Raw genomic sequence first — 288,358 nt, 5'->3', positions numbered from 1 at the left:
AACTTGCTCCCACAAGAGAATACTTATAAAGCGAAGCTTTGTTTGGCTCTTCCCCTGGGCTTGGCGTTCTTCATCGTTGATGATCATTTGTAGGTTCTTCTGGCGCAAGGGCCAAGTTTGACAAAAGATCACCATGACTATTCTAAATACTTTACAGTGTTAAAGAATTACTATCCTGTGTGTAGTTATTTTGCAAGTTTTCTGTCCCCTAGAACAGAAATAATATATACTAACAGAGTTTGAGAACAAAGCAATAGTTGTTGGTATTTTCGTAGACTTTTCTAAAGCAGTTGATTTAGTTGACCATAATATTTTGCTGGAGAAATTACAATATTATGGGATACGAGGACAGTCACTATCTCTTGTAAAATCCTACCTTTCCAACAGAGCCCAAGTTGTTAAAATAGATACTTTTACTTCGAAAGCCAGGACTGTCCATTGCGGAGCGCCCCAGGGAAGTATTTTAGGCCCTATACTTTTGAGTATTTATATTAATGATATCTTCAACACTAACCCTCAGGCAAGATTTATTATCTATGCAGATGTCACCAGTATTTTTTTCTCTGGTAATGATATCCATACTCTTATTAAACAATGTAACAGTACAATGAAATCCTTAGAGAAATGGTCGAAACTTAATCTAATGAAGGTAAATGAAAGCAAAACGAAAGCAGTTATACTTAAGCCAAAAAACAAACATATACCTCCGCATCAAGATATTAAATTAAACTCGCGAAATATTGATATAGTCAAGAATTTCAAATGTCTCGGTGTCATCTTTTCTACGAACCTGTCTTGGAATAATCGTGTCAAAAATGTAATCAAATTGGGCCAAATAACAGGTGTAATAGGCCGCTTAAGGTATATCCCCTCTACGCGGATCAAACTCTTGCTATACAATTCCCTTTTTTCTTCACACTTGAACTATTGTCAGTTAATGTGGGAAAAGACGGCATCCAACAATCTAGAGCATATTCACTTATTACAGAAAAAATATCTCCTACATACATATAATGCTCCCTACACTGCATCAACAATAGCTTTCTTCATGAACACCGGTGTAATTCCAGCGTATAATCTGTACAAATATCGGTTAAGTCACGTCTATAAGGCGGAAGTCTATAAGAATATTTTTAATCTGTATAAACTCGCCCAATTGCAAACTAGAGCACCAAATTATATCATAAGACACTTCGAAGACTGGACAGTGCCGACACCACAGTCAAACTATGGGAAAGAGTGCCTGAGGTATACATTACCCACACTCCTAAATTATTACAATTCGGTTCATTTCAATCTTTTCTCTTCGTCTCTGTATGAGCTTCGGCTGATGTATGTCATTGCCTTGTAACACTTGCGTGACCATTCTGTGTGTATTTTTCCATTGGTGCTCTTCGTGACTTTTGAGTAATGTATATGATGTGCTATATTATGTATGTACGGTACACATGTGTATATTTTGAATGAATGAAATAATGTGATGCTATACCTCTGCCCAAATGAGGGATGGTGGACTTGTCAAGCTGTCCAATGGACAGCTTTTTTTCCCGCCACCCCCCATCTGTACCTTACAAGATCTGTACCTTGCAAGATGGAAATAAACTTTCTTTTCATATACTTGAGGGGGACATACCGGCATAAGCCGCACAGAAGAATTCTGCGAATGATGATGGTAAACATGTTAGTATGTTATGATGATTTTCCGATAGACTTCAGTAAGGACACTGGTGTATAGTGCCGTAATAAAACTGGTACATAAAGTTCAGTTAAAATATATGACGATGACAAGGTGCTCAGAGTTAGAAAAGCAATGCTGTCTTGCAGTCTCAGTCCATGACGCCTGCTGCAGCAGGGCAGAGAGAGAGAGAGAGAGAAAGAGAAGTTGGGCCACCACTCGGTATGGCTAACTGGATATGCGCCACTCAATCCCCCAGAATTGATTTGGCGCTGCGATGCAAGGAGTATACGGCCTCAAAAGTTTTAAAGCGAAGTTCTTTCTTCCTTTTTTTCCTTTTTTTCGTGATTCTCGAGACTTTGGCATTTGGCAGCGTTTTCTCGCCTAGTAGGCATCGGCGTCGCATCGCTTCGAAAGACCTTATTAGCTCAACGCGCCGTGTGTCGTGTTGCGAAATGGATGAATGGGCGTGCGCGCGCATCGGCGACAAACTCTCTGACCTTGGACGGCCTCGAATTTGACCTTGGCTCAGACTATAGGCAAAGAAGTGCTTCGCACTGAAATAAAATTTGAACAAAAAAACTAGTAGAAAAGGAGCAGCTTCCTCGTGCCTTTCACTCGTCCGCTGCGCGTGGTAAAGCTGTCACTCCAATTGCTCGACTTCCTTTTCTGTCACAACAAACTATTTTTGACGTGTACTTTAAATAACGTTGACCACATGAAAAAATGAGAGTGAGTCTTCGGAATAACGACGCAAACAATCAACATAATGTATCTATGTGCCATCTAGAAGGAACTGCCCTGTAAGCGTTTTGCAACAAGGCCCTTTATGCCGGCTTAAGTATAGTCAACTAAAAGGACCAATGTTTTAAACGATGCAGTAGCGCTCCGGGAACTGCCAGTGGATCACTTCCACTTTCAGGGCCATAGCTACCATAATAAATAGATCCAGCACGGCGTCTATCGGTATCGGCGCCCCCATTCCACAAAGTGGGATAGCTGCTCTCCTATGATGGCCGAACAAATATAGGTTACCGCGTGGTATGCGGGTACGTGGTCATCGGTAACTGCATGGAGTGCATTTCGGAGAGGGTGGAGCACATCCATTGCGCAGTACAGCTATGCAGTTTAAAAATCCACAATTTTGGGGGGAAAAGGTTTTCGAACGTGGTCGTGCCGTTTGCCGCGCTCTCGCAAGAGAGAATTTACCCGCACACGCCTTGTTTTATACCTCGTGCTCGTTGCCTCGAAATTAACGCGTGTCCTGTGCGCAGGTACCGGCCCGCGCAGCTGAGCGTGCGGCTGGGCGAGCACCACATCTACAACGACCGCGACCACGCGCACCCGGTGGACTTCCGCGTCGACTCGGCCCTGCAGCACCCGCGGTTCGCCCGGCATGGCTTCTACAACGACATCGCACTCCTGCGGCTCGCCGCACCGGCAGAGTTCAACGACGCCGTGCGGCCAATCTGCCTCCCTGAGGCCACTGCCACTGCCGCCTCCTCGACGACTGCCGCGACGTCCACGGCGGCGTCACCGAAGGCGCGAGACCCCATCGCGGGTCTCATGGCCACCGTCATCGGATGGGGAACGCTGTCCTACGGTGAGCAGGCGCCGCTCCGCGCGACTTTGTGATCGTGGCACGTGATGTCGGCGAATGTGTGAGTATGCGGGGGGCGGGGGGGGGGGGAACAAACAACAGCTAGACTTCCAAAATTTTAAGCGGGCACCAGTCAAATACGTTTCCTACTTTCGATGACGTCATGGTGGAGGCGAACTCCTTCCAATACCGCCGCGTTTCTCGAACGCTGTGTTTTGTCGCGCGGAGGCACAGATGAAAGGTGCGGTTTGGTTTTGTGGACAGAGCCTGAATAAATTATGAGGTTGTCGCTGGGTGCAAAGAAAAACAGTATCAAGATGTAGAGAGTGTTAGGTTGGCAGTACCTGGACAAAGTGCCATAGACAGGCTGGCCGACGTTCCAATAGTTGGAACACTTTATTCACGCTTAATGTGTCCCCGATTGCTTTTTCACGTGGAATGAATGCGCATCTTAGAAACTCGGCACTCTAGCTCATAATTTTCCTTTCAATCTGCTTTTCACACATTGCGAGTAAACCACGCGTCAGGCAGCTGGCCTTTGCGTTTACCTGTGTACTAGTAACGACCAATTGACCATTAATGTGGACCCCTAAAGTTAGTTAATGTCCGTTGATGTCCGTAATTAGCTTGAATTTGGCTGCAACATGAAACAGAATTTCGCCCCCAAGGACAGTGAAATGGGACAACTTCGATATTAACACTCCATTCTTCGGACCTAGCTTTAGCTCGAGATCAACAATGACTTCTCCATCCTAATTCAAGCAAAACTTATACAAATGCTGCAAAAAACAAGTACTCAATGAGCTTGAATAAATATTGCTTCATTTAATATAAATGGTTGAAATATAGTGACTCTAGGGAGCCGATAGTGTATTTTGGTCCTTAAGACATTATCAAAAGGAAAATATTAAAAATTGGTCATAAAAAAAGGAAACTTAAAGCAAATGCGCAATTACGCACCAAAAGCAACTGTAATTCCGTGAAATGCAACTACATAGTTTGCATAAACTCAATGCTAATATATCAATTTAATATTTCCGTGGATGTGCTTTGTTAAAGCCCTGACATGTATATTATTTGTGTACATAAAGCCAGCATATGTTATGTCCTTTTCGTACAATTTACCGGTCCTAAACTTAGGTAATGATATATACTTTATTACGGAGTTAAAGAATTTAATATTTCTGTTTCAACTCTACATTGAATATCTATATTTTCTGTGGTTACTCGAAAACCACTAAATACACTTACAGCTCTATGTAGTTATTAGACTTTAAACTTTTCTTTTTGGGCACAATATATTTCATTCACGCCAGTTCAGCGGTGATCAAACGAGAGTATTTCTGCATTTAAAGTGTATTTAAGCACGCAGTGTCATAGATAATGTTTTCCCTTAAAATTGACAGCGTCGATGAGATCAAGTTGAAATGGTTTATGTGCACTTACAACACACGCATAAGCATTGACCGAACGTGGTGCCAGGGCACTCTGCAGCATTTTGCGGGTAAAATGGGCTCTGACAATTGGTCGCTTCACAAACAGATGCTTCTCTCACAGTACTGCAAGTGTTGAGGACAAATGCAGCCTGCATAGCAGCGACGCGAAGGTATTTCAGAACATAACTAGGGCATAATAGATGACGCACACCAAAGTATAAATAGCCATTGTGTTGGATATTAAGGGAACCCGGCGTCATTCTTATGGGACACAGGTGCAGGATATCGATTTACAACATACCCCTTACGCTTAATGAACAGTTACACATCGCTGGCTGTTTAGCAGGGTTTTACCAGTGCCAAGATACAGCACAATTCCAGGTCAAACCTCTACAAAAGATGCAATAAGTTAACAACACCAGGAAACGCGCTAAATGTTGGTCTGTAATTGTTCAACGTGGTTGGCACTTGTCATTTCTTCCTTGAAGTTCTGCACAGAAACTAAGATTTGTTCGCGAGAAAACACTTTTCGTGCACTGTGTGCAAAGCCTTCGATGAATACCAACGCCACGCGCGCCTACCATCCGAACGAGAAAAGCAAATTACTGGCAAATAAAAAATGAGGGCCATCGTTCGCCTTGCAACGACCGTAGCTGTACAGGACAATCATTACAGGCGATGCGTTCGCAAGACTTCACGTGAGTAGCACCGAACGTGCCGATGTCTATACGGGCGACAGCCTTCCCAGAACCGAGCTACGGACAGCATGCTTGGCATGTTTAGAAGTTAGCACTGTGCCAAGAATGCCGACGCTCGAAGACGCCGACGCGCCCGGACGCTATATATAGTGACGCGAAATCTTGTAAAATTGAAAGTATCAGCAGAAAGTTATCGTCAGAGAATACGGCCCTTGACGCTGCGTGAGAAAGCTACACAGCTGCGGCTGGAGAGACAGCGAAGTTGTACTAAATGCGCACATAACAAACACCATGTGGCCGAAATATGTTGCAAGGAAACCACAGCGCCGGTGATTTTTCATTCGCGCCCTCATAGAAAGCATCCACCGATCGCGACTGTATTTGCGAAAATGTCCTCAATCTACAAAAGTAGGGCGCGATGCATCAGCGTCTCCATACGTTTGCAGGCGGGTCAAACAGCGGCACCCTGCAGCAGGTGTCGTTTCCGATCTGGCACAACGAGGACTGCGACCGGCGCTACGTGCAGCCCATCACGCGGGGATTCCTCTGCGCCGGCTACATCGAGGGAGGCAAGGACGCCTGTCAGGTATGCACTCGCATGCAAACGATGTAACAGCGCGGACAAACAAGAGCAGGGACGGGACAATGATAACACGAACACAAAATGTAATAGTTCCGCTTTTGCTGGCGTTGCTCGTACGACGGAGAAGTGGCGAGGGTGCACTCGGCCCCAGTCATCAGCAGCGTCCAGCTGATGCGGTTCTCCGTTTGACTCGCACCTCCAATGGCGGATCCATATGTAAGGGACCTGGGGGCCCGGACATTCCATGATACATTAGCGTTACATGAGTTACGCAATTCAAGAACTGAATTGAAGAAATGTACGCTTGGCTTTGCCATCGTACAGATCGAAGCCTGCATGCATAGTCATCTGAACTGACCATCAATTTCTGAATACGACACGTCGCCGTTTGTTTTTTTCGGGCATACATATCTTACGGTGAGCTTTCAGTCATGCAGAAGCGGCCATGTAAAACGGTTTCGTATTTCCGCTATAGGTTCTTGCCAAACGCTTTCTACTGAATCAATTGTATTTCCTTTGGGATTTACCACTGATACTTGTTCACAGACATGGTCATGACTTGGAATTCTTGCGCTTTAATAACCAAAATGGAGCGAACAGAAAGTCCCCTTACGTTCTCTATTTGTTCACCGTCCGACAGGTTCAGGTGCAACATCAAACCTTGTTATGGCTATCAGTATACATGTATATGCTTCGTTCTTCGGGTAACTCTACCACTTCACTTTCTCCCTTTAAATACAAAAATACTTCCTGTTGAAACTAATTCGTCAGTCAGTGAAACAAATTGTGAAGTCAAATTCGAGGGACTACTTCTGTGCCGTGGTCAACAAACTGACGTCTTTGTCCACGTGCCGACACCGTAGATCACTGTGTTATAGACTGCAGAATGCTGTACTTTTTGTGGGACATTCTCCATTGAACGATTAACAAGCACCTACATATCACATCATACACAATTTGGTTTCTGCCGCTTGAGAAACCGGCGGTCCTCCATGTCACATGTTCATGTTGCACCATACAATCTCTGGAGGTCTAGGGTGTGTGATCGACATGTCGAAAGCCCGCTTTCTACTAGGTCTTTTTTTAGTGTAACATCAGCTTATGTAATGAGTGTGTATACAGTAGCTTCCTCCGGACTGGCTGCACTTATCTGACGCATCTTCTTGTCTACCTAAATTTCCAGTGCGTGTGTGGCGATGACATCTCCGTACATCATATTCACAGTTTCATTTACATGTAATAAAAAAAAGAACAATGGTTTCAGTGGTGTAGTCGTTACCCCGTTCACCTCACATGCGCAAGATCTCCGATTAGATCCCGGGCGGCAAGACCATATATCCTTTTCTTCTTGCAGTCGCTGGTTGTCAAGAATTCGTGGTTAAGTTTTATCTTAGAAACCACGTCCAATGACTATTACCTGTGTGAAACAGTATAACCATCCAAGGGATAAGCCCTGGCTATGCGACCGACTGAGAGAGGCGTTTCACGTGCTGGTTTCCATGGTGCAGCGATTATCACGTGCGTCTCACACGCGCAAGGTCCCCGGTTCAATGACGGGCGGAAACATCTTTCTTTTTTATTACTTTTATTAAAGTTTTTCCAATCCAATCTTTCTTTTTTATTCTTGCGGTCGCTATTTGTCGTGAATTCATGGTTAAGTTTTATCTTAGAAACCACCCCTGTGTCTGTCCACTTAAAACGTACGAGGATTGGCTGCTCAAAGAAAACAGAGTATAATGCTTATCGCCTAATGACGGATCGGGCAATAGATGTGTTAGCCATCCAGGAAAAAAAAAATGCCGGAGAAGTAGATACCGTGAGCATGGTGCAGCGTTTCACGTCACGGTATTACGCCATAGTCAGCCTTACAAATCGTGCGTCAGCTCGACATGTGCTTTTTGTTAAAATATTGTCGGGACTTGTTATGCGGGAGTTACAGTTGGAAAGTCAATTAGTGTGCGACGTTCGGTACGCCAAGGTTGCCCACTCAGCCCTCTCCTTTTCTGTGTGTGTATTGAAACACTGTGTCGCTCCATATTGCAGAATGGCGCCATTCATGGTTTTCGCCTGCACGCGTCGGAGGTTAAACTCTTGGCGCATGTAGATGACGTAGCTCTGTTATGCGACAACAAAGAAGGCGTCATTGAAGCGGTTAAACAATTTAGTGATATCTCTGCAAGTACTGTGCATTGTGGAAAGTGCCTGTGGTTTTGGCACGGAGAATGGCCTTCAACCCCAGATGCTTTTGCAAACATTGGGTGGGAAACTAGCCCCTTGAACTCTACAAAGATATTGATCAGTACGGGCAACAACAAGTAAAAGATGAGCCTGAGAAGGTGGACAGATGGAAAGTGGCTAATCTGTCCATCTTCGCCAGAGCAACAGTATGTAGCTGGTTCTTTATCAGTAAGATTTGAAACCCAATGCAGGTGTCATACTGTTCTCGCTTAAACATTCACAAATTTCACCGCATATCTGCAGTGTTTGTGTGGTCCTCGAGTTGGGAGAGGTGTAGTCGAACGAACCTGTTCAAGCGCGTCAAAGATGGGAGAGTAGGTCTTGGACACCTTTTTGTACGTTAGCTCTTTAACAGATTTACATTTTACATTACATTACATTTTTAGGCGATAGCTCTTTAACAGATTTACATTACAGCGACCATTTCTTGCCCACTGTATGTCAGATGAGAATGAACAAAGCGCTACCGGATTTTATTGTTGCGACAAACAGCAGTACCGGAACCCTTACTCGCTTTTATAAAAGTTGACATTTTTGAAAGGAATATCTTAGTTCTGTCCAATGAAAAAAAAAAAGATGTATAGGGACGTGTGCGATATTAAATTTCCTGTGCCTTTATATAGATCCCTTTACAGTGGTAGCCATGGCCAGAATATGCTTAAAATGGTAAAGAGGGCAAATTTCACCTGGGGTTAAAACTTTCTTTTTCAAATATCATACAGGAACGCTTTCTGTAAAGACAGTATTGGGAGAATTTTCTTTTCTTTTTTGTACCGTGGAGAATTGTTTAATCTGTAAACAACCCGAGACCCCAGATCATGTTTTCCTGCATTGTGGGGAAGGAGTGCATTTTCGGGATGTTTTACAGAGGACAGTTAAAAAAGAACTCCCGCTAGATCCCCACGGCATCAGGTATCTAGCTATAGAAAACGACGATGGGCTTCCGATGGGCTTCCCCACAGCCTATGGCGCTCCAGAATGGCTGGGTATTACTGTGACCCAGAAGCACGACCGGCGTCTATGTACTTTCGAGAAAGTATAAACGCCTATCTGCGGGCGCAAAAAACGCAAGAATGCCCCCCGGAATGGTTGTCTAGGTTAGAACACTGGAAAAAAAAACTAAGAGAAATTTGATGTGATTGCAACCATACCGGTCGGTAGATGTTACACATGCGTTTCACATGCTTGCTCTATGAGTGAACTTGCAAATGAACCGATAAAGAAAAAAAAAAGAAACTGTCCGTGGTGAGCGGCTATCACGTGCCCCTTACACGCGCTTTTTTTTTTATTCTTGTGATCGCTGTTTGTCATGAATTCGTGGTTAACTTATATATTAGAAACCACGTCCACTCATTATTTCCTGTGTGACGCTGTATACGCGTCCAACGTATAACCCCTGGCTTGGTAACCGACTGAGAGAGGGGTTTCATTGCTGGTTTCCGTGGTGTATTAGGTATCATGTGCCTGCCGTGGTTGCTCAGTGGTTATGGTGTTGGGCTGCTGAGCACGAGGTCGCGGGATCGAATCCCGGCCACTGCGGCCGCATTTCGATAGGGGCGAAATGCGAAAGCACCCGTGTACTTACATTTAGGTGCACGTTAAAGAATCCCAGGTGGTCGAAGTTTCCGGAGTCCTCCACTACGGCGTGCCTCATATTCAGAAAGTGGTTTCGGTACGAAAAAAAAATGTAAAAATTGTAGTTATCATGTGCTCCTCAGACGCGCAAGGTGCATGGCCCAATCCTCCAAATAACTCCTCGCTATGAGAATTTCGAACAGTTGCAGATCAAGGATTCATCTAAGCATAATCGCGAAACGAGGTAAAGGGTAAAAGCGCTACAATTAACACGACAAAGTTTAGCGTTGTTCACGAGAGGCATATGCAAACTGACATTCGGCTTAGAGCTACTTTGAAAATTCTGCTCCTATTAGACTAGATCTCTTAGTATGCGAGTCTGCGACCTTATCTGCAACCTCGTAATAGGTGATACAGATGACAGACACCATAATGAGACCTTTTCCTGATTTAGAATGATTCTGTCCAATGAACAATGGTTTAGACTAGTTCGACTTAAAGTAAAGCTTCTGGTAGAAGGTAAAGAAAAACGCAGTGCAATCCTGATCGGTTTAATACAATGTTTGTTACTTATTACTTTTTAGAGCTGGGAATTTATTGCAAAGTTTATCCCAGTTAATCGGAACCCTTCATTCGTTTAACTAATCAATTAATCGGGCTTGTGCATTTACATGGGCTAATAAAAGCACAAGCGGTTATTAATCTTAGCATACTTTCTTGAAAAAACAAACCAGGCTATTTCAATTGATGTTTGCCTTTGATATCACGTTAGTGACACTTTGCTTGATTGGACGTAGATTTATCAAGCTTATCAACAGACTTAGAAGTAATCGTAAGCCGAGCTGCGGTGTGGGCTATCGCTTCACCATTTATCCTGCTAGCTTGGCGTGCGGCGCTCGTGGACGGTGCTTGTCCCGATAGACTCAGCGGTGCTGTCTAGATCAAAAAATTGTAGCTCAGTCTGTCGTTCCCAACCTTGCTGCTGAGTAAGCGAAGCGGGGACAACATTGCCAACGGTAGCTTCATTTTCTTTATACGACCTCAATAGAGAAATCGCGACCAAGTAATTTATTCACGGATAAAAGTTAATCGAACAATCTAATCAGAACGTTAATTAGTCAGTTTGCCCAGCCCCACTATATATAAAATGTGACAGTCGGAAATACTTTCATAGGGAAACGCAAAACTGCTCCGAATGTATTGCGTTTAAGAGAAAGCAGCGAAGTTCCACAGTATTTGAGCGTTCCTGCACTTGCGATTTAAGCGCCCAAATATGTCACAAAATCTGTAGACGATCACTCTATTTCGAAAGTGATGCACAAACCAGCCCAGTTTAGTACACGCAAACTCTAAGCTAACAGCACTGCAGGTAATTCAACAGCATAAACAGCGGTGTCTTCATCCTCCAATGAGAATTTGGTAGAGCGTCTAAATCGACGAAAGCGTATTACACGCGCGAAGAGACCACGTATTCCGCCAGTCCAAATTCAGCGTAATTTTCGAAATCGAGGCAAAGTCAGGATGTCAAAATTGTGCTCTCTAAGCCTACCGCAAGTAACACTTTTCAGAGCTGCAATGTCTATTTGTAAATTTTGTCTGATAACGTATATACATCCGACATAAAGCTTCAGGGAAAGCTTTTTAGCTCAGGTACAACTTTGATACAAAAACACGTAAAACGCAGAAGCGTTCTTGTGAGACAACGGCTGGACCAATCTGAAAGAAATCCGCCGATTTCGAGAGAGAAAGGTGAATTCTAGTGACTGTAAGAAGCAGAATTTTGATTTAAAGCGTGATATATTCTTGACAAAAATCTCCGACCCCTCCCCCCCCCCAAAAAAAAAAGAAAAGAGAGAAGAAGAACAAATTTAAAGCACGGAGCTAACAAATCCGTAGCTCTGCGCCAAAACTAGGTAACGCAGGTTCTGTCAACTAGGTCTGCTAGAGCATCTAAGTTGGACAACCTTAATGTATGAATTGACAAGGCACGTGAACTTGTCACAGTGTTTGCTGATTTTGCCATAGTTAGTTTCACAAATTAGTTATATATTTCACAGCGTTGTAGATTCGCCAATTTTGCACACTTTATATTATTGCTGATTTTGCCATAGTTAGTTTAGCAACTTAGTGATATATTTCACAGCATTGTGATATCGCTTTTTATTGCTGAGTTAGAGAGCTGTAAACGTGATTCTTGAGTTTTTTTGACATTGCAATTTTCAACAATCTTAGTGAAAAAAAAATGACACCATGAATTTAGAATACACTTCGTACAGTCACTAAATTTTGGCTTTCCTTTTAAGCGCAATCGATTTAATAAAGATGGGAGCGTCGGTTACCGAGAAAAACGGTTGATCCTTTCCTATGTATTTATATAGGAAGCTCAGTATTAAAGCGTCCTATTAAAGACAGCGTTTTGTGAAGTTTATAATTTGTCTATGGACAGATAGCCTCACGTACTAAGTTTTGTTTTTGTTTTTGAGTTTTTGCTAACATAATCCACTGATATAATCAACTACTCGAAATTCTACGAATCACAAACGTATACCTAAGTAAATGACTATTTATCAAGACTCTCTATAGACGTCCAATGAATAAATGTATATCCTATAAAAACTTATAAAGAGCCAGAGAGTCTGGGGACAAGCCTCTAGACAATATTCTGTTGCCTATATAGAGACTCTGTAGGCTGTCCGAATCCACGTAAGGGTGGCGCCGCTAATACGGGTAGCTGCCATGAACATATTTTTTTTTTTTACATGTTCAAGTGTGCCTTGCATGTGTAGTAATCAAAAGTGTGGGTGTGTGCGGGGGGGGGGAGGGAAGGGAGGGAACAAAAAGAGCTATGGCTAGATAGCACGTTTTGACAAGGAGGCTTATCTTCGCCAGGGACCTGCCGAAGTTCTCCCGTTCCTTGTTGCCTTGTTGCTTGTTCATCTCTTGTCCGCCCACTGTTTACTACTTAAAGCCTTGGTCTTCCTGGTGAACCTCTTTCTCGTTCTGATCTTGCATATTGTCACGTTGTGGTGACAGTGGAGAACAGGGCAGCTCCACACTGCGAATCACGAATCTATTCTTGCGAACGTATGCCCAAAAATAATCAAGTGTCACTAAACGCGCGACGATAGCGGCGAGCACAGTCGTCGGTCAACGAGATATTAAAACCACTGCTCAACTGCGTAGCCTATTTATAGATATGACTCATTGTGCATTCCAGCGTAATTGCTGGTGCCAGCGTGTGTTCCAGGATGTGCACCACTATTCACATCGCGCACACAATTCGACAAGACAAGATTATTGGCCAATCCCCCATAGTGGGTATGCGCCAGTGTATGGGAGACAAGACAAGATTCTTTCGTTACGGAATCGACAACATTCAGAAATGCTCCGAAACACGTGACGCGTCTCTGTCACAGTGGTTAGCCGGCGAAAAACACGGCCACCGGACAAAAAAAACAAAATACAATGTGCGCGTGTAAACACATGGCGTGTCTTGCGCGCCCACTCGCAGGGTGACTCCGGGAGCCCGCTGATGGTGCGCGACCGGGACCGTCACTGGGTCGTCGTGGGCGTGGTCTCGTTCGGGAGCCGATGCGCGGCCGCCGGCTTTCCGGGCGTCTACACCAGGGTCAGCGAGTACGTCGACTGGATACGACGCAACAGCCGGCCCTGACCACCGACGGCCGCGGTGCCTCTTCCCGCCGCGCGGCGGCCTCTTTAGACCAGTTTCCCGTCACATGCGCCTCCCGTCGACACAACCACGCACCTGCCGACGTGCGGCGTGTCGCAAGAAGAGAAGGCTGTGTCGTCGGCTGTGTTCCGTATAACGTGTTACAGAGGAGTGGCCGCACACACACTGCTGCGGATTCGCTCGTCCTCTCAGCGCAAACGCCGCCCAATGATGCATCGCGCGGCAGGTGTGATCTCCGGCGTCCCGCCGGTTGTGTCGAAAAGCCCGGTTCACGCGGAGAGCAGTGGGTACGTTGCCCATCGCGGCGCATCCGTCAATAAAAACGGCGCACGAAAATTTGCGTGCACCGTGGACGCGCGAGTAAGACTACTATCTTTGCATATAGTGATGGCCCGCGACTGGTTCTTCACGCTTGCTAGGTCTGCGGTTCCCTTATTTAAATTTGGTTGGTGACGTCCTTCTCGAGCACTATGGGCAATAATTAGAGAGCTTTAGTGGCGAGAAATTTCTGCATCACCCGCACGCATGTATAAGGCAATCTTCTGCATTTTTAGCAAGTACATTTTACTGAATTTGTCATATGCATCAAGACGTTTTTTGAGTGGCAAGACCCTGTGGCTAAAACACCTCTATTTACGAAGGTTTGCCGATGACGGCGCGTGATAGCATCGATTTCGAGCACGCGTGCAACGCCATACGCAGACTTATTTGGCTGCTATGACAACCGTGAGATAATGACTGCAGCAATACACAAGGAGAAATCAGCCGCGATGGTGGCACCGCAGGCCTTAGTACATCATATTCTTTAATGAATAAGCCATAAATAACAAATTCGAGATTATACGTAAGAGAGTGCGCTAAATAAGCGGGTAAAGTAGTCGGACACTACGTTTTACTGAAGCAGGGTTTGGGTACGGGATAGTTGGTATTCCATTGCAAACTTGACTATACAGCGCGTACAAAGGCAAAAAGGACCGAAAGAGTACGACGACAAGCGCTTGTCGTCGTTCTTTCGGTCCTTTTGTATATGTACACACTGTAGCCAAGTTTGCTAGGTTTTAACCGCAACTACAACGAAGCTCTGTCACCTGATTTCCCATTGTGCACAGTTGATCTCAAGGCACAATGATGACAATACCACCGCCTTCTTTGTGCCGCGTCACGGTTGATGCGCAGCCCCGTAATGGAATTCATGGAGGGGAAGGGCCAAATAAGTCGTTATAGGAGCAACTTGACAGCTGCAAATACGAAGTTAATGTTATAATGTAACTGAATGGCATTGCTGCGGTTATTCTGCTGGACAAGTAATTTTGTCCGCGCTGTGCGGCCGACGTAATGGTTATGGAGGCAAGCCTGATGCGCCGTCTAGAGGTTCCAAAAAGTCAGGCAAGAACTTTATATCCATTAGAAAAACCACAGCGTCAACATCAGGTATAGTAGATATCCATGCTTGAATGCGCACCGGGAGAACGGTGAAAATGATGGTACGAGTGCGACGATGAAGCACAAGGCTATAGCGGAATTACAGCTAAGAGGTCGTAACGATGGTCTCTACTTTCACGTTGCACTATAGTGTTACTTTACAAATAATATTGCGTGAAGGGCAACATTGCAATTGCTAAGTGAAAGTAATGAAGCTAATTTTAAGATATTTTTAAATTCAGACAGGGAATGGGCCTCTTCATGCAGCGCTGAACGAAACTTTTTAAGCACGCAGCCTTGGCTGCATCCGACGGCCCACTGGAGCTTACAAGCCTCTGAATTTACTGAATAGCAAGATGTCAGCAAGCCCAAATGCGTTTCTCTTAAAGATTCTCAGTAAATTAGGCTACACATTGCGGTGAAAGGCGCGCGTCGGAAAATCTCACTTCGAACTTTCAGGACGGCCAACTTTGCACGCGTTATTCTTCAGTGTAAACGTGAACTGCTTTGCAACGCCCGCAGCGTCCGTTATCGTACGTTATCGTATTTCAACATAAAAAGCAGCCTGAATAACAATACGAATAGCCTAAAGACGACACTGATGCTGGCGTTATACCATGTACATTGAGATGTAAGCAGTGATATATTCAAGAAGTTAGTCTCAACCTTGCTAGCTACTGTAAAGGAATCGACATTTGGGCAAGTTGATACTCGTTGAACATCTTGAAAGGAGGTGCGCAAGACGACAAAAACAATGCAGGAAACCTAACACATAATCCATCGGGACAAAACAAAAAGAATAAAAACGAAAAGAAATTAAATGCTGCTCTTTCGCCATAGTAATATCAATACTTTCATGCCTCTTAATAATTATCACTTGACATTATCGCATTGACAGCACCTTCACGGAGGCAACCAAAATTTCCTTCCGATAATGTGAAACTTCCCCCTCGCAGAAGCAAAACAAATCGTTATGTTCCCAGCTAGGACGTGCCACGCTGAGCCTATGTCGGCTGGTGCGTGCGTGCGTGTGTTTAACCAGAATGCGCGGGTGAGCGGACCAGTGCTCGGGCAACCGGATATACAATGAGGCATGCCCCCAAACAGCTTGGCGCGATGCTACAGTAAATGCCATGTACTAAGTGACTCCACGACACCGTTCGCGTCCAGATAGAGTTTCAAGTCGCACTACAACAGCGCCCATCATCCTCGTACCTAGATTAGTGTTGAGCCTTTCATGCAAGAAAGACTCGTTTGAGAGTCAGCATGGCCGTAGTTGTCGCCTACGGTTGTGTGAAATGCCCGATGGAGATTCCGGCTTAGCACCATGCTTCCGCGATGGTCAAATCCATGGCGTCGGATTGCCTACTCGAGCCTTGAGCGCTGAAGTGCGCACGCATATTAGCTTTAATATCGGGAACGCACATTTCCACTCCTGCGAGTGTGCTCTCAGACAATGCCTTTCAGCACCGCGCGGTGACATTCTGTAGCTTCTGCAATACTGTTGTCCAAGGATGTCGCTACTGCAGATTCTCTCTGGCAAAGTTACAGGTCTCTCCTCTTGAGCAGTTCTTGCTAATTTCCTGTGTCGAATTTTACAAACTCAAGCCTCTTAGAATGACCGAAGCTTACCATGTTCGACAGAAAGGCTACGGAAAGCAGTCACGGGTCAACTGCTCCACAGTTCCAAATTATGTAGCATTCCCGTCACAAATCCCATAGCGGGACATGATTTGCATCGTCTATGAATGAGGCTACAGGCTGTAATTTGGACTTTAATACGCAAGGTTGCGGCTGAAATTTTGCAACCGAACAATATTCGTTGCCTTCAACGGATACGCTTTCTCCTCATGCCAACTGGATAAAAGGTAAGTTTCGTGCCATACGTTCTCTATACGCCTTGCAGTGGTAGCAACAAACAGCGCTGAAAAGAAGTTTATACGTGAAACAGTGGAAACAAAGTACTGCCACTTACAATTGTTGTCTAAATCTAATTTAATAGACATAATGCTATGGTCATTCGCTAATTTTCACCGCTGCGACTACAGCCACTTTTATTTCTTACATGAATGTCTCCTTAAGTGAGAAAGCTTATACCTCTAAAAGGCACTTACAGAGCACTACGTACGATTCGGTCATACTGAAAAAAAAACAGAAGAATGAAACTCCTATATAAAGTACCTTATAACAGAGAACAAAGTACAATCGTCAAGGTTGGCAAGCGCTTCAATATTATTCACTAACCTCACAAAGAGTTTCGTCAAACTAGGCCACTAAATAAATGGTATATCACGCATGACGTGCTTCATTAAATATGCAAATTTTGCGTCAATGTTTAGTATTTTCAAAAGTAAGAACCATTGCCGCAACCTGAGACTGCTAATTGCCATGTTGGATTCCATAAGTACTGTCCTCACGCTGCAGTACTCACAAACAAGGAATGAAAGATTTGTGAGCATGCATTGACTGAAACAAAGCGAATAAAGGTTATTAGTCTTGAGCGCATCACTGCGATCGTTCTGGGTTAACGCATATGCAGAACATCTGGCATATAGCTATGTTAGGTCACGCTGATCACGTGCGCCAACGCCCTAGTCGATACACAATGTGTCAGTGCATCCTAATCAAAATTTGAGTTGCCGCAGAGGGTTCAGAAGATATCAGAGTTTCACGTTTGTTTCACATGGGTCTCGTGCGTTTCCAATTGCCTGATTACGGTACTGTTCTTGGAGAATGTTTGCCATAATGTGGATTACGGTCGCAGCACACGCTGCACGACAAACGTAACTGGCAGAGCAGCCACGCATCAAGGACAGACACATTGTGCCCACACGTTCATCGCACGCGCGCAAGTGTGCGGAAGTGCTGCACATGTCCTCATTCTTGTAGGCTCCATCATTGTAGGCCCAAGCGCAAGTTACTTATTGAACTAGATGAATTGCTCAAAGTAAAATGCGACAGAAAACTCGTAAAGTACCCCTTACACACAACCTGCAGACATGATAAGCATCGGATTGTATTTCGAATATACGAGAAAGCATAATTCTGTTACGCGGCAACTCAAACCTCTTTTCCGGCTGCCGCTTGAGGTCTGTCTGAGTGGCGGCGGCCGCTAGGTTGCGGTATCGTTTTTTCGGTAAGCACAAACCGAAAAATCCCGACCAGCAGCTTCCCCGTAAAAGCAATCACATGCCGCTGAAAATCCGCCACTAAACCAATGTTAGACAATAGTGGCAGTGACAGAGCCACCACTTCACCGCAGTTTGCAAATTCTGTGTAGTTTGCAATGGGCGTGCTTCAGCGTTAGTTGACCACACACGTCGCTGGTGCTAGGCTTCTGCGAGGCTCCTCGAAATATGACGTTTCGCTTGATCTCACCGATATTCACGCATACCTCCGCGAAACCTTATCTCGGAGTACATACATTGACCCGGGGAAGCGAGAGATCACAGGTGTCATGTTAAGAGGCAAAAAGACAGTGGCATAGATTAGTCAGAGAATGGGTGCATAGTTAATGTCTCATATTTGAGATTAAGAGTTAGAAAATGGTGTTGGGCGGGTCATTGAGTGCGCCGAGCCGATAGGTGTAAGGGAAACGCTGTCGAGGACGGCAGACGATGGCGTTGAGACGAAAATATTAAATTTGCATGCACGTATGTGTTTGGGAAGGGTCTTCGTCCTGAAGCGGTCATTAAATAGGGTGATGACGATGACAGTGGCCCTACGCAAAAAGATCGTGAGCGCCACTACGTCAGCGGTCAGTAGGAGGCGTATTTTATACAACGCGAATCACAGCAGAGCACATTCAACAACGCATTTTCTTGCCGGCGCGGTAAACGATCAAAAGTGCAAGCAGACAAACAAGGACAAAACAAACAGCGATACAGTAAAACCATGAATAAATAAAAACGTGCAACGGGCTCGTCACGGCGTACAGTCCAGCTCCTTAGTACGTCGCGTTCACAAATGTCCGTGACGGAGTCTCAGCTGGAGCATGAGTTCGCGCTGCGCATCCAAGACGCCCACTTCCTTCTTCACGGCCTCGATCCTCGAGTAACGGCCTTCCTCGCAGTCATCCGTGTCGTCGCACTGAACATCGAACATGGAGACACACATACCGTGCGGGTCCAGCTGGCGTATCTGCAGGGTTCGCAGTGTGCGCAGTATTGGAAAAATCAGACGCGTTTCACGAGATGAGGAATGGCGGCCAAAACCACGATCTGATAATGACGCACGCCGTAGTGGGAACTCCGGATTAATTTTGACCACCTGAGGTACATTAAAGGGACGCGAAAACATCGAAACAGTAAATGAGTTAAGATAGATAAAGTATGCTTTATAAGTCCACTTCCGTTAACTACAAAGTAAAAGGTTGATTGGTATGTGCGGAAATAAAGTCCAAAGTTCAACTTTTTGAATTTCGCGCCATTAGCTCCGCGCCGGTAAGCCAGCGTGACGAAATGAATTCTAATCTATCTGTATAAGGCACGGCATGCACAATTGCGCACGTCGAGATAGTGAATAAAATGCAAAATCAGTGATAAGAATAACCCCAATTAATTATAATTAAGACACTTGTCATAGTTGAGTTGAGTTGTTGCAGGCTACTGGTGGGATTAGCCTTGCAGTTGCAGAGCTCAAAAATCAGGCACTGTCCGACCTTCTGCGAGTTTTGTTTGAAGTCCTGCGTTCATATGTTCAAGTGATGCAGAATCATAGAACCTGGGCTGCAAGCTCGAATACTAGGCGCAAGCTGTTCTAATAAAATGAGTGGTAAGTAAGACGGCTGGGGGAATTTGCTCTCGGTGTCAGTATGCAGTCAAAGAGAGGGTTCCCTTCTTTCATTGCTCTGCACAATGCTTTACGTCAAGCATATTATCCAAGTGGCTAGACGGCTTTCTTCCAAGCATGTGCTAGACATGAAATAGTTAATGTTCATATCTGAAGTTCCAGTACAATGTTATCGCACAGAATCCACATTATCACTGAAGATAAAAGAAAAAAGATTAATGTGTTCTCCTGGCGTGCGATTTTCATGATTGTGAAGATTCTAGAAATGTGATCAAACGAACGGGTACACGAGGATAGTGTTAGTCCGAGCTGGCGGCACACATTCGACTGGTCGCCTTCGAGAACTCTAAGAACTCTTCGAGAACTCTGCTGACATTCGGCAGGTCGAAATCGCGCATTCAGTACACATTCACCCGGCACATTCAGAGCATCGCGCGGAACGAGCTCAGAGCGGCCGGAGGCGCTGAAATCTTCAACCTGGGAGCGCGACCGACATCGGACAGATACTCGACCACGTGCACGGCTATACTCTCATTACTGCGAGAGCAGCTGGCGCGTTAAGCTGGGACAGCTTTTCTCTGGTTCTAATCTCGAGAGGGCTCCGCGTCGCTGCAAACCGAGTTGAAGCACGGCACGAACCAGTCAAACGAATCATAAGTTCTTAATGAACACAATATTATATCCCCGCACGAAGCGGTATAATATTTGAGGCAGCTGGGGCACTGCGAAAGCTTTTTTTTTAATACTTGCTGAGCTCAGTTTATGGCTCCTTTAGAGCACGATGTAGCCAGTCTTTAGCGATAGAACATTCACAGAGCCCGAGCACAGGCCGTCAAGATCCGTGACGTCATGGTGACCTCGTGCGGGAAGCTCAGCGCGACGTCGCCACCGGTCCTTCGTATTTATGTCTTTTCTGATATATGAAGCCTCGATCCTTCCACGATGAGAAGGGCTTTTTGTGATATTAGAAGACTAAGTTACTACTACAGCACAACTTAGTTTTGTCTTTATTGTGTCCCTCTAAAGTGCACGTAAGTTAAAGTGCACGAGCGTTCTTGCCTTTTGTCGCTACGGAAATGCGGCCGCCGTGGCCGGATTCCAACACGCGCCTTATTTTTATAGAGCTCCGCATGCAGCGTAACGCCGTAGCCACTAAGCTATACCGCGGCGGGTGCAATCAAAAGTTGCGCAAGCCGGTCGCTAAAATATAGTTTATTGAGTACCCTTGTGCTTTGGTATATTGCGAGAATTGCGAATGTTAGAGCACTAGAATGAAGAAATCCCCGTGATGTGCGCCGCGAGTAAAGTTGTTAGTTGAATAGAATAGCATTTAAACTGTGAAATGCTTATTTGTGAGGCGCTTACTTATGAAGAGCTGCTTATCGTGGCAGGTATTCATACCAAAAACCACCATCTGATCATGTTTCATCTGTTTTTTTTTTATTTTTTCGTTCATTTCACTCCCATCGGATAGCTGCCGCGCGGCCGGTACCGAGCACTCAACCTAGTGCTTGCCAGCACATCTCCACAGCCACAGTCCTACCTCGGTGCACGGATAATTGAATAAAACACGAAGGACTACTCCGGCCAACCTGAGAGTAAATGATAGCCTATATGGGGGGCTTATAAAGCGAGCAGTTTTCTTCGTTTCTTTCGCCCTTCACGCGTGGCAGGCGGTCGGACTTTCACCGCCGATGCAAAGACGCCGATGCAAAGACGCCGATGCGAAGAGCGCGTGCTCTGGCGCATTCGAGTAAGCGAGTTGCGAAGAGCGTTGGTCGCTGAACCATGGCTGAACGCCAACCGAATTTTCCGAGACAAGCCTGATGTCGCGCGCCAGCTTTGTGGCGTCTGAAGGTGGGAGCGCTCGCACAGGACAGCGCCAGGACAACCCTCCTTTTCTGTTCCGCCACCCTCTACCCCTGTGGCGGCGGTGGCCCAAAGGGCTCCGACGGGAGAGGAGGCTGGCAGTCACTTTCCACGCCGGCGCTCGCATCGACACTCATATCACGCAGCGGCCTATACATACAGCCACCTATACTGCCCCCTACGGACGAGCTGGTTGACGGCTCTATTTTATAACGAATCACACGATGAAAAAACTCCAGCGCTAACGCATTCACGCCATTACACGCATCAATCTTTTATTACAGCCGATAGCTTTCTGGAAGCGCTCGGCTATTCGCTTACATCGACAATCGTTCTCAGTGGCTTCATCGGAATTTTTTTTTAAATATTAGATCTTGTTGCACAGTAATATCTTCTGCTTCTATATTACACCTTACGCTATTACCGATGGCTTTAAAGAGAAAAAAAAAAGAGGTGTGCGCCGACCACGCTTTCTGTTCTGCGTCTGCTAGACGCTTTGCTAAAGAAAGCTTCGTCGGATCCCCGAACTTGGCACGGGATCAGGAGAAACGGCAACCATCCCCGTTTCCGTGGTGTAGCGGTTATCACGTGCGCCTCACACGCGCAAGGTCCCCGGTTCGATCCCGGGCGGAAACAATTTTTTTTCTTTTTTTTTCCCTTGCGCATGACATAACGAGCTTGCCTGTTGCCGAACGGCTAGTGAAACCGTCGAGAGAGATCGTGTACTGAGTATGGACACGAATTAGGCTACCTTGCGAATATGTATACAACTTCCGCCTATCGCAAGTAAATAAGAAATAGTGTAAAAATTTGGAGGGCACTTAAGCTTCGCCTTTAAGAGTGGAACGCGATAGCATTCAAAGATCCCTCGACTGCTTCTCACGCTTCCGGACAACTGCCGCGTATGCCTAACCGTAATGGAGACGCTGGCGGCGAAACCGATGCACGAAGGCAAGCTTTCTGGTAGAAACACGCCCTCTGGCGTGGGCCGATCTTCTGATACTGTTTCGCGCTTGCAACATTTCAGTCTGAGAAGATTTAACATAAAAGGCATGTCCTGCCGGTGTTTTGTTTTGTGGCATTTGCCTGCGGGCAAACATTCCCAAAATTCCGAGGAATATAACTTTGTAAAGTATGAAAGACAAGGTATGAGCAACTATAGTCGGATACAACTTTAGAAAAAAGGGGCGTTTACTCCTCTAAAGCAGATACACACGAGCCTCCACCAATGGGCGCGCACTCTAGACTGACGTCACGAGCCGGACGGTCAGTGACCCTGCCAATGGAGAAGATGGCCGCCCGCGCATCGAACTGGGCCGAAGAGAGTCAATCGTGTGCGTCTGCTCCTCGTCAGAGTGAATTCCCAAGCTGTTTGTGGTGGTCTACAATGCCGGGAATATTACTGTGAGCTTATGATGGGCCATTTGTGCCGCGTGTGTTTGTTCTGAGCTGTAATCCGACGACGAATGATTGCAGCGAGCATCGCTGACGCTGCGCTACGCTTCGTCTGAAAACAGGATTCCGCGGCGTGTTTGTTCCACGATGTTTTGTTTTGCACCAAAGTGAGGTTACGATGAGGAAAGTTTGCCAAAATATGGTGCCTACTGTTAGCGGCGGGTGTGTTCGAGTACTGTGTTGCTAGATAAGAAACAGAAAAACATAACGTGTTAAGGAACGAAAAACAGAAAACTATCACATTCTTGAATATAAGTTTGTGAAAACACACAAAAAATATTAATCTTATGCTATATAAAACCAATAATATCTATTTAATATGATGAATGAAGCATTTTTATACATTTCCTACCTCGACAGTCTTCCTGTCCCAGGTTTGCAATGGTTTCGATAAATACATTGCTTTTTTATGTCCTTGTTAAATAGCAATTCATTCATTTTAAGCTCGGAAAATAGTAAATGTGCCGTGGACATGTAGACAGGCGCAAAAGCCATGCAGGGCTGGTCTTTCTACTTTCGCCTCTGGCAATGCAGCTAAAGAAGCAGTCGCGACGCGTAGTGTTGTAGAAGGCAGATGGTTATTTTGGTCTCGCGATCCGGCATGTGCTGTAGAATTTCAATCACGAGAGCTCTACCAAAACAGTCATCAAAATACAAAAGTATTTATTTATAGCGAGAATTTCGCGTTTTAGAAGCACGGTTTTTTGAGCGAGACTATTTTAGTCGCGGAGGCAGTCGCCTGTCGCGCTTCGGTCACCTGAGCGGGGCCTCCCTTTTTTTCTAAAGTTGTACCCGACTATAGGTATGAGCAACTTTAGTGATAGAAAAACAACTTGAGTATGCGTGGTTCTGAATTATTTTCTTGGCGGCGGATGCCGACGTCTTATGCCAAGACTGGATTTTCTGCGACATGGGGCCCTTAATGCTACGCGTTAAAAAATATCAGTACTGCACACTTAGACATTTAGCACCTTCCAAAACAACGACGACAGCAACACCTACTAAGGTAAATAATAATAATAATAATAATAATAATAATAATAATAATAATAATAATAATAATAATAATAATAATAATAATAATAACAATAATAATAATAATAATAATAATAATATCTTAGGACAAAGAAGGCGAAGAAGGGAGAAAGAAATGAAGCGTAACGGGTAGGAGAAGAGCAAAAAAAAAAAAAAGCCGAAGTTTCACCCGGAAGGCGAAGCATCGATTCCGATAGCAAGTTATTAGCTAGGCGAAGTGAGTATAGTAGTTTTATCGGTCGTATAAACTCGTAAACATTCGCATACCAACCAAATTAACAAGCATGGTGCCACGCGCGCACAAGCAAACGTGCTCATCTCACTCGATGACCGCGCACACTCGCTGACAAAACGCTGGAGTACGAGAGCGCGGCAGCAGCTGCGAGCGAATTGAATGTCGTGCGACCCCTCGCTTCAACGCAAACTAATCGGCGAGAACACAGCGCACACGAAGCTATCGGCACTCGGCGCGCTTTCTCCCCATCGCAGATCGCTTTCGAGACAGGGCCCGCGCGGCCGCACCATACGCAGCCACCGCCGGAGTAGAACGCCCCCCGCCCTCTGTGCCTTGCGCGCGATAGAAGACAGCGCGCTTCCTCCCAGCTTTCCTCCCTTGAGCGCGCGAGATCGAGCCACCACGTCGACTCACCCTTGCACGCTCTCACTTGTACAAACAGCATACGGCGTGCGGTCACAACGTTATCGCACTTGGACTTTACACGGAATCTCACGGCGAGGCCGATGGCGATGGCGGAAATGCGCCTGGATTGTCAATATAATTGCTATCGCAATAAAAAGAAAAACAAGAAACGAGAAGCGATCTGCAGAAGCTTTTGTATGCAGCTCGGGGTGCCGACAGCAGTAGGCACTTCGTCGTAGTTTACCTTATCAAGCAGAGTTGCGGTGGTGTCGTAGGCGTAGTAGATGCTGCCGTCAGCAGACACGATGGACATGCCGTCGGCTTTACTATGCTCCGTGTCCATCTCGGAGATGCGGTCGCATGACTGCGTTAACGAGCGAGAAATGAACGGTGAACATGAGTGCGTTTGTGTGTGCACATTGGACACTCGTTGGCCGCTCACCGTCTAAAAAAACAGCGATAGATATGATCGAAGAAGTTATATGAATGCGTACAACTAGAAATTGTCCTCACAACATCGACAAGGCGTAAAGGCAGCAATCGCGCGGGTTGTCTATACCACGCTGAAGAGTTTAGTTTCAGTCAGTACAGGTGATGACATTCCACAAACCGGTTGGCTCTCAGTATGTGCATTAGACTGTTCTAATAGAGCGTGTGATTAACGGTTTACGAAACAGTGTGCAACCATAGCGAGTGTGAAGTGCGCGTGCGCTTTTTACACGATACATTATTGTGTACGCAAAAGCGTGCGTGCGCCACACTATACGATCGCTTACTGCCTGTTTACCATCACACACTAGTTAACGTACTAGTGTGTGATGTACAGTGAGGCCTGTGAACCCATTCTCCTAGCGCCAAAGCTTCCGTACACTATATATATAGACCCAAGGTGGCTTCAATACAATGTATTTAATAGATGTCTCACATTAACACACCGCAGTCACACTGCCGACTAAATAGAGTTCCAAGAATATTCGAGTGATGTGAGTAGCGAAGGCAACAATGTTGATTAATGGTGATTATTGGTGACCAATGGTCCATATAGCTTCCGTATACACTTAATCTCGGTTTGAGCCAAGTTAACGGTCAGCTAAGTACTGCTCAGCCGCGTTTATTAGCGCCTTGTCATGCGTGACGAGCACGTCGACCCAGCGCTCTCCGTACGGGTTCATCCCAACTGCCTTGAGGAACGCCCCACCAGCTTCCGTTTAGTTCAACGCGATAGTCGAAGTTCTACTCCAGCGAGCCGACTCGGCCTCCTCCTGCCGTGTTTACGTATGTATATTGCCTGCAAGAGAGTAACGCACAGAACAAGCAAGCGGGCAGGTTCCGCGTGGCTTATTGTGAAATAGGCGCTGAAATGAGAAATTCTTTCGTTCGCGGTAATCATTCTCCATCGCAGTAGTTCATTCTCCAAAGTGGTAGTTCGGGCTGGTTGGTCTGTCATACTGAGATAATATTATTACTAGCGCTAAAAGGACCAGGACGGAACTAAGATTCTTATATTCTTCTATACCTCCTTGTCTTTTTAACGCTATGTTGTATAGCTGCACAGATAGATACAATCTATGAATATATACAATACCCTTGCTGATTTTCTCCCTGTGTTACAGTTCACCCTTTCCTCAACCTTATCAACACTAGCAAATTTAATTTCACTAGCCTATTGAATATCCACTCTTGCGCACGAATAGTTCTGTGAATAACCATCTTGATTTGTATTGCCATACGTAGTTAAAACGACGTTTTCTACCTGCCATAGTAAATACTAATATGACGGTGTAAGGAAGCAAGCGAATCCAGAGTACGAATGAAGCCAAGACTTATGACTTTCACTGACGGTCAACTATACATGCAGCAACCCACAATATTAAAGCGTGCGGCTTCACTTCCACTACACATTTCACGGGCTTTATCATCACCCTACACTGCATGTTCAGTTCTTTACGAGACTGCATTATGTATTCCATCGTACAGATCAGTGTCATAAAGTTAGGACTGATACATGTCACACAAGGCAAATTTCTCAGTCTTTTTTGCCTCGCATGTCTACAGATTGGAAGAACATCCCTGCTGACATTGTGGATATATTAGTGACAACCCTCCTTTTCGGGAAACTTTAGCCAACATTGTAGGAATAAAAACGTTTGGCCTTCTTTCTGCTTGTTTTTTATGACAGATTCAATATTGTATAGTATATAAGAGAGTTTTCTATTTCACATTGCTTTCTTTCTTTGTTCTTTTGTTACTGCATTTTGTTGTTTACTATGTATAACATATTTTACCACTACCCTCCCCAATGCCTCTAGCAATGAGGATGTGACAAATAAATAAATAAATAAATAAATGTAGCATGTGCGCCTGCACATTCATAAAAGGTTGCCTCTACTTTCCGGTACGCTACAATATATATATATGTGTGTGTGTGTGTGCGTGTGCGTGTGCGTGTGCGTGTGCGTGTGCGTGTGTGTGTGTGTGTGTGTGTGTGTGTGTGTGTGTGTGTGTGTGTGTGTGTGTGTGTGTCGCTAACATCACGAAGCAATGCGGTAAGCCCAATTTTATACCTGCGTTGGCCGCAGCTCCATGAATTGACCGATCGAAACAAGGGCCAACTGTTGCGACGCTAGTCCGCTTTTCATTAGCGCGTTGTTCACGGCGAACTATATCAGATTTCTCATGTTTACACAGAGCTCCCATCGATCTCGCAGCTGAGCGATATACCCTCCACCTTTGTCGGGCACCGGGAATGCCTACGCAGATATATATTACGCTGCGACATATTACTTGCATATATCACCTTTATTTGGCAGTGGGGGAAGGGAAGGTTGGGTCGGGAAGGGTAATGCGCCCACCACGGGGCTACGCCCACGCACGTCACATCTGGACAGCCCACGACCGTTCACGGCCATCCTAATACCCGGACATGAGGCAGAGGCGCGATAATACGAGAGAACTGACAAAACGTGAAGAAAGCGTCTGTTCAAGCTATATACTGCATATCTTGCCGCGGCACCGTAAACGGGCGCTCTGAAGAGCTCGAGCCACGGTTCCGACTCATGATGGATGAACGGGAAGATGGATAATACTACGACAGAGAGTGGGGGAGGGGAGGGTGCAAGGTATACAAGAGGCCCCAATATAAGCCTCGAGCCGCACTACTGGCGAGAAGAGCGCTGAGCGCTACCAATTGAGAGCCACCAATCATCGCCAACGTTCGTGACACGTGGGCGTAGCAGACCCTGTCATTGGCATCAACGAGGCGTGACAGCTAATACCTTTCGCAGCACTGCCGGCGGTAGTGCAAGTTTTTTTCGTTCTTTTGTTTTATGCGAAAAAGCGGCTCCTTCACGTACCCGCCGTGGTCGCTTAGTGGCTATGGTGTCGGGCTGCTACTAAGCACGAGGTCGCGGGATCGAATCCCGGCCACGGCGGCCGCTTTTCGATCGGCGCGAAATGCGAAAACACCCGTGTGCTTAGATTTAGGTAGTAAGTAAGATCTTGATGAGGGCTAGTTGGTTCATACTTAGAACTGAGGTAAAACAGCGCGAAAAAGACGAGGACACAAGTCTGTGGTATTTGTTTCCTTGCGTCCTCGTCTTTTTCGCGCTGTTTTACCTCAGTTCTTAGATTTAGGTGCATGTTAAAAAACCCCAGGTGGTCGAAATTTCCGGAGTCCCCCACTACGGCGTGCCTCATAATCAGTAAGTGGTTTTGGCATGTAAAACCCCATAATTTAATTTCTTTCCCCCTCACATAACCTACTACATATATATATATATATATATATATATATATATATATATATATATATATATATATATATATATATATATATATATATATATATATATCAGGAAAGCCTGTATATATAGTGATCTTAACACTCAAAGGTGGTGCCATATACCTAATTTGAGAATGTATGACAGAGCCAATCGCTGAATCAGTTGAAAAGCGCTCGATGTTATTTTTGTCGTTCTCGCAGCAAATACATAAGTTCTAAAAGAGCAGAGATAAGAAGAAAGTTAAATAAATATTTGGTATCGATCGATGTTATACACGGTCCTTTCCTCGTCGACTATGCCCACCGTTCGGCCTCATTAGCTGAACGATAGGGCCCTGAAAAAACAAGCTCCTCTTTTTCTACGCGGCTGAAACATATCAGAGATACTTCATAGCAAGTTACAGTGAAAACGTCCAGTTTACTTCCGTGTGATAGAGTCTGCGCGACGGCTTTTATCTAAAGAGAATCTTCATTCGCGCAACAAGCATTTTAACCCTCCTATAGATTGATGGCATTTACGCCGAGGCCAGCTACGATAACGCTTACAACAGAAGTGAAATGTGAAACTACAAGTTACCTGCAAAAAAAAATTTTTTCCTGTAAAAATCAATTCGTTCGAACCAGAGCACGTCGTCTACACCGTTTCTGACAGCAAGGAGTGCTATTTCTAAATATATCGTCAAGCGCAGTAAAATACTCATTTTTTTTCTTCTTTTGGGGCATTAGAGGCGCTCGTTAGTAGCCACCTAAAATTTCGTGAGCAATGCTTCGTCGTTGTAACATCTCGCATGTTACAAAGACGAGCGGTCAAAGTGGCAAAATGAGTCACTCTAAAGTAGGTGTTTGTCCTGAAATTCTTGTAGTTCATTTTTTCAAACATCATTTGCCTATATATTTTGCAGCGGTTGGCGACAAAAAAAAAGATAAATTGATGCGGTGTTTCAAGGCACAGTGGCGACACGACGTTGTGTCTGCAATAGCCGTGCTATGCGCGCAGAGCAGCGGCACGGCCGCTTAATGTGCGCTTTACTCGGGCAGTTGTGGCGGCGTGTTATCGCTTCTCAGAATTTCCGATGTCATTTGCCTTTACATCGATAACCAACCGACCACACGTCAAGTGCAAGTGCACACACAATGAAGTGCCCACACGCACTCATGCACGCACGAAGGAAAAGGTGCACACACATACATGCACCAACCAGTTTACATACACACAACAGGCACAGTTCAGCTGCTAAAGGCCATAACCAATGGGTAATTGAAATCGAAGAAGGTCTAACGAATTACAGCGCGTGCACTGGAAGTCAGTAACCTCAAGCTGAAGAAAAGTACATCTGGGGCTTGAGCTCGGAGTCAACGAAACGGAGTTAAGAACCTCCCCGACCGACCTTCCCAAGAGACTCAACGGTTCCGAGAGGCGACGCAGGCCTCGATTGAGCGAATGACCCGTTCTTTATGGAACTCGTTAAGAAAGCCCGGATTACACGGGCGACGCGGTCGCTCACCATTTCGTGGAAGTTGAAGAACTCCCCGCGGGCCGGATCGAAGGGCGTGCCCTCGAGCACGACGTAGTGCGCGATACAGAGCGTCAGCGTGTAGCACATCACGTGGTCTGGCTGCAGCTTGCGAACCGCCTGCACTCGTTCGATCTCGTGTTTCTGCGCAGAGAACGGCGGTCCAGTCCACGCTTAAAGAGATCATTCGGTACTCTCGGTAAATCTTGCCACATTTTATGTGTACCCAGTACTTGTACGGGGTGTGCTAAAGAGAAACAGCATATTTGCGTTAAACATCAGTGATTTTCTTCACCGTTGCTCTAATATGCGAAGAGAGAGCGCCACGAGATGAAGTTTTCGACACGAAAGATTATGACATCATCATGTACAAGGGTACATACTTAGGGTTCCACCGGAATCGTTCGAGTACAGATGAAGTGTTTTAATTCTGGTTTGTTAGGGATGTTTAACACAACTGCCTAGTGATTGCATTAAAGGTACATCGGAAAAAAATGAAAAACTGGGAAAACACAAGAACTTTAGCTTCCACCGAATGTTAGCCATGGTACGAAACTGAACTGAAAGTTACTGAAGTACGTCGGCGGCAGTTGTGCTCAAATTCCTTCAGCGCCTAATAAGCGTCCAAGGGCTCCGTTCTAGATCGCTCGCTTTTTGACGGATCCTTTCTGTTTAGCCAGCAGTAGCTTCCAGCGCGACGCCTGACTGAAGCAACGGGCACCTTGTTAATACGCTCGATTACTATGTGACATTAAAACTCTCCTGATGGAAGGTGTGTTACTCAGTTTGGACAAGCCTACATCAGATTGCTTAGCGTCTCGAAATTGTAATGAAGCGATGCTCAGGAAAGTGACCGACAATGAATTCGACCACGGTGGAAATTCAGCACTAGTGATACCTTCTGTTTCGATCGTTCTTTAATTCAGTTTGGTTGTGTTCATTGTATGCGATAAAAGGGAGTCATAAGAGAGTACCGCAGTGAGTACCTTGACGAGGTGGCTGCCCCGGCTACATTTCAAGCACGGACAATTGGCGAATGAGTAGCCAGGTAATGCACAACAGGGCCCGTATTCCCAATGAGCTCTTACAATAGCATTGTTTGTAACAGTAAATTACAGTCAATTCTGATGCTGGACATATTATTAGCAAAGACGGCCAGCAAGTTGCAAAGAACAATTACAATCAAAAAGATTTCCGAATGCGTGCCCTGGGTCTGATTTCACAAAAACTTTCCTAGGCTATGATTGTTCGTAAGTGCATGTAATGATGCCAATCGTGATGTCGGATATGCTATTAACGAAGGGAGACATGTCCAACAACATTTACGAACGAAAATATTTGTGAATTTGTTCCTCAGGAAAATTCTTGAAATGATTTCAAGCATCCAGAACACACAACACGGCTGTTTCTGTCATGTAATTTAAAAAAGAGCATGCCACGACAGGCACCCCACAAATAGGCACTGACGCGACGACGCAATATAATGACGCAGTTAGCAAGAGCATTTACATTTCAAGTGTACACTTACTCGGTAACTAAATGCGCGATAATTTGAAGACCCAACAATCCGACTTGTAAGTGTTAAGACCAACAGGATTCTATGTTTCTTGTGCATTAACAAGCCGCCAACAGTGAGTATTCTCCTTTAAATGACAAATTTACCACCGCGCGCATCGGCTGAGACACGTCGTGACTGTCGCCACCGCCGTTCTCGAGCGCATAACGGAACAACGACGTGGTTGACGGCGTAGCGTCGTCACGTGCGATTACTCACCACTTTGTTAAAATGATTTGGCGGCTCGGCCACCGTCGAGTTCCAGATGTCTATCGGTGCCACGTGCGTGATCAGGTTCGAGAATGTCACATGCCTGTGAGGTGGCAAGAATTATCGATGTGTCTAAACGCTGCAACTGCCCCACTTTTTCGTTGCATAGGGGACGTACGCATGTAAGAACTCGCGCAGACCCGATCATTTCACTGTGCTTAGGCGCCAAGGAGAAGACACTCTTGCCAGTCTATTCCTTTGTTTGGATCGATTCCGGTGCATAAATAATGAAAATGTTATGTAACTTTGATTAAATAAATTCTGCGTTATGAGGCACACTGTAGTAGAGAGCTCCAAATTAATTTTGACGGCCTGGGTTTCTTTAACAAACGCTTAAATAAAGATGGACGAGCATTTTTGCATTTGTAACTTAATCGAAAGCCAACCTTGATCAGCCTCTGCGTACGGGGAGAGATAATACATTCACGCCCGAATCAGCGGTAAAAGTTGGAAAGTGATGAACATGACCATGATAGTGATCATAATCATAGCTCTTGATGGATTCCACGAATTTATCTGAAGGGGATTCTTTTTCTCCTTTCTTTTTCGTGGCAAATTATACGTTTTTTTAATACCCTGATCAGTCTGGAACGGGTTCGTGTGTTCCGCTCGTCTTTTCCCAAAACCTCGCTCTCTTTAACTTCCTCCGCCGCTAGGGAAGGATTCGGGGGAAAACTTCAAGAGTGCGTGTCCTCATTTACATCTTTTGATAGGACGTCTTCGTCAGATTTAAGCTTTCGCAGAAATATTAGCGTGCTACGCGTGCTTTCTTTTTTCGCCTTTCTTGTGTTGCACTTAATTCTGTCAACATTGGCTCCATATAGAACGCCCGCTACTACAACTAACTTGGCCGTTGATGATCATCACCTCCAGCACTACGTACACGGACGACGGAAGTAAGAGCACCGAAATTGCCATCATGCTTTTATAAGCATGGAAACGTAGAATGAGCGAAAATTAGGTACTGTTTCAGAAAGCTAATCTGCTTCGCAGTATCCACGGCGATGCGGCATCGAACTGCTCGCTTTCCACAGACAGATTTATGTGTGATAACCCACAGCCCTAGCTCAAGGATGCAGATGGCTGCTTCGGATATACCAGTGGAATTTGCCATCAGATAAACGAACGTATGGTGGGTGGTGCAGATTGTTGCTGCCACTGAGCTCACGCCCTTATCCTCCAGCCCACTTGCAATTACGGAGGAAGGGGGACGAGTGCTTCGGAAACTTATTGAAGCAGCACTTACACGTAATTTGCAACTTGTCAGTTCTTTGCAATAATTAAGGCTCAAACCCTTCAAACGCTAAAAAAATACTGGCAAGTTTGATAGAATAATGAATCATTTACCATAATACCTGTTTCTAAGTTACAAGTTTTCGTTTCGGTGCCCAGATAGCAGATGCGTCACGAAGCCATCGCACGCAGGCTCAGTCCGTTACTGCGATTTATGTGGCTGCTACGCGTACACACGGCACTCTTGTTCACTTTTTATGGGCAACGTCGTCATAGCCAGCTTTGCCGCTACACTACGACAGGACATTTTCCTTTGTGTGACAAATCACGAACACTGTCGATGACGCCAGGGGCCCTATAACGTAAAACTATTCCAATATGTTTCTGTTCCAATTTTCTGACGTCAAATTTGCGTAACCACCGACGCAAGCATCGGGCGGTCACCCACAGGGTTGTCTGAACAGACCAATCAAACGCTCTCCTCGTTCATAGGAGGTAACTTTTGTTTGCTTGCAAAACGAATAAAATTGCCTACACTGAGCGGCTTGTCGTATCTAATTGGCTGACAAGAGGCGAAGAGAACGCTCAAGTGGAGAGGGATTCACTGGGGCAGAGCCAGTGCACTGAAAACCGATAACCGGATAAAGAAGGTGGTGCCGGCGTCTGCGATTGGTCGGCTTTCCCTTACTTAGCTTGTGGTGGCTGGTCGAAAAACGCGGCGGCACGCAACGGAAGCTTAAGAATGACGCTAAAACAGACCCTCAGCAAAGAAGAGTTGGCAGAATGAGGTAGCAAACGTGCCGAAAGCGCTTGAAAACGTTACACGGTCCCGCAAGAAGCTTTATTATACGCAAATACACCCATGCTCTCCAGCAGGTGCGAGTAGCCAGCGTCTCAGCGATCGGTGGCAGCCATCTTTTATTCATTTCGGAACGGGGCAGCCTGCGGCTATTCCGAAAAAAATTCAGTTTTGTTCAGCATATTAATGCATCTTTATCGCATACACGTCACTTTGACGCGGTGAGTTCGTGCGGTTTTGTGACGTCGCGTGAGAGGCAGGTGAAGTGGGTGCAGCCCGAAAGCTTTTGACCAATAGCCGAGGGCTAATGGCGAAAAGGGTCGAATCAGAAATAACTGTTTTTCTTTTTTCTGTCAAATCATGCATAATCAGTGTGTACACATCATATCAGATGGGGAGGTACTGTGGTTTTCGTAACGTCGCGTGAGGGACAGGTGAAGTGGGAGGTGGTCGAAAAAAGTTTTTGACCAATCGCGGAGGGCTGATAGCAGAATTGGAATAGAAAAGTTTGGAATAGTTTTACGTTATAGCGCCCCAGGTCAAGCATTTCGAGACAATCTTTAGCATTAAATTAAAATATCTCTTGTTTCTCAACTTCTATGCTCACTAAATGTAATCGTTTTACGTGCGACAAGCTACAGGTGTGAAATTCATACGACTTCAAAATACATGCGTCAGCACTCCTTTTACGAACTACAACCTCTGGAACTATTGGGAGGGACAATAGCAAGTGTTACGGAAGTAACACTTACTATTAATAACTTACTAACACTCCCGTTAGGTTTATCCTGCTTATTCATGACCGTTTATCATTAAACAGCAGGAACATGCACTATCATGCACGGCAACAATATCTGTTTTTCATAAGTGAGCTGCAACACTGCACGGAACTCACTTGAGCGCTTGTGCCAGTCCTTCATGTGGGACGTCATCGTCGTATGTGAAGCCGACGGACAAAAGGTACTCGCCGCCAGAAACAAGCTCCTTGTTGAGGATCTGCACCACAGACAATAGCCAGATCATGGCGAAGCTAGTTAAAAGAGCAATAATATACGCTTGGGGCCGCCTTGCCTTTAATAGTTCGGCCCAAACGTGCCAGTTCTCGACGGTGAAGTGAATCTTGTAAATGTCGAAGCCGTCGAAGTCGTAGAAGCGCAGAAAGACGTGTACGTTGTTCGCGAAGAGCTGCATGTTCTCCGAAGACCTGTGCGCCATTAGCCTCCTCAGAAGATCGTCGGCGTCAAAGGAGACGATGAAGGTCACGTTGCTCTGCTTCCGCATCCGAATAAACTTCTCCAATCGATCTGCGGAGATTGCCGAGCGACAACGCAGCGTGTTAACCATGTACTCTCCAACGCGTCATATATGTGCTACGCTATGATATCTCAAAATTCTGTTTTCGAGTGCGCGAGAAGTAACGCAAAGTCCATATTCGCGTTTTTGATATGGCAGAGTGAAAATCCCCCCCCCCCCCGACTGTGGGTAGTCAAACAAAGCAATTACTAGTTAATTGGCTACTATAATAATTAGGTTTGAAATAAAGTAATATTTCATTGTTTTTGGTACAACTATGCTCTCCAGGCCAAAAATAAAGAAGTACAAGTTGATCCATTTTTCCTTAATGTGGAACTGTGTTAGCGCACAACAAGGTTATTACGAAGTTGCTAGGAGACAGCACTCGAAAACACCACACGTGCAGAAGAAATCGCTATAAGTGTCTTGGTTGCAGTTATTGAAAGCACATTGCTCAATACACTCGGCCCTTTGTTTTAAGACGTCTAGCTCGTAGCGGAAAAAGTAACTGAAGGACGCCGATCAAAAGCAGAACATGCGCCGAGCAAGCAGGTAAAATACCGGGAGATCGCCTCTTACTTGAACGGTCCTGTGCTATTTTTCGCTAAAGAAGGTCAAGAAGATCCAGTCATATCGGCACACCCCTCCGGCGTTCAGGATTCTTCGAAGTAAGGATTGCGAAAGAAGTTGCCGTGCGTGACACAAGCCAGTGTTACGAACAGACGGCGGCGCCTTAGTCAGTTATATCACGCGGGAAATGTACGTGCCTTTCCTTGATCTGACGTTTCTGTTCGGTCAAGACCTTGGTTACTGAGAGCATGCTAACTAAACAAAACATCCGAGGGCACCGAAGCCCTTTTTGATAAGCTGTGAATGCGAAAGCATTAATGTCTGATTAAACGGCGCTGAGCGGTCCTTCGAATTGTAACTCATTGCGGGCAAGGTAACGCGTTGAGACGCTTGTTCTGGTTTAGCCCAGTTGGTAAGCCGCTAGGCTTCTGAGCGTGAGGTCGTGGGCTCGAAATTCACTACGGCCACAACGTTTTTTTCTACTTTATTGTTTTTTAAATTATAATTTCTTTGTAGCGAATACTGAGGCGAAGTTGGAACGCAGGCGTGAGCTCGCGAGGACAAAGAACACGCGGATAACACAGGCTTCCGAGAGCTAGAGCGAGGATGACGTGGCACCGCGGCAATGCCCTCTCCCCTCCCGCAGTACCTGGTGCGGCAGAAGATGTTCCCTTTCTCCCGCTCTGCTCCTTCGAGGCCAAAGCCACCGAGAAAAATTTCTAGGTGGCTTTGTTCGAGGCCCGCATGTGACGTGGCGTCGCAGCGAATGGGAATTTAGGTGCCGCTTCGCGGCTACAGACGCCGGCTTTTTTTTCGCTTAACTAGCCGTTTGATGGTTTGGCATCGATACATTTATCAGTGCTGATTCGCTTTCACACGGCAAGCAGACAATGCCTGAAAAAGGTACGGCTGGCTAATACCACTTCGAAAAAAGACAAATATAGCTATAGGCAGATGGGTGTGGGAGGAGCGGGAGCGATATTTTGTTTGAATTTGATGGAGCTGCTTTCCATGATGAATAAAATATGTAGCCGCCTCGTTAAAAGACTGCCGCACCACGTGTTCGCGCGCTTCGTGGAAGTAGGCCCTGCCTATGAGGTTTTCTTCACCAGCGGGTATACATGCATGTGATTGCCCACGCGCGGATGTTGATTCACTACTCCAAACATCGTGTATCCGTAGCTAAAGGTATAATCAGAACCCACAGCTGCTTGTCCCAGCAAAGAATGCATTAAGAAAACAAGCGTTATCGGTGATGTGCACAAAAATAAATTTCAATGAGTGCCTTTGGCACAAGGACCGACTTAATCAGTGAAGACTGAACAACAAATTTTAGTTTTAGTCAGGCATTGCCGCAGTCATCGTTAAAGGGAAGCTGAAAGGTTTTCCAGAAAAAATGAGTGAACATCTGTGCATAATGGTTTTCAACCCTCCGAATTCGAATATCGTATCGAAATTAGGCGAAGGAAAGCGCAAATATATTTTATTTCGACGAAAAGTGCAGCAGCGGACACGCCCAGCTCGCGCGTCTCGTTTCCGCCTGTGATTGGTCGGGCGCCTCGTGACGTCAGCTCTAGTAACCGACCGCTGCCGCTAAACATGAAGCGCGGTGCCAGGTAGTTTGCTGCTGTTTTTTTGAGACGGTAATGAAAAATTTAGAGAGACTGCGCTTTTCTGAGGAGTTCGGCGTTACTCCCTACATGTACGAGCCGATTGTGAAGAGCCGGCCTCTCGAAGAAGCAAACGATGCTGGTGCGAGCAGTGCTTTTGACGCGAACGAAAGCAAAGTCTTCGGATCTCCTCGTGTTGGAAATGCTCTTTGGTGAGTATGTTTTTTTTGCAAAGCGATCTAGTGATCTCGCCGATCTTTCGCCGATCTAGTGAGCTCGTTTCCGGTCAAACAACTTTAGTGTTGTGTTCCTGCATGCCTCCTCGTGGAACGTAAACGGGGATGTGATCGTCAGCATTTGTGCGCTGTCCAAAGCTGTCGGCAATCTACAAAGACGGTTTAAACGCGTGAAAAGCTTCCCGGTTCATGCAGTACGTGTAGTGACCTTCATCTGTTGACTACCACGTTGCCTACCACTCACGTTGATTACCACTCACGTTGACTACCACGCACGTTGACTACCACTCTACATACACGCAGACGCACCAACAAAGGAATGCAGGGTCGATCGAAGTAGATTACGATGGCACGCACGCAGAAACAAGCGCAGTGAGGCACGGGCGCGGACGCTGCGAAGGAACGAAACACTAGAGTCGACATCACAACACCGCGGTTTCCGATCTCCACTCGCATCGTCAGCGTCAGCATCAGCGCGCGGCATTCGACGGGGGGCGGAGCTACAGCGCAATTTCAACCGACGATTACGTCGCTCCTAATTGAAAAAAAAAACCCAAATTTTACCTACATGGTTTATAAGGTTCCCGCATCCGTATATGAACGTCTTACTGAATTCGACAGACTCTTCAGCTTCCCTTTAAGTTTAATTCCTATCCCAGCTGTAAAAAAAAAAAAAAAATGAGGAATGTTTCATGCTTACAACTCAAAGGAAACGAGGGCTCCTTCCTGAGTTAGCGGCAAAATTCTAAGCGGTGATAACCTAAGCACGGTGAATAACAATGGCCTCCAATCATCATCAGCACCGTTTATACGTAAAATGAAATTCACAAAAATTTAAGCGGCCAGTAAAAAAATTAAAGGATCATGAATAGGCTTTTGGACATTCAGTGAAAAGGTGAAAAGGACTTTTTGAAACGAATACAAGATCGCTTCACACACAAAAAAGAGTTTTATCGAATTTAGCCTAACGTAAAATAATTTGGCGGGCTGACTTGTTTCTTGTGTGATACGAAACTAGAATATTTTTTTCTATATTTCGTACTTGCACACGTATAGTGCTATGCATAACTCAGGAATATATTAGGAAACGTTCACTGAGAAATACCGGAATATACACTACGACAAAGAACAATTGTTTGTGAGAATGAAGGTGGAACTATCTTTCATCAAGAAATACAAATGCCTCCTCGTGGCACTACAACTGCTGTTCGCTGAACTCCGTATGTTGATCAAAAATACAATTCATCCCAGTGAAATGTCGTTGAATACGAATCTCAACAATAGCAGCCTAGCTATTGTGAGAAAGTTTTGCCACCAAAGAATTCAGGAAGGGTACCTAATGACGCAATATACTTCCCAATGCACTGAGAAAACAGTGTCGGTATTGCTTTGGGCCCACCACAGTCAAACATTATTTTCTGAATGTCAACACGAAGAAAGCCAGTGTTGAAACCTCATCCACGTGTGGAGCTTTCAAAAGGCTGTTCATGCTTGAAACTGAGCATAGAAAGTCTTCAGTCCTAGGGAAAAACCTTGGAAAGGGATGTCGAATTCGCAAATTCGGAGATCCGTATTGCTTTCTTCAATATTCGACAACGTTCATACGGTTTGGTTAAATAACCGAGAGAAGCCGACGTATAGACATAACGCTACATTCAATGCTCGTAATATTGTCCTACTTATAGCTTCCTGCAAGCATGAAGCTCGTTCTTTAGACTTTCACTTTGTACCTGTCTAAATATACAACCTGCCGAGATCACGCCTGATCGCACATATTGCCTACACAGATAAAACTTGTGTTTGACAAAAATGTCGTACAAATCGTAACAATGCATTGAGATACCATTACAAGACAAAATACGGTCGACATTACAGCACAAGCAGCAGACCACGGTGAGGGCTCACATTTATTTTGGAACTTGGTAGGTCCTTTTTTTGTGTGCATGGAGTGACTCCATGCAAAACAAACAAACAAACAAACAAACAAAAACAACTTAGAAAGTCTGATAAAAAATACTGGTACGTTACGTGCCAAAGCCACGATATGATTATGAGACACGCCGTATGGGGGACTCCGAATTAAATTTGACCACTTGTGGTTCGTTCATCAGTGCAGCCTTTATATTTATGTCCACCATAGGACGAAGGCCTCTCTCCCAGCGATCTCCCATTACCGATGTCTTGCGCTAGCTGAATTGCTACTTGCGTCTGCAAATTTTATAATTTCATCACGCCACCTAATTTTCTTTTAGGTTCTTTAATGTGCGCTCAACTTCACGAGCGATTGTGAATTTCGCACACGTCGAAATGCGGCTGCCGCGGTCGAGATCGAACCCACGACCTCGAGCTCAGCAGCGCAACGCCACAGCCGCTGCGCTACCGCGGCGGAGTGGGAAGCTCTGTTGAATCTAGCTGAAACAAAAGAGCGAGAGTAAACGCGTGGTGCGCGTTCACGCGTCACAGTGTGGACGTTCGCAAGTTCCAACGCTGAATTATCACCGTTCGCGGCCGGCGAATGACAGAGTTCTTCGAAGTAGTCTGGCCATTTGAGTCTTTTAATGAAGCAAAAAAAGAACGCCTCCGTGAGGCGCACACTCCTTTTTTTTTTTATGTGTGGAACGCAGCAATCTGAAGATAACTCAGTTGCTCGCGCTCTGGCAAAAAAAAAAAGTTCAGCGTAGTTGCTTTGTTCCAAAATGTTCAGTTGCTTTCTCGTGACAGTCGCGTTCACTATTTACCACCACCAACTGTTGAAGATCGTCCTACATTCCGCGGTAAACTATGTGCTAAAGAAATTTTACATTCGCGCCACACAGTTAAAAAAACCCAAATGACATTCTTTACAACCAGTAGAGCGACTGTGCATCCTCCAACGGGGAAGCGAAAACTGTAAAATAATTTGCTACCCGTGAACACCAACGACCAATTTATTCTTCATTTCTGCTTCAGTAAGATTTCGCAGTATTGTCAAACTATCTCGGGATATTGTATAGGTGATTCGAATTGATCAATGCGAAACCCAATTGAGGAAACGTTATGAGCGTGACCAACATCTGCGCATTTTAAGGGGAAGAAAGCAAAAGGCAACATCTATACGAGCCTTGGCCGCACCACCAGTACGTAATTATCGCGCAGGTTGTCAGGCAAGGGACTGAAAGGGGAGCCAATTCAATGCCAATAAATCCTTCCTCTTTCTTTCATTTTTGAATATTACTTATAAGTTTGTAGCTTAGCTCGTTGCTTTCGATGCGCCGGACAATACACCCTCTGACTGCGTGTAGCACTCACAGAAGTTGTGCGGGTAGAGCGAGAAGTCCGTCTCGTCGAACTCGTCGAAAACGAGTGCCGAGAAAATGTAGTGCGTGCACAGGTGGTCCGGGTACACGTCCGCGTAGCGGAACGGAAACCCAAAGGACAGCCAGTAGGATTTGAAGTCTTCCGTGATGGCGCACACCAGCGATTGTTCGTTCGGCACTGCGCACGAGTTGGCGAGAGAGTGGTACACGAAGTGAACGAAAGAATTGACCAAAGCGCGGGCACCATTACTTAAGGCCAGGGGCAGAATTGACAAGGCTTTTTTGTTGTTGTCATTGCTGTTCCTAAGTGCTCTTTGGCATTGGACGGTTACGACTGGCTGGCAGCTTCTCTAATGAACACTTCTTGCGTAAGAACATTTTGTGAATACGGCCCCAGCATGACAACCGTGGTGACGTCAGTGCATATCCTCTGACGTCCTCACCCCCACCAGCCAGCACGCAGAAAAGCTCTACGTTATTTAGACCCGGATACCATCAGATTATCCTGCAGGTTAGTGAAAACTGTCGGTAGAGTAGTACAATATGGCGTCTGTGACGACAATCAAACACTCCCCGTATGGAATTGAGCCCGCTTGATCTTACACTCTGGTTAGTGGCGCTACTGTTAATTTATTCGCTATACCTAATGGCGCACAGCGTCATACAACAATGAAACTATGTACAAGTTCGTAAGTCGTGAGCAACGCGAATGATGTGAGCACTTCAAGCGTACACGCGTGACGTAATAAAACGCAGTGCATTGTGATGCGTTAATTTTACGCATACGTAAAGAATGAGAAAAAAATATATAAAACGTTGCCTTTGCTTCACAACGTTACGATCAAAGCGCTGCCAGCGCATATAGGCATCGAGTTACCTTTCAGCCTAGACCAAGGGAGCGGTTCTGAAAGATGGCGAAGAAGAAAAATACCACACGTCAGCGTGGAAACATTTACAACATGAAGGCAGAAATACGCTATAGCGCACTGTGCGTAAGCTGAAGACTGTGCATCACTAATACCGCCATTGAATTTTATTTGGTACGCATACAATTGTGCCTTGCTGTTTGCGAAGCGCAGCCTTGAACCCTTTAGGCTTTGGATTGCCTGCTATTTGTATTAATGTATACTGAACGAGAAGTAATGATGTACGAATATGTTAAAATGGCCACTGAGTGCTGCGGAACTATGTTTGAAAAATGCTATGCAGCAACATTTCGCATTAAGTATTGAGAGGTTAGTCGGTATAACAGCTGCACACTAACAGCGCTGCCACTTCACCGCCACCCCTAGTATAAGCAAATGTAGCGAAACTACTTAAAAAAAAAGAGCCACGAGAATTATTCCGTACGGTTTCTACTTACTCCTCGTTCTCTCTGTTATCGGTAGCCTCGATCTTGGCGTTCTTCGAGCTGCGAGAATGTTGCAGTAAGAGGCAGTAAGACAAGGAAATCGCACAAACTATACGACGAAACCACACAACAGCAGTAAAGTACACCGACTACTGTCCAGTTCATATTACTGTGTTGAGCCTCCGACCATGCTACAGCTCGAATAACATAATTCATCGAATAGTTCATCGAATAACAAAACTCAGGATTTAGGTGCACGTGATCAAGCTTAATCAGGAACTCTCCTCTATGGCGTCTCCCATAGCCCCAGAGTTACCTGTGGACTTTAAATTTCATCAATAAAATCCGTCACTGCTTCTCGATGAACAAATAGGGGATGCCAGGGCAAGCGTCGAGAGAGTTCAGTGACCCTGAAGATCTATGAGGCTACATTAAAACGGCTCATCGTATTCTAAAGGATCATGCTTGCTCCAAAAACTATTCAGCCTCTATTAAGCGCGCGCTTAACTGGAAGCTATGTTGCTGTAAAATAATGAATGCATAATGTTACCGAAAAGCGAGGAACGGAAGACTCACATCTTGACGTCCACGCATTCATTTCTGGTGTCGTGGAGTTCGCACTAATATCCGTCAGATTACCTAAAACAGCCACACACAAACAAACGGGATAAATCGTATCAATGCTTTACCATTGAATATATGTAAACTTTAAGCGCAATAAAAAAAATCTACCAATAAACACAGAGTATACTCACGCTCTGTATGCCATTCAGAATGTTCGTCGACGACGGCCGATGAAGGGCTCATAGCGGCCCCTACGAAACGAAATGTACTCATTAGAAACGAGATTATGCTTTAAAAAATTAAATTATGGGGTTTTACGTGCCAAAACCACTTTCTGATTATGAGGCACGTCGTAGTGGAGGACTCCGGAAATTTCTACCACCTGGGGTTCTTTAACGTGCACCTAAATCTAAGCACACGGGTGTTTTCGCGTTCCGCCCCCACCGGAATGCGGCCGCCATGGCCGGGATTCGATCCCGGTACCTCGTGCTCAGCAGCCCAACACCATGGCCACTGAGCAACCACGGCGGGTAGATTATGCTTTTAAGACTCATCATTATTTTATAAATTCTGGAATTTTAGCCTACGCGACATACAGCTGAACCTCGATATTCGAACACAAAGTTTTAAGAATTTCTAGATTTTGGGTAATCAGTCTCAATATATTTGTGAAATAGATTGTACGAAAAAAGCTCGCCTTACGAACAATTCGTAACCAAGCGAAAAGCATGAATGAGGCAGGAAAATTACGTGAATGAAATCGGCGCAGAGATCGAACGCGATGACATATAACAGAATGATTTACTAAGGAGGTTTCTTAACCATAACGCATAAATTAAGTAAGCATTCAATGCCATTGTAGCATAAAGGAAGTCCACGACACTAACTTGAGGAGCGAGAGCAAAGGAACATCAACAGGCTCAGTTCAATAACAAAACGATTCACTCACATAAAAATTCTCGTGCGCCAAATATGACAAAATTTATAATTATCGCGGAAGATTTCAATCCCTGTGAAGTTCGCACACTAGGGTTTCTTTAGTAAAAAAAAATTTGAAACAAATATAATGAAGACAGATGTAGGTTAATGAACCGAGCGGTAGCATGTAGACTGTAACAACAACAAAAAAAAATCAGCATGTTTATTTTTCCACCAAATAACCTTAGCGACATTACGTTGAACGTGATATCCGTGATGATCAACGTGATATCCAGAATACATTATTATTGCAGCAAAATATTGTCAAGTCGAACTAACGTTCATCTAAGGTATCACGCCTCGAGATACTAACAAGTCGTACCCCCATAAGCCCAGCTTGATAAGACGCACAACATAATTTTTGTTAGACCAGATTATCACTCAACTTTATCCAAGGATGCAATAAATTCGCTCGAAGGCGTTCCACAAATTTAGGAGAGCGCGTTTGTATAAATAACATGAAATTGCAGGGAAAAAAGCTCAGATTTCATACCAGCGTCCTAGAGATTGCGACCGCGACGCGTTTCCGTTACGCTAGAGCTCAGAACAGAGAGGCACCGTTTGTCTGCGTTGACTCAATCACGTGGTAAAACGCGTCATACCGGCGATTCGGCTGCCTCTGCGAAAATAAGGTACTTCTTGACGTCAAACGTTGCAACGTTTAACTTTTGTTGGAGTCGTCTGCTCAGTATAGTGCCTGTACAGGATATGGTTTGTCAATTGGGCACTCTACTGCACAGACCAGAATAAGAACGATATCTGCCCCGATGTTGGAAATAGCACACACTATACAAAGTGAGGCAAAACGGAAAAAACACACCGAAGACGCTAGCAAACTACGGCAGACAAAGCCTGAAATTTCGATGTACAATCTCAACGGGTGCATAAATTGTTTGAATTTACTGCAGTAGAGATATCTTTAAGAAACAGGTGAAAGAAATGTTATCTATAGAATGCGTAAGCTTTTATTGATGATGGTGCTATTTATGTTATGCACTTTGTCTTAATAACCGACGAAGTTCTGACTTGTTGAGCGTTTTCTTAATGGCCTGTCAGATATGACAGCATATGAAAGATGTCTTTTTTATCTGATCTATACTTTTTGTTTATGCGAATGAAAACTGTTCTATTGAAACGGGTATTAGTGTGAAATGTTCATACCTTTTTCTAAACGTAAAAGTGCTAGTTTTTGGTTACCTACGTTTTAAGTGGAATTCGTAGAAACATTGCTTTCCTTTAAGATAAGTATTGGTGACTTTGTATACTGATTTATGATATCAATTGCCAAACTGTTTAGGGGCTGGGTTTTCTGTAAAGCTACGTACCATTAGTCCCCACCTCCTCTCGTGAGAGTGAGGAATCAATAAATAAAATAGAACAGAATAAAATAAAATAAAATAAGATAACATACTCTGCCAGGCGTGCTCAATGCTTTTCTGCCAGCAAAACTACGGAACCGGTATACGTGCTTCACAGGAAATCATTCTGCGCAAAATTTTAGAGAGCACCATTGCATACGCATGTACGCAACGGTCGTTGTAAGACACTTGCACTGTAAGCCGGGATCCAAATTCTAATTAAAGGTACATGATGAAAAAAAAAATCACGAGCCATCAATAAAAGCTATTTTTTTCTCTTGATCGCAATATCGATGGCTGGCTGATGCACATTCCCCTCACGTTTAATAGTGAGAAAAATGTCCTGCAATTTATCATGTGACCTTGCGAAATTTTCTTGACTTATATCTAGGCTGTCGTATTTGAGCACGTTTTTTTTTTAAATTAACTTTCAGCTGAATGCGCTCGTCCTGCGTTCTTCACTAGTCGTCCTCGTCTGCTTATTGGACGCTGCTTAAAGCGGATTATTTCCAACTTGCCCACTGCGCTGTTCTTTTACAGTTCAGTGATAACAGTTATTCTCGCACGAGAAAGGCATGTAAACAGTTAAGGCGTAACTTACTTCAGAAAGAGCGGCTACGAAGAAAATTTCAGCCCGAGTGAATCTGAGCCTACGCAACACAAGTGGGCGGTGCTGGATATAGTACAACGGCACCACAACTCACTTGAGCTAGATGGCTTACCAGAATCGTTTGTCGAGATCCCGTTGACTTCGGTACTGTTCCCTCGAACTTGAGTTATTACTTCGGTAAACGACATCGATTCCGAATACATTATGGTCAGTGCTGCGCTAGATGGCTCATCGGAAACGCTGGCGCCAGGTAACGGCTCCGTCATCTCGAAGGTCTCGACACCTGTCACCAGGACAGAGGCACCAGTACTCTCAATACTGTCGGTAACGCTTCCATGATCTTCAGCGGTTACTTCAGGCAACGATAGTGATGACGCGCTTTCGGACGCCGCGCTGACGTCGACGAGACGCTTCTGCGTTACAGCGTCACCCTGGGTGTTATCAATAGTCACATCGCTCGGAGTGCTTGCGTCGGCTGCGGCCGCAGGCGCATCGCTTGTGCTCAGCGGCGATGCGCCAGTGGCGTCCGATGAGAGATCAGCGATCTCCTCGGGGCCAGTCTCAGGTGGGACTTGCGGCAACTGACTGGTTTCAAGAGATGACTCCGTCGGCTCGGAAACGCTCGCAGCAGCTGAAAGCGCTGACGCATCGCTGGTATCGAGTGAAGACGCCACCGTGTGGACAGCGCTGCTGTCGTATGTGGACTCGCGAGCGTCTGCGTTCGTTGCATCGCTGGCGCGAGGTAACGACTGCGTCGTCTCGAAGCTTCCGACACCTGTCACCGGGACAGAGGCACTGTCATCGGTAGACACTGTGCTTTCCGGACCGCTGCCGTCGACGTTCTGCCTCTTTTTCCACTCGTGGAACTGCAAGTGCGGATCATAAACTCGTTAGGCATTCGGTTCAGTTTCGGCCACGTCGCAGCTTTATATGACAGCGTATAATAAGCACGCATGTAGCTACGCAAAACAAGCAGAAATAGTTCAGCGACAAGAGACAGGAAACAGATAAAAAAGTCAAAAGCAACACGACGCAATAAAATCAAGCTCGTGAAAGATGCAATGGGCATATATGAAAAAGTTTAACGATAGAACGAGAACCGTTGCACCGCAGATCAGCGTCGGCCATGCATGCAGCTCCACAGCCACTATATTGTAGCGATGCCCCTTCCGCTAAATTCTTACCATCCACCACTCGCGGCCGGCTGATCATGCCTTTGGTAACGTGGGCGAAGCGTCGCTCTGACCACTGACGAAGCGCGAAACGTCATCAGCATATGAAAGGGTATCGCTACGAAAATAGCGGTCCTGTAGACACTAGCGCGAGAGTTACCTCTATAGTAATTACTGTATGGAAACCTCTGTTGTCTTACGCGTTCTTTATGTTTGTGGCTTCTTCTCGTGGAAGTCTCATTCGCCTGGAACTGCTCGCTGCTTTCGACACTCGTCAAAGTGGCTTCCGTTATCTTTTTGAAAAGCCTCCTGTGCCGCACCTTATTCGACTCGGTGTTCGGACGCGACAGATCTCCAGGGTTCGCGGTGGTCGCCGTGGCCCCGTGTTGCGGTGTAATTTCCTTTTCCGGTTGCGCGGGGTCCCGTGTGCTCGCATTTTCAGAGCGTCGCATCTTGACGGTAGGTCCGACATGTTCTGTATGGCGGAAACGTTGAAAAAAAAAAGTTAGAGCAGAAAAGTCTATCTTTGTACTCTCTCTTCTCTCTCCCTCTCTCTTACTCCTCTATATGGACACCTTAGCTCTGATCAATACTGAATACCGCGAGCATAAACCTCACTCCGCTGAATTCTATGCAGGATCGTCTCGCACATAAAAAATAAATAAAGTTATGTTGTTCACGTTGCTGTTCACGATGCCAGGCGAAGGCAAACAGCTTCGCTTTACTATAGAGATACAAGAAAAGGAAACAACGAATCATGCCGCGATTTACTGAAATCCCAGTTGCCCCTGCGAATGTGCAAGCGAAAACCGAATATACCGAATATGCCGGTTTAAAGAGACACTAAAGAGAAACACTACGGTTATGTCAGTTTATACTTATACACAGTTCGTTAAAAGACGTTATATCGTTTTGTTAATATCGTGGTAATAGGTTCATCACAAAAAAGAAAATGAAGATCAAAGGGTTATTTTCATTTTTTTTTAATTTTTTGCCGAAACCCTAGGCGCCAGCCCATCGGTGTGACGCCACAGGTTTCAAGTTATTGTTATTTATTTATTTATTTATTTATTTGGTTGGTTGTTTGTTTGTTTGTGTCTTATTGGCTTATTAAAGGCTCCCGAAATTTGCTAATTCCTTAGTTATTCTAGAAGCAATCTATTCCAGGTTCACCAATAAAAAAAAATTTGGAGGACGCTTAAGCTTCGCCTTTAAGAGTAAAATGCGATAGCATTCAAACATCCCTGATTGCTTCTCACGCTACCGGGCAACTGCAGCTTATACGTAAGCGTAATGTTTACCCTGAAACGCTGGCGGCGAAATCTATGCACGAAGAGCGAGCTTTCTGGTATACAAACACGACCTCCTGCGTCGGCCGATCTTCTCTTATTGTTTCGCACTTTTGATATTTCAGCCTGAGAAGATTTACCCTAAAAGACATGCCCTGCCGGTGTTTTGTTTCACGGCATTTGTTTGCGGGCACCGATTCTCAAATTCCGAAGAATAACTTTGCAAAGAATGTAAGGCAAGGTCTGAGCAACTTTAGTGATAGAAGAACAACTTTAGTGCCGCATGAAATATGCGTGGTTCTGGATGATTTCCACGACGGCGGACGCCGGCGCCGACACCGGAATTTCTGCGACACTGGGCCCTTAACGTTACCTCGCTAAAATTCCGCAACTCCGAGCAGACAGCGTCAGAACCAATGACTCCACGGCGAGCTGGCGCGGGGAACTTCAAGGCAGCGTCGCCATTCGTCCTTTGTTCTTGCATTTTATCTGGCTTGTCAAGCCACTCCTCCCAGCAAGGCCGACTGCTTTTTTTTGTATTGTGTAATTTACTAATTTCTTTTTTAGTGTCCATTTACAGTGAGCATAACGGATGAACTGTGGACAAATGACAAAAAAAAAACCACACAAGCTGGAACGCACGCCGCCCAGTTACGTTTAAAGCGGTGAACACAAGTGAAAAATAATTCAGGCGCACAACGTTTGCACCCCATATTTATACCACACCAATCGGCTGTTAAATAGGAGTTCGCTCTTGGACTAGCACGTACATGGTATTTAGAAGGCAAATAGCGCAAGATGACGGGACAAGAAAAGCGTACGCTGCGGTTGTATCGTTCTTTTCGCTTTTACAAGGTAAGTCGTCACACGCCGGCTAAATATACGTCTTCATTTTCGCCTTGTTCGTTTTTGTTTTGAATGCGTCCTTGTATTTATCTTGGTCCCATGCCCCTGCGTCATCTCGTGCACTTGCTTAAACTGCGCTATTACTGGACCAACTGAATATCCTACTGAATATCCCACTGAAATCTTCGCGCACCATTCCTGGACCTGGGTACCCGATACATCTCAGTTTCCAGCTGATGTATAGAGAGAACGTACGAGTGGGCAGAACACACGCGCTCAAACGAACACCTGGGACATCGAAAGAGCTTTAGAAATCGGCGTTCCTCTAATCGGATTCCCGAACGCTGCATGCATGCGACCAGGATCGCGTATACTGACCTTCGGCGACGCCTATTTCGGGTATTTCGCCTGTGGAGCAAAGCGTGCGGTAAGCGGGCGCGTTGTCGCACGTCATTCGTGCAAAAATACATTTGTCGCCGACGTCGGCTTCTTTGAGCGTAAGAAAGAAACAAAGAGGGTGGTGGCGCGCTCACCTTTTGCCGCGGGGTGGGTCAGCAGATAAATTCTAGTGAGGGGCACCATGGGCACTGCGGACGAAAGAGTGAACCGTTGCTTCTCGGTAACGACGTCAGAGCGCGTGGAAACAAGCTCGCATACGCCGTTGCTGATCTCTCGAAGAAGCGACAAACCCGCATCCCAACCCATTGCTTGCGACTTCCTTCGTCTGTCGTTGTGCAGCGCTACCGACATAAATAAATAAATAAATAAATAAATAAATAAATAAATAAATAAATAAATAAATAAATCTTAGCAGATGTATGTTATTCCGAGAAGCTCAAACATCAACGACAGCGAAGCTGTGAGAAAGTTATCAAATCCTTCGGAAGTCCACGCCCAGGAATTTTAGACATTGCCCTTCGGTAATTCGGTAAACTGCACCTCAATATACCAAGTTAAGCCAATGGGCAACATTTTCAAAAGTTATATTTCAAAGCAGCGACTAAGTTTCAAACAAGTCTTCGCTAGAAATGTCGAGAGGGCGCTTTTTTTCTAATAACATGCGCGTTATAGTTGCCCGTTATAGCAATGTTTCGCTCCTCACCAAAACACTGCCATAATGATGCCTAAATTGGAATATGTGTCATACCGTAGTTAATTAAAAAGAAGGTAATTCGTGAATTTCTGTTCTTTAGATGATTATGCATCGCGATTTCTCGAGCAAGTAATGCACACCTCTTTGAGTAACCCAGCCCAATGGCTAGGATTATGCTACGATTTCTAAAAATTGAGCATGTTTCCAAAAATAAAACGCCCTGTACTATAACAGAGAGAGGAAACAACTGCCCTACACACCGTTGGCAAATTGTTGTTCCATAAGCGGGGTCCTCGCCAGCGGCGTTTCTGCCCTCCTTTCGGCGCCTGAAACAGAAGCAAACGACCGCAAGCAGAGAACACACTTCGTATATCATCGCATTGACAGTTCAGCGTAAACACAGAGCAGTATACATTTCCCTTGACAACGAAGAAGCAATACGCTGCCTTTCTCGCACCAATTCGGTTCAGTGCTGCTGGAATTGAGAGCAACCGCGCACACCCGCGCTGCGCCACCAATGCACGTATATACGACAGATACGTGCAGTCACGTACACATATCACACGAACCGGCACACGGGAACGTGAGCATAAAACACACCGGTCCGCATCGATGCATCCGCTCACAATTGCCTTGACATAACTGTAAATAAAACTACCATTCATGTCGACAGCGCAATGTAGCCTGTCGTTATTATTTCTTCATACGGTATAATACTTTGTCAGCATCCCGCTACCTAACACTCCCTCCACCTAAAGTCCTATACGTCGTTTTTTTTTTTTTGCAGATCCGTTTTCTTTTTAGTGGCAACTGCGAGCTACTTTGACTTACACGGCATGGCTTTTTAAGCAAGGATGGTTCTTTATAGAATAGTCGAATAGCCATATCATGATTTGGCGCGCGACGACACGATTCACATTGGCCGTGCAAAACAGCCAACCTATGAACAGTGGCTAAGCTTTGTTCTGGTTTCAGAATGTGCGAAAGGCATTGACGGACACGGCACAACGCACTGCACGGAATAGGAGGAAATCAATATAGTTGCCCGGGCTCGACCAACACGCACCGAACAGCAGGTGGATCTGCTCAGTAAATTTGCTCACTGCCGTAGTGCAGAATCGTACAAACACAATAAGGTGCCTTTGTGCGGCAGTATCTACAGAAATAGGCACACACGTAGAATAGAAGCTACGTCTTTCCTCACGCGTTATACAGTTTGGTGCTGTTGATGCTGCTGTGTCCTGAAATAAAACTGCTGTGCAAATAGCCATATGCTTTTCCGCGGAAGCAGGATTGTTTGGTTTTGACAGCTGTAATAATCGTGTAGGCTTGACAATGAAAAGCAATAAAAAGCTTTCAGCCCCAGACAAAACCTACCAGCTTAGGCTCAATGCGGAAGCATGGCAATTCGAGCTCGTGATATACCTGCGTCTGAGGTGCTATGTTCAGTGCGAATTTTATCCTTATCTTTCACACGTGTGATAAAGCTCTGGCTGTACCTTGCAAAGCAGACAAATGAACAGCAACTTAATGCACAGGTACGCAGCCGCAGACGTTGGTTATTGAAGAGCAGGATTGAAGCGAGCACTGTGGCGTTTGAGAAATGCGAAATTATTCTGCGAAGCCTCTATTACCTGCCGTAATAAAGTATGTGGGCAACATTTTATGCCAGAAGGACCAAACTATCTCTTGGCTTCAGCAGATAGCGTGGCAGTTACGGAGCCCAGATTGCGTAGAGTGCCGATATCGCATATCTATACAGAGCATTAGTATTGGCAGGAATTCGTTCTTATGAACAATTATATATCGTAACAGTTGTTTTTTTTTCCTTTTTGCTTGTTTTTTCTTTTTTTGTGGACACGGTCCATGGAACCGCAAGGTAGCTGCTCAGGACGCTAGAGTCGAACGACCACTTTATGACAAGTGTGATTCATACTGTGCGTACTACCGCCCTAGTTGCTTAGTGGTTTACGGTGGTGGGCTGCTAAGCACGAGGTCGCGGGATCGAATGTCGGCCAAGGCGGCCGCACTTCGATGGAGGCGAAATGCGAAAACACCCGCGTATTTATATTTAGGTGTAGGTTAAAAAACCCCATGTGTTTCAAATTTTCGGAGTCCCCCACTACGGCGTGCCTCATTATAAGATCGTGGTTTCGGCACGTAAATCCCATAATTTATTTTTTTAACACTGTTCACGTTCAAAGGTTAGCCACACGCACCCTTCCACGCAGCATAGAAAAAGAGTAGAGCGAATACTATCTTCGCCGATGGCAACTCAGGGACGTACAACTCTAACCGCAAGTGCGATAAGTGAAAACACCGAAGACAACCGCTGTTTTCAATTACAATCGACAACAAACAAAGCGGCGCTCATGCTCGCTATGTACTGCTCGGAAACACGTGTGTGCTCAGCATCTTACGTAAATTCCAACTATACATATCGACTTGAATCTGGGACAAGCATTGCTTCGCTTTAAAACGAGGCTGTATTTAGAGATACGCTATAGCCTATTCTTTAAATGGAAACTCGATATGCTTGGGCAAACATACTGGTAGAACTGTCCGCAGAGCCACCGGGTATGTGTACAAGCTCGTCGGCGTTATTTTCGACCAGAAAAATCAAGTTCACTCAATATTTTCATTCTGTCGAAACATATTGATCAAATAGAATATCAAACGACGATTTTCTTCTAGCATAAGCGCTAGGCTCTTGAAAGCTTCGCGACAGTCGACAATCCTCTTGTTCACTCAAAGAAACAGTAGTGAACATTTCTCAGAATGTCCAAACCGATTTGTACACGCAGCTAAACGTACGTTGTCATTTATAGAATAGCCAGAGCGTCTTCGGTATTTACGCAGCGATATAGCCAGGAGGCTAACTAAAAAAAAAAGAAAAGAAAAAGAAGCGCTTAGTCTCAATGTAAACAGCTTATACTTCAGCTTAGGTGAATGGACAGCAAGATAAGAATGCGAGTTTGAAACGTATTGGAGATTGAGAAATGGCAGGCCGATGTCTTTCCCGAGCATGCCGTGAGTAAATGACGTCATGAACGGCAAAAAAGAGAGGCGTCTTCGAACGTCGACGTCGTAGCAGTAGCAGTAGTTAAGAGCGTTCAGGTAATCCTAGCGAATAAGAGGGCGCGTCCCAGGCGGCGTTTCATGGACGCTCAGTGTCGCAAACGCAGATATACATATTTTATGATGTGATTACACCAGACCTGTCGGCAAAAATGAATAAATAATAATAATGGTTTCACAATTACAAGGGTCCTAAAATTTCAACAGCACTGTGACAGCTTCACGGCAATCAATGTTAGCAATAATGCGCAGCGTGAGCAACTGTTAAGTAGAACACGTGAGCATACGGCGCGTGCGAACAGCGGGAGTGCCACCAATGTCTTCCGGTCGCAATGGCTTCTTCCATTTAACAGTAGACCGCACTCTAGGCACGATTTTGCAAAAACTTAAGGCAGAAGGAATAGCATAATTATGCTCAATTAACTCTAATTAATAACGACTTTTTCTTCTCCAGCCTTATATCGGCTTTATCCACACGTGCTTCGATCAAAGTGTCCGACGTTCGTCAACCTATATAATTCGATGGATTATGAGCAGAAAATATAATGTCACGCGAAATATTTTGTTGCAGTACGCTTCGCTGCTTACTTGAGTGAACGCAATACGCTAGTCAATGGATGAGCTAACGGAGCGGTGTTTCGATACCACGCATGCCTTCGCGCTTCACGCATTACAGACAATCCACGTCTTGGAACTGCTAGAATAAGCGTCAGTGTGTGGCGTGGTTTTTATGCAAATTTTCGCATAAAGACATGGTGCCGAACCCATTATTACATTAGACAGAGCTGTCATTAGATCATCATCATCATCATTAGCCTGGTTACGCCCACTGCAGGGCAAAGCCTCTCCCATAATTCTCCAACAACCCCGGTCATGTACTAATTGTGGCCATGCCGTCCCTGCAAACTTCTTAATCTCATCCACCCACCTAACTTTCTGCCGTCCCCTGCTACGCTTCCCTTCCCTTGGGATCCAGTCCGTAACCCTTAATGACCATCGGTTATCTTCCCTCCTCATTACATGTCCTGCCCATGCCCATTTCTTTTTCTTGATTTCAACTAAGATGTCATTAACTCGCGTTTGTTCCCTCACCCAATCTGCTCTTTTCTTATCCCTTAACGTTACACCTATCATTCTTCTTTCCATAGCTCGTTGCGTCGTCCTCAATTTGAGTAGAACCCTTTTCGTAAGCCTCCAGGTTTCTGCCTCATAGGTGAGTACTGGTAAGACACAGCTATTATATACTTTTCTCTTCAGGGATAATGGCAACCTGCTGTTCATGATCTGAGAATGCCTGCCAAACGCACCCCAGCCCATTCTTATTCTTCTGATTATTTCCGTCTCATGATCTGGATCCGCCGTCACTACCTGCCCTAAGTAGATGTATTCCCTTACGACTTCCAGTGCCTCGCTGCCTATTGTAAATTGCTTCTCTTTTCCGAGACTGTTAAACATTACTTTAGTTTTCTGCAGATTAATTTTTAGACTCAATCTTCTGCTTTGCCTCTCCAGGTCAGTGAGCATACATTGCAATTGGTCCCCTGAGTTACTAAGCAAGGCGATATCATCAGCGAATCGCAAGTTACTAAGGTATTCTCCATTAACTTTTATCCCCAATTCTTCCCAATCCAGGTCTCTGAATACCTCCTGTAAACACACTGTGAGTAGCATTGGAGAGATCATATCTCCCTGCCTGACGCCTTTCTTTATTGGGATTTTGTTGCTTGCTTTATGGAGGACTACGGTGGCTGTGGAGGCGCTATAGATATCTTTCAGTATATTTACATATGGCTCGCCTACACCCTGATTCCGTAATGCCTCCATGACTGCTGAGGTTTCGACAGAATCAAACGCTTTCTCGTAATCAATGAAAGCTATATATAAGGATTCGTTATAGATAACTCTCTTTTATTGTCCTCTTATATTTAAGCATTCCAACAGAATAATATTCTGCAATGTGCAAGAGGGCGGGTACTAAATTATCAGAGAGTAGTAGAAGAGAGATTACTCAATCGGCAATTAGGATAAGCCGCAGCTTTAGGTCCCCAGACTATACGCCCTTTATTGTTTTAACCACGGTTGATTACATCAGTCAAGCACAAGCACCCGCAAAAGATTGATAAGCACGTATCAGAACGATGCACTTACCATTTGCCATGATGTACAGTACAGCAACCGATAAAATGAGCATGATAAACAGGACAGGTCCTATCTTGCACAACACGAGCTGTTGTACGCGCGTGCAGTTTCTGCAAAAAAATTGAAATTGATATCGAACAGTGCTTAGAAAAATGCACCCCAAGTAATGCGCCAACTAAGGATGCGAGTGCGAAAGCCTCTAACTTCGACTTACTCAGATTTTCGCCTCCATCTTGATGCAAGACGCCCACTCAACCGGAATTAATGGGCCGCGTGAGAATTCAAAGTAAAGACATATGTGCTAGCAGCGACTTTCCTGGGGCAATGTTCTGGTCAGGGCCGTAAAGAGCAGTTCCTTTTCAGTGACGTCACCAGGCGAATGAGTTAACTCGATTGTGCATGTCTCAGTTTCTCTAGCCAATGCCGTCAGACACGCTTATTATGCACGCCTATAGTCTTATCAGGACCGTACGCTAGCCCATGTAGGGACCCTCACAAGAGGACGAACATCGATTACAATAATAGTGACAAAGACGCGACGGCCATTATTGAAGTGATCCTTACGGCTGCGGCAGGTGCTACTATGTGTAAGTAATATGCGCGATCTATCTAGATGTCTGGGTCTCGCCTCTAACCTCACAATGGATGCATCCACGCGTGATAACTTGCTGCTTAACGAATTCCTCGCAGGTCAGGAGGATTGCAAAATAAATATAATAGGCACATAATTAACGGCGACCTGCCAGCCAGCCGGCTTAAGCTTGAATTACTCTCCTTGCGCCTTCCTTGTTTTTACTTACGTAAGCTATAGGAAAAGCAGAGGTTATAAATACAAATTAGAAGTATTCACGGCGCAGCCCTTTGAAGGCCCTTAGCAAGTTCCTACTTATTGCGCTCAGTAGGCTTTATTGCATTCGAAGATGTCCGCGATTCTGACGTCAGCACGCAGGAGTCAGCCTGCATGCAGCAGTTCTCAGTTTGCATAGTGAAGGTGAAATTTAGAGCGTGCAAATTTTACCCTGCGGCAGTCTAAGTTGAGCCGTATTTATCTAGGTCGTTTTTACAGTCACGTATAGAAGATTTGCTGTATAGCCATCTACGCGTTTGAGGAAACACTAAAAAGTACGCTTAAACATAAAGAAGACAGGCAAATTTATGAGCCACTAATAATAATAATAATAATAATAATAATAATAATAATAATAATAATAATAATAATAATAATAATAATAATAATAATAATAATAATAATAATAATAATAATAATAATAATAATAATAATAATAATAATAATAATAATAATAATAAATTATTAGCGTAAGAGTTTCATCAGCACCAATGCATGAAAGGCCTGGCAAAGCTGCATTGGGCTTGAAGGGCAGAGACGACAGGCAACGTTTACAAAACTGGAATATCGTGGACACCACAGAATATGCAAGAACGCTTTTTTTTTTTTTGCGGCAACATGCTAGAGGAAATGCCCTAACAGCAATGAAGCGAAAAATAAAAGAAAACAAACCACGTAACTTAAGCGAAAGTGCAGTGTATAAGGTAGCTCTTGTACTATACAAAGCAACGGAATAGTGATCATGCAGTTCTACAAGTAAGAAATATTAGCGCCTTCTTTTTTTCTTTTTTGTTGCAATTTGCATGTTGCCGGTGGGTCACTATGTACCGAACGAATACACGTCCTATCAGCTATGAGAACACAGGAAACGAGGTCTTTGAGGCCTTCACCCAGAAAGCTGCCCATCTCCTTGCGGTTCCCGACTTGGTGAAGCAGGCGCAAAAGGCCCATGGAGATGATGATTAAAAAAAATTATAGGTGGTATATAACACCGGTCTGTCACCAAGTGAATCTCAGCAGGCTGCAGATTGCCGTAATTCCCGTTTTACAGTGTTATGTGTTACGGACTTATTTCAGTAGCCGTTTCGATTGGCGATGGTGACTGCCGCTGCCGCCGCCGCCGCCGCATTCGCCAGGAATGAGAAAAAAAAAAGAAAACAGTTGCAACCGGTATCGAATGTGAGAACTCAGCGTGTGAGCCAGCTACTCCCACTGCGCCACGCCAGCTTTTTCTTTTATTTATTTTTTAATTGCCTCGTTTGTAGTGCTATATAAAACAACAAACGGCATTTAAGAAAACGAGATAAATTAGTAAGTTTTCAGCACCAAGAGCTGACTATTTTAGTATTCTTTGAGCGCTATCAAGGGTTCCACCCTCGACAGCCACGCAGGTACACAATCTTGGGCTTTCTGAATTTCTACAAGTCTCGACATGCATTCTCGAAAAAGCATTCGTGCAGGCCGAGCATCCGGGTCGCAGTGAAACCCCGCCATACGGGCGCGCCATAGACAGTGAAGGCCAACTAGCATGATAAGGTCAAACGGAAGTCCATCATCGTTTTCTTTGGATAAGTACCTAATATCCTGGGGATCTAACGGAATATCCTTCTCGATGGTCCTCTGAAGTACATCCCAAAAGAAGACACCCGCACAACAATCTAGAAATACGTGATGTATAGTTTCTACTTTCTTACAGATCAAGCAATGTGATCCCAAGGGTAAGAAAAAAACCACCATCTTCTAAAAGGTTCTGCCAGGCAACGTACCCGTACGAAGCTTAAAAAAGAGACTTAGTCCCTGGCGTTACTTGCACTCTTTCCACCCACTTAGGCACGTCTTGCCCTTGGCCTCCACTGTATATGGCCCTGTACATTGGAACAGGGAGAACTACACCGCAAACATCTTTGTACAGTGTTTTACGTTTCACTGAAAAAAAAAATGTGCTCATTTTAAAATCTAACGGACAAGAACCGTATACTTAAAATAACTTCTTTAAGAAATACACAAACAGGACCGGTGTCATACTCTCTGTACAGACTACATAGCCAGGTAACGCGCTCCTTAGCCTCACTTGGCACACCGTGCGCAAGAAAGGATCGCGTAAGTCTTGGAAAAATAAAAACCTGTTTATGATCTGTCGTATAAAGAGGTGCGTCACTTTCAAACGTCCGTCCTTGACTTGTCGGAACAAATTCGTTCGACTGCATCGTTCCCAATTCGAAGCCCACACAAATACAGCGAAGACTCGGTGCAACTTCTGTATGTTTACTCTTGAACAATGCAATACCTGCATTACATACCAGAGTTTTGCGACAAAAATAGATTGCGAACTGTAGCTCTTGCAAACATTGACAGATGCCCACCTTTCCACCGGTTCGCTTTTATCTGTGTTTCTCTTGTTTGCTCTTGCCAATAGTCATTGTTATTTATTTTTGTAAATATTGCAGCGAGACGCCTAAGTATTGAACGGGTGTCGTCAGCCAGTTAAAGTTGGCGAAAGCGATCGGGGTCGAAGGCCACTCTCTATGCCAGAAACCAAGATTCTTTCCCCAGTTTACAAGGCTTCCAGTTACCTCGCCGAAACCCTTCATTGTTGCCATAGCTGCAGCTACACTTTCTTTATCTGTACAACAAGCTGCGACGTCATCCACATACGCCTGAATTTTAACTTCTGCTGCATTTTCATCTGAAAACGTGACTATTGTTGTCTCTCTCTCTCTCTCTCTCTCTGTCTCTCTCTGTATATATATATATATATATATATATATATATATATATATATATATATATATATATATATATATATATATATATATATATGTATATATATATATGAACGAGAGTCCTACCCGATTTGGAGAACGAAACTTGACCCATTGCCTTTGAGGGACTTCGGCGACTTTCACGTAAAAACACGAATATGCACGCTTCATTGTTTGAGCTGTACCGCGTAGCAAATTAATTTGTCTATATGTAACAGAAATCACTCGCATGGAAGCGGGCTATTAGACCTTTGTCACCGTAATAGCCCCGCTTTCGTGCCAGTCGTTTCTATTATATACAGGGAGGAATTCAAGGGAGTTTGCATTGGTAGCGAAATAAACAAACCATCGTTAAATTTTTCACCACACACGTACGCGCACACACGTGCACACAAAATGCACGCGCGCACACAACGCACACTCTCGTCAACTTGACGTTGACACTGTTTCTATGTGACCGCAAGTGCGCCGCTTGCAGGTTGCGGGAAATGAAATTTGTAGAGAATAAAGTTCTAAGTCAGAGGGCGTCCCTATACAAACGCCTGGCCTCCTCATTTTAATCATGACTATGCCATGACTACGTGTTTGCTCTTCGAACTTAATACTTTGACTGCATACGTTTTTATGATACTTCGAGTTAGGAGCATTCTAAGGATACCATGCACCTACAAAGGAGCACACTATCACGAGTTAATATAGGTAACACCAGCGAATAAAGTTACGTCGTAAACTTGACAAATTAGTAAGCACATTTAATAGAAATTCGAATGTATTAAGCTTATAATGTAGCTCCTATTTTAGAAGTGCACAGAAAGTTAAGAAACGTGAGCCTTCAATAAAGATTGCGAGAGTAACAGCGCACATATAGAAAACGCCAACAGCTACAAAAACCAAAGGTATGTTTAACCAGAGCAAACATGAACACTATTTAGAGAGCTTTAAAAAATTTAATTGTAAAATGAGCTTTCCTTGAGGAGCGTTTGTGTAAGCAGAGTTGCAGTTACGCTCAAGCATAGGCGTGCTGTCAGCCATCCTCAGCACTTTTCTGTGTAGGAATTCGCTTTACGCATTCTCATTTAAAACACGTAGCAGTGCTATTTTGCACACCCTTCTCCGCCAGTGAGCATATTCAGTCCGCGCGCGTGACGCATTCTTTCAGGCGTCAGCACGGTTGCCCCCCCCCCCCCCCACCTTCCTTCCGCTGGAGAAGCCTTCAGACCCCGTCGCCCTTTAATCACAACTCCCGCCAAACTGCGGGAGTTGCTAATGCAAGATTTGCACCTTTAGTGCTGACGGACAGCCATAAGGTGTATTTCTGGGAAGCATCGTCAGGGGACGCTCCCCACAACAACGCAACAATCAAGAGCATCGCTAGAGAGTATACAGTACACGTGCCTTTAAGGGACGAATGCTTTAACTTGTGATGACAGTGCACTTACGCAGCGGCGCTAATTGTTCTTGCCATTTCGTTTCTTTGCCAAGTCTCGTGCTGCAGCCGAGGCAAGCTTTTTACGCTCGAAATACCGCGCCGAGGGCTGCCGCTTGTTTTCTCTCTGTGCTGTACTAAGAATGCAACTCGTGCCGTCGGAGGGCGTTATAGCGCAACAGTTTTCAACACTACAAAAAAGAAAGGAATAAGAAACAAAGGCAAAACTGAAGTCCTTGTTTGCACTGTTTTCTTCATGCGTCGACAGCTAATTCCGTCTTGGGATAGCTCTTGCAGTTTCAAAGAAATTAACAAAAATATTTGTTTGCATACACTTCTGTGCTGATCCGCTGCCCAAGTCTTCTTTCCTTCTTTTTTTTTCTTTCTTTCTTGGGAGATAATTAAGGAATGTGAAGAGCAGCGTGAAAATACGTAAACACGCATTCCGATAATTTCAAGCATCTGTCAGCTTTGCTTAAAGTAATGTTATTAAATGCTACAGAGAACGCGCAGCAACTGCAACGTGCCAGCGCGATCGGGCAGCCTTATATGCATATGAGGCATGAATATATGCATATACATGTATACACTGTGCGACGCGAAATGTCATGTTGTGAAACTTTTTATTCAGGCATGGTTTAAGCCGACAGGTGTGCGAGTGCATTTGCTACAGTTTTGTGTGTTTATCTTTTCTTATTTGCGCCTTTCCTTTTGCGACCTTTCAAAGAAAGTGCACCTCGTCACAACTCTGGATGCCCGCAAGAACACATTCCCGCGTCATGATGCCTGCATTCGTTGCCAACTGCACGGAAAGCTTAGCCCCGTTTACGTTAGACTAGATTACGGCAATTCTCAATGGTGATCACTTTTTTCATCGCAGTGTACTATACGGTACAGCATCGTTATATTTTACCAGGGCCAACACAGCCACATGCTTTGAATTATACATAGTTTTGTCAGCCGGGGATTGTTCATGGGTGACGGGTGCAAACCAGCACGAGTAAATTTCGAGGTTCGTCTGGCATTAAAAAAAGCCGGCCGCATTTTTTAGGTGTAACCTTGCTATATGGAAAGTGGCCTAACCCTAAGGCTGTTTATACGGACAATCAATGTTTACACATACTCAGTGTTAACAGCGCACGACGACCAACGTTAACGTTCACGGTTTCTAGACGTCTGCGTATTCTATAGTGAACTAAAGAATGTGATAATAAACCATGGCATGCTTCACGTGCGGAGGTCTGTGTGCCGTATTCGCGAAGATTCGTACGACATTCCTTCCTATTGCGTAAGTAAATATTACGCCTGCGTGGTTTCTCTCGTTCTCGGAGTACCGGAAACGTTCGCGCACCACTTAAGCCGTATACGCGAAACGCAGAACGGAAAAGCAAGGGCGGTGCCAGAGATTTGTTCCCAGCCCGCGATATGTACAGACTGCTAGCGGGGAACAGGCAACCGCAAACTGAAAGAACGCGCCTGCCCCGTCTGCGTGTCTACGTAGATATGCAGACTTCTTCGAAGGCTTCCGCCTTCGTGCAATGTTATCAGGCTTGTTTCTTTCCTGGTATCAGCGCTGTAGCGTCGGTATATTTTCGTCAAATTTTACCGTAGGAAAGCAGTTTGTGGACGGCTGTCGCGCCTTTGTAAATGCAGCGTGGTTGCGGCGCAAAGTTCTGGTGCGCTTGAGATAACGCTTTTATAAACAGGTTAGGTTAGGTTAGGTTAGGTGGTAGAAACGGTTAGAAACAGCCGCGAGGCATCATTCGCGCACCAGACTGAGCAAGTGCACTGTAGAGGTAGTTATCCAAAGTAGATTGGAAAATTATTCTTCAATAAAGAAATGGACGGGGAAAAAAGAAACTGCGGCGATATCGGTGACATATAACTTTTCTTTTTTCGCCTGTTTTCGGTTTCTCGATTTTTCCCCTAGTTTCATTGGGACTTCCTGTTGATCTGGTTACTCCCATTGTTTTACGGGGGTGGAATCTGCTGCATAGTTCACTCTTTTATGGGAGTAATTCTTTTGCTCCCTTCATATGACTTCCGCTTTCTGGGTGTATACGAAAAAGTGAAATGCAGGCGATGCGCTTGTAACTGATCGGAAAAGTGCGGATAACCACGCAAAGGACATATGAGTATACCGAAATCGCACCTGTCACTGCACGACACATCAAAGCATCAACAGTACATATATCTGGCCCATTGAGCAGGTGTATGTTTTCAGGAGATTGTTCGCGCATATGAGATGTGTCGGCCTTGGCGTGGGTGATGAAGAATTGACGATATTACAGAAAGTTACGCAGTATTCATGACAAACTTTCCACTTTGCCATATCGAGACCAATTAAGTTAAAATCAAGGAAAATTCTGGTTTTTCAGCGTGAACCGACAAAAAAATTCTATCAAAGATATTGTGAAAAAGTCCGTCCAAACGTCTCTCTCTCTCTCTCTCTCTCTCTCTCTCTCTCTCTCTCTCTCTCTCTATATATATATATATATATATATATATATATATATATATATATATATATATATATATATATATATATATATATCAAATAAGAGACAGCGCTTCAAAGCGTTTGCTAAATGGAATCAAGAACCGTTAGATATGTGGAAGAATCTGATAAAATGGAAACATCCCCTTTTATGAATATAGCATCGCTCGTGAAACATATACTCGTATGTGAAAATACACAAGCTGGAATGGAAGAGACAATTTTTTTTTTATGCACATGCGCTTATTGCTCAGAGTCGCTGTAATGTCATGTTACGGAAAAACAAGAAGAAGAAGGAAAAACTAAGACCCTCCGATGACGAGGGACACACAGCATAACGCTGTCCTCGTGTAACTGTCGCCAAAATTATTACCTCTATCTTTTTCTTTATTGAGGCGCGAGTGTGAGAACAGGTTCAAATTTCCCTGAATTCATATAGCGCAGATTCTTGTTGAACGTTTCTGGCGTTGGAAGCATGCTACGTTCCACGTTTCCGAGTATTACAGTAAATAAGGCAACGTACAGTCGCGGACAGAATAAAATGGACCACGGGATCTCCGAAAACGTTCAATTCCCGAGCAGCCTGTAGCAGTAACCAGTAAAACTGCCCGCGACAACGTTGTTAGCATATTCTAGTCGAGGTCCAAAATGCAAATACAAGATTGCGTTGTGAGGTTGCGGAGATATTCAGCTTTTTCTTAGATTTCATGCTCCATAATATTCTGTCCGCGACTGTACATCTAACTAATTTCGAGTTACTCTCCATAATTTTTGAGCAAAGTCGTTGAAAGACAAAGTGCATTTACCGCATCAGATTACTGGCTTGTCGCGCAAATAAAACACGTAGAATCCATTAGCAATAACTGTAAAGACAAGCCGCAGCATGAAATTCAATTTAAAGAGGATAAGTAGAACCCCTGCTTGCTAGTCTCTCATGTAAGCCTAGGCTTTTTCGGCTAACGTCAGACAAGCGAGGTTGCTTTCATTCGGTAAATCTAGTCGCGTTGGGTTCATATTTCTGGCATTTATGTTCTTTTCCAGAGGTTAAACGCAGCCCAAGGAGCCATATGATAACACTGAATGCCCAAATACCAAGAGAAAAAGGCAGGTTGCAGGCTAAAAGCACCCCGAGAATAACATGGCTCAATTTTTTTCCCTGTAACTACCCTATAAACCAAACAGACCATAAAGCCGGGCTAAGCATAGCACAATTTTTTTTATTATACCCCTGAAGTGTACAACTAGGTATAAAGGAGGGTGAGCTTCCCAGTAAAAGGTTTATATTCTTCACAATAAAATTGGGAAGGGGTGCGGGCGGGTTTAATGTCCCGAAACTTCTCAGTGAGTTACGAGGAACGCAATAGTGAAGGGCTTACATTAATTATACCACGTGCGCAACAAGCACACCACGCATGCGTGTGTTCATTTTGTTTTCATCGCAACGCGGTCGCCTCGAGACCACGTGATCAGCCACACGACGTCACAGTCACTGAGCCAACGCGACGGGTATTATTCATAAACGAAAACTGAAATAAAGGCGGAAGAAACGACAGCACATTGGGGAACCGAACCCGTAACCTCTGCGTGACGTCATTATGAGGAGGCTGTCGTCATCGGGGAGCGTGACTTTGTGCGTCATGCTCCGTGCGTCGTCGCCGAATTGTACCTTTTCTCCCTCTTTCATTCCGTAGGTTAAGAATATCAAGTTTACCGCACATTCAACCATCATCATTAATTAGTTTATACAATTCAGCGAACAAAGTGGTTAGTTTCCCACATGAATTTTTTTGGTTTTATGGACTATTAGTTTGACGTGGAAGGTACAGCGCGTAGCAGGTTGTGTTTGCGGTGGCGTAGTTGCGGTACTTACGTCATGGCTGAAAATAAAAAAAAAACGAATGTAGAAGAAACATCAGGCTCGCTACCGAGCTTGTCGACTGTTCACTAGCATGTATAGCAAATGTAGCATGTGTTTCTGCTAAAAAAGACTTCGTTCAAGTGAACACAAGCGTATGGCATTCGCCCGTGCTCCTGCTTGCCCTGTGCGCGCTTCTCTAAAGTATTTCCGCCAAGCGTGACGTCACTCAGAGATTCCAGCTATTTTCTCGGCTAGTTGGTGTCACATCGGAAAGTGAGAGCCCATACATACACGTGCGATGTGCTTGGTCGTTCAACTCTAATGTCCACCTCTATTAAGTGAGTAATATACGTTTCAATATGGGCGACGATGGCACATAAAAAAAACTGGGTGGTACCGATCGAATTTTTTTATTTCCAAGGCGTGGTTTATAACGGCTCTCGGAAAGCAAATTGCTTGGGAAGAAAATAAACACGAGAAAATTACAAACAATGATTATAGAACACTGCCGCCGGATCACGACTGCCATTAGACGGATTGCGCAACGTTTTGTTCAACAAAGACGTAGCGCATTGCTAGTTCTCTCCCATGAATGTACATGCATTCAGAGGAAACAGAATGTTGCAACTCTAAGCTTCGCATTCACGCAAAAAAAAAAGGACAAGTATAGTATGAACTGCAGAGTGACACAGCTTTTCCAGCGATAAGGCGTGGTATGCGAGTAAAGTGAGGTAAACAAAGGCGGATGTTCTGCGCCCAACTCTTGGAAGCAATACTGTACAGGCCTACACTACAGAATCTCTCGCTTGCTAGAGTTCATGCGAATACCCTGCAGTAAGGACGGAGGCCCAGTGCAAAGCATTGCAAAGCATTGCAATGCAATGCAAAGGCAGTGCAAAGGCATTTGGATCACAGGGTTATTATGGCCTGTTTATTATGGATATTCAGAAACGCAGATCTGCATCTTAAGTTCAATTTGCTTCATTTGCCAACAAGACGAGCTTAATAAAATTATGGAAGCTTTTCACAACACCACGGGTGTAACACGTGCAAAGGTGTGTCACATGTACTGCATGAGCTGCACCGAACTGTAGTAAGAAGGTGGAAAAATGTCACGTTCAGAGACAACTGTCATTACGAAACATCGCAATCGAGCCCAGCTATGGCCAGCGCTTTTGTAAGCGACCAACGCCCAAACAAGCTTCAAAAAATATTATCTTACAGGAAATGAGGGAAAAGAATCAGTACGGGGGGGGCCTAGACCTCGTGTAGGATGACACCAGATCCCAAAAAACCTGGCTCAGAAATCCTCGATGGCTATCTTAAGGTATTTATGGCCATCTTATATCCGTACATGGTTCAGTTTCACATCGACTCCTTTTAACGAGTGATTACGCAAGACAAACGAAACGCGAAATGTTGAATTTCATGCTCGCCCATCCGACAACGCGTGAGCATTAAATGGCAACATGTGCGCTGCTTAAACAAGCCTTTCGTGTTTGCCGCCGCATGCAGAGTCTGTGTCCGTGGATCCCATATTGCCAAGTAACGATCGCAGGACCGCATTTTAGGGGCCATTGCGTTACACTTCCCGGTCCCGCGCATCGATCATTAGGTTGTAAAACAGAGAGGGGGCGACTTTACAGCCTATATACATTTGGCATCGCAGTACACGTAGCACCAACAATACTTGAACGACAGTTCAAATATGCGTTGTGCTGAAATGGCCATAGGTAATGGAGGGAAAAATAACGACCACCACACATTCCGTTTGGCGACCTGCCCTCTCTAAACAGCCGGTTATAACCGCCTTTGTTGCAGCACAGTTTTCGAACAAAGATAAAGACATCTGCAAACGCCCTCCCCCCCCCCCCCAAAAAAAAAGAGAGAACAAGATATTACAATGAAAGACGCGAAAAGTGTGTCAGGCGACCAGCCGTAGAACCGGGCTTGTATACACAGTATGTATTGCTCATAAAGGACACACCGAGTTAGTGCTTCGCCATCAACTGCCTCGGGGAAATTTCACAAAACCTGCAGATTATAGTTATATGCATATTTGTCTGGCTGACGTGTCACATGCAAGTTTCTTTCACGAAAACCTTGAATAACTGTGGCAGTTACACTATCTTTATTGCAGTTCCTGTCTTCGTCCTCGTCCATGGAGGGACATGTACAGATATAGTGGAAGCGACTTGGAGGTTTCATCAATTAAGTTTACATTATAAAGGCCACACAAGTAGGAATATCGCCACGAAGTGCACAGCATGTTCGAACGCCTTCCACGCTCCAAACAACTGGACTACAGTGCGCTAGGGACAGTCCCTCGGCTTCCGTGCATCCCATACTACACAATGACTTACTGCCTAACAACATGGAGGGTGATTCTAAACGGGGCGCCAGTGTTTTGCTAAATATTCGGTGTTTCAATTTAAGAGTAGATCACACCATGCATCGAGCTGTAATGCGTACACCGTCCACAACCACACGATCGGTTGCGAGGGAAATGCAGGGTGTTCCGGCGAACACTCAAAATTTTTTAAAGGTTGCCTGTGGCAAACAGCACAATTCCAGTGCATGAGCTGGTCTACTCGAAGAGGTGGACATTACTTGCACGAAACACAGAAATCCATAATTGACTAATTAACAAACATTCGCTAATTAAGTTATGGCCGTATTGCAATTTACAAATTCTAGCCGTGGAGTTCGCAAAAGGCGGGACCACTTGGAACGAATTCTCAGGATGACAGCAGTTTCGAGACATTAATTCCCGAACATTGCGGCGAAATGCATTGGCGTTCCAGTTACTTTCTTAACGAAACGTCGTTTTATCCGTTGACGCAAAAAAGTAACTGGAACGCCAATGCATTTCTCCGCAAAGTTCGGGAATTAATATCTCGAACCTGCTGTCATCCTGAGAATTATTTCCAAGTGGTCCTGCCTTTTGAGAACTCCACTGCTAGAAATTGCAATATGGGTCATAGGGTAATTAAAACATAAATAGCGCATTTTTGTTCATTAGTCCATTATGGTTTTCAGTTCTTCGTGCAGGTAATGTCCACCTCTTCAAGTAGGTCAGCTGATGAACTAGAATTGTGCTATCTGCCGCAGCCAACCTTTAAAAAAATATGAAAGTGTTCACTCTAAAACTATGTATTGCATACTAATCACGCGCGCAGAGTGCTTCGCGCACGTTTGACTACAACGACGCACTACTTCGTAAAACGAATTTGCCTTCTGATTCTCAGCTGCAAACATGGTGGCTCAGTAGCCCTACTGATCTTCAAGAAATATAGCACAGCAGACACAGTGGAAATTTGGCGCTGTTTCTCTCTCAGAACTGTAATAACCCCCATTGAATCAGAACTGTGTCGAATGAGTGAAGAGACAATAAAAAAAATCAACCACTTACCTATTCGTGCGCGTTGAAATCTAAATGACGTTGGGAACGAATTGAAGAGGCAGGGAAAAACACTGTGACGACCGGTTTGGACCGGGCGTCCTTTTCTTCTTCTTCCTTTTACAAAAATTCTAAGTTGACAGTGATGGTGATTGCGTTTCATAATGGCGCATACACACAAGGCGGATAAACCGCACAAATTGGAAACGAAATGAGCAGCTATAAATAACAATATGTAGGAAAAATAAGAAACATACTTTATGAGCAAATATAGCGAAACTGAAAAAATAGCAATTGAAATTTGAAGTTAGCAGGCCTGGAGGACGCTATTTTCTTTTTCAATTTTTTTCTCATTTTAGCATAGCGTTATTATTGGAAAACGCTTTAGCAGTACTTACGCTGACTGCTCGCTTGTTGGCACTGGAATGTCGATAAACTTGAGCCCCCCCCCCCCCCCCCCACTCCCTGAGCACGCACACACGCACGCACGCACACACACACACACACACACGTGCGCGCGCGGGGAATAAAGTATAAATAAAAAGAAACGTTGCTTGATTATCTAGGTTGAACGCGGCAACGATATAAGCGCCGCCGCGGACCTTTCACTTGCACTGTGAGCGGCAGTATACAGGCAATTTACGTCTTTTAAAGGGTATGTAGGCCATATACGGTGGGAATCAGCGGGGCGAGGTAAGTAGCTCTTTATTTAACAGCAGAGGGGCTTGCCGACGTAAACGCATTCGTCTACATGCTATTCTGCAAGCGAGAGGGAAAAGGGATAGAAAGGTCCCAGGAGAATGAGGACAGAGGAAAGAAAAAAAAAACGCCACTCGATAGGATGATTACGCTTCCGAATGAATATATGAGTAGTCTTTAGTACTGTTTTATATATATATATACATATATATATGCTATGTACACTCACCCACAAAATATTCCGGGGTGCGCGAGCGCATGGCGAAACGACCCTCCTTCCATTCTAGCGGCGCACCTTTGGTGTGGAAACCGACGCCGGCGATATCCGAATGTAGCGGCGAGGTGCCCGTCTTGCGATTGGCGCTGTGGCGGCTTCAGCGGGCAAAACTATGTGAAGCGTGTGAAACGAACGGGGTGTTCTCCCGCAGAAGAGCGTGGCAGAAAACGCGCTCCATAGAAGGGGACAGGCAAGATGAAAATGGAAGTCTTGATTTCCGTTGTACAAACGAAGTTTGGTCCGTCGAAGCCCCCACAGCGCCAATTGCAAGAGGGGCACCTCGCGGCTACATTCGGATATCGCCAGCGCGCAGAGGAAGCAGAGGAAGTCAATTGATTCAATGCAATCAAACAACAAATCGAATGATTGAGACGTTACTTTGATGGATAATGCCAGGGACTAAATATGCTTATTAGCTTCAAAGGGTTTTGAATACTGTTGTCATATTTATATTGTATATGGCGCTTTCACCACTTTACGCTCTACGGTCTAGTGGAATGTGTTCTGGTCCATTCAAAGGAGTCACAGCTACCGCAACAGGGGACTTGTAGTGTGACCAACAAGGTAGAGAAGGCTGCTCCCTGAAGCAGAGATCAGTGGGTGCAGCTAATTGAAATGCGGCAAACAATTTCAGGAGCGTTTCCACGAGCACTGCAGAATACGAGGGCTGTTCAATAAGACTAAGACTGATGGTCTGAAATCTCTTCTCTTTTCTTTGGTGTTGTTGAAAATTATTCGTCCGCGCTTTTATCTCTTTCTCTGTGCTTCCTGGTAAGAGAAATGGACGCGTCCCACTATTTCTTCGAAGCCTAGACATGATTCAAACCACCTTTTGCCACCTTCCTAAAAATTGCCTCCAATGTGTTAACTACGCCTTGATCCATGTCTTGTTCTATGCCAAAGCAATCTCATTTTTTACTTTTACGCGAAGATTCGCAATGATCTTACTCCACGGTACAGAGAAGGACATTTCTTTGACATGAAATAATCTGTAGCTAAGACATCGGAGAAGATATTTAAGTAGGTGTCAAAATATGCGGCTTCACTCATGTTATCCAGGCTTCATAGAAACGATGGTATGCGCTCATTTCACTTACTCGGGACCATATAAAGAGATATAGAAGCGACAATAATTTGTTTTTTTGCAGGAATTACAATTTCAGAGTATCAGATTGTCTTCATTGCCAATCATTTCCTCGTGGCTCCATGCTCCTGAGAATATCAGGACAGTGGCCAGGCATCCCGTTGTTTGACTCAGGCAAACAATGAACTGAAACCTTATTTTCGTCTTTAACATAACGCTACTGTGCATGCTTAATTATTTTACTCCTTCGAATCCCGACACTGGGAGTATGTCTACAGTGGCTAGTTATAGCTTGTACGCGAAAGAGGCTGCGACCTCATCCGCTCCCAATTAATTCAAAGCTAAGGGCTCGCGCGTATTCGAAGTGACTAATACGATTCGAATGCTTTTGTTTCGAATGAAAATACTCAATTAGGGCATCGTACAGCCAAGTTTTTCGGATATTCCATTACGAATAATATATAGGTTCGCGACTCTCATTTTAATTTATCTATCAAGAATAAGACATGTATGCAAACTTTTTTTAAATATACTTTTAAGAACGCGTCAATACAAACAGCTTATCTCAATAACTACGACAATGCATACCCAATGCATACCCCTCTCCGTGAGAGGAGACCAAGCGATGACGAGTATTACCACTTATTTCTCGCTGTCTGGGCGGAAAGCCATGCAGTAACGAGAATGAATTCGGATCGAAGCGGGCGTATGGTCGCGCGCGGTCTCCGCTATATGGGCGTTGGCATGTTGTTACGTAATCACAGTTAGGGTGGCTATCACGGTTACCGGCGACGACAGCCACAGCAATTCGGGGTATGCGACGGGCATGCGCAATAGTCCTAATATGTCACGTATTAGCGTAACGCAGATACAACGCACCGAGGAAAGCTAAAGCTCTGTAATCTCGTCAATAATGAGACAGTTACGCCCGGAATTCCATTCCGCTGCTCAAGGACACTGCTTGCGTACGCCTCCAACCTTAGGCAGTGCTGCCGGTTAATTGTGAGATGAAGTGTAGGTGCGAGTTAAAGGCTCATATCAAGAAAACTATACAATCACCAGGCCTGCGACTTTGCCAAGATGACTTGCGTTGTATATACTACTCATTTATAACAAATTTAGCCAAAGTGAAATTTCGTTGCAGTTAGCCTTTAACGTTTGAAAATGTACGCATTGCCAAAGAAACACGAGCAAGAAGACGCAAGACTTTATTAATTATGAGGGCTCTCACAGCGGTAACACCACGGTCAGATAACCAAAAACGAAAAGTGAAAATTAGAAGAGTCAGGAAAGCATAGTGTAAATAGTGAATAGTTATTACTTTGGAATAATAACTGCGGAACGATATCAGGCGGTATTCGGCACTCTGTCGCTGTCTTACTTGTGCACGAGAGACTGCCTCTCAAGTAATGCACTGAGCGAATGAAACAGGCCATTTGAGCGCGAGGCCTTTGGGAAACTTGGCGATATATGTATATATACCCATTTTAGCTCAAAACACTGCACTCACCGCAAGGACGAGATTAAAGATGCGAGGGCGAGCGCGCTTATTAACTTGCCTGCAGCCACACCAAGAGCTATGTATGAGCCTCACGCCCCCTGCGCAGCGTATTATAGTGCAACGGTAGTCAAGCGTTCCCTTTAGCGTGTTTCATCCGCTGACGATTGCACAGCCAAACGCGATAGTCTGCAAGCGCCTCCACGCGGCAGTCCCACAAGTGGCTTATCTGTTGACGGCATCTTTCTTTTCTCCGATGTACACGTACATTTATACCACCTTTCGCCTGAGAAATGAGAGAACTTGGCAGCCCACCCGGTTACGTAAACTACTTTCGCCTCGGATGCACGACGCGGTCTTGAAAGCGGATAAGTTACGCTCCAAGCGGCAGCAAACCAGCTACACGCCAAAGGAAAGACGGCAACTCGTCCAGTGAGGATAGTGCACAACGCTTCCAACTTACAGATAGATATATGATTATGCACCTTACAAGTGTTCACAGTGACCATATAGATTACCACTTCCTAATTCTGGCTGGCGCTCTCTGTGAGGAACTCATAAGTCTACTTTCTTTCACCCTGACATCTGTGTATGAACGCTTGTGCGGTCTATCTGAAAAGAACATTTATTCCCTCCCTTACGATATATATGTATTAACCCTGCAACGCACGCACGCACAAGTACACAAGCACTGGCATCCCGTATCACGTGATACGCCAAGTTTATTTTGTCTTTTGTTGATAGGAGTGAACACCATTATTCGATTGTTCGCAAGTGCATTGCAGGTACGACATGAAAACTTAAAAGTCGCAATGCACGAGATCCTGTTAAGTAGCTTGCGCTTGTCGTTTAATTCTTGCGCGGGCCAGTATGCTGGATCCTGGTGTCGCCCGACTCGTTAATACTTGTTTACGAGCCACCTAATACTTCCATAGTGCTTAAGTTACGTTAACCATTTGGGCTTGACCAAGTGTGACTGCATTTGTTTATTTATTTATTTATTTATTTATTTATTTATTTATTTATTTATTTATTTATTTATGGAAACAGATACTCACAGAGCTGTCCAAGTAACCTTATGTAACTGGAAAACGTTTCAGGCGCCTTTCCGTTTTTCCTCGTGAAGGCGGTATACTGCGCCTGGAAAGCTAAATTTGCAGGAAACTGCTGAAAATTCCTGGAAGCTGAACTAAGGATCGTCGGTGTAAAACGAGGGAACACAGATAATGAAAAGATATTACTTTTCGAAGGCAATAACTTAATTTAGGGTTACATTGTCTGCTAGCAGGAACTACGGATATGTGCAGCAGAAAGGTAAAAATGGCGAATTTGGTGGCGCCAGCCACTCATATGTTTCCTTGATGTTTGGCAAAATGCTGCTGGTTATGTCACATGCTGGATAGACAAGCAGAACAAAAGGCAAGCAGTGAAGAATTTGGGAATAGAAATTGGCAGAAGTCGGCATCAAAAGCAGCCGAGTGTGGAGTGAACAAAATGGGACATAAGGGTGCGTAGGGGTGTAGCGGTGTACTACAGGAACGAAGTGAAAACATTTCAACAGGCTTCCGAGAAGGCTTCGCTTATAATTCCCAGATGTGCGTAGGATCCGCCGTTGTCTTCTTTATTTTTTTTCTAAAACTTAATTTGAAAAACTGCGAAGCAAACTCTGAAGCTGCGCGGAGGCCGTGTTCGAGGCATGCTTGTAGTTGAAGGAGTTTCAAGGCAGCTTCGCGTATTCTGCGCCAGTTTTCTGTGTTCGTGCAATAACAATGTTGTAGTGTCGCGACCTATTTACTATACTGTCTGAGGTACTCTACTGCGCTCAAATGAGCTTGTTCCTGTTATGTTTGGAGGGGTCGAACTTTGCGTTTTAAAAAGCGTACCGTAAGGAAACTAAACAACTCCCCGCGAGATGTACTCTCAGTTAAGCGCTTCCGGGAAAGTGGTAGGAAACCGCAAATTGGGTTTTTTGAGCGATGATACGGTTGGAGGTGAACTTCAGTCAGGTTGAGTTGAGAATTCGATGCGTAGAACCGAATGTGAAGATTAGAGCGCCGCGAGAATCATTACCGAAGTAAAGTAAAAAGACTTCCCGCATACCGAGGCAATCAATTTCAGTGACATAAGCCTGCCTCGTATTTCCCTGTACTTCTGGAACGCACGGGAAAACGTTTTGGATTTAATAAACGAATTCTTCATTGTCGCACAAGCAAGCTTTCAGCTTCTTTAGGAACTTTTCTTGTTCCCATTTTGTTTTCGAACTGTAGTATGGGCGGATAAGTATGTTTGCCAGACAACTGAATATGTTTCCCATTTGTCCAAAATTATTACAGGAAAAAAAGAAAACTTATTTTCCAGAAACGTTCCATGGTTTGAGCTTATAAAAGACAATTTATTCAATTTACAAACTAATGAACGTAGCTCTTGCAAAAAAATATTTTTTTTCAACTTACAAACTAATGAACATAGTTCTTGCCAAAGCAGTTTCCTCGAATATCTATGCACAGCTGCCAGTGTTCCTGGAGGTCAAAAGAACATTAAGCAGAGAAAACTGCATCCGGCACGCTAATCTGCACATTAGACAAGTTCTTTCTTTCTTTCACTCCCCCTCCCGCTACTCAGGTGCTGGGTGGCAGACCGGACGAAGTCTAGCTAACCTCTCTGCCTTTCCTTCCTCACTTCTCTGTCTCTAAAGTCACAGAAGTTTGGATTGCTGGCACGTATCCACGGTTATTCCTATTGAACGGAAGATTTACAAGGGAAAACAAGAAAATGACATGGCAACAGGTCCGGTGAATATGGGATATGCGATACAGTAAGATATTCCCGGACTAACGCAATAGTGTGGGATCTCGCATTGCACAGCCACAAGAACCACTGTCCAGACGACGACAAATCAGGACGGTGGCGCCGCATTGCCTGGTCTGAGCGGTTTAGGACGTCAATGTAGAAAAGTTGACTTATTGTTTTTCCTTCAGGCAAATATAAATGATCGAGTCTCTAGCATAAAAAAAAAAAAGCGATCAACACTGCCTTTGTTTTCGATGGTTGTCGTCTGGCTTCTTTTGAGAGGTACGTGAACCGTGACCACGCCATTCGGTGCTTTGTCGCTCGGTTTGAGAGCCACTATAATAGCAACAACTTTCATCCCCAGTAATGATGCTTAACCCAAATGTGGTATCACTTCTAGCCCATTCCGTAAGTTTCTCACCACTTGTTCGTCTGGTTTCTCCCTGTTCGTCGGTCAGTTTGTGTGGGATAATTTTTTTTTGCGTTCACTTTCCGTTTCCGTGAATCATTGCCCGAGATCTGGCCCCAACACATAACCCCGTTCAATGTCTAACCTTCTGACACCATGCGCATAGTATCAAGGCGATATTTATGCACGATACCTCACACGTTACAGATATGCAGCGGTATGTGCGGTTTACGGCTGGTCGGTTCTGGGATCGTCTTGCACCGAATTTCTGCCTTCCCGTAGCCTTTAGTGCACTGAAAGATATGGCTTTCCAGTAATTCTTCATCACGATATGCTCGCTGAACCATGTTCCATGTCTATCTAGGGATTTTTCCCTAGCCTGACGCAGAACATGACGTTAACGCTCAACTCGGAATTTGTGCCCATTACGTCGCTGGTGTAACGCCCAACTGAATGCGATAACAAACCGAACAGCGGATTACTACAGGGAGCTCTGCCATCTAGTCAGTTCACACGAAAACCTTTGCAAGGCCGTGCTTACTCGGAGCACACAGAAAGCGACTCAACAACACCCGTTTCTTGAGTTTCAATGCAATAAAAAAAAATATATATCAGCCCTTGAACTTTCCGCACAAGGGGTATACAAGAGTGAAAACCTCTTCTTGCAGTATGGCAACGATTTTTTTTTACTCGGATATTGCAATCAGAATGGCGAAACGCTGATAATGACTCCATTTGCGGGAAAATCTACTTTTCCAGAATCTCCTATATATAGTACAGTCGCCCGAACAGTTCCCTGAACTGGTTCCGTCAACAGGTACGTGATTTGGCCTTGTGTGCGGCCCTCAATCCTACGATTCTTGATGTACGCACTTCCATATCGCGCAGTTTAACCCTCGCGCAGTATACAGAAAGCTCAGAATGGGCTAAAAAAACGAAATAAATTGTTCGCGCATAATGAGATCGTTACGGTAACTCGCAGGAGGGCGGCGAATGCACAGCTGATGACAGTTCTGTCTCAAAAATAGCCCCGTTAACTCTAAAGACGCGTGGACTTCCTACGCACGAAAAAGAATATATCATAGTTCTATTTTACAGCCAAGCTGGTAATTCCGCCTAAAAGCGGGTCGAAAACATTTTATACATGTTTTCACCGTGTACTGAAAGAACCAGATTACTCACTGGGTTAATATTTAGAGGAAACGGGGGGAATGTTAGGGGGGACCTGCAGGCTAAATTTGAAGTGTGTGGCTTACATAGGGGGCTAAATGAAATTTGCTAAACCCTCGTTTTTTAGCTGCAGATGCGTTATGTGAAACTTTTAAACGTTTTACTTTGTGTCCTGGGAGCAGAAATATAGCAGAAATTTTATATATTTTAGAAAAATGAGGGCCATGTTATGGGTGACGTGTATTGAAAGTTTGAAGTGTATAGGTTAAATGTGTGCTTTGAAAATATTAACTGAATACTCATTTACTACCTCTTTTCAAACGTTATACGAGGTACTCCCGGTTTCGTCAGTGAACTAAGCAAGGCGCGTTGTTTAAATTTCAATGAAATTAATCATATATTGTGTTAGTTACATCCTTTGTAGCAAATTATTGATGCAAGCTTTGCAGTGCTTTACAGGTGTATCTTACGAATAAAGAATGCAAGTTTGCCCAATGTCTTGAAAGACGTCAACGTTCCCACAACGTTGACATAACAAGGGAATAGGGGGGGTGGGGGCGTGGGGGGGGGGCACTTGGGTGACGTCAGGGTACAGTTTAAACGGCATCCTTAATGCGGGCGTCGCGAAAAATTATTTCAGCAAGCCCTCCCATTAGGTAGTGAATATAGCGTAAATTTCAGCACGTCGCCTCCGAGATTGGCGCCTCCAATCTCGGAGGCGATTCCAAGAAGCCGTGCTAAATCTCAACGTTCTCGGTCGCGCGTCAGTTCTGGCGAGCGTTTATGACGATGCTACATCTTTCTTTTGCTCTTTCGGTATCAAACCATCTATTTTTGGGAGCTTTTCATGACGCATCGACTCGCATTCCAAACGTAAGATTTTGCACCTAGGCTAATATTTATCTAGACTGCCTGAAACTATGTTTCTTACGTGGTCTGAAATTTCGTTACAGTTGGTAAAGTCCAGGAACGCGTAAGTATAAAAAGCTTTCACATATCTGTGCCTGCCCGATTATACTGAATAATAACAGTACAGTGGTTGTTCGAATCACTAAATTTGCAAATCGATTATAAACAGTCGAAAGACGGAGATTTCGAGTATCTAATGGAACACTGAATACATTTCTGCTTCTAGAAGCATAAAAATTACCACGTCGATGAAAGATGGCCTTTGAAAAACTGAATTATTTCTTTATATACTCGGAAAGAAAAAAATTATGGAGTTTTACGTGCCAAAACCACTTTCTGATTATGAGGCACGCCGTAGTGGAGGTCTCCGGAAATTTTGACCACCTGGGGTTCTTTAACGTGCACCTAAATCTAAGCACACGGGTGTTTTCGCATTTCGCCCCCATCGAAATGCGGCCGCCGTGGCCGGGATTCGATCCCGCGACCTCGTGCTCAGCAGCCCAACACCATAGCTAATGAGCATCCACGGCAGGTACTCGGAAAGGTGTTTGGAAATCTGTTCAGAAGAGTAGTTGGAATTATTGTCATATCCAGAAAACAAACGTACACGCAGCAGCCGCCTTATACGCATTCTCGTCACATCGCAGATGGAGGCGGCTTAGCCGGTCGCGGGAAAGAAGACCGTCCTCGACAAATGGAATACGGTGGATAAAAACTAGTTCAGGAAAACTCAGTGGTCGGACGTGGCTCGCGTCAGTCGCAGCGACATCGGGCAGCTTAGTGTCTCCGACAACGAAGACACCTCCACAGTCTAGATGACAGATGTCTGCGACATATCGTGAGCGCTCGACAGCGAACAACCAGAAGAATGAAACGTCTTCAAAACTTCGTCACCCGAAGGTAAGTCCATGATTAACTCTATCGATCTTTCGCAAGACGGAATTTGCTGGCGATTCATTTTTTTTGCTTGTAATATATCTCTTGCACAATTTTTGCAGCAGAAGGACGTCAAAAACAAGTAAAGTGCACAGAAGGCAGTGGGCGTGGTGCTGGTGAAAGAGACGAAGACGACGAAAAGTGTTTCCTTCCCCGTTTCGGTATAGCGCCGACCTGTTTAAGCCTACCGCTACAACCTAGAACTAGTGCTGCTAGGCGAATACCCCCGTTGCATTTGGTGGAGGTGCTGGGTTTCTCTTCCACATCCTGGAACTCCGCAGTCGGACGCTACCACCAGCTATTGCAATGGATGAACCGGGACCGTCCCAGGCCGCTGCTCCCGTGCTCCCGGCCATCGTCTGCTCTGGCGTGATCCGGCAGCGCGATCCGGCTATATTTAGCGGCACAGAAGACCACGACGTGGAAGACTGGCTCGCCGAATACGACTGTGTAAGCGCCTATAATAAGTGGTACGACCGCGCCAAGCTCACACATGTCATCTTTTACTTGACTGACGTGGCAAACCTATGGTTCCACAATCATGAAGCCGATTTTACCCCTTGTCGGCTTTCACGGCAACTTTGGCTGAGGTCTTCGGCCGTACCGCCATTCGCCGGCTTCACACTGAGCAGCGCTTGCGTAGTCGAGCTAAACGCCAGGACTAGACCTTCACCAGTTATACTGAAGACGTGCTCTCGCTCTGCAAGCGCGTCAACTCGTCTATGGACGAAGCTGACAAGATCAAGCACGTCATGAAATGCATCGATGACCATGCCTTCTATATGCTCGTCGCGAAGAGTTCCCGGACGATTGCCAAGGTCATACAGCTTTGTCTGCAGTACGACGATCGAGCTGCGCAAGCAGCGCGCATCAACACGCGCTGCTCAGCAGGACACCGCGGATCTATTTCCGTTGGATTTCGGCCGCGACGCTGCCGACATCTCTGCTTTAATGCCGAAGAAAAAGCAGTTCATCCGTCAGGAAGTCGCGCGCCAACTCTCTCTGGCGAATAGCTCACCCGAGCCGTCGACAACCTTGGCTCCTTCGCTTCGTCACGTCATTCAGAAGCAAGTTACTGTGGCGCTGCTACTTACCCTTCCTCTGCAGCCTGCAGCTGGACCGCTAACTTACGCTGACGTTGCCGCCCGGCCTTATGCTCCTCCGGCTCCTGATGCCTACCGGGTCACCGGCACCTTCCATGTGCCGCCACCACCTTCGCTTCCGATTGTCGTCCCTTACTCGGCCACTGGAACCCCTGTCGCCAACCCGTCGCGTACGCCTGATAACCGGCCAGTATGCTATTCCTGCCATTTTCCGGGCCACGTAGCACGCTTCTGCCGGCATCGCAGCCCCCGTTTAACCTGACAGTGGGGGCGCCTCAAGCTACAAGCCTGCTCGACTTCCGCGTCAGGACCCATCTATAACCTACCTCCGGACTTGAATTACAGCCGCCTCCCCTTCGATTCATGCCGGTCGCCTTCCCCACGTCGCCGATCCATTTCCCCGATGGTTCCCCGACCTAGCCCAACCCGAGAGGAAAACTAACAGCCGCAGTTCCAGAGGCAAGAACTGCGTTTACGTCGAACATTTCAAGGTCTCATTCTGCACCGGCGAACGAAATTAAACTGTCCGTAGACGGTGTCACCGTACACGCCCTCATCGACACCGGAGCCGCCGTTTCTATTATTAGTGAGAAGTTTTGCTGCGATTTGAATAAAGCGACCATTCCCCTCCCCTCTCTTTCTCTGCGTACGGCAACCTCGCATCGCATTCAGCCTTCAGCGTAGTGCATAGCCGGGTTGTCATTCAAAGCGTTATGTATGTTATCGAATTTGTCGTCCTATCGCGTTCCTCACACGACGTTATTCTTGGATGGAATTTCCTATCTGTCAATCAAGCTCTTATCGACTGCGCTCGTGCCGAACTTACGTTATCAGTGCCGTGCTTTAACCCTGACGACCATCATTCTCCTAATGTTGTTGCCGCCTCTGACATCAATATCGGACCGTTCTCCGCCGCTCTGGTTCCTGTGTCATGTAACTCTGCTGCGAACTCATCTGATCTGTTTACGCCGTCGGCCACTTGTGCGCGCCGCCGGAACTTTCTGCTTCCGTTTGCTGTCGTCACCTTTTGTGACGGTTCTGCTGCCCTTTACGTGTGCAGTCAGTCCGCCTGCCCATCGCCCCTACTCCGCCGCAAGTGCCTGGGTACCTCTGAAGCTTTCGATTGAGTTCTCCCGGCCACCATGTTTGGTGATACGGTATCACTTCCGTTTTGTGCCGTCACTCCTCCCGCCGCGACCGATGCCCCTGTAGACGTCTTCGCTAGTGCCGTCGACGCAGAACTCACACCTGCGCAGCACACAGAAATCATTAAGCTCCTCCAACGTTTTCGTTCCTCATTTGACATTGACCAACCATCCTTGGGCCAAGCGTCCGCAGTCGTTCACCGTATCGACACCGGTCAACAAACACCATTGCGCCAGCGTCCGTATCGTGTCTCGGCCGCTGAACGCCGTACCATCGACCAGCACGTTGACGACATGCTGGAGCGTGGCATCATTCAGCCCTGGGCATCTCCGGTGGCCGTCGTTAAAAAGGAAAGATGGCTCCACTCGGTTCTGCGTCGACTATCGCTGCCTTAACCGAATAACGCGCAAAGATGTCTATCCTCTGCCGCGCACCAACATTGCCTTGGACAGTCTGCAGGGAGCGGAATTCCTTTCCTCGCTGGATCTGCGCTCAGGGTACTGGCAAGTGCCAATGGCAGAGGCCGATCGCCAAAAGACAGCCTTTGTAACTCCTTATGGGCTACATGAATTTACCGTCATGCTGTTCGGCCTCTGCAACGCGCCTGCTACTTTCGAGCGAATGATGGACACCATTCTTCGAGGGCTAAAGTGGAAAACGTGCCTCTGTTATTTAGATGAGATTGTGTTTTTTTCCATCGACTTTGCGTCGCACCTCAGCCGCCTCGAGCAAGTCCTTACGCGCCTCTCCACTGCAGGTCTGCAACTAAATTAGAAGAAATGCCACTTCGGCGCTCGCAAGCCTACTATTCTCGGCCATGTAGTTTCAAAAGACGGTATCCTCCCGGACCCCCCGAAACTTAGCGCCGTATCCGAGTTTCCTAAACCAACCACCATGAAAGAGCTTCGCAGCTTCATCGGCCTGTGCTGACATTTCCGACGCCTCATGCGTAACTTTGCCTCTAGCATCGCCCCCTTGACGCAGCTTCCCCCCCTACAGTTCTGACCTATCAACCTGGTCCCCGGCTTGTGACGACGCATTCTAAGATCTGCGACGCGTTCTGACCTTTCCTCCAGTACTGCTGCACTTCGATCCCTCTGCTCCAACTGAGATCCATACGGACGCTAGTGGTGTCGGGCTCGGCGCTGTTCTTGCACAACGCAAGGATGGCTTCGAAGAGTATGTCGTCGCGTATGCCAGCCGAACCCTTACGAAAGCCGAGGCGAACTACTTGGCTACTGAGAAGGAATCTCTGGCCATCATATGGGCTATCGGAAAGTTTCGTCCTTATGTGTACGGACGTCCATTTGACATCGTGACCGACCATCATTCCCTATGCTGGTTATCTTCACTAAAAGATCCTACTGGTCGGCTTGCCCGTTGGGCATTGGGCCTACCAGAGTACGACATCCGCGTTGTTTATAGCTCAGAACGAAAGCATTCGGACGCTGACGCTCTATCCTGGTCACCCCTGCCCTCTGGTCCTGTCCACTCGTCTACTTCCACCTGCGGAGCCTTCACCCTCAACATTTCCGACATGTTATCAGAGCAGCGCACAGACCCATGGATCTCTTCGCTCATTGACTTCCTGTCTAACCAGTCGCCAGCGCCGATCTCTCGGACGCTCCGTCGTCAAGCCGCGCATGTCATCATTTGGGATAACCTCCTGTACTACAATTCGAGCGGCCGCAAGTGGTTGCTTGTTATACCCCGACACCTCCGCTACGACATCTGCGCCACGTTCCACGACGACCCACAATAGGGCCACGCTGGTGTATTAAAGATATACTCTCGCCTCCAGCTTCGGTACTACTGGCGCGGCATGCACCCTTTCGTTCGCCAGTATGTCCAGTCATGCCACATATGCCAACGACGCAAGACGCCACCTCAACATTCCACCGGCCCCTTGCAACCTTTACCATGCCCCGCGCGCCCGTTCGACCGCTTCGGCATTGACCTATACGGTCCGCTTCCCAACACTCCAAGCGGCAACCGCTGGGTTATTGTTGCTATCGACCACCTCACGCGGCACGCTGAAACTTCAGCACTAGCATCTGCCAAAGCAAAAGACATCGCCAGTTTTATCCCTCAAAACCTGTTTTTACGCCATGGAGCACCTCGAGAATGACTGAGCGACCGTGGCCGCGTTTTCCTCTCAGACGCCATTTCAGCATTACTAAAGGAGTGTCGCATCATTCAGCGCACTGTATACCACGGCATATCATTCTCAAACTAATGGGATGACAGAACGTTTCAACCGCACCCTTGGCGACATGTTGGCCAGGTATGTTTCATCCGACCACTCGAATTGGGATCGCATTCTGCCTTTCGTCACCCACGTTTACAATACCGTCACGCAAAGCACCACTGGGTTCTCCCCTCTCTTTCTCCTTTACGGACAGGTACGTTCATGCACCATGGACACGATTCTGCCTTACCGGCCAGATGCTTCGGAGTGGACGACTGTTTCTAGAGCAGCTGCTTACGCCGAAGAATGTCGCCAGCTCACTCGTTCGTTCACATCCCAGGACCAGTGGCGCCAAAAGCACCGCCACGATTCATCAAATACGGCTACGTGCTGTGCTCCTGTCTCGCTGGTCTGGTTGTGGATGTCCTCTAGTCCTCCCGGCCTTTCCTCCATGCTGCTCTCCAAGTACCATGGTTCTTAACGGGTACTGGAGCAAACATCCGCGGTCAACAACCTCATCGAGCCAATGGAAGCGCCTTCCGACCAGTGTCGTCGCGCCCAGGAACTTGTCCACGTCTCCCGGCTCAAGCAGTGCCATGACCCCTCTGTGTTCTCCTGTCCTTAGGTCGCCAGGATGGCTACTCTTTCTGTGGGGAGCGATATTACTGAAGGCACTGGGCAATGGACATGGTGCTGGTGAAAGAGACGAAGACGACGAGAAGTGCTTGCTTCCCCGTTTCGATATAGCGCCGACATGTTTAAGACTACCGCTACAACCTAGAACTAGTGCTGCTAGGCGAACACCCCCGTTGTAAAATAAACAACCGAACAGAAAATAACGCCAATAAAAAGGTGGAAGTATGAACCACCTAGCCCGGCAGCAAGTAGTAATACGTCAGGTTTAGACATTTCATTTGTGTCAAGTAATACGTTAAAGCGAAGAGATTTAGTTGCCTATTTTGCCTATTTTCATGGCTGGCTGCGGTCGGACGTGCGGTACAAAGGCGCTGAGGGAAAGTGCACCTGATACCACGCAACCGAATGTTAGGGACAAGAGGGATGAGGGTGAAGCAGGGGCAAGGGATACCTGTCACGCATCGGCTCTGTGAAGCGCTTGGCAAGGAAGACGTTCCTTCGTTCGCACGCTATAGCTGGTCCTTTATTTCGTTTAGGCGCTCACTCACTTGCTCGCGCGTTCGTTCGCTCGGGCTATTCGTTTACATTGACAATCATCGTCGATGGGTCCTGCACAATTCCCCCCCCCCCCCTTCCATTGTTCTTTTGCATTGCATACCTTGGGTCCATTGTTCTGTAATTTGTAACAATGCACTGATGTGATTTCTCAGCTTCGCACGTCTTATTTATTTATTGCTGTAAGCGTTTCTTCCGAATTTGTAAAATTCCTAGCTCCGGCGTTGCCGTTGCTTAGCTCCGACCTGATACTCACTTGCTGGTAATAGTAATAACCTAGTTCGTGTAGTGCACGCGATATGTAATTGTTCCAAATGCATCCTATCTCGAGATGTGACAAGCGTCTGCAAGTCACCTGCACCACACCGTATATTTTGACACAGACAAAGCGAAAGTGAAGGACTAACATTTCCCACTGCGGATCATTCGAAAATTATGTCGGCTAAAATAATTTTCAAAATTTTCTCATCCGCCATATCTGCTTTCTTTCTATTAGAGTGTGCCTCATGCTTTGCTAGCACTGCGACCTGCGGAAACTTCAGCTTCGTATTGGAAACGAGTACACAAGCGTCTAATAGTTAGTGGTCGTTTCGAATGGCTTGCACATGTGTTTTCTGTGGCCGACGGAAGATATCGCCAACGTCATTTGGTGCTGTGCTGGCGAATAAAGAATAATTAAAGGAAACACGGAATTATGTAGCCTCATTATTGTTATCTTGGCTGCTGACCTAGTGGCACCGATGTGCACAATAACGCACTGGATGTGAGTGAATTACACCACGCGTATTCCATATTTACTCATGCGGTATTTATACATTAAAAGCTACAGCACATACGTCGCGAAAGTTGCAAGCTAGCACTAGGCGATACCTTACGTTTACTGTTGCCCATTGCGATAAAACAACAGAAATTTAAAGTAGTCGGATGAACGCCTCCCAATGGCTCTGAAGCAACTCTTTCATGCAACACGATCAGAAGCTCAATAATTTGACAAGACGTGAGCTAAAAATGGAGAGAGCTAAAGCTGCGGCGACGCATATCTCAGGCGGCTGGACCGGTTCAGTGGAAACGCTGACGAACAGTAGAACTACACACAAGAAGGCGTCCAGCATTTAACGAATGCAGAAAGTTTGTGCCAAAGCAGTTCCTCAAAGCACGCTTGCACTTGTTTGCTTCGCAGTCTTTAGACGTTCTCTGTCTTGCGTTTCAATCCAATCTCCTGCGTGAGACGCCCCTCCGAAAACCTGTCTCGCTTTAAACAGACTTCAGCTGCAAGGGTCAAAGAGCGAGGCGTTTCCACTCGTTTTTTCGCTGAATCAGCTTATCTTGACGAGTGGTCAAACACCTAGAAGGATCCGCCTGGCCTCCCGCGGTATTGCCACTGACCCAAGTGAGAGCATTCGGCTCGTGCGTCAACAGGACTTTCACTTACTTCAGCGGTGTTGGCCCTAAGCGTCCTCGCAAACCGTACGTAACTCACTTAGCAAATTGATCTCTGCTTCCTGTCCGGCTGATTCTTTGACACACTGCCCACTCAAAGGGTGGTTCGAACTTTTCCTTCTTTGCGTCTTTCACGTCGATACGGAAGGCAGCGTGACGCAGAATGCCGTCGCTTGGACCCGGACGACGGACGCTTCACCCACCGTAGAGCAAACAAGACTCGGTTCGTTCATCAGCGGATTCGGGCGCCGCTCGACCAGCAAAGATATATGGGCTGCAAGTTAGTAAATACTGGAAGCCGTGAAGACGCTCCTATCGCCTTTTCGACGCTGGCCACAAGGGACCTAGAGAACTGTAAAGTCCTAAAACAGATGAAGAAGGGGAAAAAAAGTCTGGGAACATTGCTAAAGCACCAGTTTCTTTATTTTTCCGCAGAGAAACGAAAGGAAAGAAACACTCAAGATTTCCTGACAATTGTTTAATGTTATAAGCTTTAAACAGACAGTTCCCCTATAGTAATGCAACCAAGTGCCACGTAGCGTTTAACAGGAGGGGGGATTTAAGGTACGTCGTAGTGGCGGACGCTGAATTAGTTTTTACCACTGGGGATTCTTTAACGTGCACCCGATGCACGGTACACGAGTATTTTCGCATTTCGTCCCCACCAAAATCCAACCTCCGCAGCAGGAATTCGAACCCGCGACCTAGTGCTTATCAGCACAACGCCATAGACACTGAGCCACCGCGGCGGGTAAGGTTCTTGCTTAAAGCATGTTTTCTCATCGTAGTAAAAACAGGCAAATAAACAGTGTGCACTCTTTTATTACTATATTATTATTATTATTATTATTATTATTATTATTATTATTATTATGCTCTATCCACTTTGATAGGACACAACAAAGCTCTCTTCAAGCGCAAACAATTGTATGGTAACAATAAAATTGAAACAGCGCTAAACGACAGGACCAGAATGAGGAGGAGACAAACACGGCGCTGAATTTTATTGTTACCATGCAACATCAACTCGCCCAATCCGCTGCCCTTCTGCAAACAGTTGTGTATGGCGTCGTCAGGCAGACGTGTTTAGACTCCGATGAGTGACTCTCTCGGAACCCGTGGTATTTTGCGTACTTAAAACGTTACCACTTGTCGTGAGAATAGCGAAGCGGGGCTTTCACGAGATGAAATACATGAGAAAATATTCGCCGACGATTACGATACTCCCTAAATCAAAATTTGAGCGCAGCTGTATACGCATTTTCATTTCGCGATATATCGGCTGGCGCGAACAAGAAGTCTCGTGCGGCACATTGCAAACGGAGCGATTTCTGGCACGACTACCTCGCTAATAGGGGATCGCGAGAGCCGTCGCGTGGCTGACGAGTCAGTGCGACTCACAGCAGCCGCCGCAGACGGACCTCCGCTCATACGGCGCTTTTCTCGCATACATAGTAAGCGTGCTACTCTGTCGCCATCTCGTAGCCGCAAAGTCTGTCTCGCGCGGCACTACGCGTTTCTTCTCGCGCTTTCACCATACCCCCCTCCTCCACTTTCAGTCTCCTTGTTCAGCTTCACTCTCCTCCGTTTTCCTCCACGCGCCCTCTTCGCTATCGCAGTCCTTCGTCTCCCGCTGTGCTCCGCGTTGCCTTTCATCATTCGCTGTGTTCGTTCGCTCGGTTACGAGGGACAACGCCGACGCAAGAACGGTCTCCTTAGACCTGCGCTCTAAAGATTGTCGAAGTAAGCTAACAGTTGCCTAAATATGTTAAATTATCTGCGATAGTCGTTGGCACGAAATTTCTTGTTTTTGCCGGTCACGGCGGCCTCCCATAAACGCCGAATGTCGCGTCGCTTTCCTAGCTTCTGTACTTTTTCTTCCACATTCAACGCAGCAGTACTTGGGCCACTGCTTCGCCGACCCGCAAGGTTCACCTACATCTGTTGTGACGTCAGCGCCTCTTCGACCAACCAGCGTGGTCCGGAGACACCGGCACTTTTCAGTCTCCCTCAGTAACCTATTTTCCGTTCGCTGGCACCGTCTCCTTACAGTATTGCCGTCCTTACGGCGCCAGCCGCTCATTCTGTCAGCGGAGAATCCAGCCACCGACCATGAAAATGGGAGATGAGTGAGAGAAAACTATTTGCTTTAAAATCAAGCAAGCATTCTACTTCACTGCGTCCAAGGCGTGGCTATTTAAAAGCGAACTCAATTTGCGTTAGTACCAGCTTACTGTAGATGACGTTTTGCGGTCCCGGAAACGATGAATAACAAAACTGCTGGTGAGGTTTGGACTTCACCTGTTTGACTAATTAATGAACAATTAATCCAGGTCTGCAATACGGAGCTCGGAAAGGCACGTAGATATATTGACTTTGAGGACAACTGCTTTGCCAAAATTAACATATAACACCTGCGGCTGGAAATACCCCCATCTCCCAGCAGAACCAGACTTGATCCGGAAACGCACATGCAAGTCTTTGCAACACGGGCTCAGGTGAACAAGATCGCCAAATTGCGTAGTGCTATACAGCGCAAATGTAGGAGACAATTTATACAAACCCGCCGTGGCGGCATAGTGACTTTGGTGTTGCGCTGCTAAGCACGAGGGCGCGGGAACAAAACCCGGCCGGATTTCGATGGGGGCAAAATGCAAGAACAACCATTTCCAATGCATTGGGTGCGCGCTAAAAAAGATAAAACAGATGGCCAAATTTACCGGAGTCCTCTTCTACACGTGCCTTATAATCACATCGTGGTTTTGGCACGTAAGATCCGGCAACTTATTAATAATTCACTTGAACATATGTGATCCTGCGCACATTACCACATTCTGTGACTCTTACATGCACTGACTTCTTGCCTATACTTTTCATATGTATTTTGCGTGGTTCAATAGTGACGAGCAGTCTTTTTCAGCACTTGGGTATTTTATACGAAGCACATTAATGTTAATGTTTATTTTTTCCTAGCGCTGAGCCAATGAAAGTGCCGGGTGTATGCAATTTTTACCACCAATTCCGTTTTCCCCAAACTCTCTTGTTCTTCTGGAAAGAAACACAAGAAAAAAGCATCTTAGCACTAAGTAAGTGCGAAAATTTGCATCTCTATCTCGGAGTACGCTTTGCCCAAGCGCAAGACTTGTTCTCTCTAAGCAATCTCTATATTTGAGTCAGAAAGCCAGACTTCAACGACGCAGGCAGGATGAGAGGAACTCTGATCAAAAAAAAAAAATGCTGGCTCTCCCGAAATCGAGAGTTGATGTAAGCATGAAATGGCTACCGGCAAAGCAGATTGGTTGGAGTAAGTACGATGAATACTCACAACCATCTCACAACCATCACAACTTTCTCACAACCATCCGCGGAGCGCCGGACGCTGCCGGCTTGGTCACGCAGCGTGGCACCATCTCTTAAAGGAGGCGTCGCAAAACCCCCGCTGCGGAACTCCCGGACCGCTGGCGTTGAAAAGAGCCCAGGCAACCTGCCTCAGCGCCAAAAGATGACAATCAAGTGTATGGTGCACTGTATCTGCCTCTTGAACGTTGCCTATTAGAAATGACAAATAAAACTTCAGCGTACTAGAAATTACAGCTTGAGTGATATTGTGAACAATAGGGAGAAATCGGAATCACTATTTTTCGTAACTTGTTTGGGCAGTAACTAGCATATGTAATGCAGTCCTGTACAAAGGATTTAAGGCCAGAGACCACATTTTCTTAAGTTTGGCTGGGTGCCCGGATGTTCTCGTCTGAGTGCACGGATAACGGCTCTGGCTTTTGGCTCAAGGTCACTCGAAGGTCGCCGACAACGGGAGCTAAAAGCATCACATGCTTAAAGGCAAGCTGAAAGGTTTTCCAGAAAAAATGAGTGAACATCTGTACATAATGGTTTTCAACCCTCCGAATTCGAATATCGTATCGGAATTGAGCGAAAGAATGCGCAAATATATTTTATTTCGACGAAAAGTGCAGCAGCGAACACGCCCAGCTTGCGCGTCTCGTTTCCGCCTGTGATTGGTCGGGCGCCTCGTGACGTCAACTCTAGTAACCGACCGCTGCCGCTACACATGAAGCGCGGTGCCAGGTAGTTTGGTGCTGTTTTTCTGAGACGGTAATGGAAAATTTAGAGAGACTGCGTTTTTCTGAGGAGTTCGGCGTTACTTCCTACATGTACGAACCGATTGCGAAGAGCCAGCCTCTCGAAGAAGCAAATGATGCTGGTGCGAGCAGTGCTTTCGACGCGAACGAAAGCGAAGTCTTGGGATCGCCTCGTGTTGGAAATGCTCTTTGGGGAGTATGTTTTTTGCAAAGCGATCTAGTGATCTCGCCGATCTTTCGCCGATCTAGTGAGCTCGTTTCCGGTCAAACAACTGTAGTGTTGTGTTCCTGCATGCCTCCTCGTGGAACGTAAGCGGGGATGCGATCGTCGGCATTTGTGTGCTGTTCAAAGCTGTCGGCAATCTACAAAGACGGTTTAAACGCGTGAAAAGCTTCCCGGTTCATGCAGTACGTGTAGTGACCTTCATCTGTTGACTACCACGTTGACTACCACTCACGTTGATTACCACTCAAGTTGACTACCACTCTACATACACGCAGACGCACCAACAAAGGAATGCAGGGTCGATCGAAGCAAATTACGATGGCACGCACGCAGAAACAAGCGCGGTCAGGCACGGTCGCGGACGCTGCGAAGGAACGAAACACTAGAGTTGACGTCACAACACCGCGGTTTCCGGTCTCCGCTCGCATTGTCAGCGTCAGCAGCAGCGCGCGGTATTCGACGGGGGGCGGAGCTACAGCGCCATTTCAACCGACGATTACGTCGCTCCTAATTGAAAAAAAAAAAAACCCAAATTTTACCTACATGGTTTATAAGGTTCCCGCATACGTATATGAGCGTCTTATTGAATTCGACAGACTCTTCAGCTTCCCTTTAATACTGACACGAGTGCGAACTGATTGACATATTTGCTGACTTCGAAAAAAAAAACATCTGCACGGCTGAACAAACTTCCGGTTTATGTACGAAGCCTTCCCCCATTGAAAACTATTATTCTGCAAACTGACCTGTTAACCACGACTTCCTCCAGCCTTGGCGAGATGCCTGGTATGACCGCTACGATACAGAGAAACTCCGTTTCACCGAGCGGGAAACGGAGATTGAAAATCTTGACCACCGCGCGTGCCTCAACATTTCATGCGAGGCACACGAAATGCGAAGCATATCCGGAGGCAGCAACATCGCCAGCGCCTATCGAGTTCATGACTAGCGAACCGCTGAAAGCTCGTCACCTATACCGGAGAACCTCTCACGCCTTCCGAGTGCTCGCTTAGCCTGCGTTTCGCTTGCCCTTCCTAACGACGACGTTGTCCACGCTGCAGCAATCGATCAATAAAAGCGATCACTACAGAGAACAAGCAGTCCAAGATATATTCGCGTCTCCCTCTCCGCGAAAGAAACTCGTGGCCCCTTGACAGCCAGTACATTGCGCCGACAGATTAGGGGGGGAGCTCCATGATGACGGAGTGTTTGTAGCAGCTGTTCCGGCTTGCGTTCGCTACACGGAATCGCGTTCCGTTAACCAAGAAGCAACAGCCAGGAAACAAAAGGGCACGCGATTCAAGACGCGGGTAATAATGTCCATCGATGATAGGCGAGGTGCAAAGGTGAGGCGCAGTATTGCCCGCAGAGCGCCCGAATACGCGTGGGCGCGCCACAGAGATTGCAGCATGCCAGTTCACGTAAGCAGCTTCCCCATCCATCACGCCGCCTGCCAAGTGGTAGGTTCGTCCTTTTCTTTCATCGCATCGCATTTTGGCCTCCACTCAGCGAAGCTGTGCTCGCGGCAGCGAGCCAACGCTGAAGCGGTGCGGCAGCGGAACACAAGTTTCGGGGGCCGCGCCCGAAGTGCGGCCCGAGATGGGCCGTCCGTGAGCGTTGCCACGCGTTTACCCGGAAAGCGCTGGGCTCTTAAAAGGCTTCTCTCCATTAAACCGGGCGCTTGCCAGCGGTGCAGCGTAAGCACTGGGATATTTCTGACATTATTTCTCGGTCTGGAGTACACCCGTACTTGTGGTAGACGGACGGGTAAGGACAGCTGTTTGCGTCGTGTATTAGCTTGAGTGCCCAGAGATATGGCACAGACGTGGGGCACCTCAGCGACTTGTGGCAGTACCGCTTATAGAGCGGTGTTAGGAGAAGTGATTTTCCGGCTATTCCGTCACTCGAGTATAACGCCACAGTTACGTAAAGAACCGGCAGAAGATATTGCGCCAAACACAATTTAAGGTTTGGGAGTCACTCCAGTAGCGAAACAACGATGACACAGAAACAAACAAAAACACACGTGCCCTCAGAAAACCAAAACAAACAATATTAAGGACAGCTACTCAAAGGAAACGTTTCAGCGCCACCAGAAACAGCGTGCGCTGTTCTGAATGTGCCGTTTATTGCCTTGAGATGTAGTACAAGTTTCTAAAACGACGCTGCTTACCCGCTGCGAAACGCCATAGTACTTCGCCAGGCGTATTGACCGGGAATGCTAGCAACGTAGAGTCCCACTGTTCAAAAGAACACAAAGCTAGCATTTGGGAATGATTTCTGCTTAGTTTTGACAATGGTGCCTCGTTAATATATTGCACCATAATTCTTTTACCCAAGGCGCCACATCAAGCCCTTTTCTCCCTATGAAGTTGAACAAACGTTCAAGCTACGTTGGTTTTAGTACTCATTAGACGTACCCGTTAACAGCAGACCATAATGTACTCCTGAAAGTAGACACGATCACAAATATTTTCTCTTTCATGCGAACGAGTTATCCTGAAACTGACGGCGATATTCCGGACTGACAACTGTGAATGTCGCGAGATCTGTTTAAACATTTTATTTGCCTTTGTTCGCTGGGCAGAGCTGCGCATTGTAGAGGTGCGCGAATATTTCTGAGACCAAATCAAATACCAGCCGAATAGTTCCATACACAAATCGAACAGCAAGTACTTGGCGAATAATTTTCCAATAATGAAGAGCCGTTTTCACCATTATTATAAGAGTAATTTCACATCCTTGCATATTAGCAACGTGAGCAAGCTTATGTCCGTACATTGCATATTATGAAGCGTTGTACGTATTAAAAGCACAAACCAGCACTTTAGGGACACAGAAGCGGTTTGTTCGCATACCCAGTACTCTTTTGTGAGTGCGAATGACAATGATTTAGTCAGGAAATCCTAGCTCCCTGCAGCGATAGCGTGTTCCACTATGTAACCTCTGGTGCTTTGTTCCCATTGAGGGATTTTGCTCCAATTTTATGTTGCATCGCGTCCGAACCAACGATTTAGAATATCCGAAAGCTGGTCGAATAATATTCGCATTTACGAATAGCGACTATTCGATTCGAAGACCACCCACTCGAATTGGATTCGATATGTAAAATTTTCGAATACTGGCACACCCCTACTTCGCAGCCATCCCGCGTTCACAGACTGCAGGTCCGCACTACGCCATCGATGTTCCGTTTATTGTCGCAATTTAACTGAATACGCAGTGGGCCGTATCAGACATTGTATGTGGGATTATGGCGGTCCGGCAGAGGTCAGGAAAACAAAATGGAGCGGCTACATACGCAATTGCACTAGATTTATATACAGAGGAGATAAAATGAATACAACCCTCGCGGTGCGCAGTTTCGTATGCGACCGACTTCGCCGTCGCACATCCTCCTTTCCCGCGCTTGCCAAGTCACCGTCCCTTTTCGATGAATTTGTTCTCTCAAGCACGCTTCAAGTGACGCGAATACACGCTGCAATACAGGATGTAGCATGAACTTAATAGACCCCATGATGTTTCATATTTTATTTATACGGCTTAGGCAAGAAAAAAAAAACGCCAAGTTGATGAAGTGGACTCGTATAACTCCGTAGACAACAAAGATAATTGTTTTCTATCTGAACATAGAAGAGGAGACGGCAACTTTGTCCACCCTTGTGCATCTAACCGCAACATCTGAAAAAAAAAAGGGGGGGGGTAAAATTCACCAGATGTATCCGCCTGCTATAAGAACAGACTTTAAAAGCTATCGTATCCCAGGGCATTTTTTTTTCGGGTATCAGAAAATTAAGTTAGAATTGCCACAAAGTATTTATCTGAAACCTGGAAATGCTCACAAGCTCAAATATTTCTGAACAAAGGTGAAACAAGGTGTAGTCAAAAATTTGGAGAGAATTGAGCGTTTCGGCTTGTCGTGTTTGCAGGAGTGGCGCTAACGTAGTCCCGCCAATTTTGGGTTGATGGACAAAAGGCACGACAGGATTCACAGGTAAGAAACATTTATTGACAAAAAAATAAACAAACAAGTACAGTGTTCTTATAGTACAGAAGATTAAAAGGTCCATCTCCGAAACTCCTCTGCTGCTCCTGTTAGTGTGGAAAAAAGAGAAGAGAAGAAAAAATCAAAATGACAGGTGAACCGGTATTCGCAACAAGCCTAACAGCAAGCACAAGCAATAAATACGCCCTTGATTTTTAAACAGCAGCCGCAGTGGACAGCGAGTAAGGTCACCTGTCCAGGAAATGGAAGCCCTAAGACGTGATCACCGTTTTCTTACACATGCCTTTATTTTTTTCTTTTGCCCGAATATAAACGAGCCTTTAAACAGTTTAAACATTACAGCAGAAAGCTTATATTTAACCACCAAGCCGAGCACTCACACAAAGATTACATAAGGGAAATATATTCGGATGTCCCAAGTGAGACTTGATGTAGACAAAGAAGCTTGATTTTTATCACCAGCGTTTATTTTCCTTCCTTTGTTTTATACACGCATTTATAGGACGGCGATGGCAGCTGTGGACAAGCAGTGCGCTTTTTTTTTTGTTGGTTTCTTTCTTTCAAGCTACATATAAAAAAAAACGACTAGCGCAATTCCATCGCTTCGGTTAGATTACTCGAAAGCGGGTGTCAGTTCCACGACAGATCACAAAGTGCAATCAGCTAACATCCTAATTCCATTCGAATATTTTTAACAATTTCCCTATGGCACATGTTGCAATTACGAAAGCGAAATTGGTCACTGTTTGGTGCAGCATACAAGTATATGGAGTTTCTACTTTGTTACTTCGAATACCTTTCTTTATTTAAGTCCAGAAGAATTGCTCGAATCACGTCGCTAGAGATTAATTATACGTCCAGGCAGACATCATTTGTTACAAAAATAAATAAATAAACGAAGCAATCAATTCAGTAATTAAACCAATTACATTAATTAACTCCTTAGTTGCAAACCTCACGGCACGTGCTTATATTTGGACAGTTCAAAGATATCGCCACAAAAGTATAGCTCCGTGTTTCTACACTTCGACACGGCCATGTAAACTGAACTAAACGGTGTCAAATTATTCACTGAATTTACACGTGATTACGCATGCAGCACTGCGAAATCTGGCTCGAGCCAGTGCAGTGCGATCTGGCTCGCAGTGTGACGTAGTACGCTGGCGTTAAAGAAAAAAAATAATAAAAGAAGACCTTGGCTATACGGCACCATAAAACGGTAAGTTTCGTCCCTGTTGCTTAAGTGATTACGAATCGGATCCGCTCGGGAGTTGAGAAAAACCACAATCCGATTAGGATCGTGGGGAGAGAGAGAAAAAAAAAAGCGACGGCAGCTTCATTTTGGGGCGGCGCTTTTACCTCACCACAGGGGGTTGGCCAGAGAGCCGCGTTTCACGGTGACGCGAGCGCAATCGGGTAAATTGAACGATTAATATAACAAGCCAGCGCTTCCTCGGTCTGCGTGGTCATCTCGAAATGCGGGAACACGGAAGAAGATTTTTATGACGATTCCCTCCGGCTTTCCGATATAAGCAAGTGCCGCGAAGTAGGTAGACAGGTAGTGAATGCATGTAATTAGCTCAATTAGCACATGAATTGCCTTGGCTAGTCTGGCAAGTTATGCCCGCCCGGGCAGATAATTAATTTGTAGCCACGGAATTCGAGTAATTTTTCTAGGATGTGTTATTTAAGTGTTCGAAGTAAAAAAAAAGAGAAACACACTGCATAGAATTCCTCAGACCAGCGCAGCTTCGAAACATGAGTAGATAAAATGCGCACATCAGGTGACTCTCGTAGGGACATTTGCCTGAAAAAAAAAAAAGTCTTCGTGAATGGCTCGCGCAAGCCATACTGTATCAAGCGCGACGTCGCAAAAGCGGCAGACAGGTAAAACACTCGTGTCTCGCACGAATGCGCGTCGTATACGTGTTACGCTACACACGGCACGAACGGGATAAACTTCAAAATCGATCATATTATATATATATATATATATATATATATATATATATATATATATATATATATATATATATATATATATATATATATATATATATATATATGCCGGTTTCGGCATTATAAATCAGTAGCGCTCAATGGTTGGGGCCCCGTGGAGCCAAGAATCACAGTCCGGTGGTCTCGTGGGACGGAAGCCCACGCCACGGTTTGCATCAACGGCAACAAAGAATGCGATTTTCGACGCCGCTCTTCTGCGCTCTCCTTTCCCGCGTGTTTCTTTAAAGAAGACGGCACAGGAAACTCACGCCACCTGGCTTGCCGCGACGTCGGCATCCGGTCGGCGGCTGTCCCGTCCCGCACAGGCATGGCCGGCGTATATATAACAGGGCTGCGGGGAAAAGAGACGGCGGCGGAAGCAGGGAGCGGCGAAGGAGCAGCAGCCTAGATGAGGCCCAGCCGCTCGCGCTCCTTGGTCTTTTTCCGGACCATGTCGACGTTCCGCTCGCGCCACGTGCTCTTGCGAAGCTTGATCGGACGGCTGCCCACGTACTTGCCTGCGCACGCAGAAGAAACAAAAAAAAAAAAGACAAAGAAAGCTCGTCAGTCCTGCGCATGGTTGCACACTACAATCTCAGCTGTAATAGCTGCCAGATAGCTTTTTTTTTTATTGCGATAAAGACTTGCCCTTAAGGCATAATTCTTAGAGCGTATATGTGTATTATATGTCTGCTGTGAGGCCTGCGTTGTGTATGAATTGAAGCAGTGTTTTGTGGAATCTCTTGTCATGTATCCAGCGGTTATAGCTGGTTGTCACACTGTAGCGGAGGCCGGCTTGCAGTAGGAGACGCGAGCGTTCCGATTTTAAACCCGTACATGTCCATATTAGGTGGTATGTATCTCTGCGGAAACGTTCCCCCATATTGATCTGTATGTTTTCAGTTGTTCTCTCTTACGGAATCTATACGTGAGTTCGCTACAAAATTCGCGTAACTTTCGCAACAGATAATAAATGGGAGAGAGAACACAAGGTGAGGAAAGGTGTGGAAGCCAACCAGACGGGGGTCAGATTTGCTATCCTAAACTGGATGTGAGGGAGAGGGAGAATAAACAACGGGCAAAGCGTGAGAACTGCGCGCACGCAGGAGGATACACGCGGGAGGTCCAGCGACGATCACTCCAGCTGGTGCGTTACAACGAGCAGTGGAGCGCACGAATAGCTTTCTGCGCCAGCGACGGATGCGGCGACGGCACAAAAATTTTCGGCTAAATTAAAGAAAAGAGAGGTCTAGCAGGCTTATTGTGGTTTGCAGAGGGGTCCGCTGGGCGTCGCAATGAGGGAAAACGATGCCCGACGTGTTCGATGGTCAACAAGAAAACGTTCTGGTTCTGCGGGGTCGTCAAACGTACATATACCCTCACGCATTTTGCATAAAACGCTTTGCGCCCTTGATGTGATCTTGAGGATAAGCTGCGCAATGTTTGTGACACCACTGCACCTGTGCGCGAACCTGGTCGCTTCAAGTGCGCACCGTAAGGGTTGGGGTCGGGCATGTCAAAAGGGTTAGCTGACCCATAACGTCGTACGACTCATCCACGCTATAAGGACGTTGTTGAAGGGAGGAACGTGTTGTCATCGAGAACGAAGAGTACTGGGCTTATTTACAACATCTACATGAAGAGCGGAGAACGTTACGTCTCATAAGTCTAGCATGACGGAACTGAAGCACACTGAGGAGCCGAAAAAGTCTGCTTTCGAGCGGGGGCACACGCTCCAAACTACTGTCGGAAAGAAAGCAGACGAGTTCGGAGGCTACAGATGGACGCGTAGCGTACAGGTTCTCGGGAATTTTCAGTTGACCGAGCCAAACAAAGTGACACAGACGACACTCGCTAACATCGAGGGAAATGGCTGGGCAAACGCTTTGCCTATACAGATGCAATAGGGGCGGCATCTGTATACTCACTGAACCTGTACTACGCAATAGATCACCGGGCCCGCTTTCGGCTGCTACTGCTGCTGCTGCTCGAGGCAGCCACAGGGAACCAATTAACGGCTCCTTCCCGGCGCAGCGCACGGCACGGTTGCATTTTTGCTCCACGGCCCGCGCACGCTGCGACCACGGCTTGAATACGTCCCTCGCGCCAACGCTTTCCGTGAGAACCACGGGTCACCGCAATCGTGCCCCCGACTTCGCAGTGCAGACAACCTGCGGCGTGTCTAGACGCGCCGTAAATGCCGGGGCAAGCACGCCTCACTCGGGTCACGCCCGCTGAACACCGCACCAGCGTACAGTAATCGCCGCGGTCGACAAGTTCTCCCAATGCTGCCAAAATAACACACGTGCACGGCGCGCGCCATATACCGACGCCTATATGGCCCTGCGTGCCCTCCGCATTCCGCACAGAAAACTACAGCCGCACGGCGCAAACACATTGCTTGTGTGTCTTTTTTTCCCTTTTATATATATATATAGATAGATAGATAGATAGATAGATAGATATTATTATTATTATTATTATTATTATTATTATTATTATTATTTGGTTTGAACACATATACACAGGTAACAGGAAAGGGAAAGCGAGGAGCAGGCTGGCAACTGCCACCGGAAGGGGCACAACGCCTGCCTACTCTAAGTAATTATTATTACTCGCACTGCCTTCTGAAGGGAGGCGACAGCAACACAGAATAGATAGATAGATAGCGATTATAACGCAAAGTGATGCTGCAAGTAAACAGGAAATGACGCATAAGAGCGGATGCCCGCAGGGCGCTTTATGCACCGTTATACTGTGAACTGCTCCTCGTAAAATACAGCGATAGGACGAGTGCATGCACAATTCACTCGTTGTCACTGATGACGTCTTTGTCACTGCTGGCGACAACGGCATCGTCCTCTATGTGCCCCCAGTGTTATTGGACAAGCAGCAATTCGGAAGTACCCGCGGCCGGAGCGAACACGTTTACATACACGGTAGCGATTGCGGTGATGCCTAGTGGTTTAGATCACTACAGTTTGAAGCGTCGGACTAATAAAAAAAAAAGAATATCAACGAAAACCGCGACATATTCGTGTCACGAACTGGAATATAACGCGAGGCGTGCTCGGAGGCCGGAGATTTTGAAACAAAACATAATGAGGCGTTGCCGCTACGACATGCCGCGGTGCGCTATACGTTTTAGCTCTTGTATGAGCTGCGCGGCTTCAAATTATGGCGTTTATTAATTTTTTTAATTTTTCACCAATACGGCGGTGAATATTCGATACGTCATCGAAACGCAATACAAGAATAAGAAATACTGAAAGGCAGACATTAAAAAGAAATAGAAATATGAAAGAGACCGCACTTTGCAAAGCTTTATTTATAGCAGCCATCACGCGAAAGACGATACCGGGTGCGCTGCGGACGCTCGCACACAGGTCAAGGCACGGAAGCGGCCGCCTACTCGCACTGCCTAATACAAACAATCCTACTTAAAATATATATTTCCAAGTTTACCCAATGAAAAAGCTTACATCCGGAGTTTAGTTATAGCAAAGTTTGGTACTCGGCTATACTGTTCTCAAAGCTGGATTAACAAAGTGCCTTCCGGCGGGAGGCATTTTTAATTAAAAAGCTAATAGCTTTCTTTGGATCTTCCGCCCGTCTTCCTCGTCGGTGGTTGATGGGCGGACTTTCACTGCCTATACAAAGGCGCCGACGCGACAGGCGCGTGCCTTCGTGCAACAGAGAGAGAGAGAGAGAGAGAGAGAGAGAGAGAGAGAGAGAGAGAGAGAGAGAGAGAGACGAAAAGTCTTCGCCCTGGGTGGGCAGCCTCCTCAGCCCAGCCAGGAAGCCGTGGACCCGAGCCATCTCCCTTAGTCTTGCCGACCAGACTACGCTGGTCATTCAGGCTGGATGGAGGCTTGATAGCGGAGCCTCCCACATCTCTTTAAATTCGGTTAGGTTTTTGTTGCCGACTGTTCTATGTGGTCCCCTGAATTCCCGCAGCGTGTGTTGTAGAGCGTTTGTTACGTTGCCAAGATGCACATTCGAAGCTGTAGGTGTTGGGCGAGATCCTGTGTAGGCATAAGGTGTCTTGAACGTGACTGTCGATTTGGATTTTTTCAGAGCCGCGCAACCGAGTTTAGGGGCTCGATCTTCGCCGAACGCCAACTATTGCAGCTTCCTGAGATGAACGTTCAGTCCACTGGTACTACCAGTGCGAATGTGTTTGTTAACGGCTATGGTCTCTACAGAATCACGCAACGAATAAAAAAAGAAAGAAAAGCCGCTACCGAAATATCTCCTCTGCAACAAATATAGGTCTTCAAGTCCATCATTCCATTAATAAAGCGAATAGCTTTCGCTTCCGCCGACAATCATCATCGATAGTTTCTGCACAATTTCTTTCCGCCACATCGGACGTTATCTAAGAAAGTGTGAACAAAACTTATGCGAATCCTACACAATGCGGGAATGGTGGATACGAAGCTAGTCGACGACTTCCATGACGTTCTCAACACTGAGACGATGTTCGTCTCGCAGTGTAAGTATAATTGCAAGTGCTAGTGTATGCATCAAGGATTAAGAAACGTAATGCGTGACTTTTAAAGCATCTGCATTCCTTGCAATGACACGACCGATTGCGCCTCCCAATGGAGACGTTGGCCGGTACTTTAGGGTCCAATAGAACTATACGAACGCCATTTGTAACGTATAAACCAGCGATACTATGCGAAATGTTCGTCTCCAAACTTCTCAGCGCTAACACAGACGCAGATCCAGTGAAGTATCCACAGATTAGGATGGGCGGGACGGGGGTGGGCGAGTTCTCTTTGCATGTTCGATACTGTCAGTCGGCAGAAACATCACTGTTCAGTGCGTCTGAGATGAGTCCAGTTTTGCGATCATTGAAGGGGCAAGCATTCAGCGAACGTATTTTTTGTGCACTGGGTGTCTCCAAAACACGTTCCGTTTGTCCGTTCATCAGCTGAGTAATACGAGGCTGTCTCCCTCCTTTAAAGCGAAAGAAGTTTCTAACAAACACGTCTTGAAGCTGCTTTGAGCTGTTAGCGATCGTTCCAGAAAAAAAAAAGAAATAGGAAGAAGAACCACAGGAGACAGCAAGTAAGAAACAAACGACAGTCAGTGCTAGATAACATGCCAATGTTTGGTGAGCGATGGGCTGAGGCATCCCATTTGAAAGCTCAATCCACACCGATACGATCCTCATCATCAGCCTACATTATGTCCACTACAGGACGAATTCCTCTCAGAAACGCTCGCACATACTTCAATTTAGGTGCACGTTAGAGAATCAGAGGTGGTCAAAATGAATCCGGAGTCCTCCGTTACGGCGTGCCTCATAATCACGTGGTGGCTTTGGCCCGTAAAGTCTCAGAATTCCATTCTCTTTAATAAAACACATTTTCATATGACCAACGTCCTCGCGGGCAGGGACAAGGTCTGATGGCTGAATCGTAAAACATCGTGCCGGGCGAGTAAATGAGAGTCTACGTAGCCTTTGAAATGAATCACGATCTCCGGACTCATTCACAAAATTTCGCTTTGTCTAAGTGGCACTGTAGTTGAATAAAAAGTTTAAATTTCACTCAATTCTAGTCATTTGGTGGTGCGTATATGAAACATTTTCTGACCAGAAAACTCCAATTTTTTCAGTGACAAACTGTTTATCTCGAACATTAGTTGCATCATGCTCTATCACGTTTCGCAATCGTCAAGCATGTTTCACACTATTTTCTTGCAAGTAAGTCTCATTACCACTTTCTAATGTAAAAAAAAAATGTTGTCTGTTTAGATAAGCATAGGAATATTTCTGTTCAACGCACTTTCAGACTACCGGAGACTACTCGGAATACATCCCTTTATCACCGTAGAAATAAAGATAGTGTTACAAAAAAGAGGAAGAAGGAAAAAAAAAACCCGAGAACGTGGGCACTTTACTGCGCCTTTTAACGCCTACCCTTGAGCCCCCCTTGAGGCACCCCCCCCCCCTTTTTTTTCCTAGTGTGTTAGTGCTCCAGCTGCTTACTCGGTCAAGTACCCGGCAGCCTGAAGTTCTTAGCTTTCTCATTTTAGTTTTAAATATGTATGACGCGCTTACAGATCAATGTTTCCTGTAAACAATGATCTAAGCAAAGAAGATTGTCCCCCGTTCTTAAAGCGCTAATTCTTATCGCTTGCGAAGGTCAGCACATGCTGGAGCACAAAACTGCGTAACTTTGTTTTGCCCACTAATTTCGTCCGACGTTCTGCCAGATGTTCAAGAGCGCATTTTGGGATCAATGCTGCTAAAGCAGCCCAAGCATTCAGGCATCGAAGCGACAACCCCGCTTCCCGAGAATGGCGGCTTTCGTGATACACTTAACGCACCGGACAGCAACAAAATCGAAATGGCTGCGACCGACGGAGTGGGCGACCCAACACCCAGCACGCGCTGGACACACAAACACAGAAATACAGCGCGGACGCAATAGCTGAAGGCCAGATGGCGCAGTTCCTGGCTGAAAACGGACCGACAAGTCACGAGTGCGCCGCCACAACGTAACAGCAATGGCGAGTAACCACCGCCGTACACGCACGTGTGCACACCGATTACTATAGCGCCAGGGGCAACCGACACTAAGCGTGGTGACGACGGCGAGTCCACTGGCAGGAAACAGTGCCCTGGAGCATTACGTACGTACTGTTCTACTGACCTGCAGACTCGCATTTTAAAAGCTCGAGCAGAGCAGGTCGGCCGACAGGGCCAAGCTGCCTTCACGTAGCAAGCGAGCGCGGCGGCCTCTGCGCGCGGCAGCAGAGACCCTCACTTGACGTCACACGCGAGAGGGCGCCACTCAAAGATCTCGGGGCTGGCACGAATTACTCGGCCTGCCCAGCTCAACGTCTCCCTCTTAATCTCAAGTAGAACATCGGCAACCATAGTTTGCTCACTAATCAACACCACTGTCTTCCCGTCTCTCATCGTTATGGCTATCTTTCTTTTGTTGTTCTATCACTCGTCACGCGGTCCTTTCCTTCTTAAACTTATTTTTTTTTGTCCTTGAAGTTCCCGAGCCAAATGGTAGTGCCAGCAGAATGCAATAACTGTACACTTTTATTTTCAAGGATAGTCGCAAGCTGTCGGTTTCTAATAGGCGATTAAACATAATCATCATTAATTTCTCATGTCGAGTGCACAAGCTGGTCACACGCCAGTGCTCGCCTAGGGTGTTAAGGCTACTTATTTCGGGAAAAATTTGACCCCGCTCCTCGTCGCCTCAACATTTGCTATTTTCTTAATTCCTTCTTTTCCTTTTATTTTATAACTTCGCAGATGTCTTGCTTGAAATGGGCTTAAGCCGTCGGGCGAGAAAAGCTGCTGCGAGGCCTATTTTTCCACTCCACGTATCCGGCGAGCAGTATAAGCCTATAATAACCTTCCTGCCGTCGTAGCGTTAAGAATGAATGGATCGCGATGGCTAAGCACTTGCGAGATAGACCGCGTAGGCTCAATGTATGCCTGTCACTGGCACACCTAGACTGGCTCTGTTGGTTGCTACTTTACCGCTCACTGGTTCAATTCACTCGTTCAACACGATCAATTGCGCCTCCCAATGGAGACGTTGGCCGTTACTTTAGGGTCCAATAGAATTATACGAACGCCATTTGTAACGTATAAACCAGCGATACTATGCGAAATGTTCGTCTCCAAACTTCTCAGAGCTAACACAGACGCAGATCCAGTGTAGTATCCACAGATTAGGATGGGCGGGACGGGGGTGGGGGAGTTCTTGCAAGTTCGATACTGTCAGTCGGCAGAAACATCACTGTGCAGTGCGTCTGAGATGAGTCCAGTTTTGTTATAATTGAAGGGGCAAGCATTCAGCGAACGTACTTTTTGTGCACTGGGTGTCTCCAAAACACGTTCCGTTTGTCCGTTCATCAGCTCAGCAATACGAGGCTGTCTCCCTCCTTTAACGCGAAAGCGGTTTCTAACAAACACGTCTTGAGGCTGCTTTGTGCTGTTAGCGATCGTTCCAGCAAAAAAGAATAGGAAGAAGAACCACAGGAGACAGCAAGTAAGAAACGAACGACGGTCAGTGCTGGATAACATGCCAATGTTTGGTGCGCGATGGGCTGAGGCAACCTATTTGAAAGCTCGATCCACACCGATACGATCCTCATCATCAGCCTATATTATGTCCACTCACTACAGGACAAATTCGTCTCAGAAACGCTCGCACATACTTTTCAATTTAGGTGCACGTTAGAGAATCAGAGGTGGTCAAAATGAATCCAGAGTTATCAGTTACGGCGTGCCTCATAATCACGTGGTGGCTTTGGGCCGTAAAGTCTCAGAATTCCATTCTCTTTAATAAAACACATTTTCATATGACCAACGTCCTCGCGGGCAGGCACAAGATTTGATGGCTGAATCGTAAAACATCGCGCCGGGCGAGTAATGAGAGTCTACGCAGCCTTGAAATGAATCACGATCGCAGGACTCATTCACAAGATTTCGCGTTGTCTAAGTGGCACTGTAGTTGAATACAAATGTTAAAATTCGCTCAATTCTAGTCACTTGGTGTTGCGTATATGAAACTTTTTCTGACCAGAAAACTATTTTTTTTTCAGTGACAAACTGTTTATCTCGAACATTAGTTCCATCACGCTCTATCATATTTCGCAATCGCCAATCATGTTTCACGCTGTTTCCTTGCAAGTAAGTCTCATTACCACTTTCTAATGTAAAAAATGTTGTCTGTTTAGATTAGCATAGGAATATTTCTGTTCAACTCACTTTCAGACTACCGGAGACTACTCGGAATACATCCCTTTATCACCGTAGAAATAAAGATACTGTTACAAAAAAGAGGAAGAAGAAAAAAAAAACCCGAGAACACCTGTGAGCACTTTATTGCGCCTTTTAACGCCTACCCTTGAGCCCCCCTTGAGGCACCCCCCCCCCCCTTTTTTTCCTAGTGTGTTAGTGCTCCAGCTGCTTACTCGGTCAAGTACCCGGCAGCCTGAAGTTCTTAGCTTTCTCATTTTAGTTTTAAATATGTATGACGCGCTTACAGATCAATGTTTCCTGTAAACAATGATCTAAGCAAAGAAGATTGTCCCCCGTTCTTAAAGCGCTAATTCTTATCGCTTGCGAAGGTCAGCACATGCTGGAGCACAAAACTGCGTAACTTTGTTTTGCCCACTAATTTCGTCCGACGTTCTGCCAGATGTTCAAGAGCGCATTTTGGGATCAATGCTGCTAAAGCAGCCCAAGCATTCAGGCATCGAAGCGACAACCCCGCTTCCCGAGAATGGCGGCTTTCGTGATACACTTAACGCACCGGACAGCAACAAAATCGAAATGGCTGCGACCGACGGAGTGGGCGACCCAACACCCAGCACGCGCTGGACACACAAACACAGAAATACAGCGCGGACGCAATAGCTGAAGGCCAGATGGCGCAGTTCCTGGCTGAAAACGGACCGACAAGTCACGAGTGCGCCGCCACAACGTAACAGCAATGGCGAGTAACCACCGCCGTACACGCACGTGTGCACACCGATCACTATAGCAGACGACGCCAGGGGCAACCAACACTAAGCGTGGTGACGACCGCGAGTCCGCGCGATTTCGCAGGAAACAGAGTCCTGCAGCATTCCGTACGTACTGCTCTACAGACCTGCAGACTCGCATTTTAAAAGCTCGAGCAGAGCAGGTCGGCCGACAGGGCCAAGCTGCCTTCACGTAGCAAGCGAGCGCGGCCTCTGCGCGCGGAAGCAGAGACCCTCACTTGACGTCACACGCGAGAGGGCGCCACTCAAAGATATCGGGGCTGGCACGAATTACTCGGCCTGCCCAGCTCAACGACTCCCTCTTAATCTCAAGTAGAACATCGGCAAACATAGTTTGCTCACTAATCAACACCACTGTCTTCCCGTCTCTCATCGTTACGGCTATCTTTCTTTTGTTGTTCTATCACTCGTCACGCGGTCTTTTCCTTCTTAAACTTATTTTTTTATCCTTTAAGTTCCTGAGCCAAATGGTAGTACCAGCAGAATGCAATAACTGTACACTTTTATTTTCAAGGATAGTCGGAAGCTGTCGGTTCCTAATAGGCGATTAAACATCATCATCATTAATTTCTCACGTCGACTGCACAAGCTGGTCACACGCCAGTGCTCGCCTAGGGCGTTAAGGCTACTTATTTCGGGAAAAATTTGACCCCGCTCCTCCTCACCTCAACATTTGCTATTTTCTTAATTCCTCCTCCTTTTATTTTATAACTTCGCATATGTCTTGCTTGAAATGGGCTTAAGCCGCCGGGCGAGAAAAGCTGCTGCGAGGCCTATTTTTCCACTCCACGTATCCGGCGAGCAGTATAAGCCTATAATAACCTTCCTGCCGTCGCAGCGTTAAGAATGAATGGATCGCGATGGCTAAGCACTGACGAAATAGACCGCGTAGGCTCAATGTATGCCTGTGGCACACCTAGACTCGCTCTGTTGGTTGCTACTTTACTGCTCGCTCCTGAGCCGCGCAGCGTGCACAATATTGAGCACCGCGGCAAAGTGGCAAAGAAGGGAAAAGTAGCTCCCATATTTCCCGCAGCCTCGCCGCCAAGTCACTGTGCCAGAAAGGCAGAAATGGTGACGCGACGTACTGATTAAGTAACCGTTGCAAGCGCCTACCCAATATATGTACATTCAGGCTTCTTTTACTGCTTTGTTTTAAAATAAATACAGGTGCTGCATGTAGACGACTTGGGTGCTTAGATATATAAACTGATTAGAACAGTGAACACAATAAAAGAAAAAGCGGGTGAAAGTCGAGTCGGGCCAACGCAGCAAGCATGCCAGAAGATCGGCTGCTGACGCAAGCGTTTGCGTTCCGGACCAGTAAGCAAGCCTGACTTTTTGCCGTGAAAAGGAGCGGTATACCCCCGTGACACTATAACCGCAATGCGAGGACTGCTTAGCACGCATCTGAGAGCGATGTTACGGCAGAAATTGCCGCAGTAATCGTTGTTTTCAACACCGACAAGTTGTTTCTTTTCACATTGGCGCTCCAGAGGCGAGATCGGAGATGGTTGTTCGAAACGCATGTTCTTGTTTGCGTTCAGTTTCGCCTCACGCGGTCGGCCTAAGCCGGGCCGACGGGCGCGGCTGACGACGTCTGCTGGCGACGACAGCGTCGAGCGAAAGTGCAATTAACAAAAGACTGTGCGCATTTCTGGAGTCCTATTTGTGAACGTGCAATGAAGCTGTCACTGCTTCTGAGAATACACATTTCCATTTTCTGTTATGACCGACTGCTCTGAAAGAGGGATCAATCAATTGCATCTGCTCTGAATTTGCATACGTGCTGCAACTGCTCGCAAAGAGATCACGGATCTGCAGCGTATACTCTGCTGTGTCGGAACCTGTGGCCGCTTATACAAACAGAGATAGAGGGAGAGAAAGGGAAGGGAGGAAATGCAGGGAGTTCTACTAAAGTTTGTTTGGAGCTCGGTTTAACGGAGGCAGTACATGTTTTGACAGCCTTGTAGCGACCGTCCGCCACTGCAAGTTTGTTCAGTTTTCTATACTTTACACGTGGGGAGAACACGTTACACACACTGAGAACAAGAGTTGGTCAGGATATGTAATGAGTAGCCCAAGCAAGAGGTGGCCTATTAAAATTACATAATGGGTGCCAGAGAAAGGAGGCGTAGTCGGGGCAGGCAGAGAACTAGGTGTGATCAAAATAGGAAATTCGCAGGCATAAGGTGAGGACAGCCACCACAAGACAGCCTTGACCACTGGAGATCGCTTGGTGAGGAGCTTTTGTCCTGCAGTGGACAACAGGTTGATGATGACGACAACGACGAGCTGAGGGAGTGAGAGAGAGAGAGAGAATACATCAGTCTAGATCAATCACACGCACCATGCAAAGTGCAGCGTATCTGCAGTCCGGCCTGTCGCCTTGACACACTGAGTAGACGAGCTCGTGTGGCTTTCTGCATGGGCGGCGAGGCCAGGCTCCAAGAATGCCGATCGTCCAGTCTATAGTCGCGGACAACTTCCTGTGGCTACGAAGGGAAAGCTGCGAGGGCGGAGGTTCCGCACATGTGTTACCGCGCCAAGTAGACCGCCAGCGTTTGACAGTGCTTTTGGTTGCTAGGAAACCAGCAGCGCTCAGCTAAAAGCCATTCTTGTCATCAACCTAACATACTCGGTCTCCATATCCAGAAAGATGGAGGTCCCACTGCGACGGTGCAGCACCTGCTCTGACGAGGAGAACAGGTGCTGCACATGATGCGTAGGGTCTCCAACCGAGCCAACGGAGTGAAAGAGGCGGATATATGCTTCAACTACGAAACGCACTAATTATGCCGCGCCTGCGCTACCACCTGCCCTATACCAATCACCGTCAGCAAGATATCTATCGGCTAGATGTGCTCATCCGGACGGCGACACAGCTGGTCATCGGCATTCCTTTTAGCGCCAGCACTAAGCTCCTGCTTGACATCGGTTGCCAAAGCACGGTGGCGGAACTAGTCAGTATTCATCGTCCGCGCCAAGAACTGCGTTTGCAGCAACGTGTGAAGGCACGCACATCCTCCATAGCATCGGTCATTATCCACAACCTGCGCCAATTGTGGATACGCACCCATTACCCCCGAAACAACGCGGACTCCTAACTATAGCTCCGCTGCCACGCCACATGAATGCAGAACGAGGCAAGAAGAGGCGCCGCCAGCGAGTTGCCTACTTCAAAAGATACACGGCAAGACACCCTGACGGCATAAAGTTCTACGCTCATGCTAGCGTTGGTGAACGAGGCTCCGCTTTAGCAGTCGTGAATAACAACCTTTACTAACCTTTACTAATAACAACTGTACATACGGAGATACTCCCAGAGACAGATCCGACCTTAGCGGAGCTGACAGCCATCGCAATCGCTATCAAACATATGCCCCCTAGTAACTGAGCGTACCCAAGAATCACATTTACCGACTCCATGGCGGCTTGCAGGAAATTGTAGCACAACGATCTCCGGGCCCAAATTTCTACACTTATTCAAGAGCCCCTACAGGGTCCTTTAGAAATCATCTGGATATCTGGTTATGACGGGCTGCCGAAAAATGAGAGGGCTAATCAGCTCGCCTGCGAGACCTTGAACCAGGCACCCTACATTCCGCGACCAGCCCTGACGAAAAGGTGGGCTCCCCTGCTTCTGCGGCGTTATCAAGAGGCAAGGCGCAAGTTCCTGAAGCTCAGCAACGCTCTCACCCGTGAACAGGGCGTACCGATTCGCCAGGCCCAGACTGAAACACTATACCTACGCCAGCGCGAATGCATCTCCTCCGCTGGCTCTTACGTGAAGATCCCCCACCCTGCAGATACTGTGGCCAACGCCCAAACACATCCCATATCCTCTGGTCCTGTGCACCACTCTTACCTCCCCTACCTGCCCCTACAAATCTTTCCCCTAAACCCCATGCCGGATGGCTGATAGACGCAACCAGCGCCGACGACTAACCGTATACCTTGCGGCGTTTCTCAGTGTTGCACTGAAGAATGCCGCAAGCGAGGCTCTGGACTGAGGGCCTTTTTTACCACACCAGCCAACATGAAAATAAAGTGCTTTTTCTCTCTCTCGGAACAGCCGCCGAATCGACCCAGATTCCACGTGCGACGGTTTCGCGCTCGTCCAGACGCGGAAGGGAAAAACTGCAAAACAAGCAAACTTTTACATTCAGAGGTGTGTTTTGTCTTATTCAACTGTTGCCAATAAGGTGTTTATGTTTTCTCTTCCCCAGCTTAAACTAACGTGGACGAAACCACGGGACTCTTTCCAGAAGCGCTCTCACTCGGGCGCGCTTTGTCTCCGTAGATTTCCCTTCACAACCACAGAAAGTTGTCCGCGAATATAGTCAAAGCACACTGGAGAGTCTGGCGTTGGTTGTCGAAGCGGCTACAGTACTGCTGAGGTTATGATTGAGCAGGAGGAGGAGGGAAAATAGGAAGAGGAGGAGGAGGAGCGGTGTTGCTTAATGCGGGCGGACCTAAACTTGCAAAAGTTGCCAGCAATGCTCCACCTGAACGCCACCTAGCAAACGCGATACCGTGCGAAACACTTCGTAGTCCAACTAACACCAGGTATCAAAAACAAGCTGGCACGGAACCAAACATGTTGTGCGTTTTCTGAACCATGACGACCATGGCCCACGGCTCACCATTCACTTTCCTACACTGTATCACGGAGTAATTTTAAGACAAGCCGAAGCACCTCCCTTCTAAACACCCAACGTCCTCGCGGGAACAAAATACCACTTGCACTTGAGTGTGGTGCCGTCATGCGCTTGAGTTCATCTATTAATATTGCCTCTTCATATGCGCACTTAACATGCACGGATGAGTTAGTCATTCTAATGCGATAGCTGTGAGTTAAACAAAGCCGGCGAAGAAAATAACGAAGCTGAATAATGCGTGCACTGAACCGTAGGCACAACAGTCACGTCCATCCTTCGGCACGGAGCCACTCTACGCCATGTATCGATTTTTTAGTAATAATGACAGGGTGTTCTCTATAACGTAGCCGGAATCCGCAACGAGCATTCCAGCATACCTCGTTGTGGTCTATTAGGCCACGGCGAGGTTGCTGCATACGGAGTCCTGCACACGCTGGTCGCTAGGCTGCGGCCGCTGTCACCGTGGGGAGCGTGGGCTTTTTGTTTTAGCGAAGCGAAGAATGCAATATGCGGTCGTTTTGGCGACACCCTTGCTTAATGAGCTGTCACGCTTCCTCTTTCTCATGTAGCCCCCGGAGCCCCCACTTCATCACCTCGCAAGTCATTGAAAGGGAATGATATCTGGCCGCACAAAAAGACGAAGAGGCGGAGATTGAGGCAAACACAAACGTTGTCACGCGGATGAGGGCAACTGACCACGGCTTCAGAAAAACCGAAATTTCTCCCTTCCAATAATCAACCCCCCTCAGTCACTCTAAAGAAAGACCAAAAAATAGTGAAAATAAAGGATACGCGGGTTCACGCACTGTGGGAATCAATGTGCTACCAAATAGCACAAGGCCGGCCGGGCTTGCTCGGATGCTGATTAAAGGGACAATAAATGCCGCAGTTTCACCCGATCGGCGATGCATCGATTGCGATAGCAAATTTGTAGACAGTATACAGACAGCCCTATGAACTTGGCAACATTCGCTTACTAACTGATTTAACAAGCATGGTGTGAGCGCGCACAAGCAAACATGAACACATCACACTCGACGAGCGCGGACTCGCTGTCAAAACGCTGGTGCAAGCGGCAGCAGCAGCGAGCTAAATGACTGACGTGCTGCAAACTGCTTCAAAGCAAGAGCGGCGAGAACACAGCGCGCACTAAGGTATGAGCCGTTTGCAGATCCCTTTCAAGATACGGCGCGCGCGGCCGTGCAAAGTACGCACTTGTCGACAGAGTCGAAGCCTACTCACCTCCCTCCCGCGCTGCCTCCCAGCTTTCGTCCCTTCCGCGCGCAAGATTGGGCCGCGATCGTCAGTTCCCGTTGCGCCCCTTCGCGAGATACGCAGTGGCTGCAGGAGCACAACGCGCACCCTCCCTCCCTCCCATACCCCCATGGCCTTTTGCGCGACGGAACACGGCGCGTTTGCTCTCCGCTTTCCTCCTTGGCGCGCGCCAGATTGAGCCGCGACCGTCGGCTTCCCTCGCGTGCTTTCACTTGCACATACAGCATACGTCGGGTGGCGGCGCTGTTATCACCCTTGGACTTCATGGCAACCTCATGGAACCTCATGGCGACGCCGACGGCAGAAATGCGCCTGGAGTGTCCATATAATTGCTATCGTAATAAAAGGAAAGTATTGAGTCGACTAGAACGATAGAGTATTCGACCAGATGTCTATCATCGTTTTCTGTGAGCCAATATACCATTTCATTGAGTAGAACATTGCCGCCGGAGGTCCCGCTGCTGTTCTTCGATTTGAGCCACCCACGCCAAAATGAACGATTTGACGTAAGCGTCACATCACAGCCTTCTATACCACGGTTATGTCGTTTAGAAACTCTTTGGTCCTTCGCTTGCGTGAGTGGCTGAAGCTCTGCGGCTCTGCTTAGGTTCAGGTTACCGTATAGTGTCACTTTAGTGTCGGCGGCCGGAGCCGGAGAGGCGGCCGGTGCTGGCAGCTCAGCGGTTCTAAACAGAGAAAGGATGCGGTTCGCAGTGGCGGGACATAGTAACCGCTATCTGTGCATCAGCCATGCTGACGTCACATGATAGAGGTATCACAGTCCACGAAAAGTGGCGTCAATCCTACTTTCAATTTTCGCCACTTTCTTGCTTCAAAAAGCTATGCTTTTGTTGCGAATGACAAAATCGTTATGACGAGAGCATGATCTCTAAATTTTGTCTGACTTAACATTATTCCTTAGTGCCCTTTTAAAGAAAAAAGGAGGAGGGGAGAAAAAAGCAGGAGTGGGCGTCGCCGAAGCATTAGATAGCACATTTGCTAAAGCAGCTAGCTACACCACGGCTTCGAGGTATTTGACTCGAGTGCAGGTCAGGACCTCCTTTTCCCAATATGGCAGCAGCCCTGGCCGTGTTTTGACATTTCAGTATATCAATACGTCAGCAGACCAATGCTGTGTATTCCACAAGGGCGACTTGTTCCAGACGACGAGACGTATAAACAAAGACCTATTACTACCATCAATACCATGCATAAAATATTATGTCCGCGCTAAAATTTATAGAGACGGACTACAAAATTGAGAACACACAGGCCTCTGAATGCAGAGGCGTAAACACCACACACACACAAGACGAAGCCAAGCAGTGCGCTCTGCGTCGTATAAAGTACACAGAGCAACATCAGATTGGAGTGGGTTGCAATCCGGCTCAAAATTACATTCGTTTCCAGAGTGCATGGAGCAATGGGAAGCCTGATCAGCGACACGAAATGAAACGAACGAACGAAGAAAGTTCGCAGGAACAAGAACGCGTATGCGTATGTGCGGGGCTTCACGGGATACCATTGCATTAGAAAACAGAGCGCATATGCGAATGCGCACGCCGCGAAATTTCGCTGCAAGGAGCCGAGAAAAGCAAGAGATGAAAGGCTAACGGAAGAGCGCACGTATAGCGACAAAGCCTGTGCAATGAAGAGCAGAGCTACTGAAGAACAGAGCAATATTGTCGCACATAGCCTATGCATGGAAGTCGTAAGATGGCAAAGTAAAGAAGGAAAAAGTAAAGAAGGAATCGCCTGCAAGCGCGGCTTTTCATCTCGGCGGCAGATGTCCTAGATGCGCTCTAAGGTAAAAAACGCAGCGCCTCGGCTGCTACGTCGTTCGCCCTAACGAGAGAAACTATAGTGTAGCACCTCACGCTGTGTAAGCGGCTCGTGCGTGTTCCGACTTTCTTTCTTGCCATAAAAGCCTTATGATGCGCAGTATAAGGCCAACCTACTCCGAACATGCAGGAAAGACGCCTGCTCATTATAAAAATGACATTTCTTTTTTAGGGCTGTGCGAATAGCGATTTTTGAGACCGAATCCACCACAAATCGAACAGTGCCAGTAGCTTATATAGAATCTAATAGCGAATACATTTCCAACACATTTCGAATAATGAACAGCCGTTTACATAATTATTAACAAATAATAAAAAACGATGTTCACATCCCACTATAGTTAAAGTTAGCAGGTTGCTGTTGCTACATGTATAGTACGTTATGAAGTGTTGTTTACTAAGAAGTAAAAATAAAGCATTCGAAGAAAAATAGTTTCTTTGCATGCACATGGCAATTCAGAGAGAGCGAATGTCCACAGTAGTCTGTAAAGTAAGACTATCTACCGCAGTAGCGTATAGACTGATGTACTACCTATGTCTGCACTATGCTCGCAGGGGTGAAGATTTACCGTAGTTCTCCAATTTTGTCTTCATTTGGGCGCAGTTGACGTTTCGAAGTATTCGAAAAATATTCGTATTTACGAACAGCGACTGTTCAATTAGAAGACCGAATCGAATAGGCCACTATTCAATTCGTTATTCGAAAGTTTCGAATATTCGCACACCCCTAATTTTTCTTTATTGCGAATCGTAGAAGGAATGTTGAATCAAAGGTTCTTCAAAGATGTCTCAACAGTTCTTGAACTTATACGAGAATTATAAAAGCCATTTCTCGTATAAAAGATATTGTCGTTGAGCATTTCTCGAAAAAAGGGTCATTCACTACGTTACGTTGACCTATTGCTGTGTAATTATTGAACGTCAGCGTATAAAATATATGCGTGTGAGCGAGAAGCAAAGCCAAATTCAGGGGCTCGTTTTCTTTTTTGTTACAGCCACGCGAAATCAACAGGCAATGAAGCCAAAGAAAGCGTAGTGGAAGCGTCCACACTGCCACCACGGCCGACGTAGAGCGCCGGTACCTGATGACCAGCGCCCTTGGTCTGCCTGCTGTCTCCAGACCGCTGCCTCTAACTCAACCCGCTCCACCGACTAGCCCGTCGGACGCCCCAGTGAAAGCTTATAGGTAACCTCCTCAATAACCGCAATAACGCATCCCAGTAACCTCCGCCGTATATATCCGAATGTGACCATCACATCATCAAAAAAGTTAACCCATTCAACTCTACAAAGAAAGCTCCGCTCTAGCATAATACTAGTCCGTAAAGTGCCCTGAGGCTGTGAGGCATGCATGTACTACCGAGAACATGTGCCGATAACTGAGATGCCGTATACAATCAAAGTATCAAGTTGCTCAGCGCGTTAACACAACACCTGCCTACGAAGTCGATCCAACGGTCTACTTCATGCCTCCCGCGCAACAAGCTAGCTTGCTTATTAAAAAAGAAAAAGAAAAAAGAAACAAGAAAAAAACATGCGTTACGTCACTGTGGTTATTTATCTTTGTTATATTCGTACTCTCGCTTCCTCTATCTCTCGCTGTTACGAGTAAGTTTCACAGAAATTACTGGCAAGAGAATCAGTAAAAATTAATTGCAGGCTTTTCAGCGCCTACTTCGTATGAATGCGCGCGGCCCCTTAGTGAATACGAGCAGCACCAGGGCGTGCAAGTGCGCGAAAATGAATGCATTTTCAACTGCCAATCAACAGATATTGTAGTGCAATAGAAGTTCAACTACATTTAAGTGGCTGATTTTAAAGAGATCTCAATGTCATCTCAACAAAAGCATAACGTGCTTTCAATGCTGTCTCAATGGTGGCTCAACAAATATTCAACATAGACATAGCACGTACAATGGACTTCCCAATAAATTTTCGGTGGTCAATATTCAATAGGTCTTCAACACTTGCCTAAATGATATTACAACAAACGTAAAATGTGTTGTCAATGCCACTGGTCAACATCTGACAAATTACATTTCAATATTTTATCAATAGTTTTGATAGTACATATATTAATATAATATGCCACAGGACCATGGCAGAAGACAATGGCACGAGCCAGGGTCCGACGGCGGCCCACGTTTGTTAGACGAAAGCAATTCTCCGAAACCATAGAGTTTCATAGAATTACTAGAAGGAACTGTGGCGCTTGTGTCTACTGCAGCTGCAAGCAGGGCGGTTCAGCCAGAATGTGAATGGTGGTTAGTACATGGGTTTGGTAAACTTCGCCCTTATGGCTTTGAACGGCTTCGCCACTAAGCAAACTGGTCACCTGAATGGAAGTACTGCATAATAAATAATTAGAAAATCATTATTAAAATTGTCCGAAGGCAGGAGTAGAACACATGACCTCTAGCACAGAAGCCCGATATTGAAACCACTACGCCACGGACGCACAGCCATGCGGAACGACTGCAATTAGCAGCGATTATACGCGTTCGCAAAGTCTTAATGCCTTTTGCGTAAAAAAAGTATAGACTGCTTTGAAAGTTAGGACTGGCGGGTCATCAGGATAAAGCGTAATAAACGAAGCCACAAGAACGTCTGAAGAGACAATCACGAAGATCACATAAAGCCATGCACTAACCATCATTCCTATGGTGGCTGATCGATCCCAGCGCGAGAGTACTTTCTAGTAGTAGTAGTGTTTTAGTAGCGAACTCTATGCCCAATACAGGCAGAAGACAACGCGACGACTATCTATCTGCAGTGTGCGCTCGCGAAGTTCCAACACAGGCGAGTTATTACTTCACTGAAGGTAACCCCATAAGCGAGTAGAGGGCCGGATAGCAGAAAGTATAGCAACGATCGTAAAATATATAAACACAATAAATAAATAAAAGAAAGCTTATCGTTGGGCTTTTCGCGGGAGTGGACAGGCTGCGACTGTTATCTAGGAGCCCAGAGACCGGGTTAAGTATTTAGGGGTACGTCCAGAAAGATTGGCGGGTCGACTCCTGATATTTGAAGCCTGCAAGGCCGCAACAACGCCAACGCGGTTGTTCGTGCCTCTTGTATACGAAGTATAAGCACAGTGGCTCGTCCTCCTGACACGCGCGCGAGCGTATTGAGTTCCGTGAAGAATTAAGCATAGTCCGTGGCACCTCATTCCTAACTCCCAGGCCATCTCGATTCACAAAATTGCGCGCCATTCCTCGGTCTCGTTCCTAGAGATTTTAGCGTGAAGCTCTTATGCCCAGTGACACCACATTCAAACCTCGGACTGGAAGTACCTTCTGTACACTTCCAAATAAAAGAAAATGATTGAAGTAGCGATGTGAAGCTCATCTATCGGAAGATTCGCTAAATAGTTACATAGTTAATATATGTCCGTCTCATTTGGTTCGCTATACACCAAATTTCGTAGCATACAGCCTTGCGTGCTCTGAGTGCGGCGTCATCTAGAACTCCCCGTTCACAAGTATTTTATAGAAGCTATCGCCTGTGTCCCTCCGTTAAAATAAAATTACGTGGTTTAACCGTTTAATCACCACAGTGCTTCTACTGCAGATATATCAGCCATATTTTAAAGAAAAATCAGCTCTGCCGAGTACTCGTAGGGGAATATGTTGCCACATGAAGGATATTGTTCAGGCCTGACTAATACAACTGTCAAACTAAAAGCAGTGTTTAAAACAACCTATAATGTAATAATATGCCTCGAAGTATTCCCTAAATGTGACTTTGTTCTCCTTCTTCTTTTCATGTGTGTCTTAGTTATTCATGACTTATGCTACTCATTGCAATGGGCAAGCTTGGAAGCACACGCAATGAAAAAAATTCCTGCAAGGTTCAGAGAAACTGGGACAACCATCAGAAGTTGTAAATTTTTAAAAACATTTCTTGTGCTGCAGAAGGATAACACTACAGTTGGCCGTAATACTGCACCGGAGCTTGCATTCCTGTAAGTAGGAGAGAGGTGGGAGGAACGGAAGTTTTTTCCTTTTAATTATTTGCTTAGTCTATTCGTCGCGTAGATGAAAGTTGAACCGCTTTAAACTTACGCCAGACATTTGGCTACAATAACACAGGAACTCTTTTTTCGAGGACGTTCTGAAAGGTCTACACAAAAGGAAAAAAAAAATTGCAGACAACAAAATGTGTCCTACTCCCCCTTTTCTACTCGGAGGAGTGGGACGTCCCGCTAGATGAATGTGACAATTTTACATACCGTCTTAAAGTTTGTCTACACGACTATGTACGGGGGGAAGACCCCACTGAACTCAAAGACCTGAGTCTTTCGGTTTCTCTTGTCACTCATCGTTCAGACAGCTTTCGCACGACATATTTGCTTGAAACAGAACTAAACGCGTCCGGACGAGGAGAAAAGGAGAATGCCAACGTTTCTTCATTTCCTTTTGTGACCCGTCACAACTATATCAAAGCCATCAGTGATTGTGACATTGTCCTTAAAAAAACGATGACTGACCTCTCGCTGAAAAATCGCACGAGCTAAATCTAACAAAATGTTTTTCTTTCTTTCTTTTTTCAACATTTAGCTGGGAGCCCTTCGAAAGTCGATTGCTGGCAGGCTCCGCGGCTCATAGTCAGGGAGTGTCAAATCCCTCACCAGCTCAATATCTTCCGTTACCAAGGTTTCAGCTTGTCACTCCACGTGCTAGCTATCTCTTGAACATCCGCGCGTTCCCTTACTACGCCTTTGTTTGCCGCGATTTATGTCTGGGCCAGTTCGCTTATCCCCTAGTACGCGTGCATATATGGCGCAATTTCGTTCCTGAAACATTTAGGTGAGAGCTTTACAATGAGCGAGAATAAATATCCATTTACATACAAAGTAAATCTTCGATTTAAGTAGCAACCAACGCATGTAGCACCGTTAGGGGGAGGTGAGGGAAGGCGTCCCGCTCCTCCATCCATCGTGCGGTCCCACTCCTTCCAAGGACACAGGACCGAGCGATATCACTTTTCACGCGGAAGAACCGTTGAATCAGCTCCAGAGCACAACGGCAGAAAACGCTCCATCGGCGCAACTTTGAAGAATTTTGTTCCTTTGCACATATGCCCTGCTGTTTTGGTATCAGAATTAACGGTACCAACAAAACTCCTATACTAAACTACGTTGAGCAGTCGGAAAGGCGATGATAGTCCTTTCACTCGCACTTCTCCGCCGACGAAGCGGCGGCAAATTACAACAGAAACTGTATGTAGTACGTTGGCGTAATACAGGGTGATCATTTTTAAATTTTATGGAACGTTTAAAAATCGTCCGTGGAATACGCATGGCATAATTCTTGTCCTTGAGCTGGATTATTCAAGAGGCGGACATTACTAGCACGAGAAATCGCAGACACATATTCAACTAATCAACAAAAAATTCATCAGCAACTAACTTCTGAAGTATTGTATGGCACTTACTGCAATTTACGAACTGTAGCCAGTGAGCTTGCGAGACGTACATCGGTGACATGGCTTCATAAACTGCGTCGCTCAAATGGTGTCCAAATATTTGAACTGTCCCACTAGTCCATCCTCAAGCGGGCTATGAGGGACGCCTTAGTGAATTGATTATGATCGCCTGAGGCACTCTAACGTGCACCCAAAGTAGGCAAGCCTCAGCGCTTTCGAATGCGGCACTCATCTGAGTGCGGCCACCGCGGCCAGAAATAGAAGCCACGATTTCGTGCTACCTATGCCCTCGTCGAAATGTATCGGCTCTCGGATTTCTCGCCTGACGTCACCGCTCAAAGTGCGCAGGCCGTCTGTCATGTAAAAGATGGTGGCTCCATGCTGCGCTCGACTCTAAAAGATTTTCATTCAGGCGATGAACTCCCTCTTGCGCCCAGTCGGTCGGTGGATAGAGATGGAAAGATAAGATGAATATATACACGTATATTTTCAGACGTAGGTGAAAAAAAAAATCAAAGCGTCGAGGGCAGTGGCCGCTCGCTACAAGTCAGCGCATACAGTTATTCACGTAATCTGCATGTCAGCACAGGTGGTTGCGCAGGCGTCTGTATTCAAATATTGGCATCGGGGCCTTCCTTAGGTTCGAAATGCAATAACATATAATCCAGGCCACACTCCCTCATGTATAAGGGGGAAGCGATTATGGTGAGGGCACGTACGTACACCCATGATCGGGTGGCCGTCCAAACACTTGTGCGGTAGACAGACGGAACGGGGATAATAATTACCCGGTACACGATCAGCAACCGAAAGTCGGAACGTCCAAACGAGGTTATAAGTAAGCAGTACCGTAGAGGTCCGCCGCATGAGAAATCTTAAGAGGCATACAGCACTTTACAACGAGTCGAATAGCCTAAACAGCACTCCAAAGGACGCGCTTTATGGTCGTGCTTTGATCTACGTTTAAAAGCTGTAGCACGTACAAAGCTCAATCCGCGGCGCAAGCACTCCGCAGACTCGCGGCTTGTATTAAACGTACGCTTTGAAGTTCCGACGCGCAAGTTCAACGCCCACTGTTATAGTTGGATTGCCACACAATCGACAAAGCGAAAGTTCCTTGAGCGTGAGAGCCAAGGAGTTCGGCATACTACGACAGCAGTGTATATCTGCCCGTTATGTTCAGCGATTTATGCTCCGCGCTTCAACTCCTCGTTTCAAGTAGGATGTCTATCTACAGCAACGTGTTCGACTCCACTTAGTGTTAGGAATGCTGGGAGAGTTAACCATGTCGTTTTAAAATTGAAGTGCATGCAGCCTTTGAACACGCGAGGAGGAGCCGAAATAAAGAGAAATAAAATATAAGAACACAACGAGCACAGCTGGCGAATTAAACGAAACGCACCAGTGCCTCTATACCCCGAAAGTCTGCGGCGACGAGCTTCCGAACAATTTTGACAAGCACGAGCACAGCGAACACGATTATTACATTACCAAAACTGTCACGCATACTGCAACACTGGCGTCACACTTCAGCCAATTGAGACAGCGCTCGATAAAGCCAACACACGAAAAGAAAGAAAGAAAGACTAAGCTCGACGTCTGAGTGGTCATTAAAATTGCGTGGACCCGTACAACCATTTTTTTCTGTTCGAATAATATAATCGAATCAGCTGGCACTTGGCGCGCAGTTGACAGCGCGAGACTACACATTTACCACGCGACTTTCGTTAGTTCCGTAGGTGAAAACTTTTCACCACTAAGATCCCGGAAAACGTGTATGAATGAATGAATGAATGAACTTTATTCCCCTTTTAAGAAAGGGGAGGAGCCGGGGGGGAGAGAGGGAGGTCTAAGTAGTCCAGTCCCAGTAGGCGTCCATCACCACATTATGTGGCTAGAAGTCCGTCTACCAGTGGAAAACGTGTAGAAACAGGTCACGGCAGAGACCGTGAGAAGGAGAGGGGGGGGGGGGGGAGGAGGTGGTAGTGTGCACTAGGTGTACACTTGCAGATTACCTCCCCAGGAAGGCGGAGAAACGCCTGCGAGGCTACTGCCACAGTCGACAGTTTGGCAGTTGTTCTCATTTAGTAAACAATACGTTTGCCCACTAACTTTAAGAAACTTCACTTTCGCAAAGTGTGGGGAAAAAAAGTTATCTTTTTTTCCCACAAGCGGTGTCAAGCTCCTGTAGAAATATTAGGGCGCGCGCGAGAAAACCGAAACAAAATACAAATCGACAATAAGGGCGCCACGCGACATATGCCCGCACTGTGGATATGCGTGTTCGTTGTCTTCGCTTTTTTTCGAGCCCTAATCCTTCTGCCGTTGTGTCTGACCAACTTTATCACTCAAACAAAAGTTCTGGGACGAGCCCACATCAAATTGACACAGCTGTCGCCGCTAGCTGTCGGACAAAGAGCCAAACACGTCCCTCGAATATGCAGCCTCATTTGTTGACGATAAACGGATACATTAAATCGCCTGCCTAAAGACACCCGAGAACGCCCAGAGGCGACAGCAAGCACATCTTTCGTGAAAGGACAACTCTCTCGTTGTCTCTCGGTGAGGAGGAGGAGGAGGAGGAGGATGCATGCTGTTCTAGGCAGATCTAGCTCGCAGGGACACGTCAGTGATTACTCGGCTATAGCATCTCCCTTTAACGTGTACGCATGAAGCTAAACGTGCCACGACGTTGAGCATGTCAAGTACCAGAAATCGCTCGAAATGCAGGCATTGTTGGGCTAGCTAGTTAGTTTGTCATAGCTCGACACTATGATCATCGTCTTGATGACTGCTTCTTCCTTTTTGTGTTTGCTGGCGACATTCGCCGTGGTATCGCTAACGCTGCTAGACAAGTTGAAACAGCGAAACGAAGCGAATGTTGGATGCTACCACTCAACCTAGCCCACGCTAGATGCACTGAGAAGTCCTATTACGTACAGTCCCGAGGAAACGTTAGGAGACCACGACATCAGCAAAAAAATTAAATATATTCAAGCGCAGCTCGGCGGCTTCGAATTGGTTTAATACATTGGATTGGTAAAACAAGCGCACATAGGCGTGCGCTCTTGATTAAAGCCGAAATGCCCCGGCTGCGAAAAAAAAAAAAAATCGCGGCTCCTTTGGTCCACAAACTTTCGGTCGTGACTGTACATCTGCGATAGAATCTAAGCGAACCAGGGGTTATGCGAAGAAAAAGTAAGACGAATGTCTTGGCAACCCAGGTTGACAACCTGATACAGATGAATACGCTGCGATGTTACCATGTCAAGTCTGAACATGCCAATGCATCGACGATATACTTTTCCGCTTTTCTCGTAAAATCCGTGGTTCACATACTTCTTATCACGGTCGTACATTAAGCGATCGCTGATTTGTGACGTTTAATAAGCAACGCTGAACATAACCAATGTAGTGCATCCCGATTTCAGCCGTATATTGTACAAAGCAATAAAAGAAAGCTCAAGAAAAATAAAGATAAGGAAATATTTGAAAAAGAAACATCCCAAACAGGAGCAGGAAGGAGCAGCATACAGTTCGACGGTATTAGAGAAGCGAGTTGGATCCTGGACAGAGCTCGCCCAACTAGCGGTACTCGAGGAACAGGTGTGTGGCTGCGGCAATACGGCGTGCTTGGCGAGCTCTTGCAGCGTAAACCAGTAAAACAGTAAACCGGCAGTGTGTGTGTGTTTCCGATGCGCTGCACGTCTGAACATGGAGAGATCCTTGCGTCTGAACGAGACCGGAATCACGCAACAAATGAAGGAAGTCTCACCTACCCCGCCCCCCTCTTCACCCCCCTCCGAGAGAGAGAGAGAGAGAGAGGAAAGGAAATGAGCAAGCCCCCAACACGGGTCACGCAGATGCTGGCGTTGTCTTTTTCTCATCGACAATAGCCGATGCCAGCCGCCACTAATCGGCCGGCTTAAGAAGGAAGGATTTGACGATCGATGCAGCTTGGCTGGCATACTGGGCGTGGCCCGATGTACCCTAATGAATTGCATGTCGGGCAGGAAAGGCGCTCCAAAGGCTTCGAAGCATGGAGAAAATTGTGGTATCGCCATAATGTCCTGAACGCAGGTATAACACACTCAAACGCAGAAGGCACCCAGGACGGGACCAAGTAAAGCCTCCTTGGACGGGACCAAACCAGCACCGATCGCTAAGCTCATGCGAGCTACGGTGAGTGGAATATTGGGTGCGTGCGTGCATGCATAATGTATATAACGGGCGTCAAAAGCACTAGATGAGTGAATAAACGAACAACAGGCTATAGCACTCGCGGACCACTTTCAGTGGAAATAATGAAGAGAAAGCTACGCAGGAGCAAAACGCATGTAAGTAAGAACGCTCCTGAAAGTAGTCCCCCTTAATTGTCATCAGCGCCAGCTTAAGCTTGGGGAAAGAAAACGTGACCATCTGATTTATAACAGCGAAATAAGACAGAATGCGCCATCTGAGTCTTTAATATGACTTTATTTCCTGTTTCTTATATCCCCGTTTGGGCAAATGCTAAACTGTCGAACGTGACAGCTACATTAATCAGATGCCTGGTCCAAGAAATCAAAAGCCATGTCAAACGCTGCCGAAATACTTGGTACAGTAACCCAATGTGAAGAAGCTCCGCTTCTGTAGGTTTCCCGTTCATTGCCTCAGAATGCTGTCCGCGTGTACAGAACGAAAACGTGCGGAAAACCAGAATTTAAAAAAACGTATACGGCAAGAGCAGCTTGTCACAATCACAACGCGAGTGTGAAACTTGTCGTTGTACGCACAAACGGTTACAAATATGGCAAATCAGTTCTGCGGTATTCCGCAAGGAAGGTTCATGGAAGGAAAAAAGTCGCACTTTCACCCACAAGGCGAAGAATCGATTGCGATAGCGAATTAGTGCAGAGCTATACGAAGTAAGTAAAAGAGATTTATCAGCCGATAGAGTTGGAAACATTCGTTTACTAACTGAATTAACAAGCATGGTGTCAAAACGCACAAGCAAACATGAACACATCACACTCGACGTGCACGGACACTCACTGTCAAAACGCTGGTGTGAGCAAGCGCGGCAGCTGCAGCGAGCGAAGTGACCTTCGTGTGGTCTACTGCTCCAACGCAGGAGCGGCGAGAACACAGAGCACACAAAGGTATGAGCCATCTGCAAGTCGCTTAGAAACGCGCAGCCGTGCACAGTACGCACTTGTTAGCAAAGTCGAAGGCGCCACTTTCCCCCTCTCTCCCTCCCCCGCTGCCTTCCCGCTTTTCTCCATAGATAGCGCGCGAAATTGAGTCGCGATCGTCAGTTCCCGTTGCGCCCGGTCGCGAAATGCGCAGCTGCTGCCAAAGCACGCACGCCCCCTTCCCCCTTCCTCCCTCCCCTCACCTAGGGGCTTTCGTGCGAAGGAAAACGGAGCGTTCGCTCACTCGCACATACAGCTTACGACGCACGACGACGGTTTTATCGCCCTTGGAATTTATACGGAACATCACGGCGAAGGCAAAAGTGCGCCAGCAATACGCACATAATTGCTATAGCAATAAAATTGACATCCACCAGTATGTAGCACGAAGCTACAAAGGAAGCCCACACCAATTCCTCAGAAACAAACCTTCGCAGTCGAAGAAAAATTCGTCCTGGTTTGCGACAGCATGGAAGCGGGATCCCAAACCAGGATGAATGCTTGTTCAACTACGAAGCTTTGTTTCTGAGAAACCTGTGTGGGTTTCCTTTGTAGCTTCATGCTACATGCAGGTGGACGACAACTTTTCCTTTCAAGTTACATATACTTCTTGTCTAGAACAACACATTAGTAGAATTCCTGGCCTCATAATTCAAAGTTACTTGGTTCAGCAGAGTAATTCATGTGTTGCACTTTGTTCGTTCTCTAAGTGTTCACATGGTTGTTTTTATTCTTTTTGATGATCCTGATGTCTTACACTTTTTTTTACATTTGAAATGTTCTAGTTTCAATCTTCACTGAAAATTTGTAGCAGTGGCTGTACATATCTATGTTTGCCCTCTCCCTGCTTGGACCCATTATGGTTCGCACTGTTGAAGAAATAAAGATAAAGAGCAAAACATATTTTCCGAGGAAGCACGCACATATACTGTATATGCCACGATGATCGGCAATTTTTCGGTTGTTGATATACTTTTACCCCTTCTCGCGTATTCGCTCCCATATAATCAAGAAATCTAAACAACATCATAATTTCTCTTTTCTGTTTTATGTACGGTCGAGCAATCGAAAAAGCTTTCGCAACGAATAGCTTTCGAAGCACAGGAATCCAGGAAAAAGTTTTTAATTTACGCGCGAATTTCTCACTTATTCGAGAATATAATTCAGAAATGTGGTAGTGCACAAAAATGCATCCACTCAACCTTTCGATGCTGGGTTACACGCATTGATTGTAACGAAAATTCCACTTTAAATAATTGATTAATTAATTAATAGTTATTCATTATTCGCCCATTCTTTTTTCTCTTCTTTTTTCAGATGGCATGTTCCAAAACGCTGTGCCGTTGGGGATGCGCGATCAAGGGGCATACACTTTTTGTATACGTTTTCTTCTTTTTTGTACAATGCGCATCACCAACCGCAAGAGTTTTAATTACACGACCGAAGCTTTCCTCAAGAGACCACACCCGCCAGACTAAGAGGACTTACACAACGAGGCAGGCACCGCTTTTTTAATAGCCTGAGTTGCTAAAAGCTGTACCATATGCATGCTTACGCCCGTACAAATAGACAACGCCGCCAAAGGAACTCCCCCGCACAGTCGAAATAGCACGCGCCCATGAGCCAACGGAAATACATGCGCCTACCAAACCTCCAGTTCGAGCAGAAAATTACCCATGCCGAGTTCCCAGAACCAACTCTTTCTAACAGCGAAGGCGGTACGGTCATTTGTCACAGCGCATCGTCGACTATTGCCATTCTTAGGCAGTTGCTCGAATCTTCGTCGCAAAGCCGCCACCATCAGTCACAGGAAAAGCCAGACAGAAGAACACTCGGCAGCCAAGAACGCTAGGCGCAGAGTCTAAAGCTTCGTCGTTCCAGATAGAGGTAAAGCTAACAAAGGAAGTCAACGCCGCTCCAGCGAAAGCTTTGCTATTCCCATCCAACTTTCTGGCGTCCCACATTTTTTTTTTCTTTCGCCTTTCCATGTCGCTATTCCCGGCAGAACGCGCGCGCGCGTGCGTGTGCGTGCATGTGTGTGTGTGAGAGAGAAAGAGATGGAGAGGTGGGTCGGCGAAAGCAACTGCACATCCAACGCACTTGGAATCAACGTTAGACGAAGCCTTCAAGAAACGTTTCAATTAAATGCTACGCATACAGGCACACGATGAGTGCACTTTCATTTCGAAGTACGCGCAAGGAACCGTTCTCGTTCTACTACCATTCCTGAAGCTTCGCGTCATGTCATGGCGGTGACGTGCGTGTAACTGTTTAGTGTTCTGCATCGCATTTTACAGCATATACTGAATACTCGTGCGCCCGATAATACCACAAGAAAGCTTCGTTTTAAACGTTTTCCTTGTCTCACTGTTCTCGCCTGCGCGACGCCCTCTCCACACTACCCAGCACTCTTCACGGCTCTCATCCATTGAGAAGCTTGCGTATGAAGTTAAGAGAAGCACAACCACGACATTCCGCGAAAGATCTAGCGAAAGATGTCGCTATAAGATGATTATCACGACGATGACGAAGACGACGACGAAGATGCATCGGCATCGACATAAGGGCGGCGACATTAGTCACCTAGCCTGCTTGGGCTAATCAAGGAATCAATCGATATTTATCAGTCTAGCATTTTGTCTACGTCTACCTAATATTTTCTCTAAAATCCATATGTCCACCTCGCATTGTCATCTATGCCTGTAACAGATTCAATCCTATCATTTTCTTCCCTGCCTTTTCTTGCCCACCCCAGCGCTTTTGGAAGGTGGTTCCTTCTCTTTCGATCTCCTTTCCCGCTTCCCCAGTGCAAGGTAGCCCACCGGGCTTAGTCTGGTTAACCCGAACCGGTTAACCGAACCTGGTTAACTCGAACCCGGGACCACCGTCCCGGGTTCGAGTCCCGGACCAGGACGAATTTTTCTTCAATTTGAGGCCTTTTCTTTCGAGAAACCCGTATGGGTTTCCTTTGTAGCAAGTGCTACGAACGGGTGGATGTCTGATTTCCCCTTTATTCATTACTTCTCTCCACCTTGCGGGTTTCCGCAGAACTACTACGTTAAACAATTGCATTTGCTTCGTGTTGTCGACAAATTCGACTTCGCCCTGCCGTATGCTAGCCGCCTGGTTAGCTCAGATGGTAGAGCGGCGGCTCCGGAAAGGCGGTGGTCCCGGGTTCGAGTCCCGGACCAGGACGAATTTTTCTTCAACTTGAGGCCTTTTCTTTCGAGAAACCCGTACGGGTTTCCTTTCTAGCAAGTGCTACGAACGGGTGGATGTCTGATTTCCCCTTTATTCAGCGGCAGCCTTGTCTCGGAACGCCACCGTTACGCTCTAGCCTCGTCGCCATTGTGACTAAACGGGCTCGGCGGACCAACTATTGTTACTGAGCCCGCGGGAACGTTTACTGAGACCCCTTCCCACGCGCCGACGAAAACGCAAGACAATGGGCTGCCGGCGGGCGCGCTGCGGGGTCAGCTCGGGGAATAAAATGCCCCTACTGTGCCTAGTCGTGACCCCTACGGTGCCTCGTCAACTCGCCTACGGTGCCTGGACGGCCGTTTCCGTCACCTGGGTATCGGGGGAGAGCCGAGTGTTTATAAACTGCTGTTGTGCGGCTGCTCAGGACACTCTCTCTCAAGCAGTCATGTTAGACTGATGTACTTTCTCAAGCAATTATGCTAGACTGATGTAGATACTGTAAATAAACCCATATTCCTCGTTCTCGATGAGAAGCAGTCCTTCCCTTCATCAACCGTCCTCAGCGTGGATAAGTTGGACGACGGCGTGGGCCAGCTACCTTCTAATTCATGCCGGACTCCAATCTTGACAAAGGGTTACGAGCGATGGGATTGAGCCCCCAATCCTAACAGCGGCGCACCTATATGACCGGCTTCACGAAGAAAAAAAGAGAACCGGAGAACTATACCAGTCCTAAGGAAGCAGCGTCTCCCCGTCACCGCTTCTCAGCAAAACAACCGGCTCGGAAGTGTGGGCAGGAAGAGAGTGCGAAGTCGTGTCAGCAACACGATAGTGGAAACGCCGGAACAACGCTTGCCGCTTGTTAGCTGTCAGCGGCGGCAAGCGAGCGACCTAGCCAGCACCTCCTCGCCTCGCGTGCAGCGTGTCGGTGTTCCGGCCTACGTATATTTACGCATGTCCTCCCGAGCTGGTCTGCATAGCGAATAGAGTGTAAAATATGGACGATGGCACGCTTTCGTAAGAGGCTAACAAGGAACTCTCGACGGCCGGGAAACAGTTAATGCTTCCTATCCTATCTAATAGTTTACGCCGAACTCCATGTTCAGTGCTTTCATGCGGTTTATTCCAGTCCAGAGAGTGGCGCCAAACGCTTGGGGAGTTTATTGTCTCAGGCGAAACAACGTGGCGACGTTATCGTGCTTAAGCCAGTTTGCAATGAACGCGAGGGGGAGGGAGACAGGTGCGTGGTTTTCATTTACCCTGCTCCCCCCCCTTCCCCAACTACACAGAAATCCATAAAATATATTGTTCATTGAACTCAACGAGTCTCTTTCTTTTCGAGGCATTGGTCGCATGTGTCCATCGCTGCAACGCCTAATAGGAGTAACGCAAAACCCAGCCTCCAGTGCCCAGTGCCCTGCCGGATTATGGGCGCCGTGTCGCGCGCTGGATGCTGGGCGCTGGGTACTGGCGCGAAAAACAGCTCTAGCGCGTTAAATACACGGTGCCTGGCCACCGATCAAATATATATATATATATATATATATATATATATATATATATATATATATATATATATATCACAGAAAGCAACAGAGAGCGTTTTAGTGCAACAAAAAATAAGCAAAAATAAAAATGCTTCGACCAGGACTCGATCGTCGGACCTACAGATCCCAAGCGCGGTACTTCACCACTACGCCACGCCAGCAGATGGACATGGCTGGATAATTTGCCATGTTAACATCCAGAATCAGTTTTAGTTTCGCAGAGATACGTCTCACACCAACACGGTAGATGCGCTATCGCACAGTAACTAAAACTTACGCCTGTACCAAAAAGAAAGAGTTGTTCTCCGTAGTCAGTAGTATGCTTGGAAGACCCGCCGTGGTTGCTCTGTGGATATATGGTGTTGGGCTGCTGAGCACGAGGTCGCGGGATCGAATCTCGGCCACGGCGGCCGCATTTCGATGGGGGCGAAATGCGAAAACACTCGTGCACTTAGATTTAGGTGCACGTTAAAGAACCCCAGGTGGTCGAAATTTCCGGGTCCCTCCACTACGGCGTGCCTCAAAATGAGAAAGTGGTTTTGGCACTTAAAACCCCATAATTTACCGATGTCGACGGTTTCCCGCCGGTCTCCTCTCGCGCAGCCTCGGGATGCTTCGCCTGCAACGCCACTGGCAGCGCTGATGGACGCTACAGCCTTTCTCAGACGCCTAGTATATAGCTGCCAGGGCGCTGTTCTTACTGCCCAGTTGCCTTGCGTACTGCTTCGCGCCAACATGGAGCACCCGCGCATAGAAGTTAGAACACCATCCGAGGAGTTCAAGCGCAGCGCGCACAATCATGCTATCGCAGTCAATGGTTCACCCTTCGGGTGAAACGGGAAATTTGTTCATTAACATTTCCTGTTTTTTTTTTTTCGCCTGTCCACAAGCCGTACCGAGCGTACGTGAGAGACGGCATATACAGCACACTTCACCTTATTCAATATGCCGACTTCCTCTAAAGCGCGCGCACGTACAAACCTAAACATGCGGTCGCCTCCGCATTCTGCACCGTATATATACTATGGCAACACGACAGTCTATGCCCGAAAATCGAACTCAGGAATTTATCTCGCAACGTGAAACGCCAAAGCCGCCCAGAAACCACGCTGAATAGGAAGTAATGCAACGATTTCAGCATCTTGCGGCGCCTGAGTAGCACCACACAAGCTACGTGTATCTATCTACAAGCGCGCGCCAAAAGTATAAGACACTCCCTAAGCCATTTCTGAAACATCGATTCGGCATCCTTCAACAGTCAACGTTAACTTTTGTTTAAGGCGCTGTCATACGCCTCAGGCACGATATGTATGAACAGGCTCATGCAAAAGTAACAGAACTCGCAGCATAACTCAAACCGCGACCCCGAGGCATCATTTGGCAAAACGGTTATCGCTAATTCTTGTTTACGGCATAATAATACGCCTGAAGAGCGTTCGCAAGTAGAAACAATGACAACACACGTGCTAGCTGATGCAAGAATTGAGGTCAAGTATACACCAAAAAAGTTGGGGAGAGACAGACGAGGGGGAGGAGGTGCGCGCGCGCCGCACGAAACTGAGCCCACCGAACGCTCAGCAAGCTGTACAGCTCGTCATCACTCAGCGCCCACTAGGCGCGGCCGGCCAAAAAGGTCACAGCGGGCTTCCGCGCAGCACGAGTTCGGCGGCAAGACAACCAACATGGCAGCCCGCAGCCGAGCAGAGGGCGCTTCGCGAGCCGATCGCTCCTCGGTCAAGCGAACACAATGAGAGTTACAAGCACCGTCGCCCGGCCTCGCGGGTTCCCAGTCGCTTATCGCTCCGAGCCCAGGCGCGCTCAACGTTTACCCGATCAAAGCGTATACGATGACGTGCGAGCCGAGAGGAGAAACAGATCAACCTGTCGCCCGAACCGCGGTTGGCTGCGGCACGCCCAGTCGGGTGCCCGAGTGACCCCCGCTGTAGATCAGCGAGGCTGTAAACAACCCAATCACGGGGTAACGAAGTTACACCGACCTGACGTAAGTTTCGGCGCAGAAGGACTCCGCGTGCTACGTACGCGTCCCCGTTATCTCCGCGTGTCGCGAGCTGATTACCGCTGGGACGTCGCCACCAGTTCAGTGGTCGAACAACGGGAAGAAGCTAAGAAAGAAGCAAGCAGCGAGAACGGTGCACGTTGGAGCTGACCCCTAAATTCGCGACACTGCACAAGGACACACTGTCGCGCGGTACGCCTGGAGGCAGGCCAGCACAGCATGACGAGGAGCGTGGAGGCCCAGAAGCAAACCGATCATCCCGAGAGCAAACGGTACTTCAAAAAGCCCGCAGGTGACGCCATTGTTGGTGGATAAATCGAGTGACCCACTCGACAACGCAACGCGCGAGCTGTGAAAGAGGCCTCATAGGGAAGGGTTGCAGATCAATTGCATAACCACCCGGATTTCCTTCACTTGTACCGAAATATCAGTGCACAATGCACAAATGTTGAAGACGGGACGAAATGTGAAATGCTTAACACATCCAGGCCCAACGTAGCACTTTCGATACGCTGAACTTGAGACTTCATAATTATGAGTTACGAATTGTATGCTTCACGCAAAGCTCATAGCAGAACTTTTGATAAGCAGGAAAAGTTTTCAGTTGAAGTTTATAGTTTACCGAACCAGTAACTAAATAATTAAATACCCCACTAAATAGTTTTTACCAAATGATTACTTCGAAGATAATGGCCTCTTTGGCGAGTTTATCAATTTGGGGCTCGTGGAATCTGAGTATCCGACCACTTTCATCTTCAGTTAGACGACTTGAGGCCTTCTAGTACACGTAGGACCACTAAACAAAAACAACAAAAAGAAAGGGCGTCAAAATGAAGCTTGTAACAAAAAAGACGTACAAAGTCAGCGTAGAGCTATGTACCGCGCAGTAACAATGCGTAATTAGCGGGGGGGGGGGGGGGGGAAGGCCGCAATGAAATCCAGATGCGATCGCTCTAACTGCGCTCGCGTCAAACCGGTGAAGTTCGGCTTCACTCAACGAAAACTGTGGGCCGATCGCGGCGATAGTGTTCTAAAAAGAAAGTAAAAACTAAATAAACAGCTCTATATGCAAAAGCAACATTGCACTAAAGCAGGGCAAGGTAGTGTAGGTGATGTAAAGGCGACTCAACAGCGGTCGACATCGAAGAAAGAATGACAAGGCCTTCCGGAGGAGCCTTTCTTGTCTCCCGAATAACAAACATGGATAGACATAGAACAACAAATAACACGGTACGCTTACGCGCCATGGAAGACCTCGGCTTTCTTTGATGTCACCCGCTGTTGTCTCGCCTTTTTTCTTGCTGCCTTTTGTACAAACGTACTCTTCGTGGTCATGGACATAAATGTGAACAAGTTGGTTTTAATTTTCTTTGATACGGAGTGGAGTACAAACTTTCTAGGCTTAAGCCTGGGCGAGCAGTTGGCCGCTGCTATTATTTTAGGCGTGCACATTCAAACCTGTTAAAGGAAGCAAGAAAGGCGGTGCCGCCATTAACGGCTCGCCGCATAAAGAAAAAAAAAAGGCTTAAACGAATGATCAATAAGGCATTATCATTCGTGGGTTCACCGAGCACATACAAAGGCGAGCAGCCGACGACGCTAGATACGTAGACAGCCTGTCGTTCTTAGAATCAAAGGCGACGACGGGAAAAGCGGGGAACCTGCGCGCGACAGTGTAGTAAGCAAATCGCATATGTTTGTGGACACGGCTATAAAGCGCGCGGAGCTCATGCGTTTCGAAAGAACGTTTGGTAAAGAGAGACTGTTTAGCATGGCTAGTAGTGGCTGCTGTCTTTTCCGCAAGCCCACCAACGACAAAGCAAAAATAAAGAAAGAAAGATTCCCCTGTTAGCGCACAAACGCAATAGATAGAAAAAAAAAAGCTAGTGCGCGTCTCTTGCAGGCCGCGCCAGCATTTAGTGAACACGGCACAAAAGAGGAATGAATATGACATTTCTCAAGGAGGAAACATTACATAGGGGGCTTCTTAGCAGGGAACCCATTTACGCATGGCGACATCTCGGTCCTCGTTGTTGTTATTAGTATTATTCTTTAATTAAGATGCTGACTTGCATGTCTCTGTCTGTGTAAGTGTGTCGCGAAAGCACGCTTGCTGCCAACACGCGTTTCGGCAACCGAGAGGGCCACCGGTGCTTCGAGTGCTCGCTGAAAAGACACAAAGCACGGCTTTCTTTTGAACCGGGGGCGCTGAAAAGCAAAAGAGCGTTGAAGGCACGCGCGATTACGGCTCGCTAACTTGCTCTCCTGTTAAGCGAACGCACAACTGCGCTTGCTCAAAGCTCTTCGCCGGCAGCGCAAGAACCGGGCTCTTGCTTTTTCTTATGCTCTCTTCCTCTCGAGGAGTTACGAACCATCGGAAGGAGCGTCACATCCCATTGCGTTAATGAAACGCAAACGCCATACGGTGGCTCTATCTCAAGTCGGCGCTTAAACTACTAAATGGACAAGCGCTCGGCTATAACCTTATTGTGCGATTTACAGCAAGCTGGCACCATGCTTAAAGAGACAATATGGAGTTTTACATGCCAAAACCAGTTTATGATTATGAGGCACGCCGTAGCGGGAGGACTCCGGAAACTTCGACCACCTGGGGTTCTTTAACGTGCACCTAAATCTAAGCACCACGGCTGTTTTCGCATTTTGTTTTCGCATTTTGCATTCTGTTTTCGCAAGATGTACCAAAACCGATGCTGCGATTAGCTGGATCCTATAAAGTCTGTCATTTGGGTTAGTTGATAGAGCATCACGAAGGCGTTCAGTGAAACGCAACTATACCCTGTGTCCCAGCTAGTATTAGCTAAGTCATTCAATAATAAAAATAAATTGAAAACAGGGTGCAAGAAGCAATTGTACTACCTACGGTGTTCGACGTCTGACGACCGAACACAGTAGTTTTTTAAATCGTACATCTTGCACCGTGTTCTTTAAATCTTCATTTTTTCCGTTGAACGGCTTGGCTCATAAACGTTAGCTGGGACAGTCTATATAGAGTATACATATGGACGCACACGTAGGGCAAGACACACAAACAGCGCTGTGTGACGTGCTTCCTATGTGGACTTGTACTAATTGTGCAACACTGAACGCCGTCGTGATGATACTATAAGTACTAAAAATATCTTCGGATCTTAATTCAGCACCATCACCACAGAATGCCCGCCGAAGTGTGAAAAAAATATCCGAGAACCGAAACAAGATTTTGTAAGACAAGCAAGATTTCGTTACAATCCCGCTTTTCAAGGCAAGGACAAGTAATGAGACCTGAACTGCACGAATTTTGCTACGCTCCGAAAGTGGCGATGCACGGCCGTTAGATCCAATCGCGCCTCCGCCAACGGAATATATATATATATATATATATATATATATATATATATATATATATATTGTCACGCTCTAACACAAGAATAAGTGACAGTAGGATCAGCCAGAGATGAAAAATGCCAAGCACTGAGCGACGGTTCTCCAGCTGGCGCGGGATCTTCGACTTCGTCGTCTTCTTCGCCGTTTTGCTGGGCACGCAATGCTGAATGTTCGCTGGCTCAAAACACCAGGTGGCATTATTCCCCCTCCCTATGAAGCATCGACTCGATGCTCAAACACCAGACGTACACGAATGGTACGCGCATTAGGTAGGACATAAAAAAAAAGGGGGAAACGCGCTAGCACACATACGGGCATGCACACGAGGCAAAAAAAATGGGATCTGTCGGCGGGAGCAAAAAAAAGAAAAAAATCACTTCGCAGTTCTTTGGAGGACGACGCGACGACAGCAAAAAAACAAGAGTTTGTTTCACCAGTAGACTTAACATCACCGTGCAAAATACGGCTTGAGGCGGACGACATGTACAGTCTCTGCGCGTGGTAAACGGCGCTTGGGCGATGGTAGGTCTCCGTCTGGAATCACTTCATAGTTCACGTCGCTTACACGCCTTAGTACTGTGTATGGTCCGAAGTACTTGCTCAGGAGTTTCTCGCTGAGGCCTCGCCGTCTAACGGGGGTCCAAACCCAAACTTGGTCACCAGGCTCATAGGTAACTTGTCGATGGTGAAGATTGTACCTTATGGCATCTGTACACTGCTGCTGCCTTATGTTGACACGGGCCAGTTGACGTGCTTCCTCGGCACGTTGAACGTACTCCTCGACGCCAGGAGCTAACTGGTCGAGCTGATCAATGTCTTCATATGGAATCATGGCGTCTAGCATAGTTTGAACTTCTCGACCATAAACGAGGTGAAACGGCGTAAATCGTGTAGTTTCCTGTGTGGCAGTGTTGTACGCAAACGTTACGTACGGCAGGATTTCGTCCCACGTTTTGTGCTGTACATCGACGTACATAGAGAGCATGTCTGCCAGTGTTTTGTTTAGTCTTTCTGTCAAGCCGTTAGTCTGAGGGTGGTATGCAGTGGTCTTTCGATGAGTCGTGTAACTCAACTTCAAGATGTCGTCCAGAAGCTTCGCCGTAAATGCCGTCCCTCGGTCAGTGATAATGAATGATGGTGCGCCATGCCGAAGCACAATGTGGTGCATAAAGAACTGGGCAACTTCCGATGCTGTCCCGCGTGGTAGTGCCTTCGTCTCAGCGTAACGCGTCAAGTAATCTGTTGCGACAATGATCCACTTATTGCCGGAGGAAGACAAGGGAAATGGTCCAAGAAGGTCCATTCCAACTTGATCAAACGGCGTACACGGAGGGTCGATGGGTCGTAGAAGGCCTGCAGGCTTGAAGGGTGGTGACTTTCGGCGCTGGCATTCACGGCATCCTTTCACGTAGCGTTTGACGCAAGCAGTTAGTCCAGGCCAGTAGTACATTTGCCGTACCCTGTCCAGAGTCCTTGAGTAACCCAAGTGACCAGATGTCGGCTCGTCATGGCAGGCTAATAGGATGTCGTCGCGAAGGGCTTGAGGCACTACTAGAAGATGTGGCTTGTCGCCGGCACCTGTGTTTCTTTTGTATAAGATGCCCTCTCGAAGGCAAAATGACGACAACCGTCGCGAAAGTGGGCGAGGAATGGGCGCGATGCCGCCTTCTAAGTGATCAATGATGGGCCTTAACTCAGCGTCCGATCGTTGTTTAGCGAGCAGGTCCGGTCTGCTGAGGGCTCCCAGGAAGGCGCTGTCGTCTTCCTCGTCAGGATTCTGAGATGCCACAGGTGCTCTTGATAGCGTGTCAGCATCTTCATGTTTCCTACCGGACTTGTATACGATGGTGATGTCAAATTCCTGGAGTCGCAGACTCCAACGTGCCAATCGTCCAGAAGGGTCTCGGAGGTTGGTCAACCAGCACAAAGCGTGATGATCGGTTACCACTTTAAATGGCCGCCCGTAGAGATACGGCCTAAACTTTGTAGTAGCCCAAATAACCGCAAGGCACTCCTTCTCTGTGGTGGAATAATTGGACTCTGCCCGTGACAGAGTGCGGCTCGCGTAGGCGATAACTCGTTCAGTTCCATCTTGCCGTTGCACCAGGATAGCTCCGAGACCGATATTGCTGGCGTCAGTGCGTACTTCTGTGTCAGCATCCTCATCAAAGTGACCGAGCACGGGAGGAGAAGACAATCGACGTTGTAGCTCCGCAAAGGCAGTCTGTTGTTCATCAGTCCAGAGGAATGGTACGTCGTCACGTGTAAGACGAAATAGCGGCTCTGAAATCTTCGAAAAATTTTCGATGAAGCGCCGATAGTAGGCACACAAGCCCAAAAACCGTCGGACACTTTTCTTGTCGGTTGGAGTGGGAAAAGCAGCTACGGCATCAGTCTTCTCGGGATCGGGCCGAACACCTGCCGCGCTCACGACGTGACCAAGGAACTTCAGTTCCTCGTAACCGAAATGGCATTTCTCTGGCTTGAGTGTAAGGTCAGCCGATCGAATGGCTTCAAGTACATTCCGAAGGCGTCGAAGGTGCTCGTCAAAAGTCTCCGAAAAGATAACGACATCATCGAGATAGACGAGGCAGCTTTTCCATTTGAGGTCAGCGAGAACTGTATCCATCATTCGCTGGAATGTGGCTGGCGCGGAACAGAGGCCGAAAGGGAGTACTCTAAATTCGTAAAGGCCGTCCGGAGTCACAAACGCAGTTTTCTCACGGCCCCGCTCATCTACTTCAATTTGCCAGTAGCCACTTTTCAGATCGATAGAGGAGAAATACTTCGCGCGCCTCAGTCTATCCAGAGAATCGTCGACACGAGGCAATGGGTACACGTCTTTCTTTGTGACGTTGTTTAGCTTCCGGTAGTCAACACAAAACCGAAGCGTGCCATCTTTCTTTTTAACGAGAACGACTGGCGATGACCAGGGACTGCATGAAGGCTGTATTACGCCGTCTTGAAGCATTTCCTTCACCTGCGTTTGAATTGCATGGCGTTCGGGCGGGGAAACACGATAAGGCTGTTGCCGTATGGGGGACACGTCGTCATAGGTGATGATACGGTGTTTCGTAAGCGACGTTTGACGTACCTTCGACGACCGTGCAAAGCAAGAGTGGAACTGGAGCAACAGCTCACGGAGGTGTTGTTTGTTCTCTTCAGGAAGCGTAGGACTAATGTCGACGTTGCGTATAGATGGTTCAGCATTGTCGACTGCCTCGGACACAAAACACTCCGTGACGTCGGCGATCGGGTCGGCGTAGGCGATGACAGTACCGGGGAAAAGGTGCCGGTGTTCATAGCTGAAGTTCGTGACAAGAACCTCACAGTGGCCATCATGGAGATCAATAAGGCTTCTTGCTACGCAAACACCTTGAGAAAGCAGGAGAGAGCGATTGCTTTCTGCGACCGCTTCACCATGTAAGAGTCTGTCACATGCCACCTGAACCACGACACTTGCACGTGGTGGTAACGTGACAGCGTCGTCGACGACACGAAGAGGTGCTCGAGGGTGGATGGTGTTGGTCGTCGCTGCCGCGCTCTTTGTCGAGAAAGTGACGAGGCGTTGGCGAATGTCGATGATAGCTCCATGCTCCCTGAGAAAGTCCATGCCGATGATTAGGTCTCGAGAACACTGAGGGAGAATGCTCAAGCTGGCAACAAACGTAGAGCCGTGAATCTGTATTCTTGCCGTGCACATGCCGAGTGGGGTGACGATGTGCCCGCCAGCTGTACGAACTGGCGCTTGATTCCAAGGCGTTGTCACTTTCTTCAGAAGGGTGGCCAGTTTTTCGCTGATTATAGAATAATCCGCTCCAGTGTCCACTAAAGCAGTCAATTCACGGCCGTCGAGGAGTACAGGAATGTCCAAGGAAATTCTTTTTCTGTAATCAGCAGGTACCATCGTCGTCGATGTATCGTCGGTCCGCGTACGCGTCAGTAGGGGTCCTTGAGCACGTCCAGACTGAGCGGCCTCGCCCCCGAAGGCCGCTGTGGTTAGTTTTCCCGGCGCGGGCTGGGCGACCGACCCCGCACCACACTCGAATACGTACGGCGAGTCGGAGAAAACCGCCGCGGCGAAGGGGAGCGTGACTGGTGTCGAGTTGATGGGGATCCGCACTGTTGGGCAACGTATTGTTCGATTTCAGGAGGACGCTGGCCGAACCTAGGTCGCGGCGAGTTTGCTGAAAATCCGCGTAGTCCGAGCTCTCGATAGGAGCACTGTCGGTAGACGTGCCCAGCTTCGCCACAGTGAAAGCAAAGGGGACGGCGATCAGGTGCCCGCCACACGTCTGATTTCCTTGGGGCCTGTCGGTGGTCCTGGTAATACGAGGCCGCTTGGACGGGCTGTAGCATGGCCGGGCACGCGGTGAGAAGCGGGGATGGAGGTGGGGCAGGTTGCCTCAAAGCTTGCGCATACGACATGCGGGAGCTGTCAGTTCTTAGTGGTCGAGCTTCGGTGTTGAAGGGTGGTTCTCTTAGCGCTTGCTGGACTTCGTCACGGAGAACGCTGGACAAGGAGTTGAGCGTCGGCTGTGAGGGTACCGACAGCTTCTGGAGTTCTTCGCGGATCACGGAACGAATGAGCTCTCGAAAGAAATCGACGTGGCCCCCGAGAGCTCCGAAGAAGTCCGTAGGTGAGGCAGCATTCACTTGGCGTTCGTATGATGGTGCCCGCTGCCGAAGCGTCTGTTCAATGGTGACGGCCTCGGAAAGAAATTCTGACACAGTCTTGGGAGGACTGCGCACGAGACCGCCGAACAGCTGCTCTTTCACTCCGCGCATCAGGTACCGCACCTTCTTTTCTTCCGACATGCTGGGATCGGCTCGTCGAAAGAGACGCGTCATGTCCTCGACGTACATTGCGACACCTTCGTTCGGCATTTGTATACGGGACTGAAGATCACGCTCAGCTCGCTCCCGGCGATCAGGGCTCGCATACGTCTCAAGAATCCGGCGTTTGAATTCTGCCCATGAATTTAGGGCATCTGCACGGTTCTCGTACCAAACACGTGCACCATCGTTAAAGCTGAAATATACGTTTTTCAGTTTCTCTGCGTCATCCCACTTGTTGAACGCGGCAACACGTTCATAGTGGACCAGCCAGTCTTCAACATCCTCATGTATGGCGCCGTGGAAGGGATTTGGCGTTCGCGGGTTCAGCAGCGTACAATGAATCGGCGTTGGGCCTTCCATACCTGTTGGCGTGGTCGGAGCTGCGATTTTCTCTGGGAGGAGGCCAAACTCAGGGGCTTGTCCACGGACCCTTCTGCTGGCGCGGTGTACAGGCGTAACCACCGGTACGGGGCTGGAGCTCCTACTGCTCGGAGGGGTGTGGTGCATAGATTAAATTACCCAGCACCTCCACCAGTTTGTCACGCTCTAACACAAGAATAAGTGACAGTAGGATCAGCCAGAGATGAAAAATGCCAAGCACTGAGCGACGGTTCTCCAGCTGGCGCGGGATCTTCGACTTCGTCGTCTTCTTCGCCGTTTTGCTGGGCACGCAATGCTGAATGTTCGCTGGCTCAAAACACCAGGTGGCAATATATATATATATATATATATATATATATATATATATATATATATATATAAGAGCCTTCGGCCTGAGCAGCGAGATACGTATACGTTTGATTTAACCCCAAGTTGTACTTTAGATTTCACCGCCTCTTCCAAAGCTCGGCAAGTAGTTCCATGAAACTATTTGCAATAAAGAACTCGACGCAGGGAGACCTATGACGGGGGACAAGCGGGAAAAAAAAAATGCCGTTGGGAAGGAGCAAGGCAATTCGTCTTCGGCGATTAAGACGAAACAGAAACGTACGCTGCCACTCGGAAAAGTTGGACCAGACTAGCAAGCGATATCGAGGCTTTCACAGTCCAGCAAGTCTCGGAGATGTAACGAAGAAGAAGAAAAAAAGAAAGTTTAAATACACGAAATGAGCGCGCCACAAAAATACAGGCGCGAAAATCGCCCCAATTTCGGCGAGCACGGGAGAAATGAGGGCTTGAACGCTTGATCCTTCGCGATAGCGATGGCATCGCTCGCAGGTCGTTGGCTATATACGCGGTAATTTTTCGCGGCGCTTCGACCACCGACAGCGCGGGCGACGCCTCCGCGCCGTGTATCCGCAAAACTATAACGCGTGGGAGGGTTTTGACGAACAGCCTGCGTCGTGGAAAAAAAAAAGCAAAGAAATAAATAAAAGCTCCGTGAGTAAGAAAAAAAAAACTACTAGCACTGAAAGAACAACAAAGCGACGCTGAGAGAGAACCGCGTGCTTGTCTCTTTTGTTCTTATCTTTCTTTAAGCCCCGTCCAAAGTTCAGTGAAGTATCAGTTGAAAGGAGCCAAGCTCGCGAGCAATCACTTCTCCCTATTGCGTAAAAGGCACAAACAACAAGAGCTAAGCCGCCGTCCCATACATCCTTTTGCTTCCCTTTCTTTTTCCCGGTCATTTTTGAAGCGGCGAGTCACGTATGCGGTGCACGCCGGCACCAGAGGCAAGAAGAGCGTATATGTCAAAGCAAGCCGCGCGTACGGTATCGCCTATATAACACTCGCGGATTAGCTTCCCCATTCTTCGCACACCTCCAAATCCTCTGGCATGAGTGTTTTTCTTTTTTTCTTTCTTTAGGTTCTCGAAACGGTTGTAAAGCTCCTCGTACGACCACCTTTAATTCGTCTCGCGCTGATGTAATTAAGCCGAGAGGCTTAATCCCTCCCGAGACCGGAAATGACGCTACCCGTCAAGCGCATTCACATCCGGAACAAGACCAAAAGTGCACAAGAAATGTGTGTGTGTGTGTGTGTGTGTGTGTGAGTGAGAGAGAGAGAGAGAGAGAGAGAGAAAGAGAGAGAGAGAGAGAGATTCATGCACACAACGACGCAACCAGACGTGAGGTGGTGATGATGATGTTATATCTATTGACAATTACTAAGGATAGGACTGGGCAAGAATCGGGCGGGTTTCAGAAATGAGTTAGGGGTTTAAGTTTAGAAGTCTTCAATTATTAAAATAAGCTCTGTTTGCCTCCAGCGGTGCCCGTCACCGTCGTCATCATGATCATTACTATTTCCATGTATACTTCAGGATGAAGCAACCTTCAATCCCACTTGCCTCTTGACAGTTCGTTCAGTGCTATAACATTGCTTGTAAATTTCCTACTCCCATCACAGCGCCTAGTTCTCTGCCGTCCTCGACTGGGGTTACCTTGCCCTCGGCACCTACTCTGTAACTCTAACAGAAAGAAAACCGGTTATCCGCCCTACTCCTTACATCGCCCGTCCCATATCTATTTCTTCCTCTCAACCTGAACTAAAATATCGGCTACACCCGTCTGCTCTCTAATCCAGATCGTTGTCCTTAAATGTAAAGTTTTCAGCGATTGAAGCGCGCTCAGAACGCATGGCTGCCGGCAGTTCTCGCGCCACAGGTGGGGGCGCTGGGTAGACCGAGCTGATGCATTTTTATGTCACATCGAAACGAGAGTCCTTGTGACGCGTTGTAACTGCATTCGTTACTTCCCACTACAGCGACCACTGAGCGCTCACCGGAGGCGCAAAAATCGCCGGCAGCCACCCGCTCCCGAGTATTGCGCTTAGATCACCGGGCACTGTACGTGTGGTAACGCAAAGCTTGTTCAAACGACAAACTTTCTGAACGAATCGTCGTTTTATGCATTGAAGCAATAAAGTAACTGGAACGCCAACGCATTTCCCCGCAAAGTTCGGGAATTAATATCTCGAAACTGACGCCATCCTGAGAATTCGTTCCAAGTGGATCCGCCTTGCGAACTCCACGGCTATAACTTGTAAATTGCGGTATGGGTCATGAGGTGATTAGTTAAAAAGTTAATTAGCGATTTCTTCAATTAGTCAGCTATTCATTACAATTTTTGGGGGCAAGTAGTGTCCGCCGCTCCGAGAAGACCACCTAACGAATTATAATTGTGCTACCTGCCACAGGTAAGCTTTAAAACTTTTTGAAAGTGTCCGCTGAGACACCCTGTATACCTCGGTAACGGCAGCCTCTAACAACAGCTTTCCGATGTGCCCTAAGGGGCGCCGACGCGCGACGACTGAATTTCGCGGACGCAAATACTAATTAAATATACTGACTTAGAGAACGCCACAAGCGCATCAGCAATGAAAATATTTTTACAGCGAAGTTGTTAGCCTCTCGCTGGTCGCGATTTTGCGTGGCATGCTCAGCCAAAAAGCGGCAGCTGGAAAAGTGGTTCGCGTTTGAGTTTCCGCGTAACAGAATCATGTTTTCTCGTATATCAGAATTACAATCCGATGCTATCACGTGTGTAGGTCGTGTGTAAGTCGTACTTTACGAATTTCGTAACACACCTTACCTTGAGAAATTCAATTAGTTCAACAACGCACTTGCTCTAGGCGCAGGGCCTACGAGAATGAGGATATATGTTGCACTTCCTACGCGCGCGCGCGTTGCAGACGCGTGCACACAATGTATCTGTCCTTGATTCGTGGGCGCTGCCCGCTGCAGCTGTCTCACAGCGTATGCTGAGACCGTAATGGATATTGTGGCAAACCCCGTCCAACAACCTTACCACCGCGGCAGCTGGAGAAGGAGGTTTGTGTATGAGTTTCCGAGTAACAGAATTATGTTTTCTCGTATATTCGAATTACAATCCGATGCTATCGCGTTTGTAGATTGTAAGTCGTGCTTTAGAAATTTCCTGACACATTTTGCTTTGAGAAATTCAATTAGTTCAATAACACTCTTGCGCCAGGCTGAGGGCCTACAAGAATGGGGATGAATGAGGATGGACTTCGAACGGCGGCTGCAAAAGGGTTTTGTCATTTTATTTTGTATTACAATGCGAAGTTATCATGCCTGCAGCTTGTGCGTAAGCTGTACTTCACGCATTTTTTGACGCAATTTACTTGCAAACGCTAATTCAGTTCAACAGGGCACTTGCGCTTGGCGGACGGCCTAGAAGGATGAGGATGTGTTCTGCGATTCCGCACACGTGCATGTGCGCATGCGCGCGACGTACGTCGCTTGTGGTGGTAATGCCTGTGTAACGTCGTCTAACATCTGTACCATCTTCGCTGTGCATCCACTTTCACAGGGTGGAATGGAGGCGGATCTTTTTTTTGTTTGCTTTTGACTTGCAGGAATTTCTCGCTCGAAAAAGAAAGAGAGCGTCACATAAGCGACGACAACGAGTGCTATATATAACGTGAACAGCGTTACGACAGATTGAACAAAAGCTACACTATACGTCTTGGCTACACAAACTACCAGTGAGGACAGCGAGGCTTCTATAGAGCTTCCGATATAACGGGACAAATGACACCCTGAAAGTTTCGTCAAGTTCGCCAAGAACTGTGGGAGGGCCTCGTAACGCGTCGTTGTTGAAATCCGAATTCTAAAACGGGCGCAGTTTCGCCAAGAACTGCAGTCCGAGAGAGAAGACAGCAGACCAAAATAAGTGCCAAGCTTTGTAGACGGGGCTGCAGATTGGCTGGTTAACACAGCCGGTTCACGTTCGTGAAGGCTGGTTGTGTACGACGAGCCATTCATTCGACATTGGAATGCATCATGTGACCGCGCAAACGACAACGGACGAAGAAGGAAACACACATGACAGACGAAGGGCCCTACTCTTCATCCGTTGTCGTTTGCGCGGTTACATGATGCATTCCAATATCGACCGCCAACTAGCCTGCCTCTCCCTGTTAAACATTCATTCGTCGCATGCCAAGACAGATGTTGAAGCTCGAATGTGGGCTCGGCTGCTGTTCGTCAATACATCAAGTCGATTTTATGCCCTTACAAGCTAAGTCATAAAAAGAATTTAAAAAATCGTATGCACATGATTCTGTTGCGCATGGAATAAATTAAAGTTAAGAAGTAAACTCTAAGCGACTTGAAGAAAAGTGTCCATAGGCTGCTGCAGAGCATTCCACAACGGATCCACGTTCACTATGAAGCTGACCGCAGCAACAACTTCGCTTCAACACCGAAACCGCTAAAATACTTATGGGTATTACAATGCGTCACAGCATGGGCCCACAAATTTTGAATAATAAGGAAGAGCGACAAAAAGTACGTGAGATAAAAAACAGATAATCGAGATGAACCAAGGCATAGTGCAATGCATTCAGAGCTTTAAAAGCAAATTTAGAACGTAGTGCATATTATGTCTTCATTCATAATTTTACTCAAAAGGATGAGTGCGCGCGCCGACAAGCGCTTTTCTACTTGCCAGGGTCCCTCTTGAAGGTCTTCAATATCAGTAACTGCCGCGCTGAACCAGCGAGAATCCTAACCGGAAAACGACAAAGCTTCCGAACGCTGAGAAAACAGAGAAAACATTTCTTTTCAGCGTGAAGTAAATTAAAGGCGCGTTTGTTGCCAATCAGAGAAAAGAAAACGCAGTACTTCGCTCGCCGACGATCTCGCTTTATTTCCATTTCTTCCGTAATCACGACAGGCGAGCTGTTTTGAAAGAGCTTTATAAGGAGCACACTGCTTGTGGGTACAGCTAACACGTCGAACTTTCTTTAATTTACTTTTTCTTTCTTTTGTGCTTCAAGATGGCTCGTGGTTCGAGCTGTCAACCTCGACATTACCGCGCCGGAAGTTTTTATTGTAATTCTACTGAGCGTTTGTAACACAGCATGCACGATAAAGACTCACAGGTCCAGTACACATGCTAGAACGGAGGGACTTTAATTAGGTACTAGCACAAGTTTCCGAGCAGACAAAAAATGTGATTCGGCATAGCGACAAGTACGTATGGCGCGGTGTCCAACATACATTTACAAGCCACTGGATCTCAATTTTAATTGAAATAGTCAGTAACTATAGCGGACCTCGCTTTATACGCATCAATGAGATACTCAGGCGAAAATTACTAAACTAATTTCATTATTTTTAATAGAATGACTTTCCCCGTGCGTGTATCGAGCTGTAAGGGCACTTTGACCTCTCTACTAGCAAAAGGCGTTGCGCGTACGGCACGTTTCAGTCGATCTAGAACAAAAATATTTGCAGACCATGGGATTGCCAACGAGACCACGCCAAAGGACGCGCACGACTAAACCGGAGCTACAAGGAAGACGTCCGCATCAGCTTTCTTCTAATGTGCTCAATTTCCCCTGCATTTCTGTGTGCCGTGTAAAATGTAAAAGCCAATTAAGTTACAACCGTAAAACTTGTATTTTTTTTTCGAAAATCGCGGAGGGTTGCAAGGAGGGGCCCTATTAATAAGCAAATTAAATGTCATCGTCTGAATACGCGCATTACAAGATATTTTTAAAATCATAACCGCCAACAAGTATAGATGCTAAACAATATATGTGCGCGACCGGACATTTACCCGAGGCATCATTTTGTTCCGACGTCCACCTCGGGTGAGCTCCGTGCCTCGCTAGTACGAGGAATAGTGTACTGCGTCACAAACGGCGCATGCACGCACGCACGCACGCACGCACGCACGCACGCACGCACGCACACACGCACACGCACACGCACACGCGCACACGCACACACACACACACACACACACACACACACACACACACACACACACACACACACACACACTACATCCGCCAGAGAGAATTGAGACAAAAGCACGAGAGCAGGGCTGCCACGATGATGAAGATGGGATGGGAACGGCGTGCTTTATGGGCTTTGGTTTCAGTTGTACTACCGAACCAGCATCAGCGGAAAGGGGGGCTCTCACTTTTGCGCTTCATTTGGCGCAGGCTAGGCGCAATTTTCCGCTTAAATGCTGTTTCGGAGCCAGATGGCGCAAAGGCACCCGTTCTTGGAGCAATCTAGCGCAACAGGCGCAGCTGCACATGCCTACTTTCTTTTTTGTTTCTCTTGCGTCAATATTATTATTTTTGGCACACTGGATTGTTATTGCAATGTGCGGCTGTTGCGAGTGAAAAATCAACACAATGTATCCCATCAGATTAGGAGCGCGTGCAGTATTCGCGTCATTAAAGGGGTCCTAAACCACCTCTCGGGCTTGATGAAATAACATAGTCCGCGGGTAGCATACGCTGCTGTGAACATCTCAGCAAAGTTTTGCTGTCCTACGCGGTGCGTGGAGCTCGCAAGCGGATCGCGAAGCCACTTTCGCTCAAACGGCCTCTTTGCAACACAAGACCCTGTCCTCACTCTCTTCTGAAACCACTATTTCGTCATCGGACGCTTTATTGCGTCATTCCTTTAGACGGCTGCTATTGGCCGATAGCTCACATCAATCTGCGGCGGTCGGCTAGCTACACGGCGTAGATATACCGTGGCCGCCGTGGCGTGCCGCCACGAGTCCACTGGCTAAGCGCACTGCGGCCCGCTGAGGACAAAGGTGTTTGGGTTATGTAAAGCGCGTCGTAGGCACAAAACGCGGAAGTCATGGCGTCCACGTTAACATCCAAAACGAAATTTGAACTGCGCGCCACGGCGACATTTACAAGGCGGAGCGTTGTGGGCACGCCACACCACGCCGTAGCCTTCGCTGTGCATGGCATTGAAGAAGGAACGGGATCACAGGGGAGGCCGCGTTAGATTGGCAATAACTTCGCTTCTGCTGAGCGCGTTGAAGTACTTTTTGCGGCGAAGTATTTCTGAAATAGCCTATTTGCACTTCAAGTGCCTTCCTCCGTTTCGATAAAAAAGTGATTAAAAAGTGGCCCCTTTAAGCAACGGTTCTCACAGCTTTCGTAGTATATATACAGCTACGACTGCCCGTGGCCGTGTTGTGATGCGATAACCGTAAAGCATACACGCGAATCTAAGTAAACATCGTTTGCTTGAGTTAGGTACAGTCCGCATCGGGCGTAATATTAGGAGTCTCAAACTTTCGCGAATGGGACTACTACAACACTCCAGCACGGGTACTTAAAAGACTTTGCGCATTCCTCCCCTTAAAAAAAGAAAAAGAGCAACTTCGTTCGATGTACTAGCTGCTTCTGCCGGTGCTTCAGTGTCTAGATAAATAGAGCACACAAACGTTTGAATACAGCACTTCCTGCACGCCGCAGACGCAACAGTTGGCGCTGCTGCATATGCACGAAGGTGCAAAGGACAACGCAACAAGAGTTCTCGCGCCTTCTACCCGATGTTTACCTGATGGGCACGCGCCGTATATACATAGCGCATCCTTGTGAACACGGGAGAGTAGCTCAGGCGGATTAAAAGCCGGCCCAGATTATCAGACTAAGCTCGCGCACTTAACACCACTACCAACGGAGGCTATTGCACTTAGTCGCCCCGCACAAGGTCGTGGGTTCGATTACCGGCTGCGACGGGCGGTTTCAGATGCTCGCGGTACGCAAGGACGCTTCGGTAAAGAGCTTTCGGTGGGCACTTAAAAAAAAAACGCCAGAGAGTTAAGACTCACCCGGATGCCTAGACTACGGCGTTTTCTGCTAGCCATGCAGACATTGTGTGGCCTAAGAACATTTTAATTTCATTTATCTTTATTCATTACAGCCAATCCACCCCGATACCTTCACCATTACGGCAAGCGTATGGCTTAATTCAGAGATATCCAAAAGGCAGCCTGACAAAGTTCGCTAGCACTTCATCATGCACTTCTCGCTACCGCATAATCTCCTATGCAAGCAGCTAGGCGGGCGAGCTTAGACCATCAGCGGCTTATAAAGTCAGGAAACGACTAGTACACGGTCTAGTACGTACGTACATCCAGTTCGGTCGCTGCGCAAATCAGCGCCGACTAACGAGAAGGGAAACTGGCATTCGTTTTGAAATTTCAGATCTTTCCGCGGCGCGTAGCGATGTAATACTTTGCAGACACGACCGTTGTCGCTCATTGTATGCTATGCGCTTGTCAGCTCAACATGGCCAGACATGGTGAGGGGCCCTTTAAAGGGACCCTGAGAGAAACAATCAACGCCACCTAGATAGCACAAGGCATGTACACTCCGATCCATGACATGACGCTACCTGGCCCGACTGCCATAGAATCTAATGGCGATGCTCCTGAGAAACTGCGGTGATTCTGACGTCAGCGTTTTGGTAACCCCGTGGTTGGCAATAGAAATTGCGGGCCTAGCATCACGAAGTCATAAAGCCGGGTGCATGGACCTTGTGCTATCTAGGTGGTGTTGACTTAATCAGGGTAAACTGATACAATGTACTTTCATAACTATTTTCGTTAATTTCTAGGTAAGTGATTGGTAATGTTTGTAAGAAAAAAATGTCAAACTATTTCTTTTTTATTTTTTACATTTGCAGCCGAAACCTCAGCACCTATACGTCAGTGTGCCGTCCCGGATTTCATACTATCTTCTAGTAAATGGGATGCGTTGTGGATCAGCAAACGTTCCTGAAACTTGCTAAATTCAGTCTCTGGCATTCTTTCTTTTTTTTAAAGTACACAACGCAGACCATACTTACCTATAGAATGTTACGCGGGCCCGAATAGACACTGCAAATATCCATGACGTCACAGCGTACTGGTGCGGAAAGTTGAAGGCGGCGGCGCCACCCGTCTTTTGTTTTTGCGTCTTTTCTGGCTTGCCAAGCCTTCCTTCACGGTAAGAGTGACATTTCTCATTTTGACTAAGGGTAACTTATTATTACAGCTCAAGTTATTTTTTTCTCTATTCAGCAGCGTCCCTTGAAGCTCTGCAACAGTAAACTGTGCCCTATAAAGTAATCAGTTACAACGCCCAAGAAATTGTTCGTTAATTCATTGCATGCTGCTGTGGGTTCGGCTACCCACCACGGGCAGAGAAGGTGCCATTTCCTTCACGTTCGCGTCTCTCTCTATTCAATAAGAATATGACGTTGACCGTCAATTTAACTTTCATACTGTGTTTATACGGTTAAAAAGAAACAAATAATTTCTCTGGAGCATTGCCTGTTGGGTCATTAGTGTTGCTACAAGAGATCGAGCCCTTCGATTCCAACGTCGTTCAAGTGCTTGCGACTGCTTTCCGAAACGATCGATACAGAAAAATGAGCGACCGGTACACGAAAAGTTGACAACTCAAATACTGCATTTCTAAGAGTAGCAAAGTACTGCCGGTTTCGTGCCGTAAAAAGGTCAGTTTTCTGAAGGCAAGCGGTTTACAAGTTAGAACAAATAATTTCTAGCTTTATTAAAGAAAATAAGGAATATAGAGCGGCGGAATGACGCAAACGCTGAACGTGTCTCCTTCCTCGAAGTACACGAGCCGCGTGGTAAAATCTCCCAACACTACGCACAAAATTAGGTAGAACTGGAGCGTAAATGACGTCGCGAAGTACCGCTACTATTTCATGCCACACTTCTCGAGAGGTTGCACAAAGTGGGCGGCAGTGATAACCTAAACACACCCACACGAAACATATACAGCGAGAGCGCAAAACGCATCAGACAATAAAGTTTCTGAACAATGTGTGTGAACCTACAGCCACAGTATGGCCACAGCCAATGCGTACCTCGCCTTTCGTCCATTACGCGTGGGAACGTGAACCCCTCCACTTGCAGAGATGCTTGGAGAAGATTGGCCGCTGCAATTATCGCTGGCATGTTCTCCCCGAAAGCTCAGTGTGCCGGGTAAAAGAGCGAAATTGCAAAAAGGGGGAAAAAAGAAAGAAAGTTGCAGCGAGCTCCACTCAGTTTCAACCGACCAAATTTCGTGGTTAATGAGACTCCGGAGCATGAAAGAAGCGAAAGAAAATAGAGGACAAAGTTCATTTTTGCGAGCGAACTTTGAAACTACTACGTGGCATTCGATACAAGAGAATCCCTGCACATCCACCTACATCCCTGCACGCCGCTGACACGAGCCGAAATGCGACACGGTTTACGAAGACACGACAGGGGGCGCAGAGAAAGAAACATTAATAAAATTATGGGGTTTTACGTGCCAAAACCACTTTCTGATTATGAGGCATGCCGTAGTGGAGGACTCCGGAAATTTCGACCACCCTGGTATTCTTTAACGTGCACCTCAATCTAAGTACCACAGGTGTTTTCGCATTTCGCCCCCATTCAAATGCGGCCACCGTGGCCGGGAATCGATCCCGCGACCTCGTGCTCAGCATCCCAACACCATAGCCACTGAGCAACCACGGCGGATCGGGGTGCCGAGAAAGCAAAGGGGCAGATAAGGGGTGCTGGGTGCATGTCCCTGCCTCCCAAATGAAACTCATTTCTTGCGGATCTTACGCAAACGGGCAGTTTTCTTTCTTCTTTTTCGTCCACTAGAACAGGGAAGGTACTACAGGAAATGCGAACCAGCAGATGTCCGAACCATATTTTTCTGTGCTAAATGGCGGAACGCGAGAAAGAAAGCTGCCACGTATTGGCACAAACACCAATTCACCTCACTCACTCACTCATGCGCTCACTCACTCACTCACTCACTCACTCACTCACTCACTCACTCACTCACTCACTCACTCACTCACTCACTCACACACACACCCGCCGTCACTCACTCACTCACTCATTCAATGAATGAATGAATGAATGAATGAATTAATTAATGAATGAACTTCGTTCAACTCGCGGCGCAAGACGGAGCTTTCAGGAACGCTCCTTCGAAAGGCGCTTGGTTGCTAAAGCCCAACATCAGATCGCCTCAGCGTGTGTGTGCAGCGCGCGAGTGCAGCGATGGTTGCCGTAACTATCGCCGTAACTACCGTAAACTATCGTTTGCTTAAGCACCTCAGAGGTATCGCAAAGCTTCCAGAGCTTACGACCGGCGTCCCAAACGTCTAGCCCTGCAGCTGTCTTTTGTGCGCCACGTCGAAAGAAAGCTTTCCTTTAAGCGAGGGACGGACGTGCGTTCCTATTCTTTGACCAGTCTCAGTTATGCACTACCCCCGCAGGCTGCCCGTTGAAGCCGCGAAACAAAACCACCCATTCAGCCACGCTCAATTTTCTTTCTTAAAAACTACGTGTCGCATTGTTCAGATTGAGACAGAAAGTGGACACGAAAACGCATTCAACAGCTTTGCCACTGGCCACAGAAATTACCGTTAACAGGACCATTTGTGCGGGTAACTCTTACTCTTTTTTCTTCTTATTTGTACAGCTGTCTCAAAGCAAATTCATTTGAAACCGAGAGGCGTACACCGCTTGCGCACTCGCGAGCTACGCGCAGTGCCTGTGCCTGTCAGTGCGCCGAAGACATTCGCCGCTTTGCGCCACCTTGTCGGTGCTGCAGGTGCCTGTCTTAACAACGAGGCAATAAGACGCCTTGGGCGCCGACGCTTTTGACGTTGGGAATTTTATTTTTCCTTCCAGAGCTCCCAACGTGCTCAAGACGTGAAGAGCAGAAAACAAGATAGCCGCAGCCAAAAGGGTGGAAACAGCTTGCAGGTGCAAAACTCTGGCACTATAGGCAACAAGAGTTTTAGAGAGCGAAGTTGGCATTTAGATCTTCCCTTTTTATCTCACGTGGCGAGTGGAAGAGCCGGGAAGCCTCGGGCTAGCTAACGGGTAATTGAGCCAAGCCGCACAGCATGAGAAAGAACTCGCAAAAGCATCGCAGTTCGCAGAGCGATAACTAAGACCGGATAAGAGGGAACGACGCAACGCAGAAGGTCTCAACGCGAGTAGGAAAGGAGTTTACCGGGAATAACTGATTCGGCCGGTGGCAGTCGCAAGTTTTTCGTTGGTCGTTCCGAGGGGAGACGACGGCAGACACACAAAAGCAGAAACGTCTGCGCGAATGCCACAGTTAGTTTCGTTCTCGCACGTGGGTTAACAATTAATGTACACGACGCCTTAGCGAGTCTGAGAGTGAGAAAGGCTTAATAAGACTTAATTGCTTGGTCGGAAAAGGCAGCAACGCGATCCTCGAAGTAAAGCCCAGCGAGAGAGCCTACTGAAAGCCCCCAGCTGCAACACTACCGTCGTTGAGCGTTACCCCCCGCCGTCTGCGTTACAACCCACACAAACACACATACAAAGATCCCATGAAACGAAAAAAAAAAACATTAAATACATCAATCGTTCTTTGAAGACACGTGGAAGAGAACGAAGAAAGTGAAACGTGAAAGCGCTCACGGTGCAAATCACATCATTAGTGACGCATAGTGAACTCAGGAAGCTTGTCGGTGAGGCACCAAGCGCTACGAAGTGAAAAATTCGAACTATGTATAAAGTCAGCGAATTTGCAACGGTTGCTCTGAATAAGACTGCAGACAGGGTTGCCCCCATCTCGTGTGCTTTCCGCATACCGTCTAACCTATATTACAGACTCACCGCGGCGGCTATGTCCAACCGCTGAAGGTGACGGTTTCTACTCCTGGCGAGGCGGAAATAAGAAAAAAAGAAAAAAGGAAACAGAAACGAAGAAATGAAAAACGCTCGTGTTCTTACATATAGGTTGAAGTCCCCAGCAGTCCAAAGTGAACCGGGGCATTGCGCTACTACTTATCACGCACGCAGCCCATGTGCTGATCTGGGCCACTAAGTTCAATCAATCAACCTATTGATTCTACATTGTAAGTTCGCCTCCATACTATATATACGTATATAGCCTTGTGTCGAGAATGCCGGCCGGAAAGGAAAAAAAATTGTTCGCTGCGGGACTGCGTAGGTACCGCTTTTCAATTAAACTATTTGACGCCGACTTGGAGCACTGTGTGTGTCACTCGGTCAGTGCTGGTCATCGATGAACCTCTGTGATGCCAATTTGAGTCACTGCGCATGTGGCAGTGGTGTGCACCGTCTTTCACGCTAACGCTTCAGCGCGCTGCGCGCCATGGGTATGTGACGCTCTTCTATGAACTTCTCGCCAACTTGGGTCACCGAGTGTGTGCCGCAAGCGAGGGAACGATTCTCTTTACGCAAAAACGTGAGGCGTGCAGACAGTACACAAGAGAAGAGAAGTGGACAACACGAATGACTATCAGCGTTCGCAGCCACCGGCGCGCCACGCTTCTCGTCTCGGAGGCGACGCGCGGAGTTCTCGGCAGAGTCACTAGACGGCGCAGCGTGTCTAGAAAAAAGCGCGCGAGGAGAGCCCGGTTAATTGCCGCATGACGCGTTTCTCAGCATGCGCACCCAGCCGCGCGCCACGCATTTCGGAGGCCACGCGCGACCCTCACGGCGGCGGCGGCGCTAGATGGCGCCGAGTGTTCTTAGGGAAGCACGAAATAGGAATCCATACATAAATAGTTCCGACGGTGGAAATAACTTGTGCCGCCATATTGATTCAATACTAAACTCGTCATCGTTCAGAGTCATTGTGCGATGAGTTATGCCGAATTTTAAAAAATATATATATATATATATATTTGTTTCTAATGCAACAAGTGACATCTAGTGTCCCAAGTTGGCTACAGACGGCCAGAAACTGGCAAACCGGAAAGTGGGAAAAATAGGCAAAGAAAAATATTGCTTTAAAACAGTGGTGCTGGGATGGCAACCTACTTTGGAAGACTGGCGTGCCTCTGCAACTGCTGAAGCACCTTTCATTGCACGCGGTACTCCAAGACACATTACATACGCATACTTTTACTCAGGAGGCGTTTAAAATGATCATGCTCTATAATATATGAATTACAAGAGATGCATACAAAAGCGATAGACGTTCGCCACGAGATCTTAGTCGATTCTTTGTCACCGTGGTCCCTAAGGCAATACAGTGACTGACAGTTTAGTACACGTGGCGATCACTGGAAATGAGGCATACCAGTACCACTCTTGTAAAGCGGCGCATGCAACAATTTACTTCAAGCATCTGTCCGAATGTCGAAAGATAATTGCTTTGAAAACGGTAGTATGAACTCGGTTCTATATCGCATTGAACCAAAAATACAATTCAATATTCTAGTAACGGGCAGCCGTTCTATCGAAACAGTAATACACCGAGTAATACGTCTATTGGCACTGAATACAAAAAGTGTATTTTACATAGAATTAGCCGAATCGGTAGTGCGGTATGCTCTTGCTCGAAATCAGAAGATAGTGAGCACCTGTTGTTCCACTACGTACCCAAGAATTTAACTAAGAACAGCACCTTAAGTTATATTCAAGCACCAAGAATGGCAGTTAATTACTAAAGGGGCATAACATGTTCTGCCTGATTTATGCCATGTGGAAATATCACTATGGTGCAGTTTAAGGTTTCTGCGAAGTATTTCTTGATCTGGATCCTGGCGCAGGCTAACCTTGTATATATTGCATTGTAGACTTCACTTCTTCGAAATACAAGTAAAGTGCAAGCGACAGCTCCGTAATCTCGATTGGAGATTACCTGCTGTGCAAATTCTGTGTGATGTGACATCCAATGGGATACTTCGAGCTTTATGTGAAATATGTGCTAGTCCGTTCCGACATTTATTTTCGTGTTGCTTTTATATCCCATCTCGTTTGCTTGTGTGTTTGCTCGAGGCCACCCATCTCTGATGTGCACTGTTTTTGTCTTCTTTGCTCGTTTCGCTTGAGAGGGCCTTTCTTTGCTATCTACTGTTTTCCTAAAAGAAGGAGTAGCGGGCAATATTCATGATGCTAACGCGTCTCCTACAAACGCATTAAAAAAAAACTCTGGTTATTCAGAGATCTCTGAAGGTTCTTAATGATCCATCCCTGATCAGACAGTACAGAATTCAGGCTTGGAAGCCCGCACTAAATATAGAGCGCCTGTCAGAAGCATCGGCCCGCCGCTATGAGTTCAAGACAAGGATTTCTGAATTCTGGGTGTCGGTTAACCCAAGCATCGACAATACGCGACCGTAACAAGGACGCCACAAATATCGAAGCACCGCAATTGGCGAGTTGCTTATACGTTCGCTGATGAGTAGACGGGCTTGGCGATATTACCGCCCAATATCGCCATAATGCACGTATACTTTCAGCTGAAGCTGATTTATCTGCGTAACGTATGCGCAAACATGGAGACAAACATGTTAACGTGTCGTTTGCATGGCCCGGCCCCTTCTTCCCAGCCACTACATGTCTTCGAAGCTGGCAGCAGGTCGCTACAACGGTAGCTAGAAGAGCACATAAGCGGTCACGTGGCTCATCACTATTCCACACATCGCCGTCGGCAACGCCTGTTTGCAGAGCTCCCGGTCAAAATGGGACGGCCCACTCACGGACGCGCGCGCAGGATGGACACACATTCCTAAGTGCACAGCCTATCGGCAAGCTGCGGTGTCACGCCGAGCGTATTCAGAGATTGTAAACAAACAAACCCTAGTTCACAGGGGAGCTCGCATGCTTCCGGCAACACAACGGGAAGCTGGGGCGCCCGTTTGATGCCCGCCGCGCTTTTCGAAAGAAGTATAGTTTGCGCTCGGTGAAGTACACGTGACCGGTGGACAGAAAAAGTAAAAAGAAATCACCCCCCGAGTCGCCGGGGATGCCCCTATAGTTTGTGCCCACAAAACAATCACACCGCTCCGGAGGCACGCATGACTCTATCACCTCGCGCAGAACCAGCCGAAACTTTCGCGGTCGGCGTTGACAGAACTGTTCTGTCAACAATGAACACCACCGCTGCCGCCGCCACTGCCCAGGTAACGCGTTCGTCACAAGACACGAGCTCCCACGTGCACACAGCCTGCATCAGGCCTGTGCACGTTCAAGGCCACTACACGCACTCGCGGCCTAGAAGCCAGGTCCAACCCTCACTCGTCCACAATGGATTTTAATAATCTATCGCTGAAGGTAGCCGAATATCAACTTCTTCGAATACGAGTCGAACAAGTATAGTAAGTATCGAATATCGAAGTCAAAGGCAGAAGCAGGTATATTTGCAGCAGGAATGTTTATTTTGGTACAATAGGGTACCATGCTTGTTCTGACAGCTGCAGCTAACTATCAGAGACAAAAGACAGCTATGAAAACATAATAACTAAATATCGGAGACAATGGATCAGTGTTAAATAGAGGATCACGAATTTTCATACAGCCTCTCAACATCTTTACAGGATGGTTAGACAAGGTTTCGAAGAATGAATCGCTGCTGTATGACTAGCTTTCTAACAGCACTAAATAAATGGTTGCGGGAATAAGACCAGCGGTTGTCATAAAAAAGTCGCTAGAGGACTTTTGTGCCACAGAAACAAATAAAAAGGCCCGTAGCAAGAAAGACATCACTGATTGTAGCGTAAAAGATAAAACTGCAACATGACTAGAGTAGCAAAAACATTAACTGGTAGAATACAATAAAAACCGCCGGTTAGCAAGTACGCTTCCAGAGCGATGCAGAATAGAAAACTTGCAATACGCATTTTGTTTCTGCATTGCTTAAAAAAGCTTTTGTCGTTGCTTCATTTTTGATAATTAGCGATAATTTGTTTCGAATATTCAAAAATACCAAATAGTTCCATTCCGAATACGAATAGTTTGTAATATTCGATTCGTTTTCCAAGTTTCGAATATTAGCCCACCCCTACTTATCGGTGCTCGTCAAGCTCAGCAGGGACCAATACCCACGCAACCAACAGTACTGCGCGTGTTAGGCACTATATATAAGGGTGCGCTGATTAACTGATTTAAAGCGAAGTTTTTTTTCGACTCTTCCTTCGACTTTTCCGCTGCTGCTGTTGCTGCTGTCTTGCACGCCACGTTGTCAGAGGAGAAAAATCCTAGTTTGGGTTTTACTGGACCTTTTCAACGAGACCTACCTGCCTACCTAAACCTACACCTATACCTACCTACACCTACCTACTCACTTATACTACTTATACCTACTTATACCTTACTTACACCTACCTAACTTATATCACTTATACCTACTTACACCTACCTAACCTTACCCCACCTAACCTGACCTACAGTCGGTCTGTGCTGCTCTCGGTTCCTGCTGAGTTTAACGGGTATGTGCCGCTCCTCAATAAAACTCTTTCACTTATGTCACTGGGTTGTCCTTGGTCTAGTATTTAGCGCACCAGGCTGCTGTGCTAAGGGAAAAGAGATCGAAACCAACCGTAATACCAATTCGGGTCGCTGGGTATGCGGCATCGGATATGTACCGCTCTTCAATGAACCTCTCAGACACCAACTTGGGTCACCGGGCAAGTGCGACTTGGTAAGTACCGCTCTTCAACGAAACTCTGTCACGCCGCCTTGGGTAACTTTGAACAGTTCAAGAGTTTCCTTGATCTTGATATGCAATAATAGCCGCAAGCTGCTTGCGCGTTGTTGACAGGACACGCGTGCTGTTATCGCGATGTCTATCTTGTTGAAAACATTTAATTTTTACGTCTTTAAAGATTCTCTACAACACCCTGGTTAACAGCTAACACGTTGACAATGTGAACAACGATTAAAACGTCGGCTAATTGCTTGTATTTATTATTTCAGTGTCAGTGAGTTAAAAAAAATAATTGGCGGTTTCTTCACAAGAACAACATGCACTATGACTCGTTCCCGTAGAATAATCCGTGATTGTTAAAACTCTGCGCATAATAAAAGCGACACTTCGTATACACAAGCGAAACAATATCGCGTGCCCATCACAGAAACCCCTGCATGTTAAGATCGTACACGTTGGGGGTGATTCGTATACAAGACGCCTGCGTTACAAATATGCGGGAAACGAACTAAACAGTGCCGCTTCCGTTTTGAAATTGTTACCTTCATTGTCGTTAACTGTAGCGCGCAATAACTGTGAGGCTACGGCGCAACGCTGCAGCATGGGTCCATGCTATCAAAAGCAGAGGCAAAGACGGAAACGAGAATAAGCGGGCGAAATTGCTAATCTCATAACGCCCCTATTCATGGTGCCTGCATGCTATTTCGAGACGTTACCCTGTAAGTTTAACAGGGAAACTCGACCACTCCTAATGCTCCGGCTTGTTGCAAAACAAACTTACCGTTCTCAATATACCAACTAGATTTCACAAGAGCGAACGGATTCCAAGAAACAAATCTCGTTAAGAAGTTAGAACGTAGCTTCGAAAACCGCCGGTTATATTAAGGAGTACGATCCTTTTATCAGCGTAGCCAGTAAGACAAGTCAAAGTATAACTTATATACGACTAACTTCGCTTTGACCACACCGCAAAGCAAACGTCAAAATTTGTCAAGCCTATTTGGTAACGCTCTGCCTAAGACACGCGCCCAAGAAACCAATTAGCGAGCGCCTCAATCTGTATCAACGGAGCACCGCGTGTCAAGACACCTACGCGCACAGTGCGGTCGCATTCGTAATTTTCTCTACACCTGCCCCCGCTTGCGTCACGAAAACATGTGTTTCGCAGTTTCCGCCGCAACAGTTGCGGAAAACGCATAGTCGATCGCTGCGGGCCCCGCACACTAAAGGCACGAGCTGTAGGAACAAAGTACACGAATGAGCATTCAGATTAATGGTTTGAGGCGAACTGGTGCAAACTGCGCGAAAGCCGCGGCGTTGATCAGCTGAAGCGTCGCTTCCTCACCGACCACGCATGACTCTGAACAAATGAAACGTACCCGTACAAGTGGTAAAACGCGTAGAGTTTCCTATAAACACCACTAGAGCAAACTACGGCGCTAATGTCTATACTGGAGCTGTAGGTGTAGCGGTTAACCAAGAGTGGGAATAACGGCTAATACGTATAGATTTGCCTAAACTTAATCCTTCTGGCCCAAAACGGCTCTGTGAGTTTGCAGATTAGTCTTTCAGGCAAAATGTTGCATTGGAAAGGCTACAACTCAAACATCATGTATCCGTGCAAAAAAAATATTGCCTTCGTGCGTTTATAAAACTACGATCGCTTAGAAATCTATGAAGACACAGCGTGATAAATAACGCCCACAGAACCTCCGAAGCCACGATTAGCTAAATCAGCGTATATATTTACCCATCTTTCCCAACGTACAGCTGGAACAAGCGCAGCGTCAGAGTCGACTGTCGTTAATTCGAGCCTTGCTAGACCGCAAGATTTGATCAGTTATCCGAAATGGCGAATTTACAAACGACGGCATGATTAACCACATTCAGACAACTTTTCTATAACCGACACTAGTTTGTGATGTCTCTGTGGTCCTTGCTCTTTAAACGCGACTCCATCGTCACGCGGAGACGAGCGCCGACCATGTTTAAACGCTGCCTCAACGTCGGACTGAAAGCAAAAGTACGGCAAAACGGCTTCACGCCTAGAGAAGCAAAAGCACCGTTTGCTGGATTTTATTTGTTTTCAAGCTTTAGCAACCACGGAGGCGTACGAGGAGAGGCCCGCGGAGGTCGAATTAACGGAATAGACATGCTCTCGTGTTCAAACTGACCCGAGTTTCTTTGCCATAGCCAATGCATGGTTTCTCACCAGGATTTCTCAGCGCGTTCGAATTAGGCGAAAAGGCGAATTATCCGAGGGCAGACTTAACGAGTCAGTCAAGTGTAGTTGGCGCCGCTACACATCTTTGACCACCACAAATGGGAGAACTAGGTAACAACTTGGCCAGTTACCTTGCAAGCGGTCGAAAAAAGAGCTGTAATGCGACTCCTCCTACAGCATATCCTCCTTTCACAGAGTGGATACGTCATCAGCAGCAACACGTGACGGCGCTGTTCGGAAGGTAGAGCAGTGGCGTTGAGTCCGCAACGCCTCACAAGGGCGCGGGTGCATAAGGTCGCGACTCATCAGCGGCGACACAGAAGGAACGCGTGGGTGAGGATATTGATATTCAAGTGGAGAATTAGAGCTGACTTTCTGAACTGCTACGAAGAGAAAGGTCATTTACATTCGTTACGTCCTGATGCGGTTTCGTGTTTTGAGGCGCAAGAGGAGAGCGTTTCGAACTTTACGCCTACATGCGACGTCGAGAATACATCACAGAGAGGCGCGAACGACTTGCATGCACTGAAAGGTTCATCCTGGCACTGTTAAGCACACATTTTACGGAATGTGGAACAAACTCTTTCACCCTTTAAATTTGGAGCGAAAGGGAAGTTTCCCAGCACGCCATCAAACAAAATGCCGTTACCAGCTATCAGCATATAGTCTGCTCATGAGCTTTTCCCAGTGATTCGCAAAGAAATCTACGCTGCAGAGAGTGCAGACACGCGATCAAATTCGAGCAACAGGCACAAACGCCACGCCTCTCAATCTCTTTTCCCTCCTCTCTCTCTCTCGCTCTCTCTGCCTCCGCACTTCTCCAAGACAACCAGGCGGCCAGCGAAAGCGCAGCCTTTTTCCCGTTTCCCCTCTCCTCCCAGTTTCTCGCGCGGGCTTTCACTCTCTCTCTCTCCATGCGGGTCCAGGCGCGCGCGAGCCCGCCCGCTCCCGCGCGGGCTCAAAAGACCCGGAGCGCGGACCCCGCGCACTCGGCCACCGTCCCGCGACCGGGACACACCGGCACAGCGCTCTTCTCGGGGCGCGCACGGCGCTCTGTACCCTCGACGCCTGCGCGGCGCACGCTTCCTCCGTAGCCACCGCAGCTGACCTGACGCGGCGACGACTGTTTTCCATCAGGTGAGTGGCACGGGCCAATGGTACGTGGCACAGGGTTACCGAAGAAAACGACGGACTTCGAACTCTAGGCCATTTGCGCGCGCGAGAGTGATCGAAAGGTTTCCGGCAACGGATGAAGTTCGTGCAGTGGATGGATCAGTGGCTACGGGAGTTCTGCCGCTGAGGTCGAGGGGTTCGAATCCTGGCCGCGTTTCTATGGAGGCGGAATGGGAAAACGCTTCCGTTAACCGTGCTTTCGGTGCACGTTAAGTAACCCCAAGTGGTAAAAATTAATTTCGAGTGCTCTGCTGTACGGCGTCTTCCGTGGCCTCTGCGTATATAATTTTAGGCTGTTAAACAAAGCCAAAGCAATCAATCAATCAATCAATCAATCAATCAATCAATCAATCAATCCATTGAAGGTTTACCAGCAAGGCACATTTCGTAAAGTGCGCTTGCTGACAACTCCTTGCACTCGGCGCGTATTCGAGCCAGCTAAAGAAAGCTGGAGTGGCGGTCGAAAAATAATCCGGAGTTACACAATGCGGCATCTCTAATCACCCGTGATTTGCATCTGAACATTCAGCCAGAAAAAGCCTAATTTTTCATTTATATTTTAGCGGAGAAAAAGGTTACATGCGTAGCGGAGAAAAAGGTTACATGCGTAGCGGGGGAGCCCGGAACCTTTTTGAGACGAACCATCCAGCCTTTAAGCACAGATTACAGAAAATTTTATATATACGGGTACAAAGAAGGTAAACCACATGCGCAGACAGGGGACAATGTACCAGTGTCAGAGCGAAAAGAGAGTGAGACAGGACCGGCACGAATCCCCCTATATTCGGGCGCATTGAACAAACAGGACGCATACCCAGCACCACTTTACACAGAAGGCGCAGTACTGGAGCTTTGAACAAGCGCTGCGTCTTTCAAAAGAAGAACCAACCAAAATAAGAACATGGCGCAGACCGAGGTTCCAACATGACTGCAAATACAGGCCGTTTGACAAATTTGTGTAACGATAATTAAAAGTGCTACAATAACAACCACCAGCCTAAATTATTAACCTGCGGGACAAGGGTCCTTGCCATAGAACCGTGTTTACTGCACTCTTGGGTTAACAGTATACCAACTATATGCCTGCAAGCTTCCAACGTTTGATTACTTCCCCTAACTTAATTACGTGCCACTACAGACAGCGCCTGGATATCCTTGGTACATGTGCGCACCAAGTCTGTTAGTCTGTGAGTGGTGGACAGGTTATCGGTTCTGAACGCTCACATGACCTGACCAACCCTGCCTCTTCGTTATAAACTCAACCATAGAATATTACCTACAGCATACGTCAACATTGCTTACTGTTGAACATTTTCCCGCATATTATAGCTGTAGCACTTGTCGCTTGCTTTTCCGTTTCTGGTCGCAAGCCTATTTTCCTTAACACAACAGTCGTCGAGGTCCGACGCACCAGAGCCCATATTCATAAAACGCTCCTACGCTAAAATTATTTTTGAGTAAATACCAGCCAATACTGCACGACGTTCCACATGTTATTGGCGAAGGCGGCCAGTCGATGACAAATATCACTTACGAACGAAAAGATTCTTGAATTCGGCCTCGGGATTTCTAATACGAACGCCGCTTACATGAGTTGAAGCCCGCAAACATGCACCTAGCGCCCAACAAAAACCTCCGCTTTGTAGCTAAAAAAAAGGGGGGGGGGGATACTGTGTAAATAAATATAGCCATGTCACCCGCTTACAGACGGAAACTGAATAAATGGATTCCCCTAAATGCTCTTTAACAGCAGTTTAATATAAAACACATTTTACAAACCTGAAAATCAACGGAACACGTTTACGCAATGACCGTGGCCCCCCCCCCTCCCACTCAAAAAAAAAAAAAATACACGCCAAACTTCCCATGCAATGTCTCTGCGCGTCAAGTATTCAAAGTAACCAGCCAAGGGAAACCGAGGAATAAAACGATAAACAAAAGCAACAAAAAAACAAGATCAGTAGGGGCAAGTGACTTAGCGGCTTAAAATGAGACAAATTTTGACCCGTGTCATCGCGCTAACCAACTTGCACGACAATATTACTGCAGTTCGGGCTCTGAAGCGAAGTTCCGGACGCCGGATAGCCTAAAGCGATGCCGAAACCCGCTCAAGTTGACCTAGCGTAACACATATTCTCATCAAAACTCTCTTAATAGCGCCTCCACATTTACGTCAAAGTCACCTTCACACACACCAGCCAACGCTTCCGAATTTTCGGATGGTTTACGGTTTCGGGCCCGTTTTACCGATTTTACGAATGCTTCATCAAGTTTTACGAAACATTAGTTCCGTTTGCGAAAGTGTACGTATCACAAGTCGATATCTGTACCTTCCGTTGCAAGTATTTTGATGGTGAAGGATGCAAACTGGCTTCAAAAAGGTTTTACTAATTCCTGAAACAGGTCAATGTGGCAACAGCTGTAAGTGGGTGAAAAAGTCCCTGTGATCTAGAAACAGTGTGTTGCTTGCCCGTATTTGCTGTTCCTAGTTTGTTGTTGCTCGGTGTGCTGCGTTCAAAGTTAAATCATCGTTGCTCAAGTGCGTACGTGTCTCTGAAAAAACGTCAAATGAGGGCTAGTTTTTAATATCAAAAAGAAAGAAAAAGCGTGAGTGCTATCGTCTCTTTTCCCTCCTGCGCAACCCCTCCCCGCTGCTTTCGCGAGATTTTGCTAATTGTAAAGTTTACAGATTGCCAGGTATGCCTACACACTACCTAGCTAGCTGCCCAGAAGCTTCATGAACAGCGACGAGTGCACAAAAGGTAGGCACGCTTTTACATCTAATGTGACGTGCATGTTCTTGAAGCATCATTCTACATCAAAGCAAATTAGAACTTGATTACTATTATTTCTGGTCATGGAATGCACATTCGTCGCCTCCATCCCCGATCCACCTTCATACACACAAGTTAGCTTATTTAACAGATAACCGCAGCCGTAATTATTTATTTACTAATTGGTTTGGTGAACCATCCACAACTGAAAGTTCGCTCCCGCGTGTCAGAAACGCTACTATGAGTTTGGTGCGAAGTTTTCCCGCGCTTATATCGGCATTTCGCAGCACCAAGCTCAGCGTGCCAAAATAATACGTTGGACTTCGTGGGGTTCAGCTACACAAATGGTATCACCATTGCTACAGATAAATAAAAGAAGCGTACCGTTACGTAAGCTTTTCCGGTAAACCTCCTTCCAGCTCTGCCATTCGGCGCCTCATCATCTGTCTCGCTAGTGCTAGGACAAGTCCGGTCTTTTCCAGCAAATACGTTTTTTGCTGAACTCACCGGTCGGGGAGCCCAAAAAGAAAGAATGATTCTGGAGCAGTAATTCCGCGTGGTGGACCGAAGAAAACAGAAAGGTATGCGGCTGCCTCGCTAGGGCTACACACGCGAGCACGAGTGCATAGCAGAGATTTCTAGCGTGTCCAGCATTCCGATAAACGCAAGCGGACGTTTTACCGGATGAGCGGAGGCGCGACCGTGAACAGCCTGCACGGTGCAGCCACCCGGTGGCGCCGAGCTTCCCCGGACAAACACAGCTAATATTGCAGAGACAAAGTGTATTTTACTCTGTTGCCGACGTAAATTTTCGGCAGCAACACGATCACGTCGCTGCCGAAACTTTGCCCCAGTAGCGAAGTAGAATACACATGGTTACTGCAGTATTAGCTCTGTGCTTCTCTCATGGAGCTCTGTGCCACCAGGTGGTTGCACCGCGCAGGCCGTTCACGCTTGCAACTCCGCTCATGGGGTAAAACGCCCAGTCCGCTTGCGTTTACCCGAATATCGAATATGCTAAAGCTCTCCAGTGTCAGGCCGCTGCAAACATTTAGACGAGACCGACTGCCTAGCTGACATCCCGCAGCAAAGTCTCCCGGACAGGTCAGGGTGAGTCCACACCATGCTTCCCCTTCGGAAGGTGGCGCTGACGTGGAGGCATCTTGTCGCAGGTAGACTTGCCCTCCAAAGTCCACTTATTGCGACTATCGGACAGACTTGCGTTTGTTTGCTTGCTCGTGCCTATATTTCTTACGAATACAGTCGGCAACTAGTTCGTCAGAACGGTGTCGGCTCCAACGAATAACCAGTTTACATAATTCAAACGGAGGGGTCACATAGTATATGTGCCATCTTGCGAAACCACCGCGATTACGCCTAAGATTGTGCTCACACATTTTGCGATATCTTTCTCTCTCCCTCATACGGCACGTTTGTAGAGGAGGGAGACGAGAGCTTTATAGCGGCAATTTAGGCTCTGAATCGTAGGCGATGCCTTACAGAAACTGCCGCTAGATTTCAATGAGGCTGTGAAGGGAATATTTGTGAAATATATATGAAATATGTATATTCAGAGATATATGAATATATGTTAAGGAAACTGTCCACGAGGCTAGTCACATGAGGCACATGCCCATTAGGCCCTGAGGGTATGATAATAAAGTCACAGAGGGATATCAATATTATCACAATGACTGTTCAATATCGGCGTATCCCCGATGTAAGCACATCTGTCAACGGAGAACACCCATTTCGTGCCTCAAAAGCAAAGTTTAAAGGTTATTTCGCTGCAACAGTTGATTCCTCGCGGAACCAGATGGCGTAAACGTTCGTTCCCCATAAAACAGTCACTCAAAGGCGCAATATTTAGGCGTTTAGCGGCACATGTACACACCTCAGCAGATCCGCCACTTCGCCCATATAGACCGTTTCATCGGGCGAGGAGGACAGGGCGCGCGGAGGGCCTTTCCTCCTCTCTGTCTTGGGCGATCCGGCGCGGCGCTGCTTGAAAGTATTGCTGTCGCGTGCTGCGGAACAATTTCGAGTTGTTTTCGATGGTACTTTGTGAAATTTACGCCATGTCCGTTCATATAAGGTCGTCAGGGAAGCCTTTCGGTGCATCGGTAACTACAGTAGGCGGAAATATCTCTTGGGGGCGCAAAAATGTGACGCGTTTTATCAGCCGTGGTGGTGTACGCACATTATCAGTAGCGCTGTGTGTATATGTGTTGTGAATTATTTTGCTTATATCGGCTTTAATTCAACAAAGGAAAGCGGTGTCTCTGTATTAGCAGCATGAAATGGTAAATCTGCTCAGTATCTGATCGCTTGGCGTAGGGAGTAAAACATAAAGCATAAGAGCGCATGCTCCTGCACGGCCAACCTAAGGCAACCACGAAACATCTAAGCTGCAGGCGCTATCAAATATTTGTGATGCGCCGGCATCGCTCTCGCGCATTTATGGTCTAGTAGGCTTCAAATTACCATATGTCTACGCTAGCCTTCCTGCATGAGGCCGATGGCGCTGCTCAGCACAGTGATCACTGCGGTTGGTGAACCAGCACGGTACATATGTAAGCTGTGCGCTTCGGCGTTGCATTTTTGGCCTGCATGCAGCCGTAATATATGAGAGGGATCGCATAAAAAGAATGCGATGCCTATTTTTGAGGACAACATTTCTGTAATACGTGTGAGTGCGTCGTAGAGAACGGAATGAACACAACCGAAAAAAAAAATTAGGTTATCATTATCCTTCAAGAGCAAGAGAAAACGGGCTAATGCCGCAATAGGACCTCGCATAGTCACGTTTATAAATATATACCGCTGTTAGTCACAACGTTTATAAATATATAACCGCTGATGCCGTATGCTTCGACCATGCGGTATATAGAACAAAGATATATGTAATCCAGCACCTACCACTGCTTAGGACGCTCGCGCAGTTCGTAAACAGTCCCTTTGCTGCACAGCCTAATTCAGACTGTAAGGTATGCTGCTACTACTTGCCAAAACTATTTTATTCAGGGGCAAAAACTTCATCCATCGAACCAAGTAGTCACGCAATGTAACCTGCAGCGAACAGTTTGAACGCTTGTCAAAGTATAACATCACAGCTCCTATCGTAGCAGAACGGTACCCACGCTGTTACGATCGTCGCGTATGTTTCATGGCTCCTAAACCGCAGCTTAGAATTGGAGGATAATACTGCAATAAGGTCACATTAATGACTAGAACATTCAGAAACACACAATTGATCTCCTAGGCTGATTGTAGAATCAAATATGCGCGCACACATCGCGCTGCGTTTTCCGTCCACCTAAACGCCAGCAGAAATTCCGGCCATAACGCCTTAAAGCACTTCAGCACGTCTCACAGAACCGTTTACCACGTAGGATACGCACGCCATGCTAAACAGAGCGCGCAACCGCGAAAACAGACGCCAGAACCGACCGCCGAGCGTATACCTGCCATGCGAAGGACCGCTTTCACCCAAGCCAGTATGGCGCTGCTCATAGGCGGCGCCACTGAGCTCACAATATGGCGGCGCCTACGAAAAAACGGTCTATACGCAGCCGAGTTTTCTTCTCGATGTTGCTCTTGTTTTCCGGCTGTATGAAAAACCCCAAACTCATCTTTCATTGCGCCACCCGTGAAGTCTAAGCGACAAAAATAAAGTAAGTTTTATTCGAAATGCCGCAGCTATAACAAAAGCTTCTGCAGGAAATAAGTGACAGAAAAAAAATCATAAAGGCGGAGAGGAAGCTGTGATACAAGGAGGAAAAAGAACGTTACTTAGTTTACGTGAGGTACGCAGTTTGCGTAAGTTTGCGGCCCGTACATAGAGTGAAGTCGGTGATCTTACAAACACTCCGAAGCTCACAAGGCACGCGTGGAATACGATGATTAACTTCCCTAAAGACTTCAATTTATATTTCGTGCTTGATATTCAAACTTCGGGCAATAAATATCGCGCAGCACGGTTAAGCGATCTCTACCTTCAATACGATCACAAATCAACAGAAGAGCGAAAGAGAAAAAAGACAACTCTCGCCAAACAGATATGCCTTCTCCTTAGGCAAATAATAAACAAGTTCACCTAAATTTAACGCTAAAGCAGGATGAGCGCTCTGTCCACCTGCAGCGCATACTTCCACGCGGCGTCGGCAAGGCGCCGCAACCATCGGGACCCATTCAATTCGGATCCTTGTCTTTCACACTGCAATGGAGTTCCACAATCCGGAAGGTTGATACGTGACATGCGTGGCGGGCACAGGATCACGGGGTGTCGTGTTCCCCATCGAAAGCGGAAACCAACGAACGGTCTCGGAGCCAGTACGCTCTTGGCTTTTTTTTTTTTTTCGGGCCGTCTCGTACGCGCCTTTCACACATCGCGAGAGACGTGAGCAGGTCGGATGGCGATTCTTTGAAACGCAAACGTTCGCGACCACGGCTGACGAAGCCCAAAACGTGTCACTCAAACGGCGGCGTCTCTTGAAGGGACAATTACCTGCCCCCCTTCAGCGGGGCGGGGATCAGCAACAGTCTTTAGAAATGCTTCTTTGTATACGTGACACTTTCGGTTCTGGAGAACCGGAGAGTCAACGCCCAAGAGGGTCGGCTGAATGTCTCTCGAAGCAGTTCGAGTGTATAACAGGTGCACACACAGGGTAGAAACGTGCGGGTCTCTTCGGCTGATGCAGTACAAATATAGGCACGAAGTGAGTGGCCTTTTAGATCGCGGTATACTCCCCGTTCGCAGCGGAAAGAAAAAAATTCACTCTGTGTTGCGCATCAAGGATCCGCAGGACTTTGTTGGATACTCTGCAGCTTCGAAACAGGTCACTGTCTCGTAGCCGTATACAGCATCTGCATAACGTTTCGTAACATAGTGCCCGTAAATGAAGTTGTTGTAGGGCCGCATACTAGGGTCTATGTGAAGCTTTCGTTGCTGGAAACCGTCGGGGTTTATAGAACGAGAGCGTTTATCACTGTTTGGCGCTTAACAGAGGCACACGTATCCCTGAGCATGACATGATGATAGATCAGAGAGCTTGCGTAGTGGCGTCCAACCTTTCGACATAACGGGCACGTAATGGCGACGAAAGTGAGATGTGCCCTTGTATGCTGCTTAACTTACAATGCTGAGTTTAAGCGCATTTTAAAGCCCGGCAAATAAATAAATAAATAAATAAATAGCATATCCAACGTACTCGTTGGAGTCTACGTTTAAACGAAGCTTTCGTGAAACGTGTGAATTAAAAGCTATGCAAAGACACAAATGATGCGTGCAATCTTCTCCAAGAACGCGTAAGGAACACTTCTCGTTCTTCTCCCATCGCAGAAGATTTTGTGGTATTTGCGCGGTAGGCAATGAGAGCGTTGCCTTAGAACAGGAAAGGTAGGCACAAAGATATGCATGGGCCAGGCTCCTGCATGATCATAGAACGCTATAAATGTCTCAGCTGTAGTGAGCTGCCCCGATGTCACTCCGCATTACATATTTGCGTTTCTAAACGCTATGACGTTATTCCGACAAGTAAGGCTTGGCGCCGGTACGCTCCTTAAAAGCGAATTTCAATGGCAGATTCTGAGCACTCCCGGGGCCGCATTTCCTGCTCTTTTTGGAGCAACACTGTTCCAATCGAGTGCACCGAATGAGTGCTCCAATGGCAGATTGAGCGCGCTCACGGAGGTGAGATCACTCCGCGGAGCCGCCGAAACTGCTCGGCCAAAATCGGAGCGGACCGGTACTCTCGGCTGACGCATTTCCTGCTCCTTCCCAGCATGCTTCTATTTATGCCCCGACGCCGGTATCGACAGACACAATGGACGCCGCGATATCGCGCCGCGCGCTTTTGCTCGCGCTGTTTGAGAAGGACAGCTCTGAAAGTGACACTTCAAGTACGGATTCGTGTAGCGCTGAATCTTTTGAAACCACTGCTTACGAGCAAGCCTTCGAAATAATCTTTCGTATTCTTGCCAAGAGACCAAGAGACGTCGAGCACGTCGGCTGGTTCGTACATAAAAAAAAATGGATCGTACATAAAAATACAGCGTCCAGCAGGAAAAATCGCGTCCACACAATGCAACAGGCATGATTACCTATCAATAATACTGAAAGCAGCTTGTGTCAACAAGAGCCGTTCCATAGATGCCTTTATTGGAAGGTTAAGCAAAATTCATGACCCTCGTGCGTTCCGGTTGTCAACTCTAGCCGAGAAACTCCGTTCCATGTGCGAGGATAATTATCGCCTTCTCGGGGATGCAATAGAATCGATTTCGACAGCTAATGTACATCGAACTCAGAACTGTAGACTGGATTAACAAGTTTCCCCCTCCCTGATGGCGCGCTGCATACTGCCCAATCTTTGCATTGACTTCGGAGACCTATAGAGCTAGATGAAGCAAACGATGCAGAAACACCTGATGACATCCAATGGCAACGATGCACATGAGCTGACAGTGAGGTGTCTGCTGAAGAACCAGCACGGCGCAGGCTGGGCGAAAGTGACAGCTGTAAAGTACTGTGGGTGCCTCAACAAAGTTTGCACTGGCACATTGTCTTCTTTCTTTTTTTCTGTACTAATCACCTTAAGGCACGGTTATGACAGATGTTTGAAGAGAGAAACATTTTATTTATGTAATAAAGCACATTAAAAAAAGAAATTGTCCTTTATTCGTCCTCTGTATTATTATCAAAGAGGATGCTTCAAAAGCGCCATTTTCCTTTGTGTTGTTCCGTCCTCTCTTTGTGTAGTTCTTTGTATACGCGCTTTTCTTTATAGTGCTGTTTTTCATTAAATCGCGCTTCTTCCTGCGTTTGCAGATGCTCCGTGTTGTCAAAAAAAAAAAGAAAGCTCAGTTCTTGCAGCCTCGCACTCGAAGGACGAGACATCTTTGGCTTAGATACTTCTGACGGGGTATTTCGCGATGAGACAGCAGAAGTAGCTGCTTCAGATGTGCGTTCTAATGCAGATTCCTTCGGCTCATGTGGCTCGCTTGATGGAATATTTGAATCCGCGGATGGGGTTTCTTCTTCGACACTATTCCAAAGCTATCTCGTAGCTGGGAGACCTCGATACTATAGTCGAGCAACCGTTTTTTTCTTTCTTCTGTTTCCACCTCACAAGGGGCATCTTTGTGCAAACTTCCAGATTTGCTATTTTCAGCAACAGCAGCCGGCTCTCTTCTCATTACCGTTTTATAACAGCTGCAGCATTGGTCACCTGTTCTCACGACACCCAATGTCTCCTTTATGTTTGCTGCAATGCTGCAGAACATTTCCTTGTTTTTAAGTTTTTTTTTTCATTGGACCTACTAAGGGAAAATACTGCTCGCAGCAGTCGAGCAGAAGCTTTGTTTCTCCTCGTGTACACTCACGGTTTGTACAGATGTCACAAATAGGCATCAATGAAATAGGCATGAAAGTGAGCGATTGCTCACTTTATGATTGTGTTCCTTCACTGCGGCATTGGATATATATATATATATATATATATATATATATATATATATATATATATATATATATATATATATATATGATTCCTGCATTGCTAGTATTGTGCAAGCACTCGCGGCGGCTATGCCGTACAGCCCATTGTTGAAATGTTTGCGTGCACCGCAGGTTTAGCAAGCGAAAGTTATTACTGCTGAATTCATTAACATTGCTTTGTACGATTTCGTGCTTCGACGTGCGCACGAAGTGTACCATTGCTACCAGTGCCCTAGCAACAAGCTTGATGGTGCGACCCCCTACGTGCACTGCCACACACTCACGCTACTTTCAAAAAAGAAGTGTTCAATCATGAATGGTATTGGTGAACATCCTTCCGCGACATGCACGGAGTACCGACGCTCGTCTACCAGTGATGGTAATACCAGTGATGGTATTAGAAGGCTGACGGTCGGTGCGGGTGGTTGGTGACGGGTGGTAACGAGGGTCGTTACGGTACAGTCTACTGATTCCGCTAGGCTCCAAACTACAGTGGCTGTAGCGTAAACGTGGAGACAAGCAACCGGAAAGAATAGCCCTGAACATGGCAGCCTGCGGTTTGCAAAGTCGTGTCCGTCTGTTGCAAAGCCGGGTTGTCCCCCCGAGGAAGGGCTGTTTCGCTTCGTACCAACGTTCAAGCTCAACAATGCCCTGTAGCTCTTTCTAATCCCGGCACCCGACCCTGAGCCCCTCGGTGCCGTCACCATATGTGTCTCATTAGTTTCGCCTCCCGTGCACCTGTGGGCAGAACCGCTCGCCCCGTCCCCTTGTGCCTTTCACTCGCTTCCAGTACGTCGTAGTTTCAATTGTCCCTTTATACTTACTATCGTCGAGACTGTCTTCTTTTCGTGACAGACGCCGACAGTATGTGCAAAGCTAAAGCACGAAAATCAGCGATTTTCTGGCTGCAGGTTTGCTGATTTGGAGGGGTCACATCACGCCGTAAAGACCCCTCCTCGCTCGCGGAGTCAGCCGCCAACTCCGACTCTGACAACGGAATTCGATTAGACAGGTACTATTCTAGTATATTCTGGTGCACTGAGACCGGTCATAAGCGCTGAAACAACACCTTTGATATCGCAGCGAATGGTTGGGCAGGAAGTACCCGTAGTCACGCGATCTCTGTACACCCAGGGTGGCATAGTTTGTTGTCTCTTTGGTTGAAGGCAGCGAACAGAACAAGAAGTGCCGCGGCACTTTTCGCGTGCTCCTGCAGACTTCTTCCAGGTTTGAAAAAAAAAAAACTTTTATGTAGGGCGCAGAGAGCAACAGAAACGGGCATCAGAAATTTTTAATGACAGCCAAAAATTTTTTGTCGGACAATTTTGCTCTGACGATAATATTTGAGAATTAATTAACGAATACTAACTGATTACGTAATAAGGCAAAGTACATAAAAATAGCCTGATTTGCTTCAAGCGACGACAAAAAACATTACTTTGGTTCTGTCCACATTCATCGCACTCGCATATCTTCTTCAATTTTTAGTTTTGACTCAAGTTACGTGGGACAACCTGTATACGTCTCAAAGCAGCGACGCCTATCGGTTAGGCAGCACAGTATACGATTCAACTGCAGTTCAATGCTGGGATGAACGTCCATTTATTAGAAAGTACTGCAAGGAAACGACTGCGCATTCAATTCCCTGACTCTTCCGGCTCCGTGCCAACATCAAACGACCTTCACAGGCACTATCCGTAAAGAAATTAAATAAACGCGACGTTAAACATTGAATAACACTTGCATTGCAAGGGATGTATCTGCAGTCAATGTTCGGACGAGGGGACTGTCTTCACCGTGACGAAGACAAGCCTCTTTGTCGAATCGTTGGCTCCAACTACGTTCCCTTGTTCGGCCACTGTTACTCACTTCAAGCCTCCCTCTGCCTGTGAACATCTGTCTTACTTCAATATCAAGAATGTTTCATAAGGAAAATTACAAGGTGGAGGGGCACATCTGGTGCAGCCAGGAACGCGGTATAACTGGGGAATGCTTTTCCAACAGGAGGCGTATAAAACAGGGGAAAGAGCAAGAATTAGGGAGAAAGCTGTTAATCGCGTGATAGCATCCGGTTCGCAGCTTTACACAAAGGAGAGGGCGACAAAGGAAAACGAGGAAGGATAACGACAGTGCACGAAAGAGCACGACCGCGCGCGGGCGCAGACAAGCCAGTGTTAAATATACATGCACGCTTTCAGAACCAATCACACGAGAGCTGCTTTTAGAAACCGCATAGGGGCGTTCGTGTAACGTTGTGAAAAGACAGCGCCTGACTCGGCGCGCTTTTGTGTACGGTCCACCACATGATCGGCAATAAACTCCTATCCTATGGCACAATCTTCACTCGGCGACAAACCGACGTCCTCCACGCTCATCCCAAGCTCGTAACGTGAATACTTTGTGCGCAGGAGGAAATGTTGAGTCTCGTCAGCGGGGGGGGGGGGGGGGGGGGGGGGGCGACACCTTGGGGGGGAAGGGAAGGGGGCGTTGAAGGGGTGGCGGGAAGGGCTGAACTTCTGAAGTTCTTGGGCACCCGCATTTTACCCGCTGAGAGCAAGCCTGCATTTTGAAGTGCGTATTATTGTGTGGGATGTTCGCGACCGCGTTCAATGGCGAAAGTTAGAAACGTTAGAATGGAGCGACTGCGCGGATCGCTCAAACACGAAATCGCGTCGTTCGTTCGCTATCGTACTCGCTTTGAAACGCGGAGGAGTCTATAGACATGCATTCCTATATGGGCGTCGGCGGACGAGCAGCTCGCCGAGCCTTCACCACGCGAGTCGATTGACCGTGAGCAGTTTGATCGAGCCGCATCGATGAATGGCTGAGCGACCAGCCGTGCAAACTCATTCCGGAAAATATGCAGGAATGCGCGGTATGTCCGCGTGCAACCTTTCGCAGCAGACCGGAATGAACTGGTTTCTTAAACGCTGGGGAAGCGTGGACTCGGCTCGCGATTTCCGAGAGCATTGGTATTCTACGAGTACGCCCTTCCTCTGTCTTCCAAAGATGGCGACGCCATAATGTTGAATTTCTTTCTCTGCACGGTGATGCTACCAGAGCGAGAGAGAGAGAAAAAAAAAGAACACCCCTTATAAACAGTTAAGAGGCAAGCTCCTTCTACAGATATAAGATCAACAAGTACGCAAATTATCGTTCGCCGTGTTACAACGGCCAACAGCCTTAAAGGAAAAATTAGGCGGTTCATCGCATTGTTGCGATTTCATATTGATTTCACCTTATATTGCAATAGTATGATGCAAATTCAGGCCAGTAATGTAACCATACAGATTATATACATAACTCTGGCCCTGTTACCCCTACAGTCGTTATATTTACGACGCTGCCAGTTTAAGCAAAATGTTGAAAGGTTACCTTTGTCGAGTATATGACAAGTATCACGTATTTGATTTTCTCTCTCTCTCTCTTTCTCTCTCTCTCACGCGTGCATACGCACGCCTTTCACCATTCCCATCCACACACACGCACACAAACGCACGCACACCACCCGAAACCGCCGTTGGTCCGGAAACGACGTGCCGACTCCACATTTGCTGCACCAGACGTTCGCGCGCCACTACCTGGTCGTTGAAGGGCTTCGTAATCAGTTCTCGTTGCCGCATTTAGAAAGCAGCTCTTTTCGCGTACTTCATCCGCGTTTTTGTTTCTTGCGTGCTCCACATTTACATCCGCTTCCCGTCAGAAAAGCACGGAGGTCGCCCTCGGCAATTCTTGAGCTTGTGTAAGGAAAACTTCGGACCGCACTGACGCCGCCGCTAAATCGTAGACAAATAATCACCGAATGCCTACAGTAACACGCACAGCTACAGGGAAGTCCCGGTGATACAAGCGCTTTCGGAGTTTCCCGAGGGTATCGCGGGCATTTCCAACACCGCGACAGCACGAAACGCCACGCCGCACGAAAAATGCGGGTGTTTCCTTTCGAGAAAATCTCCCACAGCATACGCGCTAGATCACGGGAGCGCAGTTAACGTTGAAAGCAGCAGCGTAAACAGGCTGATATACCAGCTTAATAATCGCTCCCTTAAAAACAGCAACAACAACAACAACAAAATTTACTAACTGAAAAAGCTACAGAATTCAAGCTGAGCTGTACACATTCGAAGTACACTTTACTTGTGCCGAGTAGAACCTGACACTTTCGAGAGTGTCAGGTTCGACTCAGGACTCGGATGTTCACTTCGCGCGTGCGCTCACACACATGAGCTCACTCACGTACGCAGGCAAATATACATGTGCCGCACACCGTAATGATAACACCATATACGGATATGCTTTCTTACAGCGAAGCTGCTTATGGCTCGGCTTCCGTGCATTTTTCGTGTGCAAAAAAACGTGGACCCATCCTGACGTTTCCACGCGCTCGCGTCTCTAGTTTCATTTCTTTGCGCTCTCCCGTGATGGCGGTCCCGTCGAAACGTGACGCTTGTCTAGTTTCCTCCGCACTGTAAAATAATTTACACCCATAAAAGTGAATTCACACCCTTAGGGACACCCTTAGGGTGTCCCTAAGGGTGTGAGTTATAGACACACTTACGCCCTTTTTCACTTTCAAGGGTGTAAATTATTTTACAGGGCAGCTCCTCGGTGCGGCGGTACCGTCATCCGCGCGAATGACAACAAATGCGTGTGCATACCTGTCGTCACTATGACCCCCGACCTGGACAATAAATGACTTCGCACCTTTGTTCAAAATTCTGTGGCACCTCTGTGCCGCGTGCTAAACAGCTTCGCTGGTTATCCACTTTCACAGAGTGGAACGGAAATTTTTTTTCTTCCGTTCCCTTTTTCTCTTAAACACGTATATCGCTCGTCGGAAAAATGGAATCCGCTACTGCCTCTGCAAGAGAGGTGCCAACCATACCGATTGACAAGAGAGAAAGAAAAAAAAAAGGATTTGACATTTGTGCTGAATTACATTCAAATAACAACTGTGGTGTAAAGTTTGTAAACAGGGATAAGGTGCCTCAGACAGGCTGTCCTGCTCTCCTGCGCTCCAGGCTGTCCTGCTCAGACAGGCCAGCCTGTCTGAGGCACCTTATCCCTGTTTACAAACTTTATACCACAGTGTGCTTTTCCATCTGTCAGCCCCTTTCTTGTTTTTGGAATTCGAATAACAAGGCCGCGTGGAACACAACCGCGCACCAAGGGGCAGCCATTCAATACAGAGCTTCTACTGAAGTTACACTGCGCTCCACCACATTCTTGCTCTACCTTAGACCCTATCTTTATAAAAACTTTGTATTACTCTCGCAATCAATAAAAATGTTCCCTAGTCGCCCCCCCTCAAACTACCCTTTCATACTGCGAAAGAACGCGCAAAAAGCAGATGACGATGCCACACGCGGACTGCAGGAACTGCCACGAAACTAGCATGATGCTACATAACGAACAAAGAAGAAAGGGGAGGGGGGGGGGGGCGGTGAGGAAACCACGAAAATTGCCAGGCACGCCAGGTGACTTTAATCCGGGGCTCAATCCCACACCACGACCTCGGAAACGGGCACTGTGTGAACGAACGAGCAACTCGGTCGCTCGCCATATCCTGCAAGGGCTAATAACGCGACAGCGACGCGTAAGCGCCGTCTGTGGTGTCGAACCGCAATCCGATTTCCGCGACCGCGCACCGCACCTTCCTCGCGACGCGGCGTATAGCAAACGGCGCATCCCCGGCACCGCGAGGGCCAGATTGCGCGTGGCCGGAACACGCGCTACGCCCTTGGTTGGCGACGCGAACCCCTAATTTCCGGCAACACACTCCTCCCGTCACACGGCTGTGTTGTGTGCGGTTGCGTGGGCGTGGGCGCGTGTTTGCGTGCGCTTGCGTATCTACTACCACTTCGACAAGATCACGTGTACACGCCGTCGGCGAATGTACAACGCTGAGAAAAAAACCGAATGTTTAATTGGAAAACGATTACGCAGATCCGATGCGCATTTCGGAATCTCTGCGAAGCGAGGCTTTCGTGAAGCGTTTACTGAAATGCTACAAGTCCGGCCTCTTTCATCCCTGCGTTTTATGGTACGTTCACACTGAGGAATCCGGCGTCTACAGCGAATGGAATTCTCCTGCCGCCGAAAATCGCGTAGTTCACACTGCTTGCGGACCGCGCCGCCGGAAAGACATACAGCGCCATCTGCCCCATAAAGTGCTAACCTCCAATCAAGCGCGGGATATCCCGGATGTCCGCGCGGCTCGAAATTGCGCAGTTGTCTCCGCTCGTGTCGAGTTCGTGTGTTTATGTTGCGCGTCTCCACCATTGCTTGGAAAGGCAATGATGAACCCCGAGCAAGAAGAGGCAGTACTGCTCGGCCTGTTGGCGAGCACCCTTCTGGCGATGCATGACGCGCAGAAGCATTCACCGAAGAGACGGCGGCGACATGGCATGAGACTCGGCCGCCATCTTTGGAAGTTCTGTTTCGCGCTCACCTATATACAGTAGCTCTACGCTCACCGATTGGTCAGCGCCGCGCGGCGGCGAGGCAATCCGGCGGCAGCTGCCGCAAAAATCGGTACGGGAGCGATCGGCGCGGAAGGGGCTTTTCCGGCGGATCGCGCCGCCGCCGAATGTCTCAGTGTGAACGGGGCATTACAGAGGACAAGGCGTGCGCGCCTCTGTTTCGACGACATGGATGCAGCGCAGTTCTTCCAAACAAATCGTTCTCGTTATACGCAGTGTTTCATAACAAATATTTGCTAAGCACGCGGAACCGCAACCGAGGTCGGTGACGCTGATAGCCGAACACGCTATATATATCGCGGTTCCGTTAGCGTCGCAGAGTGCGCTATCCACCTGCGCCCCCCCCCCCCTTCCCCAGCCCAAGGAAAAAAGCAAAAGCTAGATTTCCATGCAAAATGCTGGTTCCAGTTTACTAAATACGTGCGCGATCCGTAGCCTTACGTAAATTGGAAATTTAATCTCCAGCAGTTCTAGCATACGCTCATAAAGATAGATATATTACACGCATGCGCTCCTTTTCATCAGCATACATACGTCAGTGGGGGCAAACAAATGCGAAACTACAAAAAAAAAGTCCGTTCAACGAACTGAATTTATAAAGGCGAGACCGACACCAGAAAGCTAGCGGTCAAAGTGTGTATATAGCCTACAGCTTACGAGCGATGTATAAGACACGCACGTCTATCACATGCAATCAGGCGCATGCAAATGACCCTGTGTCCTTTGTATAACGTTATAACGTTACCAAACAGTTCCCGACGAAAGCTCTCCAGGACAGTCCGAAAGACCCCACCTAACTCGAATACGCCTAGAAAGCTCGCACTTCGTTGGTGTTAGCAGTCTGTCACAGTCACCACGCGCTAGACTATACATAGAACGCGAACTATGCCGTACCGAAGAACGTATCCAACAATAGCAGCGCTGCTGACGCTATACGTTAACAAGCAATTTTTTCACCCGCTCCTGTGCCGAGCTTACAGAAGTGGCGTAGGTGTTGCCTTCGTAAAAAGAACGCTGATCGCGCGGACTCGGGCGAATCTGTTCTAACTGGATCATCCAAATTACTTCTGACCGAGAGCATACACCGAAGAGTGCGGCGAAGCTTGCAATATGTATGTATATATAGTCATAATAATTATAGTAATAGCAATAATAAATAAATAAATCAATCAATAATAAATAAATTAATAAATACTTGCGCAAAGCAAATTGTTGATCGAGTTGGTATATTTGTTCAGGATTACGAAATGAACACGGAACAGTGTACGAGGACGACGATCAGATACGACACCGCGAGCGCTAGCTCTCATCCGGCACTCGTCCTTACATACTCCTGCAGTGTTCCGTGTCGTCGCATACACTGTTGTGCGCTCGCCATTTCATATTCACGAAACGTTCGCGCATTCTCAAACAACGCGAAGCTCAAGGCGCAACGAATCGAAAGCGTTGTTTTCTCTGCGCCTTCTTCCGGCGTCTCACGGGTGTGTGCGTGCGTATAATGGCGGGGGAGATTAATCAACAACGCCGCGAACACGCCTACGCACGCACTACGTCAACCGGAGCCGCATCTGTGACCTGCGACCTGCGACGCGGTTAAGGTGCTTACAGCCACGCCGAAAGCACACGCGGCAAGCATAAATGCGAGCGCGGCAGCCGCAGGCGTATACATGGGAGCACCGGCTCACGACGACCGCGCCAGCGCTAATTCCTTTCAGGCGGTGCCGGCCGGCAGCGTTCATTCCAGCTGCAGTATTAGCGCCGATCGCCGGGGCGAGGCACGTAATACGCCGTCTATGCAATGCTCCCGCGAGCCCCAGAAGAGCCCGCGAGGAGTAACTGAAACACATCGTTTCCGGAACTGCAACGACGCAGCCTGTGAATCGTGAATGAGATAGACGAGGAGGGGGGGGGGGGTGTATACGTACGGGTGAGCCAGCGAAGTTCCATAAATCGCCGCTACACAGCCCCTCCAGGCGTGCAAAGCGATCACGATGCATCTCGCTAATGGGAGCACCACGCCGAGTCGAGGAGGAGGCAACAAGAAAGCGCCTATATAAACACCAACTGGCTACTTACTGTTTGTGGATTCACTGTTGTGTGACGTGTTGGAGCCTGTGCACGCGAACCATCGTCGTTACATTTACGATACAAATGCTCATCTTCTTCGTTTCTTTTTTTTTTAGTGGGGTAAACAGTTAGCGGCACTTTTCGTTATACCGTTACGCGTAGCTTGAGGTTATGTTATACGGGGGGGGCCCCGTTAGTAGACAAATAACACTATATGCCACAATACCAATGCCTCCTTTCTCACACTCACATGAAGCCAAGGAAAGCATACGGCAGAATAAAATGTTGTCCTTGTCTTCATTCTTTCTTGACTTCATGTGGTTCGTAGTAACAAAAACAAACAAACAAACAAACAAACAAAAACAAAAAACAAACAAATCAACGCCCATTGATTCCCCTTATTCTACTCGCTTGACATCTGATATGTCAATAAAGAATAATAAAGAAAGAAAGATACGACATCGCAAGTTTACCACAAGGCGACCGCTTTATCGCGCACTTATAGATACTTAGTGAAAAATTAGCTGCAAACTACATGGAGCGCATATTGCCGAAGTATTTGTGGCGCGACGAGCCACCCGGCGTATAGACGTGTTCATTTTTTGCGTATGTCCTTAATAATCACGCTGTAAACCGCTGTTTCCTTCGGAACGCATTACACCAACAAAGCACGCGGGAACCGGATTGATGCATTGTAGGCTTGACCCACTGGTACCCCGACGGGCCTTTTTGATCGGCAATGCGCTCGTGTATTTTCGCTTTGTCCCTCTTTCGCCGTCTTTCCGAGATGATAAAACAAGCGCAAAAAACGACATACAAACGTTAGCAACGCCGGATGATATATATATATATATATATATATATATACAGAGAGAGAGAGAGAGAGAGTACTATTTGATCCAAGAAGTAGGACCCGCTTTTTACATATATAACATCGGACATCGACGACGAAGAGTAATAAGTTATTTGTCGACGTACCCACAAGTGAACCAGAAAGATAACGAGACAAGTCGCTTATCACGCAGAGCCAGGCAAGTGAGGGGAAATAAGCAACTCGGAATGAGGCGTCAATCAAAAAACAAGCCGTGTCTGTAAGGCTTGCGGTAAGAACGGGCGCGCTGTATAAGCTGCTGCGATCAGTAACCAACCAAACAAGGCGCCGCATGCGCCACATTCCTCTGTATCCCCTCGAACTCTTTAAACTCGTCTTTATACACGGACCTACTAATGAAGACGAATAGGATTAGGCACTGTCCGATGTACTGAACATGCTAAATATATACAGCACGAGACCAGCCGACAGAGCAGTTCCAAATGACAGCAAAACTGGCCCCCGCAGCTCTCCTAATCAGACCGCCCCGCGCAAAGTCCATTGGCGTTGATTCGGGAGCGTCAGCGGAAATGACACCATCGCCCCGGGACCAACGGAAAGGCGGCAACGACAATCCACGTTGACACGAACCCCCTCCTGCCAACTCCCTTGCAATTTCCGGCTACAGCCCCTCCAGAGCACTGGCGCCATGGTTTGCTCGCGATAGTATAAGACGTGTTAAAAACTGTCCTGTAAGAATGAGACTTTTATTAACCGCAGTGCAACTTCATAATACTGCGACAAAGTTTTAAGCAAGCATCATGTCTCACACAGCCTCCGAGAATATGGCATTCAGCTACCGCGACAGAGCGGCGCCTCATCATTTCGAAGGCCATGCTGTCTTCACGGTGAGCGCCAAAAGGATCCTGGCAACTGTCATGACCAACTTTTCAAAATTATTTTTTAAACTACTTATTGGTCAGTTAAGGCTATACGATTTCCGACCAACGGGAACTGCAAAATCACTCGCCAACGACGAAAGGAAAGCAGAGGAGGAGGAGGAGGAGGAGGAGGCGCTTCTAATCCAGCGACACGGCACAGATTCCGCACAAAGGATCGCAGCGTTCCGACGGGAAAAACCTTTACGACAGAGGTTTCCCGGCCCGCGAACTTCGAAAGCCGGAAGAGAGTCTCCCGAAGGGGCGCCCTTACAAATCACCCGAGGTGCGGCCCACGAACGGATGCTATAGCGGGGCGCGATTATAAATCGCGGGGAAGGAAGCGGATAACGACCGAAGCCGGCAGCCAGAAACGCGTGGCGATCGTGAAGCGTTGCGTCACTACGCCAGCGGAGTCATTGATGGTTTCGCGTGACACCGGGGCGGAGTATGTATTACAGAACGGCGCAAAGATGGCGTTTCGAGCTTGCGAGGCGACTGCGAAAGATGACCCTGACGTAGAGGCTTCACAGGCCTACACGCGGCGCTTGCGTGGGCCCGCAATAGGACGTTCCGCCAACGCCGCTAAACCGGGGAAGAAATTGCGCTGCAGTGTAAGCGACCGGAAAAAAGACGAGCTGGGATGCTGAGCGGGTAAAATGTTGAGCCAACGACAGCGTTTGTTGTCATTATTGGTGAAGCGCCTTTAAGAAGACGGTCAATGTGGGCTGTATATACAACGCCCACGTACCAGTCTTATTACGATCGCTTCTATACATATAAAGGAGCGCATGTTCGCACTTAAGGAGGACAAAACGAAAGAAAAAAAAACAGCAAGATAAACCGTGGTATTGCTGTGAATATAGGCAAAGGCCACGCTGGTTGTATTTATCAGGTATAAACGCCACGCTGCTGGAGTGATAACTTAGAACAAAAAGTTACAAAGGTAACTGCGGCGTGAGGCCGCTGTTAACTATAAAGTCATTAAGTTACGTGTGAAGTTTGCTTCAATCGATGCCACTTCCAGACGTGGAGAAAAACAACCTCAACAGCAGAACACCTGCAAGGGCGTTGACGTTATTTACAGGGCAACAAACACCATGGCTGTTAATTTTACATCTGACAATGTGCCCCTTTATATAAACGTAAGTTCGATATGAGCGTACCGCGTCTTTCTCAGGAGCTTATTCAGCATCTGTGCAGAGCTCTCATCCAGTTAAACGTTAATACGCGCGCCCGCACGCACGCACGCGCAAGGGCATGGATATGGACAAAACTTGGAAGCGTTTCATGTCTCTCTACGTGTGTCTCTACAAAACATGTGTCTCTACGAAGAGACACAGCGCGCTTATGAGGCGGCGCCTTCAAAGTTTCTTACGGCATTACCGACAAACCACGCCGGTGCGACCCGGGGCGCCTTGGTGCGAGGACGACTGGATGAAATGCCGTACAAAGTTGCCCCGGTGCGCACCACCGGTGCGGTTGTTTGTCGAGTATGCCATTATTAGCGTTGCCAATAAGACTTTCTTGTATAATAGACGTACACTGTTGGATGTTCTGGCAGTTTTAGTAACTGTTTAACAGCGCAGACGACGCCCTTACGAAGCAAGCGATCAACAAGAACACTTGCGTCTGGGTTTACGCCTGGACACAAGCATGTACACTTGCTATTCATTTCGGGGAAGGTGAAAACAAAAATAAGTAAAGTGAAAAACAAGGACGTCAAGCAGGAAAGGACAAGGACGCAGCGCTTCCCGTGTTCTCTCGTATTTCTCAACTTAGCGTCGTCGTCTTCTTTTTTTTTTCCCTGTACTTTTCTCAATATGAATCCGCGCGAACTTGCACAGCTTGTAGTTGCTCCAGAACAAGCCTTGCGATCTATGCATATGCCATGCGCGAGCAAGACGTCGTGCTCTGTCCCAAAGCCCGAAATTTGACCGACAATCGTTTCCAGCCGCTGCTTGGAAAAGCTTGTCGGCCAACTTTCGGGCTTTTTTTTTTTTAAATGTATATGCTATATAGCTCACGCAGCGACCACATAGTGGCAATATAGTTCAGCGCATATATACAGATATCTTCGAGAGTAATGCATTATTCTAGGGTACACATATGCGATGCGCAACGGGTGTAAAAGCCAACAATATGACGGAAATCACAATTTATACTAAAATGGTGGGAATCGCCACATTACAGCAACAACAACAAAAAACCCGAAACAGACACCTCTGGTTATTCTTCTCGACAGGTCGGTATGAAACCGTAACCAGAGCAGCTGCGTAAATATATAGAGCAACTCATACAGAGGCTTCGTTTTTGACAGGCCCGGGAATAAACGCCCGCAATGCAATTCTTCACGACTTGTGCAGGGAGCAGTAGGAATTCGTGTGAAAAAAAGAAAAAAATAGAAAAGCTAACGAAAGTTGAAAAAGAGAAGATAAAAAGGTGGGAAGGAAGTGCTATGGTTTTCGTCCCACCTCTCACGAGCGATCGACTAAGGCTTGCGCGCTTTCCGAGGCAAGCAAGCATTCAGGCACCGAAAGTGCAGAACAGTGAGCGAATGCAATGCACTCGCATACGGTTTCAGAAAGGAAAACAAGAAACGAGTCGGGTCTCCCCTTTGAATGCGCGCGTTACTGGAGAGCAGACAGCGCAGACGCCCGCATCGACCCTGTGCTCATGCTTCCATGAATACTGAATACTACATATAGCATATACCGATACAAGGCGACGTCGCGGTTAAGTTGATCGAGATGGGCGGACGCGCGCGGTGACAGAGAATAATGGCTCGGCGGAGTGCACCTTTAGATACAAGGCTCGGTGAACCGCGCATACGTCGCTAGCACTATATGGGCACCATGTGGGCGCTTCGGGCTTCACACGCGCGTGGCCGTTGATTTCGTAGAATGCACGTTCTCGTGCCGTAGGCTTCTGCGCGCGCACACCCTGCGATCGTGACGCGATAGTGTTCAGAGGCATCAAAGCAACACGCGTACACCTCGGGGATGGGTGAAGTTAGGAATGTCACAAGAACTTCTTCAGCCGGCTAGAGGCCATTCGTCGATGGAGACAAGCACTCAACATGCCTGAGAGCTCGCCAACAGTGAAAACAGAGACATCAGCGAAACAGCCGAACCTCGATACAACGAAAATGGATGTAACAAGTAAACGGACATAACAAAGTGAATAAAAAAAAATCTCGCCAATAGCTATATATCGTACAGAGAGTTTTAGTGCGTCCGGTATTTGCGCAAATTAGGGCGGTTCGGGCGGATTGCTGAAGTTAGCGGAGGCGTAAATGAGAGCGGCGGGAGCGGTGCAACCACCCGGTGGCGTAGAGTTCAATCAGACAGAGTTCGCATCGAACGGTCCGCAGAGCCACGTATCCATCCGGAAGCTGAGGCGTGACGATGTCATAAAAAAATCAACAACAACCTAAATCATATCGCTTAACGCATTGGTCACTCATAGCTTAGTGGAAACAGCGAAGTGCAAGAGCCATCCCGTTGGTGTAACTTAAACAGTTCCCCGCCAGCGCGGTTCCAATACAACTTGTCTCATAACTGTCGAGGACCCTCACCGGGAACAAAGTGACGGTCCCCCAGCACCGCCTGTTCGGAACGGTCCAACGCAATACCACAAAACCAAATATTAGTGAAAGTTATTCAAAAATTATGCATACATAAGGGCAGCCGAAATGTCTCCATGGCCGTTGTACATTGGTTCTATGAATAAAGGAGCCGACAGCCGAATTAAATGTATTTGCAAAGTTGCGCAACACTGCCCAGGAAAGCGCTGTAGAAACCATGTAGAAGGAATGACACAGGTGGGCAAACAGGAAGACCTCTCCAGTGTAAATATGCTCTCCCTCTCTCTTCCGTCTCTCTCCCAGTATAGGCAGTGGGAACTCGGATGCAGTTGCCTCAGTGGACACGACACGCCTTGCTACTATATCAAATAAAAGCGTCAGTCGCATTAAGCACGTTCCCAAACAGACATCCCCAGCAGAAAGCTGCTATTGCAAGTCATGCGGTCGAGACACGGATAGCCACAGCGGTTTCTGCAAATCAAACTCGCGGGTGGGCGCCACTGCTAACACCCAGAAGCCAGAACAAAGATCCTACAGCGCGACAGGCGCATACGCACGCACGCACGCTTACACAAGCGCACGCGGCTGACCCGCAACGCTGGCTACAGCGCAAGGCACGGTCACCAACGCTGTAGCAGGGACTGCGATAGGCCCACTATCTCAGTCGTTTCGCCGCACCAACGACGAGGCCCACGAACGCTACGCCGGGCCCTCGTGAACGACTGCAGCGGAGGGCAAGCGGAGGCGGCAGTAAATCTGTTAGCGCTACCTATAACCTGAGCCGCGCGAAGGCGCCGGTATGACGGGCAAAATAAATAGGAAGGCGTCACGACGCGATGGTCGGAAGGCAGCGCCGAGGTGGCGGAACGACCGAGCCATGAACGGCCCGATAGGCGCGGGAAACGAGCAAGGGGCCAGCGCGCGCACGCCTAAACTGATCGTGGAAGCTCCGGGCGCGCGACAAGCAAAATACTGCTGGCGCCATTCAGCCGTGAACGAGGGTTCCCTCACACACGCTTCGATACTCAACGGCAAGGTTCTGCCAGCTATGACAAAGTATCAGGTAGCACTTTATCAATACATGCACAACTTTTCGCACTGCATGCATGGGCGAATAAAACACATCCAGTCGACTGACGGGTTCTGTGGCACTCGGAGGTCTCAACTTGCTTTTACAGCGAAGCTGCTAAGGGCTAGTTTCCCCAAGATCGTGTCCGTGTGTCGACACAAAACTCGAGCCTTCTCCTCCCGCGTCCGCGTCAGACGCCACATGCGTCCGTGCCGTCGAGTACGCGCCGTGCTTGACGCGGCCCTAGTAGAATAAAACGTCATTACGTGGGTGCATCCCGAAGTTAGTGCAATGCCGGGCCGACCCGCGGCAGAGGTGAAGCAGGCGTTAAGCACTTCCCATACGTGGGCCGATGCTGAAATCAGTGCAATACCGGGCCGACCCGCGGCAGAGGTGAAGCAGGCGTTAAGCACTTCCCATACGTGGGCCGATCCCGAAGTCAGTGCAATACCGGGCCGACCCGCGGCGGATGTGACGCAGGCGTTAAGCAATCCCCCTACGTGGGCCGATCCCGAAGATAGTGCAATGCCGGGCTGACCCGCGGCGGAAGTGAATCAGGCGTTGAGCACTCCTCATACGTGGCCCGATCCTGAAGACGGTGAAATGCCGGGTCTAGCCGCAGCGGAGGTGCAGTTCGCCATTAAGGGGCCCACATAAACAGCTTCGCTGGTCATCCTTCTACACAGAGTGGAAGGGCACTGATTTTTTTTCTGTCCGGCCTCTCTGCGTACATTAGTGTGCCTGTGTAACTAAGTGAGAGAAAGAGAGCGAATAAATTAATGTTATTAGAACCACCTCCATCACACAGAGTAGTGCAGTGGAGAGCATTGTGCTATCCCGTGACCCCGCCGCACACCCGCCCAATCACCATTACTTCTATGGTCACGTGCACCTCCCATCAAATCATTCCAATGCGCCTCCTTCACCACTCTCTCGCCCTTACCCACCAGTTACTCCGCTAAGGACTCCTTGCATAGCCCACGTTTTGATCCGTATAATGATTTTGCACTAAAACTCGCGCGAGGACATGTACCGTGCGCTGGTAGCAGGATCGGCCTTTGAATACACGATCTCATGGATCAGCTCGCTTTGTTTGGCGTCGACACAGAAAACAAAGCCCGCAGAGTATCATGGACAATGATGACCACTAAAGCTTGTGTCATTGGGAACGCGAGAAAACGCGCACTGCAAGAAATTTCTCGGTTCCGATTTTATGTAAGAGAGGAGAGCGATTACTGGGGCGCGTTTGGTCGTAAAAATTTCCTGTTAGTTTCATTACAAACCGGAAAGCTAACATTGCTGAGAACTTCGTGATGTTAACAAAAAAGCATTTTGACATATCGTAAGAATAAGCACGGAGGGCGATCGAAAGAATCGTCTCTTGGCATTACGGTCGTTCGCTCATGGCGAAATATCTGGCTTCCGAAGACACGAAATTAGATTTCTGCTTACAGTAGCATGAGAAACAGTCGCACGGTTGTTTTCATACCTTAAGTACGCTCTTATAAGGTATAATTTTACAGAATGACTGACATGTTCACTTTCCCTAACAAGGTGAAACTATATTCTTCGTCCGCGCCACCGACAACTTTGTCAAGTGATGAATAAATATTTCAGCTTTCGCTTCGTGTACACCGGCACATGTAGGCTTAGTGTTTACGGATATCTATTCCAACCGAATAGGAAACACGAGACATTCGATGCGGCGTTTACAATGACACGCTGTTTACCTTGACGTCAAACAAGGGAATAGAGTTCATGCGCGGGGTTACACAATATCATTCCAGGAAAACTGAATTCGACGAACGGCACCAATGGATACTATACCGCGGTGTACTGCTCCCGGTCTGCATTCGAAGCAAGGGCAGGGAAAGACAGAAAGAGTACATCTTGTTTGCGTCAAGAACATATCATACAGAGCTAGCCGATGAAGGCTTCTGTAATTCGAAGCGGTCCGATAATTGTACGCAGCGCGATCTCAGCGTCCTCGAAAAACGCGCGCCAGGACAAAATTGCATGGGGGCACGTGCTGGGGGCAACTTACATCTGCTCATGTTACAGCCCTGAAACGCAAGTATACACCGATCGTTCCCGCAAAACATCTATGCGGTCTGTTGGGAGCGAGCTTCCAGAAATTTGACAGAGTTGCGACGAGGCGCACAGTGATTTCGAATAGGGAAGTGGCAAGCATAAACCTAACGTATAGGCAACTCGGGCAGCCGAAGGAAACCGTTTCAACTTGGCCGCAATACTGATCCCTTCTTTTTTTTTCTTCCGAAATGAAATCAACTCGAAAAGGTCACGTCCCGGTATCATTCTGCTCCCCAAGATATTAAACAGTACGCTCAAATAACGCTCAAGGCAGAGTTTCTCGAACTCTAAATGGTTGTCTCACGACGTGAGCGGAGAGTTGCGCTGATCAAGTTTTGAGTAGGACATGCGGAGTTATACTGTGGAGAGCGAGGACCTGGTTTTGCGTCACACGGTAGATGATGGAGAAGCTAACTGCGCAAAGCGACCACGAATGCGGAGCGACAGACACACATGCGCAGCGCGGTCTGCCAACTTCTCGCGTCCGTGCTAGTCCTATAACGCTACCTTTCACTCCGTCCTCGTGCGTTCGCACAGACAACTTCTTGAATCGTATTTGACCAGTATGCGACGCCAAGTGACGAATCGGCTGCTGAACCGCACTCAGCCGATGCATCTGCATTTGCTTTTTCGCACCAGCTTTCGCACGAGGAAGAGGATGATCGTGTTAGCTACATGACGATCTAGAGTTGCAAAGCCATGATGTGAAACATGTGAAATGATGATGAAATGATCAAACGATGTGATGATGATGTGATGATGATGTGATGATGAAACGAAATGATGAAACGATGTGAAACATTGTGTGAGCACGTCACGTATCGGTATAGCGCTGTCAGCTGAAGTAAACGAGGTTGCTGGCCGAGGCAGAGGTAGGATGCCTCCCCTCTCTGAGCCCATCCTACACCCAAATAACAGATCGATCGATCGATCAATCAATCAATCAATCAATCAATCAATCAATCAATCAATCAATCAACCAATCAATCAATCAATCAATCAATCACGGAATCACGCCACCCACCGCGATAGCAAAGTGGCTATGGCGTTACGCTGCTGAGCTATAGGTCGCGGGCACGGTTTCAGCCACAGCAACCGCATTCCATGCAGTGGGGGCGAAATGCCAGAACTCTCCTGTACAGTGCATTGGGTGCACTCTAAAAAAAGCCACGTGGTCAAAATCGATCTGGAGCCTCCCACTCCGCCTTGCATGCCTATTAAGAACGGGGGGTTTAGTACGTAAAACTCCATGTTTCTCTTTTTAGCTTTTTCTTTTGCTTCTCTTTTGCTTAATGACGCCCTAGCACATATAGGCACTTGGTGACGTTTAGCAAGCACTGCTAATTGTCACTCCTCGATAAAGAAATCGGTGTCTTCGGAGCTTCAGGAAACTTCAGCAGTCCGCGAAGCAACCCTAAGTTTGAACCAGTCAAGGAGCTAGAAACGGCAAATTTTGACCAGTCGTAACTTAGTAATGCTTCGCGCTATCATGAGCATGAAATAACGAAGACACCGGTGACGTTGACCATCCTATACCATGACGCCACTTCCGAGTTCGCGCTGTGAGCTTGCCAAGACGGTGCAGGAAGCTCCCGATCGGCCGAGTGCCTTGGTCACTCGATCAGGGCTCGTACGGTGGAGACAACGCGGTTTTGCAATACAATGGCGGCACCAATTGTATTTAAGTAAGCGGGAATGTGAGGGCCCGTTGTGCTATACGGAGTGGAAGACGATGTGATTATGCGAAAACAGTCTAGACCGAGCAGAATACTTACAATAGTGAAAAATTAGGCAAAGTTGCGTCTGAACTCCTATTTCAAACAGTACAGCCCTAGAAATAAGAGAAATGTTTATGACAACATCAACAGGAGGAGACGGCGTTAAGTGCAAACGTCGATCACGTTGTTTTGAAAATATTTTGTGTTTCTTCTCGTAGAGGCGGCTCGTATACTTCGCTACAACATCAATATTTTCCGCGCTATTTCTTGCGCCATTCTTCCTATTCTTACACTTCCCCCGGTGCGTAGCGTATCAAACCAGAAGCTTCTCTTTCGGTTAGCTTCGCTGCCTCTCCCAGTTCATTTCCCTCCGTCTCGCTAACACAAAGTACGCTTGTACAAACAGCAGAAATTTAGTTTCTCGCCAGTTTCTTTTCGTCCGCAATTTATAGCAAACTCGAGTCAAGACCAAATGCATTCAAGCTGATATACAAAGTACACGTCCACGATGCTGACACCGGCAGATGAAACGAACGAGGCAGCAAGCGGGCGAACCTCCCAACCCTTGCAATCACTCGCTGCCACAGCATTCACGACGTCTGAGAAGGTGCAAATCGTAAGTTTCTGCAACCAATTATAATTGACCGGTAGACTCACCGCAAAGCCACTGTACATGTTTGGGCGTGTCGATAATGAACTCCCTAAGCTCGGGTTTCAGCCCGGCAGTCATTCCACGAGGATGAGTCTTCTAAGGAAAACGGCGTCGCGAAGGCTCACGTGTTTGTTATAGACAGGTTCGTCAGGTTTGGCTGTTTACAACATCGGGCTTTTTGTTGTAGTTTAATTCTATAGGGACAGGCGTTTTAGTTCACAATACGTGGTGTTTTGTAAAGTGGAAAGTTGGGCTAGTTGGTGAGTAATCATCATACCTTGCTGGTGAAGCAGCGCACTGACAACAGTGTCGTCTTCTCGAGTGTCGTCTTTTCTTGTGTGTCTTCACTGTGTCCATGTCAGTTGCGCTGCTTCACCAGCAAGGTATGATGACGTGGTGTTTTACTATATCTGCAATTCACATTACCGGGTTTTATTGTGGCACATGCGCGACAAGCATACATACCCGTTGAGCTCAACAGCAATCTGGCGACGCGAGCAAGACAGCACATAAAGGCATGCTGCAAGCAGTCGAAAAGCGGCCAGCGACAGTGTTAGTAACGCTTGCTCACTGGAACATTCACTATAATGCAGTCATTAGCAGGGCAGAAATGAAACATGTACAAGAACAATAACATGGAATGTAAGAAAAAAAGTTGACAGACACTTAAGTATCCTTACGTAATTTGAAGACTAATGAATGAGGACTTGTTTAAGTTATCACCTTAAATTAAAACTCCACTTAAGGCACCTTGTTCTACTCAGTACCAACCTTCATCCCATTTAATCCAGCTTGCACTAATTTGTACCAACCTTAAACCACCTTATCTAATTCGCCTTCATTCATTTCACCGTGGGATTTCGCAGTGCGAGCAGCAGCAGGTGCAGCGCCGGGAACGTGACGTCATCACTTGGTCATGTGGGTTTTGGTACCATCGTATGACAACGCGGGACGAAAGCCGGATTTTTCGCTTCATGGGGCATACAAGGCTTTCGCCTTAAACAAAGGAAGTGTATTGTGAGAAGTACAAAAGCAGTTAGAACCAGGGTTGCGCTGCTAAGTGGAGCCCACGGCTTCCTTGTCTCGGCGTTCTCGACGCACAGGTCACTAAGCTGCGAGGCGGCTCGCGAAGCTACTTCGGTGGCACACAGTCGTGAATGCGATAGCCCTACTCAATGCGAACGGCAGATTGCTCGGCATTCGAGCACAAAGTACGAAAACCTCGCACGCACGCTGACACTGCATAATTTCTGGTTCAGCGAGACATCGCACGGATCAACGGTGTCACGCGTCGGTCGATGAATGCCTGGCCATACACTTCCAAGTCCCCACCGCAGTCTCTTTTATTTCTCTTCATCATCGTCCACTTCCGGAAGTCTTTCGCTTCCAAAGCTACTCGCGCGCCCCCTTCCTCAGCTTTCTCCGACAAACTTGTTTTGCTTTGGGCTGACGTGAAGACGGACGCGCTTCGACTTCTTTCCAGCCACCCGCAACGCAAACTTTCGCTTCTCTCCGCCATCGAACACCCCGCCCACGTCGTCCGGTCTTCCCGAAAAAGGCGGAAACGCGGGCTCGCAAGCGAGCAAAAAAACAAGGCGTCATCTCGTCCGCTCGTCTGCCCCGCCGTGGTTGCCCCGCTCACGATGGCAGCGCGTAAACCCGGGTGTCACGCACGCACGCAAAAGGGGGGGGGGGGGTGAGGGTGGCGCGCGCGTGACCCCTGCTGTTTGCGATGAGTGCGGACGCAGGGAGCTTGAAGGAGGGCGCCGCGGCCCGTTTGCGCTGAACAAATAATCTTCCATTTTCGCACGCCCCTGCGTCGTCGCCGTTCGTCGAGGCTTCTTCCTCGAGACCCTCCAGAAGGGTTCCCTCGGGAATGAAGTTGGTCGTTGAGAAGGCTTCGGAAGCCAGCGAGCCAAGGGGGGCGAAGCAGGGGCCAGCGGTGAAGTTGAACGATCTGGCGGCGACGACGGATCCGCCGCGCACTCGGCCTGACGGGCGACAGGTGCCTCCCGTTATAAGCGCGGCTGGGCTCTCGGGTCTCGCCAAAAGAGGATGGTGTACGTAGAGCGGCTTCCTGAGCCTGCGCGCCGGCTGCCTCGCGAGCACCGTGGCGCTAAGAGCGCTCCGCCCCATCTCCTGAACCGTCATACGGAGAGCCTTGCGGTCGGCCAGACAGCGCGCGTTTATTTCTGGGACCTGCATGGTGTTGGTCGAGCCATAGTGCATAGCCTTACATCAGCAGGGGGAGTCTGTCCCGGTCGTATCACGATCTGCCCGCGCTCTTGCGGACTGAAAGCAGTGTCACCTGTGTTCCGTGTTCGTGCGCGTGCGTCTGTGTGTAACTCGCGCTCGTTTGCACATGCGTGACAGCTGCGAATGACATCTTCACACTCGAAAGTAGAGCTATGCAGTCTCATGCGATGCACCTGATTTTCTGGTCGTGATCCTGTCTTGCGGGAGACGAAGCCGTTATCCAAAAAGTTGGTCCACTAACTCTACATCGTTTGTAATTTGTAAGCTCCTCGCAATACCCGTTTATTTTCAACGCTTATATTTGTTCCAGCAAAAATACACTAGCGCGAGAAAAAAAAAGCGGGTAACGAGCACTGCAACAGCCAGGTCAGCGAGAAGAGATGTCACGCGATGGCTTGCTTCTATTCCAGGCGTAAGTTTTATGTAGCAATCGTCGAACGAGTCAAAGGCGACGAATAACGGAAGTGTTGCGAGCACTCTAGTGGCTGTCGATTGCCTGCAATGTGGCAGCACAAGATCTTGGGTTCGGTTTCCACCACCACCAAAGTCACAGGCAGCCACATTGTGATGCGGGAGCAGAAGACGATTGTGTATCTGTTCAACGTTCATCCGGAACTCGTTTTCCCGCGTCCCTCGTAGTCTGGTCCGCAGCTTTATGACTTAAGAGCACTAACACTGAATCAATAAGTCAATCAATCCGTTGCCCGCAGCTGCACACGATGCCTGCAGGGACAATCAGCCAAGTGATTGGGAGTGCGGGGAGGGAGATGAAGCTCCTCTACCTAAGCCGCTGTGAACAATACTCCATATGTCCAACGACCTCACGGATAGTGCGGGCTGGCAAGGTCTTCTCATTCTATTTCTGTTCGCCTAATGTGATTCCCAGAACAAGCGTGCAAAAGCGACTACGCCGATCAGAGAACGAGTACGCTGAAAGGCATCGACGGGTCAAATGCTGGCAGCCGTTTTTTCTATCTCTTCATGACCACTGCATGAGCACCAGCATGACACGACCGATAGCGTCTAGAACAGCGGATGTCAGGGAACCGGATTCGGCAACCAAAGCCTGCACGCTTGAGAAAACTGTCGGACGGAATGAAGGACATGCACAACTAATTATATAAGCGTTATCGCAAAACGCACACACATACAGACAAAAAGAAAAAGAAAGCTTCCCCATATATGCAGTGTGTTCAGCGTCCGATATGTATCGGAGACACTTCGGATCGTTACACTCGCCGACTTGCTCCAGCGGTTTTCCGATTCGTATACGCAAAGACGATCCAATGACGGTGTAACGAGGCAGAAAACATCGCCTCACGGACAATTAGTGCCGACATGTGCGCTTATCAGCTCGCCCACCTTTCTGGAACGCGTGGACACAAATTCACGTGCGCTATTAAAGGAAAGGTCATGTAAGCACTCGGGGACAAAAACAGCATGCCCCCGCGATTCGTATACAACCAGCGACGGAAACCAGATCCAAGAAAATGGCGGGACCTCAGTGCTTTTACCATTCATTTACGGCACAATCTTCCCCAATCTTTCCCGAATTTAGAAAGCGCGCAGGTAACGTAAATATGAAGGAAGCTGCTTCAACTTTGTCTAAGAAGTTCGGAATCGTGAGAGTTGACTATTGCTATACGAGTACCAGCTCTGGTGGCTTTTAAAATCTGAAATGATAAATCTGATAAGCCTATCGCTTATCAGGGACGACGGCGTTAGAGCCACGGCCGCTCACTTCGCCACGGTCCGTGCGCACGATTCTTTCGCACAATGCGCAGTTGAGAGTGCTGATAGCGCGCGAGCGCAGTCACGTGATCTTATGTTATGTTTCGCGGTCTTTATTTAAACGCCGAAAAAGATCGCCACGCAGAATGTACATTGGCACAAAAAGTTGGATCGGTCGTTTCCGAATACCCTCTACAACGCAACGAAATGCACTTGGCCATAAAAAGTATATTAAAATTTTGCGTAATTCATCTTAGTTAAGCAATTAAGGGGAATATATAAAAATATTTTACGGAGCGCCACATGACGGCAAACCATATATATGCCGTTGCTTGCATTCAGCTGCGGCTACCCCCCCCCCCCTTTTTTTTAAGTCTTTCATTCAAATTACGTGAAACACTTTGCATATACATACGTTCCACGGGCGGCGCACATTACTGTTTCGCAAGACGATCTTGCCAAGTTATTTGTCGGTATTCAAGCTGAGTACACGTTTATCGCTAATGAGATATTTCTCCCTGATTTACAGTCATTTGACACTTGAAAGTCAAATTTCACTCGAAGCAAGTAGAGCGTTCATCTAACTACTCGAAGTCGATATATCATTTTCGACACGCTAAGCATGACCTCTCTCAGAATGTTCATTTAGGCGCAGAAAACAACGCAAAACCCATAGTAGCATTTTTACACACAGGAGCGAACTTCCAATGGTGCATGACTGAGCCAATTTTAATTACTAATTAATGAATTAATATCCTAATTAATTCATGTTTTTTTAGGAATGCACTCTTTATGATCACAAATAAAAATGATCAAATTGAAAATCCGTTCAATATATATGGAACGGTGTTTCGGTTTTCTGGGGTTTCCGGAGACTATGTTCTAGAGAAATGTAATAATACTGCCGACACTCAAGTCTGACAAGTGGGATTTACGCTAAGAGAAAGATCGCGATCAATAGACTGTCTTCTGCCAGTTCCCTTTGCGGAAAATCGTGTACGCGTCAAACGCCTAAGACGGATTCCGAACGACTGAGCAGCTAGCTGTCACCGGCATTCGCTGTCACTTATTTACAGATAATTTGCGGCGAAGAGATGGTACAGAAATTTGGAGTCAGCAGGCACAGGATGCAGAGTACAATCGTATCATGGCAACCATCATAACAATAAGTATATTCATATTTTTTATGAACTTTCAAAGTGCAATTTATGCGCAACTAGTAAACTTTGCGTCGACTGACTCGATAACAATGACAAAACGTAAACATCGGTGCAATTGAACTGCTTTAAAGGACCATGTATCTATATAAACGCTACTGCATAATAAAGTGAAATATTGCACCTCTGCAACGGTCGCCGTAATAAGAGTTAACGTATACGACTGGCTAGGGCCCACACTCCCAGCAGAATAAGATTATTGAAGGTACACCCATTCAAATCTTTGAACACGTGCTATTTGGGCTAACAGAGGTACGTATCACAAGGTTAATCCACGATGTGGAGGCATAATCGACACTTAATAAGTTCACAAGAAGACCCATACGACTGGAACTTATTTATATACTGCCACACGAAACGATCAAATGCGAATACAAGTACTTTTAAAAAGGTTATCCTGGTACGAGTACATGCCTCGATCAAATCACTCATGGTTTAGCGTCGTCCACTGCAAGACGAAGGCCAGTCCCAGCGACCTCCGGTTAGCCGTGTCTTGCGCTAGCTGATTCCAAATTTCCTCCAAATTGATTCCAAATTGATTACAAATTGATCCCAAATTGATTCCAAATTGATTCCTTGCGCCTCCAAATTTCCTAATTTTATCACCCTACCTAGTTTTCTGTCATCCTCGACTGCGCTTCCCTGTCTTTAGCACCCATTCTGCAACTCTATAACAGCCCACCGGGTTACATCTGCCCTACACATTGCATGGCCTACCCAGCTCCATTCCTTTCTCTTAATGCCGACTAGAATATCGGCTATCCTCGTGTGTTCTTTATTCCACACTCTGGTGGTGCCCTCCGCTCTCCGGTGATGCATTTACAGCGCCCACCAGATGGCCGCGTTGTCAGCCCCGAGCATTCCCCGCTTAAATCAATGCGCTGATATCTACTATAGCGCATCGAACGATCTCGACTGAAGCCACCGGAAGTAAGCAGCCGTGTCCAGTAAGTCACTGTTCCGCGACATTGCAACGTCACTTCGAGTGCACGGCATTTCTTCTCTTCGTCCCCTAAAGGGCCCGCTTGTTTTGCCGTAAACTAACTAAGCAGGCCGGAGCAATCTTTTGGGAAGACGTCCTGAATCGGCCATCGCCGCGCCAACAGCGTCGCTAAGTGGAGTGCACTAGAAACGCTAATGATTGAGAAAACGTGTTGTGTACGAAAAAAAAAAGAAAGAAAGAAAGGAAGAAAGAACGAACGAAAGAAAGAAAGAAAGAAAGAAAGAAAGAAAGAAAGAAAGAAAGAAAGAAAGAAAGAAAGAAAGAAAGAAAGAAAGAAATCGCGTGCAGGTTCAGATTATCGTAAAAGCTCTTATCGGACATGGAAAGGTAACAACACCCCTAAAGCGCAGAAAACCCCGAAGAAAATTAGCGACGCCCGCAATATTATCCGACCGTGCACACTAGCAAGCGCAAAGTGCGCCCTGCTTAAGCAGCGCCGCACGACGTCGAACTTCCGGTGGCTTCGCCTGCGAGCGGCTCGGCGAGCGGGGAAGCGGCATCCAGCGAAACATTGTGCAGATCAGTGAGACGATGCGTTACTGTTGGCTACGTTGCCGAGGAACTCGGAAACAGCGTGACGCGAAAATGACGCTGAGAGGAAGTGACCTCGGCTAAATGAATATTTTTTTTCGTGACGTCCACTTCCGCCTTCGTACCCAATACGAGCGCAAGGAAAGCGATACTTCCTAGTTTTCAACCACAAAAAAAAGGAAAAAAGAGAAATTCCATACGACCTCTGAAGAAGAGGCAGCCGCCATATCAGTGGCAATGACCCCCGCCGCAAATGTAGCAACCGCTTAGCTTCGCATCGCCTTTACAATGAGCCATACACAAATTAAACAACAGGACTCGCCCACATTGCAAAGCGAAAGACCCGCCTACACTGCCACGCGTCCCATTAGAAAACGATCCCAATTCAAATCTGCCTCTCTTAATTTGCTGATGGTGCAACAAAAAGGCCCAAAGGTCGTCAGAAGCTGCTCCCACGCATGCCATCAGTTTTCGTGCTCGCCAAAGGCTACGTACAAGATTGCCATATCAACGCAAGGCAGCAAAACAAAAAAAGACATAAAGAACATACAGCAGTATGGCAACAGAACCCGCCGCGCTTCTGAAACATCACACGCTCGATTAGACGAAAACTCGAAAATTCAAAGCGATATATTTAGTTTCCGTGTAGGCGTGCGTGTATATATGAGTACGCGCGTGCGTCCATGCGTGCGTGTGTTAGGTTTCTCTGTTGTACACTCTAAGAACAAATGTGTTGACGCCAACTCCTTCGTGCGGGAGTGAGATACATCTTATCCCAATATGCTTAATGTTCCTTTGAACGTGCCCAATCAAAGTGAACGTACGCCCTCCATCGGAGGTACGAGAAGTCTAAAAAAGTTCAGTTCATAAAAGAGAGACAATACTGATATTTGCTCAGAAATATTCGGTGTTGTAGAGTGTATACAGCAGTGTGTCACGTTGCAAAAAGCCCATTAAACCACGGACTACGCTGCGCTACGGCTACACCCGTGGCCTTACGTCACTGTAATTATGTAGATACGAGGTATGAGCACCGAAAGCCGCAGCTTTCCGCGTCAAGCGCGAGCCGTGCTTTTTTCACGCCCTTCATTCTAACCGAGTAACTTTGTCGAACGAGGAGCACGATGAGCACGATGAGCACGATTACAGTAACAGGAACAAAAGAAACCCGCGCTCGACCATGGACGTGCACTTCAACCGGGGGGGGGGGGGGGGGTAGGGCAAGGGAGGGTCAGAGTGCCGAGTGTAAGGAAACAACTAAACATTCATTCCAAACAGAGAGATCGCGCGGTTGACGTCTGTCCTATAGCTTGTCGCACTCCGATGAAAACTTCATTACACTAAACGCGCAAACTGTCACGCGCGCGAAGTCATTAGTGTAACGCTGCGGGACGATTTGCGTCTGTAATAGATCCGTGATGTCACACCTTAAATTTGTAAATAACGGGCTATTTCACCCCACTCGACGACTCCGGCTGGCGGCTATGTAGCCGCACCGCCCTCTTCAAACCGAAGGCAAATCCACAAAACAGCGCTCCGGCAAGAGAAGGCTAGCAAACAGCACTAAATCTATAAGGGGTCGAGCGCTGCTGCGCTGTCATTATCGGATTAATGAAACCGGAAACAGGACAAGCGGACAGAGAGGTGGAGACTGCATTCACAAAGTGCGCCGCAATGCGGCACGCAACGCTCGACGCCTCAGTGGCAACGAGGACAAAAAAAGAAAACCTCTCGACGACGAGGCATGTTCTGCATATGTCCCATTAAACGTTGCAACTTTGGAGCGTGAAGAAAGACATGCGTTACGCGCATAACGCACTTCCAAAAGAGAGACATAACCGGAGCCCCGTGATCACAAAAAGGTAGAATTATTCGCAAGAGCAAATAACTGCGAATCCTGGTGCTGTACATATCATTAGCGGAGGCGGCCAGCCAATGGTACAGAGCCCTTACGAACGAAGAGCTCGGTGAATTGAACACGAGATCTACGTCCATATTTAACAGGGATTCTTTCTTTCTTTGATTTCTTTGAGAAGGATTCTTTCCTTCTTTGTCCCTTGTTTTTGTGCGGTTACATGATGCATTCCAATCTACGTCCACGCCTTCTTCGCTAACAGTCAAAATGTGTGGATATTGTTAGCAAATATGGGTGAGTGTTATGAGGTACCGCAGACTCAAGTTCACTGCCATGTGTACCCCCTCTTGCAGCACACATTAGCCTCGCAGGTAAATTTTATACCTGCAAATGAGGGAAGTCTGACTTCCTTTTAGACTCCACGCAACACTCTATATATGTTGCTCTACGCCTACGAAGGAGCACCACTGCGATGGGACTGTACACACGGACCTTTTGTTTTTATTTTTTTACAGCGAAGCTGTCTAAGGCTAGGATCTGGCGGATCGCGTCCGCGCGTAGACAAATTTTTCATACGTGTACCGATCCCGAAGATAGTGGACTACCGGGCCGACCCGGCCGCGGCGGAGGTTACGCAGGCGTTAAGCATTCCTCATACGTGGGCCGATCCCGAAGATAGTGCAATACCGGGCCGACCCCCGGCGGAGGCGCAGTTCGCCATCAAGGGGCCCAATACACAGCTTCGCTGGTCATCCTTCTTCACAGAATGGAAAGGCACTGATGTTTTTTTCTTCACTTTTTCGTTGTGACTAAATATACGCAGACTCTTACGGCGAGTTTGTAAGCATCAAAATGGTCGTACAGACGTTTTATGGCGCTTAAAGTTGGAAAGACGATCCCGTATAGAAGTGTCCACAAACACTGCACCTGAAATTGCACCACCGGCGGCTTCTCCGACGCATACCACTGCCCTTCATAGAGGGCGATGTTAAAGCGTTCGGGTATTGCGGGATTGTCTAATAGTTTCCTAAAGCATGGCGATATCGTGCTCAAGTGTCAGCAATCTGCGAATTCACTCTCTTTTTTTTTTGTTTTCATGCTGGCATTTCTTTCTTCAATATTCTTCGTTTTTTTGCGTCTCCACTATGCCTAACCAACTGTTCAAGCCATCGCAACACACACGTAGGAAACAAGGGATGGAATATTGCTCATGAACGAGAGACTACACCCCACTCCTCCACGCGTATCCCTAAACCCCACAAAAAGAAAGTGCTTCTCCCGCTTGACAGGTCGATCACACGGGGGCCAAGACGACCTTAATTACCCCTTGCGGTCTTGTGGTCGTCCACAACCTCCTGCCCTTCGGTTTGTCCTCTCTTCGTCCATCCCTTTGTGTCAGCTCGGGGAATAAAAGGGGTGACGCTGTTTCGGAGAAGAGGGCAATTATGTCGCATGGGGACGCCCGCTTGATCGCCTCTCACACCTGACAGGTCGACATCCAGGCTTACCATAACAGACTTTTCTGGGACGAGGCAAACAATCTTGTCATGGGGACGTACGCCTGAATGTATCTCACACTTGACAGATCGACCATAACAGCCGACAGTTATTGTTCCGCACTAACACGTCTGCTGGCTGCCATCAGGCGAAAACGCCGAGGGGTTCTTGATGTGGACAAGCGGTTATCCTATACGACAAGTCGAGGTCACATGTAGCAGTCACAACCACCGATAACGTACGGTTATCTCACTGGGAGAGTCTCGACCATCCACCATACTGTCCGCGGACCTCGCCCCTTGTGGTTTCCACGTTTTCAGTCCGCTGAAAAAGTTCCTGACAGGACAGTGATTCACGTGCAACCATGAAGCCAAGACAGCAGTCCGACGGTGATTCCGCAGTCACAGCGGCATCTGAAATTTAGTGCTGCGATCGGACAAGTGCTGAAACGGTGCGGCGACTATGTGGAAAAATAGTGAAAAGTAGGTAGAATAGTATGTATATTTGTAATTACATACATGCACCTTCTTTTGGCTAATAAAAAAGAGGGACAAAGGCTTTCTGATTCGCCCACGTATGATACAGCGATCGTGCATTACAGCCCCCCACGGCTTACAATCGCCGAGGTTGCCGGTCTATTTCGTTGCCGCTGGTGCTATAGCTTAACTTCCTCAAATATCTTTTGACCGCACACCAGGGAAGACAAGGAAATAGAAACAGAGAATTCAAGAGGTAGATAATATTCTTCAGACAGAGAACGCGGAAACACTCTGCAATCATCGCCAACCGCTTTTCTTTATTTAATTTTTGGTCCGCTATCACACTTCTTCCGAAGTGTTCTCCTTAAAATTCGCAGGAACACTCGGTCTGGCGGAGGCGATGCATTCATATGACCGTAATGAAAAGAACCCATGAAAAAAACTGCGCAGCAGAAGACATTGGCTTCAACAATTCCCATATTTCCCAATATGCTAATTTTTAATGCTAATTTCATCTTTTTTTCACCAAAAGATGAAAAAAAATAAGAAAACGTCAGAATACTCGTAACGTGATTTGCATACCTATTGATTAAGCCCACTCGCATTAATGGGAATATCTGCTTATATGGCAAGTTTTGTAGTTTCAGAAGCAGCGTGGAGTAAAAACTGCGAATGACTACCGCTACAAAACTGAGAACAGGAAAGTACGTATACGCGGCTCTTAACACTGAATTCAAATGTTCGCCTGCATGGCGATCGAGGAGGATCACCCGCGGCGCAGTACACGAAGGATGTAATGGAAGCAAGTAATGGATAAGGCGTGCCCACAGTATGGAGCGATTGCGCTAAACTCCACGACTCTTCAACCGTCAACTCGCTCGCGCGCACATAAGAAGGCGCTGTCGGTTCCTTTTTAGGAATGGCAAAGTGGAAAAACGTGCGTGCGTGTGTGTGCGTGCGTGCGTGTGTGTAGACCACCGTCAGTCGCACTTCGCTTCTCAAAGAGGCAGGCCGTGTGTCGAGTGAGCTCTTGAGCAACACTTTGCAATGTGGTGAACGCGGTTTAAATCATGGATTCGGGACGTCAAAGAGGTGCGACGTAATGCTCACGCATTTCTCTCGCATTTACCGCTAAATCGCCCCTGAATTTTTTTTTTTATCGGTCTTTCAGCACTTGTTCTTTGAGTGCGGCGGATTACGGCAACATTCTAAATTGTTTTTTTACGTATTTCTTTATCGTGTCCAGTTATGACTCATTAAATGATACATTCATGTACACTTAATGAGTTAGTCTAATCTCTTGCGTGATCTTGCATGCGGAAAGAGAAATCGAAAAATGCGTTCGCAAAAACGTATAAAGGATATATGTAAGGCGCGCATATACCGTATTTCGGTCAGCATAAGCACGCTGCGATCGAACTGTACTTTCTTCAAGAATCCAGGGGGGCCTCTGTTGCTCCCAATGATAAACGATAGTTTTTTTACGCACGTAATTTTCTACAGCCTACACTCTGATCACGGTAGCAGTTCAGGTGATTGATCGATATACGTCGAAACAGTAAGGCTTGCCTAAAGGCATTTAACCGCCCACGAAAATCTTACACCAGTTGATGTCACTGTTGGACCCGACAAGAAACTACAAAAACACGAAAACCAGTTTGCTGTTACAGTTACTTAAAGCAAAAGCATAGACGCTGCCCTTAAATATGGACATGCGCAAGTCAACATACGCGGCCGTGAAGAGAGAGCATTGTTTTTTTTTTTTTACTGAAATGAAAATACACGAAAGAGGTGCTCTGTGATCGACCTATGATGGTGACGACTACTCCTTTTCACATAAAAGTAACAACAATAAACATATTATAAGTTAAAAGCACTAAGTTATATGTTCGAAAAGTTTAGAGCACAGTTTTCTAGAAACCATAAAGTTCGCACACAATCCTGCGCACACACGAACACGATATGAAATGACTACAGTAATTTCATATGAACACTTTTTTCTTTCTTTTTTTTTGCGTTGATTTCGCACCACCGGGGCGTTGTGTTGCATTCAGTGTCCGCACAGTCCGGGCATGCATCAATACATATTGGTTCTACGCCGTCCCGTTCTGACGGGCATAGCACCTACAGGGTCCCTCCCCAAAAGAACGAATAAGCTTTCCAACGGATAAGCTTACAACGAATAAGCTTTCCAACGGATAAGCTTACAACGAATAAGCTTTACAACGCCGACGCGCATGCCCGCTCGACGCCTGCCGATCGCCTGTATATGTACAGACGATCGGCAGGCTTTGATACACGTTTCAAAGAGCGTTCTCCGAGTGTAGAAAAGTTGCTTGGGTCATGGAGCAAGGCGTCATTACTGCGATCTGGTCTAACTGTCTTAATAAACTTCCTTAATGAAAGCAACATCGTATCCATGTACTAACATTTATCGTATCATTCTTTCTTTGTCTGCGTGTGTTTTCTTTTTCATTATTATGCGAGTGATTTGTGTTCAATTGCAGAAACTACAGAACGTGCCATCTCGCGTCCCCTCCCCCGATACATTTACTGATTGGGCGCGTTTGCGAAATGTGCTTTTATTGCCGGAACGTTCATCGTATCACCTCACGTCACCTGTCAACGTTTCCAATTTCATCTAAGTCATTCACACTCACGTGAGGTCGCCACAAGCACTGCTTGCTCTAGCCTACCACTTCCGGCAGTCATGGGGTGCACGACCCTCCACCAATTTCAACTACGTTATTTCAGCATACGGACCAAGTTATGAAAACCTACCCTGCATTTATGCTCGTTTCCACCCGATAAAGCATAGGCGCCACCCTCTTTCAAGAAATTTCGACTCATCCATTGCACCCGAACAGAGTAAATAGCCATTACTGGCACGCACAACGCAAATATCGATGATAGCTTCCGCAGAGCCTCTGCATCAATAATTCGGCGTCCGTGATCTTCCGTTACAGGTATAGCGCATCACGAAACCCGCTTTCTTTTTTTCTTTTTTTGCTTCCATGGGCGTTTCAGAGACCGCGAGAGCAAGGCCCCCTGGAAACAACACCAAACGTAATCTATACCACGCCAGCAACGCAACCGTAGCTTGAGCACAGGCTTTCCAGAGGCCTACTGTCCTCGTGTGCCACGAAAACGTGCTGAGGAGGCGGCAGAAGTCCGGCTTCACGAATCCCTCCTGTTCGCCACGTCAAGTGCAACCCACGCAGTCACGTGAGTATACAAATTCCGTTCTTTCAATCTCGCTTTTGTTTTTTATTTCCGCGAATATAGTAAATCTGGCTACTGTATTATTTGGAAAGAGAAATAGTGTTTGAAATTAGAGCGCATCGCAAGTTGAATTCTGGCCAGCAAATCGCTCTTTAATCGTTATGTTCTGCGCATTGCGTTGATAATACTGCTGTTATAAAGACTTCTCCAGTTTCTGCGAATCCACTCGCGGTACTGTAACGAGCACGCTTTGCTGTAAATGGAGTTCTTCAATAACCCAGTATCGAAACAATACTATACGGTCTCTGCGCTCTGATAAACACCACGACCTAGCGCATTTCGCGTCTATAGGCTATGTGCGTGCTTGTATACTTCACTTCTGCGCAGTCTGAGGCGTCCGTCGCACTTTTACGATGTCGGCCGACGGCGACCAATATTTCGAGAACGGCGCCATGCTTTTAATCACACGTTTTTTTTTCTTTTCTTTTGCGACTAAAACATTAGTAGGCACATAACAGACGTTCAGAGAGATTATCAAAAGCGTTATCTAAAGCTACAGTATAGGCCTCAACATATGCATTCAATGTTTCCCAAAACATTCTGCTTTGAGCCCTCAGTGCGCAAGTTTTCACAGAAAGGGAGCCTATAGAAAGAAGCGGGCAGTGCATGCACTGTCCCTTACAGCTCGTTCCTCTGAAAACTTTTGCGCTGCAAACTCAAAGCGCCAGAGTACTGTATCAGGGCCAGTTGGTGCATCGCTGAATCAGGAAAGGGCGACGGTTCCAAGTGCCCTGCGCGTGCGTGTGTCTTTCGATTCCTCCTCCCGTCTTCTGAGCCGTTCGTTACTGGTTCAAGGCGGAGTGCAACATCGGTCTGCTCGATCCCCGAACAACGCAGAGACCGGGCATCCCGTGCCGATGGTTCCAAGGGGCGGCGCGTTCGCGGTGCTGGCACTCGCACTGTGCGCCTGCAGCTCCAGCCTACGCGCGACGACGGCCGCAGCCAGCCTGGGCGGCGTGCCGGCGGCTGCCATGGCCGTGAGGCTGGGCCCCGGCGCCGAAGTGCGGCGGCCAGCGGACACCGGCGGCGGCGGCGGGGCGCCCAGCTCTGCCAGCAAGCGCTACGAGTCGCACACGCCCGTGCTCCTGTCGGCGCTGCATGCGCCCGACAGCGCACACCAGCGCATGATGCTCGTCGATCTGTCCGCGCTGCACCACCACCAGGAGCCTGCGGTGGGCTTCCAGCCGGACGACTACTACGGATCCTCCTCTTCGTCGAACTCTATGTCGTCAGCGGACTACGGCGACACGTGGGAGGACAATAGCCTCGGCGCCGACGACAGGATCTACAGGTCCGAGCGAGCGCGATGCGTGCGACGAGATTTGCTCCACTGTAATTTGTCCACGTTCGCCTACTACTAAGTCTTCTAACCTTGTTCTTTATGTGCGATGTCATTGTGGGGCTGCGAAACGTGTAGGGGACCTTGCGCAGATGATTTTGCACGTAAGATAAGGCACTCACAAATCGCTCTCTACGTCCCAACGAAGGGACCTTTCTAGGGATAGATCCGTGGGCGCCGTTATATAAACGCGAGAGCGCTAAGGGTACCGTGTCGGCGTCGGCGGCGTTGTCCGTTAGAGGAAAATAAACCTGAAACACGCTGGCCCTCCGCGTGACGCATAGGCGTTACTGAACTAAGTCAATTTCTCAAAGTAAAATGCGTCAGAAAATTCGTCAAGTACGACTTATACACAACCTACAGATATGATAGCACCAGATTGGAATTTGAATATACGTAAAAACATCATTCTGTTACGCGGAAACTCAAGCACACTCCCCTTTTCCAGCTGACGTTTTAGGTCTGTCTTAGTAGGAGCGGCGCACGCCTCCGCGCTCGCCTGATGCTCGCCTCCGCGCATCTGCAGCAGCGGTGGCGCCCACCATAGGGGAAGGGGGGAGGTGAAAAAAGAGAACCAGAAAGCTCGCCTTCGTGCGTACCGTTCGTCGGCAGCGTTTCTAGGAAAAACATTACGAATACATAAGCAACAGTTGCCGGGAAGCGTTAGAAGCAGTCAGGGATCGTTGAATGCTATCGCCTTCCACTCTTAACGGCGAAACTTAAGCATCCTCCAATTTTCGAATGCTTGATAGAAGCAAACGCGCGTTTGAAGAAAAAGGCCGAGTTTCCACTTCACTTCACTGAAAACTTTCAATATCTTCTCCACGTAGTGATTACAATGATTCAATCTAGTGAATTTTGTCTGGGGTTGGTGTCACGTATTTGACCGGGGAGGCGGCTGGGCATGCGGATGCTGGCGCACGCCTTCTTATGCCAGGTATCGTTGTACACAGGAATTTGGAGGGAGGTGGGGCACGTGCCAGTTGTGCGCTCCCCCTGGCTACGCTTCTGATTCCATAAGCGCTTTATTAAAATCACATGCCCCAATGTAAGCCTTTACGGCCACAACAGCTACAGCCAACGGAGCACACATCCATGTCCATGTATCAACCATAATATACAACCATAATAAGCAATGTTCTGCAAAGACATCCAAACATACTTTCGTGCTGAAGCCCTAGCATGATGTCCAAATAGCAAAACCCGCCCATACAACAAACAGGTGCTGGAAATTTGCCGCGCCTTATTATTATTATTATTTCCGCAGACGACACCAGCCTCACGAGGAGATGCACAACGACATCGGCGACAGCGACCAGCTGCTGATGCCGTTCCTGCCGGAGAACACAGTGGGCCTACACTACACCGGCTTCCCGTTCATCGAGGACGCGCTCCACCTGCAGCGACAGAGCAGCCGCGAGGACGCCTTCAGCGACTACCTGCGCGCGCTCATTGCCAGACGAGACCGGAAGCGCAGCGTCTTCCTCTCGCAGAGCTGGCAGCCCGGAGGCCACCCGGGCCCTTCCGTGCCACGAAGGCTGCAACAAACGCCACTGCAGCAGCAGCAGCAGCCCCGGCGAGTGTCTCAAGTGCGCACATCTGCATCCCCTGAACTGATGGGCCTGACAGACAGCAAGAGCAGCGAACTGCCCGTTCATCACCGCCACCACCCGGCCGTGCCGTTCATCTTCTCGTCCAAAGGCTGGCACCCCGGAGGTCGCAAGCGTAATTTCTTCTTCTCGCGAGGACGGGGTCCCAGTGGAAGACCGCTCACGCTGCGCGCCGACTACTTTAAGAAAAAGCCGCCCGCTGCGCACACTGGCGGCGGTGAAGATGTGAGCGGCAACGAGGCGTCGTCGTCGGGGCTCTCCGAGGACCGAGGCGTCATGGGCGGTGGTCACGGCAACTCGGACTCATCGCCCACTGTGAAGGCGACCGCCGCGCGGCATGGGCATCGACCATGCCGCACTAATTGCTGGCGCATACCACACCTGTTCGGGCCCTACTGGTAGAATGGAATGACCGCTTTGCCGCGCGGGCACCCGTCTCCTGGCCGCCTGTTCGCGGGGACGATGCTGACAATAAAGATGCCATGGTGAATGGCTCGCGGAAAGCGGCGTCGAGACAAAACGGCGGCTGATGTTCAGGTTTACAATCGGTACTTTACGCGAAATGGCTGTGAAACTTTGAAGCGCTGAACTGTATGCCAAATGTGACAGGTGATTTCAGAATGTTGCCATCAACAATAAGATGAGCAGAGCACCGGTAAGAAACTACTGTTGTGGTACCATGGAACATCAGCAACATAAATCACTGACATGCGCTAAATGGAAACGCACTAATGAGAATCGGGGAATGAGTCTTCAGCATCCTTTAAAAATGGGTCTCCCTGGCCACCTTGTGAAATTCAATTATAGGTGCATCACTGTGAAACTAGGAGTACAGCTTCGTTTAAAATAATCAAGAAATGCATCTATCCAGTTTATATTTTTATGTTGAAACTACAGCCAAGTATTGATTTGGGCTAGACAAAAAGAAAAATACTTTATAAGAAGCTAGTCAAATAAATGAAGAAGATATGCACAGTTAGCTTACAGTAAATACCTTTTTTTTTTCACAGTAGTGTGCAGATAGCCCTTTTGGATCTGGAAGCAAGTTTATCATGCCTTTAAGGATTAAAATCCATACTTCACCCTAATTTAGGCCATTCGAGCAACCCTAATTCAGGACATTAGGCCTCTGAAAGTTCAGCTATATTGTAACAAAAATTGACTTTCCTGAATTCAAAGCAATACATGATGAACAGTCCATTAAGACAACCATTCAACAAAAATAATGGTAGCTTTCTTCATTTTGAGCATAATTAACACGTGGTATATAACATGCCATAAGCCATATAACCATGTGACAGTTCATCCAGAGGAGTCGCCATTCAAAGAATATGCGCCCTAGTTCAATGATACTGTACCACAGAGTTTGGGGCGCATTAGAAATTTATGGCCAAAGTTCATGAGCAATCAAATGCCCCACAACAAAGACCAAGGACATGCAGTTGAACAAGGAGGAACCTCAGGATGTTTAAGACAGTGCTTACAAATGATTCCTACCCTTTAGTGTCTCATAATGTGATGTTATCGAATGCACAGAGCTCAAAAACGTGCCCACCACTAGAGCAATGACGCCAGTTCTCAAAAACAACAGCAAGAATGCTGCTGCAAGCAGATACGTTTACAAGCCCTTAGGTATTCATGCTTTTCTCAATATTTCTTGCTCTGTGTCTCTACCTCTTGAATCCACACTTCCATTATCCCTAATGTGTTGATTAGCACAGACTTTGTGCTCCATGTCGTCAATGTTACATGAACCTGTAATAAAGTATGATTCACCGTTTTAAAGCAACAAAAGGTGCCTTTGTTTGGGTGATCACACGAGCTGCTGCCAATGCGATCACTTTGTGTGCAATGGCAAGGTGAGTCATGAAACAAATTCAGATAGGATCAAATGATCAAAGGGAGATGTTAACAAGCACATTTGTGATGACGAAATAAAGAAACATAGGCTCTTTACAGGACAAGCATGCGCCCACTAATAAATATAACTTAGTGGAAGCAACAATAGCAACAATATCAATGGTCATCATGTTGAATGAGATGCCCCACAATCAGTTTCAATTTATATAAGGTGTCATCTTCTATACTGAAACAACTAGCAACCATCATGATCGGTGAAGAAATTACACAGGTGTATTGTGTTCAATCAGGTATGATGGAGGACTTGCTTGTTTTTCTTTTTCTTTAAAGCAGCAACAAGAACCTCAATAAAAGAGGACTTGAATACTACAAGCCTGCCCTGCACTACAGTATAAATGCCTACTTTAAGAGAGGCACAAAGTAGATATGATGTTGAACATCAAGCAAAATCCACGCCAAGGATGCCAGCCAACCAGCAAATTCGAATACCCCCGCCCCCCAGCACATGGATACGATACTGTTACAATGTCTATACTGGTGATTCAAGATACCATCAAGTGGCTGCTTCACCTGAAGGGCAAAGCACTGAAAGAGATATTAAAGTATAGCATTGCACTTGAACTCCTTGGAAGGTGTTCCAACTACTATATACATGGGTGCTCCAAAATTTCTGGCACCCTTGAAAGCTTTAACAGGCCATGTGGGACACGTAATTGCATCGCAAAGGTGCCACTGCTTCCCGTAAAGAGTGCCACCAATGAAATTAGATAATTTTCAGATTGTGAGCACTAATACTGCATTGCACTTTTTAAGTCTGAGAAGATTTAAGATAAGAGGCATGTACTCTGAAGGAATTGTTTCATTGCGTTTGCTTGTCTGCAGTAATTCTAAACAATTATGACGAATAATTCAGTCAAGAACATAAGGCCTGGGCCGCTATCTTGTACGCGTTTGAAAAGCTGATATCCGATTTTTTCTCATGCAATTGTCGAGGCTGCGCCAATATCGTGGTCTAGGCCAATTTGGGCTAATCAAACACGTACAAAATGATGGCCTTGGTTTGCCCAACCTTGGTGGTCTAATAGTATAGCATCTACCTTGGATGCACGGCCTAAATACATAGCGTACATACCGTACACATAAATCTATACAGAAAGTCATAGTGTTTGCAACAATTCACCTGGAGTGTCCATATAGTTGCTATAGCAATAACATAAACAGACAATTGAACGCTTGGTCACCATAAGTAAGTCACCACCATGAAGGAAAAGGGTGCTTCAGTTCTTCAACTAACTAAATATATTACGGCCCGAATGCTGTACCAAACAATTACTTTCAGAACTGTTAAAAAATTTTCAGGTAATGTGACCAGTGATCTTATGCCCCGCCACATGGGCACAGAAAATGACTAACTGTCTAATGCTTTAAACTTGAATGTCATTCGCAGGGTGCCACACGGACACGCTTAATGGCATTAAAGCTTAATGCCATTCGCGACGTAGTCCGTTCTTGTAACTCACTTAGCGATCAAATGTGTACTCTCGATCCCAGTGTCTCCACATTCTGGTGAGACTAAACGCATTCTTAGTGATTAACAATTAATATATCTTCACTTCCCTTAAAAAATTGCTCTTTCTCATAGCGTAGTGCATTCTTACGATTATTACAACTCACTTGGCCGTCGAATGCCTACTCTCATTTACAATGTCCCCGCTGTGGCCGTAGTGACCATGTTCTCATGATATTAAGCAATCTTGTAGATAAAAGCAACTAATATATCCTTCACTTTTATAAAAGGTGCTCTTTATTTTCATAGAGATCAGCAGGCAACCTTGCCGCTACTCACGGCTATAGACCACTAATCATGAGAGCGTTAGCCAGGAGAAGCTGTTCGATTGCACGGTGGCGGATCCTTGCCTTGTTGGCCTCATACTGAAGCCTTCGAATTTCTCGATGATGCTCGACTTGAACAAGCACATACAATAGAACAAACTGCAGTACACGGTCAAATTCTTCAGGATAGCTGCTTGAGAGCTTTGAAGCTGCAAGCACTATTTTTCCAATTTCAATGCTTTGGCTATGCTATGGATTGGCCGTCGAGCTAGCTTTGGCTTCAAACAGTTTACGGCTGGGTGTAACAACTACATTCCTGAAGTAAACTACATACAATATGCCGATTAATGTTTCTCACGTTATTTCTTAAACATCTGCTACCTAGATAACTGTATTTTAATTGTATTACGATTGGCAAGCAAACTTAACTGTGTCACTGCAGCTATCACCATCGCAATGTTTAATGTCATTAAGTATGCATGTGTAGCAGCAATCGAAATACAATTACATTAAGAAACTTAGTCTTAAACATTTAATGGCATTAACCTTGCCCGTGTGGCACGGGTATTAGCATTAAATGCCACTGAATTAAGAAACTCAATGCAAGTTCAGAATGAATTAAGAGTTAAGTACTACAGCTATTTGCATATGACTGAAGGGAATCCACTCTAAAGTGGCCACTGTAAATGATTATAGCACTTAAATTGCTCAAAGCACTCTGTGATAGGTCCTATGGCTTCCCTACAGAACATAATGGCTAAAATTTGGTACCTAATGTGACGTCAGCAACTAGGTACAGATAAGTTTGAGGGGAATCAGGTGCAGAGCGCATTGGTTGTTCTATAGAATTATTAGATACTATACTATATTTGTGCAGTCCTCAACATTCCACTGAATACACTTTAAAATAGCCGGTACTGTCATGTTTTAGAAGTGTTGCAAACTGTGCAAGGACTAACTTTTACTATCGCTGAGACAGTGGCTTTACTTTTCTCAAATGGCAGCAGTATGGTGCATTTTGTACAACCTAATGTACAAAATCTATCAACATAAAGCTATGGCTGAGACTCAAATTGACTGCCAACGCTCACTGATACTTTTTTTCACAGAAAGAAAACCATGGAGGTTCTCATCATTTAGGGTTATAGATGTGGTTTATGCAGTAAATATATATATTCAATACATTGTCCAAAGTGGTAGGTTGCAGCTATTACACAAATCTGCATGGTATAATGTGAGGACTAGTCTTCCGAAGTCTCAAAGAAAACAAAATGTGTTTCACCTAAACTGTGAAACAGCAATGGCAAAAGGGAGTGCCTCTGTGATTTTCCCTGTCTTTCTCACTGGTATAACTTCATGTCTCAAGAAGAGCTATTGAGATAGTGAACCATGCCTTTTTACTCCGTAATATTTTTTAATGCTACAGTTTTGTAACCTTTCTTGCCTACAAATAATCTTTCCGTCTGGCCTGAAGAAGGTGCCATCAGTCGCTCCTTTTCTTTGGAAATACTTGTGCTTCGCTCTAACGATTATTGTGTCTGATGTTGTGCTGCATGGTAAACCTGCCTCAAGTTACCTCAGTGGTGCGGTACACTGGCCAAGACATCACTCCAGTTGTACTGTGAAGTGTGTGTCAGCCTGTCAATCAAATTTCAAGAATTTACATTCATGGACACACACAAAAGTTAATAAACCTTCCAGAAGTGGTGGCAGCTTTGTCATGCATCCCCTCCCTGACATATCTGGACAACATTCCTCGTTGCATTGATGTATTAGTGATCCAGCAAACCAAAATTTGCCAGAACTATGCGTGCCATGCACGCTTGCAAAGGCACACTTCTGAGGCACCAGCAAAGTGCCACATAAAGGCTGTCACTGGTATTGTTCAGCATTTGCCATATTTGTATTGTCATGTGCAATTTTCTACGATCCCCGCCCGCAGTCCCTTGAAACAAATGTGGTTGCCAAGATGATGACATTATGCTTAGTTTTTGCTCATTCTGTGTATCCTCAAAGAACTGCAATGGTTTCACTAGAAGAGACAAAAACATTGGTGGGGCGCAATTAGAGGTGTCTCCTGCTAAGGACATGGGAGTGTTCCATCTACATTGCAAAGATGTGAATGAGAGTAGAGGTTACTGATGGGTCGGAATAAAGCCCCACATTTAGACTATCAGGCGTAAAAGGGGCCGGTGAATGTAGAGGCAACAAAAGAGCACACGCAAGTACCACTTACCATTTATCTCCCGCATGGCCTTGATGAAGTCCTGTGGGTCCTTGAAGCTAACGAAGCCGTAGCCTTTGCTCTTGTTGCTTCGCTTGTCCCGAACCACTTTGGCCTTGAGGAAAGACGGGAACTTGCCAAAGACCCTAATCAAGACTTCGTCCGTTACGTCATTGCCAAGGTCCCCGCAGAAAAGTCGGAAGTCATCTACAGCAGACACCATGCAAGAGAAGCAATGCATGCGAAGAAACGTCACAACTAGTAAGCTTAAATGTATCTATGCAACAAAGCCTTCCTAATTAAAACAGATGAACATTAATTATATGAAGACAGCATGGGAAAGAAAAAAGGCATGCTGAATACCAGTCTTGAAAGCTTACTTTGATAATGTTTATTAAAGGAGTTGTTAAATGCTCGGCTATGCTTTCAGACATGCAAATTCTCCAGTATTTTGTCGCCTCCGTTTCTGCTGTGATGCTTTCGTTAGATCAGTGAGAATAAAGGCCACCAATTGGGCAGTTCTATTGTGTACATTAATGTTATCGGCAGGTACTACACAGCTACACATGATGTATCTAAGTGTTCCAGGCTTTCTGTGCACTGCACAAGAAACTGGCTGTATTATCCAGGAGGCTTTTGATGTCAAGATGACAAAGACATGCCTTATTGATGTCAAGATGACAAAGACATGCACTTATTCGCAGGAGCAAAAATATTCAGCTACGGGTCACAATGATAACATCACTTAGCGCATTTTTCTGTGTATAACCTGCCACCAACACCTCGTCATTTTCGCGGCACATGACATTACGGAACTTAGTGATGAGCCTTGGCCTTTAGCTTGGGTTAGTCCTAAATGCGGTTCGTGGGAATGAAAAATTTTGTTTGAAATAACTGTTGCGTTGTTCTCGGAGTTTAGATTCGCAAGAGCTTTTCTCTATTCAAATACACAGGACGTTGCCAGGATCAACAGAGCAGTTTAATTTATCCCTCAGTTTGAATTAAGGGGGGACACGGCTCTTTGCGGCGAAAAAATCGCGAAAAAATCGAATTTTTGAAAACGAAATTTTCGATATCTACAGCTAATATTCCTTTAATTCACCAAGTTTCGAATCTCGGGGAAGAGTATTTCGTTCGCAATATCAATTTATAACATCACTGTGAGCTGAATCCCGCGCAAAAATAGCCCATTTTATCGCGGCGCGTAGCTCTTTTTCTACGCGCGCGATCGCAGCCATCTTGGTCTCGTTGGAAAGAGGAGCCTTCCTTCTTTAATTTCCCGCCAAAAGTGACTCCGTCGGTACGCCAGTGACGTCGAAATCCGGGGAGGAAAAAAGCCCGAACGCGCGATCCGATTCGTTGACTAGCGCACGTGACCAAAAACGCGTGCTGTGGTTGGCTGCGCGAGGTTCCCATCGTCTGCTCCACTCCGCAGGCGACGCGACTGCGCGTCTCGTAGGTTGGTTGGCGCATGCCCAACGATGTCCGATCTACCGGGAAAGTTCGCCACGAGGCACAAGTTCGGCAAAAAGAATAAGCGATCAGCTTATAACTTTCAAAAGCGCTCCATTCCTTCTGAAAGCATCGAGAGTAGCTCGCCGCCAACCGCAAATGATGCCGAAACCGCGGACGATGCCGAAGTAGGCCTAGCCAGCTCACAAATGAGCGAAATCGTTACGGACGGCGGCTGCGTTCGGCGTGACACTGCAATGTTGCAGCGTGCGGATTTGTTGCAGAGGGAGATGAATGCTCAAAAAAACTGAGTTCTTGCGTCAACGCCAGCAACAAAGCGGGTGTTGGATTTGCTCACTCGCGCCGACGGCGTTGCAGCCCCGCCAGTCGACGCCGAGGCAGGCTTCGCTTTCCTCAGTAGGACTCCGTGAACGGACTGATGTCAAGTGCAAGGTGTGCGGCGGCAGCGTCGCAGTAGGCAGAAGCGAACGGTAATCTGGCCTCGCCATAAAGATCGTTATCACGTGCGCGTGTTGCGGCGATATCGCGTCGGCATAGAGCTCGACCCGCGTGAACAACCTTGCCGCGCGCGCGATGCAAGCCACCGGGAATCGGCGAACGGCGCTAAACGATGTTTTTGCCGCATTTGGATGGCCGTGGTTAGAGCGACTACATTCCTTGTGGCTTTTAGCCACTTTCACTGTAAAATAATGCAAAATTATTTCTGTACTTTTGATTAAAAGTGAATGCATTCCTTTTTTCTCGTTTTCTCAAAACATCGACTTTTCACTTGTACACAATGTAGGGTCAGATTTTGGAATTTATGCTTTAAACTTTTTCAATTCTGCTTTAGATCAGACAGTAGGGTAGCCACAAATCGAACAGTAAAGATTGAATTGCTATAAAATTACTAATATTTGATATATCAAAATAGTATTCCTACCATTATGTTCCTTATGTTTTCTAGTACCCAGGCATGTGCCAATATGAATATCGTAGCGCATTTTTTTCCCCTATTGTGTCTGCAAATTATGAACAATGAATTTCATTTATCTTCAGAACTAAATGGCCTATTGGAAAAATAATTATATTTGAAATCAGCACAAAAGTCTTGACAAGAATGGAAAGTTTCATGAACATTGATGGAAAACATCATGAACATTATTTGAATTAGTGTCCCCCCTAAAGAAGCAAAAGTTTCATTCTTGCCTGGTTGGACCCCTGTATCATCCTTGATCAATTTAATATTCAAGCATTTGCCGTAATCACCATAAACATGTCCTGAAATGTTTTTTCTCGTTTTCTCAAAACGACATTTTTGATGGTAGTGTAGTTTTGGAGTGACGATATCTCTGGTTCTACTCATCTTATTGCAATAATTCTTTTTTCATCAGAAAGGTGGACAAATTGGGAGTGAAGTAGGCCTAAAATATGAACAAATATCATTACAGAAATTTTGAAAAAGTAATAATTTCTCCAGGGTTTCACTAATGCCTTCTGCTTACAAAAGTTTGACATGCTGTAACTTCGGCATAAATCAGTTTATAATATTCATTCTTGTAGCACTGCAACCTCTGATCATTCAACATCATTTTGATGTGCCAGTCTCCTTCATTAACAGCCAGCATTGTAGAGAGAACTTGCCTCCCAATTAGTCCATACAAAAAAATATGAATTGCTTATATTTTGAAAAGTACTTGTTGCATGGGAAAACCAATTGAATATTTGAAATCAGCATGTCAAAATACATAAGTGATGGAAGTTTTATCAAATTGTGGCCACAAATAAAAAATGAAAATTTAAGTGGGGTGTCCCCCCTTAAGAGATTTGAAATTATCAGGATTTCACTGTACTATAGAAAAAATAATTTTTTTTTACTCTCCCTACCTGTCATCAACTCCTTTCTCAGCACCTTGGTGTTAAAGTCCTTTTCGATACCAAGTTGCCACCTACTATAAAGGGACTGTCCACTGCTCAGAACGTGTAATTGGAATGCGAACACAGTGTGTTACATCGACAGAAACAAGTTTGCTTTTATTCTGTAAACAAGGAATTACATTTTTAACTTGGCTCTGAAAGTGCTGCAAAAATTACATGTGGTGTCAGTGAAACAGTGTAGACCAAAATGCGTACTGTCAACCCTCGCAGGGAAAGTTATCTTGCTTAGACACATTGATGTATCTCTTATAATTGTATGTTATGCGCTTCTGCTAACTTTTCTTTACGTGAAAGAGTAATTTCTTGCTTACTTCTAGTCGGTGCATGTTGAGAAGTGGGGCTGCCTTCATGAATTAAGTGGTGCATCCATGATATCAATAGGTCCTTAAGTGTGCCCTCTCGACATGGAGACATGCAGCAGAGCTAGTAGCATTGTGGGAGTTGCGAGAAGATAGCTGTCGTTTCCAGGATCTCGAAAATTTCCTTGTGCCTCTAAGGCTTGCCAGTATCTTCCCAACACCAGTGTAGGCACTCCTCACCACACTGTACCCGTTAGACCGTCCCACAAATGACTTAAATATTGGCAGCAGCGCCAGCTGAAAGACAGATCGTGCCTGTAGAGAACATGTGATATGTGGTAGGTGACTAAGACACAGAACTAATTACTTATGCAGCTGAATACGTACAGAGCACAGCTATCAGGGTCATAAGTTCAGTGTTTAACAAACTAACCATTCCTGTGGAAACCCTATCCCTTTGAAGTTTTTCACTTTTAGCAGTGAGGCATAGCCACTGCATCCAGTGATCAGTGTTGCGGACATCCTGTTTTACGATGACACCACACAGGTAGACGAAATCTGTTTTAAATGTTGCTATTAGCTTTTCAAAGGAGGCACAGCATGTTTGGACACACTGAATAGTATTTTTTTTATTCTCTACCACGTAGGAGGTCCTTCAAAAACTGTGGACAGTCCCTTTAAAGCTTACTCCATTTTCTTTACCACCAGAATCAACCAGTACCATGTTCTTGCTAGTTTATTTTTACCTCTCCTCATTCTACAACCATCATGTTGGCCTGCCCTCTTGAACCTTGGCCACAATAATTGTAACCTGGACAATCTCTCAGATGTGATCACTACAAAGTTTACTGTTTCTCATCACTCATACAATTTTTGCAGTATCACCATTGCAGCCCCTTCGGTTTTTCAAATGTTATCAGTTTCCCACAGATTACTTGACATATCAGTGTCATGTAAACTAGTTTCTTCAACTTGACAGCCATTGCTTTGCCTGAAGTTGCTGTCCCTTTATCCCACAGAAGTGCTGCTGGGATAAAACATAATTCTGCCTGTTTCTTTTTTGAACAGAAGTGCTGCTGCACCGAATGTAGACTAAATGGCAAAGACTGTTGGTGTAACTAGCATTAGTGTTGTGCCTCCAGCATCAATAGGGCGCTGCAAGTACAGTGCGAGAATGACAGCAGCTCTTGTTTTCAGGTGTAGTGGTAGAGACCGTGGAAGGAGTAAATAAAGTGCCTAATTTGGAAAGAATTCTGGCGCCTTTCCTGCATCTTCATCCTACTTTAGTAAATATAGTTTTTACAGATTTTGGTGGCTGGATACAGTCTAGGCATGCCACATAACCTGACAGCACAACCACTAACTCACCTGTATCCCACCCGTTGAGTGAACTGTCCTCCCACGTCTGCTGTCCTGCTGTCCGCAGCAGACGTTTCTCTTTTCTCCGTTTCTTTGCAGAGCCTGCTTCCTCACTACCAGCAGACGCCGACTTCTCAGCAGCCTTCGTCTTTTCCGCTGACCGATCAGATGACTTTTGTTTTTCTGACGACTTGTGGGAGGACTGCTTGGACGACTTGGACTTGGTCTCTTTTAAGGTCTCGGCTTTAGTGCTGTCCACCACTGGCACAACTGGCATGGAAATCACGCCACTGGGCTGGGCTGCGAAGGCTGGGCCAGCCATGACTGGAGCTGCAGCCGCAGCATTCTTCCTGAGGGGTGGTGCTGAGTACACAGTTGGTGAGGCGATGATGACACTGGACATGGTCGCAGGAGGAGGTGGAGGTGGAGCTACCACAACTGGCGCTGGCAGGTGTGGTGAAGGAATAATGACAGCTGGTGATGGCTCAGGGGGCCCAGGGAGAGGACGCACTGCTGCCATGTTGGTTGGCGTGAGGAATGATGGTGGCGGGGGAGGTGGCGGCACAAGGGGTCCGCCGATAAAGGGTGGTGGTGGCGCCATACGTGGTGGTGGTGGCGGAGGACGGAGGTGACGCAGCTGATGAGGAATGAATTGTATGTGAGGTGGGGGTCCTGAGGGAGGCATTGGAGGGCCTGGAAAATAGAAAAAAGGGAAAGAATTTTATGCTCGAAATGGATTTATGCAATTGCAGTTACTGTTATAAAGCGCAGTTTCATTCAATTTTCAATTTTATAGAAAGCAAAATTTTCCTGCAGTTATACAGGAAATCTTAATTTCCTGTATAACTGCAGGAATTTCGTGTATAACCGTATGTTTAATTTAGCGTCAGCTTGGTTTATAAATTTAATCGCAGAGTAAATATCACACCCCCTATGAGCATCTTCCGTGCCATCTGCTTCCTTTCAATGACCTCCTTCAGATCTTTCGATGCAACGTTTCTTACCAAAGCGTTTACAACACTCAGCACCTTAGACAATGCAGCATGTTTCAGTAGAGCCTTTTAAGAGTAAAACAGTTAGGAGCGTCAGTGAGTTTAATATGCTACTGACTTCAATTATTTAAATCCTGAATGGACATGAAAACTTGGCACTAACTAATAGCAATGCTGCCTTTTTGGACTTGTGAACATGACCGAATTAAAGGGCATGTCAAGTTGACAAATTGTATCTGGAATTTCACGATACGGCTCGACCAATTTCATTGCATTTTCTCACAAAAGAATTCTGTGGCGCTACCTGCTTTCGCTGCTGTGACAAAGTATTATGAAGGACTAAGGTGCTGTCTCTCTGCGGCCTTTGGCTCACCTGTTGCTTACAGCTCTACCGCTGAAACTGCTGGCACAGCACAGAAATCCTGCTCTACACCAATGTGCGGATGATGTATCCCTGCCCATTTTTTATTGCCTTCAATCGTGATTTTCTCAGCAACCGAGTAATCACAGTGAATACAACAGGAGACGAGAGAGTTTTGGGACTACAATCAGTGCTGGGCATCATCGAAGATACATGTATCTTAGACACTATCTTAGATACTCTTTGGTTATCTTGTATCTGTATCATGATACGTCTGGAAAGGCATGTATCAGTATCTGGTTTTCCGATACATGGAAAGAATGTATCATGTATATTAAGATGCAACAACAACCTGCGAAACTATAAACGTTGGCTGAACTCCGCTTCTCAAGTTGATACTAATGCCATAAGCGACCAGAATAAAGCTAAAAGCAGTGACATTCTTTTATCTTTTCATCAGAGCCCTCCAGCGAGGGCAGTCGATGAGATCTATGCACCCCTATTGGTAGAGCAGAGCCACGTGGTGGCGCTCGCGCCCTCTCGACAAAAAACTTGGAGGACACTTAAGCCTTTGCCTTTAAGAGTGCAATGCGACATTCAAAGATCTTTGACTGCATCTCATGCTGTTGGGCAACTGCAGATTATACGTAACCGTAATGTTTACCGGGAAACGCTGGAGGCAAAATCTATGCACGAATGTGAGCTTTCTGGTAGAAACATGGCCTCTTGCATGGGTGGATCTTCTGTTATTGTTTCGCACTTTGATATTTCAGACTGAGAAGATTTAACATAAAAGGCATGCGCTGTCAGTGTTTTGTTTTATGCCATTTGTTTGTGGGCTGCCATTCTCAAAATTCCAAGCAATAACTTTTGTAAAGAACTTAAGACAAGTATGAGCAAGTTTAGTGATAGAAAAACAACTTTAGCGCTGTATAGAATATGTGTGGTTCGGGATGATTTTCTTGGCCGCGGACGCCTACACCGGCACTGGATGTTCTGCGACACGGCGCCCGGCTATCCGGGGCCAGGCTATCGTGTTAAAGCAAGTGCGAATGTCGGCGCACAGCCGACCTTTTAGTGTGTAAGCATTCTTTGGCGAGATCCCCAGCAGCTCTGTCACGTGAGAAGCCTTGTATCTGCACAAAAATGTGTAATTTGCAAAGTTAAGACATTTATTCATTATGATAGTGTAAACGTAGATGACTGGTAGCTTTTAAGCAATAAGGAACAATTTAAAGCAAAGAAATAAAAAGTGAATAACCATAGGGTACCCATAGGGCTCCTTCGAAAATGCATGGGAAAGCTTTATAGTCGGGGGGCCAACTTGAAATTCAGGGGTGGCACAATTTAAATTTGGGGATGGGCCAACTTAAATCAGGGGGTGGGCCAACGTGAAATTTGGCAATGGGCCAACTGAAATATGGCGGTGGATAACATAAATTTGCGGTTGGGCCAGGTTGAAATCTAGGGGTGGGCCAATTTAAACCTGGGGGTGATCGAACTTGAAATTTTGGGGTGGCCCAATGTCCAGTTGAACGCCGCTGAGCATTGCTTGAGTTATAAACACCTCACGGGCAAGTGAGCGCATCGAGATGCTTGGCACGTTTTCATTGGGTCTTACTGAGGTGCAGTCAGAATGCAGTTGAGAGCTTGCATGGACAAGGAACACATGCATAACAAAGCATTGCGAGAGTGAAAAAGGGTGACATGGCATTGCGGCAATGCACCTTCCCCTTACACAATGCCTCATGCACTACTGAAGCAGCTGGTGTTCCCCTTTCGACCGCTCTGCACCGTCGAGAAGTGCTCATGCCCGGCGTTCCAGCTCAGTTGGTACGATTGCACTGAAGGGGACGAATGCAGCGAGAAAATTTCATAATTGTCTACTAAAGCCTAAGCATTCTTTGTCACCGGAAAGGCGATGGGTAGACATGCATAAGCTAGGAAAAGAAAGTAAGGAAAACTAAGCAAAAACAAAGTCACAGCCGAGCCAAACAATGCTTATGCATTAGAAGACAATTCTCAAAATTTTTGTGGCTTTCTTGTTTTCTTCATTTTTCTCTTTTAGTTGCATTGCTGTCATGACACTTGCTCATAGCCACCGTACTGTGATGCATACACCAATGCATGCGGCATGAATATGTCACTAACGAATATTTTACACCAGCTGATAAGTAGAATATCAAAGGCCATTGCAGCTTTATGTGCTCTCTAGGTTCGTTCGATTTGCCTACACCACCTGAACCAGTTCACGAGGTGCTGCGCGCTACCATTCGTTTGAGTGGTACAGCAATGACGGCCACTGAACCACGATGTTCACTTCAAAAGGTGCAGGAAAGGTGCAGGGCTAGTTCATGATTTTGCTGCACCCACTCGACTGTTGGTGCTGACTTGGTGCAGGCACGTACAGGTGCATGGCAACAGCACAGTAGCCGACGCAGCACACAGGCTCAAGCACCGTTAAAACCGTGCTTACGCACGTCTGATGTGTATACACAAGTGTGGTGTGTATTTATGCCCCAGAAGCTGATCATGCCTGACGTTTAGGACCTCTCAAACTTACACCCTCCGTACACATTAGTCTGATATAACATAACAGCTGCACCGTGTCTGTACCTTTGCATTCATTTCGAATGCCTTGCTGGGCCTGCACCTCAGGAATAGAGCTGCACAATTTCTGAACTTCTCGTGAACCACCGTGAACTGGTTTACAGTGGTGCAGGCAAATCAAACAGACCCTGTGTATACACTATGCATCGAAAAAAAAAAAGATGCTACCAGCGTTGTTGTAGCTGCCGTGTTCCTATCCAGTGATGCAGCATTGCGTGAATGGTAATACGTTTACGGACAAGGTAAAACTCCCCGGTGGTATTTCTGCAATCGTGCTGAGGCCTCTTATTGATGTTCTTGTTATTAGATGGCAATCTGCTAACAGATCGGCAAGCAGAGCAGCGACTCCCATCAATTACAGTTGCAACAAGCAAGAATGTGTGGCAGTGCAGCAAATAAAGCAAGCCCAATAATTTGTTTCAAAATGAAAATATCATACTTTGACAAAAAAAGGCGAAAATATTCAACTATACTAACAGACATTTTATTCAAGTGAAAGAAGGTTGGTCGGAGTTAAGAAATTTCCAAGCACATTTTTGTGCATGTGCATTTGCTGCTACATTATATAGATCATAATAAAATATTTGCTAATGTATATCTTAAAATACAAATTAAAAGTATTGTATTGGATACAATAATTGCTCTAGTATCTTGTATCTGTATCTCAAATACTTGTTGCCTGAGTATCTTGTATCGTATCTCGATACAACTGCAATTATCTTTGCCCAGCCCTGACCACAATCTCTCACTCCAGCTAAACCGTATATTCACCATCAGAGAAAATGAGAGATGGTTCATTTAGAAAGATAACAACTTCATTACGGGAACTGATCATAAACTGGGGATACACTTATGCTATGTCCTGCGCGCTGCTTGCTTGAATGTGACCCGTGCCATTTGTGTTTCGGAGACGACTGCCTCTCAGGTTTCCTTCACTCAGTTCTTCAGCAAAGGTGAACTTTGGTCTGCAGAGTGTGCCACAGAACGAGAGTGCGAGATCCGCAGGCTGTCTTAAGGAGGTGTTTCTTGGAGGCACATAACATAAACATAGTGAAAGGTGTGGGTAGACAGCTGTCTTGTCATATTTTACATGGTGTGCCTGTGCTCTATACTGAAAGACTTCAGCATTCTTTCAATATTTTTGTAAATGTAGTACATACACACTTTTAACTGACACATTTTTGAAGCTGAGGAAGCTCTACGACAGGATCTGCACGCAAAAAATGATAACCCTCAGCAAGCTATGAAAGTTGGGAAATACAATAATAACTTGACAATAAAGTTGGTCTTGAAACAGTGGACCAGGCATCATTTACATTATTAAGATGTCATGACACATAGCAATATTTGTAGACATTCTGTAGCAGTAAGGCTAGGTATGATGACATAAAACAGTGCTGTGCACATTTCTTGTGGCCGCACTTGTGCGTGGCAGCCACACCAATTGCAAGAATAAAGCATGCCCATGTACTGCGACACCACAACGCATCAACCTGGATACCGTAACCCCAACTATTTCGTAGAAATAAGCATCAGCGCCACTTATTTAAGGCACTCTGACATTCATCTAAAGGGACCCTTACCATGTTTGGATATTGCAAACAGACAATTGCGGTACATAGATCCTGTGCTGACGATCAAGCCTGCAATGTATCAAACAGCTGCATAGCCCGAAACCCACTGAAATTTTGAACAAAAGCTTGTGTGCCTTTCTCTGAAGACAGCCCAGGGTTCATACAACATGTTTGACTTAAAATTCAAGGACAATTGAAGGATGCCATAGGCCATAATTCAAGGAAGAGGAAACAAACTTTATACATACACGTACACTGAAAAATAACAAAATCTTTTTTTTTTAGCTTATATTTCTTGCAGCTAAGCAGCTGATGAGTTCGACACTTGCTTCAAGCTGCACAGGTCACTTCTTTATGCTGCCTTTTCCATTGTAGTGATGTCAGTTGCCTTCTGACATGATGGCTAGTAGCGTACGACTTCGGCCAAATTAAGATACTAGTCTTGCTGAAGCTAAATGGCTGAAACTTACTTTCCTCATTGTCATCTCTGGCTGTGGCAACACTAAAGTGCTATTGTTTAGCGACCTTCTCAAGGGAAAATATTGTTATGTTGCAGAAGTCACATATAAAGATGTATTTACAATATTTACAAGAAAGAGAACGATGCAAAAACAAGATGACTGTCGGGACCGATTCCAAGTCAAATCATTTTCTTGTGAATGGCGCCACTCTTGGTTGCTCTGTAACATTACCCCTGCCCGTAAAGGCGCCATCTCAGCACTAACTATAAGGGTGGTGAACTTGTGGCAAAGTAAGGCTTCAGCCGGGACACATGCACAACGTTTGTGGGGACAAGCAAGTCCAGCAAAGCGATCTCGTAGTTCACATTGCCAAGCTGATGCAATATCGTGTAGCGCCCTGTGAAGCACGGCAACAGCTTTTCAGACAAGTCGTCGCGGCGACATCGTATCTATGGGAGGGCAACGGAGCCAGCATGAAATTGAACGTCCCGATCTCAGCTGTCGCACTGGATCTTCTGTGCAGCATAAAACTCAGTGAGCCGGGAGCCAGCAATCCGGCGTGCTGTGTGAGCCCAGGTGAAGATGTCTTGAGGTATTCAGTGGGAGCGTTCATCGAGGAAAGAAGCAGTGTGTCAAAGTGAAAAGAAGGGTGGCAATCAAACAGAAGGTAAAAGGGTGAAAAGCCAGCGGTCTTGTGATGGGACGAATTATAGGCGAACATCACGAAGGGTAGCATACTGTCCCAATCACTGTGGTCATCCTAAACGTGCATAGACGGCATTTCTGTCAACGTGACATTAAGCCGCTCCATCAGTCCGTTTATCTGTGGGTGGTAGGCAGTGGAAAGCTTGTGCTCGGCAGAACAGGAGTGAAGAAAGTCTTCAACTAGTCGGGACAAGAAGGTGCAGCCGCGGTCAGTGAGGAGCTGCCGGGGTACGCCGTAATGGAAGATGACATCATGTAAAAGGAAATCTGCCACCTCAGTTGCACAGCTTGTGCGCAAAGCTTGTGTGATCGCGTACCGGATCACATAATCAGTCACGTCAACGACCCACTTACTGCCAGATTTCGAAGTCCGAAAAGGGGCGAGAAGATCGACACCGACGCGAAAAAATGGTTCTAAGGCACATCATGGGGTGAAGGCGTCCAGCGGGCAGCATAGCAGGTGTTTTGCAGCACTGACAGAGCACAGAGGCTGCAATGTAGCGGTGCACAGAGCGGTATAAGCCTGGCCAGTAGAAGCGGTGCCATACGCGGTCGTAAGTACGCAAAATGCCGAGGTGGACTGCAGTAGGGGCGTCATGCACAAGAACTGATGACTGGAGAAGGTGTGGTAGGAGTAAAATTCTGGTCCTTTGGGGTGTGAGCTGCAATGGTAGAGAATGTCATCACAGAGGATCAACGAATGCAGCTTAGACTTCGAATGTCCAGCATTGAGACGATCAATGAGAACAGGTATGCTGTCATTACAATGTTGTTCAGTGCAGATGTCCTGCAGATCAGAAATGGCCAAGATGCAAGAGTCGGAGCCCTGAGCATCATATTCAGGGCGGTCAACAGGATGATGGCAGAGACAGTCGGAATCCTTGTGCAAACGGCCTGACTTGTATAAAACAGATAAATATTCTTGGAGCCGTAGCGCTCATCTACCCAACCGTCCAGTGGGGTCTTTAAGTGAGGAGAGCCAGCACAAGGCGTGGTGATCAGTAACCATGTAAAATGTGCGGCCGTACAAATAGGGGCAAAATTTGGCAACTGCCCAAACTAACGTCAGGCAATCCCATTCGGTAATTGAAAAATTCCTCTCGGCGGGTAACAGGAGGCAGCTGGCGTATGCAATTACATGCTCTCCATTATGCTGCCATTGAACAAGTACAGCCCCAATTTCATGGCCCCTGGCATCAGTGTAAAGTTCAGTGGCGGCAGACGGATCATAATGAGCCAGCAATGGGGGAGTCATGAGCAAGCGTACCAGGGCAGAGAAGGCTCTGGTTTGAGCAAAGCCCCATGTGAAAGCAACATCCTTCTTGAGTAAGTCGGTGAGTGAGTGAGCTGTTTCGGCGAAATTCTTGATTAGACGATGGAAATGCAAGCATAGACTAACAAAGCTTCTTACACTTGTGATAGAAAACGGAGCCGGGAAGTTGTGCACTGACGAGATGGTCACGAACAGTAACTTGACAACGTGCAAAGTGGCGCTTGGATGAGTTCAATTATCAGCTGGCGCATTGGAAAACAGCAAAAATAGCCAATAGATGCGTTAGATGACCAGTGAAAGTTGGTGAAAAGACGATATCGTCTCAATAACAGAGACATGGGGACCATTTATAGCCACAAAGTAAGGAATCCATCATTCTTTTGAAGGTTGCCGGGGCATTACAAATACTGAATGGCCTAACCTTGAATTGATAGAGGCCATCAGGTGTTACAATGGCAGCTTCCTTGTGGTCCATGTTGTCTACCGAGATTTGCCAACAGCCTGACCGGAGATCGATCGATGAAGAGTACTCGGCTCTGTGCAAGCAGTCGAAGGCTTCATCAATACGCGGCAAGGGGTAGAAATCCTTGCCTGTGACTTATTTTAAGTGTCTGTTCTCCAAACAAAAGTACCAACTGCCATCCTTCTTTTTGACAAGGACAACAGTGGACACCCACGAACAGCAAGATGGCTTTATAATGCCTAAAGTCAACATCTTATCAACTTCTCGTTGTATCACTTGTCATTCAGCATGTGAGACACGGTACAGCCGGCGGCATATCGGTTTGGCACCTCCGGTGTAAACACAATGGGTGATCACCGATGTCTAGGCTAAAGGGCAGCTGTCAAGGATTGTTTCCCAAAAGACAGTGTCCATGGTCTGACTCCTGTGTGGAGTTATTTACTTTGAATCATCAAAAGTCACCTCCCATCCCAGGACCTTTGAATCTGTTTTTCCAAATTCGAGGGTTTTCAAGGAGGTGTACAAACTCTGACAAAAGTTGCATGTTGGGCTTGTTGGTATATCATGATGGAGGCAAAAGGCCTAGCGCATGAGAATTAGGATAAAAGAAAAACACAGACAACACACACGTTTCATGCTAACTTTCAACTAGTATTTATTGGAGGATCACAGCATACATATATACCCTTCTCCCCACATGCAATTGAACATGTGCTCTGAGCAACCTGATAGCGTCTCTCAAGGCAAAATGGGAAGTCAGTGTTAAAGAATCATGCCAAGCACATAAATTCCACTTCTTTTCCTGATAATGAGATAGACTGTTTGCTGATACAAGACCCACTGAAAGTGGCGATGTGATATGCTTCAATGATGAGCTTGGTCATCTCGTTAAGGCTTTTTTCTAGGATCACTGTATCTTTACAGAGGGCAGGGGCATCTGTTGCAGTGCTGTGCAAGAAAACCATTGACCTGTTCTCTGTTTAGATTGATATTATGCTCTCTTAGCCTATCAAACCCTGGCAGCACCACTTCCCAGAGAAGAATCAAGGTCCCACACATAAATGCTTCCATTTTAGACGCACTACTTGCAACGTCGCCCGTTGTGGCACGCGACTTCGGAAAAACATTCAATGAAGAAGGCAAAGCCACTACTGGAAGTGGGCTGCACAGTGAAAAATGACAAGAAGAATATGAGAGGCCAAGCTTTTGATGTAAAAGCAACATGGTCCTTCAGACAATGCAGGAAAGAATGTTGCTTGTAAGTTGCTTGAAAGTAGTAAACTGCCCTAGTGGGTAGTTTACAACTTCTAGTGTGTAACCAAAATTTAAAATGAGGCCAGGTGAAGGGCCCTTTAAAGAAAAAAGAAACTACTGTTAGAAAACGTTGTGCAAGCACTCCTTTAAAGGAACCTTCACCTGGCCCAACTGAAAATTTTGGTTAAACACTGGAAGCTGCAAGTCCCCATCTAGAGAGCATTTCACTGCAAGAATTTTTCAAACTGATTCATTATTAGTGGATATAGTAGAAATGGAAATGTCGCATTGCTATGCTGCCAGGTGACAAGCTTCACTGCCAACATAGACACTTTCCCCTTTTGAGTTGGCTAGCATTCACAAGTAGCATTCCTTGTGCCTTCTCCCACACCAGAGCTGAGGAACTGCATCACATTTATGTTAGGAGCCCTGCCTCTTTTCCTTTATTTTTCCTTCTTCTATTTTTGCTGCCTGGCACACTCTCAGTGGCAGTATGGCGTTGTAATGGTTGGGGTCAAACAAGAAATAGATGGTAGCTGGCCCATGCCGTCATCCAACTTATCCATGCTGAAGACGTTGAAGCTCAGCCCTGGCTCAGCTTCACCGTTACTCGTTCCTCAGCTTCCTCGTTCTCGGTTCTCACCGAGAACGAGGAATATGGGATTTCTTTAATGAATCTACATGAGAACGTTACAGTTCATCAGTCTAACGTGACTGAAAGAGGAATGCACACTGAGGAGCTGCCAATGGCACCTTAATACATTCTGTCCTCCCTAGATCCCTAGGTGAGGGAAAACGGCAATTCACTGCCGACTAATTCGGAGCGTCCAAAGTAATCGTAGCCGATCCGCCTTTGAGGGGCACACTCACTTCTGCACAGGTTGCACTAACCACACCAAGGTGAAAGGGTTCTCGTAGACACAGTGCTTGACCTGAGCAGGCACCTCTTCATCCCAGTGTTGACTATGCAGACAATGGCCGCCACATCTGTCCATGACTTCTAAGCCTCATGAGACGGCCGCAAGACATCTTCTCCCAGGATTTCCACCGCTTCAAACAAGCCGTGATGGCGAATCCACTAACAATACATGGTCCGCCGACCACATTTAGTCATAGCGGCGCCGAGGGGATGTTGATGAGGCACATCGTCGCCCCTACAAAGCAAGTCACCGCAGCAGGTGGGGAAGGGTTTCAAGGTGGCTTCTGGGAAGCTCGCCGTCTCTACAGCAGCAGCTGGCTGGGAAAATATTGTAGGTTGGTGCCCTTGCAGGCCGTTTGTAACAGCATGTTCAGCAATGGGCAATTTGCCGAGGTCACGTAAAATAATTGAGGATGTTGCATGCGGTGCGCCTTATGTTGAGGTATTTGTGCAACACTGCGGATGCTTGCACATGCCCTCACTTTTATTTTTTTCTTTATTTTCCTGTGCCGATGTTTTCGATGATGTAACAAAGAAAATTGTTAGAAAAATGTATCTCATTTGTGAAATGTTCCCTACTACTGTATTTTCTTGTTTTACTTATTCAGCTATTTAGGTTTTGTGTGATTTTGCAGTATAAAAAAAAAAGAAGTGTTTTTTCCCTGATAACAATCGGTAGGGACCCTTTAACAAATTTGTTGGGTCCCAAAAGTGTGTACTTTGCAATTGTATACATTCATTATGTTAAATAAACTTTCAAACTTTCAAACCTTGACTATCTGCTTAGGAGTGCGGCTCCCTCGAGAGGAAGGGTGCACGGACTTCAGATTAAAATTTCATGCAATTTTGCATAACAACTGTTTCATATTTCGCAGAGACGAGGGCCACCTTGTGATCTATGCACCACACTAGTATTCATACCTGCTAACGGAGGAGGTGGTGGGGGTGGAGGGGCTAGCCTTGGTCTCTGAAGAGCAGGTCCTGCAGGAAGCCTCGGCCCCGGTGGTGGACCCTCGGCACCAACAGGGTGCCCCGGTTCAGGCATGGATATCTCCTGCTCGAACCTATTGGTAGTACAAAGCCAGGCGACACAGAATTGGCACTGAATATTTGAATCACCACACAAAATGATGTGAGGGAACTCTTCGCTGACCAGCTGATTTCTCAGTGTAAAGTACGGTCCATTTTTAAAGTGAACACCTAATTAAGTATTCAAACAACTAAAACATATCACTGTCTCCATAGGAAGAAAGCACTTCATGTGGCACATTAGGTGGGCCTATATAGACAAAAAAGATTACTGCCAAGGTCATTGTGTCAAAACCAAGTCGTAATCAGATCTGGAAAGATAATTCCGTCTTCTGTTTAACAGTGGACTGTACTATACATTTGTTTAGATGCTGTTGTGTAGAAGGGGGAGGGGGGAGCATAGAGAAAGAAATTGAGAAAGCATAGACAGGAAAGTCACCCTCTTTTTTAATTCAAAAGAATAATTGAGCCTGTGCCATCTTTATGCCACTCTAGATGCTTAACATGATGACATTTTTGTTTTTAACTAAATTTCAATCCAGACGTTTAAGACGATGAAAACATTCTTGGAATGTCCAGAAGAGCAAGCTTTCCATGCAAGTCACCTATACCGAAGTATGGAAACAGTTCAGAGGATGATGTTACTTTGATCATTAATGCTAGAGACTCAATATTTATTTTAAAGCAGTTAGTGTCGGCTTAGTCTTTCGAACCTTATGAGAACAGTTGTAAAAAGGCACCCAAAAGTAGTGTTCACTCATATCTCTGAATGTTGGTACTGTGTTTTAGATGGGGGTCGGCAAACTTATGAATTTTCTATGCGATGAGGTTGACCTCAGTCTGAATTTAACCGCAGTTGTAATGAGTGATGCGAGGTTAGCAATTGTTAGGTAATCTGTGAGCAAGGTAAAAAAAATCAACTCCAGCCACACACAAGAGTTTGAGGTTAGGTAGTCAGGATGTTTCCTGCAGCTTCTAAGGTGCTACATGAGTGAAGTTCTGCCCACAAACATGTTAAAAGGAACAAAAAGAAAGCAGCAAGAATGCATATAATTGAAAGTGGGTGCTGTTTCCTGCCACAAATGACATCGAAGATCGCAGGAGGCATGGGGCGTACATAAAACAAGTCAGTCTCAAAACTGTTTCTGCAACATCCTGGAACCTCCGCATGTGGGAAACACAACTACTAAGTACATTTGATGCTGACAACATGGCCCTAAACTCGCACAATGAGGGCTTGACATTAAGCTCACTAGTGAGGTTGAAATGAGTTCCTGGCAGCTGCAGGAAATTTAGGTGAAACCACAGAGTTTCTTATAATGTTACCCAGAGATAAATCTGGCAACAGTGTCAATGCGAGTTTCCAAATGGGCACTGTGCCATTATGGGAATGCCAGGATGTGGGCGTGTGGGACTTGGCCTAATACATGGCCTAGCTGCCCAGATAAAGGGTTTTTAATGTAAATTCTTCCCAAATGTTTTGATTCACATGTGCATCTTTCAACAAAGTTTACTCGCACAGAGTGTAACAAGCAAGCGAGGAAAATAAATGCAGACAAATAGATGATTCTATTTTGGCGCACAGTGAGCACAAACCTTGGTGCCTGTCCTCCAATTTCAGCAGCTTGCCAGTACTTTTTTATGTTTGATATAATAATACAACCCAGCACAAGTCCCCATGATTGAATAAAAAATGTTTTTTTTTTTTTACATAATATTAAACAGAAAACAGCATTTTACATGCAGTATTAGCAGAAAATTAACCACTGTGACAGAACGCTGCTAGCCAGGCACACCTTCAAGGTGCCCTGGCTCTCCGAGAAATATGACAATCCAATACTACCAGATCTCAGCATTCCCATGCATACGACGCCATCCCAGCAGCAGTCTTCCCTCTAGGTAACATTGTATGAAACTCCATGAGCGAGACATCCTCAACCTCATGGGATGAGGTCGAGCGAGGTCATCAAACCTGAGTTGACCTTTAGCCTCGCATAAACTTAGATGTCAATTTAGCAGGCTTGATAGTGCCTCCACTTTAGTACGATGTGACACTCAGGCTATCTTCAAGCAGAAATAATTTTGTGGTCTGCTCAAGCAAGTAAAACAACAAATGTTGATGCACGTCAATATTTACAGTGATGCAAGTGTGTTTGCATTGCCTTCCATCAAGATTTTTTTTTTCTTTCCACATGAGAACAGCATGCACCTCGTGTGAGCATATTACCTTTGGTGATCAGGAATGCTGATTGAATTTATTGCATTTTCTCCTGGCAACAAAGTGCTATGGTATGCGCTAAAAGTGACATGCTTCAAAACTTTCACAGCTTGCAGGAACCATATTTTCCATGTGCTTTATGCGTGTAGCAAGCCCACGATAAGCATTATTCCTATTACAGGAATGTGCTGCCACTATACGGAAACATTGTAAAATTTAGGTCGAATGCAATGGTGCCCTTTGTTGCTGAAAAAAGAATCTACAGCATTTCTCAGACTTTGAATTGGTGCCAGCAACATTGTTTACTTGATTGCTTCATGTGAGTTGCAGCCTTGGATGATGCATAATAGCTTTGAAACAATTTTATTAGGAACAAAATTTTATTTATTTAGAATTCACTGCAAGTCTGTTTCGTTATGAATATGTGCTGGCACTGCTGTATGACGGTAGTAGAAAATTGGATGCAGTACATCTGTCAGATTTGTGCTATGCCACACAGTAACATTGAGTAGACACCTGCTTCAGGCAGTATCACAGGAAGCAAAGAACAGTTTTTTTATTAATTTGTCGTTGTCATGTTTGTGAACCTAATAAAGGCATCCCAAGTGCTTTGTAGTTTCTTGTATAATACGAAAATAAATATATATATATTTTTTTCCCTCTTCAGTGCACCTATTGGGCTGAGGGAAGAATACTTCCCGCCGGAGTACTTCTACAGATCTTACTTGAAAAAGATCAGAAATTTTTACAGGCAACGTTCGCAACCACGTGTAGAGGTAAAACCACATAACTAGACTTCTGTGCCGCATACAAAAATTTCTCCGTAGGATGGTTAAATTGATGGGTTGATAACGCCTACCCGTGGGCTGACGGGACGGAGAACTCCGGTGTGCTCTCATGAGAGCTCATGCCGGTGTAAGCATTCCTCACACAGCCCTGAGTAGCCCTAATCAACAAGTGGAAACACACAAGGAGAATGTGACCCCTGCACAGAGTTATCGTCCCTAATTGTGAATTTTTATCTGCAGTTAGGCGGTGCAGAGATATTTACGGAGTCAAACACTTTGATCATGTGAAGTTGCACCAGCGAGCAGACGAATAGCTAGGAAACGGCAATAATGAATTGAAAAATCGTGGACCACACTAAAATACCTTTAATGCAATTAGCACTTTTAGGATACTTCACGCACTCCCTGGTCTAACTTCTTTAACGTCTACTTGGGTCACAGGGCAGTATATAGTAACACGGTTAGAGCATAAGGCTGCTGTGCTAAGGGGACAATGTTTAAACCCAACCATCCGACCAACATGGGTCGCTGGGTATGCAGATAGCCTCCTCAATAAATTCTCGAGAATTAATCGAGGAGGTTATGGCTACAAGCAAAGCGACACGATAACGTCCCTAGCGTATCATTAAAGCATGTTTCCGTCTCTCTCTCACGCCGACTTAGGTCACGGCTTATGTGTCGCTGGGCATGTGCCGCTCTTCGTAATAATCATCATAACATCTAAAGCATAACATCTAAAGCATATCACCAATTGCGTACCCATCCTAAGATATATTGCTATTTATATTAAAGTCGCCAATCATATTTAAAGGCTAGATGTGCCGCAATTTGATACGACTGATATCATTTGAGCCTCGCTACAAGACGACGTCAACAGTAGACTAATGTTTTAAAGCACACTTTATAAAATGCGGAGTAAGAAACAGCGTGTCCGGTCAACTTACTACTAATTATCACCTTCGAAACAAAAACTTCACTGGGGGCAAGCGCCTCGAAGCCATGCTTGACCCGATCGAGTATGAACGCAACTGTTTTGAAAGCCCGCTCTTCTTGTCAGGTAAAACCTTGAGCCATTCTGCTTTTCCAAACATCTTGGCATCAAAAACCTGAGTAGCACAGTTGGTTGCTAATCTGTTAGCTACCTATAAGAATACTAATAGCTGAACTTCATTACTTGCACAAGTATTATTTACGGTGTAAGCAAGGCAAGTCTCACCGGCTCATCTCTTCTTCCATCTCTTTGCGTCTCTCTTCACTGATGCCAGCCATGATCAAAATCGTAAGTCTGCACTCAAAGTTTTGTGTCTTTTAACCATGAAACAAGAAGACCGACTCGAGAAGACAACGGGATATCATGCAAAGAAGTTTCGTCGCTCAATACACGAACGTCAGAAACACGAATGCGAACTATAGGCCATGGAAGCAGACATAACAGTGATGCGTGCGTCGATGCGGTTCGTCAACTGCTCATAGAGAACTGCTGGCGAGTTGACGTTGTGACACTTGACACTGCTACAACTGGCTACAACAAATGCCGTAAAGACGTAAATTTTCTTTATTTAGGCGTATATGTATTTTTTCTAACATAAAGTATTTTTGGGAACTTGTTTATTGTGAAGGAAACATTATTATTACCACTGATCTAGTAAAGGAGGCATTGATATGACCCATACGACCCTTAAAAACCCTGACAACTATCAACATCATACTTCTCTACTAGCGTCCTCTCTTGCGCATCAAAGCAACCAACTTCCCGACTCGTCTGCTGATTTTGTGCAGCGGCTCTACGATCGGCTGTGCGTAGCGCTGCAAGGTAGCAAGGTTACGATGGCATCTGTGTTGACCGCTGCAGCTAGGCTCTTACGGCCTAAACTGCCGGCTGCGGTACCCAAGTTTGGTGGATCGCTGTTTTTCGCCAGGTGAGGCCCCGCATCTCATTTCCCCGATACCAAAGCGCAGCTCAGGTGTGCAGGCTTTCGTGTAACACGATGGTCAGCCGTCAGCAACGTGTGTCTGACCTCTCCAAAACAAAATGCTGAAATGCTATTTTTTCCCGAGTTTACATGGTTAGCTCTGTTTCACATGCGCAGTAGTGCAGTAGCCGACGACATGTTACAACTTAGTATCGTCTCGCCTAGCCCGAATAGTGCTGGCACACTAGATAAATCGATTGCAAGCAAAGGTAAGTATATTTGCGTCGCCCTGTGTTAAACCGTAACCACATAAAACATTTTCTTGGTTTCACGCGATTTTTACTCCCTAGCATTGTTTGCCACTGACGCTGATGACCTTGCATTGCGAGCTGAATCTAATGTTCTGCTTCATCGTTTCCTAGAGGTGCAAGGTGGTACCCTGATGACGACTTCATCAAGGATATGTCGGGGTTGGTTTTCGTTTCTGATGAATTAACAGACAAGATGCAAATGCCGCCTCCAAATGGTTAGTTCATTTCTGAAACCTCTCGTCAACTTTCATGCATTTCGTGTTCACTCCTTAAATTTTGCCTGGTAACTAAATCGACGCTGGCCTGTCTTGTGGACGATAATGTGTCCTAAAACTCTTATCTACAGTTGAGAAGCGTGACTGTGAACCTAGTAATGAAAAGCCCATGAGAACCAGTAATGTTAAAAAAAAAAGCTGCTAGCTTGTCAGCTTTCGGTGCAGGAACTCGTTTTAACAAGTCGCAGCATGTGACAGCGCGTTCTAAATCATTGCCGATAAAATCTATTATTGATGTTACTTTTCATAACAGCTTGAGTTTGTCCAATTGTGCATACTGAGAAATGCAGTCATCCTATTGTGATACTGCATTAGTAACGCGACGTGCATTGATTAACGTGTGCGATTTAATTCCTTTGGCTTTGTTCATTGCATACGTGTTTCAGACTTATTTGAAAGGCCTGAAAAGCAAGTTCGAAACATGCAGATCAATTTTGGTCCACAGCACCCTGCAGCACACGGAGTCTTGAGGCTCGTGCTGGAACTGGAAGGAGAAGTGAGTGCTTAGTGCTGGGTGAACCTCTTATGTGATCTGCGCAATGTTGGTACTCAATATTCTACACTGTATACCGCTTCAATAGTAACTAAGCAAATGGCTGTGTGAAGGATGCAACACCAAGTTTCATGCATTTGGGTGCATTATCATCAGTCCATGGTGTGGGAACTGGTCATGTTTGCTGACATGCTGTTGGCACTTTTCACTAGGCAAGCGGGAGCACCGAAGACTGCTCAGAGTGTTCACTCAAGTACTCCTGACAGTTTGAGTAGCACCATTGGCGGCTGGATTGAGTCCTAGAAAGAGCACCTTTCACAATGTTCCGACCTTTCCCGGTCTCCCACTACAAAACACCAAGAGTCACCCATTAACGTTTGCATGCTGATATTTTTCTCACCACCACTCTGTTCCCACCACCACCTCTGTCTATATGTTGATGCCTCAATAAGTTGATCTTGTGACGACTTTCGCTACACCACTACTGCTGCAATGGTAGCTGATAGTTGTCATTAGGTAACTGATGGGCACATGTGGGTTTAAGTAAATAGCTTTTCTTTTAGCATGGCAGATCGGCTTAACATTCGAGACAAAGCGGCAGAGTGGTGATAATAAAATCACCCTACCAAAGGCGCAATGGTAAAGGAAGCACACTCTTTCCATCCCCTTAACGATTATCTGGCTAAGTTGACCATGACATTGTGCTCAAGATTGCTTAGAACCCAAGTACGTTATAAACGTAGCACAAACTACTGGCACTATGGATCAAGCAAGACAGGTGCATCTGCACCTTCAAAGTAGTGAAGTCGGTATGTTATTCGCTTTGGCAGGCATACTACAATGTAGAATTTATTTGACTTGTGTATAAAAAATGGCTACTGGACTACTCAAGGCAATGCACTGGGAGTCGAGCTAGATCACTAGATTATTCCTCTAGAAGTCTTATCATCGTTTTCTGTGTGTCACATGATTCTGTTGCGTACAAAATTGGGAGGTGGAATTGGAATCACATCGGAGGTGCAGCAGTACACAACAGATGGCATCAATCCGACTTTCTGTCTTGGTCATTTTCTCGTTTACAAAAGCTCTGCTTTTGCTATGAATGATAAATTTGTTATTACAGAAGCCTAACCTTTCAATTGAGCTCAACTCTACTTTTCCTTTAGTGTCCCTTTAACAGTAAACTGTCCACAGTGCAGCTGCTCAATCACTTTTTGGCCTATTCTCCTTCAGAAATGGCTGCCTTGAAGAGTTGTAATAGTGGTAAGACTCATTCCTGTCCAGTTAAGCAAACTCTCAGTGTTACTATGCATTATGAAATGTTGTTTTGGTTGTTGCGGCATTTGAACTCACAGACACCATGTGGCTGTGGTTTATTGCATTAGACGAATTTACTTAGCCACAGTGGCTCTTTTCACAATGGCTGTCATGTGTAACATGCATATTCTTGTTGTTTCTTTCTGAGATGTGCAAATGTTGCTTTCTGGCATAAGATATTTAAGCTCGACACCATCTCTAGTTTGCCTCTTACTTTTGCAGACTGTGGTGCGAGCAGACCCACACATTGGCCTCCTGCACCGTGGCACTGAGAAGCTCATGGAGTACAAAACGTACACTCAGGCACTGCCATACATGGACCGCTTGGATTATGTCTCCATGATGGCTAATGAACAATGCTACTCGCTTGCTGTCGAGAAGCTCCTCAACATTGACATCCCCAAGCGTGCCAAGTACATTCGAGGTGCGTGCTGCTGTGATGAATGTTGAGTGTTGCATAAATTGTAGCGCCAGGTATACATGTTCCAGCTGCTGGCTGACACCCACTTATATTTAACATTGAAATGTAGCATTTTTCAGAGGGTTCAGTTTAATACCATACTTGCAAGTATTACATGCCTGTTTCATTTACAATAAAGCCAAAACATGCTATGCCACTCGGGAAATGTGGAATTTTAATGCAATGGTGGCAACATCTGTCACCACTAACTTGAAATTGGTGAACTTCAAAAGCGAACACTAACTTTTCCTGTTGCACTTCAAGCTCCTGTCCAGTTTCTAAAGGCACATCCTGCAATAGTGGTGACAGATGGTATTCGTTATATTACAGCAAATTTGGCATTCCTTTAGTGGCACAGTCTGCAGATGCTCACTTTGGCTTTAGCAAAAACGTAAAAGTCAATTGAAAGGAAGTACACTGTCGAACAAATGCAAACATACATGCCTAATGTTAAAAAAATAATAATGTTTACTTTAAACCCATAATAAACATAGAAATATGCTGGTACCCGCCGCAGTTGCTTAGTGGCTATGGTGTTGGGCTGCGAAGCACAAGGTCGTGGGATCGAATCCTGGCCACGGTGGCCACATTTCGATGGGGGCAAAATGCGAAAATACCGATGTACTTAGATTTAGGGGCACGTTAAAGAATCCCACGTGGCAAATTTCTGGAGTCCCCCGCTACGGCATGCCTCATAATCAGATTGTGGTTTTAGCACGTAAAACTCCATAATTTTAAAAGAAATATGCTGGTAAACAAACCAGACATTGCTCATGTAAAAGAAAGATGCACGAACCCAAAGCTGGGTTTGTTAGAATAACATTACGTTTGAAATACAATATGAAACTAGACAATTCTGACACAAGAAATGCACATATTGAAGGATATTGCTAAGGCTGTCATGAGATTTGTCAGGTTTAGTTAAACAAGCCACAGAAGTGGGTAGGTGGTTCCAGCTGCGGTAGTTATATTGGGAGAGCATCCTACAATCATTTATATGGTTGTGAAATTATGGAGAAAAAAGTAAATCGAAATACATTGCCAAATATTCTAAATGTACCAGCATACAGTGAACTCGGAGAAGCTCAACTGCTGTCATATGGACATACATTTCTTGGAAAATTTTGTGTGCTGACTGTAGTGACCTGTGACCACTTCTGCCTACAGTTCTTTTTGGGGAGATAACAAGGATTCTCAATCACATCATGGCCGTCGGAACGCACTGCCTGGACATCGGTGGCCTTACCCCCTTTTTCTGGCTTTTCGAGGAGCGAGAAAAGGTATTTTCATCATTTCTTGGTGGCTTGTAGCTTGGGCCTTGAATTGCTTGTCTTCATGCAAGGTGGAAGGATGCTTCCCTAGGCAGGGCATAGCGGTGTAATTTTACACTCATCATATCGCGCACTGGCCAAATACCATTACTATCAGTTGCATGAAATCTTGCCAAAGTGATAGTGTCTCCTAATGTAACTGCTTCACTGCTGCTTCATATACTGCTTCATATTGTAGTCGAGCACAAAATGATCCCACAGCAATCTTCACAATAATGTGCTCTGTCATCTTGTGATCGCGGTGACGCTGCGTTTGACAGCTCTAATGCTTGGCTTCTGCCAAAGCCACAAATGCAGTTTTGGGTTTCCTATATGATTGTAATGGTGCAGGCAATTTCCGGACCCACTTTCTGCAAAAAAAAAGGCACGTTAGATTCCTGTAATACGGTATAACTCCCTGTCTATCCTATTAACTGCATATGTGCGATTGTAAGGCATTTCTTCATGTTTTTCTTTCTTGTTAGCGTGTGCTCTTTACTACATGTCTACAAGGAACAGACAAGCAAGAAATTCAGTGGCTATTAACATTCGTCTGTCTGTGGACTACTTTGCTATTTGTTCCATCTTCACGCTGGTATTCTTATTTATTTATTTAAAGATACCTTACAGGCCCCTAGTGGCATTGTGTAAGGGGGAGAGTACACTCAGAGATTATACAATAATTAGAATACATATACAAAAAATACAGTGTAAGAAATACGCTAACATGCAATAATGTGTTAAAAATTGTACAAAAGACAAACTGAATGCTTTTCAACGCAAGAGGTCAGTGAACAAGAAATTTTCACTAAGTATAATATAACCAACAGAATTGCAGAGCAAGTGGGACAATATTTGGTTATTACAAAACAGTATTTAAGGGGTAGTAGCACAATAATAATGGGAAACACAAGACAAAATAACACGTTAGGTTATGTAGAGTTTGAAAAATGCGTTGTTAGAAGATGCCGGAATTTTTCCTGGTCACTCTCATAAGTGATGGCGTTAGAAAGATTGTTCCAAAGCCAAACTGCTCTTGGAAGAGCAGAGTAGTTAAAGGAATTAGTCTTTCCGTAGATGTGCGTGAAATTGAACTGATTGTACGGCCTGTGTGACCTGTAATAAAGAGTTTCAAGATGCAAAAGTGATAGTGCTGCATTATGGACATATTTATGAAATAATGATAGCAGGGCTATATCATGACGATCGTGTAAGGGCTGTAGGGAGAGGTCGTTTAATTTGTGTTATTCTTTTGTTATAGTCATAACAATGTGAAATAAAACGTGCAGCCCTATTCTGAATAGATTCGAGTTTTTCGATCAAGTATAAGCCATATATCAACCAGCTCACTTGTGTTCTAGCTTCTGTGTTCTTAAAGCTTTCTTTGCAAAGCTTTCTTTGCGGAGTCAGACAGGTTTTTATACTGTGGTTGGTTGTTGGACTGCAGAAAGGAGAAATGCGAAGAGGAGGGCATAATGGGCAATTGGGCTTGGTTGGTGGCAAAAACGATGCACCTGGCGTTGTGTGTTGTGTAGCACTACTCAACGCCCTGTGTGCGGTCCAGCACTATTTTCAGCCTGGTTGAGCAATACTGTACAACAGAAGAGGTACAAAGACGCTTTCAGAATGCTGACAAACAATGGAGTGGCGTCTTGATCTCTGAAAAATTACAAAGCACATCAAACTGCTTCAGCCAATAGACTAGACGTAAAGCTTCACTTACTTTGACGGTCAGCTTTGCTGGCTTCTGCATAATTTTTAAAGTCAACAGGTTTCTCTGGCTATCGCACTGGGTTTCTTGGTGGCAAGTGGCATTTTTTCATGGATAGATTGAGAAAGGGGCACCGGTTCAGGGTCTGGGTTCGGGACAGCCGTCTTCTTCTGCTGTCCTTTAAGCTCTGGCAGCTGTGGGAAAGGAGGGCAATCACCTTCCGTGCTGTTGCAGGCACTTCTCGAGACAACGTACATCCTATAACGAATCAGCTGACCGTATTTAAACGATTGTAAGTCGACTCGATGAATGTAAGTCGAGCCCCCTCATATCGCGTGTGACAGAAAAAAAAAAGGAGCATACGGGAGGGCACATTCCATAACAAAAATGTATTAGTACAGTGTAGACCGCTTGTAATGTACCTAAGTTGCGGGAGTTGTAAAAATCCGTGCTATAAGTGGTACCGCGTTATAACCAAAGCATGCTTTTTTCGGCTTTTGCCTATGCCAGATGGACCACTCACCTTTTTCAAACACTATTTATTACAAATTTCACTCACACACACATGCAACACAATCGCAACACAGCACAGAAACCAAGTTCTCCTGACAAGTGCGGCATCAGCGGAAGAACGCTATTATTTTCGTCTGGAGATTTTTTTAAACAGCGCTTCGAACAATTTCGTCCTCTACAAGGCTTAAGCACTGAAGCGCTTTCTCACTCAAACTGTTCTTCGCGCAGTACATCTTCACTTTGCTGAAGTATTCTAAAGCTTCTTTGCATGGGACATCTGGGTCTGGTGTCGGGTCGACATCATTGTCCGACTCGTCTTAGGTTGAGAGCTCCGCGCTCTTGTGCACCGCTGCGATGATCACATCAGGTAGCTCCGACTCACTGGCATCGACATATTCTCGGAAAGTGTCTATCGCGGAAACGAACTTGCTTTCAATGAGGCCGGATCACATGTCGTCGGTGTTTACCGTCTCATTGGCAGCATTGTTGCTCAGCTCATCGGCGTCAAGAGCCTCTGCATTGCGCACGAAACCTGCTTTGCAGAAGCACTTGCTTATTGTAGTGGCTTTTACCTGCCACCACGAAGCGGCAACCATATCAATTGCGGCCCTTAAATTCACTTTAAGAGGCTGCTGCTGCTGATCCTTGAATCGCTGGATCCATCCATTAAGTGGGTTGAAGTCGTCGTGGCCTAAAAGAGCACCAAGGGACTTAGCTTTTTGTTGGACCATGGGGCCACTCACTGGTATGCACTGAGCCCTAAATTCACGGAACCGGCTGAAAAGCGCTGCGTCCACGTCTTCGTACTTCGACGTACGTATTCTCTTCCGTGACAGGGAAGCCGAGTATTGCTGCAGTTGCTGCCGCAATTTGTCCTTGTACATGGTTGGCACGGTTGTGTCGGAAACGCCGTATTTGGCCGCCACCGAAGCCTTATTCAGCCCACTTTCTATGTCCCTTATAACACATTCCTTTGCCTCCAGCGATAAGGCATGCCCCTTTCTTATACCGCTTGAATATGCTGTTGACGCCATGGTGACAAAAGCCGGACAGCACACGTGCACAGAGGACAACTACGACACCACAAGGTCATGACGTGCACACACCAAATGCAACAAAGAGACTGAAAAAAAAAAGAGTCCGCTATTGCTTCTGCTCTGCACTCCGTGCAGCGCACACCCTGATTGGACGCTGCTATAGTAACGAAAACACTCGCCGTCCTTCCTCTAAAGTCTCCCACCCTTCTCCTTTTTGTTTCGCTTCTCGCCGCTAGTCTCCACATGCGTGCCCATGCTCCCCCTTCTCCGTGTTTGCATGCCTGGCAACCTTGCGGCTATGCGGGCCGTGCTCAACACCTCCAAGAAAAGGCCGTGCTCTGATTTCATGGTCACACGCTTAAAGGAACCGTGCTATAGCCGGTATTCTGCTTCGCGTGCCTACGCAATAAATGGTACACCTATACATTGAGTTCTATGGGAGATACATTGGTGGTCAAAAAACCCACGCTATAACCGGTCCCGCACTCAAAGCGGTTACGTTTAAGTGATCTGCACTGTAGCTGGCATGGTCACTGGACTACTCGTCCTCACTTGTGCCATCGTCTTCACTAGTGCTGCAATTGTCATCGCTGCTACAGTCCCACATCGCGTTGTCGTCCAGCAAAATTCGACATTTGACAAACGATCACACCAGGACATGTTGTGGAACAGCAGCCCACGCTGAATGCATTCATTCCCACTCATCTGTCAGGGAGGCTCTTTTGACGGGTTCGGTTGGCGTAAGTTCGCGGTCTTCTGCCGCCAGCCACTCGTTGTACTCATGGTGGAGCAGGTCCTTAAAAGGCGAAGATCCACGCTTGTTTCATGACCATGTCGAACTTCACTGGCAGGTGCCGATCACGCATTTCAGGAACGTACACCGCAAGCATGTCCTACAGCTCCGGAAAGCGTCGTCCCAACTTCGGCCTAAGAGGAATTCTTCGCTTGCCGTCACAGGTCAAAATTTTGCTTCGCTGCAGTTGCCACTCTCATACCACCCGTTCAGAAACATTGAACTTGTGGCCAGCTGAGCAGTGATTTGTTTCTTCGGCCTATAGGATGGCAGCCCTCTTGAACACTGCTGTGATTGAGCGCCGAATGTTTAGTGGGCCTGGAGCACTCATGACGGCTGAGGAAGCATGGAAGAAGCATGTAGCTGGCAGTCAAGTCGAACACATCAAACTAAGAGCTACAGGGAAAAAAAACATGTGAGCGGTGTCTGGTCTTCCATGAACTATCGGTACTCCCTGCAAGTGCCGCCGTTCTGAAGGTGCCACCGCAAATGGAACAGCAGCACTTCTATCAACTATCGACACCCCTCATGAGTGTTGTGTGCACTGTAAAACTCTCAAAAATGTTGAAAAACCCTTCCCAAAAGCAAGTAAACATGCAGGATAGCGAAAATCTATGGGTAGATTCATAGAGCAAACATAAAATTGTAACTACGTTGTAGCTGCCTTGATATCTCGTTGGTCTCGCTTTTTTGATGGTGCCATGTTTTGGTTTTGACCACACAGTAGCAGTAACGAAATGCATTCTTCTTTGCTGCTGGTGCAAATTTTTTGCAGGAGTGTAATCATCAACACTTTGTTCTTGTAAATGTTTAAACTGTTTCACACTTGGTTAGAGCAATATTAGTGCTTTGTTTGGCTGGTTGAGCTCTGTACCAACAGCTAGGTGGTGCAGACCGGTCAGACCGCTCATGTACGTCTATGCTAAAGTTCCTTCATCAGCTTGAGTTTATGCCTCCAGCCGTCCGTCAAAAGGCCCAGCTCGCTTGTGGTTACTGGAGTACCAGACACATTCGGCGAGGTGACAGAGTGCTCGTAACGCACGTTGCTGTGATAGCTCTCACTTCGGGTCAACTTCCAAGCAGCTGGCGGAGAGTTTGGAGAGGCTTCACGCACTCACTCCTAGAGAACCGGAAGTCGACGACACAACATGCCATCATGACGCAGAGCCAGTGAAGGCGGAGCTTGGCCCCGATCACTCGGCAAACGAGCTGAGGAGGGTAACTTGTAATCGTCCGTAGCTCTCTTAATATGAGACGCTTCATACAAATTGTGGTGTGAATGATTAGCTGTACCCTACGCATCTACAAAATTTATCAAACCATTTCAGGGGCCCTTTAAGAAAGGGGATAGCTTTCTAGAAGCCTTGCCATTTACCTTGCTGTTGATCAGCTCTTTATTGCTTACATATATGTATAAGAAAAAGCCATGTAAGGTTTAGGAATTTGCTTTAATAAGTGGTAAAGTGTCCTCACCAAAGAAGAGTTGGAAGAACAACAAAGGTGGCGTGTCAAGCGAGAACACGGTATGCTGTTTAATGTGGCGCCAAATGCAGACATTCATGTTCGGCTATTCATTTATGTTAATGAACATCGTCAGTGGTTTCCTAAAAAAAAATGTTTACGTTCTGCAATATTTTTGTGTGGCATTCCATTCTCCTTACCTCAAATTTTTAATGCATGGCTTGCTTCTCTTGTACAGCTGATGGAGTTCTACGAGCGTGTGAGTGGCGCCCGCATGCACGCAGCATACGTGCGGCCAGGGGGTGTATCCCAGGACATGCCACTGGGCCTGATGGACGACATCTATGACTGGGCTACAAAGTTCAGTGAACGGTTGGACGAAGTTGAAGACTTGCTCTCTGAAAACCGTATCTGGAAGCAGCGCACTGTGGACATTGGAATCATCACTGCTGAGAATGCACTTGACTGGGGCTGCAGGTACAGCTGAACCAGCAAAGTAGTGCTTGTTAAAAGTGGGCATTATAACCATCTCACTCAAGGCAGGTCTAACGGTTTCACTTTCACATTGGTGCTCCCCTGTACCTGCACAACAAGCTGAATAAGTTCTGGAAACATTGCAATATGCCCCTGATACATGGGTGCTATAAAGTCCTTTAGGTAAGGGGACATGATAAAGGAGTATTTCCCTTAAGGCAAAGTTCCTTTGTGGGAAAGGAGATCGCGCATCTACCTTTCAAGCGGAAAAGGAGTTACTCTCACACACAGCATGCACAACTCGTCAATAGAAGAAAACCTGCCACACAACTAGGGTGCCTCATAAGTACTTTTTTACCTTGCAAAAATGTTTTAATTTTTAACGGTAATGCGATTTGTCGAATAGTGAAGATTTACTCTAGCTATACTCCAAACGCTCGCATCACGTCGCTAGTGCCGCCATGTTGAATCCCACCAGTGTCATTTCTTTCGTCTTCTTCTTGGTGTGTTAGCATCGTGAAACCATCATTCGTTGCGCACATAGGCCCACCTTTCGCGGTTGGCGGCTCGAGAGAACACTGCTGAAGCAGTCAACATGAAGCATGCTCATGATGAGTGGACGTTTGATGTCTTCCACTTTCGTCTTGGCAGCATTTATGTCATCTTCTAGAGATCCGAGTGCAACAAGTGTCAGAGTGACCTCAGCTTTTGCTTCATTGCTAGCGTGTCGCTGAGCCATGATAGAAATCTGCAGTTCTGTCATGCGATCACAACTGTGCGAATAACACATTCAGTAAAACGCGCCTGCACGCACGAAGGAAGGGACAAAAAGATGTGAGAAAGGAAGGTAGAAACATGGCCTGCACCCTAATAAACAGCATGCACAGCTATTCTAATACACTGTAGCATAGCAAAACGCCAACTGTGCATAGTTGCTGGACCAATTTAAATTGCTTCTAAGAGCGTAGAAACGCAAATAAAATAAACTAATATGTGCATTATAAGCCATCAACAATGAAAAATATGTTTTTCGGTTCTGCAGTAGCTAAATGCAATCTAAATACGCAGCCTTATAAAAATGTTTTCCCTCTTGCTGCTTTGACAAGCAGCACTATTTTTCTTGCGGTGTTCACCTGAGGAAGCACCTAAGGAAGTTAGTGCGGTGCCGTGCATCATCGGCGCAACTCCGTTCTGCAAAGGGTCCTTCAGAGTAACAAAAGGGGTTTACTGCAAAGGATTTTAGTTTTGCCAGTGTGTCACGGGTATTAGACACTCATTCACCTTTACTTAAGCTTTCTCCTATTGATTTATAGATGCTGCAGTCTTGAGAGTTGTACAACTTGAGAATTAGAGAGGACGAAAACACATATAGTAAAAGGTCATGATAGAAGCTGCATTTCAAAATATTTGGCACTCTCTACTTCTAATGCATGTTGCACCTCATTGTGTGAGATTGGAACGAAAGTGGACTGTGACTGTCATGAGTTAGCTGTCACTTGCTGTTTCCATGGTGGCCTTCTGCACAGTTTAGCAGTGACTATTGGCATTTAAGGATTTTTTCATTCTGACTTGATAACAGAAAAGTGACTTGTCCTTAAATGCAGAGCCTTCTCCATGATTAGTAAGGTTACGAACATGCCAAGTTTCGAGTGTGATTGTTCACAGCATTTGCTTTTCCACTTACTCCGTACCAGTGGTGTCATGCTTCGTGGGTCCGGCATCAAGTGGGACCTGAGGAAGACGCAGCCATACGATTCCTATGAAGACTTTGATTTTGAAGTGCCTGTGGGGCTCAAGGGTGACTGTTATGACAGGTGAGAGCTTGTCTACGGATTAAATATACACATTTGATGAAATATTCTATTATTTGAATTTAGTTGCACTATGTTGCATACTGTTACAAGTCTCCATTGATCAATGCATAATGTCTTCAGGACAGTTGGTGCTTTGTTGAAAAGGCATAATTTTGCTAACCATGTAGTCAAGTGAACATATCCTTGATTGCGTTATTTATCTGCATAACTTTCCACCATGTTGTAGAATGTTGGCTTTTATGCCCTCTGGAAAGAAAGAGAAAGGATACATTTAGGGTTTCATAACCGATAGCTCCATTTTTGTTTTCTTTCGTTCGCACAAACTACCATTCTAGTAAAATGCATTTCTGCCATTGCTGAATAATGAAGTTGCTTCTCCAAATTCTGCACACTTGGATTTGATTAACTTTCCAACATACTATGAATCATTCTAAGTAATATGATTTCATGAACAAAATAATCTTTTACTTGGTGTTAAGCTGGAGATAGCATAAGATCTTGCTCTCTATTTATGTCCATCCAGATCTGAAATCATGGCCTTTGTTTCATCATATTTTGCTTGGTTTTGAACTACGTGATCTGACAATTCAGGCAAAACGCTGCAGCTGTGAACAGTTGCAAAGTGCGAGAGTCACTTCTGCATTAATTTCAGTAATGCACCAATTTGAGATGCTGTTGCTCAGGTATTTATGCCGAATGGAGGAGATGAGGCAAAGCCTGAACATCATCTACCAGTGCTTGAACAAAATGCCCCCTGGTCCAGTCAAGACAGACGACAACAAATGCGTGCCCCCATCGAGAGAAGAAATGAAGGTCTGTGGCACGCTGTTGCACCTTACTCATCGCAATTTGCTTATCTGTTTTGAATAAATATGCTGCATTAAGTATGGCTGGTTTGCTAGAGTATGGCTGCTTTGCTATTACCATGCTTCAGTAACGTAGGTATCATAGTATTATGTTGCATAGTTTGTCGATTTGCTAAACTTGGTATGGTGACCTGCATTGTGCTCTTGTTACATTATGCATTGTATTACCAGCTTCAGTTAGCAGAACCCTTGAACCCAATAAGGCATGTTATATCTGATAACAAACTGGAATTATGCATTTGCATTTTGTACCATGCACAGAGCACTTAAGTTAGAAATCCACAATAATACGAGGGTTGATCCAGAAATAAGGTTCCCAAAGAGCTCCAGCCACACTGGAAGGTGCGAGGCGAAATCCGGCAACACTGCTGTGCGCGGCTGTTCCCCGCTCATTCTTGGCTCAGCAGCTATCCGATATGGAGGTTCCCATTGTTGATCCCACCAAGTGCGAGATTAGTTTCGTAATTCTCTTTTTCCACGCCAAAGGGATTCCATCCATGGAAATTCATTGTCATTTGACAGAGGTGTATGGCGACAAGTGTATTTCCGTTCAACACGTCTGAAAGTCGTGCTGGGAATTTAGTGCCGGTTGGATGGAAGTCCACAATGAAGAATGGAGTGGAAGACTGTCAGTTTCGGAGGCGGTTATCAAGATGGTCCAACGCGAAGTGCTTCAAAAAACAGGAGGACCACTGTCCGTGAACTTGTTGCTCAGATTTCTGGGAGTTCTTGCGGTACAGTGGAAAGAGCTTTGACTGAAAAATACTGCAGCTATTGACATCAGACCACAAGGAGAAACGCCTTGGCTGTGCTCACCAGTTTCTACAAAAGTGTCAAGAAGATAAGGAAGGATTGTTGGACTCCATTGTTGCGGGAGACGAAAAGTGTGTTTCATTTCACTCCCGAAACGAAACAAAAATCCAAACAGTGGCATCACCCAGAGTCACCAGTCGCAAAGAAGTTCAAACTCCTTCTGCTGGCAAAGTCATGGCCAGTGTTTTTTGGGATGGTAAGGGGATACTGCTGATCGATTTCATGGAACATGGGACAACAATCAACCCAGGCAGTTATTGTGCAACACTAAGAAAACTCAGGCAAGCTATCCAGAACCACTGGAGAAGACGACTGGCAGCCGGTGTAATGCTGCTTCTCGACAACGCCCGACCTCACGTCTCCCATCAAACCCAGGAACTATCGACAATCTTTGGGTGGACCGTCATGGCCCACCCACCATGCAGTCCAGATCTCGCGCCTAGTGATTATCACTTGTTCCCCAAGTTAAAGGAATATTTGAGTGGCCAACGCTTCAGGAGCGACGATAAAGTCAAAGAAGAGGTGAAACGCTTCCTCAATGGGTTGGCGGCGGAGTTCTAAGACATTGGGATACAGAAATTGGAGCACCATCTACAAAAATATGTAGAAAAAGATGGCAATTATGTAGAAAAATAGAGCAAAGTTTCATCTTTGCAATGATTAAAATTTCTATGAGAATAAACAATGTTGTCTATTTCTAAGACTGATGGGAACCTTATTTCTGGATCAACCCTCATATCTGCACTTTCATGTTGTTAGAATAATGTGTGGCAGAAGTTTGGAAACTGAGGCGTTTTTAAAGAATCATAATCAGATAAGGTAACAAAAAGAGGCAGAATACGTATCTGGGCCGATAAGACCACGCCACTTTGCGCATTGTTGCATGCCACCTTACACATCTGTATTGGGACGAGGGATAACATTCTCAGACAGTCACTTTAGGGGATACTTTCACTTTTGTGAGGACATTCCTGGCACCATGCCAAGAATTCTGTCACTCGTAGATGCTGTTGTGCATGGCGCTAGTCGCACCAAATCTTGAATGGTGCTGCAAGCTGCTAAAGCATAGGTGCCCAGTGTATGCCAATTACTTTGCATACCCTGGCTGAACTATATATATTTACTTACATAACTTGTTTCACTGCTTACATTCCTTTATCTACATGTCACAGACATCAATGGAAGCCCTCATTCACCACTTCAAGCTGTTCACTGAGGGCTACCAGGTTCCTCCAGGTGTAACATACACTGCTGTTGAAGCACCGAAGGTGAGCCACAAATCGCTACATTACAGTTGAACCTTGATCTAATAAACACACGTATAACAAGTTATTGAGTACAGCAATGTAAATTAAGATCTGGTTGGCTGTGGTTCACTTGAATTAGTATCCATGGTTTCATTTTAATGCTCTGCAAAATGTGAAACAGTCTCTCATCTGTCAAATTCAGTGGCGTGATTTATCTTGTTGTACGGAATGTACGGAAGTAGCGGTTGAGGGTACTTCACCCTACTTTCACGGTGTTTGCTGCAGGTATTCACTTCTATTCTTGTAAAATATCACCGTATAAGGAAACTGTCTTTGTGGCCACCCAGCATTAATGTCAAGTTAGCAATGTGAGCTAGTACCTTGTCATTATCCTTCCATTATGATCATTATTTTCATTGTCATTTAGCCAGCTATGCTTGAGCATTGAGGCTTTTCAGTGGCCCAGTACAGGCTTTTTATTTTTAAGCAATTTAACTCACCACTGACAAAAAAAAAAGAACCTGCAAGTGAACAGTGGGCTCTTTGAAGACTAAAAATAACTATGTGCTGTCATTGTCTAACAAGAAAACACAGCCGATTCCTTAATGAAACTTGAATGCTGCACTTATTGAGAAGCATTCTCTGTTTTGTATGCTAAGTGATTTTTTTTTGTCATCCTGTACAACAAGCTACATATACCCCTGTGACACCCTTGGAACATATTGTAATAACACTACTGGAACAATTAGTAACATTAACAGCTGCTGCCATGGACTGCTTTGCTACCTTCAGCATTGAGCACTTGAGTTGCATTCCTAATACATCATGGTTCATGCACCCCATTTGCAGGGAGAGTTTGGTCTGTACATGATATCAGATGGAAGCAGCCGCCCCTATCGATGCAAGATCAAGGCACCTGGTTTCGCCCACCTGGTAAGCATTTGTCATGGAAGGACTTTGATGCCAATGAAATATATCAGATGTGGGAAGCGGCTGGTGTCAAAATTTCAATTGCATTTTCTATAGCAGCAATAGCTGTTATGGGGTTCTAAGACACTTGAAATGACATGCCTTACATTGTATGTAACTGTAACAGGTGACCATGTTGGTGCTCAGGGCAGTGTTTTCACTAGATTTGCTCATGTGTTAACCACAAGTATAGTAATTCTAATACATGCTCGATTAATTTATTTCCTGGTTTGGTAAACCACTACACAACCTAACTTAGGATCCCTTTGAAGATTTCAAAACCGCACAGTGTGTAGTAGGAAACTTAAAACGTACTTATACCACTAAAGCATACTATAGCAAATATAAAATACTAACAGCATCAAAACTTTATGCTTATAAATTATTCCTTAGAATTTCGCGGCAATTCTGGCCAGATAAATGTTCCTTTCAAGGCAAATACCATAGTAAAACAACAGGCTATAACGTTAGAAAAAGTCTGTGTCGCAGAACAAAACACAGAGATCAAGAACTGACAGTGCAACTTCTTCACCTTTTAAACAGCTACCCCTTAGAATTGGACCTACTAATTCTGGAATTTCAGAGCAAAGTTTTAAGAGGACGGTAAAAGAATTGTTCCTGCCAGAAGACTAATACAAATGTCAAACTACAAGTATAAAATATTTCGCTTATGTTCTTATTTTGTGTTTCAAGTGATTAGCAGACTCATGAATCTTGTATTGAACTGTTCAAAAATATGTGTACTAGTTTAATATCATGTGTGCTCTCTTGAATGTCTGCCATTTTTGCCATACAGGTGGCACAGCCTAGTCAGGCAAATGTTTGCCTTTAGCTGTGTGCCCTAAGACAATCTCAATGTTGTCTTAGAATAAATCGGTAAAGAAAACAAGAAATTTAATGGCACTGGACAGTGATGCTATGGCCATTGTAATGATCCATTCTTTTCACCTTCGTCAGAGGCTTGGTGTGACGGGTAATGAAATGGATCAATGCAAAATACAGCCCCTGTACTCTTTGTGCTCTTTTAAAGTCAGTCAGTCTTTTCATGAACGAAGCCAATGCACAAGTTCTATGTTCTTTCCGAAAACATGCTGTTATGGGCGTTGGTTATTTGATGGGCTGAACCCTCTAAAGCGCAAACACAGTTCCTCATAGAGGAAAATTAGAACTACCTGCTTACCATTATCTCTGGGCATGGAGAGTATATAGTATATAGGAGGCAGCCAGCTACCGTTAGATGTAAGGTCCAGCAGTCGCCGTTCCCACACTCCACACAAGGGCGACGCCGACTGTGCATTTGTACAAGAAAGAGCAGTGGAATGTCATTTGAGTGAAAGCTTATTTAGTGTAGTAGTTCGGTAATTATTGATTGAGTTGCTGAACTATCCACAACTAAAGCCTACTCCTGCATATCATAAACACTACCATAGGCTATCTGTTAAGTCAGAATTTTGAGGTATCAAACTCGGCAGGATTTGCATGGCCAATGCGTTAACCATAGGTAGCTCGCAGGAGTAACATGGCAACATTTTTGTTGGAGGGTGAAAATAGCACTTTGAAGACTGCATGGGCACCGTGAGCATTTACAGCATCATTCATCCACCTATGTTTGCTCATCTGGAAAATTTTTTCAAAAGGTGAGAAATTATATATGGTGAGGCCTCCATAGCAAGACACATATAGCACCCTGACCTTCATGTTTGGCAGATGAAGCCTCAGTACGTATTTAATAAATGTATTCTCTCCGAATGCACAAATATTCAGAAGCAGTGTTACCTAATGCTTCCTTTTTATCTTCTTTTTTGTGTCTTACAGTCTGCCTTGGACTTTATTGGCAAGAATCACATGCTGGCTGACATTGTCGCCATAATAGGTAAGCCTGTAATGAAAGCCCTGTGCTCTGTGGAGTTGTGATTGCATGAGCCTGTGCTTCTTTGTGGCAGGAAATCGAACAGTATCAAACCAGTTAATGACAGCAAAGGAGAAAATGAGTTATCTACACAACCTTTAGGAGAATCTGCTTTATTGAGGCTCTGTTTTGTTCTGCATACTGTTAAGCATCAGGGGAAAAAATGTGTTTCTACTAAGAAATGCTTATATACTATATTGCTTTTCATTATGGAACAAGTCTTTCATCAGGTCGTTGCTGCTTGGTGAAAGCTGGAGTTCGATTTCTTTGTTGTGTGGACTGTCTTGCTTGTGTTTGTGTGCCATACCTCTGCCATATCAGCGAATGGTCATAGTAGAACTAATTCTGTCTCAGAAGATGCAGGCATCACAATGTGTAATGCTTGTGTGTTACATGGTCATTGAAAGCTCTCATGATTTAACTTTTCGTGCTTTTCTGTGAGAATTAAAAGCACCCCTGAATGGAACAGGTAATCTGGTGACAGCCATGCCACAGCTAGAATAAATTTCTAAGAAAAAGCAGACTGTGCTATTCAAATAAACAGTCGCCTTTCATATCACATCAGTGACATCCTGCTTAAGTAAAAAGAATCAAGTGCATTAGATTAGATTAAACGCAATCATTTCTAGCTGCAGTAAGAGTATTTACTTATGCACTTGTCATGCTGGCTTGAAATGAAGTGTTCGTGGACAACCCTTTTGCCGACTCTTGAGGCATGCATGCAGTCACTGCATTAGTCATAACATTGTAAGCTCAGTCTGTGGTCATTTTTCTTTGCTGTTGACCAAGTGAACCTACTTATTCCGTTAACCAATAAGTGGACAGGGAGTTGCGGCAGAAAAGATAAAACTGCTAACTTGGTGTTTCATTTTCCAGGTACGCTAGATATTGTGTTTGGAGAAGTCGACCGCTAGCACCGAAGAACATGCGATTCGAAGACGTAGGCATGTGCAGTTCTTTAGAAATGTTGAAGTCTTGTGGCTTGCTTTTGTGGCTAACAAATTTTGTAAATACTGTCACCTGAGTGCTACACTAAAGGATTGAATAAAGGCATACGTTTCAATTGAGTGCTGTTTACATTTTTGGCGAATGGTCATGTATGAGCGGGGAGCTAGAAGTATATTGACTGCTCAGTGTTGAAATCACTATGGCAGGTGATAAGACAGCATATGAGAATAAAGTAGTCTATGGGACCTTGATGGGACTAATGGAATTAATCAAACTATCTGATCGGTTTAATTAAAAGCAGAGGCAGAAAACATGTCTAAGCACAGTATGGCTTCATATGGCAGCATTTTACCTGGTTCTAATATGCATCCCAATTTTATAACAAGAAAAATTTATGTTTCCAATTCAGGCAATTGGAAACGAATGAAACCTGCAGCGTCTGCCTTCACAAAATGGAAATTTGTTTACATTTAGTTGTGCGTCATTCTCAGACAGTTCTTTATCACAATGGGCTACGTGCTATGCTGACTGTAAAGTGCATTTCACATTTCTCAAATGACTCCGCAACCATTGAAAATGGGATGGTAATCCATGCCTAGATGAACCAGCTTGTCATGCCATGCAAGACAGTGACACATGAAAAATACATAACAGAGCTCCATTGCTTAATTTGGCACTTAAAATACCTTCCCTTTTGAATGCGCTTCCATAAGTGAAGTGGTGCATCATCATTGCCAACCTGTGCAAAAGCTAGCAAAGACAGTGAAAAATTGTTCTGTTGCCATAATGATGCTGGCTATGACAGGCTATTACCAATGCTGCTAACATGGTTTTGGTTTCGTAATCTAATGTAATGTGCAGGCAGTTTCCAGACCCATTTTCCGTGAAACGAAGGTGCACGTCAGAATTGGGCAAATACATTGTTCGTTACGAGCTGTCGCTTTCACTTCAAACTGTTCCGACGTGCTGAGAAGGCAGGACATTGCAGCCATTGGGCTCACTATTAAAGGAGCCCTGAAACACTTTTTATTGAAGTAGTTAAATTACACTATTTCAGAAATACTTTCCTGCAAAAATTACTTCAATGCATTCAGCAGAAGCGGAGTTATTGGCAATCAGACACGGCCTCCACTGTGCTCCCGTTCCTTCTTCAATGCCTTGCACTGCGAAGGCTACGGCAGAGTTGGGCCTGCCCACAATGCTCTGCCTTCTAAATGCCACTGTAGCGCACAGTCCAAATTTCATTTTGGATGTTAATGTAGACACCACAACTTCCGATTTTGGTGCCTATAGCGCACTAAATGCAAGCCAAATGCGGTTTTCCTCAGCGATCCGCAGCGCACTTAGCCAATGTACTCGTGGAGGCCCCCCGAGGCAGCTGCGGTATGTTCTCTACATAGCAGATAGCAGCTACCAATAGCAGCCCCATATGGGAATCCTCTTTATTACGAAATAAAGCATCCAGAAGAGAATGAGGAGCAGGCCTTTGTTGAAAAGAGAGCGTGTGAGAGAAAGGTGACTTTGCACTCTGCTTGCAAGCTCCACGCATTGCGTACGATGGCAAAACTTGGCCGAGATGTTCACAGCAACGTATGCTACCCACAGACCAGGTTATTTCACCAAGCCCGAGGGGTGGTTCAGGCCCCTTAAAGGTAAGGTGCATGCGTGCTCACCAGTCGAGTTAGAATTATTTAGAGGGGGCCAATTTCAGGATTGAAATCCAATTAATGCAAGTGTACTGTATATACCAACTCTTACATTTCTCTTTGTCAGTTTTCTTTTACTAGTTTTTGTAGTGCATATATATACCATATTTACTTGTATAATGATCGCACCCCTAAATTTTGTTGTAAACATTCGATTTCTTTCCCGTATAATAGTTGCACCCCGAACTTGCCACAATGATATGTCATGTGCCAAGTGGTGATCACGCTTACCATCTGTCGAGTTCTGTTGAATGCTATGCGAATGGCTCTTCAAGACATACCAAGCGGTCTGCACGCACCAAACATTCTTAAGCAGATGCCCCATTTCATTCCTTTTATCACTTCCATGAATAAAAAAGCTACAACCAAACTTGCCTTGACTGTATTATTTGTAGGCTTTATTATGGTTGTGGTCAACGACAAAAAAGGCGCCTTTCGATTCTTCTCATCTGCACTCGTGGGCACGCGACAAAGACAGTAGCTGCGGTTACACTGATATGTTAGAAGTGTACCCTATTCATACGCCGACACTTGTAACACAGCTAAGATATTCGCCCACCCTGAGCAGAAACTTGGCGCATTAGGATAGTGCAGTGAAGACAAATGTCGCAATTTTCGCAGCATGTGTGCCATGTGTTTATGTCACTGGCAGCTAAGCGTGCCCATCTCTGTTACTTTCCCCTCAAAGTGGACATGGCTACTTTATTGCCACAAACTTACAGATATTAACAACATTATTCATTACTGATACGGAAGAAACTGTTTCAGTGCATGTAATGTACTCACGAGAAGAGAAAAAAAATCGTGTTTGGCTTGCTCTGCTGGCCGCCATTTTTGTGTCCCGCACAGTTACAGTGGCTGTTTGTTGACCTGTTGTCATCACACAGCAAATGTGGGGTGAAAAAAAAAAGTTCTTTTCGCAGAAAATTTAACCCACGTAATGATCGCACCCCTGAATTTCCGTCACTTTTATGACAAATAAGTGTAATTATGAGAGTCAATGCGGTATGTATGTATACTTATATATATATATATGAATGGCATGCTGTTGCAATTGACGTTCGTTCTACGAATGATTTGTTTTTATGCAGCCTAGGCAAGACCGTCTTGTTGATTTCACACCGTTTTGTTCTATAGTAGGCCTAGCAGTTTTATGCATAATTAGAACTTGTCTTTACTAGACTTGGTAATAAAACTGCATAGTTGCAGACAATTATTTGTGGTTCCTAATGTTTACGCCCCTTGTGGATTGCACATTGCACCTTTCATTGAAGTATGCTATACGGTAGGACTTCGCTCATGCATTGTGGAGAAAGATGTGAGAAAGAATGTACTAACCATGATAACATAAGATCCGAAGTAACTTTTTAAAAAATGTCACAGTGTCGCCCGAAAGGCGAAACATCAATTGCAGCAGTAAATTAGTCAACAGCTGTACAAAGTAAGGATAGTAGTTTTATCAGCTGTATGGTAAACTTGTGGGCATAGGCATACTAAATAAATTAACAAGCATAGTGTCACGCACACACAAGCAAACATCAAGACATCTCACTCGATGACTGCGGAAACTGGCTGTCAGAATGCTGGAGTGAGGAAGTGCGGAAGCAGCAGCGAGCGAATTGACCTGCTGCATCTCGCACCAACACAAACCAAGCCGTGAAAACAGCGTGCGATGGACTATGTCCCCATCGCAGATGGCTTTCAAGATACAGCGTCCCAGATGGGCACGCAGGCACAATACCTCCCCCCCTCCCTCCCCCGAGCTTTGTGTGACAGAAGACGGCGTGCTTCCTCCCCGCTTTGCTCCTTTGCGTGCATGATTGAGCCACAATCACCGGCTCACACTTGCATGTACAGCATATTGCGTGCTACAGCGATTTTATCGCCCTTAGACTTTATATGGAGAATCATGGCTACGCTGAAGGCAGGAATGCACCTGGAGTGTCCATTTAATTGATATCGCAATAAAAAATTAACCAACTCAACTGTATTTGACATCTGTGTAATGCGAATTGTTACGCATGGCACATGAGACACCAATGCGTGTAGAGCTGGTCGGGATTCGGCGGCCCGAGACACATTTTAACACGACAGCGTTAAGGACAGTGTCACAGAAAATACAGCGTCGGCGACATTCCGCATCGATTGTCTTGCGAGCGAAAAACCATTCCAAACCACACATGCCCTTCGTGTAATGCAGAGACGTTACTGAACCAATTTCTCTTAGTTAATTGCACCAGAAAAATAGTACATTACAGCTTACAACCTACAGGCATGATAGCGTCTGGCTGTAATTTGAATATATGAGAAAACAATTCTGTTACACAGAAACTCAAACAGAAACCCGTTTTCCAGCATTCCTACCAGTGTTCAAAAAGTATTCAAAGCACTTTGTAATGGCAAGTCTGAAAATTACAGTAATATTTGCTGTCATTTTTATGTGCATATATTTTTACTTCCATCCACGAGATGTCTTAGCTGAGCTGTCTTACAGCCAGATAGCTTTTAAGAGCTTGTTACATTGTTTTATCTCTGCACGCATAACATATGTCATAGAATGCATTAAGGATTTATCCACTGCCCATAAGATTGTACTGGACAAATTATATTGAATTTATTGCTTCCTTTAAAGGTATAATGAAAATCTTGCAAACAGTGGTTGCACTCATGGCCTTAGTCAGGCTAGTTTGGGTCTTACCACGACCGCTGGATAAAAAAAGAAGGGTGCAGCCTGCCGCATGCATCGAAAACGCTGTCATCCGCCGCCGCGCTACCAGTCGGGGTCTGTTGTTCGGAATCGGCATAGAAAATGCGCGAGGAACACGCTTCGAACGCCGTCGCCTGTGGAAACCGACGCGTCCCGTCCACGAGAGCTAGCGTTGTTCGGCCCAGCCAAGCGGCCGAGAATGCAACTACGGCCGAGACATTCGCTCTTATTGCAGCCCGCCTGACATGGCAGGCTGCACATTTTCTTTTTTTTTTATCCAGCGGCCATCGTCTTACACACACACATTTGACTCCAACAGCGGTGGCTGCTGACTTGACTCAGTTCCTTACTATGGCGCATACCCACTACAGGGGCATTAGAAATGACAATCAAGTTTTGACAGCAAGTTCGGATATGAATGCACATCACTTATACACAAAAGAATATTGCTAAGAATTGCATAGGCTGCTAATGCCACGCAGAACAAGCGATTTATTGCAGTCGAACCCATTTATAACAATATATGCCACTATATAACAATATGCCCATATATAACAATAAGTCACGAAAATTCCATTGTTATATCCGGGTTGCATGAAAAAATAAAAATACGGGGATGGCAGACCTGATGTGACAAAGCTATAATTGTGGGGAGGCCACTGTGACTCCCCACCACCTTCCTCAATCGGGCTGCTGATTGTGTTCAGTCGTTTAACTGCTTCCTGGGCGCTCGATCACATCTAACAAGCCGCGGCTGACGGCGTTAAAGAATGGCACTGCTATAACAACTGCAAAGAGGGGTCACGAGTGGCAAGCGATATGCAAGCACCGCCGATGCAGCGCTTTCGTGGCCCCAAAAGGGACCTTTTAAATATCGCGAGAAGGCTGCCGCGGCAGCCTGTCAGCCTGAGAGATCCAGAAGATACGCCAACGCGAGATCGCCACAAGCATCTCGCCAATTATTGGCTTGCACGAGAAAGCCTTATGTCTGTCGGCCTTGCATGCTTTATGCAAAGCTTGCCGACATCCTTTTCCAAGGCATCCAAGTGCTCCATGTACTGCAGCGGAATGTCCCTCTTGAAAACGAAGCCCCAAAGGAAATGAATCATCTGCCGGGCCTCCTGTGAGGACAATGTTGAGGCAGCTTGCCCCTACTGCGTCATCGCTGCCATCGTCGCCGTCGCTATCCGATGCAAGCACATTTGCGACCATTGCCTCATCGGTTAGAAGCACTTAGTTCCCAAATCTATAGTCATGCACTTTCTTTTCACCAGCAACATTGTGCTTTGCCAATTATAGCGAACACATCAGCCATCTTCCATTTCAGCGGCGAGTAAAAACAACTGTTGGTCAAACGACACTGAGAAAAACCGCATGGCCAGGAATGTTTTCGACGTAACTAACAAAGACATGCGAGTGATTAAAGTGTTGTCAGAACTGCGCTGACTGAAAAGCCAACGAGTAACATGCGAGCAATCTGCAAGCAGTGCAGTTGCCACACTCCATTCGTGTTTCAGAGGCTGGGGCGGCTTAGAGCTATGGGCGCAGCCCATTCATGTTCAGACGGGTGAAGGAGTGATGGGAGAGAGGCGCGCAGATATTGAAGGCTGTTGAAGCAGCGGCCCATCATGCAGCGGCTTGAATTTGTTTTTTGTTTTCATGGCTTTCGCATTTCGCTACCGTTCGGCTCAAACACCCAGCAGCCAGACTTCGTTATAACTGATAATGCGGCATCGGGGCATTGTAGTAAGCGGGTTATTTCACCATGGAAAACATACAAAAGTCGATGGTACAGCAGCTTCTCATTGTTATAACCGATATATTGTTAAAACCGGTATCGTTATAAGTGGGTTCGACTGTATCAGCGGACCTAAACACTAACAGCTGGCCACTTCTAGGCAATAGCCAAATCAGACATTGAGTGGAGTTCAATCCTTGAAATCACTTTTGCTACTGCAGGTATGGCTACACAAGCGTGCAAGCATGCGCAACTTTTGGCATTTTGCATTCTATGATTAATGCACAGAAAAAGTAAGTACACAGGATGTAGCACGATGAAATCCTCCGAATGTGTTATTTTAGCATGCAGCAAGTTTTCCCACTGGAAGCAGTGCCCTGAATTTGAAAATTAAGGAAAATTTTTAATTAATTTCGAATGAGCCAGATAAATAACCTGGTAGCAGAAGAAGACTAGTGAATAAACATTGCAGGTCTTGATCATATATTATACCACATTTTTTAACAGCTTGGCTAACATTGGCTTGGGCATCTTGTATATTCCATGCCAAGTTTTTACACAGTATACGCAAGGTGACTGAAAGAAAGTATAATACAAAATTTGCAATAGCTAGTATTATGTCAATATAAGCATGAGCTTGAGTTGAGTTTAGCGACTGCCCAATGATTTGGAACATTGTCCGTTTTTATTGCCACTGTAGTGGTGATCTGTCTCTTCACCAGGATGGTACTTGCTCCTGCAAGATTTGTTAATTACTTGTGCAATTATCAGGCCACTCACTTCCCTCAATTCTTGCACAGCACATGGCATTCTTGAAAGGCATGCGTGTAACAATATGCGTACACTTAGGCGAATTGCCACAAGCAGTGAAAAAAAATTTGCATTTTAACCGAAAAGGTGAAGCATTGATAGCAGTAGCAAATTATTAGCCGTAGTTTTATCAACTGTGTATACTGCCGTAAACATTCGCTTACTAAATTAGCAAGCATAGCGTCGCGTATGCACAAGCAAACAGAACAAATCCCACTCGATGACTGCGAACATTCGCTGTCACAACGCTGGCATGAAGAAGACCGCAGAGTGGAGCGAATGCTTCTACTGCCCTCCCTTCAATGCATGTTCGAAAGTTGAAGTTCAGAACCTCCAGCACTAGGCAGGTGTGAATACAGCACGCATGCAACCGCCATCCTTCTCGGCTCATCCTCGCATGCTTCCTCTTTCATCCGCATCATACCGGATGCGGGGCACAATAAGATCTTGTCGCACTTGGACTTTACACAGGCTCGCACGGTGACACCGACGACAGCAAAAAATTCACTTGGAGTGTCCATATAATTGCTATCGCAATAAAAAAAATGTTCAGTAAAGCTCATTCTGTCTAAGCTATTTGTGGTATACATGATGCATACTGTAAATGGAGCCATTTGATGTGCAAGGGCACAACACTCGTCTACTAGTACTATTACTGACAAAATTGCAGACAAATAAACATTTATTCGTGAATGCGACTTGCATGATACAGGCTTGGACGCCACGTAATGAAGTCGAATGTTAAGGACTGACCGTTACACAGTACTAGTATCATAATCAAGTAAGCATGCTTACGAGGTGTTGCGATTCCCTTTGCACAATTGCATTTAAATTGTGTTGGTACCATGCTGCTGCAAGTTCATGCAAGAGAGTCAAACACACAATATACTTCTTTTAGAGTATTTATTCAACAATATAAATGTTATACAAGCTGTCCAAAAAATGTAAACGGTCATATTTTCCTCAAACATAACACTGATTGAAATGTACATCATGCATATTTTTGCTGCTAGTTGATCAGTGGCAGGTTCACAATAAACATTGCATATACATTTAATCCGAGATATTGTTATTTTTCTTGTGATGGTGCCCTGCAAGAAAACAAATGCATAAATATATGAATATGCAGCTTCTATCATGTAATCTAAAGCATGCAAAAAAAAAGAAAAATCTTCCCGTTTTGCCACTTTCACCAAAGTGCAAATTAAAGGACTTGCAAGGTCTGTGCCAACAGCAGGCCAATATCCATCATGTTTGTGCTTAATGTCATTAGTCTGCTGCTAATATTAGAAATTTGATGTCATTACATATGAACATTTGATTGAGTTCTGAACTAATTCAAATGTAGTTCAAATGCGATAGCATATTCTCTATACAAAAGCAGCAACAAGCAAGTAAACAATTATGTTTCATCTACAACATGCAAATTATGATGCTAAAATATTTGATGTGTTAAATGTATTTCTTCAAAAAAGCTGTACCCATTGATTTTAAATTTGTTGTGTCAAATTTGGTCATGCTGTTCACAACTGACCATAGCTAGCTTGAGCATTGCTTGTAGTTATTACATGGTTAACTATCACTTGCATACTGATAAAAAGGTCTAAAATATTAAATTAGTGCAGCCAAACCTTAATTTAACACAGGTATAACGAAGTAAATATTCATTTGATTAGTTGTGCTTTATTTGAATGGTTCATTCTCATGATATTGGTCAACTTCCTTGTCTCTCCTGACAATGAAATTGAGAATGCGAGATCCAACATGGTATTGGTTTTAGTGAAGTAAATTATTTTTGTTCGCATGTCACTCAAAATACATGTTCTGGTGGCAAAAAATGGCAAACACAGTCACTAACCAAATTTTTTCACACACCCAATATTTCTGACCTGCACCATTCCTGCGGCACTTTACCCCTGGCACCAATGTACAACAGCTATAACCTAAATTGTGCACGTCACATGGTGTTTCAGGCATGACCAGCGGTGTGATGGCACAAACATGGCGGCCATGAAAAACATTGCCACCATGTTGACTAACATGAAACCGCAACTTTGGTGGCATACTAACACAATGCTGGTTAGGCATAACAGAATAAGCAGTGTGGCCGGCAGAGTGGCCGATGATGAGTTGTTGCGGGAAGCTTGCTGCCAATATGTTCGCACTCGTAGCATGAAATCAGGCGCACAGGCTAGATTAACAGCTGTAGTAGCAGAGTATGGTGTCCGAAAAGTCCATTGGCAGCATGTATGTTTATATTGTTACGTCCAAGCGCGTCAAAGGGGCGCGGGAATCAAGAAGAGAGGGGAAGAGGAGAACGAAGACTGTGCAGCGGCCATTCCTGTTGTTCGTAGCCTGCCGTTCCTGCTCTCGCACACCTCAATAAACCCATTTTCCCCGTGCTTGTAACAAATTGGTGGACGGTGCGGGGTACACCTCGTAACCACGGAGCCTCCGCTGCTACAACTTCGCCGAAGCCGTCGACTTGCCGGACTTCCGCCACCCTCACCTGACATGCCTGAATACGCCTGCCAGACTCCCGAAGGATCTGACGCGGCTTCTAGGCCAGCACCTGGTGTTCCGTGGCAATACTACCGCGTGCCACTCACTTTCGGAGGAAAAGCCGGAGAAGATGTCGACGAGTGGCTCACGAACTACCGAAGGGTGAGCCGGTCTAACGGTTGGAACTCGACCGCACAGTTGTCCAATGTTGTATTTTCCCTTACCGACACTGCGCTCGTCTGGTACGAGAATCACGAAGACATGCTCACTTCGTGGGAGCTTTTCGTCGAGGAGCTCAGAGCGTGTTTTGGAGATTCTAGCGCAAAAAAGAAACGCGCTGAACAGACGCTTTCGCAACGAGCTCAGATTCCCGGCGAGACCTGTACGACTTATATAGAAGAAGTGCTGAAACTGTGTAAAATAGTCAACTCTCAAATGTCTGAAGATGACAAAGTTGGACATTTGTTGAAAGGAATAGCCGAAGACGTCTACAATTTTTTGATCGGCAAGGAAAGCTTGGATTCCGTGTCTGACGTCATTCGCCACTGCCGAACCTTTGAGACGCTGAAGATGCGACGGATAATACCGAAGTTTGGTCGCCTGGCTAATGTCACGACGGTGGCGAGTGTAGACCCAAGCTCGTGTGTTGACCTTCCATCCACTATTCGGCAGATTGTTCGCGAAGAGTTGCTCCATCAGGAAGAGATGTACCGTTGCACACCCGGCATCACTGGCGCGTACTCACCTCACGAGATGAGAAACACGGCCGTTTCGACGACATGGCAACCCACGGTGAACTCAGCGACCATCGAGTATAGGTCTACCCCACAAACGAGAGGGACCATGAGCTATCAAGGTCATGACTACGACCAACGCCCACGCCGCACGCACGCCTCCCAGCGGCCGATGCCTAGCCATGATGAATGTCACCCACCTACTGTCTATGCAGTCGACAGCAACATGCGCGACTACATGGAAGAACATCGCAATTTGAGGCATCTGCCGGTATGTTTCCAATGCGGTGTCGCGGGCCACATAGCGAGGTTCTGCAATCGTCGCCCAACGACGTGGAATGGTCGATCCGGATCTTCAACAAGGCCCACACCTCCTACGAGGACAACTCAACAGCCGTACACCACCTCTTGGTCAGCTGGCGTCCCTTCTGGCAACGATTACTGGCAGAGAAGCTTCCGGAGCCGCTCGCCCGCATCTGACAGGAGTTTGACGCCACCGCCGACTTCTCGTGCACCGCGTTTACGTCAACCTCCATCGCCAGTGCGCCGCTCCGCCTCGCCTTCACAACCGGAAAACTAGCTAGCGCGGCCGATGGGGGTGAGGTCGCTCGACACGTGCTATCGACAGAAATGCCCCCTGCAGTTGCTATGATTAAGAACAAAGTGCATGTACTTGTTGATGGTGTTGCTACAATGGCTTTAGTGGATACCGGAGCAACTGTATCCGTAATGAGTCTCGGTTTTAAAGGTCGGTTGGGGCGCAAAGTTGTATTTCCGTGGGACCAGGCTGCAACGTTTTGTGGAGTGAGCGGCGAGTCGTTGCGCCCTGTTTGTGTGTGCACTGCTGACGTATCCTTGGCTGGTGGAGCTTTCGCGACGGAATTTGTAGTTATTCCCCGATCGACGCACGAAGTGATTTTGGGCATCGACTTTTTGCGACAGTGTGGTGCGACCGTCGACTGTCGCACGGGGGAAGTTTGCGTCGATGGCCATGTTTCGTCCGGGCTCTTAGAGGAGACTTGCAGTCAAGGTGAACTTTGTGTATCTGCAGATACTGTTGTGCCTGCGTCCACCTCTGTGCGCGTGCCGGTTGTGTGTCGCGGTGAAGTGCCAGACAGTTTCGATGCCTCCGTAGAGCCAATGCATCTAAATTGTATGAAGAAGAACATTTTTGTCCCTCATTGTGTGGTATCCATCGGCAAGGGGCGTGCTGGCTTGTGGACGACCAACTGCTCGGCAGAACCCGTCCTGCTTCCAGACGGCCTGAAACTCGCCTACTTTACAGAATACTCGTCCTCGTCCGTAGCCGTACTAACAGATCCGCCGTGTGAACCTGCTGACCTTCGCCACGTCTCAGACAAAAAGCTTCTGTCTATGATAAACAAGTCACTCAGCACGAGGGAGCGCCATACCTTGGTGGATACGCTTTCTAAGCATCTGTCAGTGTTTGACTTTGCGCAGCCGGACAAAGCGTTCTCGATTCCCGAGTCACGAACACGCCATACTATAGATACGGGATCTGCGCGCCCGATCAGACAAAAGCCTTATCGCGTGTCGCCTAACGAGCGGAAGATAATCGGGGAACAAGTGAGTGACATGATGAAAAATGGAATAATACAAGAGTCCTCGAGTCCTTGGGCAGCTCCGGTCATACTTGTCAGAAAGAAAGACGGTAACTGGAGATTTTGCGTAGATTATCGAAGATTAAACGCCGTGACTAAGAAGGATGTCTACCCCCTGCCCCGGATTGATGATGCAATTGATTGCCTGCATTCGGCCTCTTATTTTTCTTCAGTGGACCTGCGCTCAGGATATTGGCAAATCCCTATAGACCCGGCAGACAAGGAGAAAACAGCCTTCATAACCCCGGATGGATTATTCGAATTCAATGTGATGCCATTTGGGTTGTGCAACGCTCCAGCAACCTTTGAAAGGTTCATGGACACCATTCTGCGTGGGTTAAAGTGGAACATCTGTATGTGCTATCTTGACGACGTTGTTATATTTGGGCGCACATTCAATGAGCACAATACGCGCCTGGATATTGTCCTCGACTGCATCAAAAACGCTGGCCTGGTTCTGAACTCCAAGAAATGTCACTTTGGTGACCGTCAAACCCTTGTGCTGGGTCACCTTGTTGACAAAGACGGTATCCGGCCTGATCCCCTCAAGACGGCAGCTGTCGAGGCATTCAGTGCACCGCAGTCAGTGAAGCAACTTCGCAGTTTTCTGGGCCTTTGCTCTTACTTTCGCCGATTTATTCCTGGTTTTGCTGACGTCGCTCATCCTCTGACAAATCTGCTACATAAAGACGCACGGTTTGACTGGACACCCGAGTGCGATTCTGCATTTCGTCAGCTGAAGTTCCTGTTAACCTCCCGACCTATCCTTCGCCACTTCAATCCTACTGCGCCGACAGAAATCCACACAGATGCTAGTGGCGTTGGTCTGGGTGCCGTATTGGTCCAACGCTATGACGACCGTCAGCACGTGATTGCTTACGCAAGCCGCTCATTAAGCAAACCTGAACGGAATTACACGGTGACAGAGCAAGAATGCCTCGCTGTAATCTTCGCGGTTCAGCGATTTCGCTCGTACTTGTACGGACGCCCATTCCAAGTCGTCACAGACCACCATTCCCTGTGCTGGCTCGTGAACCTTCGCGACCCTTGTGGTCGCCTTGCGCGCTGGGCATTGAGGTTGCAGGAATATAACTTCACTGTTTCCTACAAGAGTGGCCGAAAACACGCTGACGCAGACTGCCTTTCCCGTATGCCGCTTGCCACGACGGACTGCGACGCAGACTAATTTGATCATCTCGTCGCTTCTGTGACACCCGCTTTTCCGGATATCGATGCGTTCAAAGCAGAACAACGGACAGACACTAAATTGGAGCCACTCTTTACTTCTGCCCATTCAAGTGCAACAAGCAGCTACTGTGTACGTGACGGGCTCCTGTACAAAAGGAACTACTCAAGCACGGGTGCACGCTTCCTTCTAGTGGTGCCGGAGCGTCTCCGGCCAGCAATCCTTCAGGCTATGCACGATGACCCTACCTCCGGTCACTTAGGCACTGTGCGCACACTTTATCGCATTCAAGAACGCTTTTACTGGCCCCGGATGCGACATTCGGTTGAGTTTTATGTCGCCAGCTGCATACAGTGCCAACGTCGGAAACGCCCAACCACTGCCCCATCTGGTCTCCTTCAACCTGTGCCGCCTTCCAGCTCACCCTTTCGGCAAGTTGGAATTGATCTGTTGGGCCCTTTTCCAAAGTCATCTAAGGGGAACCGCTGGATAATTGTCTGCGCCGACTATTTCACACGCTATTGCGAGACGGCGGCTATACCATCAGCAACTGCCACCGAAGTGTCGCTTTTCTTACTTTACGCTATTGTTCTACGGCATGGACCGCCTGGTGTTATCATAAGTGACCGGGGACGTCAATTCACGGCGGATATCGTGGAAGAACTTGTGCGTTTATGTAACTCGCACCTCCGGCATTCGACGCCGTATCATCCCCAAACGAACGGCCTCACTGAGCGCACTAATCGAACAATCACCAATATGCTTTCCATGTATGTTGCGTCCGATCACAAGAATTGGGATGAAGTTCTACCGTTTATTACTTACGCCTACAACACCGCCAAGCACGAGACAACCGGCTACAGCCCCTTCTTCCTTCTATATGCTCGGCCGCCCCGGTATACGCTCGACACTGTCCTCCCTTTTTACGACCACGACAATCCTATGGTCGCCGATGCGCTATGCCTCGCTGAAGAGGCTCGGCGACTTGCGCGTCTTCGGACTTTGGCATCACAAGAAAACTACAAAGCCCGCTACGACGCACGACATCGGCCTGTTACATATCACCCTGGTGATCTCGTTTGGCTTTGGACTCCCACAAGGAAGCACGGTTTGTGTCAAAAGCTGCTGGCAAACTACGATGGACCGTATGTTGTCATCGACAATGTCAGCGAAGTTAACTATACTCTCGCGCGCCTCACGAACACTGGTAGACGTTCTGCTAGGACACAAGTCGCACATGTCGCACGGTTGAAATCATGCACGCCACGACAAGCTAGTTGACTCGCCCAGGGGGCTTTGTCTGCGAGGGGAGGCATGTTACGTCCAAGCGCGTCAAAGGGGCGCGGGAATCAAGAAGAGAGGGGAAGAGGAGAACGAAGACTGTGCAGCGGCCATTCCTGTTGTTCGTAGCCTGCCGTTCCTGCTCTCGCACACCTCAATAAACCCATTTTCCCCGTGCTTGTAACAATATGTTTGCACTCACAGACCTTATTTGTGATAGAGCATGAGATCAAATGCACAAGCTAGACTGAGTGCTACAGTAGTGGAGTACGGATCCATGTGTGCTCCCTCCACGATTGAAAAAGTTTGACGACGGAGACGCCTTGGCTGGAATGCAGTTGGCAAGCCAACATGCCAATCCCATGCGACAACAGGAATCGCATGGCTGTGTATTTGCAGTGGGTGAGTGTGTATATGTACCGTGTATTGTAGTTCCTATGCCTCATACTGGCACAGCAAGATGTCAACAGGTCATCGAAATCCACAGGAGACCCTTTACTGGCTTGTCGGAGGCACCCTGCTTGCATTTCTTTTGCATAGACCTGATCGAGGTTCTTTGTCTGCCGATATTTGTGTGTATGCTTACAATGAATACTGAATACGGTAGAACCTCATTCATACGTTTTCGGAAAAACAGCGAGAAAAACGTGCTAACCGGGAAAACGTATGATCCGACGTAACTAAAAAAATTGGCAGACTCAGCCATTGTTGAAATCTACATAATGCAAAGTGTTGCACGGATCATTGCAGCAGGAGACACTGATGCGCATTGAGCAGGTGGTGCTCCGGTGGCCCGAGATGCACTTTGTTGTTTTCCTATTGCGTGGTGTTTGAAGACGACGGCAAACCGAAATGAACTCAAGCTGTTGAGCCATGCCAGAGGCCGCTGAAGTGAAACGTGATGCCCACATCGTGCCGCCTGCAGCAGGGAATGGTAGCGCATTTGGATTATCGCTTACAAAAGCGTCCAGTATGGCACCAATGGCACTACGCACCACGCACTGTAAAAGAGATAAGTGAATGTGCTTATCGCAATAGGTTTGGCGGCGATAGCTGTGAATGCGGCGTGCGACGACCTGGGCGGGTATTTGCTGGCACCGGAATAAGAAACTGTGCGCACCATCATTTTCACGCGAGACAGGCGGCTATATACTGTTTTTGATTGTTTTCTTGTTCATATGGTATCTAGCAGCCGGAAAACGTATACAATCACAGTCTGCAGCAGGAAACGGCCGTGCGTTTCGGGTAGCGCCTATTAAAAGCATGTGCTAGGCTTGCAACAGCACCACGTGCTGTGAAACAGATAGGCGAAGATGCTTATCGCAATAGGATTGGCTGTGATAACTGCGACTGCCAGTGCAATGGCCTTGGAGAAGATTTGTTGGTACCGAAATGAGAAACTGAGTGCGCACCGGCGTTTTCACGTCAGGTGGGCGAGCGAGTACTGCGGTGAAGCTGCCGCAGAGGCCAGCTACATACTATTCGAGATTGCGCGCGCCTCGTCAATTTCATGTTTGCATCGGACCTAGCGGCCGGAAAACATACGATCACAGTTTGGTATCACTTTATTGGGTATTTTTTTGTGTTCTCAATTGTGAACGTTGGCGCCGGGAAAACGTATGCAACAGGAACGTGTCAACGAGGTTCTACTGTGTAATTAAGGCACGTTTGTGGCCGATGCGACTTCGTCATAACGAGGTTCAATTGTGTAATAAAGCTCTAGGAGTAAACTGATTGAATAGAAGCAATAGTAAGAATGCTTTGCACACTTACTGACATTTTTTTGGTCTTAATTATGCAATCACTGCTATCATATGCAAAATGACCATTCCTACGTAGCACTGCATGAAAAGAAATGTCATTTGATGCACCAAATGTCATCACGTACAAATCACATTAAATTCTGCCATGAAAAAGGAGTATAATCAGCTCACACTTGTGAATGTAAAGTGACAGGACTCTATCGACTAAAGTGTGAGCACTTGTCAATGGCAAAAATATACAGGCAGGAGGAATGCTTTACACATTGTTTCCTAACAAACCAATTGTATTGTGCATATGGTCTCACCTTTCTTGTGCTTGGGTGCCTTCAATTCACATGGAAAACTAGCACAGGACCAGTTGCCACCAGCACAGACGCTACAATTTTTGCATGAAATGAAGGAGCTTGGTTTTACAAGGCAATCCAGAACATTCGGCAAGACAGTGCAAGGCATGGGGTTAAAGTTAAGACAGTACAAAACATAGTTCAAGCACGAAACATCCAGTGTAATGATTCTATCCCACAACTTTTCGATATCATGCTTCGTCAGTGGTCAAAGTAGTGCTCCACCTATGTTATCACGAGTATCGGCCAGTTGCAAGTAGATCACAGGAAAAAAGTGAAGAAAGGCTAAAGGAGCCTTTACAATATGCCAGCCCAAGTGCTTTGGTGCACATATGTAGAGTTTGATGACAGCTATAGGAATAGCATCAGAGAAGATGCACTAATGACCAATATGAGCCATCACCTTATTGAACATGGAAAGTCGTATCTGCCTGAAATCAGCATTGGTAGGTTCCAGTTTTAGAAACCTCGGAAATGCAAGTGGCTTTTAATTTAGTGTCAACATTTTAATATTTGCGGGCTGCGTTGTATACTGCACTAATTTTGACAAGTGTGAAGTCATGCCATCAATCTTTCAGCATTACTTTAGTGCAACTGCAGAGTTAAATTATGGAGTGTTTTAGCCTAATTACAGAGCTGCAGACATGAGAACATGCATCAATTCTCGCAGAAGTAATTGCCATTCTACCGGACCGCTACCTATACTGTACTTGTATCTGCCGAGTTCCCGTTTCACCAAATGTATAGCCAACATTCTTAAAAGGCATTTTACGTATCTCAAGGAATAAAAAAAAGACGCATGTCTAATTCGATAAATCATATTTTGTTATGTAATAAGTACACTGCAAGCCTTTTACTCAACCAAAATGCACAGGAAAGCATCATTCAGTAGGACGTGAGACTAGTGAAATTCAGAATGAATTGCTTTCTCTGTAGACTGTTGTGCAAGCATAGAAGTTGCAAACTGTTCCTAATTTGTGTTCACAAAAGCGCGGTAAGTGTGCTTGCTATACAAGTTCTGCATCAAAACAGCTTTAGAGTGAATATGTAATAAGTATGCCTGGTGACAAGTCCATGCTGCCACTTTCCCTCAAAGCCATCAATCCTTTGCTTCAAATCATACAATTTTCAGTGCGCACGAATTCCATTCACAGGCACAAAAACCACAACTGTTGCCACAACGGGTACTCCATAGACAGACAGGTAATGGCCACATGCTGTGCAAACTGAGGCGATGGCAAGGCAGTAGTTGTGCTCGATAAACATGGTTCAGCAATATTAACGCTTTTACCAGGGGGTTCTTAGACATGAAACTCAACTGCTCTGACGGTTTTATAGTACATGGGAACGTCATGATGCCTGGTAAGGGGTAAGCTCTGGGAAGTGGTAAGCTCTGGTAAGTGCAACATTGCCCACACTATGCTAAGCATGAGAAGTACCGTTACAGAGAAAACAAGATTGTCTGGAGGTTTATTCGTTGCATCAAAGCTACCAAGATCTTCTGCAACATCACGAGATGCATTAAATTTCTGACGGAAAGTGGTTTCACATTCCACCACTGCCTGAATGTATTTCTGAAAGTGATAAATAAAGAAAAAAAATTATATTGTCTGTGCTTGTTCTATCGCTAATAAACAACCTAAACAGTCTAAATACAGCCAACTTCTGTTAGCGGCCTTGGCGGGCACGACAAAATTGCTCGTATTACCTGGCGTGTCCTATTAAACAAGGTGCACGAAAAAAACCACCCAAACACCTCTAATTCATTGGGCAGCATCTGCCCAAGTTAGCATGCAACCAAATGAAATGTGCGTCCGCTATCTGTGTCCAAAGTAGAACACTAATGTAGAAGTAACGTTAAAGCTCCTAAGCAAAGTAGAAATCTAACTTGCACTCCGTTCTTTAGCAAAAAAAATGGGCAAGGTTCTTCAATGTGTTTCACAATACCGGCTGGTTCCCTAAAGTCAGCTTTGCGACAGTGCACATTTGTTATGAGGTAAAACATACAAATGCCGCGAAGGCAGCTTTGGTGCCCGATTGCACCGCGCAGGCAATTACCGGTCCAATTTTCATAGAAAAAAAGAAAGGCGAGCATTAGAATAGCATAACTACTGTAATCAGACATTGTGAGCTATGGTTATTGCTTAAAGATCTTCCTAGGGCAGGCAGAAGTCGACTGTACTCGTCTGTATTTAAGCCTCACGCAAGTAGGCAATGCATGCATACAGTTGATGTGCAGCTCTCTTTGGTCAGGATCTACATACCAATTGCTGCAATCAATCATTATTTCATCTCCGTCTTTATAGTAGCGGTCCTCCAAGGGGCAACCTGCATAAATTCACAAAAACGTTGCTGTAATAGAGTAATAGAATGTGATAGCACTAATTATTAAAATATAATTTAAACAGATCCCTGTGGCAAACAGGACCATGAATTTTTTCGCGAGTATGCAGAAATATTGCCAGAATAGCAGAGCTATGTCGCAGTGCAACAGCCACGACCTAGAACTGAATGGCCAGACAAAACATTTTTGTAAGTAAATTCAAACAAGATATTGGGTTAGAAGAGCAAATAAGTGCTACATCTTTGTGCATTTAGTACTTAGTCTATTGTAAAGCCACTATATTTGGGACTTGAGACTCGAATGTCTTGGTTTTACCTCAAACACATCAAATGTCACTTCAACGCTAACAGTGCAGCTTAGCTATTGCACACTTTTGCTTGGTATCATTTTTGCACGAACTGCCCACACCTAAAATCCCAATCTTGCACTGAAATACACACGACACATATAAGACTATTAAGTGCCATGCAGCTTCACAGCAGAAGCCAGAAATGGTATTCGAAGCTATTGTCAATGGGTCATCAAGAAATCTGGTGAGTAAACTGAATGCAACATCAACAGGAGTGTCTTAACCCTCCAATGTCAGTTGTCGCGAATTCGCTACATACTGGCAATGTATTCTCAGATGATCACTTTTGGCAATACTATTGCATTTGCCTGACTTGGAGCTCAACTAGCCAACCAGCTCATTCGATTTTACTCGACAAGCCAGTAAGCGCGCACTGAAAGTGATATTGCAGAAAGTGACTTTCTAAGAATATGTCCCTTGAATAAATGCAGCCTCTGCCTAGGCAGTGCTTTGTGGCTCAAGTGCCCGCTGTCACAGATTCACGACAATGTTTTCTAGCACCGACATGTGGTGCATCAACAGGAGGCTGGCAATCATTGTTTAGCAACAGGACCGATGAGATGCTCATACGTGCAACGTGAACTAGTATTTTTTACAGGCTTTGTGAAAATAAAGTAAGTTCATGCTATGAAAATTTTCTTTGTATTGTTTGCATCCCAGAGATTACGACGGGTATATAGTGCACTTGAGGATGCAGTTAATTTTTGGATTACCACTTTGGCTACAGTATGACATGAATTTGAGACATTTCGCATTTGCAACACTCCGTGAGTGTAGCTAGATGTTGTCGAATGACCTGAAAAGTACCTTGCTTATAGGCAGGGAATGAATGTTGGGTCCTTCTACATATGAAAGGGGCTTCGTGCATACTTTCCGCCTGAGGATATACGCAACAAAAGTTGACTGAGAGGAAGAGAAGTCTTGCGAATTCGGTGCCTGTAGCCAGGTATTCTTTTGGCGGTAAGGGGCACCCACTTGGGCGGAGTAGGAGGGTGGGGCAGGTGGGTGTTTTTGCACATCATTTTATGCCAGGTATACCTGTTACACAAATTTTTGGAGAGGGCATATGCCTGTAGTAGTGGGGGGTTCCAGATTGCTTTGGCTACCTGGTGTTCTGCAACAAGTACCTAATGCATGGTATATTAGTATCTTTGCATTCAGTACCCCCCCCCATCAGAATGCGGCCATCGTAACGGGGATCAAACCTGCGGCATCGGGCTAAGCAATTCAAAGCCATACCTGCTGAGCTATTGCACTGGGTACTACAAGTAGCTGTGAAGCTTTCTAACAAAACAAGGAGAACAGCATAATGGCTGGCACATATCATTTGAGGTGGTAACATTACGTTCAATGAATGCATGATAAATTTATTGTCTCTACAAATTATTTCACTTTATCAAGCCACTGCTGCAGAGCAAATACTGTAATGTTTCGTGGCAGACATCCGTCATCAAGCATCAAATAGAAAGCAAAGCGTCATCAATTGATGGTGCAGGAAAGGCAATTATGGGCGAGTGCGTTGCTTTGAAAAACCTCAAACAAGTTTTCAATAATGAACCACATGGCCTATTTTTGCTAGGAAATACGGAACTGCACAGGGCATCACAGCTGGGCTGATTGACAAAAGCACTCTCAATGAGAACTAGAATTGGCATGTTCAAGTCAACCTAGAAGTGTGGAGTCACATGTTCGTTTCGTAGGAAATGCTTACTTTTGATAGGTGGGCGATAAGATGGCCGCATAAAGCTCTGAAACTCTCGTCGAGAAAGCAACCAATCTGAGTTCTTGTCTGCAACCTCCACCATGGCGTCAACACAGAGGGTTCTGTAGGAAAAAAAAAAGAAAGAAAAGGAAATGCACGTCTTTAGCAATTCTGGGGCTAAAGTGATTTTTTTTTCAATAATGAAAGCATCTATTTTTTAACAATTTTTAATATTTAATTTTAGATGAACACACTTTAACATTCTACTCAAACCAAAACATGCAGTTACACTAACTATGACATCCATAAAAATGTTAAGTGCTAAAGTATTATAAACAAAAAAGGAAAGTCTCTGGCAAAATTTAGACAAAAGTTCCAGATGGGTGTGTGTTAATGGCCTATACATATGATGTAGATGTGCATATACCGCCCACATCAACAGGTGAAAACTAGCACAGATGCTTAATTCTTACTACTTACCAAAGTACATGTATTAACAATATATTAACGTGTTAATTATATGATATATTGGTACTGATATTGTTCACATCATCAGGCACAGTATCGCACACGAACCCTTTCTGATTCAATGATTACTGCAGGAATCTTAATGCCACTCAAGGTGCCATCAGCATAATGTATGAAATGAAAGCAGTAATGAGCATCTCTTCTTATAGCTCTATGGCACTGTGATGTTAATCTCTCTTTGGGCAATTTCTAAATATCTTGTAGTCCCGAATGTGCGATTTGTAACATGAATATGGTCACTGTTACAAACACAGGTGAACAAGGAAACAACAACACGTGCTAGTTGCTTTCGACTTGTTTGCATTTCAGTTTACACTGATATGTCTGACAGGCAGAAAAGCTGCAGTGAGAACTAATGCGAGAAATTGTAGTCCCAGAAACTATTACATAATTTCTGTAATCTTGGTACTGCATAGCATTGGCTTTACCTGATAATTTGTAAATGGCCACACGCGACACAGCGACTGGGCACCTCTGCTGCACCTCTGAAGTCTACAACTTAAGCCTGATACATGATGCAGACGGCCATGCAAACAGCCAGCAAATAAATTGTGACCACAATAAACGCACTTTGGACTGAATTTGGGAACTTGCAATTTCACAAGCTGCCTACAATACACTGTGTGGGATGGAAGACTTCAATAGATTACAATAAACTACACTGAGAGGCTTTTGAATACTTTTTTTCCCACTCACAGTATAAGAAGCCAACACACAAAGATACCAAGGACAACACAAGGGAAATTACTTGTAGTTACTCACTGAATTCAAGACATGATAAATTAATGGAAATGAAAGTGGGTGAAAAAACAACTTGCTGCAGGTGGGGAACGATCCCACGTCTTCGCAGGTGAAATGGTGTCCCACAACCATCTTAACGTTTGCGAGTGGTGGTGCTGGCTAACACTCCCAGGGTTAGTTCTAGTAGTAACACATAAATACCCAGAAAATGGATGGGAGAACGGCGCCGCGGTAGTGCAATTGGTAGAGCGTCGCACACGTAACGCGAAGACGTGGGATCGTTCCCCACCTGCGGCAAGTTGTTTTTTCATACACTTTCATTTTTATTAATTTATCATTTCTTTATTTCAATTATTAAGTACAAGTAATTTCCCCTGTCTTGTCCTTGGTGTCTGTGTGTTGACTTATACTATGATTAATAAATATTGGGCCCCTCAATTAACCCACTTCTCAATCTTTTTTCACTCAGATGCACAAAATTACATTCACGTTACTAAAACAAAATTTGGAGGACACTTAAGCTTTGCCTTTAAAAGTGGAATGCGATAGCGTTCAAAGACCCTTACTGCTTTTCATGTTTTGCGGCAACTGCAGCTTATGTAACCGTAACGTTTACCGGGAAATGCTGGCTGCAAACGCTATGCACAAAGGCGAGCGTTCTCGTAGAAACGCGACCTTTTGGGGTGGGTCGAACTCCTGTTATTGTTTTGCACTTTTAATAGTTCAGTCTGAGAAGAGCTAATATAAAGGACATGTGCTGTAGGTGCTTTTTTACATTACATTTGTTTGTGGGCTGCCGTTCTCAAAGTTCCGAGGAATAGCTTGGTAAAGAATGAAAGACAAGTTATGAGCAACTTTGGTGGTAGAGAAGTGGTTGGGTATGCGTGGTTCGAAATTTGGTTCGACATCCTTTTTGCCGAGGCAACATCCAACACCGGATGCGGGACGCCAGATTTTCTGCGACACGGGCTCCTTAACGCTATCGCGTTGAAATGCAGACAAGAATGGGTTAACTGTTATTACCAGTGTTCTTAGTAGTGTTAATCATGGCAGCTGTGCAAGAATTAAAGTTTTAAATAAATGGCATTGACTTACGCTGCCAGTTCCCCTCTGTGCTTCAACCATGAATGGAACATTGTGTTATTTCGCCGCACACACTTTGAAAGCTCATGTGTGCTCAGGAAATCATCAGCATCATGGTCACAGCTGTCAAAAACGTCATCCACAACCCTCGGGTAACGCCTGTCATGTGAAACCTAGTGGGAACAAACAAAGCATTAGAATATAGTACAACATATTAGAGGACATGCATAAAGACATGGAAAAAGATGGCAGCACAATCAAATGTACTCCTTAGCAGGGGAATATGGTACAATATTTGATTGAAACGCAACGAGTTACGAGTACTTTGTATCCTTTGTAGCAATTGCTATGATTAGGTGGATGTCTCATTTTCCCTTAATTCTCTCCACCTTGCAGGTTTCCGCATAACTATTACGTCAAGTATTTTATATGTTGTGAGCAGGTTATTTGCTCAGACGCTCAGGTTTGTGGACTCGGTCACCGACTGCTAAGAATGAGGTTAGCTAAGTTCTAGTTATGACCACATTTAAAGACAGAAAGTTATGAACAAGAACACTTATGAGCATGTGCACACGCATTGTTTTAATGGATTAAGTCAAGAATACACCACTACACCAGAGGTCAAGAGATAGGTTTTTAAGTAACCAATTCAAAAGGGCCGAAAATTGGTGTAATGTTCTTACGTGAGTCAATGAAGCATGCTTTTTCCTTTTTAATTAAAGCACCCGGAGACAGAAGGTATAGGGTGCAGATATAAAGAACAAAGAATAACACCAACATTGCCGGCGCTTTGGTTGGCTTTTTTAGTGGGAGTGTATAAGCAGGGAATGGTAGCAATCAACAAAAGCAGCCACAGCTCATGTCACTGCTCGGGTAACACAACTACTTACCTTAGATTCCAGGAGTTCGACAAAGTGCCTTCGAATGCGATCCCTTTCATGCTGGAAGCAAACAACTAAAACGAGAAAAGACGACACCCTTCAGATTCAGTGACTGTGCACTACATGCATACCTCCTCTATAGATCAGATAGGTTACTTTCTGATAAAGCTGTTGATTCATAAGTACCACATCTTTATTTGGGAAAAGTGTTGTAATTCTCATGAGAGAAAGATATCCAACACGCTTTGCATGTTTTATTCATTTTAAATATGAACACATAGGATAAACAGACTAAGAAAAATGACTTAGTGTCACTTGGACCACATGATAAACCTCCAACCTGTCTTGCTTACATAAAACTACCAAGCTGTACTGCATGGCAAACTGCTTATTCTATTATATGTGGACAAGAATAAAGTTGTGTTTTATAATTCATTCAACCCATGCAAAAACAAAAAAAGGAAATGCCATTTACCATCTGCTACAGCATCGCATTTTCATATTTCAAGAAGGAAATAAATTGTGAGGTTCGTGCTGAAACCACGATAAGCTTACGAGGCACATCGTAGGGGGGACTACGAAATAATTCACAGTATATGGGTGTTTTTACATATCGCCCCCATCAAAATGCAGCCATCGTGGCCGGGATTTGATCCTACGCCCTCAGCCTTAGCAGCACAAAGCCAAAGTCACTACACCACTACTACTGATATAACTTAAAGGGGCCCTGAAACGCCCTTCGGGCTCCGCAAAATAACATAGTCCATGGGTAGTACACGCTGCTGTGAACATCTCAGCCAAGTGTTGCAGTCATATGCGGTGCGTGGAGATTGCAAGCACAGTGCGAAATCGCCCTTCTCTCAAACACTCTTTTGAACCGAAGCCTGCTCCTCATTCTCTTCTGGATGGTTTATTTCATAGTAAAGCGGATTGCCATATGCAGCTGCTATAGGTAAGTGCGGTACGTTACGTAGCATAAAAGCCACAGCCGCCACAGTGTGCCCCGACGAGTTCACTGGCTAAGCGCATTGCGGCTCGCTGAGAACAACAGTGTTCAGTGTTTGGCCGACATTTATCGCATCGTAGGCACCAAAATATGAAGTCACACTATTTATGTTAACATCCAAAATAAAATCTGAACTGCACGCCATGGTGACATTTAGAAGGCGGAGCATTTTGGATGCGCCCCACTCTGCTGTCGCCTTCACAGTGCAAGGCATTGAAGAAGGAACAGGAGCACAGCAGAGGCAGTGTTTTATTGCCAATAACTCTGCTTCTGCTGAACACATTGAAGGACTTTTTGAGGCAAAGTATTTTTCAAACAGCCTATTTTCACTTTGAATGCCTTTCTCCACTTCGATAAAAAGTGGTTCAGGGCGTCTTTAAGAACAGATGTAGTTAGCTACGATAGACTAATCTGATGTAACATTATATTAATGTGTTGGCATTCTTAGGGCACCACACACCCTTTCCAGGGGCCAGGTATCTATCTAGCTATCTATGTATGTTTGTATATAACCGTATGCCCGACTACCAGAGATATGGGGTAGTTCAAGGTCGAACGGGCAAGACATCAAGCTATTGTGCTGAGAAAACAGGGTTCGAAACCAACTGTCGGAACAACTTGTGTCATTGAGTAGGTGGTAATGTGTATATATGCACTGTTCTACAATTAACCTCTCCGACACTAACTTGGGTATTTATGTATGTGCCAGTGGGAATGTGCCCCTCTACAACGACAAAAAAGATCCCTTAAATTTCTCCCATGCTAAGAGGAATCGAACACATGTCACAGGTGCTCCTCAAGGACAGCAACCTGACGCGTTAGCAGGCTGCACCCCAAATGTGGAATAAACGTGGCTTCATTCATTCCCCAAATGCACTGGGTATGTGCGACTTTTCAATGAATGTCTTTGATGCCAATGCTTCAGTGAGCTGTGCCATGAATGCACTGGGTGTGTGCTATTGGGTGTGCAGCAAGTGAGGGAACAATTCTCAACGTCTGCAGTCAACAATGTGCCATGCTTCACATCTTGAAGGCCAAGCGTGAACTTCTCTGCAGCACCACTAGATGGTGCAGCATTTCCACAAAGAAGCACAAGAGAGGAGACTGATTGCCACATGACGCGTTTTTAAGCATTAACCCGCACTAGTGTGCCATGCATTTCTGAGGCCATGTACAGGCTTAGCAGCAACAGTGCTAGAGGGTGCCGAGTGCTCTTGGGTAAGCGCGAAAGAGGAGTCCCGCTGCAGTAAATGCTTCATAACACATTTTGACGGAGGCAATATGTTGTGTTGCTATACTGATTCAATGTAGCCATTACGAAGCCGCACTACCATCAACAGTCCTCACGAGATGGGTTCTGTTGAATTTTTGATTATATTCTTTGTTTGAGGTGTTCATACATAAAAATTATTTTTCTTGCAAATGTGAAGTTATTCATTTTCATGCATTCCCCTCAGATCATTTTTGACGCAGGCAGGAATAAACCGAGAAAAATTAAATAGGCTGGTGATTCAAGAATGTTACCTGGTTTCTGTTGATACTTGTGATGAGGCTGCTTGACTTTGGCTAGAAGGAAAAAGTTTCAAAATAAACTCTGCAGGACAGACACCAAGTTTGGTAGCAGTGTGATAACTAAAGCCTTGCCTATGATGTCAATAGTTTTTCTTGGAAAAAATACCTGCTTGCTTGTGTTTGTACTGGCTTCAACAGGCTGAGTTGATATTACAGGACTGCATTACAGGACAAGCACTTGTTTCCAACTCTGGCATTAATTACTATTCAATTAACAATGTTAAAGGGAACAATGTTAAAGTTAAAGGGAACAGAGTATAGCATATCAGAGGATTTTTCACGTTTCGTTCGTGACAAGAGAAAGAAATTGTGGGAGTTTGCAAGGGAGCATAAGCAGCAAGGAAAGAAGGTTATTTTAAAGTTTGATACGCTGCACTTAGACGGCAAACGGTATCAAGTAGATAGCGCCACAGGGTGCGTAGTCCAACAATGACCAGTTTGTACGCCTAGAGTTGCGCAGCCGCTTACCGTTATGGTTATCAACTGTCAGAGCATAAAGAACAAAATCGACGATTTCTTTATGGTGGTTCGATCGATATGACCCTCAATTATTTTGGGCACAGAGTCGTGGCTTGATTCTACAATTGCCGATTCTGAAGTTTTTCCGCCTGGGTATCAATGCTTTCGTCGCGACCGAAGTGCAAGAGGAGGAGGGGTGTTTATACTTGTGAGTTCAGATATACCTAGTATATTGTTGGATTGTTCTGCTACTGATATTGAATGTGTTTTTTGTAGAATACGGCTGCAGAATGGGAAAGGTGTCGTAGTTGGTTCCTATTATAGGCCTCCTAGCACAACGTTCGAACAGTTATTCAAATTGTCTGAGTGTCTTGAAACGATTAAAGCGGATCATATTTTGATCGGGGGTGACTTTAACCTTCCACATATTAATTGGTCAAGCAATGACCCAAGGTGTACAGCCGGAGGCCGACTATATTCAACTTTTTTTGATATTCTGGACGAGTACACATTTACACAGTACGTCCATGAGGCATCTCGAAATGACGGTACAGGTCATGTTCTTGACTTACTTCTTTGTAATATGCCTAATATTGTATCGAATGTCCATGTTTTACCCGGTGTTAGTGACCACAATATAGTTGTGGCTGATGTAAATGTTGAGACTATATCTGTTCCCAAAAAAGCTGCCAGAAAGGTGTACGCGTACACTAGAGCAAATTATGATGCAATTAATTCGGCATTTGAAACCTATTTTCCCACTTTTGATACACTAGCAGCCGAACTGAATACTGAACAGTTATGGAACGTGTTTAAAGAAAAACTATTTGATCTGCGCGAAACTTTCATTCCCATCCGTATCTTGTCAGCTAAACGCACTAGAGATAAACCATGGTTTAACACTCTGCTGCGTACTCTACTGCGACGTATAAGACGAATGTACAGGAAATGTAAAAAAAATAATTCTGTGGAAAACAAGTGGGAGCTGAAAAGAATGAAACTTAACTTTCAAAGTCTAACTAAAGTAGCTAAAAATTCTTACTTCTCAAGTCTTGGTAAGAAGCTAGTGGAGGATTCGAAACAGTTTTGGAAATACGTTCGTCTCAACGGTAAAGATAATACATCTATTCCTCCTCTAAAATATTCTCACACAATCGTTGACGATGATGCGTCTAAGGCAGCCATCTTTAGCAATTATTTTTCGTCCGTGTTTAGTCCAAGTTTTTCACGCGTTGTTAACATGGTTTCTCCAACTGAGGCAGAAGTGATGCCCGAGGTCACTTTTAGTGTGCCTGGTATTCGTAAATTGTTAGAAAATCTCAAACCAGCTAAAGCGTGCGGCCCAGACGATATACCAGCAGCGATAATAAAGAACTGTTCGGCAACGTTATCGTTATACTTTCACCGTCTATTTCAGAAGTGCTTGGTGGAGAAGGCACTACCTTGTGATTGGAGGTTAGCACGTGTTACACCTATTCATAAGAATGGGCCAAGAAATGACGTTGAGAACTACAGGCCGGTGTCGTTAACTAGTATACCATGCAAAATATTTGAACATGTCCTTTATAGTTGTATAATGACACATTTGGTTAAACATAATCTTCTGCATTCTAGTCAACACGGTTTTCGGCAAGGTTTTTCTTGCTCAACACAGCTTGTTGAGTTCACGCATGAATTGGCTCTAGCAATAGATAAGCGTAAAGTAGTTGACTGTATTTTCTTGGACTTCAAAAAAGCGTTCGATGTTGTTCCCCATGACCTTCTTATTAGTAAATTACGGGGCTATAAACTGAATGAATCAGTTATTGCATGGATAGCCGAGTATCTCTCTCTAAGACAGCAGTCGGTAGTTCTCAACGGTTGTTCCTCCGGATATGTTCCTGTGACCTCAGGAGTTCCCCAGGGCTCAGTTCTGGGCCCTCTTTTGTTTCTGATGTATATAAATGATATTACTATTGGCCTCAAATCTTCGTTCAGAATGTTCGCGGATGACTGTGTAGTTTACAGGATTATAGAGAATGAACGTGATTCAGAATACCTGCAGCATGATTTGAATGTTATATCATCCTGGTGTGCCCATTCAGAAATGTCGTTGAATGTTAAAAAGTGTGTTCACGTCACCTTTACGAGGAAGCGTTCATACCAGTTGAATACGTATACCATAAATAGCGCTACTTTAAGCACGGCCAGGGAATATAAATATCTAGGAGTTTATTTAACGAGTGATTTGAGGTGGGCTAAGCACGTTCACCACATCAAAGTAAAGGCTGCACATGTTTTGGGTTTCTTAAGACGAAATTTCAGCGAACTTCCATTGAATTTAAAAGAACAACTGTATTTCACTCATGTGCGCTCATTGCTGGAGTACGCATGCGTTTGCTGGGATCCGTATACCAAAGAGCTGGCCGATACGCTTGAAAAAATACAGAATAGGGCAGTGCGATTCGTTCTAGGTAATTGGGATCGTCACCTTAGCATGAGCGAAAGCAAACGTAAACTTAAATGGGAAGAATTGAAAGATCGTAGACGAAACCTCAGGTTGAAATTTTTCCATAATATCTACCATTCTAAAACTGGAATCAATAAGGAGAAGTACATTCAAGAGCCGTCCTATATATCCCAAAGAAGGGACCACAGTCTCAAAATAAAAGAATTTTCCTTTAAAGGTGACGTCTTCCGCTATTCATTCTTTGTTAGATGTATAAGAGAGTGGAATAATCTTCCGCCTATGATTGTATCCAATGTGTCAAATGATGCTTTTTACCGCGCTTTGTGTAATTAGTTTCTTTATTGGTATCAAATATGATGCTTATTTTTATGTATCCCCCTGCTGTAATGCCAGCAAAGGCGAAGCAGGTATCAAATAAATAAAATAAAATAAATAAATAAATAAATAAACCATTTCATTTAAAAAGTTCCTGCTACGCTAGAGAACACCTTTATTCTTTATATGGGACGAAACATAGGACCGCAACATCTTACCAAGTTCGTGCGTGACTAGAAATGCTCACATTTTTTGCAGATTCCCTTGTGCTTGATGGATATGTGTTTCTGCCACACGCACGCATCTTTGTGAAGTAGGCAGTGGTTGTCGTACGTCACTCCGTTGGTGCCGCATACGGGCTTGTAGTGGGATGGGCAGTGCTGAACACATTGGCATGACGCAAGACCGTTGTCCAATATCCGGCACACTCGTCCGGGCCGGCAGATCACAGCGGCGCAGATATCCAGCTGACTGTCTGAGAGGCGGCAAAGCGGATGAACTCATTCTAAACGGCGGCAACTTTACTCATGCGACTGAAGAAACCAACATACGAGGCAAGACATTTTAAACAGCTCGCAAGGCAAACAAAGGAAGGGAAACAGTGTTTACCTGAGAAGTCATCCTTAACAGGCACCTGTACCAAGGGAATAAAACCAAAATTAAGTGCTTCCCTCATTGTGACACCAAAGCGACATATGTTTGAGACAGAAGGGCAGACGTCTCTAACGAGTACGAAGCACGTTCGTGAGAAAATCGCTAAGAAACGCAAGTGAATAACGCAGTGCTCACAAACTACACGCCCATATACTCACCGACGCAGCGGATGCCCAATGAGCGATGAAAAGGAACCACGCCTGAAGTGAATGAAGCAAACAACGTTGAATCATGCGTCCGGCACAGTTACGGGAAAAAGTTTTAAAAGTTTCGCTAACTTCGTATTCGTCGTTCGCACGACTAGAAACAGTTGACTTACGTGTGAAAGCCTCATTGTGGGTGTTGCCAAGCGCCCCAGAAGCAACTGACGCCGCTCTTGCGAACGGCAGTAATCAAATTGAGCACGGTTCGGAAAGACGATCGCACGATCCCGCAGCGGAAACCATGCCTTTGAGTAGCATCCGCTGTATCCGTTTAAGAGAGGAGGAAAAAGACCAAACGCATACGGATTGTACTAGTGGCGCCATCCTTTGGCGAAGACTTGTTTTTCTAGCGCGGGGTATTTTGAGCTATTGAGGATGAAACGCAATGTAGAAATGTGTTCGACACAAAGTAATAGACAAAGCACGAACCAACTAATCGGTTTTGATCGAGCGAATTCCCTGCTGAGTACTGTAAGATGAGTGATGATGAAAGTTACCTCCTTTCTCTTGCCTCTCTCACACGCAAAATTATCGCATTAAGTTACGCAGCGCCCATGTGTTGCTGCATACCTGAAACGCGCTAGAGTTACTGTATATGCTACAAAATGTCATTTGGCAGCACACACAGTAACTCTAGCGTAATTGGGTTGCGTGGCAGTCATTATCAGGTTTTCGTTGATCCCGTAGGGCTAGGGAAACCCAAATGAAGGCAGCACGCCATTTGTCCAAAGCGACCACGCCCGCTTTACGCGAGTGGTCAAGAGCGCGAATGAATGATACCCAACGCTCCCACGGTAGGCTTGCAAGAGTTGCACATATGTAGTACTGTAGATGTCAGTAGGCAAATGTTCATGGTCCGTGGGAATCGTGAAAAAAAAATTATGCGCAAATTTTGCATGCAGCTAATCAAAGAATGAAGAGCTTGTTCGCATATGATTCAATTGCTACGTATAAAATTTTGCCAAATGTGTCACATTGACAACTAGAATGCGGAAAGTGCAACGTAAAGAGCATTCATGATAAATTTACGAAGCCTGATAAATTATCATATTCTTCTTTTTCGTCTTCTAAATTATTTAAAATTTGAACAAAAATAACATAAATAGCACTCCGCTTTCCTTAACGTTAAATGTGCTTTTTTTTCTGTGACCCTGAGACATCTTTGGAAGTTCCTAACTGCGCAAACAACCACACAAAAAGACGGGACCTTGAAAAGCCTACACACGCGTGCCCAAAAACTGCATCTCGGAAGGCACTATGCAGTGATAGTTTTATGCAGAGTTATATTCTGGCAGACTCGTGAGTTCCCGCGGTAAAATTGATTCCACACTGCTCATACGCGTCTGCTCCTTTCTACGACTTGTCAGTCTACCTTGCTTTAATATGCATCTGCATTACGTATACCACGTTCATTGTGCAAGTTCTGAAGAGGGAAACGGCAGGCTCTTTAATGCAGCTATAGTGCGCGCACGCTTAAATTTGCGTCATCCGTAATCATTTAGTGAACATGAGGAACAAAGAATCGTGTAATATATCGGACGCTAGTAGTGATTAGAGCGTCACGTTAAGTTTGTTCAAAGGATATCAAATAACGCAAGCCACACACCTAACTGCGAGTGATAGCTGGCGTGCCACGTAAATGAGAAGTAGTTGTGCGAGTATTTCCTATTCTATGACTCGCGCGTTGACCGACCATTCCAGTTTTCTCTGTGTGGTATACGTGTCGCAAGATTGTGAAGTGGATTTAACTCGTTCATTAGCATACTGTATAGTTCCGCGACACATTTATACTTGTAATATACTTCTGCTGATGGTGGAAACTCGTTCCGCATACAACTCGTACGGCGGCGCTTATATCGGTAGTCTTTCTGCGGCGTTCATTTTTTATGATTATTAGGCGTAGGCGAATATTCGAAGTGGAATCGAACACTACATAATAACTATTCGCACATCCGTAATCAAAAAGGAACTCTCCGTTTTTTTTCTTCTTTCGAATATTTGAATCTAACTAAATATTTTGCTACAACCGAATGCTAAAATCTGTTTACTGCTCTCCATCTGCTTAACAACGTATCACAAATTATAAGAACTGAGACAACGAGAAAAGTTTTGGAAGCATTGCAGAAGCTAAATGGGTAGCGCAAGTTTTGTTTTCGGTTTTGCAGTGGAAGTATATTCATGACCAGTAGCGTAGCCAAGGGGTGAGGGGGGTGCTACCGGGCTTCAGCCTCCCTACCCCCGAAACTTTTTCGGCCTGCGCCCTGCCAACACCTCGTTTGGCCCTGCTCCCTTATATGCCTGGCACGTCGCCTATGAACAAATACGCGTGTCCTTCGAAAGCCTGCTCTAGACAAGTACAGGATGGTACACGCCTTCAAGCACAGACTAATGGTTTACTCAAGGTAATAGTTGTATTATTGTGCACCAAGCATAGGAAACTTAACAGGGAATAATGAAGCCTTAGCCCACACTCCCTCCCCCCCCCCCCCAAAAGAAAATATATCCTGGCTACGCGCCTGTACATGGCGACCTGTGATTTTTGCTTGTAGACTGTCATTCAGCGTTTTTGGCAGTCTAGTCATGTAGCAGTTTTATCCTTTACGCTATAACCTGGGATGCTTTACTTCCAGCGGGTCCTTTTACATGTGTCTACGGCAAACAAAAGTTTCAGCAGCATTTTTTTCTTTTTAAAGACCTTTTCATTTGTTCTTTTTCTTTTGTGGAGGGGGGAGCTAAAGCAGTCGGCAAACAAAAGTTTCAGCAGCATTTTTTTCTTTTTAAAGAACTTTTCATTTGTTCTTTTTCTTTTGGGGAGGGAGGGGGGAGCTAGTCATAAAGCAGTCATTCTTTCTTGGAAAGCTTGTTTGCAACCAGGCTCTAAGGCATGGGCTACATGCGAGCGGCGAACTTTCACGACGGGCTTCGCGAGTCAGAAAAAGAAGCAGCGGCATGAACGGAAAAGAGGTTGCCGCTCGTTCTCGGCGCGTCGCTATCAGTGTGACCTATGTTATGCATGATATCGGCCTGAAATTCGGCGTCGCAAGATCGGGCAACGCTTCAGCTCACTGTCCTTTGTCGAACTAAGCGCCCTTCTTCAGTGTATGATGTCATCTTGTGCACCCACGCCCACTTTGTTGAGGATGGACACACTTCCGGTCTGTCTGGCTCCGGCTATACGGCAGCAAACCACGGGAGGCAAAGCAGCCTCCCACGGAATACTCCGCCACTTCCACCTGTCTCAACCTTATACAGCGACGGACACACACAAAAAAGGAAACATCTCGAGGAATTCTCCGCCGATTGTCTGGAGATGTTATAATATTTAAGGCCGCCAGGGGTCCGCGATTATCAAAACCGCTAGGGATTCTGATGGAGTCATCACTGTCTTGTATGCAAATCATGTAAATAAATTTCTTATCGTTTTTATTATCATGATGCCCGCCTTCGTCGTCGTTTCCTGATTCCTGTGCTAAAGACTCATCTCGCCCGATCCTATCACCTATGCCTCCTTCGATGCGCAATTGCATGATTTGTGATTGCCTCTTGAGTAATGTTCAAGCTGCGTGCCAGGGGCGCATACAGGAGGGATGGGGGGACGGGGGGACGGCAGGGTTTCGGTATCAATTGGAAAAAAGTGCAAAACTAAATTTGTGTAAATTGTAAGGTATCACATGTCAAAGCCACGCTATTAGTAAATGCGGCACGCCGTAATGGCGGATTCCGCGTTGACTTTGACCACGGGCTTCTTTAACGTGCACCCATTGCACTTAGACGGGCGTTTTTTGCATTTCACCTCCACCGAAATGCGGCCGCCGCGGCCGGGATTCGATTCCACGCCCTCGTGCTTAGCAGCGCAACGCCAAAGCCATTACGCTACCACAGCGGGTGACGCCCAAACTAGGCAATCGTTTGCGGCGAATGTGCATTCCTTTCTTTGCAACCCTTTCTTTCCGTATCCTCACCACTAAAAAAAAAAACCATTGTTGCGGTACAAGGACGTGCTGTCACGTGATCACATTTCGATTTTATTAAAGTGTTTTAGATTAGGGGACGCAAGTGGCTTGCGTACGCAAGGACTACGGGCGACGGTACTGCGCGTGCGCAGACCGTGACGTAGGGGTCTGCGCATGCGCAGTACCATCGCCCCTTGTTCCTGCTTACGCAGGCCACTTGCGTCCCCTAATCTAAAACTCTCTATTGTTTTTCCTTAATTTGCGGCAGTCGAGTAATCGTGAACACATTGCACCCCCCCCCCTTTTTTTTTCTAGACCAGAACAGTGGTTAAATGAAGCGCCACAATACGGCGCTACCACCGTCCGGTAATGTGGTGTTAATCAAACACTTTTTCATATACCGTAATACCGGTCACGCTAGAACACTCTTTCTGGCCAGGCCAGATAGGCGGCCGGAGTAAACTTGAATTTCCTCGACGACGGGCGCCTGGCCATCGCCGCCGGACAAAGTTCGTCGCTTGGACGCCGGTGTCTGCTTCATGTACTAGGCTTAAGAATGTCGAGTTTCTTTTTTTTATGACAATTAGTGATTTTGTTTAACGCTAATCCTTTGTCCTTGATTGCTAGCTTTCTTTACATTAGCCAGTACGGGCGGTGTACGGGCGGTGTTTTAAAGTGACACTGGTGTGTCACTTTAAAAAATGCGAGTTTCTGCCCATGTTTCGAATAGGGAAAGAATTACGAACCCAATACGTATACACGAAAGAAATGACAGCCGAATATAGAATTCAACGTTAAATATTTTCTCATTTTTAAATCAGCATGAAGTATGAAGTAAGCGCGGAGTCTGTTTGGTAAAAAAGGAAATCAGGCTTCTATACAATCCTGCACGTGTGCAATAGCATTCGCAATTACACGTCCTGACAAGGAAGGAGCTCGTAAATGATAAAAAAAAGAACTACTTCGCATTATCTGGAGCACCAGGCCAACGGCAGTAATGAAACAAGGAATCTACATGTTGCGAGTTCACGTAGCGTTCACTGAAAGTGGGATATGTGATAATACAACACCGCACATTGATTTGGGGAGATTAAAACATGATGCAACTGGCCTAATAACAAACCAGGCGAACTTCGTATATAAGCTACCTAAAGGTGAGTCACTCTTATTAAATGACTGTAAATTATTGAGCAAAAGTTGTGAGCCGACGCTCAGGG

At 46.2% G+C, this 288,358-nt stretch overlaps 6 protein-coding genes, 1 long non-coding RNA gene and 1 other non-coding gene across 12 annotated transcripts in view; 4 read left to right on the top strand and 4 right to left on the bottom strand.

Annotated features, from left to right (window-relative positions):
• The window catches only part of LOC139059238 (serine proteinase stubble-like), a 63,670-nt gene extending 49,821 nt beyond the window's left edge, over positions 1-13,849 (top strand). For both annotated transcript variants that reach the window (XM_070537383.1, XM_070537384.1), the window contains exons 8-10: positions 2,950-3,278; positions 5,856-5,995; positions 13,317-13,849. In XM_070537383.1, coding sequence (XP_070393484.1) covers positions 2,950-3,278; positions 5,856-5,995; positions 13,317-13,478 — 631 coding nt within the window. In that variant the 3' untranslated portion in view covers positions 13,479-13,849. The remainder of the gene's footprint in view (positions 1-2,949; positions 3,279-5,855; positions 5,996-13,316) is intronic.
• Positions 13,850-18,676: 4,827 nt separating this feature from the next.
• Positions 18,677-71,775, bottom strand: LOC139059237 (uncharacterized). The gene is made up of 18 exons (XM_070537382.1): positions 71,704-71,775; positions 55,353-55,453; positions 50,387-50,452; positions 49,567-49,620; positions 49,412-49,441; positions 47,219-47,373; positions 45,839-46,592; positions 42,972-43,031; positions 42,793-42,855; positions 42,229-42,276; positions 41,743-41,769; positions 40,858-41,043; positions 34,932-35,164; positions 34,756-34,856; positions 31,778-31,871; positions 29,995-30,147; positions 24,953-25,072; positions 18,677-19,058 (listed from the first exon to the last, which is right to left on the bottom strand). The coding sequence occupies exons 2-18, from the start codon at positions 55,393-55,395 to the stop codon at positions 18,879-18,881; spliced, it is 2,367 nt and encodes a 788-aa protein (XP_070393483.1). The 5' UTR covers positions 55,396-55,453; positions 71,704-71,775; the 3' UTR covers positions 18,677-18,878.
• TRNAV-CAC (transfer RNA valine (anticodon CAC)) lies at positions 22,142-22,214 on the top strand. Its single transcript has one exon. It is a non-coding gene; the product is annotated as a tRNA-Val (tRNA).
• A 21,511-nt stretch (positions 71,776-93,286) lies between the features above and the next one.
• On the bottom strand, positions 93,287-233,337 carry LOC139059236 (RNA-binding protein 42). Of its 2 annotated transcripts, none has more exons than XM_070537381.1 (6): positions 233,092-233,337; positions 228,762-228,904; positions 217,238-217,921; positions 212,193-212,387; positions 95,573-95,821; positions 93,287-93,391 (listed from the first exon to the last, which is right to left on the bottom strand). In XM_070537381.1, exons 1-5 carry the CDS (start codon positions 233,142-233,144, stop codon positions 95,709-95,711), a joined length of 1,188 nt encoding a protein of 395 aa, XP_070393482.1. In that variant the 5' UTR covers positions 233,145-233,337; the 3' UTR covers positions 93,287-93,391; positions 95,573-95,708. The 2 variants fall into 2 exon arrangements, with proteins under 2 accessions (XP_070393482.1, XP_070393481.1); XM_070537380.1 differs by having other exon boundaries at positions 95,578-95,821.
• LOC139059235 (uncharacterized) lies at positions 159,582-208,057 on the top strand. Of its 3 annotated transcripts, none has more exons than XM_070537377.1 (4): positions 159,582-159,744; positions 203,060-203,257; positions 204,152-204,605; positions 205,921-208,057. In XM_070537377.1, exons 3-4 carry the CDS (start codon positions 204,172-204,174, stop codon positions 206,663-206,665), a joined length of 1,179 nt encoding a protein of 392 aa, XP_070393478.1. In that variant the 5' UTR covers positions 159,582-159,744; positions 203,060-203,257; positions 204,152-204,171; the 3' UTR covers positions 206,666-208,057. The 3 variants fall into 3 exon arrangements, with proteins under 3 accessions (XP_070393478.1, XP_070393480.1, XP_070393479.1); XM_070537379.1 differs by having other exon boundaries at positions 204,110-204,605; XM_070537378.1 differs by lacking the exon at positions 159,582-159,744 and adding an exon at positions 202,778-202,900.
• A 185-nt stretch (positions 233,338-233,522) lies between the features above and the next one.
• ND-49 (NADH dehydrogenase (ubiquinone) 49 kDa subunit) lies at positions 233,523-252,628 on the top strand. The gene is made up of 12 exons (XM_070537376.1): positions 233,523-233,794; positions 234,211-234,314; positions 234,761-234,870; positions 236,407-236,608; positions 237,812-237,924; positions 243,708-243,946; positions 245,638-245,757; positions 246,441-246,570; positions 248,609-248,704; positions 249,533-249,616; positions 251,468-251,525; positions 252,438-252,628. Exons 1-12 carry the CDS (start codon positions 233,538-233,540, stop codon positions 252,473-252,475), a joined length of 1,551 nt encoding a protein of 516 aa, XP_070393477.1. The 5' UTR covers positions 233,523-233,537; the 3' UTR covers positions 252,476-252,628.
• Positions 237,931-243,801, bottom strand: LOC139059234 (uncharacterized). The gene is made up of 3 exons (XR_011514016.1): positions 243,670-243,801; positions 239,678-239,859; positions 237,931-238,325 (listed from the first exon to the last, which is right to left on the bottom strand). It is a non-coding gene; the product is annotated as an uncharacterized lncRNA (long non-coding RNA).
• Positions 252,629-260,361: 7,733 nt separating the features above from the next.
• LOC139059232 (follistatin-related protein 1-like) lies at positions 260,362-283,461 on the bottom strand. Its single transcript, XM_070537375.1, has 11 exons — positions 283,305-283,461; positions 283,144-283,185; positions 282,941-282,965; positions 282,579-282,806; positions 279,061-279,102; positions 276,540-276,604; positions 275,662-275,822; positions 273,307-273,419; positions 271,167-271,230; positions 268,864-268,934; positions 260,362-260,561 (listed from the first exon to the last, which is right to left on the bottom strand). Exons 1-11 carry the CDS (start codon positions 283,317-283,319, stop codon positions 260,524-260,526), a joined length of 864 nt encoding a protein of 287 aa, XP_070393476.1. The 5' UTR covers positions 283,320-283,461; the 3' UTR covers positions 260,362-260,523.
• Positions 283,462-288,358: the final 4,897 nt, after the last annotated feature.

This window comes from Dermacentor albipictus, chromosome 4 (assembly GCF_038994185.2).
Source record: "Dermacentor albipictus isolate Rhodes 1998 colony chromosome 4, USDA_Dalb.pri_finalv2, whole genome shotgun sequence".
Classification (NCBI taxonomy): domain Eukaryota; kingdom Metazoa; phylum Arthropoda; class Arachnida; order Ixodida; family Ixodidae; genus Dermacentor; species Dermacentor albipictus.
The sequence above is the reverse complement of the archived record's forward strand: the minus strand, read 5'-3'. Positions and strand labels throughout refer to the sequence as shown.

Bases quoted from the DNA above. Each gene is read 5' to 3' on its own strand.
- LOC139059235 (XM_070537377.1), top strand. From the start codon at position 204,172: ATGGTTCCAAGGGGCGGCGCGTTCGCGGTGCTGGCACTCGCACTGTGC. The intron at 204,606-205,920 runs GTCCGAGCGAGC...TTATTTCCGCAG, and splicing joins GCCGACGACAGGATCTACAG to ACGACACCAGCCTCACGAGG.
- LOC139059237 (XM_070537382.1), bottom strand. From the start codon at position 55,395: ATGCTCATTTTATCGGTTGCTGTACTGTACATCATGGCAAATG. The intron at 46,593-47,218 runs GTGCGGCACAGG...CCGCACTTGCAG, and splicing joins CGAACACCGAGTCGAATAAG to TTCCACGAGTGGAAAAAGAG. The intron at 35,165-40,857 runs GTGAGTGCTACA...CAATCTCCGCAG, and splicing joins GCTCTACCCGCACAACTTCT to ATCGATTGGAGAAGTTTATT.
- LOC139059232 (XM_070537375.1), bottom strand. The intron at 279,103-282,578 runs GTGAGCATTTCT...TTTTCCTTCTAG, and splicing joins CAAGGGAATCTGCAAAAAAT to CCAAAGTCAAGCAGCCTCAT. The intron at 273,420-275,661 runs GTAAGTCAATGC...TTTTTCCTACAG, and splicing joins CACAGAGGGGAACTGGCAGC to AACCCTCTGTGTTGACGCCA.
- ND-49 (XM_070537376.1), top strand. From the start codon at position 233,538: ATGACCCATACGACCCTTAAAAACCCTGACAACTATCAACATCATACT. The intron at 233,795-234,210 runs GTGAGGCCCCGC...ATCGTTTCCTAG, and splicing joins GGATCGCTGTTTTTCGCCAG to AGGTGCAAGGTGGTACCCTG. The intron at 237,925-243,707 runs GTATTTTCATCA...TCTCTTGTACAG, and splicing joins TTTTCGAGGAGCGAGAAAAG to CTGATGGAGTTCTACGAGCG.
- LOC139059236 (XM_070537381.1), bottom strand. From the start codon at position 233,144: ATGGCTGGCATCAGTGAAGAGAGACGCAAAGAGATGGAAGAAGAGATG. The intron at 228,905-233,091 runs GTGAGACTTGCC...TACTACCAATAG, and splicing joins ATGGAAGAAGAGATGAGCCG to GTTCGAGCAGGAGATATCCA. The intron at 217,922-228,761 runs GTATGAATACTA...TCTATTTTCCAG, and splicing joins ACCACCTCCTCCGTTAGCAG to GCCCTCCAATGCCTCCCTCA.